The 240,382-nt window shown below is 43.5% G+C and overlaps 12 protein-coding genes across 17 annotated transcripts; 11 read left to right on the top strand and 1 right to left on the bottom strand.

Annotated features, from left to right (window-relative positions):
- The first annotated feature begins 4,397 nt into the window (after nt 1–4,397).
- On the top strand, nt 4,398–9,167 carry scly (selenocysteine lyase). The gene is made up of 13 exons (XM_083671084.1): nt 4,398–4,486; nt 4,879–4,973; nt 5,135–5,244; nt 6,172–6,272; nt 6,389–6,575; nt 6,743–6,870; nt 7,113–7,271; nt 7,381–7,487; nt 7,648–7,684; nt 7,822–7,905; nt 8,099–8,201; nt 8,377–8,452; nt 8,637–9,167. The coding sequence occupies exons 2-13, from the start codon at nt 4,882–4,884 to the stop codon at nt 8,791–8,793; spliced, it is 1,341 nt and encodes a 446-aa protein (XP_083527210.1). The 5' UTR covers nt 4,398–4,486; nt 4,879–4,881; the 3' UTR covers nt 8,794–9,167.
- Nucleotides 9,168–9,755: 588 nt separating this feature from the next.
- Nucleotides 9,756–22,759, top strand: espnla (espin like a; the record flags this gene model as incomplete). Its single annotated transcript, XM_083671586.1, has 10 exons — nt 9,756–10,052; nt 10,968–11,158; nt 12,678–12,864; nt 13,018–13,200; nt 13,303–13,434; nt 19,938–20,099; nt 20,186–20,342; nt 20,569–20,783; nt 20,887–21,051; nt 21,275–22,759. 10 exons carry the CDS (start codon nt 9,756–9,758, stop codon nt 22,757–22,759), a joined length of 3,174 nt encoding a protein of 1,057 aa, XP_083527712.1.
- A 2,852-nt stretch (nt 22,760–25,611) lies between these two features.
- Nucleotides 25,612–28,942, top strand: klhl30 (kelch-like family member 30; the record flags this gene model as incomplete). Its single annotated transcript, XM_083671585.1, has 7 exons — nt 25,612–26,385; nt 26,510–26,696; nt 26,799–26,885; nt 27,562–27,717; nt 28,023–28,211; nt 28,411–28,556; nt 28,691–28,942. The coding sequence occupies 7 exons, from the start codon at nt 25,612–25,614 to the stop codon at nt 28,940–28,942; spliced, it is 1,791 nt and encodes a 596-aa protein (XP_083527711.1).
- Nucleotides 28,943–29,830: 888 nt separating this feature from the next.
- crocc2 (ciliary rootlet coiled-coil, rootletin family member 2) lies at nt 29,831–60,836 on the top strand (the record flags this gene model as incomplete). The annotated part of the gene is made up of 36 exons (XM_083671584.1): nt 29,831–29,887; nt 30,254–30,398; nt 30,969–31,084; nt 42,605–42,772; nt 42,892–42,975; nt 43,110–43,216; nt 44,529–44,673; nt 45,206–45,312; nt 45,933–46,139; nt 46,379–46,475; nt 46,672–46,761; nt 46,902–47,042; nt 47,283–47,482; nt 47,746–47,928; nt 48,387–48,531; nt 48,662–48,808; nt 48,952–49,182; nt 50,886–51,079; nt 51,472–51,599; nt 52,069–52,238; nt 52,500–52,679; nt 52,899–53,033; nt 53,185–53,328; nt 55,649–55,887; nt 55,973–56,132; nt 56,315–56,482; nt 56,730–57,114; nt 57,275–57,450; nt 57,662–57,782; nt 57,870–58,033; nt 58,144–58,584; nt 59,286–59,435; nt 59,607–59,807; nt 60,194–60,325; nt 60,483–60,662; nt 60,753–60,836. 36 exons carry the CDS (start codon nt 29,831–29,833, stop codon nt 60,834–60,836), a joined length of 5,922 nt encoding a protein of 1,973 aa, XP_083527710.1.
- Nucleotides 60,837–62,870: 2,034 nt separating this feature from the next.
- Nucleotides 62,871–83,540, top strand: sned1 (sushi, nidogen and EGF-like domains 1; the record flags this gene model as incomplete). The annotated part of the gene is made up of 32 exons (XM_083671074.1): nt 62,871–63,098; nt 68,893–69,180; nt 69,268–69,408; nt 69,714–69,876; nt 70,016–70,141; nt 70,478–70,591; nt 71,049–71,162; nt 71,873–71,986; nt 72,492–72,545; nt 72,914–73,021; nt 74,499–74,591; nt 74,924–75,061; nt 75,414–75,533; nt 75,667–75,783; nt 76,466–76,609; nt 77,069–77,242; nt 77,553–77,666; nt 77,811–77,924; nt 78,094–78,207; nt 78,291–78,407; nt 78,549–78,836; nt 79,004–79,187; nt 79,462–79,574; nt 79,701–79,979; nt 80,250–80,391; nt 80,963–81,045; nt 81,251–81,349; nt 81,854–81,970; nt 82,493–82,580; nt 82,753–82,832; nt 82,950–82,977; nt 83,077–83,540. The coding sequence occupies 31 exons, from the start codon at nt 62,871–62,873 to the stop codon at nt 82,973–82,975; spliced, it is 4,194 nt and encodes a 1,397-aa protein (XP_083527200.1). The 3' UTR covers nt 82,976–82,977; nt 83,077–83,540.
- Nucleotides 83,541–84,168: 628 nt separating this feature from the next.
- On the top strand, nt 84,169–120,411 carry ryk (receptor like tyrosine kinase). Of its 3 annotated transcripts, none has more exons than XM_083671663.1 (16): nt 84,169–84,803; nt 101,387–101,508; nt 101,601–101,700; nt 101,847–101,978; nt 102,970–103,032; nt 103,787–103,925; nt 105,487–105,587; nt 107,273–107,356; nt 109,010–109,135; nt 110,777–110,863; nt 111,909–111,978; nt 112,952–113,084; nt 115,073–115,182; nt 115,357–115,516; nt 117,920–118,056; nt 119,094–120,411. In XM_083671663.1, the coding sequence occupies exons 1-16, from the start codon at nt 84,584–84,586 to the stop codon at nt 119,203–119,205; spliced, it is 1,896 nt and encodes a 631-aa protein (XP_083527789.1). In that variant the 5' UTR covers nt 84,169–84,583; the 3' UTR covers nt 119,206–120,411. The 3 variants fall into 3 exon arrangements, with proteins under 3 accessions (XP_083527789.1, XP_083527788.1, XP_083527790.1); XM_083671662.1 differs by having other exon boundaries at nt 103,784–103,925; XM_083671664.1 differs by lacking the exon at nt 107,273–107,356 and having other exon boundaries at nt 103,784–103,925.
- A 1,893-nt stretch (nt 120,412–122,304) lies between these two features.
- On the top strand, nt 122,305–134,553 carry slco2a1 (solute carrier organic anion transporter family, member 2A1). Its single transcript, XM_083671010.1, has 14 exons — nt 122,305–122,407; nt 127,881–128,018; nt 128,444–128,606; nt 129,187–129,402; nt 129,590–129,682; nt 129,827–129,966; nt 130,373–130,448; nt 130,891–131,055; nt 131,379–131,580; nt 132,274–132,409; nt 133,022–133,188; nt 133,367–133,431; nt 133,810–133,930; nt 134,022–134,553. The coding sequence occupies exons 1-14, from the start codon at nt 122,351–122,353 to the stop codon at nt 134,140–134,142; spliced, it is 1,860 nt and encodes a 619-aa protein (XP_083527136.1). The 5' UTR covers nt 122,305–122,350; the 3' UTR covers nt 134,143–134,553.
- A 1,702-nt stretch (nt 134,554–136,255) lies between these two features.
- On the top strand, nt 136,256–181,929 carry rab6ba (RAB6B, member RAS oncogene family a; the record flags this gene model as incomplete). Of its 2 annotated transcripts, XM_083671176.1 has the most annotated exons (8): nt 136,256–136,325; nt 159,658–159,716; nt 165,781–165,834; nt 166,394–166,499; nt 167,525–167,636; nt 173,567–173,660; nt 175,665–175,731; nt 181,865–181,929. In XM_083671176.1, 8 exons carry the CDS (start codon nt 136,256–136,258, stop codon nt 181,927–181,929), a joined length of 627 nt encoding a protein of 208 aa, XP_083527302.1. The 2 variants fall into 2 exon arrangements, with proteins under 2 accessions (XP_083527302.1, XP_083527303.1); XM_083671177.1 differs by lacking the exons at nt 166,394–166,499; nt 167,525–167,636; nt 173,567–173,660.
- Nucleotides 181,930–187,634: 5,705 nt separating this feature from the next.
- LOC310806465 (uncharacterized protein) lies at nt 187,635–190,005 on the bottom strand. Its single transcript, XM_083672569.1, has 4 exons — nt 189,869–190,005; nt 188,881–189,460; nt 188,518–188,625; nt 187,635–188,121 (listed from the first exon to the last, which is right to left on the bottom strand). Exons 2-4 carry the CDS (start codon nt 189,237–189,239, stop codon nt 188,070–188,072), a joined length of 519 nt encoding a protein of 172 aa, XP_083528695.1. The 5' UTR covers nt 189,240–189,460; nt 189,869–190,005; the 3' UTR covers nt 187,635–188,069.
- Nucleotides 190,006–192,156: 2,151 nt separating this feature from the next.
- Nucleotides 192,157–199,024, top strand: cep63 (centrosomal protein 63). Of its 3 annotated transcripts, XR_014554260.1 has the most exons (15): nt 192,157–192,287; nt 192,717–192,894; nt 193,697–193,792; nt 193,957–194,079; nt 194,213–194,326; nt 194,522–194,707; nt 195,009–195,154; nt 195,301–195,447; nt 195,631–195,712; nt 195,908–196,105; nt 196,184–196,270; nt 196,457–196,662; nt 196,771–197,131; nt 197,694–198,383; nt 198,446–199,024. XR_014554260.1 is itself a non-coding variant. In XM_083671743.1 (14 exons), exons 1-14 carry the CDS (start codon nt 192,247–192,249, stop codon nt 197,874–197,876), a joined length of 2,136 nt encoding a protein of 711 aa, XP_083527869.1. In that variant the 5' UTR covers nt 192,157–192,246; the 3' UTR covers nt 197,877–199,024. The 3 variants fall into 3 exon arrangements, 2 of the variants coding, with proteins under 2 accessions (XP_083527869.1, XP_083527868.1); XM_083671743.1 differs by having other exon boundaries at nt 194,522–194,695; nt 197,694–199,024; XM_083671742.1 differs by having other exon boundaries at nt 197,694–199,024.
- A 15,600-nt stretch (nt 199,025–214,624) lies between these two features.
- On the top strand, nt 214,625–223,906 carry amotl2a (angiomotin like 2a). Its single transcript, XM_083672255.1, has 11 exons — nt 214,625–214,828; nt 215,785–216,575; nt 216,764–216,959; nt 217,827–217,971; nt 218,117–218,209; nt 219,697–219,992; nt 220,124–220,320; nt 220,435–220,536; nt 220,650–220,837; nt 221,173–221,358; nt 221,845–223,906. The coding sequence occupies exons 2-11, from the start codon at nt 215,851–215,853 to the stop codon at nt 221,931–221,933; spliced, it is 2,217 nt and encodes a 738-aa protein (XP_083528381.1). The 5' UTR covers nt 214,625–214,828; nt 215,785–215,850; the 3' UTR covers nt 221,934–223,906.
- A 7,037-nt stretch (nt 223,907–230,943) lies between these two features.
- sap130a (Sin3A-associated protein a) lies at nt 230,944–239,321 on the top strand. The gene is made up of 21 exons (XM_083671148.1): nt 230,944–231,000; nt 231,640–231,766; nt 231,881–232,131; nt 232,217–232,384; nt 232,522–232,648; nt 232,800–232,921; nt 233,032–233,156; nt 233,348–233,468; nt 233,575–233,665; nt 233,932–234,033; nt 234,210–234,351; nt 234,469–234,587; nt 234,709–234,999; nt 235,088–235,265; nt 235,398–235,496; nt 235,617–235,978; nt 236,125–236,370; nt 236,474–236,599; nt 236,728–236,831; nt 237,131–237,244; nt 237,480–239,321. Exons 1-21 carry the CDS (start codon nt 230,950–230,952, stop codon nt 237,636–237,638), a joined length of 3,225 nt encoding a protein of 1,074 aa, XP_083527274.1. The 5' UTR covers nt 230,944–230,949; the 3' UTR covers nt 237,639–239,321.
- Nucleotides 239,322–240,382: the final 1,061 nt, after the last annotated feature.

Below are 240,382 nucleotides of genomic sequence, written 5' to 3'. Positions count from 1 at the left end.
ATGTACTGTATGGTACTGTAGTTGTCAGCAACACATTGAGCTTAACACATTTATTCTTTCAGAAAAAAAACTTGATGGGTGAAAGTAATCACTCTTATTTAAAGCTGCCCTGTCAATAGGCATCACATTACTACATTTGCACCCCGGCTTTCAGAAAATAGATGAAAGTACTGACTGCAGATACTCTGACCTGGTCACACTGCTGCTATTGTAGTTCTATACAACTACAGTATATACAATGTTTAAACAGGTTAGTATTCAAATAATTATTTAGAATTTCCTTCATCATGCTGATAAAGCTGAAAACTACAGTGACAGTGGTTGTGTGTATACATTTTTGCTTCCTTTGTCTCACCATCCCAGCTCAACTGTTGGAAATAGAAGCTCCCCCTAGAATATTGACATAACGTAATCTTCCAATTATCCTGATATGCTCTAAGATTTCAACACACACAGCCTGGCAACAAGAGAAAGGCGTTGGCTTCAAATGATCACACGTTCCACTGGTGTTAAAACCACAGATTGTTTTAGCTATAGTATCTACAGTAGCTATCTACAGTAGCTCAGACTACATTAAATAATCAGCCATCAAAATCCTCCCAAATTGAATCTTAATCTCTAAATTTTCTTTGTATTAAGATGTGATATATTTAGATATTTAACAACATTATTATTTATTTCAGCATGTATTTATTTACAAAGACATTTATATTTCTAAAATAGTACAGTGCAATTTCTGCACATGGCACTTTTTACTATGAGTTCCTCTAACGTTTTGATAACATAACCTTCTCTCCCCTTACTGTGGATATTGCTACCCCCCAAAATGTTGATACAGGGCCAGCTTCTATGTGCTGTAAATTACTTTAATATACATTCACTTATATAGAATTTGAAGTGTTTTACCTGACCTGTAGCCCAGCTTTGCCCATGCCACAATATTTGATCAGCAAGAGAGATAGTTTGAAATTCAAACCCAAAATGAGGAGTGCACAGAACTCTCTAAAACATTATAAACAGACAGAGTATGAAACAGGCTCCTTTGTAGCACATAATAAGAAACTGGGTTTCTGAAGGATTTGTACATTGATATAATGTACATGTAGTGCCTCTCTTTTCAATCATACAGTATCTGCACCAGTTGCTTTGAATCTAAGTCACTCTCATTCTGCTGTACTGTTGTTCTCTGTTATTACTCTGTCTGCATCATCAAATGGCTTTGCTGCTTACCATTATCTATCTATGTATGCAGGCAAATATGAATAGTTTTTTGTTTGGAATAATGAGTGTACATGTTATGACTATACGTTGTCATATACAGTAATTTTCTAAACATGCCTCTATAGTGATAGTATAGAATTCCAATTTCTACAGACACATACTGATATTTCATTATAGACATATCAACTCATGTACTGTTTGCCTCCCAGTTGTATTCCAGCAAATTAAATGGAGCTAGCTTCCTCAATTGGTTGTTTTAAGTTGTGCATGACATGTGAAGCTTATGCCATGGCTTCGCTCATTTCTTTTAACTTAATTTTGTTTTCCATTCTACAGCACTTTTACTGTATACATTCTGATGATAGTCAAAGCTACAATATGAGAATCATGATGAAAAGCATTTGTAGGCTGTTTTGTATCGAGCATTTGACATGATCCGTTTTCTTGACCACAAATGGCTTAACTTAATAATGACTGAGGAGCTGTCTCTGTCAATAGTCCCTGAAGTTGAGCTTTATTTCAAATACTGTAGTTGTGGTGTCTCTTTTCAATCTTTGACACAGAAAAATTGTTTGCATGTGTTGAAAAGATATGATACCTGCCACATACCTCTGCTGATACAACCGTTGATGGTCAGTTCACATGTGTTGTTTGTTTGTTACTCGTCTTATTAACCTGCTATGTATTGCACTCACATTTGGAACAAGTGTACATGGTTGTGAATATGCCCAGTAGCCACTACTTCTCATGGTATGCTGCAGAATTCTTCCATTTCTAAAGTCAGTCTCAGCAGGTGTGCCCAGGGAGCATGTTTTTCAGTGGGCACATCTATGACCTGCCAGCCATTGGTGTTGAGCTCTGGCACATTGCTTCCTGTGGGTTTGGATAGAGATGCATCAGTTCTCCTCAGAGCTGACTGAAGGACTAGCTCAGCTGCACGGACAGTTGGGTTTCCAAGCATGCCTTAGGCCAGCCAACCTATAGAGCATGCTCAGAGATAGGATTTGTAATGATGTAGCACTTAGTAGAAGGAAGAACGACTGTAGTTAACCAATGAAAAGTAGGGAAGCAAAAAGCATACTCAAACACTAACTTAAAATGTGGACACAATTTAACTATATTGCTTTACTGTTCAAGAGAATGTTGGAGGATTAGGCCTATTTAATTTTCACAGCACTTCTGAGATTGTGTTGTTGTTGATGCTTAACTGACTTACATGCATATCTCTTCACATACAAATTTGAAGGTACCTGTTGTTTGTTGTACAGTTAAATTATCCAGGGTTGTAAGATCATGACCACTATTGCCATGTACCGTAAAACCGCTAGTAGTGATGTTGGATGAATGGAACAATGATGTTACTTACAGTAAATGTGTGTTTTGAAACTATCATCTTTCTGGAGTTTCAGTGGAATATTGTAACAGCTGAGGTAATACGATTATGATCATTTATCAAAAAGATTTATAGCTGAGATTACTCGTGTGTGTGTGTGTGTGTGTGTGTGTGTGAGTGTGTGTGTGAGAGTGTGTGTGTGTGTGTGTGTGTGTGTGTGTGTGTGTGTGTGTACACTGTATATTGTATGTCTGTCTTTGTGCTGTAGTTTCTTGTAGGGGAGACAGTTGTGATTATTGGCTAGTTTTTGTTGAAGTATGGGATTCCAGCTTCATTGTTGAAAAGGAATACCCGATAAATCACTATGTCCAACACCAATTGTGTCTCATTTCCTTAAAGTTTGTCTCGCTTGCCAACCAAAGTCATGTTGGTGCAACACTGAAATATCACACTGAATGTAAATGAATATTCTGTCAAACGTATTATATTGGATTGCAGCGTGGGCCTATTTTCCTGGTTTGGTTGCCTGTTTCCCAATTTACAGTAGGTATTATTAGGGCATTACATTGAATAGGACATACAGTATAGATTCTTCTAAAAGTGATTCAGGAGAGATTGGTTAATTTTGGCCTTCTGTATGTAGACATCACGTGGCTTCCTGTAGACTAGGTCTAGGCCTACAGTATTTCACTGTCACTCACTGTCACTCCTATTTCACTGTCTGGCCACCAATCTACTGTACCATCACCTTCATATCCCAACAGCCTTTGCAAAGCAACTTTTTAAAAGAAAACATCTATTGTCTTTTTTTATCATCATTTTAATTTGCGTGCTTCCATATTTAATCTGAACATAGTTATTTTTCTCTTGCTCTGTCAAACTGCACCCATAATATTTTGTTTTCCTTCACATTATTTTACATTGTATATAAACATGATTGCTGTGAACGGTGTATTATACAGCTGTAACCCGTTTATACCATCTTAAATGGGCAGTAGTTAAATCAATGTCTCTATTTGAGTGTTGGAGTTAAGCGTCAAATGTTTGTGTACACTAAACACATTGTCAGATATTAAATAAACGTGGAACTTATGCAACACTACCAAAGTCTACAATGTTTTCTTATTGTTCCTAGCATGCTTAGAGAATAGAGTAGTGGGCCTACTAAAAGTGCAAATGAAAGGACACAACAATGAATACCCATCTCAAAACTCCAACATCTATATATATATATAAAAAGTAAGGTAGAATTTCATTGTATTATATATCAAATAGGTTGGAGGACACCACAGAAACTCTCAATAAGCACTAGCATTGCACACAGATTAGAAACCACACTGGTTACATACATCACACCTGGCCAGGATCCCTTTTAGGACCACTCACCATTATTCAGGGTAGTGGGAAGGTTGGTGAGGTTTCAGGAGCATGCTGGTGTGGGGGGGGAATTAGCTCTTTCACACTGAGACACAGGGTCTCTCTGCTGCCTCTCTTAATATACATGAGCATGTTAACACACACACACACACACACATTTACATGTACATTTATGGCATTTAGCAGACGCCTTTATCCAAAGCGACTTACAACAAATACATTTCTATCCATCAGTCATCATAGATAAAGTAATCAATGCTCAGACCAGGGGCCATTTGGCAGTCACAATGCTAGAAGAAGGATTTTTTTTTTATTAACAGGAGAGAAACTTGTACAGGGGGGTAGTGGGGGTGAATAGGTCTTTAGGAGGGACCATTAAGATGTAGCCTGAAGAGATGGGTCTTCAATCTACGGCGGAACACACAAAACGCCCCAGGATGTAAAGGGTTAATACATTAGCTGTGCATTTCCTTGTTAGGACGCGTCATCACTTTGGGAAATTGGGAAGTAGTGAGATAATCATTGACAAGATTGTACTCATCTTCATATAATAAGGTTAGCCGTTAGCTTTTAACAAGCTTGCCTTAATTGGTCCAACATGTGAAGTTACTGTAAAGCTAGTTGCATAGCCATCTTGCATATATAAGCTATTAGCTTAGCACAAGCACAACGACAGTGTAGTCCTAGCTAGCCCTTCCGCTTGCAAAAATACCATTCTAGGTCATTTAGCTATCATTGACAAGCTCTAGCTTGTTTTTATATGGTCCTGAGAGCAGTTGTATCCATTACATGCATTTAATTGTCATTAAATGATGTGCCACGTGCCGTAATCTATCACCAGCAGCGTATATTGTCCAATATTAAAATGCGCATACAGTATGCACCATTGAAAGTCCTCTACTATCATGTCATATCCCTGGCTCAACCTTGGCTTTGTTCATTCTCAGGTCATGGCTGACCCAGCTATATCTTGTGCAAGGGACCACACATCATTTCATGGCCATGCACTTTCACATCATTCAGAAGTGATGGATATGGACAGGTACAGTATGATATTGTTCCTTTTTGGCACAGAAGCATGTAACTGGGGGATCATCCAGATTGTCTTCAGAAATGTTGTCACCTGGGCTTTTAGGCTCCAGAATATTGCTACCATTATACGGTTTATAGTGCGCCCCAACACACTTATACTTACTAATACAGGCTCTACATGGACTACAATGCCACCACTCCATTGGCGCCAGAGGTTATTCAGGCCATTTCTGATGCCCTGCATGAGGCATGGGGAAACCCAAGTAGCAGCTACTTACCAGGTGAGCAGTTGGCACCAAGTGTCTAATCACAATCCTGCAACAAATGTTTTTCTGACAGCTCTTTGTTCAGATTGATAAACGTTTATTGGCTGATGGACTCAACTATTGTAGACCAGGATAAGGAGATGCTCACTCATATAGCATACACTCACTGAGAACTTTATTAGGAACACTATACTAATACTGGGTAGGGCCTCCTTTTGCTCTCAAAACAGCCTCAATTCTTCGTGGCATTGATTCCACAAGATGTTGGAAACATTCCTTTGAGATTCTGGTCCATGATGACATGATTGCATCACGCAATTCCTGCAGATTTTTCAGGTGCACTTTCAAGCTGCGAATCTCCCGTTTTACCACATCCCAAAGGTGTTCTATTGGAGTCAGATTCGGTGACTGGGAAGGTCACTGAAGAACACTGAACTCATTGTCATGTTCAGGGATGCACATGGTCAGCAACAATACTCAAATAGGCTGTGGCATTCAAGCGATGATTGATTGGTATTAATGGGCCCAAAGTGTGCCAAGAAAACATTCCCCACACTATTACACCACCTCCACCATGAGAAGGTATACAGGTGTTCCTAATAAAGTGTCCAGTGAGTGTATACAATATAGACCTATCTGTGCTCAGATCTGTTATTCTGAAGCATGAGACATCATGAATTTGTTAGTTTTTAACTCTGTAATTACTCTTGTACTGTCACAACATTATATTAATATGCTGTTGCATAGTAAATAAGCAATTAGCCTGTTGAGCATTCCAGGTTTTTTATGCCATGATTCCACATGTGTAAGACAAACCACTCAACTTTATATGCTATACCAAATAACTATGGCACATGTAACTATGATACAATGTTGTTACTGTACAGTACTACCAACTTAATATAAAGTGCACTTACCAATTTGTCATCTACTCTTTTCCAGGTGTAAAAGCAAAGAATATCATTAACCAGGCCAGAGAGAATGTGGCTATAATGGTTGGGGGGAAAGCAGAGGACATCATCTTCACCTCAGGTGGGACTGAGGTAAGGAGGCATTACAGTAAGATTAAGATGATTCGAGGGGAGGCATGCATCATCTATTGGGAAATGGAAATGGCAAGATCTCTGGTTTAAAGTGGTCTTTATTCTCCCCCGTTCAGGCCAATAACCTCGTGTTCCATACAGCCATTGAGCACTTCAGGAAGAGCTGCAGGGCTGCAGAGCAGAATGAGGGAGAGAGGCATCACCACAACGGAAGTAGTGGTCTTCCTCACATTATCACCTCCAATGTGGAGCATGACTCGATCAAACTGACAGCTGAAAACTTGCTGAAAGAGGGCAAGGCAGGTAAGTTAAACACAGATCTGTGTGGCTTGTGTTGATATGTCAAATCATTTTTCATCATTATCAAATCATTATCAAAAAATAATCTATAACAGCAATACGTTTTTTTCTTTCTTACTCCTGTTGTTGATTATCAATGATCTGAATGGCCAAATTTTTTTTTGTCGTAGATGTGACGTTTGTGCCCATCTCCAAGGTGACGGCACGGGTGGAGGTGGAAGATGTGATGGCCTCTGTGCGTCCCACCACCTGTCTCATCTCCATCATGCTGGCCAACAATGAGACCGGAGTCCTAATGGTGAGGGAAACCAAACAGAGACCAGATTGCAGATTGCACCGTTAGATGATTCTTTACCATAGTCTGGTCAATGGATGTGTACCGTATAACAATGTTCTTCATTAACCTAATATTGTAACACCAATTATAAAACCCACAATGAGCTCTTAGACCTCAAGCGTAAATCCACTTCCCTGTGCCTGCAATAAATCTGCCCTATAACACAGCACTATAGGGTAATCAGTTTGTCTTCCTACTCACAGCCAATCCGTGAGCTCTGCCAGAGGACAAGAACCCTCAACAAACAGCGTCAGCAGCATCCCAGAATCCTCCTTCACACTGACGCTGCCCAGGCCATAGGGAAGATGCGAGTCGACACCCGTGACCTGGAAGTGGATTACCTCACCATAGTAGGACACAAGGTCAGGTCTCTTCTGCGCAGTGATGCTATGATTTGAAATGCTCTTTGTTTTGTCCTGTATTTCTATGTCTTGAATTGCGTTGAGAGAATTCTGCAATTCTTTTGTCTAGTTCTATGCACCCCGGATTGGAGCCTTGTTTGTGAATGGCCCTGGAACCACTACCCCAGTGTACCCAATGTTGTTTGGAGGGGGACAGGAGAGGAACTTAAGACCAGGGTAGGGTTTGAGTAACAATATATTGAAATGCGACTATTTGAATGACTATGCACCGGGTATACACAAAACAGCCACTGAAATCATAATGAGCAACACATGAAAATATTATGGTCAGAAATTATGTAAGCACTTATGTACTCCCCTATTTGGCTTTTTATAGCACTGAGAACACACCAATGATTGCTGGCCTTGGAAAGGTAGGTCCCTCAACTTTACATACCTATTATTTTACTGATATCTGTGCCCAAGGTCTTGTTAAATCAAACCATATGGCAACTATATGGTGTGCTTGACATCAGAACTGCTTTGAGCTTTATTGGTGTTTCTCCACTAGGCTGCAGAGCTAGTGAACTCAAATCTAGTTGAGTATGAGACTCACATGCGCAATACAAGACTCTACCTGGAGCAACGGCTGAAGGTGTGTATGTTTGTCTGCACATCCAGAGAGGAAGTGAAAATAGATGGATTAACTGTCTGCTTGCTCTCTGCTCCAGAATTTGTTTTGGTGCTTTGTTCAATAATTTCAACAAAATGTTGAATACACTTTTACTGTATAGTGTGAAGTCAATATACAGTATGTTTGGTTAGTATCTGCTGTTTTGTGTTGTCAGGACATTTTTGGAACAGAGAAGATCCACTTTAACAGCCATTTCTCTGGCTCAGAGTCCCTTCCTAACACCTGCAACGTGTCCATTCTGGGCCCAGAACTGCAAGGTGAGTTTGTGTCATTGCATCCTTCCTGCTTTGTGATTTGTCTGTGTTAGTCTGCCACCCTGTACAATGTCCTCCAACCCAACACCTATGCCTGTCAGAGGTAGGTCGTGACCTGCACCAGGGCTATTTGTAAACTACAAAGGTTCTAAATGATTCATCTCCCCCCCACTGTTAGGCCGGAAGGTATTGTCCAGCTGTAGGACGTTGTTGGCTAGTGTCGGTGCTGCATGCCACTCAGACAGAGGAGACAGGTAAAAGACCACACACACACACACACACACACACACACCTCACACACACACCTACAGTAGCTACGTAATCAAGGCCCAACCTCTGAACTGCTGAAACTCAATTAAAGGAAGATTATTTTTAAGTAGTAGCCACTCAAAGATTGCATTGTTGACAAATGCACACTGTGCTGTGTTTGTCCTTCAGGCCCTCCCATATACTCCTGAGCTGTGGCATCCCCTACGAGGTGGCAGCCAACGCCCTGCGGCTGAGTGTGGGCAGGGGCACGTCGCGGGCAGACGTGGATCTTGTGGTGGAGGACCTGAGGGATGCTGTGCAGCTGCTGGAAAGACTCAACAGATGACATGCATTTAGAGACATCATTGTGCATTGGCGTTTCCTGGGCTGTGGGTTACATCAATTATTTAGAACAATATCTTTTTTTAATTTTTATTAATGCATATGTGTAAAAAAGTAATTTATGCCCTTATGCACTCAGTTCTGGAATGTATGTACATATGTGTCATGTTGAAGAGTGGAAAAACTTGAACTGACTTGAATGATGCTAATGGATGGATGGATGGATGGCTTTACTCTGCTGAATGACTATTATCAGCTTTGTTACATTATCACAGGGTATTTAGAACATGCTGTAGTGTGAATAGCTAATTATGTCAGCTCTTACAAAGTGGAGATGGAGAATCGTGAGTGCTATTCAAATAAAGTCTTAGTATATCACCACTTTTATTTGACTTTTATTGTTATTTTATAGAAGGATATTGTTCAACTTTACATGTATTCCCTGTCTAAACCCATGTTAGCTCTAATCTGGTGGATTACACAATTGAGTCCATTCATTCCCACTGAGATCAAGATGAATTTTTAAAATAAAATGCTTACTGTAATCCTTCAAGTTTTGGCGGTGACTTCTCCCGTTACTTAAGTTTCCGTGCTGCCTTGGTTCCCCCTTCTCCAGTGAAGCGTGGGCGCGTGTGCCAGCATGTGTTCACTGCCTCACAAAGGGGAGCACTAGGCCGTGAGTGCTGCGCCTTTGTGCATCCACCCGTCTTTCATTACCTTTCTAGCTCACTGGGTCTGACCCGCTCCCCTCTGTCCCTCAGTCCTGCTGGCCAGCTGGCTGCCGCTCCGGTGTCGCTTTCCTGGCTTTAGAGGAGGCAGTGTGTATGTGTGTGTATGTGTGTGTTAGAGTGCACCCATGTGTGTGTGTGTGTGAGAGAGGTTGACGCCGGGATCCGGAGAGCTCCAGCTTGCCTCTGTGCCACAGGCACCCTACAGAGCCAGAAAGAGAATAGCCAAGGTGTATGGATGATGGTGCTGCACCGGGGCATCCAGGCAGCTCGGACGGGGGACCTCACAGCCCTGAGGGAGCTGGCATGCACTGGTCGCCTCACGGCCGCCATCTCGGATGCCCAAGGGGCCGGCCTTGTCCACCATGCGGCTCGGTGTGGGCGCCTTGAGTGCCTGCGTTTCCTGGTGAGCGAAGCAGGGCTGGCAACTGATGCCCGGGCCCTGAACAGGGCTACACCAGCCCACGATGCTGCAGCCACAGGCCACACCCGGGAGCTACAGTGGCTGGTGGTCCAGGGAGGCTGCAACATTGAGGTGAGCCTGGGCCACTGGGATTGGGTTGGAGAGAGTCAAGGTTGGTGGGAAGGGGGAGGGGGGTGGGAAGGGCGGACTAGGAATCTACTAACCTAGAGACATGTCTATTCACATGTTGCGCCTACCTATCATCTGACTATGTAAATAGTAAACTGAAGTCAGGTAGCTTCAGTTGCTGATCTTAACTGGTTCCTAGACTAGTTGGTTACGTAATGAAAGGTGTCACTGGCTGATTACGTCACCTGGTGTTGACTTACTGGTTGTCCAGTAGTATTCCATGGCCACTGTAACCATGTACAGATGGTTCAGGGGCTCTCATCTGAGGTTAGTTGTTTGACAGAGAATAGAACTCAACATCCTCAAAGATTCAAATTCAGCTCTTTCTCACACTAATGAAAAACGGCCTCTTTAACCTAAGCAACTTCTTGATCTAATTTACAGACAGCTGCTCCACATTAAACAACACGTTCATAGTTCCTTGTTATCATTAGCTAAAGCGATAACATTATTCTAAGTTGGTGGTCTTCCTGAGAACCCAAGCTCGTACTTGCTAACGTGAGGTTAAAAGGTCAAGAGGTTTGAATAATGAGTCACCATCACCATTATGAGTCACAAGTACTTGGGTATGCTTTTAGTCTGATAAATGTTCTGATCAATGAGATTATGTGGTTGTTGTTTCATACTGTATATTTTTTTTGTTGGTAAATTAACCTATAGTATAGTCAATCAGAGTATTCTGGCACTTTTCACATTTTTAGCTTTTATGTAAACATGCATGATGTATGTATATCTATGTTAGTTTGTGTGTTTGAATGTGAAGATGAAATGGGCCCTGATTGTGTTGACATGTTTTCCTGGGTTGGTTTTTATTTCGCCTGAATACTTGCTGTCATGGCTCTCTCTGGATGTTTCTAGGACCAGGATGCAGCTGGGGCAACAGCACTCCACCTTGCGGCCCGTTTTGGGCGTGTGGAGGTAGTTCAGTGGCTGCTCTCTGTTGGGGGCGTGGCTGAGAAGGAGACAGACTGCGGGGCTGTGCCCGCCCACTACGCTGCTGCCAAGGGGGACCTCACATGTCTGAAACTGCTGGTCCATCAAGCTCCACGGTAGGACTCCTCCTCTTGCATTTATTTGAACCTTCATCCTGTCTCAAAGGCCTTAATTTGTTGTGTTTCTTAACTGGATCCAAAGTGGAGCTGAAGGTGGGTTACTTTTATGCTCCGTTGTTGGATGTTCAACCTGAACATTTGACTGTGGTTTATGCAAGTTCACGGCAAACATGTACTATAGTATTATTCCTTCACTGAACACAAAACTAGTAAAACAAGCTCCAGCTTTCATGCCTCTCGTGACCCACAAAGACAACCAGGGGATATCCCATGACGCTCAGTTTGCCCCTGGTGACATGTGATCGTGACACACACACACACACACACACACACACACACACACACACACACACACACACACACACACACACACACACACACTCTCCCTCCAGGCCAGCCACTACGGAACCACACAGAGATCCTCAAACAAAAGGTGCAAGGACACCACCATTGCAGCCAAAGTGTGCCACTTGACTTGGTCTCATTTAGGGTTAGGGTTAGTTAATTTTTCTTAAACCAGAGACATTACCCACATTTTAGACTGTACTGTCTTTTTTTTAAGTGGCCTTCCAAAAATATATATTTTTAAATCCTATTACAGGCAAACCAATCAGCTACTGTATCGAAGACACCTAAATAAACTACTGTGTTATTCATTTAATCAAGGGTCATAAACCCCCCCCCCCCCCCCCCCCCCTCTAAAAACTGGTTCTATTATTCATTTTGGTTAAACCATGACATTTCGGTCACAAGATTTCATACCATTTTTCATCAGCATCAAACTTTTCAGAAAGTGTATCAAATCATTCAATTACATGTATGTAAACATATGCAGCTTTATCCCTTCTATCTCTAAGGAGACACAGAGAGCGGAAGGAAATCATGTGAAATGTCATCTCCTCCCTCTGAAACTGAGAAAGAAACGCTTGGTTAGGTCCAGAGAGAGACATGTCACGTTGTCACGTTGCAGCGTGTTTCACCTCTGTGTTGCAGGACGGACGACCACATTTGCATAATAACATGGAAAGGGCCACAACATCACATGTGACCATCAGTATCCCATGAATAATTTATGACTGGCAGTTGTCTATCACATGTCAGTGCAGCAGGGAAACACCCTCTTGACTTCATGGATGTTGGCCTCATGAAATGCATAGGTTGCAGACCTCTGCCTTACAATGCAACTGCCATTACTTAAGCCAGTATTGTTGAAGACCGTGACTCCTTTATCAAGAGTGTCTGAATGCGTGTGGTATGTCTTGATAAATGGTACTCACATTTCACACCACACAAGTTGAGCAACCAGTGAAGTAGTAAAAGGAGGCATATGAAGTTTCAGAGAGCAGTCAGTGATACAGGTTATTGGAGGGTGATGAATTAAAATGTACTGAATGGACTGAATGATCTCTGATCTCTTTGAGACACAACAGAAAAAAAGTGTCCTCCTCATGTTCTGGCAGCAAGACTGTAGTATACTCTCTCTTCTGGCACCAAGCCTCCCTGTTTTTTCCAACAGGTGTGTGAACCGCCAGACGGGCATCGGCGCCACCTCACTATACCTGGCTTGCCAGGAGGGCCACCTGCATGTGGTGGAATACCTGGTAAAGGACTGTGGGGCAGACGTCCACCTGAGGGCCCATGATGGCATGACGGGTCTGCATGCAGCTGCTCACATGGGCCACCATGCCCTGGTGGTCTGGCTGGTGAGTGGCACAGATATCTGTCATGACTTTGTCACCTTTGTATAAAACACCTATAAAGTCCTCTGTTTAGCTTTAGGATCAGATACAATATTCAATTCATGGAAGTACAGTATTAGTATATGTTGATTCAAAGCTGTTATTTGTCCCTCATAGGCCACCTTCACAGACATGAGCCTCTCGTGCCAGGATAAAGAGGGAGCCACTGCTCTGCACTTTGCTGCCAGCGGGGGGCACCATCGCATCCTGGAGAGGCTGCTCCGCATGGGTGCAAAAGTCATCAAGGACTACTGGGGAGGCACCCCACTGCATGATGCTGCAGAAAATGGAGAGCTGGAGGTTGGAGACAGCTAGGCTTTTTTGATAAATAAATTAATGAAAGTATGTATCAGCTACTGTATTGCTGTCATGGTAATACTGGTTACCTGTCATCTATCCTAGTGCTGCAGAATCCTTTTGGCCAATCAGGTGAACCCCTTAGAGCAAGACATTGATGGGTTCACAGCAGCAGACTTGGCAGAGTACAAGGGCCACTATGACTGCGCCAGCTACCTCCATGCTGTGGAGACATGCGTAAGACCTTTAACTTTGCCATTTTGCTCTCTGTAACTATCAATTGTTCCTTATTATTTTTGCATAGGCATCAAAGTCAGACAAATTAGCACTTGAGGATGGCTGACCATTACTATTGTCATTATCATTATTGCAGACAGAAATCTGCTTGTCAATCAAGTGTTGTACATCTTGTCACTTCCTGTTGTTATGATTTGAGACAAGGTATTCAATCCTATTCCCTCCACTTTACATGATTGATGTCCAGTTAAAGTAGGCTTGAAAGTTGAGGATGATGGTATTGTATTGGTGGGTAATAAGCCATTACAGACTATGAGGGTTAAGCCTGTGTACTGAAACAGATTGGCTGGGTCGTCTCAGTTGCACTTGAGAACTCTCTGAAATTACCTCTTTTGTTTTGTGTGGTAAGCAAGACGCTCCTTAATTTGCCTAATTAATATTTCAGTGCCAACACCTTGTTTGCACCTAGCCTAGTGTTCCCTGTGGAAAGCAGAGTTGAATCTTTTCCAAATACACAGACCTCAGAGAAACGCTGAGAATCCAAAAGATATAAGAAATGCACTTGTTTTCGTCCATTATTTCGACTATTTTGTCCATTATTTATGCTAGACTTACTATACATAGGGAGTACAGAGTACTCTAACCCTTAATAGTGTGATCATTTTCAATAATCTTCTGATATGAAAACTGTGATAATAGGTTGAGCTCTGCCTCACATTGCAGTGATGAAAAGAGCATTATCAAAGGTGGAAAGAGCATATCGCAGACCAACCTGTCAACAACCTTGTTGATCCTCACAAATCATGTCCTGACTACATGATAATTACATTGTTGTCTACATGATAATTACATCACTCTGTGTGGGTGTGTGCTAGGCCCCAACTCGCTCCACACACATGCTTCTACCGCACAGTGGGATGTGCACAGTAACGGAAGCTGGCAGCCAGAAGGGCCATGAATAAGTCAGCAGCGGAGCAGAGCAGTGCTCATATCTTAATGTGAGGACGGAGGATGATGGGGAGGCAGCCAGGCTTGGCTGCTGGGCTCCACCAGATATAATACTCCCTGGATAATGGAGAGCTAATTAGCACAGGGGCCGCTGCAGCGTCGGACGCAGCCGGAGCCGCCACCATTAAAGGGCCTATCAGTTACCCCTCTCCAATGGCTCAGGAGGAGGGCCCGGGGGCTGAGCAGGTTATGAGATCTGTGGGCTTCGGTTTCAGCGTTTTCACCGTTGTGATGCCTGGAACTGGCAACTCTATCCCTGGAAGGGTTGGGACAGCAGGATGTCACATTGGCTTCAAACACACGTTTGATTGTGTGTCATGTTCTTTTCCAGAGCTTGAAAGTGGTGTGATTATCACTCACTAGACTAGATATACCATGTGATATTATGTTTACATATTTTTTGGGGCTGCATATATACTTTCTAGTGCATTTGGCTTTTGTCAAATGTACTCATGGAACCAATGGAAATAATGTTGTTGCTTTTCATCCACTTAAACTCATGATATCGAGTGAATCTGTTACACTAACCGTACCATGTTTTAATCACATTGCACATAGTGCCGCACAAAGTACCATGTTGTTCACAGGGTCTCAGTTCTAAAGTGTCAGTCAGATCATCTCATTTCCCAACAGGGCCTTTAATGGATTGTTTGGGACACTGGCCAGAGAGTTGCGTGCTAGGCATTTCCTCATGTTTGGTTGGGTCCCAAAGAGGTCACCCTCCTTCAGTGTAGCCAGCCGCTCTTACTATTAGTGCCTCACTCAGAAACAGCTGCAATCAAATAAACAACCCATGGCCTAGCGTTTATTTTACACGCATCTATGACTTCCACTCTTCATTCACAGCAAAGTTTGTGAAAGACTCAGGCATCTGAGTTGTGTGTTTTTAGGCGCAGCGGACAGTTAGAAGGTGCTTTCACATCCATCACACTGGTTTGGAGGACTTGCGGAACATATTAAGATTCAAACGGTTGGGTTTGTTTGTTTGTTTGTTTGTTTGTTTGTTTACTAGAAGGGAACAGTGTCAGTAAAACAAATCCATAGCACAAACAAACTTGTAATAACAGCAGTGACCTTGATTGGCTGGACAGAGAGAATACGCTGGGCAATGAGGCAATTGATATGTCAACATAACCACTAGAGGGTACCAAGTGAGCTCGCTGCGGGCTCAACATTTCACAACTTCAAAGATTAAGGGAACTCCAGGCATGCTTCTCATTAAGCCCTCCTCTTCTCTCACATCACAGAATACACAAAAGTTCTCAAGTCACAGAGCACAGATTTATTTCAGGAATCTCACGCAGCCTTTCAGAAGGTTTAGGTTTCGAGGAATGTTCATCACATGGAGGCCTATTGTTTTTTACCACTACAAAGGCATAAAACAGACCTCCACACAATCTGTCAAACAGTATACTACTCACCTCACTAAAAAGATGACCGATGATTAGAGGGGTCAGTACATGTTGTCTCTGCAATACTAGTCATAGCACTCAGATAGTGTCAAATATGGTGTTTTTATATGACAATACAGGTCCTGTTGTTGTTGTTGTTGTATCAGTGGATGACTTAAGTCATATTACCCTGAGTAAGTGGTCAGGGATTGTCACAACAACCATGCAAGCTCATGCCAAGTGGACCAGTTGTTAGCACTAATGAGTTGGTCAGATACAGGAGCTAGTACTTATCTAGGTTCCATCTTGTCCATTTAGGCATACGTGTCAGATAGATAGATAGATAGATAGATAGATAGATAGACAGGTACTTTATTGATCCCCGAGGGGAAATTAAGGCGTTACAGCAGCTCACATCACTAACAACAACAACAAAATAAAGTGACAATAGAATAATAGAATAAAAATAAACATCTGAAACATTATATACAGTAAGAACAGTCCAGTATGATTTAACATCCCCCAGCCTGACTCTGATCACCCCGATCGAACCAGCCGGAGGAGGAGTTGTACAGTCTTAATGCGGCAGGCAGAAAAGATCTCCTATAGCGCTCCTTAGTGCAACGTGGTTGTAATAATCTGTTGCTAAAGGAGCTTCTCTGCTCTGCCACAGTGTCATGTAGGGGATTGGAGGGATTGTCCATGATGGCCAGGAGTTTGGTCCTCATCCTCCTATTGGCCACCTCCTCCACAGTGTCCAGGGTGACACTGAGGACAGAACCAGCTTTCCTAATAAGCTTGTTCAGCCTCTTGGTGTCACCTTCCTTGATGCTGCCCCCCCAGCATACCACCGCGTACAGCACTGTGCACAACATGTTCAGCAGAGTCTTGCACACGCCAAAGGACCTGAGCCTCCTCAGGAGATAAAGCCGGCTCTAGCCCCTCTTATACAGGACATCTGTGTTACCAGTCCAGTCCAGTTTATTGTCCAGGTGCATCCCCCAGGGGCGCACCAGTGCTACTCGCCACCCAGTCTGACACACAGCCCTGCAGCCGTACAAACTGTAGCCTGTTAGTCAGGTAGTTCGTAATCTAGGAAACAATGGGGGAGTCCACTTGCATCCCCAGCAGCTTATCTGCAAGTAGTAAGGGCTGTATGGTGTTAAATGCACTGGAGTCAAAGAACATGACACTCACAGTGCTGCCAGCCTTATCTAAATGGGAGTGAGCTCTGTGTAGCAGGTAGATGATGGCATCATCCACACCAATGTCTGCCTTGGAGGCAAACTGCAGGGGGTCCAAGGATGTCTTCACAGAGGTGAAACACGCTGCAAGGTGACAATGTCTCTCTCTGGACCCAACCAAGCGTTTCTTTCTCAGTTTCAGAGGAGATGACATTTCACATGATTTCCTTTTCTTTGGTACCAGGCAAGATGTTTTCCATATTGATAGGACTTTTTCCAGACTGAGGCTCAGGTTAAAGAGGTACTGGAGTACTCCACACAGCTGGTCTGCGCAGACTTTGAGCGCCCTCAGGCTCACACCGTCAGGGCCTGCAGCTTTCCTGGTGCAGAGTTTCCCCAGCTCTCTCTTCACCTGAGCTGTACTGATGAAGACACTGGAGCAGGGGGTGGTTGGCTGTGGCAGTGGTGTCGGGGGGCAGAATGATGGGGGGCACTTTAGAGTTGTGAAGTGAGGAAATGGTGAGGCTGGAGGAGGGGAATGGAGGGGACGTGTGAATGGAGTCAGAGGAGCTGGAGAGGGAGAGGGAAGGGAGAGGGTACTGGATGGGACAAAGAGGTAGGTGAGAGGTGTGAATGGGTCCAGACAGGGCAGGGGAAGGGGAGGGGGGCTTGTCCGGTAGCTGAGCAGGGCTGGAGGAGCTGCGGGGAGGAGAAGGAGAAGGAGGTGGAGCTGGGGTGAGGAAGACCATCAGTTTTCCCAGGCTATTAACTTAAAGTCTTGCCTTGAATTTAGTTTGGGCCTCAACACTTAACATGAGAGATGGGTTTTTGCAGTGGCATTTTCCAGTGGTTGAGCCAAAAAAATCCTTGATGCATTGGCTGAGCCGTTTTGTTTAATGCCAGTGAGTGGAAAAAGCACCTGAACATGCTGGATAAAGTGTCTCTTTTCCAGTTGCTTTGACAGCCTTCCACTGATACCTCCCTTCGTGCAACAACATGGCCATTGGTTTGTTCCTGCATTAGTGACATTACCGGCCATCCTATCCTCTCCTCTTAATAATTAACAGCATTCTCCGATCAGAGTTTATTGTTTATTACCTGGCGGCCCTTGGCCACTGGCGGAGATGAGATGTTGATGGTGGTGTCAAACGCCTGGTGAGTTTGATCTTCAGATTGTGTCTAGTCCTCATCACTGAGGAGCTGTCTGTCTGGACACAGTAACCCGCTGCAGCAATCAGCACCACTGGAGTTTGTACTGTAAGTTACTAAATTCTTCTTAGAAACCTCTGTCAAATGTGTGTAGATATTTAGATTTGCAACCTATTACTTCTCAGTTAGATGTATTTATTGTTAGATATTGCAGTTTGTTTGTGTGGAATTGCTCTAATTCTAAGAATGACAGTTCTGTTTGTCTATAGGATGGAGATCCTAAATGTAAAGTTGTAGTTGTAGTAAAATCCAATTCATAGTAATAGAAAAAATATATATTTTTCCATGGTTGCTTTTGTTAGGAGTTAGGAGCACCAGCACTCTTTGAGAGTTTTACAGAAATACCTTGAATTGTAATTCAGACATACAAATATGGCTCCAAACATAGAAGACATTTGCATTACAGGCTACTACATGTGTTTATTGTGTGGCCATAATAAGTGGTTATGGCAGATAACAACCAAATTCAATTCCAATTATTCTACTTCTACAGGAATGTTCTGCTCACTAACAGTGCTTTAATAAATTATAAATGAAATAGTAGCACTGCTTTGCAGCACGATAGAATGAAGAGGATGTAGACATAGAATTTGAGGGGCACAAACATTTTGGGCACACAATCGTTCCTGTACTGTTGTTGCATGGTTAGATTCAGGTAGTTTTGTAAGTCACTCGTTATGAGTAACAGCTTGAATGACAATGTTCTAGATATTCATGATGAATATTAGATTCACAAGCTTCCATCTTGAAAGGTGTGAATAAACCCATTGCTTTGAGAGTAATGAACCTGTGTGAAGTATGATGTCTAGTACTTCTCTAGTACTTCTCAAGAGTACTCTGTGTATAATTCACACCTACTGTATACATTCCATGTTGCAATTTATCATGTTTAACATGACCATTTTGTTTACACAAAGCAATTTTTCTGTAACATATTCTACACTGGGAGGAATCTGTCCTTCATACCCCAATCCAAAGAGGCTACTAATTATTTCTATGTTATTGTGTGACAATAGTATAATTAGCTATTTTAGTGACTCACACATCATACTCTCTTCTAATCAGTGTCTGTGTGGCCTTTGAAACAGAGAGAGTATCAGAGCAGTATAGGGTATCAGTGTTGTGATTATGGAAGGGGGGTGCTGATGAAAACCTGGATCTAATTAAACATATGCAGAAGAACAGATGCATTGTGGCTCTGAGGACGTTGAACTGTTACGAGAAGGTCACAAAGGGATTTGATTCCCCCTTCTTCCAGCCCTCTGTTTATCTATTTATGTATTACACAACTTCTGGGAAGTGTATTCCTCCGCCCGAGCAATGTCACAGCATATTTCGTGCTGTTAGACATCAAAGTGCCGTGTGAAAGGAAATGGCGAGGACCACCTCATGGAGACAAAGCACAACAGCATGCTGCAGCATATCAGGGCTCCCTTTGATGTTGTGTTTTTAATACTGTCCTTGGAGAGCTGAATTTGATATGCATTCTGCATGGAGTCCATTAGGACATTACAGGTTCATTAAGGGGGATCTAAATGTTTCCATATATCCTGCGTCCTCCCTGCGGTGGTGTGAAATCTTGCCAATACATTCAAGGTTTGTTCCTTTCCCCTCATCCTGTGCTAAGCTACATTCACTGTACCTCTTAGATATGTGCGCCACTCTCCCATAGGGTTTTGAAAGGTATTTTTCTTTGTGTTCTTTGTCCCAGCCCTTTGCTGCAGATAGGCCCATTGAGGAGATTGCTCTAGTAGAGGAGGAAGTGAGGGGGAAGCCGGCTGTGTCGTGGCAGCCCAGCAGAGAGGACTACTACCGTTGCCTAAGTGATCGCAGGGACTGCCACAACAATAACAAAGTGATGGAGAGCTTAAAGGTGACTGTTATATTGAACAGGTCTTTTTCTTATCGCTGTTTCTCTCTATCTATATCTGTTACCCAACTCTCTGTTCTCCCGAACAGCAACCAGAGAATGAGGAATCCCCCCAGGCAAGATACCCTTCTCCTCCTCCACCTGCACCTCCTCTACCTCCCTCCTCATCTTCACCCAAATCATCACCTGACCAACCAGCGAAATCTCCCATTGCCAGCATGCAACATATTCAAATGGCATCGTCTGGTGAGATGAACATTTCTACTTGATTTCATTTATTCAGTGAGTCAGGCCAAGTCATTCCATGTAACAGTTGGTTCGGGAATTGATGTCACCATTGGTTCAGCCATTGGTCAATCAATGAGCGTTTGGAATGTGTTTATTTGTCTCTGTTACCATGCGTTACCATGAGCAGGACACTATTTAGACTAGAACACAGAGTAACAACAAATCTGTTCTGATTTTATTGCAGTTGTTAAAAGCTTCAACCAGAGCAAGCCCTCTGAGGGGGAGACAAAGCCCTCCACTGATAAAAAGCTCTTCTTGGTTGATACAAATATCCTGGTTGAAAAGAAAGTCTTCCTGGTTGATAAAAAGGTCCTGGCTGATAATAAGCTGATGACTGATATGAAAACCATCACATCTTTGAAACAAGCAGGAATTACAGCTGTCTTCACAGGACAAGCAGTAAGCCCATACACTACCCCTCCCATTTACCTTTTTTGTGTACATGGTCTGCTAATATACCAGGTTGTTATGCTAATTAATGGTATTCTGTTGTCCTCAACAGAGTAAAATGGTGGTGTTGCCTACAGAAGAGGCCAACCTTGCGGATATTGACTACCTGGTGCCAACTCATGACGAGAAGGGTCGTCCCATCGCAGAGTGGAAGCGGCAGGTCATGGTGCGTCAGCTGCAGGCCAGACTGCTGGACGAGGAAGACCAGAGGAGGAAGGTGAGGCCCACTAAGGGGCTCTGATTGAACATCATATACTGTCACATTAAGTATTCTTCACTGGGAAATGTGGGAATGTTATTCATACCATTACATAAATGAAGACAACAGTAGCCTCAACTATTTCACACAACTGTCTGATGTGTATTATATTAAGAAATATATGTATGATATGACATAATATACATATGTAACACCTTGATGTGTCCCTCCACCTTGTCAGGAGAATGGGAACAGGTATGCTAAGGTCAGCTGGCGGTACTCCCAGGCCCACAATGCCATCCTGGGTCCCTTTGGGGAGCTGCTCACAGAGGATGACCTCATTTACCTGGAGAAGCAAATCAAGAGTGTCTCCATGCAGAAAAACTGTGAGGGCTATGAGCTGGAGCTGGCCCGCCTTGCAGAAGAGCTCAGGCACATCCTACCAGCTCCCATTGTAAACATCACAGTCAATACTCAGTTCAGGAATCTCAACACCCATATCCCCCTGCCTGTGTGGTGCAACCGCATCTCGGGCATTGTGAAGAGCATGTCCCTGCTCATGACCAACCTCACAGACCTGCCATACTGCAAGATGCCCAACACAGATCTGGTTACAGTCTTCTCTCAGACGCCAAACAGACAGAACTCCACCAGGGGACGCAGGGAGAAAATAGAGAATGAAATTCATCAATTTGGAGTTTCAGTGCGGAATCTTAAGTCAAACTTTGAGAGTCAGAACTCTCTGTCAGAAGATATAGAGGAGGTTCATGTATCATTGCCCATACAAGTGGAAGCACACAACAAGAAAGAGGAACTGCCTAAAGAGCTGAACCAAGCTCCTGAAGGAGACCAAAACAGTGACTCTGGCATAGACTATGATGAAAATATTGCAGATGTCATAGAAACCACAAGTCTACGAAAGGAGCGTATCGTGGTGCTTTTCCTGGGCCACTGGAAGAAGTCTGCTTACACTGTGACTCTGAAAGGTAAGGCAGAGAGGAAGCAGAGTGGGGATGGGCCTGGGATGGTGGACAAGGCTGGGGAAGATCGGAGAGGCAGTGTGGAGGGATCCCAGTCCAAGAAGATGATGGAGAACAGCACCTTGGGCCATTTCTTTAAACAGAGGAGCGCCGTCAACAAGATGATCGGGAACTGGAGGAGCATGATTTCCAGTGTCCCGTCCCGGCAGATACGCCGGCTCCATCGGCAGCAAGCCTTATACTCTCCAGAGCAGTTCTTGCCCCGTGTGGATGGAGCACCCGTGGACTACGACAGCCTGACCCTTGATCTCTTCATGCTAGGGTACTTCCACATCCTGGAGCTGGAGCTGCCTGCAGACGAGAGGAAGATGAGGCACTTGCTGTGCTTCGAGGTGTTTGACCATGTTGGCCGGTTCACCTGGGAGGTGGTGAGGGACTTCCATAAAGTTGTCATTCAGGACATTGAGGCTGGGAACCGTGAGTGGAAGGATGGCTTTGAGGACATTAAGGTTAGGTTCTTTGGGAACGCATTGCCTCAGACTGAACTGCCAGAGGTGGAGAAACATTCACTTCCCGAGATTAGGACTGTGCCCAAAGTCATTGTTCAGACCCCTACTCCAGATGAAGAGATGTTGAAAACCGGTACAGACATCACCAGTTTCAGCAATGAAGAGATTTGCAAATACATTGATCGTAGTTTTGCTTTCTGGAAAGAGAAAGAGGCAGAGATTTTTGATTTTGAGTAGTAGATGTCAGATCTTCTTTTTGATATTTTTGTAGAATTTGTAGTCTGCTGACTTTAAGTTATAGTAAAATGCCGGGGTACTGTAAGTACCTGACGCTGTACTGTAAGTGCGTTTTTTGAGTGTTTATACCTTTGTGTTTTTTGCATATAGTTTAACAGCACACTTATTCTTTAAAGAGAGAGCACTAGGTATAGTATGATGGGATCTAATGAAACTGTTTCAATGTCGGATGCATACATGAATGTAGTGCTAGATAAATGGAATTCGAGCAAGAACACTATTACAATAAAGTTAATACTAGAGTAATGTCATTTTTCATTAATTATCACTCTAAGAACTTTTTTTGTACAATCATTACCATCATGTGTAACATTATACCATAGTGTTTAAATAACGCTAAGTAATAGCCTAAAACATCTTTAACCCCATAGGAACATGAGATGACTGTATCTATCATGGCAGCACTGTAATCTAATATGAGATATTGTAGTGCTCTTTTGGCAGGCATTATTTAAATTACAGTATCTCATTAACCATCTTCCATCTCTCTTGAGAACAGGATGTGTATGTTCCTTTAACAGCAGGTGTGGATCCTGAAACCCATGCTGTTTTGGAATCTGACTTTAGTCCCGAATCTCTGGACGTCCTAAAAATAGCCAACTGAAAGACAAGCAGTCTGTCCCAATGACTTGGCAAAAGCTTCCGCCATACTGCCAACTACATGTTGTTATAACAAGCTCCTGAACCACGTTTTTTACCGGAAATATGAGCAATTATTGCCTTCTTTTGCCTCTCTGGTAAGTCTCTCATTTCTTTTCTCCATTTCAGTGTGTTTTAAAGATAGGACATTGTATTTAATGAATGCCTTACAGAACATGATATACAGAGCACGTCATACCCTGAGTCGAACTGTTAGCTTTGTCCCCAAGTAAACAGATTGTCATGGACCTAATTATTATCAAATAGAATACAGTGTAGGATCTGGGCCAAACAACAATGCAACATGCAATTTTTCATATTCATTCACAAAACATTGTGAAACCATAGTTTCCATATCTATTAAGTCTTCACAAGCACTGTGTCCTGTTAGTTACACTTGTATCACTATTCAATCACTATTCAATTGTCAAGGAGGTACAGTGCCTTCGGAAAGGATTCAGACATTTTGTTGTATTATAGACTCAATTTAAAATTGATTAAATTAAAATAATTTGCTATCAATTCACACACAATACCCCAGAATGACAAAGCGAAAGCAGGTGTTTTGAAATTTCAGGAAATGTGTTAAAATTGAAATACAGAAATACCTCATGTACGTAAGTATTCAGACCCTTTGCTATAACACTCTTAAAATGAGCTAAAATGCAAACATGTCATCAACAAATCACTCAGTAAGTAGAATTGAGTCCATCTTAATGCAAGGATAATAGTATCTTTAATATCTAGTATAATAAAAAAATTTTTTTAATAGGGTCTCTGATTTGCATAGGAATCAATTACAAACTGTGTGGATCAGGTTGTCATTACAAATTGAGCAAATGGAGAGGAACAAAACTGCTCAGGAATGTGACGCTGAGGCCTGGGGAGAAAATCTATAAAGTTGAATGGTGGAGAGGAAAAAGCACAGTCGATGGGACAACATCATCTCAGTCACTCTACAAAATTGGTCTAGCTGCATGAAGTTATGGGTATGTTTGTCACTGGCAGGGACTGGGGAGTTTGTCAGGATCAAGAACAAATTATGAAATTTGCTGAGTTGGCAGTGACATTCTAATCTACACAGTGTGTAATTAAATACAAAATTACATGAACTATTATCCTTGCATTAAGATGGACTGAATTCAACTTATTGAGTGATTTGTTGACATCTACAGTGGCTTCGGAAAGTATTTGGACCCCTTCACTTTTCCCACAATTTGTTTTGCTATAGACTCAATTTAGAATCGATTTTTTTTTTGCCCTCAATCCTCATACAATACCCCATAATGAAAATTCCTATGCAAACCAGAGACCCTATAAAAACAAAAGATATTCATTCTGAAATCACATGAACTATTATCCTTGCACTCAAATGGACTCAACTCAACTTGTTGATTGACTTATTGAAGACATTTTTGCATTTTAGCAAATTTTAAGAGTGTCATAGCAAAAGGTCTGAATACTTATGTACATGAGGTATTTCTGTATTTCAATTTTAATAAATTTACTGAAATTTCTAAAAACCTGTTTTCGCTTTGTCATTCTGGGGTATTGTGTGTGGATGGATGGCAAATTATTTTAATTTAATCCATTTAAATTGAGTCTATAACACAACAAAATGTGGAAAAAGTGAAGGGGTCTGAATACTTTCCGAAGGCACTGTACATGATAATGATACATGATAATGTATTCCTGAAGTTTTTTTGTTTAAATAAGTCTGCTATGTGTAATTATGTTTATTTTTCTATTAGGCATATTTGAAAATTGTAAACACGTTTTACAACACCCTAGGGGTAGGAAATGATTCTCTATTGTGCATTGGTGAATACATTAGAAAATCTAATTCTAAGTAACCAGTTATTTTTGTAAGCTTGACAGATAAACTGCCTTTGGCTACCACCTGTTTTCCAAGCTGTGGTTCTAAGTGTTCTTTAATTTGACCCATATTGGTACGCTGACATTTCATGCTAGTATATTCAAACACAGCTCAAGTTGTTCTGAACTACCGCAGCCCACTGTCAGGCCATTGCTAATACCCAGTGTAAATTATGAATATCGTCCTGTAGATTCAGCTCTGTCTGAGAATTCTCTTCTCTCCCACTTGTAGGTAAACATTGAACTCAGCTGTTGGGGTGTCTCAGAGCATTTAAACCATGGTGCATAATGTGGACGACCTGGACTTCTGCCTGTCCTCCCACTCTCAGAGCATGCTGGAGGGCATGCGCTCCCTCTGTTCACATCCCAAGCTTGTGGATGTGACTCTGAGCGCTGGTGGACGGGACTTCCCCTGTCACAGAGGTGTGTTGGCTCTCTGCAGCATGTACTTCCGCTCCATGTTCTTAGGGGACTTTGTGGAGAGCATCGCTGCCCGGGTAGAGCTCCAGGATGTGGACCCAGATGTCCTGAGCTCTCTGTTGGACTTTGCCTACACTGGCAAGCTGACAATCAACCAGGGCAACGTGGAGGGGCTGATCTGCACCTCTAGCCAACTGCAGTTCCACACAGTGCGGGCTGTCTGCAGCCGATACCTTCAGCACCAAATTGCCGCCATCAACTGCCTGGGGATCCTAGAGTTTGGGGAGGTCCATGGGTGCCCTGAGGTGGTGGCCAAGGCCTGGGGCTTCCTCCTGGAGAACTTTGAGGCTGTGCAGAAGGAGGAGGAGTTCCACCTGCTTGAGAAGGATAGGCTGGTAGCGTGTCTGGCCAATGAGGGGCTGCAGACGCGGTCAGAGTGTATGCGTGTGGAGGCGGCCCTGGCCTGGGTCAGACACTGTGAAGAGTCGCGGCTTTGCCATCTCCCAGAGCTACTGGCTCTGGCCCGCCTCTCTTTTCTGCGCCCAGACTACATCGCTGATACCCTGCTGAAGGACAGCCTAGTACTGGGCTCTCCCAGCTGCAAGGAGACTGTGGAGAGGCTCTACAAAGAGGTTAGTCAACCAACATAGACTAATTTATTTTTTATAATTTAAAGAAAAAATAATTCATTGCATATGGGAAATCAATGCCGATATGCCAGATATAGTCATGTACTGTACCCATATTCTCTGCTAGATAATGGATGTGACGCCAGGAGCTGTAGTCCAGAGTGACTCCCAGAGTCCACAACCCAACCTGCAGGAAGTGCTGTTTGTGATGGGAGGCCGCTCACTGGATGACTCAGATGATGAAGACTCAGATAATGAGGACAGAGACCCAAGGCTGATGCCCAGGAACTGTGCCTTCTACAACACAAAGACCCGTAAAGCCTTCCCTTTTACTAACTTTTCAGTGCTTATCTTTGTCCTCCCACCAAAGATCCTATTCATATAATGTCCTCATCTCTCTCTCTGTCTCTCTACAGAACAGTGGCATCAACTCCCTGATTTTCCCAATTACAACAAGTGGGGTTACTCTCTGGTGTCTTTGAACAATGACGTCTATGTCACAGGTGGGTTGAGTTTAAATTAATACTAGAATTCACTGCACTATGACAAAGACAAAGCATCACTTGAAAATAATCAACGAGGAAGACAGAAACTTGAAAAAAAGACAGAAGTACCTCATTCAGACCCTTTGCTATGACATTCTTAAAATGACACTCTTGAAATGAGCTAAAATGCAAAAATGTCATCAACAAATCACTCAATAAGTCCATCTTATTGCAAGGATAATAGTTCATGTCATTTTGGAATTAATATCTTTGTTTTTATAGGGTATCTAATTTGCATAGGAATCAATTTTAAGATTGTCATAGCAAAGGGTCGGTCTGAATATTTATGTACATGAGGTATTTCTGTATTTCAATTTTAATACATTTGCTGAAATTTCGAAAAACCTGTTTTCGCTTTGTCATTCTGGGGTATTGTGTGTGGATTGATGGCAAATTCTTTTAATTTAATCCATTTTAAATTGAATCTATAACACAACAGAATGTGAACAAATTGAAGGGGTCTGATTACTTTTTGAAGGCACTGTAGATATGTAGATAGGCATGAATTAAAGAATAAAAACTTTTTAGGGGAAGAAAATCTGGCGGTGTACCCTACATAACCAGTAGAATGTCCTCTGTGTCTTCAGTGTCTTGAATCCACCATTGATAGTAGTAAAAATGTTCTCGCCCTCAGGGGGCTCTAGAGGTTGCCATACCAACACCTGGTCAACCACAGAGACCTGGAAGTACATCACTCGAGAGGGGAAGTGGGTTACGGTTGCCCCAATGCTTAGGCCCAGGACAAACCACACCTCGGCAGCACTGAACGGAGAGATATACGTCATCGGAGGTAAGAAAATAAATAAAGTCTTCCATGTGGAGCCTCAGCTGCAGTCAAATGGAAAACCCTCACTGAACTCCAGACTCATCTGCTCTTCAGTGGCTTGGCCTTACATAGGCTTGGCCTTCTCTGTACAGACCTCTAACGTGACCTGTTAAATGTAACGTAAGCATTTGGTTAGTCTAGTCCATTACATGTGAAAACAACTTGCCATTGTTAAAAGATTTGAGAATGTAGGAAAGTAGCTGACAAATATGATGCTTTTGTAATAACATGTTTTCATTACCCTGGATAACACAATCTTCTGTCCATAGGCACAACATTGGATTATGTTGAAGTTGAACACTATGACCCCTACAATAACACCTGGGCCATAACATGCCCCACCCTAAAATATGTGACAAACTTCACTGCTACTGCATGCAATCAGAAGCTATATGTAATTGGCTCTTGTGCTGTGAAGTACAACCCACTGACTTTACAGTGCTACAACCCTGTCATAGGTAAGAATAACCAGCAGCACCTGTGCTATACTCACTCCATAAATTCTTGTTCATCACCTTAGAAACGCATATGATATAACATGATAGCATTTGATATACCTACAATGTCTAGTTTCTCTGATGGAGAACTTATTCAGATGCTCACTTCTATCTTTTACCATTTCTGCTGTTACAGTTGTCCCTTACTCTTTTTTCACAGATTGCTGGAGTATTATCTGTTCTCCCTTCCTCCCCAAATACTTATCCTCCCCTTGCTGTGTTTCTGTGGAGGGAGGCATCTACCTGATTGCTGACAACACCAAAAAGGTCTATCTTTATGACCCTGAGGCTAATATGTGGCAGAAGGTGGGTTTTTGAAGCATTGCTTTTGGCTGCACTGAGGCTGATTACAAGTCATCAAAAATGTCACACAGATGCAGCACTTCATCTCTCTTAACCTTATAACATTATTCTGCTCCCTTCTCTATGGATTGGTCCAGGTCCAGTTACTCCACATGCTGCATGAGAATGGGGGCCTGGTGGTGCTGGATGGGCAACTCTACGTCACGGGGGGCCACTGGAAGGGCATGGAGGGGGACTATGGTGTGGAAGTGGAGGTGTACAACCGGGCCTCCAATGCCTGGAAGGTGGAATGCTTTCTGCCTAGGATGTGGTTCTACAGCGGATCCTGTTCTATCTTCCTGGACCCTTCCCTGTGGTCGGAGCCCTTCCCCATCGACGAAATGACATGACAGACTGATTTTAAGGCCATAGTGCACAGACGCCTGACTGTGAATACTGCATGCATGGAATGTTAATCTTAAGATTATGAGGGCTGACTTTGTGCCCTAGAATAGCAAGTAACTTGATCTCTTGGTATTTCCAGTTGTTTTTGGTAATTTTTTTGTTGCTCATATGATGTGTTTATTTATACTTTTAGGTGCTGCCTCTTGAGGAGGTTTTGCCTCTGTATTCTTGCGCTTGTGTTTGTTGAATCATTAAATCTTTATAGAAAATGCACTGTTTTGGATGGTACAAGCATGGAAACTGAATGTGTAAGCCTTCTTTACTATCTATGATGTTCTTTCAGCTGTTTCTTCAACCCATGTTTGTGTTCAAACAATTAATCGAGATGGAAAATCTCCCAATATTCCCCTTGAGGTGTACATTAGAATTCAATGTGCCCGCTACATCGTAACTGATTGGTATCCATAGAAGCTACTAACTTTGCTGCTCTAACCACCGAACGCCGTGCGTCCCTCTTGCTATGGAAACATCCAAGCCAGCATTCTATTTCCATGGAAACTGCCCGGGAGCGTCTGGTTCCCCCGGTAACCGCTCCTGGGACTTGCCTCTCGCTCTGTTGTCTTTGCAGCTTCTTCTAAAGTTATCAGGGTGCACAGCAAACAATTGGGAAATCCGTGTTCAGATATACAGCACAGTCTCCAATGCTCAGACGAATAAAACGATCATGCAACTTTTCAAAACGTTTTTCACAAACTAAAGCAATGTTTTTACAAAGTGTAATTCTTTCGTTTGGCAAAACTTGCCGGTGAACATAGCCTGCTTCGTGGTTTTGTGCATTTTACAACCTTATCTAGTCGGCAAAACTGCTAAAGTAAAACATATTACTTTCCCCCATGAGTTCTCAAGGGGATCAAGACGTAGAATCGCCTGGACTGGAAGCTGTGATTCAGGTGGGTGCAAGACTCATATTGGCTACATTGATCTTGAGCATGAGCTCAGATTGTGTTTTGTACTAGGATACACTTATGCCACGTCTACGTGGAGTATAGGAGAACATGACTAGCATTCAACATTGTAAATCGGTAATACACACTCTGTAATTGTCAACACAAAAATAGTGAATTATCTACGTGTTTAGAAGTTGAATGATGACAAATCACTGAATGAATATACTCTACACTTAAAACTGCATCAATATTTATTTTAATTTTATTATCACAACACCAACCCCATTTGAAGTAGTGACATTTCATGAAGAGCATTGAGTATTGATTTTGAAGTAATTGGGTGAGTGTGATGGGACGATGTGGTTGTAGAAGCTGGAGGAGTCTCTGCTCCACCCAGAGGGCAGTGTAGAGGAGACCCTGACCCTCCGAGGGGATAGACAGGACTCGACAGCCACGCCTGTCTCCACCCGCATCCGGCAGATCATCACTCAGAACCTGGCAGAGCAGCCTGGTGGTAGGCACACCTCCCTCAGCTCACAGGGGTCAGAGTTAATAATTTAACATCTACAGTGGCTTCGGAAAGTATTTGGACCCCTTCACTTTTCCCACATTTTGTTTTGCTATAGACTCAATTTAGAATCGATTTTTTTTTTGCCCTCAATCCTCATACAATACCCCATAATGAAAATTCCTATGCAAACCAGAGACCCTATAAAAACAAAAGATATTCATTCTGAAATCACATGAACTATTATCCTTGCACTCAAATGGACTCAACTCAACTTGTTGAGTGACTTATTGAAGACATTTTTGAATTTGAGCAAATTCTAAGAGTGTCATAGCAAAGGATCTGAATACTTATGCAAATGAGGTATTTATGTATTTCAATTTTAATAAATTTGCAAAAATGTCTAAAAACATGTTTTCACTTTGTCATGATAGGGTATTGTGTTGTTAATCCATTTTAAATTCAGTCTATAACACAACAAAATGTGGAAAAAGCGAAGGGGTCCGAATACTTTCTGAAGCCACTGTACACTGTACATAGGCATATCTTCCTCTGTGTTCTTCTTCCTCATCTCAGGTGAGATCTCTGATGTCAGTATGCTGGAGGACAACAGGGTCCTCAAGGAACAGCTCACTCAGACCCGTATGGACCGGGACCAGCTGCTAGTCAGACAGGCAGCTCTCACAGACAGGGTAGGACCACAGGGACCATCCCTTTCTATTGTATCTCATCCTTTATTATTGGCCGCCTCACATTCAGGCAGGGTTGTTTACCAGGTATTAAAAACAATAACTCAATTCTTCATACCTGTATTCATGACAACAACATGTTGAGCTCCTCAATGCTGTATTAATCATATCAAAGGCAATCAATCTCTAATCATCAGGTAATTACACAACCACCACAGTACAACCACATTTGTTGCCAGAATCATGATAATTCTGACTAAACAGAAACCTTCTTCCTGCAGTCCAATTCCTGCATGCTAGATTTGAACAGCATATATAGGAAAAGTAGGACACCCCATGTCAACATTACAGTATGTTATTTTGGAGAATGGAGATCTCTCCATCACATCTGTTAACACTAGATTAATATGCATATAATACATCAATATGTGAAGTACTGCACTTCAACTTCAGCTGAATAACTACTACAAACATCACTTTCCAGGAAACAGCTTTGAGTCAGAATTATTTCTTGTAAATCCTGCTCTGTAATTTAGTGGGTGAGACTGGATGAGCAAACATTGTTAATAATGTGAGAGGTTAACACATCTCCTTTGGATTGTTGTTCTTTAATGGATGGGTTAGGGTTAGGGTTAGGGTTAATGGATGGGTAGGTCTCGGCACAGTTTTGGCCCACAGGAGATCAAGAGAGTCAGCCACACTAGACCATTGAATGAGAAGTGCCACATTGCTTTGAAATGGAATATGCTCATAGCAAACATCAGTGCTGCACCGGTCTTTCCAAAAGGGAAAGCCCTTTGGAGTTGGATAAACAAACAGGGCAGTAAAGGTAGCATGTTAAAACTGGTTGTGTCACATGCACTATAACAAGGTGTGTTTATTTCAGTTTGAAGCTAAACTTTTGGAAAAAGAGAACACAGACATACTTTCATGAATGACTAAATGTAAATTGGCAAAGCATACCCAGGTATATGCTTTTTGCCACGTTAATTGAAATGAGAAAGGAACATTATAATGTACAAATTAGAAGAGTTAGCTGACTGTCCATTATGTATTTTATGCGTGTGTGTGTGTGTGTGTGTGTGTGTGTGTGTGTGTGTGTGTGTGTGTGAGAGAAGAGAGGTCCATGAAGGATTTCCTTGTGGTCCATCCAGCCAGAATTAGACCCCCTCCCAGTCAGCAGAGTAATGATGGCCCAAATCTGGCCCACATCTGTTTTCTACCGGCATCCAGATGTGGCCCAGGTACAACTTTGTCCCACAGGCTAGATGTGGGCCGACTCTGGCTGCAATTCCTGAGTCATATCTTTGCCATGAAAAGGACAGACCTTGGCTGGTATGTGGATGTGGCCTAGTTATCACTTGAAAAATCAGTCAGATATGGGCCAGGTCTGGTTGCTTAAGGCTTCGATGTGGTAACCGTAACTGGACTATTTCTTGGCCATTATTCCAAGTGGTAACTGGAACACACAGCCACATCCACATGCTGGCCAAGATGTGGCCTTTTCGTGGTGATGGTTAAGCTTAGGTACCGTCATCAGAGGCAGTCCACTTATGGCTCAGGCTTGGCCTATTTGAGGCAACAGCCTGGCTTAGTTATGGTAACTAGATTTGGCCCTGTTTTACTCAAATTGTGGTCAAGATCTGGCAACTGTATTGCAACCAGATCGGGCCCACTTATGGTTGTATTGTGGCCAATATTTGGTTTCCTTACAGCAACCATAACAGGCGCATTTATAGATGTACTGTTGAGTGTGCTGAGATCCAGCCTTATGCATGGTAACCAGAATGTGTTTGCATTGTCAAAGATTTCACATTTGTATGGTGACTCTAGTTCTGTTCCTTTATTCCAAGTGGGATGCATCAACATTTCAATTGGGTTCACTACAGTACTGTATGTGCTTATTTTTTGGCAAGATACCTAATTAAATGAATCCACACCATGGATAATGCTGCATTCATGACAAGTCAGAAACTCAGAGTTAAAATTAATGCAAGTTATTTGCGCAGAGCTTCCAATTGGTTGGTTCTGATACTCTCCAAGTATCATCTTTCTACAATGAGTTTCCAAGTTGGAAATATCAGAGTTTCCCAGTCATCCATGTCTTGAATGCAGAATTTTCCTACTTTTCAAATAAGGATCCATATGATTATAACATTAAATATCATAAGGGAAAACAAACATTTGAGCACATACCGTAAGAGGGCAGTAGCGACAATACAGAGACTCAACACAACACACTCACCACACAAAAATTAAAAACTACAAAAAAAATAAAAACTACAATTACTTTTTTGGGCATATAACTCAAGCCAGAGTTGGCCAACAAGCAAACTGCCAATTCTCCCACAGTACTGGTCCCCCACATTTAAACCTACACTGGCTTAGTAACAATGGGAACTTATTAGAGTCATACACAACACACGGTACCAGAGTGGGTCCATAAGCGAAGTTCCAACTGTCACCCAGTACTGGCTCCCCACATTTAGCAACTACAGAAACGTATCAGGCCCAAATATACGCCCCTAAGGAATCAGGACTACAGCCAGGAATCAGGAATCAGGACTACAGCTCTGGTTCACTACCCCCGCTTCGCTCAGGTGACATGAGGTTCAGCAGACTACAGCAGCTACATCGGTGGCTTAAAGCAAAGTTCTGTAACAGCAAGGATATTCCATTTGTAGACAATTTTGGCCTGTTTTGGGAGAGACCGGCTGTTGGGGGGGGAGAGAAAGTCAGTGGCCTCTTCCCCAGAGGCCCCTGAAGAAAAAGCTCATTTTTCATCGAGTACAAAGCAGCCGTTTGTGATAACACTGCCCTCTTTCTGCTGCTTAAGTCTAATGAACTCCCACTGCTTACCCCTGGAACTTATTTAAAAATCTGGAGCTATAAATAAAACTTAATTAGCTTGGCTTATAAATAGAATATTTGTTTATTTGGTTGATATTTGGAAGGTGTGAAAAGACGCCAGAGAGACTGAAAGAGCGAGCAAGTGAAGCATATTAAATGTCCTCACCACTGCCAGGTGAAGGGGGGGGGGGGGGGGTACTTAAGACAACACAGTTCCCTCACCTTTAGTTTAGTCATGCAGAATGCAAACACTCATGTATACATTGGTCATGAAACTACTGTATGTGAGGAGGTTAACAAGAGTGAAAAAGTTTGTTGGGGAGGCCCTTGTTGTGGCTTGTCAGTCCTAGTGCCAGCTGCTCTCCTCTCTTCTCTCACACTGTCAGAGAGAGTTTTCCCTGCAGACCTTGATTGTTTGGCAGCAGTCGGCTGCGATCTTAACATGGAGTGCTAATCAATGTCCTGGAGCAACATACCGGCTTGACTGACTGCGGTATGCACTATGCACGCAGGCAGAGCCCATGCTTGGCCTACGCTCTCAGAGACTTTCCCTTTAGCTTTAGCCTTTACACGCTTATCCTGAATACCCAGTGCTCCCTCAACTTGCATCGCCTCAGGGATCACATATCATTGCAGCATGTGATCCACTTAATTTGTCATCCCCCTTTAAAGACCCAGTATGTAACATTTGTAAGAACATAAAAGGACAGTGACAACTTCTGTGTTTAAGGAATCTTTTACTTGTACGTATATCAGGCAGCAGAACACATCCATATTCTGGGTCCAGCTATGTGGTCTGAACGAGTTTTCCATCAGCTCTTTTAGTGTGATACCCTTTCATCTATCACCCAGTCTGAGGCAGTATACATAGCATCTTCAGGTCATACCAACCTGTATGCTAATTGGTTTGATAGTTTTTGTCACACTTAACTTGATCACTCACCATCACAGGATGTTATGAAAACCAGTTCCAAATGGTTGGCCTAATTAGCATGTCTCCTAACAGTCTAAATCTACAAATTCAAGCTTTTAAAAGCTTCCAAATGGTTATAATGACTATATTTAATCAGTACTGATCAGGGAATGAGATCCCTTGAAAGAAATATTTCACTGAAGAATTCTGTTTTGGTTCTGTGAAAGCGGTTTCTAAAATGGAGTGTCCTACCTGATACTGGGTTTGTATACAAACATATTGTTGTGGCCAGGGGTGTTCTAGGGGAGTGGACTCACCGATTTTCTCTTCTCGGTTGGCTGCATCTTCGAATCGTGCAAGCATGTAGAAACACAACAGTTAATGTCTGACACTCACACATTTTGGGGGTTTATATTATTATTAGGAAGGATGTTGTTGTTGTTTGGAACTTAGAATTTCGCTGTGGTGGCCAGACGTGGCAGATTTCCAACAACCTAACACCCTGCTTCTTTAAGGCCCATGTCAAAATACAGTGTCATCAACTGCTCTTGATTGAACTGCCAGGCAGTATGTACAGTATCTAACATATAGTACTGTACATATACACTTGGGAATCTTCCATATCTGCCATATGTTTCTGAATCTTAGATTCATAACTTGCTACAGTAACAAACAGTTATTTGGAAAATGGTTACTCAACTGTCCACATGAGGCTTTCATATATGTATGTACTGTAGGACAGTGGTGAAATCTGCATGCATTACTATCAGCCTCTTGCTTTGTTATTTTGGGATGCTGCTTGATAATCAGTTATTAGTATAGGGTTTTTATTTCAGGCCATAGCTTTCATATTCAGTATAGGGAAAGCTATTCACCTCACCATGATCAGTTTGTGTATTTGTTTAGCGCTGGGGGGATTTCTCAAGAGGTTGACAAGCGCTTAGCATTCGTTACGCGCCACAGTTCTGTAGACTCAATTGCCCATAGCACTGGTAAATTGACCAGCACTGAAGACTCTGCAAGACATTGTCAAATGACTGCTGGTGCTGAAGTCATGTTGCATCTCTCATGAATCCTGCTTTGTCAACCAAGATGACTTTGATAGAGGATGAGGAAGACTTTAAAACAGTTTTGCGGTTTGAGGTAATGTGGGTTTCTTCCCTTTAACATCTTCAGTTAGGGAATCTTAATGCCAGATGTGGAGCATACCCTCCTCTGAGTTTTTTAATATCCACATTTTGGTAATTAACCCTACAGTGTTGCAATGGATTGGCTCCAATATATAGACTATCTCTCCCATGCTCTGAGTGTCATGGAGCCAGAGCAGGCCCACCATGGTACGCCTGAGAGTCTGAGAGCTTGGGGCAGAGAGGGAAACCCCAAACCCCTCACATTCTCCATCTAGGCTGTCTCAGAGTTCCTTACTGTGAGCGTAAAACAGGAACCATTTGGAGTCAAGTCTCACCCGCGTCCTGAAAGTCTTCCTCTGTCTCCCTGTTGAGTCACCATGATCTCTGGTGACCCCTGAAAATTGCTCCTCAACCGGGATAAACCTTGGCCCAGTTTCCAAAGCTGGATGGTCTCAGGTGATTAAAGAACACGTTGGGATGAACTCTGAACCCTCAGTGTTGATTTTGGAGTGCAGCCAACATGCCATTTCTCAGGCAGGCAGTGAGTGGTTTGTGTGTGTGTGTGTGTGTGTGTGTGTGTGTGTGTGTGTGTGTGTGTGTGTGTGTGTGTGTGTGTGTGTGTGTGTGTGTCTGTGTCTGTGTCTGTGTCTGTGTCTGTGTACACATTTTGCTTCACCAGCACTTCTGGCCTGTGTGCTAAGTATATTAACCAAGCAATTTAGAAATGAGGTTCACAATCAAACATATAGGCCAAGTACACTTGTACTCTATATAATGTTGGATGACCTTGAATTATAATTCGCACAAACAAAACAAAATATAATTTTTTGACATACACATACACTGCCATCCATAAGTATTGGAACGAGGAAGCATTTTATCTTCTTAGCTCTATACTCCAACATTTTGGATTTGAATATCAAACAATTACTATGGGGTCAAAGTGATTTTTCAGATTGGGTTCACCATTTAGAAACATTTTTTAAACATACTGCCCCTATTTCAGGGCTCTAAAAGTATTGGAAAAAATCTAATAAAGTACTCATGTTTAGTATTTGGTCGACAATCCTTTGCATGCAATAACTGCCTGCCGTGACCCATTGACCCCACCAGGCGCTGGATGTATTCTCTGGTGATGCTCTGCCAGGCCTGTACTGCAGCCATCTTCAGTTGTTTTTTGTTTTGAGGTACTTTTGCCTAAAATCTTATCATCAGGAAATTAAATGCATGTTCAATTGGATTTAAATCTAAAGATTAACTTGGCCAGTCAAGAACTTTCCGCTTTTTGGCACTCACTAGTTGCTATGACAGTATGTTTGAGATCATTGTCTTACTGTATAATGAAGCGCCATCCAATGTACTTGAGCAGACAAGATGTTTCTGTACTTCAGAATACATTCTGCTGCTGCTGTCAGCAGTAACATCATCAATTAAGGCAAGTTAGCCATATCTTGTACATGCCCAAACCATAGCACCTCCTCTACCATGTTTCACAGATGAGGTGGTATGCTATGAATATTGGGCAGATCCCTTTTTCTCCAAACGTTCCATTTGCTATCATTCTGTTACATTATACTATTTGTCTTATCTGCCCACAAGACTGTTTCCAGACCTCTGCAGGCTTTTAAGGTACTTTTAGGAAACTGTAACCTGACCATCCTTTTTAAGGATAACTAGTGGTTTGCGCCTTGCAGTGAAGCCTCTGTAGTTTGGCTGGTGACGTGTTCTGCGGATGGTAGTCTCTGACACATTCATGCCTACCTCTTAGAGAGTTGTTTTGGGTTGTTTCTTAATTATGGTGGCATTTCTTCGGTCATACACTGTTGAAGTCTTCCTTGGCCTACCAGCCCCTTTGCAATTGTTGAGCTCACCAATGCTTTCTTTCTTGTCAAGCCAATAATTGTTTCCAATACTTTTGGTGCCCTGAAATAGGGGGACTATGTATAAAAAGGGATGTCATTTCGATATGGTGAAACCAATCAGAAAAAAGAAAACATTGAATTAAAGCAGAGAATCTCTACTTTAACCTCATAGTAATTGTTTGATTTCAAATTCAAACTGTTGGTGTATAGGGCTAAAAGAAGACAAAACACATATATACTTATGGAGGGCACTGTACATACACATACACAGGCACTTGATGTGCACAATTGAAATGTATTTGCTAATGAAAAAATGTATTTGCTAATGTCAACTCTTGAAACCAAGAGACTTCTAACACCAAACAAAGCTATTTGCAGGGTCCCACAAAGATTTCCAATCCTCCATGGTTTTGGGTGGAAGGGGTCTGTCAAACATGGTTGTAGCTGATAAGGTCTGTTTTCAGGGATTGTGTTACTGTCCCCCTCTCCTTGCTCTCCCCCTCTGGTTCCAGTTTGTTTTTCCTGCCTGCATAAACCCATTCATCCATGCTGCAGTTCGAGTGGAATACTGCCAGAGAGTCTGACTCTGTCAGCTGTCACAAAATCGTAAAAATAACTGGCTCTCTCCAGAGAAAATGTGCTCAAAACCCATCCCGGCCCAATACTGTATGTTGGATGAAAGTAGTGAATGTTGCCTTGCTACCTGCCTTCAATCTCATAGCTTTTCTCTGTCTACTGTTAATGGTAACACAAGTTTCATTTTATACAGTTCTCTTCTATTGTACTCTTGCTTTGTGCAGTGTGTGTGTGTGTGTGTGTGTGTGTGTGTGTGTGTGTGTGTGTGTGTGTGTGTGTGTGTGTGTGTGTGTGTGTGTGTGTGTGTGCGTGTGTGTGTGTGCATCCGGTTGTGTGCCTCTGTGTGTTCATCGCCTTTGCCCTTGTATTGAGTGAGGAGTAGGTACAGTATGACACTGAGGCTATGAGGAAAAGGTGTGTTTGTTAGTGTGTACAGTAGTATGTTGGGCATAGTCCTTCCATACACGTACCACTCAGTGTCACCTCAGCAGCTGTCCCCATAGTCAAGATGTGCATCATGGCAGCCATGTTTGTACATTGCCCCAGACTCGGGTCCTCACACCCACCACCTCTGTTTGTTATCCCATATTATGTAATCACCCTCGGTGGTGGCACATAAACAGCTTTCACAATCAGCTGGGGCTCTTTCGCAGAGCCAGCACTCAGGGGGTTATGGGAGGGGAAAGGGAGAGTGGGGTGGGTAGGTTGTTGGAGTAGGATAGTAAGTTTGGAGGTTGGGGGGATGGACATCCGCTCCAGCTGTGTTTAGGAATCTGACAGATAGTGCACTCCATTAATTCCCTTTATTAAGCCTCTGGGTCCAGGCCAAGCCAGGGAAAAACGATTGCAGCTGTAACCCTTTCCCTGCTGGCTGTACTGTGCACACATGGCCAGATGTCTCCTTGGGTCTGACTTCAGCTGAGAGTGCCGCCTTCACCCAATGCAGGAACAGGCCTTTCTAGACTGGAGATGATGAATAAAACAGGAGGAATCCCACCTCTACATGAGGAAGACTTGGAATCTGTTCTCATGTTGACCTTTGACCTGTAATAGAAAGAAATCAAAATATGTTGTTGTCATGCTTTCATGCTAAAAATATATCTCATCAATTTCTTCCAAGCTGTAAAAGTGGAAATTGGTAAATTGTAATGATCAGAAATGTGCTCCTTGTTTTCCTAGATGGATCATCCTGTCCTGAAATATTGTCACATTATGTCATTTTGTGACTACCATGACTATAACTTACTGGCTTATGTGAAGTGGATTTAGCTCCGCCACATGACTATTGTGGCAGCAAACTTGGCTCCAGTTGCAAAAACGTTCAGAGTGGCCTTGGAAATTGTTCTCTTGTTGCTTATTGGCAGATGAATCAAAGCACTGTTGTTCCTTGATGTTGTTTGAAATATTTATCAAATGAGACAATATGAGGAGTGGCACAAATCATAAATATCAAGTAATATAAAAGACTAATGCAAAACACATTTGAAAAGGCAGAGAAAGCTTCTCACATCTGAAACATAAGCAGGACCCATGGAACAGATACTCAGAAAAAATAATGGTCGAAACCATATGGAAGTATAAAAACACGCCCAGGAAGTCTGTTTTTGTGTAAATTGCATGTTGACCATTATTACAAAATGGCAGTAGGCGACCTCAAAGAGCAAGCGTGCAGAGGGATTGGGCTCAGCCCTCTTTAGGGGGCCGCGGGGGCCGCTCCAGCGTGAGTGTACGCTGAGGCGAGTCATAAACAGCCAGGGTGTGCAGTGTGCTCACCCCTGGGCCCGTATAAGCCCTGTAAGTCTCTAAGTTAGGCTGGACAGGGGATCAGGGAGGGAACTTGCCTCTCTCCTCCTTTGCTCTTTTTACAGTCACCAATGGAAGGGTGTGTGTTGTGAAGAACAATGAGTTCAGGCTCACTTGGCGACGGGGGTGAAGAGATTTAATGATGCAAGCAGAGTGACGGGCGGAGGTGGTGTCGCGGAGGAGGCTGAAGGGGGGATGTTCTCCTCCACAACAGGCTGTCACAGCGCTCTCTTGGGGGCTTCCTCCATGGAGCATGGCTAATCCAGACCAGCCCCCGACCTCCTGCTTTACAGCTGACTAGGGAGCAGCCGTAAAGAACCCGCCTCTCTGTGGTGTGCAGGGGCGGGGCTCTGGCAGGAAGCCCACACACTGTATGGTTATGAACAATAGCAAACATCCCTCACACTCCGAGACCAGGGACAAGGAGGGGTCATTGAGGTCACCTGGTCACTGAGTGCAGAGGCAGGACTGTGAGGGAGGGTCTTACGCCCCCCAGAGTGATGCTTGTTGATGGAATCGGTTTGACAGGTGTGCTACAGGTGACACATGACACACAATCTGGAGATACTGTCATGCTTGGATTGTTTACCCTCATTGTAATGGAACAACCCATGATTAGTGTGATTTACTGGGCTGTCCAGCTGTAAAACCAGTGTCTTAACTTTGAGATGCATGTTGTTGATCTTGTCCATGCCCTGAAAACCCCACATTCAGGGGGTTCAATGGGTTCAAACACTCACGTTTGAGCACAAGAAAATAGATAAAGGCATGCTTACAATCTAGGATTCCAGTTGATATTATATCACCCTTCAACAGAGGTGTGCAATGATGGTTCCCTTCAGGCGAATTCTTATCAGTGTCAAATATTTGGAGATTATTCAAGCTATCAAATAGGTTCCTTGTGGATGAGAAGGCTGATCTCATGAGAGTCGAAATTCACTGTGGGTCTAAAGGAAATGTACTGTAATAGATATGAACACACCATCTGGTGGTAGTAAAATCCTTTGTCCTGTTAGATTCCTTCCATATCAGACTTAATGGTCTCTGTTCTAGATTATATATCTCAATTCTATATTGTTTCTGTGATCCATGGGGATGCATAGGGTTGAACACTTTCCCTTGTATTACCCTTTGTTAATACATTATTGCAATGGCACAGCAGTAGTCTTACCCTTTCTACCAATGCTGGAGCTGCACCAAGCACCATGATTAGGCTCTGAAACATACATTTACTCATGTACTACAATAAACCTTGTGTGTGGTTGCCATGTATTCAGTTGCATTTAAAAAGTAGTTCCCTTTCCGTTGTAACGTAATTGCCATAATTGTGCCAAAATACTTGAAAAGATGCATAATCAATAGTGCTGTACTTGTACACAGATGTTTCCAGAAGTCCCTTCAAACACAGCTGCTGCTGTGTGCCTTGTGCCTGTAGCCCTCCACCCATGTTTCTCCTTCCTTCTCAGTCCCTAAAGCTGTCACCTTAACAATGGGCAGTAAAATAATCCCTCGTGTTCTCCTGGGCCTCAAACAAAAACCTCTAAAAACACAGAACCGGGTGCAAGCTCACTCTTTTTGTAGTTTTGAAGCATAAAACTCTTGAAAATGTGTTAATAATGGCAGCGAAGCCCTTGGCTCCAGTGTTGAACAGTGAGACTATTGTCCTGGCCTCTTCTAGAGCCTGCTGGAGAGATTAAGCACCCAGAGTTAAAGATGAGGTACTGGAGGGTGGGGGCTGCCGGGTTGATTCGAGGGGCTTGGGTGTGTGGTGGTTTTGGGAGTGTTGCGGAGGAGGGGGGCTCCTCTCTTCCTCTCTTTTTAAATGAGAAGTCGGCAGGGGCAGTCAGAGGCACGCAGTGTGTTGTAGTGCTCTCCCAGCCATGTGGTTTGTGTTAGTGAGGACAGGGTGTCTGGCACCAGGATGGAGAGTGGGTGGTGCGGTGGGAGTAGGGGTTGTGTGAGGTTGAGAGGTTACAGGACATTTGGATTTCAGATATGGGAGAGGAGATGGGATTCCAAAATGAGAAAGACCAGTCCCTTTTGAAAATCTCTGCTTCAAGAGGTGCCTGTGCTGTATTAAGGATGTGGAGGATCTCATGGCTTCCACTTACTAAATCCGCAGATACAAGCAGACACACGCACGCACGCACGCACGCACGCACGCACGCACGCACGCACGCACGCACACATTGTCTACAGTATACCACTTCCTTGATGATGTCCTTAAATTGGCTTTATTCATTTTTCATGATTGTTCACCACAGTAGCATTATTATATAAACATTATTAGTTTTTCTAGGTCTTTTGAGCCCTTACAGGCTAGCAGTACTGTATGTCATGATTATACCTGGTCAAACTATACCCCCCCCCCCCCCCCCCCCCCATACAGCTGGAGCAGATGCTGGTACTGCAGTCGGCAGTGGACTCAGATCAGGAAAGTGTGTCAGTGGAGCACCTGCGACTGCAGAATGAGGAGAGGACCTACCGACTCAAACTACAAGCCTATCAAGAAGGCCAGCACAGACAGGCACAGCTAGTGCAGAAGCTGCAAACCAAGGTACAGTACATGGAGGGGTAGAGTTAACATCTACGTATATCAACACTTTTGTTGACAAAATGCCAAAAATGCAGTATACATTCAATAGAAGTTGCTTGTGTGTGTATGTCTTGTATCAGGTGCTCCAGTATAAGAAAAGGTGTGGTGAACTAGAGGAACAGGTGCTGGGGAAAACCTCTGAGTCAGAAAAGCTAAGACTGTCGGTAAGTCAGAGGAAACAAAGTTAATGCTTCATGATGTTGATCATAAGAAGGAGATATAAACAGCACACTAATCTATGCCTATAGATCACAGCCCATTTCAGGAGTCCCAATCAGTGTTGTTGTTGTGTGTCCAGCTCCAGGCCCACCTGGACTCGTCTGCCCACCGACTGCAGTGGACAGAGCAGGAGCACAGCATGACTGTCCAGAGCAAGCTGGCCCTCCTGGAGGAGGAACAGAAGAGGTAGGCAGAGTAGAGTAGAGCAGCCAGGGGACCCAGGAACTGTATGGGATCTTCTGATGGGTCTGTACAGGCCAGCAACACATGGGCTTTTAGGGAAATAATGTGCAGAATGTTGAAAGCCAGATAAACAAAAAGCCTCACCAGCAGAAAGTCTCAGTTTGGACCTGAACAGAAAGCAATAAATTAATGGAAATTAGAACGATAAGCCTGTTAGAACTTTGCTCCTGTTTTTCTTTTTCTCTCTCTCTCACTCTCTCTGTCTTTCTCTCATTGAGAAACAAAACGTGAGCTCAAGTGTTAATGAGAAATGTGTGGAGCAGAGAAATTCCCGGCGGATCTCTCGGCTTTCCAACTGTGTTCCAAATGCCCAAGCAGGGAGGAGAAGGCTAGGGGGAAAGCAGAGCCTGGCCTTGGTAGATGCTTTCGGCATCCAATTTGTCAGAGTCAATTAGCGGGGCCTTGTTGGCTCTCTCCTCCAAAGCACTTTAACGGTGCCTCACACTGAGCGGGGGCCGACCTCCGCACCTGAAGCCAGCCTTTAAAGCCCTGTGATTTATGGAGTTGCAGAGCTCTAATTGAAATGGTTATGGCAGACGCCAGCCTGCTTGCCAAAGCTCGATCCCTTTTACAGCCTCTACGCTGAGCTCCTACATGAAGCCTACTGCAGAGTTACTGAGTGGTGGGCTCATGGAGCGCCTCTTCCCACTGTCACATAGAGACAGGCTCCAAAACACTAAATTAATTACCTGTTGTCTGTGTTCCATTGGGAAGAGTTACTCCACTTTCCCCCTCCTTTGATCCCCTTAAGAACACTGTCTTACTGTCAAATACTGGTTTGGCTTACTCAACTACTTGCTACACACACACACACACACACACACACACACACACACACACACACACACACACACACACACACACTGAGGAACATGGTGAGCTGGCACGCTCCACTATGACAGGGTGTAGAGCGTGAGAATGATGTAAACATTTCTGTAAATGACTCTACAAGCAAATCTGGTTGAAATTAGGACAGAGTTGACATGGACTTTATAAAACTGTCACACGTGTTCACTCTGTAAGCGTGGCTGGCAGGGGTGGATCTGAAGCAAGGATTTATAAGGCCATAAACGTAGGAGTGGTATAGTGGCCACGTGATTGATGGAGTTGAGTTGGGTGTGGGGTGGGTGGCAGGATGGGGGGAGTGGGGTGGGTGGCAGGATGGGGGGAGTGGGGTTGTTAGTTGTTAGTGGTTGACAGGTGAGGTTGCCAACTTGGTCCTCACTGCCAAGTAATGAGGGCATGTGTTCCCCAGGTGTGCCAGCCTCAGTCAGGTCAATGCCCTCCTACGGGAACAGCTGGAGCAGGCTGGTGCAGCCAATCAGGGCCTGACAGAGAGCCTGTGCAGGGCCCGCGAAGATGTGGAGCATAAGGACAGTCGTCTACGCAGAGAGCAGGAGGTGAGAAGGACCATATAGATGAGGGGTCGAACGGGCAGTCTGTGCTTTAGGCTGAGTGGGGAAAAACAGGAGAAAGACTAAAAACTAAAATCACTTTATCCTGTCTCTGTACCCTCATTGAGCAACTTCTTTCCCATCCAGTTCCCATGGGGTGGGAATTCCATTCATAGCCCTGTTTTGTCAATTCACTCTCATTCTTTGTTCAGTTCATTGTTATGATTTTCGAGCTGTTGTTTCCTGTCAAAACATTCCAATCGCTGAAAAATGAGGGAGACATTTTTGCACGGTGCAAACAATCTGGCAAGATGAAGGAACTCATGCTGTAAATGGTCACATCTGCTGATATAGAGTAAGCCAATAGTTTGTATGTGTTACTGTGTGTGTCCATGAGTGTATATACTATATCTGTTTGGGATCACAATAGGCAAGGGGCACCTAGTGTGCTGAATGGTGACTGTTCCTCATGGTCTTAAAACAACTCTCACTACCCTCCCCCAATCTGACCCCCCCTGTATCCTCTCTCCCTCCCTAGACATGTGCCTCCCGGCTGGGTCATGAGCAGGCCCGTGTGAGAGCTCTGTGGCGCCAGGCCGCCTCCCTGCGGAGCACTTTCACCCAGCTGAGGACTTTTGCTGACAGGTGAGTGTGGCGCGCCGCCAGAACACGACAGGAACCCTGCAGGAACCCTGCAGGAACCCTGCAGGAACCCTGCAGGAACCCTGCAGGAACGCTGGGATCACACTAGCACCCCACCTCTCTTCAGCTAGTCTCTCTTCTCCACCCATGAACTCCAGCCATTAATTGCTGCCTAGCATTATAGGGGTGTGGGGTCAGTGGGGTCGTCCTACTCCCCTGCTCATGGTTTCCTCATGATGGGACAAATGGTTGTCCCAGGTCTATGTTGAAAGCATCCATCAGGTCAAAGCTTGAATACTGAAGACTTGGCTTATGTCATGTTGAAACGATGCGAGCATTGTTGAATAATTTGCTGTAATAAGGATTACTCAGCTCATGGACAGCCATGATCATCATCTAATGCTTTAACTCAAACATGAGACAGTTCAAAGTGAGCCGTGATTTGGAGCTTAATCATTATAGACATCCATCTTTTTCATGTGCGAACAGACCCTTTTTCCTTAATTAAACCAATGAGTTACAACTGTGAAACTGAAAACATTGTGTCTGTTTCCCATACTCTTTCAAACCTGTTTATGAGTTCTGGCGTGTTTAACTATGATTCCCATGTCCACTGACTGCAGGAGTCTCTCTGATATGCGAGGGGAGTGTGTCACCGCCAGCCGCCGCCTGCATGTTGCCTGTATGAACGTTGAGGCCAGTGTAACACAACACAGTGCCCCTAGTGGTCTGGATGTGTCAGTGCTGGAGAGGCAGCTGAAGAACAAGCTCAGGGAGGCTATGCAACTCCAGGGGCGCTGGGACGCAGAGAAAGTAGAACTCAACTCAAGGTTGGTCTAGCTCTCCTTGTCTGTTGGTATTATCAATATAAGGCTTAGACAATAAATGTCTCCTGAAGGTTGTTGTTTTCAGTCTTTTTTAAAATTGGTGTTTTTGAACAAATAATGGAGAGAATAAATAGATTCAAAGAGATTGAACCCTTGCTCAGGAAACATAAGAACCTTTAATTCTGAGGTGTATTGCGTGAGTGCCTGCGTGCATGTGTGTGTGTATGTGTATGTTTCTGCAGGATCCTGGAGCTGACAGACATGGCGAAGCACCTCAGAGCTCAGAGCACTGAGAAGGACGCAGGCCTTGCCGCCATGCAGATCAGTCTGGACAGGATGGTGAGACCCCCAGGGATTGGGGGGGGGGGTCGGACAGGGTGGGGGGTGGTGGGTTAAAAGGGCGGGCTGTAGCCTGGGACCCTAGCCTGGGACCCTCTTGATAAACTCCACCACTTCCCTGTCTGGGGGCAGCAGTCTGGTCTATGTCAGGGCTGCTCTGTCGGCGCCCATTTGACCCCAATGGTTTCCTGCACAGGAGACTTCCAGCACGGAGGACAAGGCTGAGAAGGATGCCCTGAACTCAAAGATCCAGAGCCTGCAGCAGATCCTTCACAGCATTAGCCAGGTCAGCCCAGACCTGAGCATGTCACTCTGTCTAGCTCACCATCCATCATCTGTCATTCAAACATGTCATGTAGCTTTTAATCATAATCAGGCTGCTGCTCTCATGACCTTTTTTAATTTTTTTATATCACCCCTCTTTAGTTGGTTCATGGTGATGATGACAGTATCAGCCCTGACAGTCTGCCCCCCTCCTCCTCACCCCTCCGTGCTCACTCTCCTCAACGGAACAGCACACTGAAGGCCGTTCAGAGTGCCCTCTCCAAACACCAACTACAAACACAGGTCAGACAGCTCGCCCTCAGCCAGCCATACAGCTTACAGCTCACCCCTCAGCCAGCCATAGAACACAACCACTGTTTAATAAAAACTAATCCAGAAGGTGTACCAACCTCACTATATGTACACTATTGGTCTCACATACAGTACAGCCACTGCCTATCCAGTGTATGTGTACTGGGAATGATAGGCCACATCAGCCGTTAACACTGCTATCCTCTTCTCCTCACCCACACCTGTAAACAGGATCTGCGCAGCCGGTTGGATGCTGCCCTGGAGCAGGCAGACACTCTGCGCAGGCACCTGCAGGAGGGAGATGTGGAAAGGAAAGAGCTGGAGCAGATGATCCAGGAGTTGAGGAGGGAGAGCCAGCAGGCTGAGAAAGCTCTTGAGGAGAGCCGCAGAGAGAGCCAGAGATACCGAACCTCACTGGACATCATCTCCAGGTAACAGGCTGCAATATAGAGCTTGACATGGTGACTCCTTTATCGTTCTGACATCATCATACTGTAGAGCTGATGAATATGTCAAAATGGTGCATTATGGGAATCATTTTGTGATGAGCTCTCTTTCTTACTCTTTCTCTCTCTCATACACACACACACACACACACACACACACACACACACACACACACACACACTCTCTCTCTCACACACACACACACACACACACACACACACACACACACACACACACACACACACAGTGAGAAGGGCAGCCTGGAGAAGCTGGTATCTGGCCTACAGCAGGAGGTGGACTCCCAGTGTGCAGAGCTGGAGGTAGTGAGGGGCTCGGGCGTGGACCTCCAGAGACAGAGGGACCTCCTGAGGCAGCAGAGGGATGATCTGGAGAGGCAGCTGGCACGCGAGCGCACCGAGGCTGAGAGAGGGTACACCCGGGGGGGGTTACACAACACAACCTCATCCCTGCTTGTTTTCCACTCTGTTTGTTTAGAGTTCAGATCAGTAACACATGTCATTCTGAGAGCTGTGCTCAGCGCTCTGGGCCCAGATGACATTCTATGAAGATGTAATGCTTTACATTGCATTTCTACGGTCATGCAAGAAAGAAGTGACTTTGTTTTCTTTCTTTCATGAGGTTTTCCCCCTTGCTCCAGAAATCTGATTAGCTTGGAATTAGAGCAGGACATGCGATCCAGAACTGAAGTGACTCTGTAAAGTTTTGACCTTTGGCTTAAGCATTTCTCCATCTCTCCTAGTGGGGATCAATGACTGTTTAGGGAGTCTGTTTATATAAATATTGTTTGTGTGTTTGTGTGTGTGTGTGTGTGTGTGTGTGTGTGTGTGTGTGTGTGTGTGTGTGTGTGTGTGTGTGTGTGTGTTGCAGGCAGAGGAGTCTAGAGCAGCTTGAAGGGAAGCATTCAGAGCTACGCAGGGATCTGGTGACTGTGAAAGAGGCACTGAGTCATATCACCCTGCTGAAGGAGGTGCTGGAGGATGACAAGGCCAGCCTTGTCCTGGCTCTCAGCAAGGTGAGCCTTACTTGACATTGTGTGTCAGGCTGTGGCCTGGTGATCACTAGGCCTTAAACTGTGAAACTGGATACCTACATAACCATGGTATAGATTAAGCCCCCCCTGGTATTTGTGGTGTCCCCTACAGATGGAGACCCAGAGTGCAGAGCAGGAGCTGGCCCTCACCAAACTGCAGAGTCAGGAAGCTGGCCTCCGAGACGCTCTGGCCAAGATGACTGCCCTGAGTGAAGGCTTGGCCAAAGACAAGGTGGAACTCAACCGCATCCTGCTGCAGGTCAGTCTGAGGCAGTGTGAATTCACTGTCATGCTGAAACTACAGCAGACTTGAGTCAGTTCTTAGCACTAGCGTATCTTGCATCCTAAGCCAATTTCACAGCAGACAGAAGATGATTGATGATTGACAGAATGTGCTTCCAGACAGAAGGGGAGAAGGCAGGGTTCGGTGAACGCAGACGGGAGGCAGAGCTTGAGCTGGCTGCAGCCAGGGAGGAGACAGGCCGGCTGCAGCAGGATCTACTGGACCTGACTGCGGAGAGATTGGCCTTGGAGACCTCACACGGCCACGTCCAGGAGGCCCGCCACAGGTTGGAGGCAGAGCTGGGCACGCTGCAGGGGGAGAATGCCCAGGCCCTGGAGCAACATGCACAGGTCAGGCCCTGCTCCCTCCCTCTCCTTCCTCTCTCCCTCCTCCCTCCCTCCTTCCTATCTCCCTCCCTCCTTCCTATCTCCTTCCACCCTCCTCTCTCCCTCCCTCCCTCCTACCTTCCCCCTCATCCCTCCCTCCTTCTTCTCTCCCTCTCTCCCTCCTCCCTCCTCACCCTCCCTCTCCCCTTCTCCCACCCTCCTCCCTCCCTCTTCCCTCCCTTCTCCCTCCTCACTCTCCCTCCCCCCCTCTTCCCACCCTCTTCCCTCCCTCCCTCCCTTCTCCCTTCCTACTCATCCCTCCCTCCCTCCTCACCCTCCTAGCATCTCAGGCTCCCACCACCTGGGGGTATCACGCTGTGTGTGATTAACAGCTTTCAGCAGGTTTATGGGCCTCGTTGTCACATTAAAAACCAATAGGAGATATTGGATACATCTGCCACGGTGCTCAACACCTTCCCCTCAAATGGGATGTGAGTTTTGGCCCTGCTCCGTGTTTTATGAGTAACTTGGGAAACGGAAAGCAGGGGATCCTCGTGTACAAATGTGAGCTGGGAAGGATAAATAGATATTACAGACATATAATATCGGACCAGAAGGGGATGAGTGAAAGAACCAATAAATTAACGCCTATACCCACCCCTCTTAAGCCAGATCCCAGATCTCCCTGTTCCTTCTTAGAAACAATGGAATGAACGCTGTCCTGTTTTATTATCTGTACTATGAAACTGGGATATCAATGTTGTCCTCGGCTCCAGTTTTACAATTCTAAACAATTTGATAAATCTCTTCAAAACATTTTTAGATAACTTATCTGTGAAAACAAATTAGCCGTGTACAAAACAAGTCCCGCAATGGCCTCTATTCCACTCCAGCTCAATGGCCTCTATTCCACTCCAGCTCAATGGCCTCTATTCCACTCCAGCTCAATGGCCTCTATTCCACTCCAGCTCAATGGCCTCTATTCCACTCCAGCTCATGTTTTATCCCCTTATTGGGAGCTATTCACACTCACAATATTGGTCTAATACTTCCACTTTATATTTATCCAAGGAGAGGCTGTAAGACAGCCTGTGCTAATATTTAGTTAGTTCATTTTCAAAAACAAATTACAACGATTATTGCTTTTTAAACAGTGCTATTGTACTGAAATATTAGATGTTGAGGAGGTCGTTTTAGACCGAGTCGGAGCCTACCTTTGCAGGATGTGTAATAGTATGTCAGGAAATGGACTTTTAGACACAGCAGGGAAAACTCTAGAATTACAGGGAAATATCTGAACATCCTGCAAGTTGACAGGTTAAAGTAAACATTCCTGCCTTTTTACAATGTAGCCTCAACTTAACAACTTGATTCAATCCAGTAGAATCAGCCTTTGATTGACTTGCAGTGTCCCATTTTTATAATACTGCTGAAGATAGAATTTCATGCAGTGAATAGCCTAATCTTTTGGATCTCTTTACCATTTGTACTAAAACTAAACTAAACTCAGAGAGGGTGGCTTCACAGAATGTATTTAATATATCTGTGTTTTTGATACCCTGTGTATACAGTACATTTAGCCATGCTACAGCCATGGCTATATAAAAGTGTGTGTGTGTGTGTGTGTGTGTGTGTGTGTTCATGTGCGTGTGCGTGTGCGTGTGCGTGTGCGTGCGTGTGCGTGTGCGTGTGCGTGTGTGTGTGTGTGTTTGTGTATTTGTGTCCAGGCCAGCAGGCAGATACAGGCCCTGTCAGAGCAGCTGTCTGTGGGCCAGAGGGAGCTGGACATGCAGGCCACAGCCCTGCAGAGAGCAGCTCGCCAGAGGGAGGAGCTGGCCAAGGACAAGGCCAGCCTGGGCGTTCAGCTGACCACTACTGAACGCAAGGCCTGGGGACTGACCCTGGAGTTGGCCACTCTAAGGTGTGTGTACATGTCAGTGAGACTAACTGTGTGTGTGTGTGTGTGTGTGTGTGTGTGTGTGTGTGTGTGTGTGTGTGTGTGTGTGTGTGTGTGTGCGCGTGTGTGTGTGTGTGTGTGTGTGTGTGTGTGTGTGAGTGTGTGAGAGTGAGTGTGTGTGTGTGTGTGTGTGCACATATCAGTCACTACACTGTAGCTTGTGTCATGTAAAAATAAGCTTTAAGTATGATTTTTTATGGAAAGTATGCCAACCATGGATCATTGAATTTTACTGCATTAGGCATCCAGGGTTTCAAAGATCCAGTGTTCAGAGCTCTAACGACTTCAACACTGTACAGTATGTGAGTATACTGTAAAACATACTCCTCCCTGGCCTTCTCTGTGCTGTCGTCCAGAGCAGAGAAGGAGTCCCTAGAGACGGCACTGTACGAGGGCCAGGAGCTGGCCTCGTCTCTGGAGGGGGAGCGCACCCGCATGGAGGGGGAGAGGCGGAGCCTGCTGTTGGCTAACGATGCCCTGACGCGTGAGTAACCCCCCAGAGCCCCTACTGTCCTCCTGTGCCAAGCCTCTGGCCACAAGGCCTCTCCAACAGCCCACCTGAGACCCATATTTCAGCTGTGAGCTCTGCAGCAGCTGGGCTGAGGGGTCGCTGCCGGAGCTCCTCTCAGCTGACCAGGGTCCCCCACACCACACCTGCCCTGACACCCACGGATGAGGAGTATAAGGCTAGCTGCTAACATGCTTCACAGAAAGCTATAGAGGGTTGTCCAGAATGTACACATGGATGTTCAAAAATTGGAAATTGGAAAATTCTTGATTCTGTTTTAGACAACCTCAGCTTGTCCCCATCCTTAATGAAAGGTATGAATGAATGTTTAAAAGCATGTTTTGTTTGTGTGTGTGTGTGTGTGTGTGTGTGTGTGTGTGTGTGTGTGTGTGTGTGTGTGTGTCTGTGTCTGTGTCTGTGTCTGTGTCTGTGTGTGTGTGACCAGGAGAGGTGGCTCGGGTGCGGGCAGATGCTGAACTACAGGTGGCACGTGCTGGGCAGGAGCGGGAGCTTCTGGAGGGCAAGCTGACACAGGTGGAGAGGAATGCCCAGCTCACCGCCAGCAACAGAGAGCAGAGCCACAGGGAGCAGATGGAGGCTGAACGCAGGGACAAGGTATAGCTGGAGGAACACGATAACTGCAGCCTGATAAACTCAACCGCTACCTAACACATCATGGCTGACCTCTTATATTGTTGTTTCATAACTCACGCATCCGCCTATCTGATAGCATAATGCTGATGTAGTGGTCATAGATGTCTTAAAAATCAATCAATATATACTTTGTCACCACAGTATCTGTAGCATGCAAGTACAACCCTAATGCTAATGACTTAATTCACGGTAAGTGTGTTACTTCATGTGTGCGGTGACCAGGAGCAGCAGTGCATGGAGCTGACTGCTCAGAGGGAGCAGGCTGTGGAGCAGCTGCGGCGGGAATGTGAGGAGCTGCGTCTGCACAGTCAAGCAAAGCAGCAGCAGGTGCAGGAGGAGATGGCCAGGCTGCAGCAGGACTGCAACGACAGCCTCCTGCAGGCAGAGAGTCACAAGCAGCAGGTGTGTGGTAGTCCTGCACTCGGCATGAGACAGGCCTGGCTCTGTATGGAACACCAACAATGTCTTTATGTCTTTGCATTTTTCTTGTCTCTGATTACTTATTCACATAATTCAACATAGCAATGTATAGTACAGTACAGCACAGCACAATCCACACTGGAATTTAATGATATGATGCTTGTGGAATATCAACTGTCTGTTACCCGTGGCTGTTTCCAGGCCCTGTCCCAGAAGGAGGCAGAAAAGGCTGCCCTGACAGAGAGGCTTGCAGCCCTGCAGCAGCAGCTTGTCACCGCGGGCATGGAGATGGAGCGTGTGCGAAGAGAGGCCCTGAGCCGCCAGGAGCAGGATAGGGTACGGTACACATGGCAACCATATTGACAGTTTCAATAAGACAAAAATGTGAATCAGTGAAAATCACCATTATAATAGCTATGTTTATTAACAATCTCTATTTTTCTCCTTTTTTTGGTTTTCTCTTTCTCTCTTTCTCTGTCTCTAAAAGGATACCATAGCTGTGCTGCAGTCTGAGCTGCAGGACTTGCGCTCTCGCTTCGAGGAGTCTCTGAGCTCCCATGAGAGAGCAGAGAAGAGTTTGAGTGAGCAGGTTAGAGAGCTGAACCAACAGAGAGAGCTGGCACGCCAGGAGGTGAGCTAGCACCCCTTATCCCCTTCACTCCCCAACAGAAACACCACCTACACCACCACCACCACCACCACCTACACCACCACCACCACCACCACCACCACCACCACCACCACCACCACCACCACCACCTACACCACAACCACCACCTCCACCACCACCACCACCTACACCACCACCTACACCACCACCAACACCACCACCACCACCACCACCGCCACCACCACCACCACCACCACCCCCACTACCCTCTTGGTTCTGTCTCTGAAAGAGATCAACTGTATCAAACAAAGACCAATGTAATACAGCACATGCATGATGTTTGTGCAGTGGCACCGATGTAGGTGGGCATGTTGACCCATATGGCAGTCACTTCCTCACTCCTTCACTCATGCCAGAATGAAAGTGTTTTATGAACTTGGAGAGGTAGAATTGGGTGGCCTGGGAGAGTATAGAGAGTATGGGTAGCTAGCATTGTCACTAGATAGATGGACATGGGGGTGCTTGTGAGACCAGGGGGATGGGTAGGGCTAGGCTGACAGGCTTGTTTGAGTTGGCATGGTGTGGGAGGCCCGGGAGGTGCTGCTAGGGCAGTCGGAGGGGAGTTTGTACCAATTAGTACCAGTTCAGTAGAGAGCCATTTACCACAGGCCTCTGTTGACATTGGCCGTGGCTACAGCGCTTTAATACCTTCAGGATGCCACCAGGTGCACACACACTACAGAGGTCGGCTCAAGAGGGGGTGAGTAGAGGAGAAGCAGAGGCTGTCTAATGTCCTCTTAAAGACACCAGGTCAGCGGTCCCCCTCTCGCTGTGTGCTTCCCTGGGGAACCCGTGGCCGTGTTGGGCTTTGTGCAAACAGAGCGCTGCTGTGAGAGACCATAACTTGGGCTCAGTGACATGTTTGCTGATGCAGTGATTTTTTATGACCCTGCTATAACATGTGTGGATTCAAAACAGTCCAGAGTCCCCTCCCCCCCTTTCATCCACTTGGGTTGTTTGAGTTCGGGATTCCAAACACATCATCCTTGGGCATATTGGAGGAATAATAACCTCACAGTTACCTCATTGGATAGAGCCCCAGTGTTTTACAACCCTGAACATTCAATAGCCAGGTCTCCCTTGAAAATGTACTTCTTTATCTCATTGAGACTTTCTGGTTTAAACAAAGTTATAAAAAAAAAGCGTTTGAAGATAAAGAATGGGAATCTGAACTTGTCTTGTCTTTGCTCTAGTTCTGCCTCCCTAGCCTTATCTTTGTACATTAAGTAAGTTACTGTGATGGCTGAGAAGAGGAGTGTAGGGATTTTGACATCAGTATTCAGTCTTTGAGAGGGCCATGACCACACTGTCAGATATGGCAGACGCCCTTGCTCTTCCCTTGTTTGATTATTTTACTAATCCCAGCTCAGAATTCTTCTGTCAGACAATGACAAAGCAGGAGTGAGAAAGTGTGACAGGGAGGGGGGGATGGGGGGGAGAGAAAGCACGAGGGAAATGGCGAGGGGGAGGGAGAGAGTCCGGCTCTTGGTAATATGAAATCAAAGTTTGAGTTAACCCCTTGTGTAAATAAGCCAGTGGGGGAGTGTTTATTTTCTCCCCTGCAGCAGCGAGAGGCTGGCTCCACTGGGACTGGACAGAGGTCCCTCACTCCCATCTACACAGCACAATACTCTGCTGCTCTGCTCTCAACCCCCAAAATAAAATAAAATAAATTATGATGGGCTGGAACGGCAGTGGATTATTTTTTCTCACATTAGAATTTATGAGAAGAAAACATCTTGTGTGGCCTCTGAACACATTGCCCCCTCCCCCTTCCCCTCCCCCACCCCTTGGAGCTGCTGTTGATCATGGTCCCTGCTGAGGATTCTTTACATCACCAGCTACGAGCTGCAGCAGCAGGGAAACAGCACCTGGCTACAAGCCCAACAACCTCTTATCCATGGCCAGATATGCTCTGTCCTCCCCAGCTCTCTGGCTGAACTGCTATGCTCAACATAATGCCATAAAAAGAAAGAGACAACTTCTCTTTTTTTTTATAGGTCATATCTGTGCATAGAAAGCAATTGGTCTTCACGTTGAGCTCTGAAGCCACAAGGATCAGTTCAGAGTGTAGTGTTTACCTTCACTTCAGAAGGAGTGTCCAAAATACAAAACTGAAATGAAAGGATCATACCATTATTTAGCAGGTCCTGAATGTAGTGTTTGCCTTAACCATAGATTACCCAATGATTTGCATTCTATGGTACTGTAAATTATCTGCAATCATCATGGTCTTCTCTGTCTCCCTTCTCATCATCTTGTCTTCTCTGGTTTGTTAAAGGTGGAGGGCCTGCGCAGGGACCTGCAGGAGGCAGAGGACGGGCGTGATGTGGGGCGCAAGGAGCTCATCAAGGCCCACAGGGAGATGCAGGAGTGTGTTCAGGAGAGGGACAACCAGCGCAAAGAGGTCCTGGACCTGAGGAGGCTGCTGGGGGACGAGACCCGAGACAAAGAGGCCATCCAGGCCTCCAATCAAGAGCTACGGACCTCCATCAAGAGAGCAGAAAGCGACAACAACAGGTATAGGAGGTGTTCATTCGTTCATAGTTCTGTTGGCTTTTGAAGTGATTATGATGGTGACACTCACTCCTTGTATTTCTTCAAGTTTGAGGCGAGGTCTAGAGGAGAGGGAGCAGAAACTGGGAGTTTTAGAGGAGTGTAAGACCTCCATGCAGGACGAGGCATCGCAGCTGAGGAGCACCATGCGAGAGCTGGAGAAGTCTCGTCTGCAGGCGCGGAGAGAGCTGCAGGAGCTGCGCAGACAGGTGGGTGTGTATCTGGGTTAATAGGCTTTACCAAATGACCCATCCTAACATTGCAAATAACATAAACATTACAAATGTATCTTGATAGTTTAATGCCATTTTTTGTGATGTTATGATTTAGGTCAAAAACTGTACTGTATGGTGTAGTGCAAACTCATTGAACCCTATGTTTACCTACCCAGGTAAAGACCCTGGAGGGAGAGAATTCACAGTGTAGTCAGGAGCTGCAAGTGCTGCAGGCACGGGTGTGTCAGGAGGAGCAGAGGGAGGAGGAGGTGCGACATGAGGCTTTCAGTCTGAAGCAGAGAGTCCTGGAGATTGAGGCAGGCAGGGAGGCCGCCCTGAATGAGGTAGATGCCCTGGGGGTTAGTCTGCTAACAACATGCTAGAGCAAACATTGGCTCCATTCACACATACCTACAGAATACCTGCAATATTCCTGCTGAGGGAGCACACTGTATGTATCACTTTACAATGTACAACTTGACTGTTATCAGGCAGGATTTTACACTTTTTCCTTTATTTTTAATTTTACATTCATGTTGACCCCACACATCCTTTCCATGTGACCTGTCCTTCTCTATATTCCCCCTCTAGGCTGCGGGGCTCCAGCGTCGGGTGTTGGAGCTGGAGGAGGCAGAGCGACATGGGAGGGAGGTGCTGCAGGAGAGAGAGGCTGGCCTCCAGCAGAATGAGCAGAGGCACAGAGAGGAGACCTCCCGTGTGGAGGGGGCTCTGGAGGATGCCAGGGCCCAGGTCAGGGAGCTCACCCTACGGGTCAGCCTGGCAGACGGGCGGGCACAGGGCCTGGAGGAGCAGCTGGGCCAGGGGGATGCCATGCGCTGGGATGTGGAGCACAAGCTGGCTGGCCTGTGTTCGGCTCTGCGCCGCACCCTCGGTGTTGGACGCACAGGACGCTCCTGCACCCCTGTGTCCCGCGGACGGAGCCCCTCCCCTTGGAGAACTCTCTCACCAGTCAAAGGTATGGTTTCTTGCCCTGTAGAAATTCTTTACAATGTTGCATATTACACTGGTGTTATTCTAATTAATGTGTCAACATACTGTACAATATGTAATGTATTTTATTATAGACACTTAGCCTCACCACAGGTGTCTCAGTGAGTATGTGTCTGTACGTGCAGGAGGTGAGGGCGTGGCAGATGGCCGTGTTGCCAGCAGATCCCCAGGCCTCTTGCCGTCCCCCTCCAGTGGTGGTGGTGGAGGTGGTGGTTGTGATGATGGAGAGCTAGATATGGAGACTGTCCAGACAGCCCTCCGTGACTTTCAACAGGAGCTCAGGGACACACAGAGAGACAGGGTACATGTTCACCACCTCAATACGTATAAAGCTACTACAGGAGCTAAGCCAAAAAATGCACCCTCCTCAGTCCCCTTTCACTATTTATATTTTAGAGACGGACTGTGCATTTTTTTTTATAGACCTGATTACCATGCATGCTGTACTTCAACATAACTTCCGAGAGCATTTGATTATGAATTTTAAGACTGATGGAGCATCTATTCTGCAGGAGGAAGCCAAGGCCCAGGTGGTCGGTCTGAGCCATCAGGTGGCGGAGCTGCAAAACAGCCAGGACAAATCAGGAGGTCGACTACAGCAACTGCAGAGGACCCTGAAGGAATTGGAGGAGGGTGAGAGAGAGCACTCTGACCTGGAAAAACATGCATAACATTCCAGAATAGTGCCGTATTGAGGTGGCGTCTGTATGTGTCTTCCAGGGAGGAGAGAGGTGTCAGAGCGACTGTACGGGGCGCAGACCTCCCTCTCTCTGCAGGAGGAAGTGACACGTCGCGGGGACAGGGAGAGGAAGAGCCTGGGAGAGGAGGTGGCCAAACTGAGGGCCAGCCTGCAGGCTGCTGAAGCTGACACAAGGGCACTACAAGTAAGTAAAGGGGTGATATAAAATACACCATCAGACTCCCAACGCTAAATATTTAACTGAAGATGTGTGATGTGTGAAGACTGTAATGACTTGTCACCTCTGGTCCCCAGGAAAAGCTGGAGCACTCCCGGGCCTCAGAGGCTCGTATGGAGGCAGAGCGACGGAAGCTGAAGGAGTCCCTGGAGGCAGCGGAGTGCCGGACGGCCCGTCTGGAGCTATCCCAGCGCACACTGGAGGGGGAGCTGCAGCGGGCTCAGCTGAGGGCAGTAGAGCTGGAGGCGGAGGTGGGGGTGCTGCAGCAGCATTTGTCTGAGCTGAGGAGGGAGCTGGGGGAGACCGAGGGCCGGGCGGCTGGGCTGAGGGTGAACGAGGAGAGGCTGGCTGTGTCGCTGGCCCGTGTGGAGCTCCAGGAGAGCCAGCTGAGGGAACAGCTCCAGAGCCTGTCAGCCTCACTGAGTGACAGCAGTGCCAGTGCAGGGGCTATGCAGGAACAGACTGCACAGCTCCAGAGAGCTCTGACCGTCAGTGAACAGGACCGCAGGATAATGCAGGTAGAGTACTGTATATAACCAAACCCCACCCACCCCTAGAGCAATTATAAAGGCTTAGATACATAAGCTCTGGATTTAATATTGGATTTTACATGGAAATATGCTCCATTGAATTTAAGGTGAATATTTGTTATGCCTGAGGAAAAACTGAAAAAAGTCAAATAATTGACTACTGTATACTGTATACAGGTTTTCCAACCCAATCTAACGCAGAATGTTTTATTGAAACTTACCAAAATAAGATGAAGTTTGATTTACGGTGCAGCTATGTAACCTTTTCAGTTTTGTATTTTTTTCTATTTACCTTTGCTGCCACAGTCTCCCTGAAGGACCTCAATGACTGTGCAATAAAATGCTCGGGCAAGCTCATTAATTCTCCAAGAGCTCCTCAGGAGAGCTTTTAGGGTTTAGTTTGGGGCTGTGCTTTAAAGATGCTGTGCAAACAAAAACACTGCATGCTCAGTATAAATCTCTTTTATTTTGCTCAAGACCTGTCAGCCCATGCCAATAAAAAGGATGGAAAAAATCAAGACTCTCGCCCACATTTCTGAGCAAAATCTAAGAGACAGAGAGAAAGAGAGGTGGCTTGGAAGGAAAAGATGGGAGTTAGGGAGGGATAGGGCAAAGAAGGGATGTCATTAGTGTACATTTATATTTAAATAAAAGTCCCTTTGCTCAATATCTGTCCTTTATTCCTGTAGGAGTGTCTGGATAAGACACGTGATGCCCTGTCTGAGAGTAATAGGCTCAACCACACTCTGACAGAGCGGGCCCAGAACCTACAGAGGGCCCATGAGGACTCAGAACTGAGGGCCTCCGAGCTTGAGAAGCAGGCCAGAGCACTGAAAGAGGTGAGTGGGGCTACAGTAGGTAAGAAGGAAATGCCTGTGGATGATGGAGAGGACTCATGGACTGGGATGAAAAATACTTTTCCACAGCTGCAGTAGCTTTGAAGTCAGGACCCTCACTCTTGTGCTACAGTGTATGTTTCTGATGTTCATAAGTGACTGTCTGTTTCCCAGGCCCTGAAGCATAGGCAGGAGATTGAGCTGCAGGCCCAGGAAAGCTCCCAGCTGCTGCAGAAGGAGATGGAAGACCTCCAGGACAGGGTGGCTAGCCTCCAGAGCTCCCTGCAGAAGATGGAGGGCCAGCGGGCTGAGCTGGAGAGGGTCCTGACACGTCTAGGCAAAGACAAAGCCTCGCTCAGGAAGACACTGGAGAAGGTAAGTTCTCCTTCTCTGTATATTCTTACCCTATGTGTGAATGTTTTTGTTAATTCTCCCCTGGTTATATCCCCTTGGAGATCAATATAAGTTTGTCTGTCTCTATTTATCAATCTATCCATTGATTTTCTCCAGACCATTCGGTCCAGATATGACCCCATATTATGGTTCACATCATTCGCCTATCATTCTAAGCTCCATCTTTCTGGCTCCTCTTGTGCGTCACATGGATAGAACTGTCCTTGAATGATGGAAACATGTAAATGTCCTGTGAGAAGCAAGGGGGCCTGCTACATGCATTACTTGTAGGGCACGTGAGAGCCGGAGGGTCATGGTATGGTAAAGCCATTCATGGTGTGTCTCTCTCCTGTCCCACTGTCTGTCAGGTGGAGCTGGAGAAGCTGAGGAGGGAGGAGGAGGCAGTGTCAGCTGGCCGAGACAGGGACCAGCTGCGGCAGACAGTGTGCGCTCTGGAACAGGAGTTGAGCGAACAGCAGGTGGAGGTGCAGAGCCTACAGGTGAGAGAGAGGCAGGACAGCTCGGAAACACCAACAGAATGACAATATGAGGAGACAAGTACACAATGTTTTCAGTCATCCCAGATCTGTTGTTTGTTATTGAGAATTCACAGGTCATTTTCAGTTGAGTGTGATGTGTATCATGTACTGTGTCCAGGCCCAGATGTCCCATATAGAGCGCTCCCACGCACAGCGCCTCCTGGAAGTGACATCCCGCCATCGTCAGGAGATGGACATGGAGACAGAGCGGCTCAGGGGCACTCAATTTCAGGCAGAGCAGTCCCTGGAGACGCGGGAGAAAGCCCACCGACAAAGGGTCAAGTGTCTAGAGGAGCAGGTACTATATGGATCTTACTAGGGAGTCTTCCACGTCTGCCAGGTCAAGCCCTTGCTTACTGCTTCTTTCTCTCTATCCCTTGTACTGTAGGTGCTCACACTGAAGGAACAGCTGGAGCAGGAGATGAGGAGGAGGCAGGCCTATATCAATCAGATGCTACGGCCAACAGTGTAGGCTGCAGGAACCTTGTGCGGGATGTTCTGAAATATGGCCCTCTGGGAAAGACCTCCCTCCTCATCATTCTATTGGCAGCTCCTCAAAAGTATTATGTGTTACACTGGGAATCAACAGAGAAGCCCATCCAGTTTCAGCAGAACACACGCTCACGCACGCACGCATGCACGCACGCACACAAGCTTGCGCACACACACACACATGTACACAGGATTTCATTAATCTGGAGGAAAAATTCAACAACAACAAACAATGAAAGTGCTGTTTCTCAGTGAACTGGAAGTGCCCAATTGTTTTAAGGATTTGCTCTTAGTCAGTGTTTCTGTGTTTAGCTCAGTTTTTCTAAAAACACATCAATGTCAATGTGAAGATGCCAATGTGAAGATTTCGTTGGTTGGGCTTCAGTGTTATTTCTCAACCCTGCAGTGCTGTATCCTCAGGCATACTGCAACATTACTACTACTGGTATTATAGTTATAACCCTAATGACTTTTTCATTAATTATATATATTTTTTATTGGAAGTATTTACAAATGTGGATTGATGTGGATCACATTGAACCAACCATATGATTTACCTCAGGTAATGAGGATCAAGTGGTATTATCCTTGGTCTCTTGTTTCAATAAATGTATTAGATCTCCACATAAGCATTGTGATCATATTTCACTATTGGTTTCAAATTATATTCTTATGTATCAGTACACATTTCAATTATTTTGGAGACACAATAAAAGCAACATTTGAAAAAAGACATGGACTGAGATTTGATTCTGTTTACCAAGCAGTGTTCTATTGGAATGTAAGAACTGCCCTGACTGTGCTTGTTGTGATGTCAGTAAACCTCTATGAGCCACAATGATCCCTGGTGGCATTTGTTCTCCAGAATTTGGTTTGCATTGTTAATGACCCTCTTTGTCAACAGAGTTGTCGTGGGCAAGACGAGAGACTGACCTTCGCTCTCTGTTGCCAGCAGACTTTGAGGAGGTGCTTTCTTTCACATAGCATTGCATGAAACAGCAGTTTCATGAGGTGAATTATTTATTGAAAAACAGACATTTTGCTGAGAATCATCTATGAAAAAACAATGATGATTTGTTGATTTGGTTTTACTGATTATAAACTAAACCACAGTCATGTTTGAGTATGTTTCCTACTTGATTCCCCGTGTTCTGGAAGTGTATCAAAGCAGTGCTGTTCACCTGATGGACTCGTCTGTCCCAGTTACTCATACATACATACAGTACTTGCAATAAATGTGGCTCCTTTGGAATACAGAGAACATGAATGTTGTCAACCTGTGTTACATGCTCTGATATGCCTAGGTAGCTGTACAAAGTAAGGGTTAAGAGGAGAGGGGAAAGCCTTGTCAAGCTTTCTTTAAAGCAGCCCTTTGATTATCATAGGTCCGCCCAGTGGTTATCCAGTTACCGGCCTCTCCTCAGCCATTGGCTGGCAGGACCTAATTATGCAAGGTAGTGAATCCCTGGGGGGGTGGGGCCAGAGCTGAAAGAACTCCTTTGGCAGCTAGAATAGAGCTTTTATTGAGGATATTTCTAAGCTAACCATCAGGGACCAAATCGCTGGATTGTAAAAAAAAAAAAAAAAAAAAAAAAAAAAAAAAAAAACTTAGCCGAATCACTCTGCTCCCCATTTTTTCACTCTTTCCCTCATTTCATTTCTGGGAGACGGAGCACAGCTTACGAAGCACCCAGCAGCAAGCAGAATGCAAGGAATCTATCCCCTTGTCTCAGACAACCAGCCCAACTAACAAGGGCAAGAGCTCCAAAAGAGGGAGAGAGTGTGTGTGTGTGTGTGTGTATGTGTGTGTGTGTGTGTGTGTGTGTGTGGGTGGGTGGGTGGGTGGGTGGGTGAGAGAGAGACAAAACAGAAGAAGATTCAAGGGGTTGCTGTGTTTGAGAGGTGGAGGGTACTGCACTGTCCTGTCCTGCTGCCCCAGGTGTCTGCCCCTCCCCTCCCCTCCTCTCTGCTCTGCTGTGCCTGGTGTCACCTCCATCCCTGGGTGGCTGAGGCGATGGTTATGGTGCTGGAAGCCCTGCTGCCCTGCCTCTGCACCCTGCTCTCCCTGGACCTGCTGCTGCTGCTGCCCGGGGTGGAGCTGGCTGTCCCCCTGGAGGACTTCTACCCCTTTGGCCAGGACGAGGGGGACTCCCAGACCATCTCTCAGGACGACGGGGGCTCCGGGCTGGTGGAGATCTCTGTTGCTTTCCCCTTCTTTGGTGACAAGCACACGGGACTCTACGTAAGTAAAGTGCAGCTTATGCAAGAGAGAATGTGCTCATTCATTCATGCAATACCAGATGCTTTGAGTGTGTGTGTGTGTGTGTGTGTGTGTGTGTGTGTGTGTGTGTGTGTGTGTGTGTGTGTGGGTGGGTGGGTGGGTGCGTGCGTGTGTGTGCCTGCAAGTGTGTGTGTGTGTGTGTATGTGTATGTGAGTGTGTTTGTGTGTGGAAAACTGACATGTTTGAGTTGTATAAGAACCACAGGGAGATCAGCTTTTTAACCCTGAAAGATATCAGAACATCCTGTGTGTGTGAGAGTGTGTGCATGACCTCAGGTATGGAATAACACATTTAGCCCCTGTGGTTAGAATCACAATCCACCCTGGCTTTCTCATTGCTTTACATCTGCCCTCCATGCAGACCCATGGCTCTCGTGTGTGCAAATACAGACACACACACACACACACACACACACACACACACTCACACACACACACACACACACACACACACACACACACACACACACACACACACACACACACACACACACACAGAGTGTGAGAGAGTGATAGAGAGAGACGTAAGCCTGCTGTTGTACAGTAAGTCTACAGAGAGCTGTAGGGGGGATATGACAAGTCGTGTTTTTCCTGTAGTGCATCTGTGAGCAGCTCAGTCAGAGAGGGGGGAGAGAGAGAGGGGAAATATGTGCACAGGAGAGAGGGAGTGCTCATGGGAGGAAGCTGAATGGTTTGACAGGGATTTTCGCACACTATAGTGAACCACGCTTTGATCTAGGTTTGTCATGTATGGGGTTCAGTTCCAGCACATGGGAAGCAAGAGCCCCTTTAAATCAACACCACCTGTTGCGGTTGTGCATCCGCGTTCACCCCCCCTGAATACCCCTGTTCCCTCCCCTCCTGGCCAATCCCCTTTCCCTTTCTGTCTTTTAACACTCTGCCAGGATGAGCTGAGATACCATGGCAACAATGGGCAAGGTCAAAGGTCAGCGTTCTAATCTAAGCGTCTTGGGAAGGGTGAGGTCAGTATCCCAATGCAGTGACACCACAGACATGCAGACCTGCTATATCAGAGAGGTTTCAGCATACACTGTCACAGTTGTTTGTCCTACCTACCTATAGCCCAATATATTGTATAGCACGTTTAACAATAATTCATGTTCAATAAATCATAAAAATGCCTCAACCTGTTACTAAGTAACCATAAAGTCTTTGTATTCAGTTTGCTGATGGTCTCATGTTTACTGTATGTTGCAATGAATCTCAGCCCATCTGTCATCTCTCAATACTTTAATAAATGAAATAGTAGACGAGATAAGACATGTCACAAGTTGCTCTGTCTGTTGATCTGAGATTAGAGGAGGTGAGATAAAGATCAGGGAATCGTATACACTGGTGGTGTGTAAGTAAGATATGGTGTGATTGTATCTGCTTTGTGCTTTATGAACAGGGTGCAGCAGAGGTAACTGCAAGTCAGATAGGCCCATCATTCATAACTCACCAAGGCATCAAAGATTGTGACAGGTACTTGAAATTACAGTCACGCTCGGTTTTGAATGTTTTAGCTGAATCAATTATGCTTCTGCCTCAAACCATGCAAGCCACATGGTGATCTCTGCTACATGAGAGCTGCTCTGAACAGGTGAGGTTTCAATAAATACTGAAAGGCAAAATTCAGAAGGATAATTTCTTCCGGGAGGACATTCCAAGCCTTTGGGGCATGGAGAAGCTGTAGAACCAAACAATTTTAGGTGGTTCTTGAATGTTGTCTTATGATATTATCATAACGAAATCCCCCGTAGCAAGTTATACGCTTAAGTGTTTGCCTCAAACCCTTCACCACTGCTCCCATCTAACAACCCTTAACCCTCTCCCTCCTACAGCAAAGGCATTTTTGAAAACATTGCAATCCCCCTCTTTGCCTGTCATGTGCTGCAAACAGTCTCTTCCTCTGAATGCCTCTATACTGTGTTTTGAGCAGTACAGAGGAGTGGATTTAAGGACGGTCACATCCTCCATGGACTGTGGGATCATGCTCAGCCACTGCTGTCACTGTGCCCTGAAATCCCATTACTAACCCCTGCCTCCTCCTCCTCCCCCCAGCCCTCCCTCCTGGTTACTGGGCTGTCCCTTTGTTTTGGTTTGGGAGTTTTCACATGTTGCTGGGACCTCTGCTCTTCCTCCTCCTCCTCCTCCTCCTCCTCCTTTCCCTCCCTCTCCTCCCCCACCTCAGATAACACGGCAGGGGTCTTCCCTCTGGACCTGTACAGCTGCTTTATCTGAGAGAGGAGCTATCCTTTTAACAGAACACAGATGCATCTGCAAAGTGTCTTACGGGCGCAAAACAATGCAACCTCGGATTAACTAATCTTATGGATGGCTAGCATAAAGAGCAGGGAGGAGACTAGAGAGGAAAAAACACCACTTTAAAAACAGATGTAAGAGCAGAAAGGTCACAATCAAAGGCATTGACGGGAGATTAATGGTGATTGATAAACATTGCTGTTTAATAATGCTGTTTAGTAGCTAAATAGAGATCGTATCATGTGTAGTATGCTGACACGTATGTCTTGTTATTCTGGCAAGGAGCAGCATGTTGTTTATCTACTTCTTTTGAGTGAGGTGGGGTTTTGCTTGTAAACTTGAAATCCACCATTAAAAAAAAGCATAAACAGGCTTGGAGGGGAGATTGTCAAGGACAGAGCTGTGCTTTTCAAAGATTGCACATCTGCTAATGCTCATCCTAAGCGCTTCAACACTTTGAGTTTGCGTAACCTCATTCTTTGGAAAAAATTATGTATACAGTAAGTAGCCCCATGCAGCATATATATATATATATATATATATATATATATATATATATATATATATATATATATATATTGTGTGTGTGTGTGTGTTGGGGGGGGGGGGGGTTGTGAGTTGATTAGTAAGATAAGTAATCTTGAGTAAGATTGGAGAACCATGCTTTTCATTAAGACATTGATTTGTTATGTTAAGCTATGTATTTATACTTGAAATCAATGCAATCATGCAGTCAGTGAAATACACTTTTCTTTCACAAGCTGAAGGTTATTCACACAGGGCCAACTTTGTATATTATTGTGTGACACGTGTGTGATGGAGGGCCAAGACGTGCCACATCATGCTAAACAGGGCTATATCCATTGGCTATAACCCTTCATCTAAACTCTTCAAGGAGATAGAAGGTGTGAGCTAGGGTTAGGGGCCAAGTGCACAGGATGTAGACACTTTCCTGGGTTTCTTCAAATAATTGGAATGGGCGACTGTGAAATCTCCCCTCTGACAAGGGAAAGCTAATGTTTTCCTGAGTTGATCTTCGGGCACCTTTTTCATTTAGGGGTTTGCTTTGGCCAGAGTTTTCCCAAATGAAAGTTTATTTTAGTCTATAAATTACTTGGCTCCAACTAAAACCACCCAAGGAAAACCTGGGATATATCCGGCAAAGAATTCCCAAAAAATAACAAGGGTGTTGTAGAGTGAAGTGGCACCATTAGGAGAGAGAGAGAGAGAGAGAGAGAGAGAGAGAGAGAGAGAGAGAGAGGGAGAGAGAGAGAAACAAATCAAATCAAAGTTTATTTACCATATGCACAGGATACAGCCGTAAACAGTACAATGAAATGCTTTTGACGAGCTACCTCTCAACAGTGCAGTTAAATCCAAATAAACAATATATAATCAATAGTACTAACAGTGAGACAATAAGTGTAGCTTTGTATATACAGATAAATAGTATAAATATAAATGAACAGCAATGATGGAAATGTGTGATGTGTGTTTGTGTGTGTGTGTGTGTGTGTGTGTGTGTGTGTGTGTGTGTGTGTGTGTATGTGTGTGTGTGTGTGTGTGTGTTTGTGTGTGTAAGTGGTGTGCAGGGGTGAGTGCAAATAGTCTCTAGTGCATGTGAGCAGCAGATAGTGCTGCTGGGAAGCTGGGGGTATGAGTTTTTCCAGATGCTCCCAGAGATTGGATGAGGCGCCTTAACATATTCCAGTATTGGAGAAGAATCACTATTTAGTGTTCAGCATGATATCCTATGCTAATGTTGCTGTAAAATGGGTGATTTCCAGACCACTGCCACCACAAGCCTCTCATGAATGGGTGTGTGAAGGTTGAACTGTGTGGCCATCCTCTCCTCTGCCATCTCTATGCCCTCCCCTGTTTCCCTCAATGAAGGGACCATGGTATCGGATAGCGCTCTGGCTGACCCTCCTGCCCTGCCCCTGCAGCCTGTAGTCTGTTTCCCCACATCGGCCACGTTCTCACCACATCACGCTGATGCAGAGGGGAAGACTGCGGTCGGGCCATTAATTGAGCCCCCGTGCCGGGCCAAACAAAACTTCCTCTGCTGTTTTTACAGCAAAGTCCTCCAAATTATGGTTTCCATACGAGTAGGGAACCAGAGCCCAACCGTCTGACGTTGCTTTGTCACCATCACATGCCAGTGGCCCTGCATGAGGAAAGGCAAAGTTCACGCCGGCGATTAGCCGAAACTGGATAGGTGGCATGGTGGGGGAGAGTTTGCCCACTCTGCACCTGCAGAAGATAAGCAGAAGCAGGCTATGAATGAGGTGCTTTCAGATGGACACTGAGTCCTGCAGGCCAAAAAGCTTTTCCCTCTGCTCAGATCAATAGTTATTTTCTCATGGCCCTGGTAGAGGATGTGTACAGTGTGGTTCGAGGATTGGTTTCCCTCACCCTCCTCTGTCTAGGATATCATCGTTCACTAAGGTTTACAGGCGTGTTGTGGACCTAAGACCAGGCCAAAGAAAAGCAACCGACAAAGGGGGGCCAAAGGATGAAGGCTCTTGTGCATCAGTATTAGGGTCAAATTAGTTCAGTTGAGGAAACATTTGCAAACATGTGGAATTCACCAAGGCAAGGTGGAACTTTGTCTGTGTAACCACTGCTCATCTACTCTTTTCTGATCCACATTGATGTAACAGTTTATGGGGGATCAGATTAAACAAGTAAACAAAATAAACAAGTCCTCCTCTTTGTCCTCCTTTTCATTGCTATCTGCATCATTATGATTCCCTACCATTCTCTCTCTATTCGAGAATAGGCATTTCCTTTAATCCCTCCAAATGCTTAATTTACAATCTTGTACCCCTCACCTTTTCAGGATGTGGAGACACTGTAGTGTACTGCAGTACAGATGTGTAGCTGCTGTGCTTCTCTGTGCATTTCTCACACCGGAGTTGTAGTCAACAGTGCTGATGGCTGGCAGAGGCTGCTCCAGGTTACTCCAGGTTACTTTAGCATTTTGAAAAGGATTTTTAGAAACAGTTGAAAGCTGTCGTCCCTAAAGCCCTTCCCCCTGGAGTGGCTCAGGGCCGGGGCAGGTGTGTGTGAGCGTGGTACTGTAGCCACCAGGTTTTCTCAGCTGCTGCTGCCGTGCCATCTGACAGAACAAAGAAAGGCACTGTCTGTTCTTACATGGGAAGTGCATATATCCGCTATGGGAGCCTCGCCTGCCCTGTGCTGCTGTTCACTCCACACTGTCAACAGACCTCTCTGTACACCTTGGCCACTCTCCCTTGGTCCCCTGTGCTTGTCCCACTGTGCCCTCTGCCCTCCCTAACCTTTCAACACCAAAGGCCTGTTGAACATAACCAGTTAATTTTGACAAATACTGTAGTTATCAACGTTTATATAGTGGCATGTTCATAGTATACAACATACAAGATCCCAAAATAACATTTCTGTGGAGGCAGATGGAATGTTCTGAGACTGTCTTTGCTAACCCTACTGTCTCCTATCCTCTCCACAGGTCAACAACAATGGCTTGGTGTCTTTTTTACGAGAGGTGTCTCAGTTCACACCGGTGGCTTTTCCCATCGCCGGGGACCGGCGGGTCTTAGCACCGTTCTGGGCGGATGTGGACAACCGGCGGGCCGGACAGGTCTTCTACAGGGAGAGCAAGGATCCCTCTGTCCTGCAGAGGGCCACGGCCGATGTCAGGAGATACTTCTCAGCATTCCCAGATTTCAGAGCAACTTGGATCCTCATCTCCACATGGCATCAAGTCACCTTCTTTGGAGGCAGCTCCTTCACACCGGTATAATTCTCAGCCACTCTACTGTACTGTTGCTATTGTATTGTTGTACTGTTGACAGCCTATTTGACCTGTTTCACTTCTGCACAGGTGAATACATTTCAAGTGGTGCTCATCACAGATGGAGTGCTGTCCTTCACCATCTTCCAGTACCATAATATTGCCTGGACCACAGGCATGCATGCCAGCAGTGGAGGGGACCTGGCAGGACTGGGTGGGATTGCTGCACAGGTAGGTTCACATAGATATCCTCACAAATCATGTTGTGATTAGTTTGTCATTCATATCTCACCTTGATTCCCACATAATGTGTACAAATATACAGTTTTATGTTGCTTGTGGAAAGACACAAACAAGCCAAACAAAAATCCTCACATGGACATCATACTCATAGACTCATAGAGCTACATATGGCAATATAGACTAAGCCAGCCAGTTGTCCCATCCTGGTAGAACATGTGTCATCCTGACCACCCCTCCAAACTCAGTGTTCTGTTGGGACATTCTCCCTGTTCTCCTCTCTGCTCTCCTCCCAGGCAGGTTTCAATGCTGGAGACGGGAGGCGCTATTTCAACATCCCAGGATCTCGCACTGATGACGTGGTGGACGTGGAGGGAACCACCAATGTCGGTTTCCCCGGGCGATGGGTCTTCCGTATTGACGACGCCATGGTGAAGGTGGGCGGCTGCAATGACTCTGGTAAGTTGGAGAATAATAGTCTTGATGCACCTCAACTTTTGCTCCTACCTTTACCATAGAAAACATCATGATTCTTTAGCTTGATGTTTGTTTGTGAAGCTGAAGCACTGACAGCTGTTGTGTTGTCCTACTTCTACAGCATCAGTGTGCCCACACCTTCGACCCTGTATGAACGGAGGTCGCTGCATTGACGACTGCATCACAGGCAACCCCTCCTTCACCTGCTCCTGCTTGGCTGGCTTCACTGGACGAAGGTGCCAGATAGGTGAGTTATTGATGTTGACACCAGTCATCCCCCTGCCATGACCCTGCTGGCCTACAGTACAACACATCAACTCATCCTCCCAGGTCAGCTCAGCTCAGACAGGAAAGAGGATGTCAGCTTGTAAAAGCTGGATTCCACCTGACTTGCCAAAGGACAACCTGATAAGATATTTCCTTTAGTCACATCTGCTTGTAATACACATACCAGGTCCCTGCCAATCTTTTGCTCAATGCTCTTGGACAATTCATTACTTTCTAAGTCAGCCTGTTTTATTCTCCTTGTATGTGTTGGTAGCAGTCATCTCTCCTCATCATGAGTTTTTGTCTCCCCGTGTAGATGTGAATGAATGTGCCTCATACCCCTGCCAGAATGGAGGGAGTTGCACAGACCAGATTAACGCTTTCATCTGTCATTGTCCACTTGGATATACTGGGACACTTTGTGAAACAGGTACTACCTCTCCCTCCTTCATTTCCTTCACAACTGTCTATCTGCTGTTGTTTCATCATTGACATTGTGAACAGAATATGCTATTCTTTTAATTCCAAGCATTCTGCCTAATTACCCTGTTTACAGTATTTGATGGATGCAGACACATGAACGTGATCAATATTGTATTTACTATTATGTGCAACCCTGTTGCTCAGCTCCTTCACAATTATGTCCCTCTTTCTACCACATCTCTCTGTCCTCCTCTGTACTGTCTCTGGGGCTGCTCTCTTTGCCTGCTGCCTCTCTCCCTGTTCCCACAGTCCAGCCTGTGGAGATGTATCAAACCTCCTCTAATACCTTTCACAGCCAGCAGCACATATTTGCAGGGTGAGGGGAGCGTCGTGGCGGATATATTAATCAGCTGAGTAAATATCCCATGAGTGTGTCTGTGTGTCTCTTTGTGTGTTGCCTGCAGACATTGACGAGTGCAAAGACAGACCCTGCCTCAACGGCGCGCTGTGTGTACAAGGTGTCGGCAATTTCACCTGTGTGTGTGAGCGGGGCTACACTGGGGCTCTGTGTGAGACAGGTGAGCAGGGGGCTTCCCAGGGACTCAGGATGGATGGGGGGTGGGGTGGTGGGTGGGGGTGGGGTTGGGGCGGGGGGGGTGGTCCCTGGTTTCTACATTACACTTTGTCTTTTGGCAGATGTCTTTATCCAGAGAGACTTCCCTTCCCAAGCCACTTGACCAAATAGCTTCAAGCTACAGATTACAGTTGAATTGAGTTGCAAAATGAATTCCCTTTGGATTTTTCTCTGGCCCTTTTTCTTCTTGGGTCACAAAGTATAGCTACAGACCTAACAACGAGAGTTCACTATACTCTGGGTATATTATCAAATAGAGGTTTTAAGGACTACAGCCTCCCAGTTTCTTGGTGTAGCGCTCTGAGCTCCCTACATGATGAGTTATTGATGAAACATGAACCCGTATGGGAATTAAACTATTGGACCCTGTACATTTCATGAACCCTTGTTTCTACATGAGACCGGATTATTCTTAATACCAGACACCTGGTCAGTGTAACTGTATACCTGCTGAAGGGAAGTTCACTATTCTAATCCAGCTCTGTGTCTTCTGAGATCAACACTCAGGCTACACCATGCTGTTCCATGTAGAGATGGGAAGGCTTCGACATGAAATTGATTCCTACAGTATCCTGGAACTGTTTCCATTAGAAATTCCCACATGGATAAATATGGGCTTGAATAACAGTGTTTTTGTTGTGTTTGTGGTTCCAGACATAGATGAATGTGAGTCCCAGCCGTGTCAGAATGGAGGAGAGTGTACAGATCAGGTGAACAGTTACACCTGCACCTGTCCTGCTGCCTTCAATGGCACAGACTGTGAGACAGGTGAGCTCTACACTCCACATCTATTCAACTGACTTTTACTCTGCCAGTCAATGCACACCATTCCACTCCCTCTGTTTTAATTTCCCCTTCTGTTAGGGAAAATGGTTCATGATAGAAAATGTTTATATAGCCAGCAAGCCTACTTTCTCCTCTCTGTTTGGCTTCCTGTAATATAACATTTTTCCAACTGGGACAGGCACGAAATGAAATCTGACTAAACCCTTCAAGGGTGAAATGGGTGACTGTGGCTAGAAACTCCTTGTTAGAGTGACCTGATGTATTTGTTGAAAGGTTTTGCGGCATCTCCTGTTTTCAGAGCCTCAGCATTAGTGTGGTTGGTTAATGGTTTGCCAGAGTAGAGGCTTGGGCTGGCTACTCCAGAAAGAGCAACACAAAATGAGAAAGAGCTCCCTTTGTGTATTATGGCTGTGGTTTATGTAGGCCCATTTTCCTTGTGACTGAATTATTCTAAAGAGCTTTCAAAGTTTTCATCTTCCTTTGACAGAGTTGGTGCTGGTCCAGGTGAATTCATCCTTGACTAAAGCTGAAAATCAAACAGGTAAGAGCAAGCATTTTCTTATACAGTAGGTCATACACATGTAGGTCATGACATCTTTGTCTTTGCCACACAGAATCTTTCTCCATGAAATACATGGAGTATTTTTTACTGATGAAGAAGTTCTAATATGATTTGAAAGAAAGAGCACTGAAAATGTTTAATATAATAGCTCTGCTCTTCCTACTGTCTCCTGAGAGTTAATCATTCTCTGTTCTTTTGTAAACAGATGTGTTACTGTACTTGCCTGATCCCTGTAGTGTGTATACTATGTAGGCTGGTTTATCCTGGACAGGCATTAAGTGAACTATCTATCATAATTCTACGTCCAAGCCACCAGCTAACCTTTTCATTCTTGTCCTCCCTGGCAGTGTCTTGTGATGGAGAGGGTTGTGAAAGCCGCCAAACCTGTGAATACATAGGCCCTGGAAACTACAACTGCACATGCACTCCAGGATTCTATGGTGACAAGTGTGAAGGTAACATAGTCCACAGAACTGTCCTCTCCTCTAACTCCTCTACCAGTTAGACAGGTATTGGGCGGATTGAAGAATATAAGGGACTATGCTATCCCACAGGAATTTGGAATGGTGCCTTGGAAGAGGCTGCTGTGATGATGGATGATTGTAATTATCAAAACCGACTCGCCCAGTTTACTACGGGAACCTGGGAACAACAGTCGCTTGATGTTGTGAATAATTGCTTTATGGCACATTTTATTAGTTTACCAACAAGAGGAAGTGCTATGTCTAGACTTGAAAGGGCCTCTTTATGAGTTGAAGGTGATGTTTGGTATTCAGTAATTTCATCAGACAAGGCTGGTGAAATATGCATAGCAGTGTGCTCTGACTCTGCCACTTGTTCTTTTGGATTTTGGCCATGGCACCACACTATGGTAATGTGCCTTTAAAGAACAGCTGCAGGTTGCATAACCATAGGGCAATTTGTCCACAAAATATGTCCAGTGTTATTATTCTTGTCTAATGCGCAATTTTTCTCCCTTTGGGGAAATATCATATGATATCATTTTGTAATATAATGTATGTCTATGAGTGTATCATATTGTGTGTGTCTTAGGAAATGGCCAATGTGTTTTTAAAACCAGTGGTAGGCTCCCACGAGAGATTGGTTTCACCCACTGAGGCTGGCCACCGCAAGTTTTTTCTCGCTCCAAAACCTCTTTAATAGTATGTGAGCCATTGCAAATTCACGCTACTCCTCACCCTTGAGCTGAAATAACTATCAATGCTTATATAGACTCTCTTAAATCTCCCAAATACCTTCCTGCCTGGCTCACTTGGAAGGCACAGTGGAAAAAGGCGCATGATCCTCCAAGGAAGAGAAGGTAGCGGGACACAGGAGTGCCTAATCGGGCTCCGAGATCAAAGGCACGGTCCGCGCAGACGGCCAATGAAAGCGGCTCCAGCAAATTAACAATCCATTAATTGCCCCAGGGGCCGTACATTTTGATAAAAAAACATGCTACATATCATCAGAAAATAATACCCTCAACCAAACCCCCCCGCACTTCAAAGGGAAGCAATTTAGCAGTGATACAGCCACTTCCTTTGATCCACACTGCTGCAATTAGGAGGGAGAGGAAAATAAAAACATTCTTCCAATTTAGTACTGAAGGGACGTGCAGCATACTGACTGGTAATCGTCCGGTCCTGTGAAGTACAGTATGTGGGAAAAGATGTGGAAAAGAGAAATGGCTGTGTATCAATAGACAGTGTATACTATAGCCAATGAAAGACCCTCCTACACTACCCACACAGCACACATGTTGGCCATCTATACCTTCTACAATGTTTATGTTCTGTGATACTTCGGCCAATGTTAAAGCCCACAAACATATGTTTGAGTGTTTACATATACAGTATCTATGGCTACCTCTTTTAGTCTTCATCAAGTGGCTCAGGCTTTGAGCTTTACTGCGTGTGTGTGTCTCCGCAGAGGAGTGTCTGTGCCAGAATGGAGGTGTCTGTGTGGACATGAATGGGACTTGTGAATGCCCCACAGGCTTCACCGGACTCTATTGTCAGTTTGGTATGTATCCCTGTGCTGTAATTGGAAACAGACACATTCCTGGTTGTGTTTTGGATTACATCTTTCACTGATGTAGTTTACAGCACACAGTGTCAGTGTAATCTGAAATGCTACCTTGATGGAAGTAATGCTTTGGAATGGTAGACATTCTACCTGTTTTTAGATATTTTTCCCACAGAACAGTTCAAACACACAGACATCATAACCCCTTCAGAGTGAGGATGCCTGTAAGACCTGACTCACGGAGAGATGGATTCACTACATCCAAGGCTCATTAGGCCGTCCATAGTGTTGTCAGGTCTCTCATGTTTCTCTGTCTCTCCTGTCCTCAGAGGTGACTCAGACCCCGTGCAGCAACAGCAGGCCTTGTCCAGATGGGGGACCTTGTCTGGAGTACGGAGGAACTTACCTGTGTACCTGCCAGACTGGAGTGGCAGAGTTCGACCATAAGGACCTCTACGACCCCTATGGTAAGAGCCTGGAGTGTGCCATGGACACAACTCTGACTCTGCACAAAGTGATGCACACCAGAAGCTGGTTACTATAGTGACAAACAAATTCCCTGCCAATCAGTCATGGCGGGTGACATTCTCTCTCGCACACTGTGGGCACATTTACTGTTTGGAGAAACATTTAAAAAAATATATTTATTTTGGTGCTGACTGTGCGTGAAGGTAGGCTTTTAACACTGCCATAAAATGACAAATGATCTATGTTTTTTTAATAACTGAATCATGCCCCATACGCTCAAATAGGATGTTAGGAGCTTTACCCTCTCCCTGTGCGATGGAATGCGGTCAACTCGGTGTGTGTGTTTTCCAGTACAGCCCCGATCGGTCTGCGATTCCACTCCGTGTCTGAATGGGGGTTACTGCTATGAGCGGGATGGAGGCTACACGTGCGAGTGCAAGCATGGCTACAGGGGGAAGCACTGCGAGAAAGGTAGTACTGTATGTCTGCTCCTTTGGTGATACAGTTTTATGAATTTGACTGACTGGGACATGCTTTTTATGTGTTCTGATTGCAGTAGAGTGGTCTCCATTTAAATTATTCCCTTCCCCCTATCGTTTTCCAGTCAGACTTAATACCTGTGTCTCCGGCCCCTGCCGCAATGGAGGCTCGTGTAAAGAAGAGGCAGGAAGCTACCGCTGCGTGTGTCCCTACAGGTTCACAGGGAAACACTGTGAAGTGGGTGAGTACACTCTCCCTTCCTCCCTCCCTCCCTTCCCCCCCCACTCTCTCTCTCTCTCTCTCTCTCTCTCTCACACACACACACACACACATACACACACACACACACACACACACACATACACACACACACACATACACACACACACACAAACGTTGTGTTTACGATACAGTAACTGTAAAATCTGCTCATTTCATGTCTTTAGTAGGTCTGCACTGAGAGCATCGTAAAAAGTTATAAAGAAAATAGCAGTTTAAAGCCATGTGGCTTTTCATTTATTTTTTCAAACTTTGTCCCACATCAGTATTGTGCAACTGCTTGCGCAATGATAGATCATGTTAGAGTGCAGTCAACAATTGCGTTCTTGTAGACATCTTTTGTACAGCATTAAAGCCACTAGTATTTGCACAATTTACAATAAAAATATTTTAGATTTTATGTGTAAGTAGATAAGCAACTTCATCCACACACACACACGCACACGCACACGCACGCGCACGCGCACGCGCACGCACACACACACACACACACACACACACACACACACACACACACACACACACACACACACACACACACCACACACACACACACACACACACACACCACACACACACACACACACACACACACCACACACACACAGTATGTCATGTTTTTCACAGTGGTGGTGTGTTCCCAGGGAAGCCGGACCCATGTGCCTCCAGCCCCTGTCTGAATGGGGGAACGTGTTTCCACTACATTGGAAAGTATAAGTGTGAGTGTGCTGGGGCCTTCAGTGGCAGACACTGTGAGATAAGCAGGGGCTCAGCACATTCCTCAGCAGGTGAGCAGACTGTGTGTCACTCCACAGCAATGCACCAATCACAGTGCAATGATAAACATAGCCTATGGTTGATTGATCTGGTCAATGTCATGGATAGAGTGGTCTGATATAAACCCATTATTTGGCTTGACTGCTCAGATAGATATCCTGTAGATAGATTATTCCTATACAGCATTTACAAATAATACTTTACTGCCAAAACTACATAGACAAGTAAATAAGACCTGATAAAACTTTGTGCTTCATGTCTGCGGAATGCGGGAGCGGGCAAAGCCAATTTTAGAAAGACTAATGCATAACAACCTGCCCTGTGTATTGTAGTGCAGGGTAGGTCATTAAGGGTTAGGCAACATCGCATTTTAGGTCTCAGTGTTGACTGTTTCTTCGCTGTATGAAGTTGCCACTGTGTAACTTTGTTGTTTGTTTGTTTGTTTGTTTGTTTGTGTCTTTCTGCTCCAGAGTCAGACTGCGGGCCACCCCTGCAGGTGAAGCATGCAGAGGTCCAGTTCTCCTCCACAGCTCCAGGCTCCATGGCCCTGTATGTGTGCCACACAGGCTACACGCCCGTGCCCAGGGCCACCCAGAGCATCTGTGGCAGTCAGGGGGCCTGGAGCCAGCCCCCCGTCTGTGAGGGTCCGTAACACACACCACATGGGTGGCAGTCATGAGAATATAACCCTTTATTCAGGGGTTTCAAAATAAAACATTGGTGGTCCCAGCAGAATCTAAATAAGAAAATATTGCATTGGCAAACTAAAATGGTGACTTAATTAGGATAGTTTATCTTCCCTGTAATAGAAGTAGCAACACTGTATTGGTGGGTACAGAAAATGATTCCATGCAAAAATGAAACAAGCTGGTTTTATTGGCCTGTTCTTCTGCCACATATGCACCCTAAATCGTAATGTATACTGAAATATGTTTTTGTTTTGAACTTTTTCAGAGCTCAATGAGTGTTTGTCCCAGCCTTGCCTGAATGGAGGGACATGTCGGGACCGGGTGGCATCTTACCTGTGTGAGTGTGAGGATGGTTTCAGTGGAAACCACTGCCAGACAGGTAAACTTGACCTTTCACAACTGATCAACATCAACAATATATGTGCCCTGTACAGGACACTAACCCATTGATGCAATGTGTGTGTGTGTGTGTGTGTGTGTGTGTGTGTGTGTGTGTGTGTGTGTGTGTGTATCACGCTCCCAGACATGGACGAATGCCTGTCAGAGCCTTGCAAGCATGGAGGAATGTGTGAAGACCAGCCTGGCTCCTACTCTTGTCACTGCCAGCAGGGCTACATGGGGCAAGACTGTGAAATAGGTACATTTACACTTACTAACTAATGGAGAAATAACCTGTCTTTTTATGTTATCATTATAAAGGGTTTGGAATACTACAGTACAACACACTGTACACGGTACGTGGTAATGAAGCAAGCAACCCCATCAGGTTCTATCCCTGATTTCCTGAGTGTCTTTTGTCAATTCAGAGCAGGACGGGTGCGAGTCCAACCCTTGTCTGAACGGAGGAGTGTGTCGGGGCTACAGACGGAATCACTTGTGTGTGTGCAAAGAGGGTTTCTTTGGGGATCGCTGCCAGACATGTGAGTAGAGCGACACTGCCTCTTCTGTCTGTTGTGGCGATAACAGAACATCATAGTCATAGTTGGTCTATGTCGCCCCCTAGTGGAGAATCCATGTGTACTACAGCCTTGTGGGAACAGAGGCCTCTGCCGTAGTGATAGGAGAGGGAACTACAGCTGTGCTTGCAGAGTGGGTCACACAGGCAAGGACTGTGAGAAAGGTTAGTATGAATTGCGCTCCTCTCCATGATCTCCTGAAATCCATCAAGCTAACTGATTTTTGCATCAATTTTATCAGCTATCAACACAAGTAGGCCTGCTTTGGTTTGGAAATTGTGGAACAACTCTTCCTCTGTCCCCAGACCTGCTTCCCCCCTCTGGTCTTCATGTTTTGCGGGTGGAGGAGAACGAGGTGGAGTTGCGCTGGGATCTGCCAGAACCCTCACAGAGCCTGGTCAGTGGCTTTGCTGTCACATACGCACCCCTGGGCCGAGGGACCCGCAAAACAGACTTCCTGGACAAGCAGCAGTCTACCTACCTGCTGCAGGGCCTGGTGCCTGGCCTGCTCTACAACATCTCCACCTTCTCTGTCAAACGCAACACCAACAGCAACGACATCAGCCAGCCCGCCATCGCCCTCATACGCACCAGTGAGTGCACTGTCCCATGGTGCCATATACTGTGTATTTTATAGGTGTACTGTAGGCCTAGAATGTGGGCATATGTTGTCTGAACTGTCTCAGTGAATCACTAAATTAAGGTCTGTGTGTGTGTGTGTGTGTGTGTGTGTGTGTGTGTGTGTGTGTGTGTGTGCCAGGGCCACGGAGGGTGGAGCAGCTGCAGGTGGTGAATGTTTCATCCTCCCAGATGTGGCTACGTTGGCTGGTGCAGGCAGCTCGTCATGCTGCGGTCAGCCAGGTGCGCGTGTCCCTGGTTCCCTCAGATGGCAGCGGGGCTCGCACCGCCCTTCTCAACACCAGCACCACAGAGTATGCCTTCAGGTCAGGGTCTGCACTGCTAAATTCCCCTATCACTTCCTAATCCCTTCGGACTTCAGGATACCAGCGTGCAATACATTTTTCCTTCCACTTGGTGACACTGTTGAGCTATCACTTTGTGTGCCTTCAGGTCACACAGTCTGCACTGCCATATGCTTGTTGTCCACTAGGAAACATGTCATCATTGGTCTGGTCCCTATGTTGATGAATGTCCACAAAACAGATATGAGCTTTTGAGTAATTTTGTGTGTCTGTGTGCCTGTGTCTCTCGCTGCAGTTCTCTGCTTCCTGGTCAGATGTACACTGTGGATGTACTGAGCCAGAGTGGGATAAGACCAGAAGAGTTCCCATCCACTAGCCATTCAGCTGGACCGCTGCAAGCCTGGACCAGTAGGTTACATACATTTGTCTGTCGGGAATGTTAGGAATGTAGACAACATTGAAACACTTTAATGAGAAGATCATGCATGGAAAGACTCTCTGTTCTGACCACACTTCTAACTGTGTTTCCCATAGGGCCTCTCCCCCCTCAGAACCTCTCCCTGTCCCATGTGACCACCAACGCAGCCCTGGTCACCTGGGACCGGCACCCTAGGAACCTCCCGGATGGCTTTGTGGTCAATGTGACCCGAGGCTTGAACACCAGGAGTCGCTTCTTGCCCAATGGGAAGTTGGGGTCGTATACTCTGCGTGAGCTGGCCCCAGGACAGCACTACCACCTGGCTCTCATAGCAGTCCGGAACACAGGACAGGAACAGATCCACAGTGTACCTCAACACTTGGCCTTCACAACCTGTGAGTGCTCATACCCACACAGCCTAGTCAGTAAAAGCATTGTGATGCTTTTACATTGGAAAGCTCTAGCGACTTTCACCCACACATCAAACTGAAACAGCAAGAAAATTAAACATTGGAAAAAATATACATACTGTATATAGTTTTTTTATGAAACATTTATTCACACAAAGGTAAAACTGTTAAGAAATTCATGTCATCAAATTATTGTATTGTAAAAGATTTCACAAATGACAGGTGTCATTGCCTTATACATGTATTGTGAACCAGTGCCCATAGAGGAGCGATGGGGAAGGAGGGAGAGACCAACAGCGGTGGGACAGGGGACCCCTGTGAGTCGCACGCTTGCCCCCTCTGAGCCTCAGGACCTGGGTGTGGCAACAGAGATGGAGCACTCTGAGGAGCTGCCCAGGTACCAACTGCCTTGGTTATAGAGAGTTAGGCTATTAAGGCTTTCATGCAAACTATTACAATTTCTAACATATCATATACATTTTAGTGGATGGTTTAATATAAGGTTGTCTCTCTGGCCCAGGAAATTAAGAGTCAGCAACATCATTTTGAACTGGTAATGCTAACCAGATGTGATTATGTGACTACCATTATACCATGTCCGAATGTTCATACCTATTAGAATGTTTTGCAGTATGCAAAATGTACCAACATTTAGTGTGTATAAAATGCCAGGAGGTCATAGTAGATTTGCCTAGATACTGCACACTATTCAGAAAGTCCTTTCAGATGTTAGTACCACAATTCAATGGAGCAGGTAAGAGAGACGGGCATTAGCGAAATTGAACCAATTACCATGAACAACATGGGTGAGCTACAGATGACGGTGTCTCAGTATGAATGAGGTGTAGTATGTTGAAATATGTCACTTACTGAATCGATTTTTACTAAACAATAGGCTCTAAATAGTATGTAATATGGTTAGTATGAGCTTTCAGACATGGCCACTGTCTTCATTGTACCTTTTGCAGATACACAGAGCTGATAGATGGCAGGGGGCGGATAACGGCCAAGTTCACCAACCTGCCCAGAAAGCCCATCAGACACCGCAATAGTAAGTAGCAGTAATAGCCCTCTTGTAAAACAACTATGTTGAACAATGGTCATCTTTAGCAATGAGGGTTTGATTGTTAGCGTCACACAAGTAGTCAGTGTGAGGATGTGTGTGTGTGTTTACTCTTATAAAATGGCTACATCTGTGCATACAATATCGTTTACCAATTTGACCTCTCTGAAATGACCAATATTTTGCCTTTCAGAACCTGAGCTTCCTATCAAGTTAGAGAAAATGGAGGAGACGACAAATAAAATCAGCCTTGCACTAGAGATCCAGGAGGAAGGACTGAGGAGAACGTCTGGTAGGTGCTCTCTGAAGCAGGACACAGAGCTATGTCACTGTGCAGCAGTGGGCTCCCGTGGATGGCACACTCTCCTGCTTAATTGGTCCCAGATGGAAAGAGAAACATTCTTTACCTCTCTCAGTAGTCAGTTTAAATGAGAGATCTGCCATATGGAAGTTAGGTTAATCTGCCATTGGCCATGTCATAGAGCCAAACAGCATGTTCAATATTATGTCTCTTTGAGCATCAACTCTCATGCTCAAAGTAGCTGGGAAGGCGGATAAAGAGACCTATCAGTTGAACGTGAAACACAAGGGAGAGCATTTGAAATGAAAGAGAGAATACAATTATCAGGGTATGGGGCAGAGAAAATGGATGGAAAGCGGGATAAAGAGAGAAAAAGAGGAGGCAGGGCCTAGAACAGGCCATCAGCTGTAGAGAATGTAGAAGTGTGTGGGATGGGTGAAACTTGAGCCCTATGGTTCTGTGCTCTTGGTCCTGACGGCAGCTGCTGCCTTTCAGAGTCGTCCCGGGATTGCAGCAGTCTGCCCTGCCAGAATGGGGGTACGTGCGTGAAGGGGAGCGACTCCTTTATCTGCGACTGCGCAGCCGGGTTCAAGGGCAGACAGTGTGAGCTATGTAAGTTTGTGCCCCCCACAACTACACATGGACATTGTGTCGTTGCCATACTATCTACTGTATCTGTTCTCGGCCATTTGGACAAAGAAATACACCTAATACAGATTCATTAAATTCACAAGAGCATTTTCATTGCAGAAATAACAGCGCAGCAACATCATAACATTAAAACAAACGTGTTCTGGTTATGACATAATGTTCAAATGACAATTAAATGAATATTTTTTTGTTATAACTTGTCTAACCATTTTATGATAATGCTGCACTGTAGGAGAAGGCACTGACTGCACACAGTTCAGCTTCTCTCTTGAATACATTTCCTCACCTAAACACCCCAAGTTAGACTATTTAAACATTCCTTTCCTAAAACCATCAATCACCAGAGAGACGTGCCAAATCCCTCCCTACAGTATCTCTCTCCCCTCCTCAGACTCTTTCAGATTTAAAATACTCTTCACTCACGTCGTTTCCATGCTTTAATACTGTATATCTCTCTACCTTTTCCTGTTACAACACTTGCAGTTTGCCAGCGAGTGCCACATCCGTGTACCCGCTTGTACTCTGAGACAAAGAGCGTTCCCGTCTGGGAGGGCGGAGTCTGCCATTATCTGTGAGTGGCATACAGCGGGCAGGGACCTCGCACTGGTCTAGGCTGAAATGTTTATACCCTGTCATCATGAGCCATTACAAATGTGTACTCTAAACTTTTGTATCTCTAAGACTTCAAAGATGCAAAGTATGTCCAAGAACTGTATTTAATGAGCTTCTCTTGCACTCCACAGGTACAAAAGGACCTATAAAGTGCAGCAGGATGTATGCTACCGAGAGATTTGTGAACCGCTGCTTCTTAAGAAAAATCCCAGTAAGTTGGCACAGTTCTATGGACATTGTGGATTTTCTGTACTTATTAGCACAAGTAATTATTGGCACATGCACCATTTTGCTTGTTTTTAAATGTTGAAATTATCTCTCTCAACAGACAGAAGAACTAATAGACAACAATAATGGTTGGTTTTCTCTGACACACAATCACTATAAAGATCAAAGCTATTAATTTATTCTAATGATACTGTCTAGCCACTAAAACTGCTCTTTTCTCTTTTCAGAAAACTGATCTTGGATGATCACATGAAAGGACTGTGCTCCCAAAGAACTATGTTGCCCAGTGATCGGCCTGTTGTAGCTCCAAGCTTGAGTGAGGACCCCAAGCAAATTACTGGAACATTTTCATAGCCCAGAATCATCAAAATGTTTAATGTGATATTTGTACTGAATTTCAACACACAATGTATGACAATTGTGCTGATAAACAGTCTGCTTCAGTGTAACCTGCATCCAAATCAGACCTCATATGTCCATGCAGACACATTTGGAAGTGTTTTGTAATGTATGTGATGGCAATTTAGTCCCTCAGGGAAATTCGTTTGAGATTGTCCTTTACATCACCATTACCTTATCATCTAAAATGTGAACAGTTTATTGATTGCCTTACCGTATCCCAGAAATTCAACTGTCTTTTCTCTAAGCCAAAGAGCGACTATCAAAAATCTATCTTGGAAAATAAGTCAGTGCCTGTCTTTATGTCTCTCAACCAACATCACTGCTAGCTATCATGTAAATAGTGTTTATAGGCTGTTTTGTAGGTGAATATTTTAATAATAAAAGTGTTAAAATGTGTTTTATCACGTCTTATTTTATTAGCTTTGCAAGGTCATGGGGAAATGAAATAGGCTTATGGAAACTGACAATACATGTAGATATACCCTACAAGGTTTGTAGCCGATTTATGTGACATTTCAAATGAAGATATTCAATCAATGTATGATCTCTGTTTTGAAATAAGGATTTACATTTATATTACAATACAATTACATTCAGTTGATTGTCCTTTCCACAAAAGGACACCTTACAACACGTTTGATGGAAATGACAACTAGGCGATTGAGCGTTATTTTGTGTTTCATTTACATGGTAGCTATGCTTTGAGACCAAAGGCATATATTTGATAAACAATACTTGTATTGTTGTTTTTCCATTATAACTCGGTGCGCTCGAGGAACTCGAATGAAGCCAAGAGATGGAGCTACACGTTACCGAAATTCGAAGACGCGCGTTTCGACCTTGCATCCTGTCATTATGCGTGCAACACCCCTCGATGCCCCCACCCCCCGCCTTCCTTCTAATGAAAGCAAGGGGAAGGAAGAGACCATGGAAGAAGAAAGCTGGCTGTTATTTTCAAGTAGAACGTTACTATTTAGCTATCTTTTGGGTTTCTCAAATTAAACCAATGTGAATATGATCGTAGGCGCGGTTAATAACTAATCCGAAATTGAGTCTAAACATTCGCTAACAAGAGAAAACCATAATTAAGCGTGGACGAGTCTGCCCGAAGTTAGCCTGCTAGGCTAAGCAGTTAGCAAGTTTTCTAGAGAGGGACACAATCCTGGAGAAACGGGAAACAACGCGGAACGTGCGGTCCTACATCAAGTAGGTAGTTATGTTGCCTTTAGGAATAACCTTAAGCAACGGGTGACGAATACATTTTGGAAACAAGGGGAGCAAGAAGAAGAAGTGCACAACGAGCTAGCTACTAGCCCGAGCTAGATAACTGCAATGTTAGGGCAGCGGAGACTGATTCACCGCTGTGGCAGTACGTCGGTGTCCCGAGGTTGGCCACATTCGGTGCGCTGGAGACTGGGGGGTTTCTTTTTCCTTCTTTTGCTCGAAGGGGCTGTCTGTCTCGCCAACCCCAGCAGTGCTCCGGGTATCATCACAAACAATCACCCCAGTGTCAACGTATACATGAGCGAGGAGGAGGTGAAGAAGCTTTTGGGTAAGGACCGGTGACCTGCATGGCCCTCATATAACTAGTTGATATATCATAATTGACCATGGTAAAAAAAATAATCTATCCAAGTTAGCTGGCTGGGTATGATAGCTATATCAGTTTTTGGTGTTGCTTGCGAGGCTGCTCTGCAGGGAAGTTAACAGAGTAAGCAGAGACTTGGTCCAGCTTGATCCAACAACTTATGTAATGTCCACCTCAAGTTGCCCAATATCTTGCGAATCCAATGCAAATAGTTGCCCCATAAATCAATTTGGCCATTGACACGTACCTTTGAAAACAGGTCTAGGATACACAAGGGGCATGCATTGTACTTCACCCTTGTATGCATGATGTTAAGTGTGTCTAGTGACCATAGTAACATGGAAAATATTGAATTGAGAGAAAAAAGGATGCAGTATTTTCCAAATCCAAACCATGACTTTTAGTAACTCATTACTCTTAATAGGAAGCATATGAAATGAGGACAGGGACCACTTTGTTCTGAAGGAATATATTAATGTCAGAGCCTGGCCATATAGCTAGGCTACATGCATTTTCAGCCAAACGCATGCATCATATTTTTTAGCCCTAACTGAATTTGAGATCGTTTTAAGCCATTACTTAATGGCTTCTCCAGACTTGCAGGGGTCATATGTAGCAGTTCATGAGATGGAGTGTCGACGTAATGGTTTAATTCAACCATGTTTGCCCTTACCTGCATCGGCATCACTTATGCCAGTTTTGAAAGTATCCACCCTCCATCATCTGAGATTTTCATTGGCCCCACGAAATATCCAAAAGTCATGGCAGTCCGCAATGGCATTTCCGCTTCTTCATTCACAATTATGGCATTTAGCCAATCACCCTCTGGTTTACCTGCACACTATGCGGACATCCTGAGTGCCATGTTTGGAGTTTTCCACCCTGGCTTCGGGTATGAAGTTAATTTGCATGGATATTAAGCAGCCTTTTGGATATTTTGTGGGTCAGATGAAAATCTCAGATATAGAGAGTACGTGGATCCTTTCAGAACTTGGATAAGTGATGCCAAAACAGGTAAGTGTACTCATGGTTGAATTAAGTCGCAGCGCTCCATCAAGCCATCATGACAACACTCCATCTCATGAAATTATATGGAGTGTCGTATCGGAGCTAGGGTCATATGTTTCTATTTCATCAATGAGATCTGTTTTTAGATGTTTTTATGGTTGTCTTTCTTCTGTTGTGATGTTATGTTTGATTACTAGTGTATAACAATCACCACTCTACTGGTGCAAAACAAACGCCACCCTATTGATTGGTAGTGAGTTGTTAATAAGGGGTTTGTTAAAGATATACAGGCAGTGCAGTTTGGAACCAGTCATTAACAGGGAGAGTGCCACAGAACCGCCTAATGAGGGGGTTGAAGTGCTGGAGTAACAATTTCCTGCATCAGTGAGGAAGCCTAGAGCTGAGAGGCTTGAACAGCTTCTCATAATATGTAGGGTGTTCACCCACTCTGCCCAGAGTAGGAGTGAGCGCGCTTTGGTGATGAAATTTCACTTCCTAATGTTATAAAACACATTTGATCAAAACAATATGATGTTTTGGATGGTTCAGTGGGGTATTTCACTAACATATCATTAACATGTTACCCAAAAAGTCGGATTTCGTAATCTAATACATTTGATAATGTATTATTGACAGACTGTTGACATTGTGGTATCGCAGTCTCACAGTAACTTTTGATGATTTGCATGTTGTGGTGGTCTTCCTTAAAGTTGTTTCCACGGGTCACAAAAAGCTAAATAAGAGACATGAGCTGAATTAAATGTAAACGGCTTTGAAAATAAAATGCTGTGGTACGCTCAGTGCTCCGTTGACGACATTTCACAAAGATACCCTTGTTTTTGTGAGGTCTTCAAAAGAGAACAATCATTTCACATGAATATGAAAAAACATATAGTAGAATATGAAAATACTACATGTGTCTCAAAATCGATGTCTATCTTACTCTGTATTGTCTGATGTCCTGCGGATTTGAGAAGAAAGATGATCTGGTCAATGAGAAAGACAGCATGTCATGTAGCCTAATGTGACTTACAGTAGCAGCCTAGCGCTAATTATTTTGGATGCTATTTTCCAGATTTTTGACACTTTTTTTTCTCTGGCCATAGATTTATTTACCATAATTATGGCCATGATTCCAATAACTTTCCAACGGATTATGATGGAGACATGTGGTTTGTATCATTGGCTTTCTTAAAGGATTGCTCATTGGTCAACAAATGCATTCTTGGTTGAACACCCTGTAATATGGACTTGAAAGCCAGTGTGCTGAAGGAACTAATCCCTGTGGAGCATGGTAAATCAGATTTAGCGGTGTCAACAGCTTGGGACGTAAAGAAATCTGTAGTCTATGGAAAGACCTCAATAGACCTCCCATAACCCCGTCCCTCCTCTTATCAGTGTTTTCATTTCTAGTCGGGATTTGTGGAGACCCCCTTAAAAGTTTCACTGTGTACGGTATTTGGAGAGAATGTTTTTCAGCAGATCACCTGCAATTGGGACAGTTTTTCTTTCTTTCATTGTAAACACGACCACGACCAGCGTCTGTGACTTGTATTCATTTTTATGTTCTTTGTATATTATTTTTTTTATTTTCTGGGTGTATGGTCATGATGGAAGACAGAGAGACCGGTTTGCTCCCCCTTTGATTTTCTAACTTGATTATGTGGATCATAATGCAAGTTTATTGGAGAGATCTGGAATCTTTCCTCTTACATTGTTTTTCTGGAATTCTGTGTGTTTAAACATATTCAAGGAGGAAATGGGTAGATTAGGCTTTTTGCTGTAGCAGAATTTTTCATTTAAAAGCTAGCTCGCCTTACCGTAGATTTATCGTCATCATGGTGATTCAAAACTGACCTTACAGTTATGAATGCGTTGCATCATCAATGTGGAATAGAAGCCAGTGAATAGAAGCCAGGGCACACCCAGCCTCCAAAGAGGAGACATGTACCAGGGACGGACGAGGACAACAAACCAGCCCTGGACTTTGAGACGATGGGGGGGCTTTATTGTTATCAACAATACGGAAAGTGGGCAGTCAATGCGTAATGGTGTGGATAATGGATGAGGCTCTCCTGTCTGTCTGTCTGTGTGTGTGTCTGGTGGGTTTATGAAAAAACAGTTACTGTCTTCAGTGTTGTCCATCGAAACCATACATATACCATTATAATACAGCGGCAAAGGCAGAAATTGACTTCTTCAATTTCCCTGGTAAACAAGTTGATTGCAAAAAAGAACCGGGAGCTTTCCACCGTCCGGGAGTGCGGGTGATAAAGAGTGAAGCAACCTTCAGTCTGTAAAGTGCTCCACATTTGACCGCAGGTTGAAATGCATCCGTCAATATGTTATATTCAAGAGGTAGCTTTTTAAAATACAAAATGTGGTATTCTCAAGTCCTGACTAAACACAACCAGTGCATTATTTTTTGCATGGTATTGATGGAATTCAATGATGGAATTCAATGATAGTGTCAACAAATGGACGTCTCCGGACCTCACTCTGGGTAATTTGGTTAGTAATGATGGCCTGGGGCTTCTAGTGTTCAGGATTTTCAGCAGGACGAATGTCTTCAGGAAAATTTACAAAATGAATGTTCTGTTCTACGTATACATATGGAGAGTAAAGGCTACTTTCCCATTGTACTGTGTCTTGCTCTTGTCTTAGCTATTTCTCCTTTGGTTTTAAGTACACAGGCAGGTGCTGCCTCACTCAGAAGCAAGTGAAGCCGTCAGTGCCATTGTTTTTAACCTGAATAGAGGGACTGGGATCCTTGGGGAACAGTTCTTGAGTGGACCTCTGTTCTGTCACATATCACATTAACAGGAGCTCCTGGCTCTAAATGCCGCCCCCCCTCCCCTTCTCCCTCCCTCCCACGAAAGGAATAGCCTAAGCTCTGATTACAGTTGATGTGGTTAGGATGAGTGGTCCTGTTTTGGATGACTCATCTATGTTTGCCTTTGTCTACCTTTTCAGGAGGTTGCCGGCTGCAGAGTATCCAAATGTTTGGGGATAGAAAATGCAGCCACCTTTCCATATGTCTGTTTTAGTGACTGTGCTGGTGTACAAGGCCGTCAAACCAGTGGCCGAATGCTGCCTACACATAGATAGAGAGTCACTGAATTGATACTTAACAAAGAAATGGCAGGCTATGGTAAGGAGTAGGCCTGAGATCAGCTATGCTCTCTCAGATCAGGGCTCAATAGACGTTCCCGCTTTCCCCTCATCCCTCTCAGCCATTTCCTCTCCTTCTCTCTGGGGTCTCCAAGGCTCTGTAATTCCTTTTACAGATCTTAATCTGCCACAGTTTCTGCAGGAGTTTCAGAGTGCTGCAGAGCAGAGGACCTAGCCTATCCATTTTTCTGTTTACTTATTTTTACTATATTTTTTTCTCTGAGCATGCTAAACTGCTGTATCTCAAATGTCTTGGTGCTTGATGAAAGGTGGAATTCATCACAATTAGTCGTGTCAGATACTTTGACTTGGACTCAGTTTGACGCGATGTATACATGTTGGAGATGGATTATTCTTGCAGACCACATGAGGGCACGTTTTCCATGCTTTCCCCAGAACCATTGTTGTAGACACAGTTGAATGCATGTGATCTCAAATTAGGTTAGGCCTAGTGCAAGTTGTCTAATTTTGTTATATGCTGCATTCCCTATCTGCTTTTGTTAACACCTGCTTACGTCTGTGCCTGATCTCTTGCACTGAAAACATCTAACTGAGTTCTGTCCTGTGGCTAAGATAAGTGTGCTTGTCGCCAGTAGAACAATCGGTGTAACTAGTAACCCTAACTATAGTAGTTACTATAGTTACAACAACTATGACACAGTCATGCAGTCAGAGAGAAGTGACAACATAAGCCATCAGTCCTTTTATTGTACTCATTTTTACACCCATTTACTCTTCTCTTCGCCTCTCAGTATAGTTTGATTGCCTGGTAGTATACTCTTGTGGCTCCCCTTTACTACTTTAATCTTCTTCTAACTAGGCAATAGGCTCTCTTGGGGTTTGCCTGCACCCCCTCTAGCTGTGTGGTAGCCCTCACATCGTCTCTGATAGTTTGGTATGTGGTGATGAAAGTGTGTGGACAGAGATTACTTTATGAATGATACCTTAAAAAAAAAAGCATATCGGAGAAGGGGAGAGGTGGGATTCTCTTCCACAGTGCGACACTGGAGGCTGGGGTGTGGCCCACTGGAGGCCTACATGCTCTTTGTGCATTTGCTAGTCTGGCACAGGCTTGTAAGACAAGGCTTTCTCTGTCTGTGTAGCCTCCCTTGCTCCGTTACCTCTGGGCGCAGTCTTTGGTCTGTTTTTCACTGGCACATTGTTGTGTTTCATCTGTCTTGGCATCCTCAGTAGCAGTCACTAGAAGATGAACAGGGCATTGCACCACTCCCTTATCCCTCCTATTTATTCAACGTTAGCATGCTGATATAGGAATACCAGGTTGGGCTCTGTCACCAGTCTCCTAAGCAGGGAAAACAATTGACCCCTGCCAAATGCGGGTAGATTTTGGCATTGGCAGGTAAATCTGTAAATCTTACCAGCCACTTTGGTGGGTAGCAACAAAGGTTTGCGAATACTATGCTTCAATTTAAAAAACGGAACCGGTGCGATCTACAATTATGGTCAACATTATGGTCAACATTATGGTCAACATTATGGTCAACATTTGTAACTGCTGCGCATCTCACTCACGCTTCTCCTGACTGTCAAACAAACCCCAGAGTCTATGAGCTTTCTTAGTTACAACAACGTCTCTGGTTACAACCTAAAAATAATAAAACAGTCAAATTCAACTACATGTGACCATACGACCATACGACTTCGTGAGAGAAAACATGCAGGGGAAAATATTTAGTTGTATTTTGACAGGGATAGGTGCAAAACTTTTTTTGTGATATTTGCCTTAATATTAAATTAAAATGTGGCTGAAATTTTCTGATCCACCTTGGCTTCTAGGCCAAAAAGTTAATTTTATCCCCTGCTGCTAAGTATGCTGATTTACTTTGGAATCTGGAATTATTTAGCTATTTTTCTCCTTTTTAGAATTTGTTTTTGGCCCATGGAACCTCCCCTCCTCTTTACAATCTTCCAGTCTTTGTCACTACCTGGCACAACAACCCTTACATGAGTCCTTGCAGCCTCCAACAATAACAAACAATGATATTAAAAGCAGCAGTCTGAGTGGACTGCTGTAACTGTCCTCAGCAGTCTCAGTACATTGAGGCTGTCGTGCCTATGTAAAACCTTAGCATTTCAAGTATGATGTACAACAATGCAAAGGAAATTGATTGCTGTTATCCTTGAGGAACAGACAATTTCTCCAGATATTGGAGACACCCTGACACCCCATTTTCACAGTTGACCTTGAGCTGTGTTGCTGCGTCCTGTTTCATCAACGGTTGGTCTATCTTCAGACTTCCCGAAGAGGCTGACTTTTAGGGAGTCTCTGCATCGTTAGCCAGGCCCTTATCAGCAGTTACCATAGAGCTGTGGAAGGGTAAGAGGGTAGTTGATATAAATCACATACTTTTGGAATGGAGTTCTTTTTTCTTTGCAGTTGCACCAGGATGATCCTGACACTTAGAGGGGGACGGATAGCAAGGATAGATGAAAGATGTCTGCAAGGTATGGAATGTGAACCAAAATATACCCATTTGTACTGCTCTGAGAAAGAATAATAGTAAAAATGCAACTAACAAGTCAGTCATCTGTAAACTGAAAAAATGTTGTCAATCTCTTTGATATCAGAATGTTTTGCTCAATCATGTTTGGCTTGTACCACAAGCACTGCTGGGTTTCCACAAGATTGAGTGGTGGGAGTTCCAGGATGGCCTCTCGCTGAATTAATTTCAAGTGGTGTTTCCTTGATGGAGATGGCAGCTGAAGTAATGGCGCATGTGTTTGTAATTAATAGTGGGGGGCTTCCTGCTTCTGAAGTACAGGCCTTATTCATTATCAGACTGCCACAACACGGCCGTGACAATCTAGACCTGCTTATTCCAAAGGATCTTTCCACAGAGCCCGACCCAGACTTCGCCAGGCAGGTTAAACCATCCTTCAGAAACCTGTCAGGAAAAACAGTCATCCATGAAGCATATGTTCATTAATGAGCGCAGAAGCACGCGCAAGATCATTCAGGTGTGGTGTGGTAAGTTGGGAGAGTAGTCAGTACTCAGGTCTGGAAGGATGGCATATCAACCAAAGCACCAGCGCTGAACCGCAGCCCATGCGGGACGTGAGCTGGCTTTTAAAATTCTTCACATTTGTTTGACCTACTGTCTGACCTGAGGTGCAGAATCAATGTAAATGTATGCATTTCTACTCACTCATTTGTCTATGTAGCCTATTCATGATTGATTTAGGCCTAGTCACATGCTGGGAGTGCATAGCTTACATTTTGATGAGTTAGTGGCCAATTTCAAGGTCTATAGAATCCAAGCCTTGATCTTTTGAGTCATATTCTGAACATTGTACTGGTACTTCTCATTGTGGGACATGGATTATTTTTTTATTTTTTTATAAAACATGATTACGACTAAGATGAGATCAGTACACACCGACCATTTGACAGTTTGAGAAACGCTCCACCTTAATCACTCGTGTTGTAGATCAGCTCATTTAGGCCTAATGTCAGATACAGTGGGCTACCTGACCATCCAGATCTAGTCTAAGACGAGCTGTTGTGTATGTGGTCTATTGGGCTGAAATGCAGCTGCCCATTGATAGTGCCTTTACATAACTCTTTGAAAAATGCTACAGTAGTTGTGGGCTGAGTGTTAGCCTCAGGTTGGATGCTTTCAAGAGTCTGGTGCATTTCAGGTTGGCACGATGCCCTGCTTCCAGTCCGTTGCACACAGTTTTCAACACACGCTGCCTCTTGTTGACAAAATTATTCTGAGAGACAAGATGATTTACTTAACAGAAGGTATAGAGAGCACATGATATGAACATGTGTTGGACCGCTTTCTACCTTAGTTTTATGTCTTTGGCTTTTGACAAAACCAGTGTTTCAAGATATGTATGATATAGATATGTATTACTAATATGTGAAGTGGATACATTCCTCAGGCAATTACCGCTACATGTGTAGTAACTCAGTAATTACTTTAGTAACAACATTGAATTAACATGCTCTTACAGGCTGTTACAGGGTTTGAAATTCTGTACCTCAACCAGATTATGTAAACCACCATTGTATGTTACTGCTCTCAAAGCCAAAACAGTCTGTATTTCCAGTTTGGAATAGACTCGCACAGACATCCTTATCTGTTACTGTATGAGAATCAATACAGTCTCTAAAGCAACCGTGACACTGTTCTTCTGTGATAGTGATCTTAAAAACTGTTGAAAACAGTTGATGAACACAGGTAGTTTTGGCTTTATTTGTCCTCATTTTGATAATTTTACTAAAATAAGGAATGCGACATGATGAGAAACCCATTGGGACATGATGAAGACAGAAAAAACAAAGCGTGTGTGTGTGTGTGTGTATTGAGTTAGGTACAGGCAGGCTGCATCCCTGATTGTTTTTGCACATGTGACCGACAGGCTAATTGACTCACTGTCTTGTAAATCCTTCACTGTGACATGGGACGCTTTGCTAACCCTCCAGCCTCCTCCTCACCACCTGCACTTCTCAACCCCCCAGCTCCCTCACCGGCTGTGGCTCACATCCTCGCTGTCCAGCTCTGACCTCCTGCAATATCTAGCAACTATCATCTCGGCCTAAACCTACTACAGTGGAAGTTTCAGAAGGAGGGTGCGTGCAAGCATGTGCGTGCGCGTTGTTTCCCATAATGACCGCCTGTTTGAGCTTGGTGTTCCATGGAAGATGCATCAGTGGCCCAGCAGCACATGGAGCTGCGGAGTAGAGCCCAAACTGAGGAAATTTGTCACGGTGGAAAGTAAGCACTAAGAGAGTCTGTTTTCTGGTTCTCTCAGGGCACTCACACAGTGTCCTTCATCTCCCTGCTCACCATGGCAGTACAAATATTGGGCTTTTCCAGTCACGTTAAGCTCATAACCACAGGCAAAAAAAACAACCCTATGACTGAATCAGGAGTTCCCCTTCAAATCAATTTCAGGTTCTTACTCAAACTTTTGTGTCTGTGTGTGAGGGGAGAGATGGATGCCTATTCTGGGTGCAGCTGTTTCATTTTACAGATGATATGATTGTTTGTCGTAAGTCATCTTCATTCTTCAGACATAGCACTTAACACTTCTACATCTCAATGTAGGCTACTGTTTTCAATTAATTAATGGAATATGCATTATATGTAAATGTTCCATGCAGGCTAGTACATTACTAACTTCTCTGCAATGAGAGCACAACCACACCACACTTACCCAACCTATTTAGGAAATAGTTCAGTTTTACTCCTCATAGTGTGTAATGTGTTTGGTGACGTCAGTCCTGCTAGCTCAACTTGAATAAGAGCCCAGAGCGGACCAACCACCCCCCATCTCTCCTTCAAGAGGGGCTGAAAGGCGACTAGAGGCTCATAGAAAAGACCTTGTGAACAGTGAGCGGATGATTGGCAGCTGTATTCATTTCCTCAATGCCACTCACCAAGGACTATGCCGTTTAAAGGGGGAGGCCCTCTCTCCCATCTCTTTTGTTCAAGATTTGCTGCACTGGCGGGCGATTTTGTCTAGCAAGACTTCATTTTTAATTGGCTTCCTTTTGTTTAAACCTGAACTGACTGTTTTTTTGTGGAGCCCCAATAGCCTCGATCCTCAATGAATCTTTCATTTTCATTGATGTTCCACAGCTGTTGAAGTAGGAAATAAGATGTTTTCATTGACATAAAGCATGACAGCACGGTATACATCAGCTTCGTTTATTGTAAACTCCCTGTATATAGTCATTTTGAACAGTCCCTTTAGTAGTACGATCACACTACACTGTAGGCTGACTGTAAATGTGGAACCTTGGAAGAATGTTTGATCAAAAGTAGTTGTTGCAGTTGTATTTATGTATGTTTTTTAACCTAAAGGAAAGTATGGGTTCATATGTGTTTAATGTGAAACAGATGTGTTTCATGTGAACATCTGTAAAATAAAAAAATGATTGTGATTCCTGTCAGATAGGAAATGGCGTGTTCTCCATAATATACACACTTTTGACCTTGCTCATATAGCCCAGCCATCTAAGCCATGGCTGTTCACACAGCAGCCCATGTGAAAACATGGTCCAAATTTAGAAGAGAGGGGAGCTGTGTGAGGCCACTTAAATGATCCTGTATTCGCCTCAAGGTGAAATCCTCCTGCCACAAACAGCTCGTCATATTTCTATTTCTTCAGTAAACCGATTTCTATTTGTTGAGTAAACCAAGGCGCCTCATTCACAGCAAAAGGCCATCAATGAAACACCCATTTGGAATAGAGACGCAGTCTTGTTCAGATTCCTTTGCATCGCCTCTTTGCCCTTGGGGCACTCCATGGAATAAAAGGGGGGAAAGTATGTATGCCTTCTTTGAAGTAAGAGAAAGAAAAACCTCAAAGACGGTGGTTTTGAATGTTGTTTTCCACAGGCCAAAGTATCCCATTAAAGTATTTGCTCCACTCAAAATCAGCTTCTAGATGGTTGAGTGTTGTTGTAGTTAGAGATGCACAGATCCTATACAGAGCGTCGTTAATGGGCTGATATTGGCCTAAAATGCTGGATCAGGAATCAGAGATAGGGAATGCTATTTACCAATCCAATGCCATGGTGTAAACGGTTGTAAAAACTTGGCAGAAATGTGCATCATCGTCTGACAGCTGAGATGACACATGAGTGGGGTGGCAACAATAAGCCTAACCCTAACCATGTCTATGGTCTGGAATGACTTCACACTTGAGACAGCCAGTAAAACTGTGTGTTGTGTTTCGAGGGGTGGCAGTAGCATTTCACTTCTTTTTTTTTAAATTGCCTTTTATTGGACCGGTATTGGCCGATACTCCCAAGTTCAGTACTCATAATCGGTGTAGGCAATGAAAACGTGGTATCGGTGCATCCCTAGTTGTGCTTGATGCCTGTTGTAAGAATTCAGAGCTTTAGTTTAGCCTTGCACAGAGAGAAAGTCTTACACTGTGACTGTCCTTTGCCACCCCCACTGACCAGCTCTTTCATGCTCATCCTCTCGGTGCTGTGAAGTTGACCTGGACGTCGAGTCACATCTAAAAGTGGTTTTCAGTCACTGCTTGCCAGCCTCTGTCGGCTCGAGCTCATTTCTCATTTGCCTTTTGCCTCACCTGTTTTGTATTAGGCTGATTGCTCACCTGACCATCTGTAAAAAGGGGAGATGCCATGCTGGTACAGAATTCTAGAGAGGTGGAATTCTATTATGTCAATGCGTGCCCTAAACCCCCCCCCCCCCGCCCACACACACACACACACACACCTACATAAGGTGGTCTGATCCTCTATTTCCACCAAAGGACCAGATAGATTAAACTTGGTACCAGTAACACTATTGTACTTTCTCAGCCAACTGTGAACTAAGCATTCCATAGAGGTTCAACCAAAAGCTATACAAACTTCTCGATGGCCCAGTTTGATGAAAATCAACAAGTCCTGTCTACTTTCTTAGTTGTGTTCTCATTAATCCTGTGCATTAAATTGAAAAGCAGGCAAAAGCGAAAGCATCCACCATATTGCTTTCACCTACCCTGCGTTTTCAGCTCATTCTAGTTAACTTGGTATATTGGTATAACTCAGAGACACTGATCACACTCAGTTTCACATCATGGCTAAAGAGAAGAGAAGAAGGAAAACGACATAATTTTCTCTCATTTTTGTCCAAATTATCGGACCATTGCTATAAGCATAATGAAAAGCAGAGATGTGTTGCATGTCTATGACTTGTAAACATGCAGTATGTCAGAATTGTAGGTTGAAAACCCACTCACTCTCTCAAGGAAGGAAGGCATGGGTGGAGGGTTTGATTAGTTACCACAACATCTTGTGTCTGACAAACATGTTTGCAGAAGAGGACAGGAAATTATATGTTTATAAACTAGTCATGTCCATGCACATTCAGACATTTGCTTTCCTTTTTTTAATCTCTCTCTCAATCGCAGACAAAAAACAGGCCTCTTCAACATTGTCCCTATGAAACCCAAGATCCTGAGATCCTCACCACATTAGCCTGCTACTACCTATGGGGTTTGTTTGGAGTTTCCAGTTGATAGAGTTTCGAGCTGGCCCTTATTTTCCCTCTCCCTGGTTAATCTGGGCAGTGTCTCCATAGTGAGAGGCCAGGGGGAGTGTTTATCTCTTGGTCGCTCAGGGATGGAGGCTCTGGGAGGCACGGTGGGGCTCTGTGCACAGGAGGGCCTTTGTTATAACTGTCCGGGCCTTGCCACCTGGCCACTGCCACCTTTTGTTCTCCTCCTCCAAAAGCTGCAATGTGATCCAGAGCTCGCAAGGGAGCACAGCATGTTTACTTAAGCTTGTGGGGCCCAAAATAAAAGAGGAGATTTGTCACTCCAGATGTGTTGCTCTTTTCCGTCCTCCATTTATAGCTAAGCATCATATCCAAGGAATGTACAACGCTCAAGACATTGTCTTTCACACTGCCCCCCAGTGGTAATTATCCAATACTGAGTTAGATCTAGGTCTTCAGTAGCCCAGTGAGCAACAAAACAGAAGTGATGAAACCAGAGGTAGAGAAGGAGGATTTATTTACACTGCACGCCTTCTCACCCATAAAAGTGTATGTGTTCTTATGAAATCTCAAATCACTTTGACTGGGCTGCCGGGTTTGTTTTTGTGTGTTGTTTTGACGAGGTAATAAAAGCAGAAAATCTCTCCTCTCATGTGGTGTGCTTATGTTGCTTTGAGGCTGGATTTTCTGTTGGGCTTCCCCCACCCCGTCCTCAAGCCCCTACTACAAACACCACCCTCTAGCTGCTTTAGTTTAGAACGCTATCAAAACCACCGCTATATTTCTTAACCATTAATTTGAAAGCTTTGCAACTCTTTGGTGCTAAAAGTAGCTCCTCCTGCTCTGATACAACTCTGTAGCGATATTATCTACAGCTGTATTGTGTTCTTTCATTATTCTAGTTATCTGCTGGTGCAGAGTGAGTTCACTTGCCTTGTTATAAGCTGGCTTGTTACAGTAGAGGCCGGCCGGCAGGGCCTCCCTCTGTATCTTGGAGCTGTCCTGCTCACTATGCCATCTCTCTGACTGGGGCTGTTAAGGATATGACAGGCAGGCAAATGTCTCAGGCAGGGTGAACTGAAACTTGTGGCATTGAGGCACTCTGTTTTGAGTGAGAAATCCAAGAATCAGACTGTGGAATTACTACTGTTTGACTAGATTTTCTTTCCCCCCCCCCCGTTCTGATCTGAGCAGTGGAAGTAATTGAACCATGAAAGTGTTGTGAAGCATTATAAAAGAGAAAATCCCTCACATAGCTGTACACAACAGAGGTCTGGTATTAAGGCATCCGGAACCCATCAGTGAGTGGTTTTTAAAAGCCATGTGGTTGACATGGCTCTTATGAAACCAACTAGTTACTCGTGTGTAAAACATTCCTCCTTTGAGTCATACAGAAACAAACATGGTGAACTAGCAAGCCTTTACTCCAGTTCACAAACACATGGCCCTCCCAATGTGCACATCCCTTAACCCCACCCACAGGTTTCCCTTTCTCTCCCTTTTAGAAATCAGGGGGGGTCAGAGGGCAGCGGCAGTATGGTTCAGCATCCTTGAACTCTACCCACACATCCCCCATACCAACTCACTGAATGGTTTAAAGGGTGTGGGTTAGTTGCTGTTGCCATTACCACAAATTCCTGTTTGGAAGATGTTGTGGCTGGGCTTGTTTGGCAAAGGGACTGAGGGAGGGGCAGAGGTCCAATCCAAAAAACCTCCCCTCCGTTCTCCCTCCCTCCCCTTTCCCCCTGCTACCTAGTTTTAATTGGTATCAAAGCAGTGTGGCCACAGGCAGAGGCAGAGAAGTCACACGGAACTGAGCATGAGGAAGGTAATTATTCCAGCACTAATCTCAGGCAGTGTGTGTGTCTGCGTGTGTGCGCCTGAGGTTTGCGCATGAGGGCCTGTGTATGGAGGTATGAACCTTTCTCTATTGTTCAGACCGTGGCCAGGGCATGACCAGTTACTCGGCTGGTTAGCTGGCAGTGGCAGCCCTTTGCTCCAGGGATGCAGAGGAATTCAACCCCACTGGGTCCTTCCAGCCCATTACCCCTGAAGGTGTCAAACGTCCCTCGGCATCAGTGTAAGCTCATCAGCCTGGTCTGGAGGGGCGTCTGGCCCTCTAGGCTGCGGTAGATGGTGGTCTATCTCCTCTCCCCTCCCCTCCTTCCGACTCTCCAGTTGGCAGGTCCTGTGAATGGTTCTAATTGAGCCAATGTAAGAGAAGTCTATGAAGACTGAGCTATGAGACGGAGCCCTGGGGTATCGGGGGAACGCAGAGGTTTACACTAGGAGTAGTAGTAGCCAGCCAAATGAAAATAGTAGCTGGCTCGCGTTTTTTTTTTTTTTTTGCTATACACACTATTTTGGTGGAATGTGGCACATCCTAACATCTTAATTCTATCCCAAATACACAGGTTAATTTCATATTTAAATTAGCATACCTGCCCCATTGGTAACATACTGAATTAGTTTAACGCATTAGGCCTGTCTTGTGTTCCAGCCCACTTGTTTTTGTTGTTGTTTTTTTGGGAACCAGCCCACATTGTGGAAAATATATTTATATTCAAAACCATGTCTGTACTCACCAATAGACTGCTTTTACTGGATGGAGTAAAAAAGACTTGAGTAACAATATTGCACATTACTTGATGCGATGCACAGCTCACTTCAATACATTACCACCAAATATACAGGGGAAACCCCTAGGCTGACATGTAAAATAACTTGTGCCTCTTTAAGCTGTCACTGTGAATCTTCAGACAGTTGCCCATGTGATACACCTATGCTATATACAATGCACTGCATAGATTTGCCTGTCTTTGTCACACCATAGCCGTGAAGTCTGTGAATCGTTCAGAGAGAATGACACAAGGGGAAATTATATCTTCTTCCTGCAAGTCCCAATCTGCTTTAACCTAAAATCCTGACTCCTGTCTCGATGAAAATTCCTCACTGTATATATTCTATAATCCATAGGGTGTGTTTTTATAGCACGTCTTGTGCCTATTCAAGATACTACTGAAACATTTCTCCCACTTCTCCGCTGTTTTGAGCTCTGCTGTTGCTTGTGGAACGAAAATTGGTCTAGGCCTATGAATTTAATCTCAGTAACACAATAGATAGATTGAATGTTGGTGACTTCACTTAATACAATTCATTAACGGTGTATTTCAGAACCAAATGATTAATCACTCCTGACCAGTAGCCTACAATCACTCTGTTCTGGATCTGGTATTTGCTTCTGATCAAACCCCTGGCATACAATGAAATGGCCATGTAACTTGCATGATGAATTACAAAGGGGCACCGATATTGAAATTATCCAGGACGTTAAGCACATTTTATCCACTGTTGTCTTGTCATCAATGCACAGCATCCTGTGCCTCGCAGCTGCTTACACATTGAGGGGCGTTTGTACATGTAATTGCAGCGGATTGAAATGCATAAATTAAAAGTTGTTTATGAAGTTGAAAAAGTCCCCGGCCAAAAATGATTTAGTAGTCGGGTATTTGGCCGGTGTGAACTGAAATCCGACTCTGTGATTATCTACTCGGGTAGCGGCTATTTACGGGTCATTTCCGGGTTTTGATGTATACAGTATGACTGTATGTGTATTTACTGGATGTTTTCCTGCGAGAATAAACGCCCCTTTTAAGTGTGAGAATACATAACTCACTTTGATTATAATCACTGGAGTAATTATATAATTTTGGTACATTTTATTTTGATTTACTTTTGGGGAAGCTTAGCTTGGGCTGGTGTGATGGACAGGCTCTGCTCCGCCAGACTGGAGTCCTCCAGGACTTGATGGGGCTGCCCCAGGGCATGGTGTGGGATTTCACAGCTCTACTTTACATACACACTCATGCTATTAGTATTTGAAGAAAACCTCTGGAATCATCCAGTTTTTTCATTTAGTCCTTCTATTTTTTTTTTTAAAGCTTCAGAACCTCCCTGTCCCAGCCCTAGCTGTAGCCTCACTTGCATAAGCTTAAGCATTTCTAATGTCCTGAAAGTACAAACAAGTAAACAGCATTGAATAGCTCCTAGGGTGTAGTAATTCCAGAAGATCTGTATATTTTATGGAAAATATTCCATAATTTCCCACTTAAGTCTCCCCAAACCCAAATTTCTCCCAGATAGGAAATTGTTGTCATATTTCAAGGATTGTCTTACTTGGTGTTTGGAACGGCACTAAAGAGCTCTCAAGTGCGTGTGTAGCAGTTTGTCAGTTGAAAGGAACTTTGATGCAAACTGCTGTTTTGCTAGCACTACTGTTCATTGAGGATTTTTTGGTGGGTCTTCATGTAGGGCATTTCTTAGGAGACTGACATCAGTTTTTGACAATGTAAGCATTTGTGTGCTCTCTCCCTGCAGGTCTAGATGCAGAGTTATACTATGTGCGTGATGACGTGGTGAATCTCTACGCTCTCTCCTTCATCCTGCCTGTGCCCAGTGAGACCAACAGCCTGCACTTCACATGGCGCTCCAAAAACAAGGTGGGGCATTATGGGAGGCATGGCTACTAGACTGACAGCTACTCCACGTGTCTGTTTATCCTCATGCTAACTGCCCTCTCCTCCTGCCACAGGTTGACTACAGGCTTGGCTTCAATGTGGAGAACCCTGCTGCCATGAACCAGCCTCAGAGCAATATCACTACCCAGGGGGAGGTGCCACGCGTCACCTCAGGTCTGTCAGTCAACAACCATTGGATTGTGACTATGACTGATGCTGTCTGTGTTGATGGAGCCCAGAGAGACCCCCTAACCGTGTGTGTGTGTGTGTGTGTGTGTGTGTGTGTGTGTGTGTGTGTGTGTGTCTGTGTGTGTGTGTAGTGTTCAGAGTGGACCTGTTCTGCTCGGGGAAAGTGGATGGGGAGGCAGTGCTGACGGTGCAGCTCAACCTGACCAGCCACGCAAACAACTTCACAGTGCTCAACTTCAAGAGGAGGAAAATGTGCTACAAAAGTAAGGCTTTGAGTGCAGTATACAATAAGAAGCACCATGAATTTATTGCTGTGGTGTCTTTAAAATCACACTTAATCCCCATTGGAATCATCAGGTTACTCTTCCACTGTTATCATCTCATCAAGTGCCTTGTCATTTTCCCATTTTCATTAGGCTAGATATCCGCTCACCTATTGGCTAATTTGAACATTGTCCTCAGTACATTAGGTGTGTGTGTGTGTGTGTGTGTGTGTGTGTGTGTGTGTGTGTGTGTGTGTGTGTGTGTGTGTGTGTGTGTGTGTGTGTGTGTGTGTGTGTGTGTGAGCCCTGTCCTTCACTCTAATGAGAGTGCTGTATGTTAGATACCTAGCATGGTGAGGTCCCTCAAGCAGTGTGGAGTTAATCTAAGGGTTACAGGGGGAAATGAACCAGTGTTTGTCTTCGGCTCACTGCTATTTTCTACCCCACTGAAGATAATTACACAGGGCCCACAGGCTCCTTGTCATATGCGAAACAGGCAATACATTTATGCCCGGCTTATTTTAAGCGCATGAGTCAAATTATCAGGCTGTGAAGAATAGTGCTTGTGTGAATCATGCCAGCACTTTTTACCATACCACGTGGTGAAATGGTGGTTGTAATGTGGAGTGTCCAGCACTGCTAAGCAGCTGGCTTGGATTGTGCTTGGATTGTGTCTACACCTTTCCTGGTTGTGCCACATCTTGGCCCCAGATCCATGCGATTGAGAGAGCCCAGCCAATAGTTTGATTATTGTGGTGATCCATGTGGGTACTGCCTTTCAACCACAGCTCTCCTTGACGCCATCTTACCTCTCCACCTCCGTCACAACCACCATCTCCATCAAAGGTGTTTTGAATTGTTTGAGTTGAGTAGAAATGGTTCATTAGCATATCTATATATGTATGTACTGGGCAGAATAATTATGATAATGATTTGTTTTGATTATAGACCTTGGTCTAACTCCATCTCCCCCCCCCCATGTTTGCAACAGGAGTAGATCCGGGTCCTAAGATTCCTCCACTCTCCAACAACAAGACCCTTCAAATACCAAACAGTAAGCATCCTTCCACACCACAGCCCTTTGTTCTTCCCCAAAGACAGGTTCATGCACTTCTACCTACCATAGAGTCCCCCAACCAAACTATATGGAGGTTTGATCCCTGTGGAGAGCCTTAGGCTGAGTAGAGGTGCTCTGTATCTTAGCTAAAGCAATGTTTTTGCTTAACCAAAGCAGTGCAGCCAGACAGTGTAAAATACTTGACCCAGAGGGAGCTATATCCTCCCATTGAAACCCCCCCTCCTCTGGAGTGATTCTCATGTATGGCCTTGGATGGGGTTTATTCAGGCCTTTTGTGGCAGTCAGCTGCCTCAGCAACACCATTAGCTATGATGGTTCCCTTCTGCTTGGGTGGGCCCGGAGAACCAAAGGCCTCTCAGAGGCTTTTAGAGGGACGGTGAGGAGGGCTCTCAGACAGAGGTTTTGGGTCAGAGCCTGTGGTATGAGAGGCTTCCATTAATACTGAGTGGGGCAGTCAATGTGACAGAGTATATGTATGTATGTATGTCTGTCTCTGTCTCTGTCTCTCTGTCTTTCTTTCCCACATCATCCTTGTCTTTGACTCTCGCTCTCTCCTTTCTCCTTTTCTCACCTCACCATATACTGCAGTCAAACTATCACCTTGAGCAATATGAATTGTTCCTACCTTTAGTGGTTGTGATATTTTCAGTAAATTACTTCTCCCTGTAGTTTGGGCCCATATCCATTGCTATTCACCTTTTAACTTATATGGCCTCCTCTCCATCAGTAGATGGTGTAACCACCCCCACCACATCCACCCGGGTGTTCTACATCAGCGTGGGAGTCTGCTGTGCTGTCATCTTCCTCGTGGCCATTATCCTCGCTGTGCTCCACCTGCACAGCATGAAGAGAGTGGAGCTGGATGACAGGTCTGTCATGTCTCCTCTCCTACAGAGCGATGTTGCTCTCAAACTGTGTTCCAGCCAAGTGGCAAGCACCCCTTTCCTTTTCAATCCGCCTGATCTCTCTCTACTCATTTAGTCTCCTAAGGCGCAAACACACCTGACATCACTCAGTCCTCCTCTCCTCAGATAACTAGGCCAGTGTGTTTATTTAACAACTCAGCCGAGCATAATTGGAGGATATGTTAGTGATGAAAACCAGCACACATGAGCTCTAGGCCTAGTCTACTTTGGAAGCTATGTCATGTCAGTGTCAGCAGTAACTTATTGGTATTCAATGTACATCATGAACAGTGCGGTTCCATAGATACAGTATGTGTGAAGAACAAGTTAAAACCTGCACAGTGGCTTTCCTATTGATTTAATTGATATACTCTTCCCTCCAGGTGGCTGCAGACAGCTGCGTTAGTTATCAAATCACATATATTATATGGTGGAATTTGGAATTGGATTAATGCAGCAATGTGGTTTTCAGGTTCCATCACATTTTCTGCCATTGATTCCAGAGAGATTCAAATCAAGCCAACAGTCCCCAGTGTTAATTCAGGTCATTGTTGGATATGAATCCTCCACTTGTCCTCTGAAAGGAGAAGTCCCTCACATGGTCCCATAGGAATTTATCTAATGCAATATTTGAAATAAATTGAGTTGCTTTAATGAGGTTTTTTTGTAGAATTCGTTAGATTTGACCACTCTGTCGTTTAGAGTACTCAATAGCTGCGTGATCCATGAAGTGAATAGAACATCCCGTTAAATTAGTTAAGTCTAAATAACTGGTGTAACCCGAGAAGCAGTGGTAGCAGGTTCACTATGTATTATGCAGGAATTTAGTTCCACTAAATGTAGCTCAACTATTAGTTTAACTACATTTTGCTGTAGCTTGGTGGTAGTTAAACTAAATTAAGTAGTGTTTTCTTAGTAGTGTTTTCAGTAGTTGACTACATTTTTGCCATGCGGCTGTCACTGCTCTCTACATTTTCCCCCCACAACAGAAAAGTGAAATTGGAATTTAACTATTATCTCAGCCCTGAAGCATCAAATGTCCCTACTAGTTATTCCCTCACTGCTTCCCGTCTCCCCACTTTTTTCCACCTCACCTGTTTTTCTCTTTCTCCGTGATTTCAGAGTGTTTCAGTCATTTCATTTTCTGTCGTTTCAGTTTCTGTTATACGGACTAGTGAACTTTCAGTAACTGACTGTCGTGTGTTGGAAGAAGTGGTAGTAGTAATCAAAGTAGCTTTAGTTTGACAAACTACACTGTGTATATTTTTATATATACTCTATATTTCTCTCAAGGGTAGCTTTAGAGTAGTTCAGTTGTTCTTCTCTTGTAAGGTAATTGGTAATTTAGTTAAATACATTTTTAGAGTAGCTTCCCCCCACACTAGTATTATGCTGTCTTCTGGTTCAGACCTGGTACTGGTTTAGGGGCCTTCTGAATTACTTTATACCAATGTTAGAGAGCTGTGATGTCTTCCTCTGTCTTCCTCATGTGAGTCATAGTGGTTCTCTTCTCCTCCTGTTTCAGTGTGAGTGACAGCAGCAGCTCCCAGGGCCTGTCCCAGCCCTCCACCCAGACCACGCAGTACCTGAGGGCTGACACTCCCAACAACGCTACGCCTGTCACCAGTAAGACCCTCTCCTACTGTACACACCCTATATGTATGCACACGAACGGTGAAAATAAAAGAGAGCCTTATCTAAGAACATAATCTTATCATATTCCACATGCAAGCCATATCTAACAGGTTCTGACACTGTCCTGGACTAGGAGACCTTTTTGGTTTGGAGTGCACGTTAGGACAGTCTGTTAACTCTTGAAAGCTCTAGAAGTTACCTCTCCGTGCTATATGGCAGGCTTTCTGGCATTATGTGTGAGTTTGTTATGTGTTACGTGAAACTGTTCTTATGCCATGAGCTCACAAACAACCTTTACATTTGCAATAGGATCTGTAACAATATCAAATACAGCCACTGTTTCATATTGGCACAGATCAAAACTTTTTGATCTCAGGTTTGGAACTCTCAGAAGTGCCTCCGATCTGATGCAGGCTCAGCTCTTTATAAGTCCTCAGGGTATTCATTGGTAATGGGACACAGTCACACATGCGTCTGTTTCTTTTCCCGCCCTCTATCACCAAATGTGCATTCCTTTGCCAAACAAGATAATTGGTTGTAAATGATCTAATTAGCTAAACTGGAATCAGAAGGTTGTAATAAACAAGACCAAATTCCTTCAAGCAGTGTTCTTGTCCTTGTGTCAAGGGAGGGGGTGTATCAGTGTCTGGTCTCTGTGTGAGAGCTCTCTGTCCTCAGCTGTCCTAAAATGTCACCTAAAAGTCTGAAAAAAAAGTCTGAAGTCACCTTAGAACAGCTGCATTTACTCAGCCATGTTGGGACTGAGGTGCAAATGAGAAACGGGGGGGGGAGTAAACCTATGCATTTTTCATTTGGGTCAGGAGGTACTCAGAGAATTTTAGAATGGGTGTGCAGTGCAAATGTGAAAATATTCTTTGCGTTGGCTATATCTGCCCTCCAGTAGAGGGCAGTCTTGTGATGAATGTTATTCAAGGGAAAAATAATCAAGTTGCCACTTTATTGTCTTCCTGCTAGGGAGAGGTTACCTCTTAGTAATTGTGGGTAATTGTGGGTCCAGTAAGAGCTGAAAATAAGCAGAAGATTGTCCTGCAGAAAAAAAAAACATTGGGTCACTGTGCTTTTCTTATTCAAACGCACATCGAAGAGGAATAAAAAGGGCTTCAGCGTAACCTAACTGTTACACATTTTTCAAGCATTTTTTATTTCAACCCTGCTATCAACATTTTCCAATTCACTCCATTATTTTTCTATTCATTCTGATTTAGATTAGCTTTCCCATTCATTCTGACTGGAATGCTCAGTTGGGTTGACATGCATCTCTCTCAGAGGGTCTATGTATCATTGCCATCTAGTGGATATATCCATGTTTTACACTTCATTGTTTTTGTTCTGCCTGCTCTCACCCCCTTGTCTTGTGATTGCTTGCTTGAATGTGTTCATTGGCACCATCCACCAGCCATTTTACCTAAGCCTTAAAGGGATAGTTTACCCAAATTACAAATTTGCCTGATTTCATATACCTGGAAAATAGTCTCTGGACCAGTATCTGTAATACACAAAGTGAACCCAAACCATGGGTCGCTCACTCTCCGAGTCCATAGACAACATTCATGGTATCCATATGGTGAGGTAGATTTGTAATTTGGGTGAACTATTCATTTAAGCACCTCTTTCTCACTCTCTCCCACCCTCCCTACCCCTCATCTTGCCATCAGACAATCACCCTGGTACTGCACCCATACTCCAGCTTGCAGCCGCCTCCTTCCCCAACCCTGGTGCCCCCTCCCACGAAACCAAAAGTAAGTTCCGATATAGTCCTGGAAAAAGCGCACAGAATTAGAAAATCTTACCTGGAGCACCTAGCTTTTAACCCTTCAAATCTCAATGGAAAGTGTGTGTGTGTTTGTTTTTTTTGTTCACTTTACCCACTTTTAAAATGTATGAATACGTTATCTTCATTGTAGTCTCTCGTTGTCATGGCTTCATGGCTGTGTTGTTAAGAAGGTTTGGTGAAGTGCAGGCACTCTCCGTCTCGTCACTGGGAAGTTCATTTACTAACCCATTCATTCTCATTATCAGTCTTACTGTTTTGTGCCTCTTGTGATTCATCATCTGTAACTGTGCCTATCTTCCCAATATTCTTCAACCCTTCTGAATTCTCTTGGAGGTTATACATGTGACAAACTAAGCTAGCTAATCTCTCTTTCCGTTTACAATGACTGACATTGCCTGGCATAGTTTGCATACTCATTGTTTCTCTAACTGTGCTTAGCATTGCTTACCCCCTCCAGTAAATTTGCTTGAGCAATACTTTTATATATTAAAGTGCAGTTTTCACTCTAGAATGATTGACTTACTGTAGGATTTGGCTTGACCACAGGGTGGCACAAATGAGCTGTAGCCATGCACATCATCTTGTAGTCTGTCACTGTAAATGTTAGCAATTCTCATCATGTCTCACCGTAGTAGAAACTTGACTAATATATAGGCTGTATCTCACAACACACTACCTTTTAGATTCAACTGATTGTGTCGCATACAAGTCATTGTGGTATTGAGGCTCTTTTGAAGCCTGTCCCAGTCATGGGCATTTTCTCTCTCCCTTGAAATTCATGTTGAACTCTGAACTCTGCTGTCAAATGAATCGGGCATTTAAAACCGTCAGATTGACATTGTCATATAGAATGGATGTGCACAGGCATGCGTGAGATTGGTTTAAGTTTCCTGGATTTCTCATGGGCTTTTGCTCTTTCTTGAGTAAATTAACCCCGAGCTTCGCGGCTCAGACTCAAGCCGATGGTTTAACTAGTGATACTTACGTCAGTAGGATTGCTCAACCCCACTACCTCGGTTTCACAGCTGCTTTGGTTGAGTCTCTCCTTGTGGCTCAACTCCTAACAGTGGTTCACCACACATTTTGTCTGAGTGACCTGTAGACGAGTTCAGCCTCACAAAAGAATCTTAATGTTACCTGGCTGCAAGCTGCAGCAGACACATGATGGTCTAATGTCTTATCTCTCATCGCTGACATATTGTGTACACAGGAGATGTGTTTATATAAAGCGGGTCATGTTTACGTGGTATGGTTCAGACATTGTGGGGAACGTTATGTCGTTGTTATGGTATGCGAACACGCGTATCTGACTGTGTAAGCTGACAGGCCCTGAGGAGAAGGTATCGACTGTCAGTACGCAGAAGAACCATAATGGAATGTGATGCTGTAATACTGGACATGCCATGAGGCTGCTTTAATGCAACTCATGTGGTTCATGTCTGGTTGAGCTTCTTGTAGTTCTTTAATTCTGAATTCAAGTGTGTCTAACACATTTTCAGATTGAAGCCTGTGAGTTCAGGTTGGTTGATTCTGAAATGGTTTCATTTGACCCTTTGTCCCTCAGACTCTGACCGACTCTGATTGTTTGTCTGTCTGTGTTTGTGCTTCTCTCACCCAGGTTACCCGTCCCTGCGCATAGAGAAGAATGACCTGAGGAGTGTGACCCTCATGGAGGCCAAAGCCAAGGTTAAAGACATCGCCATCTCCAGAGAGAGAGTCACACTACGGGATGTTCTGCATGAAGGTACAATACATTTAAACCCACACAAACGTTGTCGGTCTGCTCAACATGGGGGAGTGTATCCTTTGTCCCCTTGCAATTACGTCTTGCACTACGTCCTGTAACATCATACATAGGATCATCTTACATACTTAGGATGTTACAGAACACAAAGTGCAGCTCCATTTCCCAGACCAGACCCTTGTAGAAGGTGTGTGTGACAACCATGACGTAGAACCTGACATCATCAGGCTTGTTTTTCTGCCAAGCAGTGGTACAGAGAATGATGTGTGAGGGAGAGAGTACAGCTTTAGGGAGTGGAGCACTGTGGAAGGTCTGAGTTGTGCCCGTGGGGCTGGGTAACAAAGCCCAGAGTGCCGGGTGTGTCCTGGCCCTGCTCCAGCTCAGCCCTGGCCTGCCTGCCTGTCTGCCTGTTGAGGTGTTGTTGATATAACAGACTACAGTAATCCCCCTACTCTAGTCTCACACTCCTGAGCAAACACTGGCCCAATCCTCCCTGTCCTCCTAGCCCCTACCCCAGGCTGCCCAACACACACCTAGTGCCTTATTGGTTGCAATTGTTATTAGCTGTTACGCTTGGTATTGGGAAACATTCCTCAATCAGCCCTTGGATAAGGTCAACCACTTGGCAATATGCCGCTAAATTGATTCATGAAGTTTTTATGGTGCCTTTTATCAGACAGCCACAGACCACATTGGAATAGCTGTATCAAACCCCTCAAGCACACCTCAAAAACCTTGTTCATAACTAACTGTCATCAGTGAATGGACATGCCTATTTGTCTTAGGGCTGCTTTCCCTGTGTTCTCAAGTTGTACCAGTCACAGAGTGCACATGGGTGACGTGTATAAATCGTGTTTGTTTTGGACATTCGTTGACCATTATAATCCAATTCCCCCCCCTGGAGACCTCACCTTATCAGCGTGCCTTGTGCAAGCAGGGTTGTTTTTGCCAAAGCCACTGGAACTCATCCATACAGTTTTTACCACAGAATTACCTCACTGCTCTCATGAGCATCATCCCTATATGAAAACGTTAGGATGTTTGCGACACTGGTTAGGTTTAGGATGAGCCTTGGAGGAGGCTCTCATTGTGGGGTGCAAGTCCTGACTAGTCTGACAGAGAAAGGGCTGGAGGGAGACAGTTCAACACTAACCCTGTTGTTATCAATCATTACTACTCCTGTTGAAACACGGAGCCAAGTTGGCCTCCAGGCTCAGATTCTTCACTTTACATTGATGGTTTATGCTCTTTAATGTAATTTTACCTCACTGACTGAAGCCTGCACTTCTCCACTATCCCCAGAGGAATATAGGGACAGCTAAGACTGAGGAGAGAATAAATATGCTCCATAAGTTTTAGAACCCTTCTCTGACGTTTGTTCCCTCTTTGTCCGAATATCTTATCGTCATTGACGCCCCCAAAGGTTAAGTGGAATGCCCTTGTTTGGAACTCTGCCATGAGAATTTCACTCCCATGAGAGAGAAACTGGTGTGAACAATGAGCCTGTCCACTTCTGTCCGTAGACCAGCCAGGCATGGCTGCTTACCGTTAGAGGTGATATGTCTGTCCGTGAATGAGATGCTTGCCTCTCCTCCTCTTTGCCCTTTTCCTCAGATTAAATCTACGGTTTCTCTTTCACAGGGACCTTTGGCCGTATCTTTCATGGCATTCTTTTGGACGAGAAGGATCCCAGCAAGGAGAAACAAGTCTTTGTGAAAACAGTGAAAGGTATGCAATCCAGTCTCTCATCACTGCTACGGTCACTTAGCTCAGGAGAACAAGCTTTGTTTTCGCACATAAATTGAAACATTGTGCTCTAAAGTTGTTAACATTTTTCCATTTTCTCTTTTTCATGGGTAACTTAGCGTGTGTTTAGAAAGTAAAAGTATTGGCATAGAGTGTGAAGGTAGGTGCCAGGATGGGATGAGGCTCCAGATTACACTCAGCAGTGGGATGAGTATTCTACCCGGCAGTCTGCTGTCTCTGCTATCTCTATTGAGCCTCATAGGCGTCTATAGAAAAGCTCTTTGCCAGAGTTGCCAGTTGTGCTAAGGGAGGGCAGTCAGTCTTGTTATCCGTCAAAGGGAGGACCAGAGAAGGTCTACGCTGGTGTCTGTGCCAATAATAAAAGAGAAGTATGACGGGATTTAGAAACGTAAATAACGCATCAATATTGGGAAAAGGGTGTAGGGCAGGTGAAAAGGTATCCTGAGGTAACGCTACACATCTCTCCTTTCCACAGCCTTTCTCAGTTTCCTCTCCCAGCTGCCCTCTGCCCTCGCCATTCTACCCTTGTTTACTCAGGGTGGGGTGGGTACCAGACGATGAACAATGTGCCCATGCCATGCTGGGCTTTGTCCAGTGCTCCACTTCCTCCCCCGTGTGCCCCTGGGGCAGGAAACAATACTGGTTCCCATAAGCACCGAGCGGTGGCTAAAGCTGCACTCAGAGATTAAAAAGCAAGTCTCTATGAGCTTGGCAGAAGTCAATATTCTCAAACTGCAGATGAAATAACCATTAACGGAAGTCCTGCTGCCGTTCTCATAGAAAGAAACGGTATGGGGTCAGGGGGGTTATTATGCTGCTTATCGTGACCTCTCTTTTTTTTGCTGGTTACAGTTATTCATGACTTGGCCAAGAAGGTCATCATGAACTAGCCATGTTATCTGGGGTTGCTTTCCTAGGTGTTAGTTGAGTGTTCTATTGCCTCAACTGATCTCCAAAAATTATTGTGTGTTATTAACCGCTCCCTTCATTCTTTGAAATCCTTTAGATAACTCCTCTGAGGTGCAGGTCACCATGATGTTGACTGAGAGTTGCAAACTCCGGGGTCTCCATCACAGGTAAGTCAGAGCAAGATGAACTATGGCAACTTCAACTTAATACTTTACTCAGTGGGTAACCACCACCAACACTCAGATGGTCTACACTATTATTTTGCATTTCCTTGTTTGTTTCAAATTGCCACACATGGATAGATAAGACACTAATATGATCTGAGTGTATTATACAAAGATCCCACAGTCTCAGCTGTCTACTTACCATGGTTCCTCCCACTGTACCAACACACCGTCATTGTTACACCTGAATTTCTGCTGTATTCCCCTTTGAATGGAAACTTGCTGAAAGAATCCCACTGCCTTGCACAAGTGTCAGATAACACAATGGCATGTCCTATGACATCAGGCCGGTGTGTAACTAAACAGAAACCTTTAAACATTTTGTCTAATTTTCATACAGAATGACTCAGACGTTTCGCCATCCTCTCATTGAGAGCAGTGTATTGTCTCAGGCATTCAGAGAATACACATAGCTAGTTGATTGGCAGTCTCTGTATTGACATGTTGTTTTAAATGTAACATCAATGTTCTTGTTGCATATCGCATGATTGGACGTGATTCAAGGCTACCGCAGGCTGCCCCACCTTCCGAAGTGTGCTAGACATTGCATCACTTGTCATGTCGTGTGTGTCTTTGATTCTTTGAAAACCTTGTTCGTCATAGGTCAGCCCACACCTTCCTCTTCCCCTTCCTTAGGTCAAGAGAGAAGCTAGGGCTGTGTCTCAGAGACACTTCCTCATCCGCAGTTTGACAGTGGCTAGGATCCCTCTAGCCAATTCTCGCACAGAATTCTAAAACTAATCTTCCCAGAACTCCTGTGTGACACATTGTCACGCAAGTGGGGTTTGCTACTCAACACCTCTACCAAAAATGTCCACTTGAATCCTAGCTGACACACAGGAATAGTTCCTATATTGGTTGACAAAATTCTGGATGTGCAGAAATTTGACAGTTTTCTTCTTCTTTTTCCTCTCAGAAACCTGCTACCCATAAGTCACGTATGCACAGAGGAGGGGGAGAGGCCAATGGTACTTCTACCTCACATGAACTGGGGAAACCTGAAGCTCTTTTTGCGGCAGTGCAAGCTAGCAGAGGCTAACAACCCGCAGGTAAGGCCCTGCCTCGGCCCTACAGTCCACATGAAGGGGTCTGCTCTGCCTCAACATTTAGTCCTGGTCAGCCATCAAAACAGTAATGGGGAAAATAATCTGATACATTTGTGATATATTGTCAGCAGTTGTTGTAACCGTATTGCAGACCTTAGGTTTATGCCTTCTAGCATACACCTAGAGAGTTCATTTTCCCCTCTATAAATGTTTTTTACAGAACAATGTGTGTTTTATAGCAATAGGCACCAATTGACACCAAACAGTAACTACCCTCCTACAATGTTATTAGAGGGTTTTTTGATGTAGTCTGTAAGCTTGGGCTCAGGGCAGAGACTCATTCCCATGAAAAGACAATCAGGCTTTTGTGCTGGTTAACCCCAGGGAGCCTTTGATCCACTTGGCGTAGGCACCCCTGGAGAAGCCATACCGTAGATCCAACCAATCAATCAGCCCCAGAAACTAGAACACAAATGAGGAGGGAAGCCTTGTTTAAGGTGCAGCAAACCTATGAAATTTTCCCTTCACAAGACGAAGCTTGCCGCTCAGTTGCAGTAAAGAAAACCCTTTTGTAAGTTTCAGATAACACACCAATTTTAATTCCCAGTCCTCTTATTAAATACTTAAGGCGGCTGTCGGGGCTGACAAAGACACACTTATAAACTTTTTCCTCATGCTGTCGCCATAAACATAAAGCTATAAATCAGTGGTATACCATTAGGAGGAGACTGAACTGTCTGGAAAGCATTGAGGGAGCATGGCATTACAGTCTGGCAAAGACACTAATTCTCAGATTGAACATCTGGTTTAGAACATATCTCTAAAAGAAGAAAACAGATATTGTTTAAATCTTTACATTTTGCAACGTTTTTCTTTCCATTGACGAACATCTCTAAGTGTGCTGGCCTAATTGAGTCATAGACAATCTCCCTAGCTAGCTCTGCTGCAGGTCTGAGACAGATGTCCAGGTTGATGCTGCCTCGTTGGGTTTTAACAACACCACAGGTTGCCAGGGCCTGTTTTTTTTTTTTTTTTTTCACAGGGCCCCAATTAATACAAGTTCAGTCATGCTGTCAGATCAGATCAAGGCACATTAAACAGCCATACGTCCGTGCTGACTGCGTCGGAGCCAGTGCTGGTAATGCACCTCAGAGTGTCTGACTCAGGGGCAGGCTTGCATAAAGACGAGAGTGTACATAAGCAAGGGGGCCGCTCCTCCAGGAGCTCTTTTTCAAGGGAATTAGCACGCGGGCAACTGTCTGTTCTCCTTCCAGGTGCACGGGATGTTTATGTACATACCACAGAGCTACAGTAATTAGCGTCATAATCACAGCTCAGACGTCAAGCCATACTGGCTAATTAGGTAGATAATGGGTTGGAAGACTACTAATAGTATCTGGTGTCTTAGTAGATTCTTCCTGTATGTCTTGTGCCAGTCTGGGGTCTTTCAGCCATGTCTCTGGGGGTACAACTCATACAGTACTTGTTACAGAAGCTACAGGGGCAACACATCTTTTTCAAAACTTCAGCTGAAAAACGTTTTCATAAAGCCTTCAGTAATTCCTATTTCATTGATTTCGAGCACTTGGAGAGTTTTTTTTTTCAGTGCTCTGGGGGGGGGGGGGGTTCCATTGAGGGAGACTGTGTGTACTTACTGTTCTTCCTCAGAGCTCTTCCAGATTCCTCTGACACTCCCTTGGTTATATATTATATTATATATTACACCATATGAGCAATTGTCTTGTCCTCTTTTTTCAACACAGCCAACGTCATGACAGATAATCAGGACACAAGGCTTGGTTCTAAAACAATCATATTTATTTTTCTTTAACCCTTATTTATCCAGGGGGGGGCGATTCTTAAATGATTTGACAGGACACTAGGTAGTGTTTCTCTCTATGCCCCAGCACACCACCACCTACTCTACCTCTTTTCCTCACTTTTCCCATATCTTTTTTTTTTATTCTCTCCCTCCCCTCACCTCCTCCTAGGCTATTTCTCAGCAGGACCTGGTACACATGGCCATCCAGATTGCTTGTGGGATGAGCTACCTGGCTCGCAGAGAGGTCATCCACAAAGACCTGGCTGCCAGGAACTGCGTGTGAGTGCTCGTGACCTAACTCATTGCAATTGTTTTTGATTTAAAGTACATTGTTGTACAAGTGTTTGCCCATCAACCAATATGTTATTTGCCATAGATAAGAACTTAGTTTTGTATGGAGGAAATGTATATTGAAGATAGAATGGTGTTATCTATGCCCTTTTCCTCCTGTAGCATTGACGACAGTATGCAGGTGAAGATTACAGACAACGCCCTAGCCAGAGACCTGTTCCCCATGGACTATCACTGTCTGGGGGACAACGAGAACCGGCCCGTTCGCTGGATGTCTCTGGAGAGCCTGCTCAACAACGACTTCTCCAGTGCCAGTGATGTGGTGAGACCATCAATTCCACTTTAACCTCCAAATACCATGTACGCACTTCACTCTCTCATCCAGGCAGGACACATTCTGTGGGTATCTTATGTACTTCCACAGTAGACAAATTTCCGCTGTAGACAAAATGATTAAGAGAGTAAATCCTCAGTATTTAGGCCACATTTTCAATGCTTTAAACTACTTGTTGGGCTGTGTATCACCTAAGGGCAGGGTTCTAAATTGCGACCAAAATGGTTGCAATAAGCTTCTAAATATTTCACAGTGCTGCCTGGAATTTTAATTTGGGAGCACCATTGCGACTACGACTGAGAACTGAAGCTTTTGATTGGTTAGGCAATGTAGGAGTGAAAGGAGATTGGATGTTTCTGTTTAAGGTAGCAGCAGAAACTAAGACAGGTTTCTCCGTTCATCCCCCTATCGAATTTCTAGCCCATCTTGAATATTTTCATGTGCCGCAATAGTTTTAATAGCAGCGAAATGACTGCAGAGCACACTATTTTCAATTAACATTCTAAGCGAACTATATATTTTTGGTATACCTTTCAAAGTATTGCTTTTTGATAAGATGTTTTGCACAACTACACATCCACAACAAACTGTTGTCGGCAGTGGCAACATTTCGGAAATAATGAAAATATGTCTTTATGTCTGAACTTCATAAGGCATCTCTGTAAAACGGCCATAATATCTTTCCTAATATCTTCCGCCTTTCATAATATTTTATTATCTTTGTAAGGGGGGAGAAAACATGTTTGAGAGCGAATGCGTCCAGGCGGGCAACCAGGTTGGTGCGGGTTTACATGCACACACAAGTGATGTGGGTAACCAATAACGCAGCCCATATGTCCACAAATTTAGATTGCGTCATTATCAGACGATTAGAATAGGATTCATTCTGGTTAAGTTAAGGATTTGCTACTGTTTAAATCTGCTGTCATTCATTTTACTCACCCCTCATCTAGTAGGCCTATAAAGATCTATTACACCTATCTGTTGTGTTGTTTATTCAAACCCCTTAGGTGGTGCTCCTTAAAATGTTTTGGGTGCTCCTACATTTTCTAGTTTGGGAGCACTAAACTAAATTTTGAGCCCTGCCTTAGGGATGGGCTTGTGATGAAAATGTCAACAGAAGTGCACAGTACCACTAGCAAAGCAGTCTATAAAATCCCATGGAGCATTTTTGTCTCTGTTCGAGAGGGACGGGAGGTGCAGCACAGAGCACAATGTGTCTGGCTGTAACAAACACTGTGTTCCCTTTGACCTGACTGGGGGCAGGCAGAGCTACTGTAGACGGTCAGGAAGCCTCTGAAGGCTACCACAGGCTCTGCTCCAACACTCTGTGCCAGACATGCCCTCCCATCCCTGACCTCCTCATTCCTACTGTGGCGCCTACTGTGATGCTCTACACCCCTCCCTATAGGCTAACAGTAAAGAGTGTTATTGGGCTGACGGTAAACTGAGCTCCAGCAGGATACATGACACATGGGTCCTTTCTTAATAGATATGAACTAGATTCCTCTGGTCCTGTCCTCCGTCCTCCACTTGCTTCCTTGGTTCCTCCTCTTAGATATTCTCCTCCAATGCTTTTTGAGAAGCACATAGGGAGAGGATGCAAGGAATTGAGTTTCCAACAATTGAGGAAGAGCCTAGGAAGGGCCTCACTACTAAGGAGCCTCTTCAGTTTTACGTCTCCCAGTGTTACTCGTCCCACACCCAGAGCCATGCTCAGCAGAATGGGGCGAAGCAGGTATGCTCTCTTCCTAACTGGAATGTTGGCAGCAAGCAGCAGGGTTCCATTGATGGAGACTGTGTTTACTTACTGTTCTTCCTCAGAACTCTTCCAGATTCCTCTGAGCTCGTTCCCGCTAACACTCCCTTGACTTCCTTTGGGTCAAGCCAACAAAGTGATGACACACACACAGTTACTGTTAATACAGTGGTTTGGGTTAGAATTATACAAGTATGAGCAATTGTCTTGTCCTCTTTTTTCAACACAGCCAACGTCATGACAGATAATCAGGACACGTGGCTTGGTTCTAAAACAATCATATTTCTTTTTGCTTTTGGGACAATGTTCGAAGTTCAGTATACATTTTCAGCAAATTTCTCTGAAATGCCTGTTCCCTGAAAGTCAATAAGCGACAATATAACTTTCTTTGTCAGCACACAGAGACCCTGAGGCCCTTTACAAAACATTTTGTGGTGTGTTTGTTTTTAGCTTCGGTAAAAGTATCTCTTCCCATTTGCACCAAATGTTGCATATGAACAGCCTCATGGCCAGGTTGTGCACCATTTTTGTCTATTTTTGTCTTATCCATTTCTGCCTCATGTTAGTCATATGTCTTGTTGTCCATCATGCCCTGTGATCTGATCTCTGCTGTGCCTGTCTTGCTTCCTCAGTGGGCTTTTGGAGTGACCCTCTGGGAGCTGATGACCTTGGGACAGACCCCCTATGTGGACATTGACCCCTTTGAGATGGCCGCTTACCTAAAGGACGGCTACAGAATAGCACAGCCAATCAACTGTCCTGATGAACTGTAAGTCTCCTCCCGCAGCTTACCTCCTCCCAGTCTGCTTATGAGTCAGTTTTTGTCTGATTTTAATGTATTTTAAATTTCATTGATTTTGATGGACAGTTATCATTTTGTCAAGTCTTAGTATGGCATTCTTACATCTCATGCATACAGCATCTCATGAGAATTGTGGGATGTTTAGTTAATTTGCATTTGTTGATTAACTGCAGTGCATCCCCCTAAGAATAATAAACTTGGCAATGAAACGTGAATTCTCAAGAATATTATGGGCTGTTCTGTTCACTATCAACATAAGCACAGATATCAAATGTGAACCCCAACCAAATAAAGCTTCTGTCTGTCAGAGAGATGTTTGCATGATCGGAGAGCTGAATCCAATTAAAAATTCCAACAGTTACTGTATCAGCGTAACTTCAAACTCAACCTTATCAACATCCTGCAACTGTCAGGGTGCTGGAGCTGCAGCAGAAAAATTTGCCAGGAATCACAAAGGCCAGAGCTCTGTAGTATTGTCATCAGCCAAACACGGCGGGATTTATAGTGTGACGCATGGCCATCGAGTTTGAAATAGAGGGAAGTTGAGGAAAAGCTAATCAGAGTGCTATTAGGGAGCAGCACACGTTTCCTGTCATAAAGAATAGGTGTTGAACTTAATGTTTATTGAAGTATAAAGACATTGACAGATACAGGAATGTTAATCATGAAGAAATAGACTTTGTTGAATAAGATAATTCAGGGACATACTGATAATTAGGACATACTGTGTGTATGAAGAAACAATATCTTTATTTATATTTTTGTATTTCCAGCCTCATTGTTAGATTAATCCTATTTTACAGTATTGCTACTTGGATATTTAGTACTGTTATATAAAATACACAAGCCTTTTTAATATTTCTCTCCAGTGTTTATGGGTGTTGATTCAATAATAATTCATTTGCACTGTGCAATTAGTAGGAATTGCTTGCTAGTGCAAAAATAATCAGCTGACCCAGCCTTTTTTAATCCTTTCGTTCACTCTCTTCCACCTTATACTGTAGGTTTGCAGTAATGGCCTGTTGCTGGGCCCTGGATCCTGAAGAGAGGCCGAAGTTTCAGCAACTTGTTCAGTGTCTCACCGAGTTCCATGCTGCCTTGGGGGCGTATGTGTGAAATTGAGTCCCTGGCTTTTGTAAAGACCAACCAGACCTGAAGTTTGTGAACAGAACTCATCACGAGGAAAAAATATACAAAATTGTGCCTTATCAAAAGAAAGAGCAGACTTTCATCACTACAAGTGGATTTGTTTTGTAAGATATCGATTTGTTAAATCACATTTCCATTATGTAGACCAAGTGAAATTATTGGCGTTTGTTGAGGCCTCAAAAAAATGTCACAGTGGAGTAAGGATTCTCTTTGAGGTGATTATATTTCTCATGTCTCCCAAGCCTACAGAAGATACCTGTACCCTTATTTTCGAGAAGAAGACATGATGGAAGGTCCTCCTTTTCTCCACCTCACCAGCCACTCTCTTGGAAGACAGTCCTAAGAGAAGTTTGTGCCAACATGCTGTTGCCATTTTCCTTGGAGCTGTTTTTAAAGACTCAATAATAATGTTTTCTACAGTTTTTTTTGTATTTTAGAGAAGAGATGTAGACATGTTTTCAGTGAGAGAATAACTCCACACACAACAGATTGAGGCTTTAATATAGGGTGCCAAAGTTGACAGAGAGCTTCATCTACTACGCATATATGTACACTATAGACATGCTGCTTCACTTTGTCATAGTAAGCTCAAGATTGGTACAGGAGGCCTTTTGGGGAAACAGTTTTGAATGCCAATGGACCTTCGTTGGACTTGAGATGTGATATTTTCCATTAAAGACACAATTGAACAATGGAATCCCAGCAAAGAACGTTGTCACCACATCCCATCCCTTCAACATTCATTAGACCAGTTGCAGTATGTGGACCATGGGCGTTACCGATCACATAACTACTACACACCCTGATGGATGTCTTTTTAAAGTGGTTTTTAAATGTCTTCAGTCCTTGGAAAACCGCCCAATGCCCCCCCCCCACCCCCCACAAATTGTAATCTCACGTACAGGGTCATCATTATTATTATTCATTTTTGAGTTTGACTGTTCTGTGTCAGAACAAAGTATAGCTACCACATTTTTGAGAATTAAAGTATGAATAACTAGAACACTAATCACTGTGAAAATCATAACTGCCGAGCTGGCAACGTGGCCTAATCTTATTCTCACATCTATACAGTAACATCTTTGTGATGGCTGTTCATGATCACTGCATGTTGAATTAAAGGGTATTGTGTAAACTGCTTCCTGAATTCATACCCACAAATTAAACAGAACCCTTGAAATAAGATGCGCTCTAATTTTTTCATTTATGTGGTCTGTTTTGATATGTTATTTTTATTCATTCAAGAAATGGGCCTTGCCTGATTGGCTAGGGCCCTGCTGCGCTAATGAGATTCCTCAACATGACATCAAAGCATTATTGTACAGAAGCACTTCAGTTCAAATGCCGGTCCCTTTTGTGGTGTGAGTTATGATCAATGAGTAGCTTAATTGATAAGCAAAAGATATTTGCTATGGGATGTAATGAGGAGAGCTGTTGTGTAGCCTCTGTTGGAGCAATTTCATTCTTGGGATACACTGATTATAACCTTTATTTGAATTGTACAAGACTGACCTTTACTTTTTACAGATTTTGTTTTGTTTTTTTACTGAATATCTGCACAGTTTATTTAGGACTCTTAACTAATTCATCTCATCAGATTAACATGTTTTGCCCACATTGGTGCTGGTGTGTTAATTTAAATACTAACACTGATGTACAGTAATGCAGTTTGGTGTTATGGTGTTTTTGGTGTTATGGACATTGTCATTGTCTGTAATACATGAGAACAAAGGTTGTTTTTGTTGCACCCATTTGAGGATGAAGTCACAGGAAAATCTGCACTATTTCAAGATTGCGTAATGGAAAGTTATCTCAAATCTAATTTGTGCGGAAACCCTGACAAAGCCTGAAGTGCTAAACAAGCATTTTTTCTACATTGTGTATTTTGTTCAGATCGGCTGTGCAAATGTTTTTACTGTGCACGTTTAGTCATTAAGATCACTGACCAACAGATGTTGCTCTCTCTCTCTTCCCATCTCTGGGTCCTTTTTCTTTGTGAGTTACACTGCAGAGGAAGCGGCATACGTTGAAAAAGTTGGGATACAGTGCATACCAGATAAGACACCCCCCTCCCCAACCATATAGACAGTTAGTGTGATTCCAATGGCACTTTTGTCTATTGCTTTGCCCCTAACCTTATGATTTCCTCAACTACTGTACCATCCAACTCAATATGTGGTTTACAGCATTGGAGACGTGCACAAGGGAAATCTAAGGTCGGTTGAGTTCATGCTTCAGGCATTTAATGTGAATACTATTGAATCCGTAAGTATTTGTTGATATCATCTTTTGTGATATTGATTTTATATTGTATGCCTGCCCATTTGTTTCCTGAGTTACCTTTGCAATGTTTTCTTTTCCTTGTATCAAGCCTTTAATTTGCTATGTTAGACTAGTGACATTCTGAAGTCAATGAAGATTGGTTTTGTGCACATAATCCCCTAAATGAGTGTGCGCACGGTTTGTGATTTTATGGGTACAGTTTGTTAACGTTTAAGTTCATACAGGAAATCAATGGTGGTGTTGATGTGAAACATGCAGGTATAAAGTGTTTCAACCGTTCCTTGAAGTTGGACCTGGATTTTCCTCACGACCAGGAGCTTCAGTTTGGTGTTTGGGGTAAAATAAATAAAGAATCTTTGGCCCAGGTAGTAGCCCATTTGGGTGATACTGTAGCCTAGCCCCATCTTGTGTCCACCATCCAAATGTAAATACACATATTTATTTAACACGTTTTAAACTGAGCTTTCCCTTCATTTAAGTAATAAACGTTGCAATTATACACTGTACTTCAAATCAAACATTGTGCTTTGAGTAAGTTAACGTCAGCCGACTCGTCCAGTCATCTATTCACGTAATTACAAAACATGCACATAATTACAGCAATCGTTCCTTTTCGTTGAGGAAAACACCTTATAAAAAGCCAGTCATGTGTGCCAAATATGGACATTCATTACGTTCAAAACATTTGCGCGTGGAGTTGTGGGCTGAGTCCAATTACATCACTGACAGCCATAAAAGCTCATTCAAGCTCACCGGGGTAGAAACACGGACATAATACCCACTCTGACAAAAGCTACCCTGGACTTCTCTCTGGATACCATACAGAAAAATGGAGATGTATGCCAAAGAAATAAAGAAACCAAGGAAATTATTTTGTAACATAAAGGTAAATACTTACTCTCTTATAATCATCATTATTGCTATACATTTGGTTATGGATTTGAAACTAGAAATGAGTAGTTATTATGTTGTTATAATTAATAGTTATTATAGTTATTTTGCCGTTAACACTTCCTTTAAATGGATTAGGCCTATTTCCTCCCGTTCTTATAACTAATATTCAGTTAATTGTTATCAAAATGTAATGAGATTGTTCCACATATTCATATGGTAACGTTTGGCATCTATATAGCAATCAATTTAATTTCTATATGGACCTAGATTGTTTAACTCTGCACACCTTGAGCAAAATAATGTTTACATATTTTACAAAGGCTTAGGTTGTCATTTTAGTACCAAATATTCCTGGAATGTGCTCCTGAGACTTAGATTTGTGTGAAACAAGTGTTGCTAGCATGATTGTGTGTGTGGTCAGATTGTGAGTTACAACACATCTGCTCTGACTTTACATTGTCAGAGAGATGATACTGTACAGTCGGTACACTATGATTAAAGTTACAATTCATTATTTACAATAACATTTCAAAATCTGATCAAGCATTGGTTACAACAGATATCAAACAATGAAATCCATCACAGATTGCCTGTCCCATTACTGTTATCCCATGATAGATTATTCCTAATATGCACGCCAAACACTTTACCGGCGCTTCTACAGTTCAGTGCAGTTTATGTTGCCATCTAGAAAAATGAACTCCTGAGTACTAACTATGCTTTAAAGATCATTATCACCCGTAAGGCACACTGAGTCATACTGAAACCCGGTGGCATTGAAAAGTTCTATCTCGTAGTAGATCACTAGGATCACTAGGATGAGTGAGCAAGTGATCATTTCATGACTCATTGTTACGATGAGTCTGCAATTTAATCAACTTTGCTTCCGTCATTTCTTAGCTGCATTTCAAAGAATTGATCATGTTTTGGCTTGTCAGTTACTCTGTTGAAATTATGTACTGTATAGTACACAAATAAATACCGTCCCCAGATAAGACACCTGAGTATGCAGTATGAGCCTATTACAGCAATATAACTCCTCTTTCTTTGGATAATTGCTAAATCATAGACGTCACTGTAAATGTGATGAATGGCTGCTGATGTAAATGAATGACTTATTCTTAATCTACACTGTGGGCCAGACCTAGTATTTGCTGCAACCTGTCCTTGGTAACATTGTTATTGACCCCCCTCTTTGCTGTTAGCATCTTGGATAGGATACAGAGGAGGTGGTTTGGGAAAGGGCCTGTCAAACTCAGTCCAAAACCAACACAGAGACATGGCTTCACATCCAAATCCACTTTCAGTGGAGTGCTGTTTACTTTCAGGGTTCTCACAGGGACTGCGGTAGGTCCATTTAGATCCAGATTCGTTGTGCGGATTGGTGGTTATTGCAAATTCTGAACCTCCCGCCCCCTGAGTAAACCCCCCCCACCCTACTCCCATCCCCCACTACTACCCACCCCTCCCCCTACTCAAACCTCAGATGTGTACTGGAAGGAGTGTGTGTGTTTGTGAGTGATTATGTTGTGCGTGGGCATGTCAGTTCATGAGCAGCAGCCAGGTAGTCAGTGTACTCCCTGCCCATTAGTCAGGGCTATGTGACGTGGATGTACATGCCGTTCAGTATGAGTGTTGTTGATGTACTACCATTCGGAGGACCTCTTCCATCCATATCCGGGTAGCTCACACATCCAACTGGAATAACATGCTATATAATCACATAGCATTGGAGTGTTGAATACTGAGAACCTGTTTTACATCCTGGATTTCTACCCCATCGTATTCATCCAATGATGAGAACATACACCAGCTCAGATGCTGTCAGATGAAAATAGTGGAAGTTCTGAGTTAATGAATGTCATCATGAAAGCAGTTTCACTGAGTCTGAGAGGTGTGGGTGCAAGTGGATGCAAAAATATAGAGAAAAACACCCATCTTACTGTAAATGGAATTTTTTCTCAGTGTTCACCGGAGAATGGATGCATTAAACCCACAAAGCTTCCCATAAAAATTACCAATGGTCCATACCATTCTCAATGACGTAAGCACCAGTGCACTATGTTACCACAAGACAATTTTTTAATTTAAAAGATAAGGAATGTTGGTTGACCATTTAACTCCATTCTTAGCATTTCTTTCAATATTGTTGTTCTGTTTATCTGACTGAAATCCTGTTTTATATCCACTCTAGTTTAATGCCAGAACTTTGGTAACCTTCTTACTGACAGTTTGGAAATTGGAAAAATAAAACAAATGTATTTAAGATTTGGCCTTAACTGCATTTCCATAAGAAACTAAATCAAACTGAAATCCAAGCGCAGGCATGTCAACAAACGTCTAATTGGGAACTATTGTATTCATCAGTTTTTTCTTACCACATAATGTACGTTACTTTGTATTTATGGCAGCACAATCAGTATTTTCAGCAGCACATTCTGTTTGCCTTTTCAGTATTTGGGGCTTATCTTTTGTTGGCTACACCCTCTAGGTACAGAGAAGGTGTGCCACCTACAGTACATGTTCCTTTAGGACTGGGCAGCACCATGCTGCATCTGTTTACTAAAAGCTTTCCTTTTCTTTCTGACCTGCATTCAACCTCTTGTCTTGTCCCACACAGCACCCCATTTCATCATACTGTAGATTCTGTTTGCCTGTGGACGTCCTTGGGACCTGATAGCTTTTGTTTGAGTATGTACAGTATGGCTCAGTTGTGCCATTTTGGAGAGTAGTTGGTTTCCCTGGTGTTATTCAGTTGTATCGTTTCATTGTGTGTACTTATCACAGTCTAGTTGAACCATGAGGGGAGATTGTTGACTAAAGGGGGTGTCTTTGATCATTATGCTATTGTGTAGAGGAGCGTTTTAAGTGTATTTGCCACAATGGATGGGAAACCATTTTTGGCCTGTGATCTCTCGCCACTTTCAAGTCTTCTGAACTGGTCGGAAATGCAGCAGAACTTTTTTTTTGTTTTCATATTTATTTATTTTTGTACAGTGTTAAGACTATTTGCTCATGGAAATCCAAAAGGGTCGAGCCCAGTGTCTCCAACACGTGTCTCTAGAATAAAAGAATCTGGAATATTTAAGTCAGCACTTCCCTCAATTCTCCCCTCTTAGCAGAGACAATGGCACACATGGACACAGAGGTGGAAGTGGAGGTGTTTGCGGACGTTGAGGATGTCCAAATGTTCCACAAAGCCAGCAACTCCACAGAAAGTTTAGAACTGAAAATAAGATGAAAATAAAATGTTGCTTCTCACAGTTTGCTTAGTTCTCAATCATCTGAGGTTATCAAACGCAGTAACTGGCAAATGATATAGGTCATGAGTGCATCATCCCTGTGGTGCCATCCCACTGAGGATATGTCATACATGACACTGTGAGTGATCATCAGAATCACGTTGTCATCATTATGATGATTAAAAATCCAAAATACCTGTTTCATGTCCTGCTGTAGTTTCTCATTTGCACAATATCACACATATGCCTCCCCTGAGTCTCAGCATTATGTCTCTCTTTTTCTTCATTCAAGTGCAATTAACCCTCTGCACTTTGCCCTTAATTGCTTTGCCACTGTGTGTGTGTGTGTGTGTGTGTGTGTGTGTGTGTGTGTGTGTGTGTGTGTGTGTTTGTGTACACGTGTGAATATGAGTAAGTCCTCTTAACTTGTTGTAAGTAGACATGTACTGTATGAGGACAGCTCTCAACAAATCCTAACTCAAGGCTGCCATTAAAGGCACTTTGATTGATGATATACTGTCTTGAATGATTTATTAGCGATACTGTACAGTACTGTATTGAAGCAAACCTGTCAGAAAGCCCAGAGGGTAGGATAAAAATGAGTTATCTACCCTGAAATCTGATATTTCAATGGTTCTATTATTATGGTGATAGGGAATCAAACATATTATATCCTATGTCTACAAAAGATTAAGCTGGCTTGTAGCGTGACCTGAGGCTACGGTAGCAAAAATATTTGCCATTCAGACTGAGGAACCAAAGGAATACATTTTGTTGCCCAAGCAAACAGGTCTTGTTGTAAAATGTTCATAATTAAAGACCACTTGATACAAAGCAGGGATGACATTTTAGCCACAGTGTAAAAGCGGCTGTTGTGTGTGCTAACAAACCATAAAGCCAAGTTCCTTTAATAGGAGCATTAACTGTTCCAGAGTCGGACAGGGAGTTTATTCTTCCTCAGATGCCTGGCAGCTGCTAAATAACAGAAGGTTGGATTTACGACTTCTGTTTTTATAGCAAATCCAGTCCAAATCTCAACATGTCCCCTCAGATTGCTTCATGCCTTCACCGGCCCCTAGAGCAGCTGAATCCATTTGAAGGGTGTCACAGGAATGGCTGTGTCCATCTGCTGACACACATAATGGCCCAATCCCTCTTTCCAAGCCACTTGTCCAGCACATGACTTTGATGCTGCTGCGACTTTGGGTGTCAGAGAAGTAGTTCCAGAGACAGGAGTTGTAAACAGACAAGTAACTGGCCTCTTGAAGCTGAGTGCAGTGTAAACAGTTAACTCGCCCAAGACCTCCATATGGCCATGTGAACTGTTACACAGTTTATAATGATCTAATACATGTTTTCTTAGCTGATACTGTATGTATATTGGCCTTCATTAGCACCAAACACTGGCCACTGGCTGTATGGCAATAGTTTGACTATTTTGATAAAGCATAGGAGAGTTGTCAATGAGGCCCAGTAGACCTATTAAAACAACTAGACACTGTTCACCTCGACCTGATGTTTGAGGAGAGCATCATGTGAGTGGCCTTTATGGGGGGAAGATGGTCTAGGCTCTGTGCCAGATCTGTCTGCCTTTGAATGAAGAGAAAATAGTTTAACTTTCTAATTGCAAACAGTGCGACTGTAATTCCAAGTTTCCATTTTAATAACGCAACCTATTGTGCCTTCAGATCCATCACAGTGACAGGTTTTTAACAGTGAGAGCACTGAGTCGCCTTTGAATGCTAATGATGGAAATAGGGTGCAACTCGTTGTGACACATGATGTTTTTAATGACTCTTCTCACTTACTCTCAAACACACACGGATCACGTGGGACTATAGACAGTTAGAGTGGGAATCATTTCCTCCAGTCTGTGTGATGTGTGCTGCTGCTATGACACAGTGCTCCACAGCCTTATTTTCCAGCCCTTAAGCACATGTGAAGTGTGTGTACTGGGACTTCATGTACGGTGAGGAGGTTGGTTAGTGTTTCACTAATACTATTGAGATGCATTCAGGATGTTTTCGTGATGTTGGTAAATGTATAATTCCATGATTTCAGCTGTGACTGTGTGTTGCTGTGACAACCTCTATTTATTTTTGCCCACCCTTTTGTCATCTCTGTGATCTCCCCCCATTGTTCCCCACACTTATCATCCATCAGTGTTTTGTCCAGTAGATGTCTTATCTGTGTGGGTATCTCTCCCTGTGTTGTCCCCTGTAGGTGTTTGTTCTGTGCCATGGCCTGCTGCAGCTCACTCAGCTGCTCTACAGCTCCTACTTCAAGAGTACCATCACCACCATCGAGAGACGCTTCGGTCTCAGCAGCTTCTCCTCTGGAACCATCTCCTCCCTGCACGAGGTAGGAGCCAACCACAACACGCCACAACACCTCACTGCCTAAGCTTATGTAGATTCATTAAAAATGACATGGGATCTCCTCACGATTCAATTGAGACTTTATGTTTGGGAATAGAGGCAAATTCAGTGAGTACATACAGTATGGGCACAGGGCAGTTACAGAAAAGTCACTTGTAAAGTTGTGTGTGTTTGCTGTGGCATATAAAAAACGTCCTGCTGACTAATACTCCCAGTGCGTAGCTTCCAGGAGTGCAGGGTTCACTGGTAATTAATGAGAGTGCCTTATCTTGATATGTCACCTGCTGCTCTTGAGGCATTGTTCAAGCCCTACTCCTACATAACAAGAACAGAAAACATTCTCAGTCTGCAGCCATGTGTTGCCCATGTGTGGTTACTGGTCACACTAACCTCTCTGTCTGTCTGCAGGTGGGGAACACGGTGCTCATAGTATTTGTGAGTTACCTGGGGAGCCGTGTCCACCGTCCTCGCTTCATTGGGATTGGTGGACTGCTGATGTCTGTCAGTGCCATGATCCTGGCCCTACCTCACTTCCTGTCCCAGCCCTACACTTATGATTCTGCATTCCATGGTAAGCTTAGGGGTTCAATACCGTCATGCATCACATGGCAAAAAAAACAACTAAAAGCACTGTGCTAGTAATGTATGGGTGTTTGGGGTGACATGTTCTCTGTGAAAATGTGTACTGTACAATTATACCATATAAGTGTGTGTAAATGCTAGGACCCATCCTCTTTAAAAGAGTAGCTAGAGACTATGATGGATTTGGCTGGTTGTTCCTGCTGTGGACTGCAGTGCTGTGTTTGGAATGTTTGGAAAGCCTGTAGGTGCTCTCTTGCTGAACCCATGCATATAAATCAGTTTGAAAACGTTAATCTATGCACTTGAGGACATCCAAGAAGATTAGAATTATCTCCCAGGCAGTTCATTTAGCTCAACGTCCACTCTTCCTTCCTGATGTGGTGTTCTATTTAGGGGTCACATGAAACATGAAATTAGACTACATGCATTCACTGTCCTAATGTAATTAACTGTGTACATTGTGTGCACTTTGTGTGTGTGTGTGTACTATGCGTGTGTGTGTGTGTGTGTGTGTGTGTGTGTGTGTACTTTGTGTGTGTGTGTGTGTTTGTGTGTGTGTGTGTGTTCAGGAACCAATGGCCAGGATATGTGCACTGTGCGGGTAAACACCACGTCCCCTGTGTGTGGCCAGGAAGAGACAAAACGACTGGCAGACACCAACAACCTGTGGCTGCTCATGGCCATAGCTCAGCTGCTGTTTGGGGTGGGATCTGTCCCCATCCAACCCTTTGGCATCTCCTACATAGATGACTTTGCAGAGCCTGGCAACTCTCCCCTCTACATAGGTAAATGACCTAATTGATTGATACCTTAGTAACTATTGATTTACTTTTATCCAAACATACACTTTATTCCAAAGTAACCAATATGACATTGTTGTTTTATACCTGAACATGTGTTTATATTGCAGCTTAGGGAGGCTTAACTCCAGCTGAGTAGGCCCTGGTTTGAGACACGCTCTTTTCTTCGCAGCTATTCTCTTTTCTGTGTCTGTGTTTGGACCTGCATTTGGCTACCTGCTGGGCTCCGTCATGCTGCGGATCTATGTGGACGGAGCTGGATCAGGTACTGGGTTTTGGTTCTTTCATGGCTGCAGAGAGGGTGTGACAGGTTAGAGGGTGCATGCATGGCACAGCATGGCATGTTAGTGCATTGCCCTCTCCCCCTCTCCCCCTCTCCTCTTCTCACCCTAGTGTTCTCTCCCCCCAGTGGCAAGCCAGGAGCTGAGCCCCACTGACCCACGCTGGGTGGGGGCCTGGTGGATGGGCCTCCTCATCTCCTCTGCCAGCCTGGCCCTCACCTCCATCCCCTACTTCTTCTTTCCCAGCAGCATGCCGTTGGCGGGCAATGTAGGTAACGCCGTCTCACAACACAGCTCACGCCCAAGCTGGTGGAAGATGACATTTTACAAATTCTACTGTATATACCCATGCCAATTGATCTGATGTGGTGCATGCGATTTCTACGCCTTGCTTCTATTGTACAGTTTAATATATTTTAAACTGTGAGTAAAAACATTCCAGCGAGATAAGATAAAGTCAGTCGCTCAATGGGATTTTGCCCCTCTCTCCTCTTCGTTTATTTGGCTCATCCAGCTGCTTCAAGGAGATTTGACCTGGCAAAATATTATATGAATAATGAAATCAAAACCAGTTCTTGCTTTGCCCATTTTTCTATTTTTCCAAAATAAAAGCTGAAATTATGCATGCATGCATGCTTTCTGCTCGACTTCAACCTGCATGTATTATTTCCTAGGCAATTGGAATTGAAACTGACATTCAGAGTGAAGACCCAAAGAAGCCAGAGATCTCTTTGCTTGATTTCCTCAAAAGTAAGTCCTTTATATCCAGACTGGTTGGCAGATGTAGCCATTGGCTGGACTAGTAACACACTTGGATATATTGTAAATAGTTCTGACAAGCGTGGTTACAACAATGCTCGTAAGAATTTCCATCACTTTGGTTTAATTAGATTTAGCGATTTTTGTTCATACCAAGTCTTTTTCCAGTTGTGGTTCTGATACATGCATTTTACACTTGTATTGTTTATGGAACTTTAGAGAAAGAGTAACTGCCTGACTCTTATAGACTCACCAGACTGTTTCAGCTGTTGATTGTTTGTTTGTTTGTTTGTGTGTTTGTGTGTTTGTGTGTGTGTGTGTGTGTGTGTGTGTGTGTGTGTGTGTGTGTGTGTGTGTGTGTGTGTGTGTGTGTGTGTGTGTGTGCGCGTGCTTGTGTGTGCGTGCGGTTGTGTCCGGTTACGTCTCTGGTCAGTGTTCCCCAGGCTGTTTGTCAGGCTGCTGCTTAGCCCGCTCTTCCTGCTGCTGGTCCTGTCCCAATGCTGCTTCTCCTCAGTAATCGCAGGTCTCGCCACCTTTCTCAACAAGTTCCTGGAGCGCCAGTACAGCGCCTCCGCCGCCTACAGCAGCCTTCTCATAGGTCAGTAGAGACACAAACATACACACAGAGGGACTCAGGGATCAGATGTTTCTGATTGATCACAAATGCTCATTAGGCAACTCTACAGCTGGCATTGATTGTTAGACTAGGCCACAGTAGGCACAGAGATCAAAACAGATTCTTGTTCTTCACTTGGGATACTTGAGTATGGAGTGGTTCATTTCAAAGGGCTTAAGATCCACAAACCAGTTGTGAATGGCAACTCCTGTCATGTCTGCTGGAAAGTGAAATGAACATTCATCTATGTCTATCTACTCCCAAAGTTCTCTTTTCAAGTTCTCTATACACTCTGTCCTCCCCAGGTGCCTTGAACCTGCCATCAGTTGCCGTAGGGATGCTGCTGGGCGGGGTGATCATGAAGAGAACGGGTCTCTCTCTGAAAGCCATTCCACGCTTCTCTGTGGCCGTGCTAATCATCTCTGTCCTGCTCTTCATCCCTCTCTTCTTCATGGGCTGTCCAACCCAGAAGATTGCAGAGCTCAACTACAAAGATGGACCCCATGAGTGAGTCTGTCCTTGCACATCTTTATGTCATTAAGGGACCCATTCATGAAGCTTCAGCAACTGTTATTTTCACTTGAATGATAGTACTCTTTCTGCATCTTTACAAAATACTGTATTTGCATCTTAATTTGACACCAATGCACTAGTTGGTTGGGGTACTAAGTTGAGAGTGTCTGGAGGTGGTACTGTTGTGCCTGTAGTATGTCTTCTGTCAGTTTGACTCAAGGACAGGGTGTTCCAGAGATAATAGAACTGAACTTAAGGTTTTTCACAGAGGCTCACACACACACTGCTCAAGCCAGATTGATGGTGAGTTTATCACTACAAAAGCTAAACAGGATAAACTAAATATTGTGAGTTCTTTGGAGAGGCCAGGAAAGCAAAATCAACTGATCAGAGGATACCAGCCTTATGTAACGTTGTGGGGGTCAACAATTTACAGAGTGGAGACAGGGCTATTACTTGGCATTATGCCATTGGCAAATGCAAACAACAAGGATGTTGTTACTAGTAGAACAAACAAAGGCTAATGAAACACAGACTACACAAACACGACCCTCAAACTCTACCCCCCAAACTCCATATTTCTGTTTACCAGCTTGGCACTGAGTTCTATTGACCAACTTATCGGTAATTCTCTTCAAAGCTCTAGGATGATACCAAAAACCCTGTCTAAACATCTTCTCCTCACAGGTGTTATTCCAACTGCTCTTGCCCACGGAGTGCCTTCAACCCAGTGTGTGGCTCTGACGGCATAGAGTACATATCTCCCTGCCATGCAGGCTGCACCACCTTCACCACAGACCCCCAGAACAGGTACCGGGTTCAGGTGGGTGTCCATTCAGCTTAGCCCCTCTTAACGACAGATCCAAAATAAAGTTACTGTAGAAAGTGCTTGCAGAAGCATGGGAGCATATTGTAGGAGAATATAGCACAAGACCAAAACCACTCTGTATGGATCTTCACCCATTTGAACTCAAATTAAGATCCTCCGTCTGGCAGGCCAGAGTCTGATACAGGTCAGTGAGTGTGGAGAAAGTGCTGTGTGCTGCTATCTACTGTGCAGGACACGGTGGTTAACAATCAATGGCTGAGTCTAATCGATCTGTAATTAGCCACGAAACATGGAGGAAGTATTTTAAGAGGAGCAAAACCACTTAAAAGTGTTACAGCTGGAGAATAATCTACTAGCAGGAGGATTGTGGGACTGCCAATAGGGTGTTAGTCATATTGACTCACAGCATATGATACTCCATGGCTATTGGATAATGGCAAAACTGATTTACAGAATTGAGAATATAGCACTTTCAGCTCAATATAGAATATCAATTGGTACATTGAAAGCCAATGACTCCTTTTGTCTCTTAAACCTGATGATGACAGTGCCCTCTTTGATTTCATAGGTAATGAATGACACAATCTTCTCTGTCTTTGCATGTAGGATTATGCCAGCTGCAGGTGCATATCTGGCAGCAGCCAGGGTACTGCCAGCCCTGGCCCCTGCCCCAACAAATGCCCTCACTTCCTTATTCCTGTCATGTTTATAATTTCCCTATCAGGGCTGATCGCCAGCCTCTCCCACAACCCCATCTATATGATGCTGCTCAGGTAAGGGTGGAACACAGTAGAGTATAATGGAAAACATACATACAACTGCCGATGAGTGGCACATGGTCCAAAGAGAAAATAAAGCGTTGAACACAAACATTTTATATGTTACATGTTCTGAACCTTTTTCAAGTAATTTCTATTGCTAACTGGATCTCTCTTTATTGCTCTTGTTTAGGAGTGTCCCCTATGAAGAGAAGTCATTTGCCATAGGGATTCAGTTTTTCCTCATGAGAGTGCTTGGTAAGTGGTGGTTTGCACTTTACAAATGTACATTTTGTATTAGGCTACTTTGTGTGAGATGTGTGTTGTTGTACTGTATTTGAAGCCATGGAAGCTGAAATAAATATGTAACATGTTTTACCATGGACAATAAAGCTTTTGAACTTGAATTTGAACTTACATATTGAGTATCCTGCTATGCATACATGCCATGTCATCCTACATCAATAAAGATGGTGGTCACATCAATAGAAGAGGATGTTATTGGACCATTTGCTGCCTTTACCCGTTATATCATGAGTGCTAGAGTGCCCTCTAGTGACTGCAAACCTTGTTGAACAATTATTATATCATGTTATTTTTCTTTTTCCCAAACTCTGTCTCGATGTCTATGACTAGCCTGGTTACCAGCACCAGCCATATTTGGAATGGCCATTGACACTTCATGTATTTGGTGGAAGGAGGTCTGCAACAACAAGCTTGGCTGTGGTTACTATGACAACAATACCTTGAGGAACAGGTAAGGATATTTTTTTAATCCTAGTATTGACATTTCTACACAATATAATGATTGATGATGATGGTAACTGGCCCTAACTTTTATTTTGTAGGTACCTGGGACTGCAAGTAGGCTTCAAAGTCATGGGAATTTTCTTGCTGGCATTGGTGGGCTGGAAGGTGCAGCGTACCAGCCAGTATAGTTTCGAAAAGAGGCCAGATGGCCTACTGTGATCTGTACACCTGACTTCAAGTACAACATTCTGTCATGAGAGAGACTCCCCTCATCTGAAGTCCTCTGCTCATTTCAACGGTCTGCTTAAGTGAACAAGCACCTCTCACTTCACCTAATCCTCCTTCCGGAGTAACCCTGACCTAAAGGATACCCATTGTGGGAAGCTCTCTTTCAGGATGCTCTGGTCCCCATTGACTGCCACATTCTGGAACCTTATTGGATGGGGGAGGACCATGTCCAACTGCAAAATGGAATTTCTATTAAACCAGAAAAGTCTTCCACAGATTTTATTTCATGTAATGCCCTTGAGGTTTTGACATGAACTATATTGACTGTATTGCTCTTAATAATATTAAGTGCAAGAAAATAATGTTTTAAGTGACATATAGATTTGGTAATAGCCGATAAAACCGAAAAAGTAATTGAGCCGCACAAATCTATATCCTATGCCCTGACAAGGTTTTTCAGCACACTCAGCGTTGACTCCTGCTAAAGTAGAGTAGCTTTCTTGATCTACTGTACTTCAAAAAACATAAACTCACCACTGGGCAAGTTGTTTAGGATTCACACCTTCTCTCAAACAACGTAGTACTAACTTTTCAGAGAGTCCTTATAGAGGACTGCTTTTAGAAGAATAGTCTATCTAGGTTTGCATTTGGTTATGGGCCTATGTTTTTTCTATTGACTTAACGTGGTAAGGCAAGATGGCTAAAGATGGATTTGAATGAAAAATGACACACATTCAAACTTCTAGACATTTTGATGAACTGCTTCATGTAACTACCACATTTTTTTAGTGGCCTTTTATATCCTTCATGAGCAAAATATTTGCTAAAACATGCTACATTTTCACACAATCTGTTTAAATGAAAATGGATGAACGGATCATTATGATATTTGGCCTATATTTCATATCACCACTTGAGTCGACAGAGAAATCGTGAAAGGCAAAAGGGGCTTTTCAATGCAAAGTGCAACCATATCTTATATATGAATGTGCCGACCGGCGCTTACTGTAGACAGGAAGAAGAGTCTGCCAACTTGTACTGGTTTGGTACTTCAGTTCAGCTTGTGTTTATTGTGTGTGTGTGTGTGTGTGTGTGTGTGTGTATATATGTGTGTGTATATATGTGTGTGTATATGTGTGTGTGTGTATGTGTGTGTGACAATGAAAGATAATTATGTTATATAATTTGAAGGATGAAAATGCCTTGTCTTTGGGTGCACATTGAGAACTTTACTTATTACTTATTGTTAACCCAGGGAATTGTCCATTCAGGTTTCTAGTTGCAAATGGCAACATAGTTAAAGCTAGCTTAATATTTAAGTTTATTTTGAGGTGTCTGTCTCGAACAGAGGCATTAAGTGACCATAAAAGACTTTGTATACCTGTTTATTATATGTTGTATACAAAATGGTGATTACAGTATATAACCCACAATCAGTGTGACATTAGATGTAATCACTATAATATTCTATGCATTTTTCAAACATACTCTTCATTTTTACAATGCTAGGGTCAGTATTCATACTCAGAATCATTTATTTGCCATGTATCCAGCTATGAATGCATATATGATCTCTGTAAATAAAATGTTTATTTAGAGATTTGTATTGGTCTTTGTCTTGGTCTTTGTCTTGTTATTTCTGTGTGGAAAATGATGAGATAGGTAACCTTTAAGAGGTGAGATGCGCATGTCTCTATTTTCTAATTTGCACTGATTATTTGGGACGTATAACAAGTACAAGCACAACAGGGAGCAATAAGTAAGAGTACGGTCTAGAGAGAGTGATGGGCAGACAGAATAGAAACTAAGAAAAAAGTGCACTATTGGGGAAAGCTTCTCCTTCTGCCTCCCTCACACTCCCGTTTCGCATGACGTCATGTCCAAGAATGGGAGGGGGTGGTAGACAGACAAACAGAGAGCAAGGAGAGGCCGCGCAAGCGCATAAGCCATCGAATCTGACAAGCTTTTCAGTGCAGCATTCCCATCGTTGAGCGGGGTGAACGGGTTTGAGGCGTCGCTTTTCACATCCAACATCCTCAGCATCACAACCTGAACCACTGGGAAAGCACAATTCTCCGAGTCTATTACAATTTCACCCAAAAACATGTCTGTGGGTAGTGACTTTGGAAACCCTTTAAGAAAATTCAAACTCGTCTTTCTGGGGGAGCAAAGCGGTAAGTCATCCGAATTCTCTCGAGAAGTTCTTCAGCATTTGGCAATTAGGTGAACCAGAATGCACCTGCTGGGTATTACTATGGGGAACTGTACAGTAGCCGCTATAAGTTTTAATGTTCTATGTGCTTACATAATGTAGGCTCCTTAGTTACACATTTTAGGATTGTATCTATTGTGGGAATGTTCCCTACATGTTCTTATGCTTTTAATCCAAATAGTTGATATTATCTTATTTACAAAAGTTGATGATATTCGCGCGAGGTCAATTCTTTATTTTATTGTATTATTGTTATGATTAGGCAACACTTTGCATAAAGCGTGGGTTGGAGAGCGGAGAAAATTGCCAAGTTTATCACCGCAACTGAGGAGAGCTATAAAAACATATATTTTCACCATTCAATATATTGCTTGTCCTTAAAATGATTAATACCATGACTTTCTAATGGTTTGATTATGTTCTATACATTTATTACATGTTACATTTAAATTTTTTGGCGCAGTCCAGTGCTACAATTTCATTTACATATCGATAATGAAATAATTGTGATTATTTATGATAATCTATTTAGAGTAAATTTTAGTCGTTTCAATGCGATTATATTGTTTCAAATACGATCGCTATTTGGTTTAGAACAGAATATAGTGAATAAATAAATATTCCTCTGTGTGTTGAGACACACCCAGGTTGCCAGTGTCGGTGGGATAACTTGTGTAGCTGCAGTCTCAGCCTCTGGTATTGTTTCACTCTGCAGACGATGACTAAGTAATTTGGTAATTTGCATACTGAGGTCCTACTGTATCGTGTAAAATGTGTCACCTTAATAGTATATATATATATATATATATATATATATATATATATATATATATATATATATATATATATATATTTCTCTCTCTCTCTCTCTCTCTCTCTATATAGATTGATGGATTGGTGGATTGATGACTGTTTATATGGGACCAACTTATGATTTATCTTAATAGATTAGATTACATTAGTGACTGCATCATAATCACTACCCCACACCCTTATTAGTATGAGACAACTTGAAGCCTGTTACATTTCTCATATCGCTTGATTGATGTGTCCCGTATGAGGAGCAGGAATGTAATGTTTCACATGTTTACATCATTTTATTTAGAGCGACGGGGAGGGAGTAAACAATAAAAGAGTGCTGCCCCTCCCTGGAGAATAACGTTTTGGATTCACTTTGACCTCTCCTCTGTAAACATATTCGAAGCATTTAGAAGGGTCTAGTTATGGTTATGTCAGACCACCTCCTCACTGTTTCAGAGACAGCTAAATCAACTCAAGCCATTTAGTCTCCTGGACAATGAACAACATATTGGAAATCTCAATTGGCAATTATTTTGACTACCTTTGGTCATCTCAGTGCTTATACTCTGACTGGCCATGGAAAGGGGCTGCTGTATACATTTTCATATTGTATTTTGTTGCCATGTGAGAAACTGCCTTAGACAACCTATTGACAACATATCAGTGCCACACATGCAGTTCTAGAGGCTTCTTTGGGTCTGTTATCCAGGGATAATAGGAGATGAAATAACATTACTTATGGGGCTTTGAATGATCCACCCATCGTGTTGTCTTCATCTTATATGGATTGCCAGCCTAGACAAATCGTGTTACCACAGCCAGCTGAGGTGTCAATGATGTACTATAGCAGGTGGATGTTATTGTTGGTGTAGTGTACTGTTTAGGAGCTCATTTTACCTACAGTAATTCCAGTTCACAATGCAGAACATACAAGACATGATGCAATCTTTGCCAATCTTGTACTGTACCTTTGACATTGTAAGGGATTTAATTATTTTGTCAGGTAAAATGCTTGTGGTCAACATCTGATATTTCTTTGTTATATCTCCATGGTTGTGTAATTACTCTTAACAATGTCTCTGTGGTTTGAGGATGAAAGCAGTGGGATAGATCACATTGAACTGACAATGGTGAATGCTCTTTCTTCTGCTACTGTCTGTGGTCATGTAATCATATTGTGTAATCATATTGAACCTCCCTGGCATCCCTTGTTACAGTAAGTTAGTGTATACTCCACAAAGTTCCCACTTCTTTGAGGGGCATAGTGTCGAGGGCATGCCATTTTGCGCTTCTTGATTTAGTGAGAGAAGCTGAAAGTTGATGTCTGTAATGATTCTTAAGATTATTCTAGATTCCTCATTGAAGGTTGGCTAAGAATCATAGAACATTACTTGATATTTATTTAGAATAGTGATTGGACTTGTTTTGTCAGTTCAAAATGGCCGTTGATAGAATGGCACAGGTGACATCTGTCCACCAGGTGGTAAATGCTTCTTGATTGTGTTCAGTTTCTTGTCTCTGCATGCATATTCACATGTATTTCCAGTCCGTATTGTGTTTCATTGTACCCTGTGTTGATCAGAATATGTTAAGAAGTATGTTAAGTATGTTAAGAAGAAGAGAGTCCACATTAAAGGAAAACAAGGATAATGTCGGCATTATTTGGTGGCACCACCATCTGCAAAGACCTGGAGAATTATATTTTACTTCATGTCATCCTGTACATGGCAAGCAATCGGTTGATAGAGACAGTACATAATTAATAAGTCAATTAGCTCATCAAATATGCATAATATCTTATTGAGTTACATTGCCGGATGAGCATGTTTTCATTTCCAGGGTTGACTGACTAGTGTAAGACTTGCAAGAATGTTTCCACCCATTAGCAAATGAGAGAGTTCTCTGGGTTCTTGTTTTGCTTTACTTCAATTCATTTAATTTTGAGTTTCATAAATGGGATATTTCTGCTTTGATAATAATTACAAAAAAATCCATCTACAGTATGTGAGACTTCATGAAAATGAAATATATAAGAAAATGCTCTCTTACTGAACAAGAGGCTATAGGATAGGATTGTAAATATCAGCATACATACTCATAATTATCACTTATATAGCCAAAGCATAATGACAGTGAGATTTGAAATGTGAAATATCAGCAAGATGAATACCATCCCAGGATGCTCAGTAATACCAGGTTGGATAGTTGCCCTCCGTGGATCACTCATGATCGGGATATATACTGAGTGGAGACAGAGATGCCCCGGCTGTCCCTTACCCCCAGTGTCTTGGAGCAGTTTCAGGAGAAGTGTCCAGGGTGCTGAACTGCTGAGCCACTGGGGAGCCTGATGTGAAATAAAGTCTGTGTGTTCAGGGGTCCAGGCCAGTCTGGTGGAGATAAGGTTCCTACAGTGAGTCTGTTATCACGTTGTGCACAGCCCAGTGCCCAGGGACTGTTTTTTCAGCCACAGTGTAGCCAGACAGTGGCGGCTCTAGTTCCGCGTTTGATTGGCTCTTCTCTAACTAAAGCGGCTCTCCTCAACATGTCCAGCATAATTGCAGCTGGTGCCCAGGCAGGCGTGAATCCCGGCAGGTCTGCCGCCATCATTTATTAATGCAGATGACGGGACTCAAGTATGTCAGTAGCAGGGGCAGAGCTGCTGCAAAAAACACAACATGTTCCGCTTGATGGAGGGTTCACAGAACCATTTTAAGGCCTCAATGGAAATTATATTGGGGAGCCTTTTTAAGGGTTTGATTCATGGTTAGACATGAGGTCATATGATCTTAGCTTTACAAAATTAACAACATTCAAGAACATTTTAAAGAAATCATTCTGAGGTATAAGTTATTCAGAGGTCTTTGCAGATGTATTCCACTTTTGTGCACTAGAAGTCTAAAGACTTAATCTGTAATTGGTAAATTTTTTCGAGAAGAATCTACCTTATACTGTAAATGCCTCATGAGCCTCAATGTTTGTAAACAATGCAATTGTAAACGAGCACTGTACAGCTTCAAAACATAAAACATACTTCATGAGCTGTAAAAGTTGAAGTGAGGGAGCAAGTGTGGGGGAAGAATAATTGTTAGCATTGATCAAGTATCTTTCTAGCTGGATCGAATCCTCCGTTAGCTAGCCAGAGAAATGTTGAGCAACATTAGTTAACTTAACCAGTTTGCATCCCTGATTGTAGTAATTCAGCCTCTATAAACTCCTTAAAGTGGGAAATGAATCATGGATGTTCTGGTGAGGAAAAGGATTTAAATATTGTCAGAGGAATGAAGACTCCAGATTGAGTGGGCGGCAGTTGCAGCTTTCATGCAGGCAGAATGTTAAATGAGTTGTCAGGAAGTCTCTTCTCCTGGCTGTTTCTTTGGCTGTCCTCTACACTGCCTGTGTGGAGGCAGGCGGATCGAACTTCTCTGGCCAAAGCTGGGGGTTTTAAGCTGGAAAATCAGCTGTTTTTCTAAAGTCGGTGGGCCCACGCTTATTGCGGAAGCAGCACCTTGCCAACATTCAGCCTCAGAGCAATCAACAGGGTCATTGTTGAGGTGCCACTTCATTCTGTATTTGCTTATTTGCTCATACGGTAGATGTTTAGCCAAAGGCAAGTTTTTTAGGTAGCAGTACTGCACAATACCAAAAGCCAATTGTTTGGAGGTAATTCCCTATTGCAAGCTTCATTTCACCTCAGACAAACAGATGGGAATAGATTTGGTAGATACATCAGCATGTCTATCGTGAGGCATTGCTCACTGAATCTGAATCCAAATGCTGTTTTACATTTCTCAGTGCTCCCAGATTGTAATAGCATAGCATTGGCTTTCAAATATTGCTGAATCACTCGACCAATGCTACAGAGTGGCGTTGTGGAGGTAGTCTAATGCATCAATCACAGTGTCTCCAGGCAACAGCACTCTGAGCTATTGAAGCTCCGGGGTTTTGGCTTGCTCAGTAAAACACATTTTAACACATTTCTTGGAGTACAAAGCCCCCAGTATGACGCATCTAGATAGAAGTTTATTTAGAATAGCATATATCATTATTGAGCCATTAATCTGATCTCGATAGGCTGACTATAATCTTATTTTTTTTTTAATAAATATATTGTTATGTATATAGTCCAGGCATTTGTAAACAAAAAAGGATCACCAAAGTTTGTGGATAGTGCGTAAGAAACAGGTAGTTAACGTGATTGTGATTTCCCATATGCTTTACAATTGTAACCCCATTGTACATCTTGTATGTACCCAACAATATAAACCCCACTCTCTATCTTGTTTAAGCAGGTTTGCAAAGATCTCCACATTTAATGATCAGCTTTTGATGATGGGTTGGTCTTTGATACGCATGTTTACAGCCTTTTCTCTGCTGTTTTGTGTTCTGTGCTTCCCTCTTGCATTTTAATGAGATTCACAAACACGTTGGTTTTGTCTTATCTGTTCCAGCTCCGTGCACCTCAGAATAAAGGCTTGGTAAAATACTTTATTGTGCCTCTGTCATGTGGTACGTTTCTTCACCTCTGAATCAATATTCCTTTCATTAGATAGCTTGTGAAGCAATCATCTATTTATATGTCTTTGATAATGTGATATAAACCAGTATCATACCAAGCTGTGTTCATTTAGGAATCATAATAATAATAATCTGTCGGCACCTCTAGAACCTAATTATCCCCCAAATTGAGACTGTCTCGTATTTTTGCAGTTTATCAAGTGGAACGTTGACAAAATTGGTAAATTTAAGATCAGCCAATGTGCTTGGAAAACAAATATTGCTATACACTGTAGCTGGATTTCTGTTATCTGCATGGAACTATAAACATTTTTGTAATGTTTTGCTTCACTCTAAAGCAAGGCTAAGTTACTAAAATTATGCATGTTATGAGCACAGCAACTGTTCTGTTTGTTTATTTTTTTGTCAGATGTCTATCAGTGTACCACACCCCAAAGTCAGCTGTGCATTTCAGACTGAAAAGCGACAGCAGCTTTTGGGCTAAGGACAATGGTGGATTCACTAGGTCTCAGGCATGGTTACTAGGCTAAGCACCAGAAAAGTGTTGCCTACTTGCCATGTTTGAATGTTGAGTAATAGGGTATTTTGTATGTGGTCCGAAGACAATGCACTCTAATAACATTTGGTATGACTGTTATAATGTAGTAACAGTTTGACCTTTGAGAAGCCGCTGACAAAGGTTGTTTTAGAAGAGAATATTGATTTTGAGGTCTGGGTCAATGTATCTGCACAGCTAAATCCAATTTGGTTGTTTTGTGGATTCAGGTTTTTCTCATGGGTGTGATAGACTTGAAATCAACGCGGGGAAATCAGTATTACAATGTTATAGGCTACTGTTTGTCACTGAACAATTTCAGGGCCAAAAGCACCAAAAATATTTTCTTACGGTTTCAGCCTGTTCTTGTGTTTCATGTGGAATTAAAGTTCTGAGGTGAAATACATACTGTACATTGTCAGACATTGTATTTTTCTTTTGTTTCATTCTGCCTTAATTGATATTCCCCTGTGTTGTTACATTCAGACAATCTGTTATGCAATTTAAATATTGATTATCTCTCGCTAAGTAAGACATTGGAAACATTCCTTTGAGATTCTGGTCCATGATGACATGATTGCATCATGCAATTCCTGCAGATTTTTCAGGTGCACTATCAAGCTGTGAATCTCCCTTTCTACCACATCCCAAAGGTGTTCTCTTGGATTCAGATCCGGTGACTGGGAAGGCCACTGAAGAACACTGAAGACTCATTGTCATGTTCATGAAACCAGTTTGAGACTACTTTTGCTTTGTGACATGGTGCATTATCATGCTGGAAGTAGCCATTAGAAGATGGGTAAATTGTGGCCATGAAGGGATGCACATGGTCAGCAACAATACTCAAATAGGCTGTGGCATTCAAGCGATGATTGATTGGTATTAATGGGCCCAAAGTGTGCCAAGAAAACATTCCCCACACCATCACACCACCTCCACCATGAGAAGGTGTACAGGTGTTCCTAATAAAGTGTAAATTGAGTGTATACTGTAGATGACAGGTTTTCATTACATAATCTATCCCTGGATAGACTCAGGCCTGCTACAGTATCAGAGGTATTAGAGTTACTGCTCAAGCAGATACATATCTCGTTTACATCCATGCCAAACCTGCCATGATGCTGGCCAACAGCTGTCACAGCAAGGCTTATGTGGTCCTATGTGGCTCAGTTGATAGAGCATGGCGCTAACAACACTAAGGTTGTGGGTTTGATTCCTGCTGGGACCATAAATACTGAAATGTATGCACTCACTGCAATGTAAGTCGCTTTGGATAAAAGGGTCAGCTAAATGACATATAGTATTATATTAGCAAGGGACAACAACAGAAAGCCTGAGGTACCATAACTCAAATCAAATGAGGTATCAACATAAAGTTAGGATTAATGAGGGTGCATGATTTAGGGATGTATTTCACAAATGTTGACATTTGATACATACAGTACACCTCTGTCTTTGTTATTGTCACACTAACACAGAAAATACATATGTGCTGTATATTGTCAGTTATGAATGCAGAACTGTGGGAGGAAGGAGGCTCTTCGTCTTGAGGCTTATTGGATAATGACCGTTCCCAGACATTTTGATGTAACGCTGTAGCTGAAACTGAATCCCAGATTCATGGTCAGTGAACAGCAAGGGAAAAATGAGATACTAGATCTTTGTATAGGATTTACCCCACACACTGAGGGGACAGCTGATAAATGTGAATGTGTGCTGCTCGTCTGAGTGTGTTCATGCACACTGGGGTTACACAAAAGGAGCTTAAAGTCACCAGGAGTCCAGGTTAGATTCCCCAAGCAGGGGCTTTGTTACTCTAATATTGAGTGGTCTAGCTGCATCTAAAGATAACTTGGAGTCTTTTTCATTTCACATCTCATTGCACCATCCCAGCGAGTGTGCTCCCTCTCTGATGGATTGGGGGAAGCAGCTCACTGGCAGCTTTGATCTGGTATTGATCGACTCAGCTGCCCAGTAATGGGGGGTAATTGATCATAAGCCATAAGTCCCACCAACCAGCCAGCCCATCTTCTCCCTCCCTGGCCTTGAGGCCAGCACTCTTGTCTTGAAGCATGCATGCTGTTAAACACAGCATACAAGCAGGAGCTGGGTGTCTATCTCTCAGCAGCAACATTGGGGGGTGCCCGTTCTATTGTAAAAAAAAAAAACATCAGGTGCACATGGTATTTTGAGTATGGATTTTTATATTTCCATAGCATGGTAAGCCCAAGCCTTTTACTGCCTCAAATACAGGTGTCATCATAAAAACATCTGATATATAGCGATTTATTAAAAGCTTTACTGGACAGGATAGCAATGATCTGTAATGGGGGTTTTGAGGTGTATCCTATAAATCTTTTGGCACATTACACAATGAGGTATACACTGGAATACTGTACGAGATCTCCGCAGAGGCCACAGGATTTATTGAATGTTTCGAAAAATGAGCAGCTGTGAAAATATTCCCCATAACCATGAAGTTGGTTCATTGGCATATCGTTTTATTTTCAATAAAAACAGGATTTGCTTATGTTAACTAAGTTCCTCCTTGTGTGCTGTGCTCCCACAAGTCCTGCAGGAGGAGAGCTCAAGGGTCTGCTGAAGAGGACCTCTGTTTCTCTTTTCCATTACATGTCTGATTTAATCTCTCTTCTGAGTGCTTTTTAATGTAGCCCATATGTCCATGAAATCACTAGGAATGACAAATCTGACAATTGAGTGTCTGGGATAAGAAGTATGAACAAGGAAAACAGGCAGGTGTTTAGCTAGCTACCTTGCTTCTCTAAAACATTGTCACAAATACATCAGAGCATCAGCACTTTGGTAAAATACCCAAGCCCACATTTTGTCTGATAAAGTTGTGGCATACATAACATTGTGGCAAAACATTCTCTCTGGATCCTTGTCTTGAGAGAGAGAGAGAGAGAGAGAGAGAGAGATGCATGCTCTGGGTGCTGTTTCAGCAGCACAACTCTCTGGCGGGGGACCAGGAGCGGCTGCCTCAGGGACAGGAGAGAGAGAGAAAGAGAGAGAGCTTCCATTTCAAACTGCCTCGGACAGCTGAACGGCTCTGTGCATTAAGTCCCTGCTGCGGAGGAAGGCTGTCATTTACCCAGCGTGAGTCGCGCCACTCCACTGAGTTCAGCAGGCCTTCCCTGAGTATTTACTCTTCCCTCGGCTCTCCAGATGAGCCCTCATCACGGGGCTGGCCCTACAGTCACCCAGCTTTATTCTCCACTTCCCCAGCCTTCAACTCCTCTCCACTTCACCCAGATGCCACAGCACCGCACAGCGCAGGCAAATGTAATTAACATCCAATCCCTCGCCAAGCGTGGGGTCACAGAGATGGAGTTCTGCTCTCTCTGAGAGGTGTAGCACTGAATAGCTTTGTGCTAAACATATTCAGAGCGTTCTCACCTACTATTTGCATTATATTGAACTTACTAAGTGAGAAGTTCTGGAATTTTTTTTATGAAAAGTTATGGAAAAATCTGCTACGGATGACCCCTTACCTACCCCCCACCCCCCCCTTACTCCACATGTATACTGTACCTCCCACGCTGTGCCTGAATGGCAGTTTGTCTTTCCAGGATTAATCTCATTAATCTCAGAGCACTGTGGGCCAAGAGGGACGGGGCCACAGGGCAGGGGGGGAAATTGGACTACACTGTGTGAGCTAGGATCCCTGGATAGATGTGAGGAGGACAGTGCACCAGGGTGGTGGTGGCGGCGTAGACCACAGCAGGGGGACCAGACCAGGGAAGATTTGTGGAGTGGAGACACACTCTCCATTCATCACAGCCGTTTAGTGTAGACCCACATGCTTACTTTCTCTAGCAGGCAGGGTCACTACCAGATGTATCACAAGGAGGGAACTAGGTGGTCGAGACTAGAGAGGCCTCTGGGCTACAGCTGTGTAAAACTGCTCTGGACTGGCAACATGAGTCATTAATCTACTCTTACACAGAGGGGGATTTTTACATTTAGTGTGACAAAGTTTTTTGTTTAATCAGAGGTTGGATATTCATGTCTACAACTGAACCATTTTTTGTGCAAATGAGGTCAGGATTCTCCTTATTTTTCCAAGGATTCAAAGCTGTGTTTTTGTTTGTGTCTCTGTTAAGGTGCCTTGTAATAATAAAGGCATTTCCTACAGACTTCACAAGCTCAGAATAGCTTGGATTGGCCGTCATTGGTACATTGGTGTCATACAGTGTGTCTTTTCAAATTACAATTTATTTAGAGTTCCTTGTTTTGTAAGATGATGGCTAAGATGCTTGCTTCCAATGTGTTAGGTTATCTGATAAAGGTTTATCTTGTTGTAAACAGCCCTTGTATGCTATTTCTGTAAGATCATATAGACAGATTTATTTTGACTGTGTTTTGCTTTATATGGTCAGGCTAGAACAAGTGTGAAGTTACCTCCTCACGTGTTATTCAAAGAGAAGTTTGCCAGGTTATTGTTGAGCATCATACTGTACCAGTACATTTTATTGATATGAGAGCATAAGGTATCATTCTAACTCCTACAGTATGAGTGTGTGTTATGGAAACATAAAGTGTGATGGCAGGCAGTAGACCAACCCAATCTGCAGCAGTCAGTAGAGATATGGAATGCATATCTCTAATCATATCTCTAATAATGCAAGGCATGGCTCTGGCCATTGACAGACCTCTGACACCAATTATAGCCTGTAATTATTTGACGGAGTTGTTGCGATGGGATTCACTGTAGCCTATGGGCCATGACCATGAGCATGATTAATAACTCTACATGTGAGGTTGACTCCTAATATGAGCTAGTGTGCTACACTGCAGTACTGTAGCTTGTAAAAATAAGAAAACTACAATGAATTCCATCCAACCCATTTTTATTTATTTATTTAACAACTGAACAGAACAAATACAAGCTTCTACAGCTACTTAACATGCTTTGTTGCTGTGAGAAAATGGATGACAAAGTAAGGGCATTATACAGTTTGGAGGAATCGACAAACCTCAATTCCAAATGAATGGAACTGAATAGGTTCCATCCAATTCCATTAAATGATGAGGAGGGACAGAGCCTGGTACATACAGTACACTGGGCCAAACAGACGGGCCCTGAATGAATGGTAATGACTCAGTGGACAAACATTGTTGAATGCTGCCTTACTTGGAGGCATGTGCTGGGTTCTCTCCTACAGCCCACAGGAACACATGGGAGGCTGGTGATTGGCAGAGTGGACTGGGGAGTAGCTATTATTCATCACAGGGGTCTCTAGAAGCCCCTCCATGTAATTGCAACCCTGCGTTGCGTTATTCGATTTGTGCAAAAAACATTCTCGACCTGTCAGGTGGTAGCTTTGTTATCATTTCACAAAATGAATTAATAAGGACATGCAATTCTGTCTGGAAACTGAGGAATAAGTCTTACGTCCTTGGAGTGTACCCTTTCTGCTAGACAGATGCTCCGTGAACCAATTGTATATTTTTGCATTTTGGCCATGATCCATTTTGTAAAGATTTCCCATGGACAATTAATAATCTGCCAGCCAGTCCACCCCTGCATTTATCTTTTTCCGTTTTGTTTTTCATGGAGGCAAGATCAATAGTTGTGTCTAGGTTTCAGAGGTTTGACGAGTTGCTACCCACTCAGATGACTCTGTCTGCATTATTGTCAGCATGGAAGAACATTTTGTTTGGATGACTTTGTTCATGAGACAGAGTTGGCTTGACACACTCATTTTAAAAAGTATTTTAATAATCTTCACTCTTTAGTGTTAGAATCTTTTTCTTCTGTATAGTAAATCCCTCTATATAAGTTGGGTAAGGATTTACCACATTGCCATGTGTGCTTGTCGGTGTACTGATGTTGATCTTTAAAGACCAACCACATTTTCCTGGTGTTGTCATACATAAGAAGAGTCATGCATGTCTGATCTTATTGGACATGTACTATACCAGGGAGGATGCTGGCTCTATTCCTGTAGCTTCCCAGCAGTCCCCCCACCTTATAAGAAGGGAATCTAATTTAAACATTGAAACGTCAAGCTGGCCTCTCTCAGACCCACTGGCCTCAAATAGCAGACATATGACTCCTATCTCCTCTTCCAAGGCAATCACAACCACTACCGTCATATATTTCAAAACTGGTGTCAATCCTTGGTGTGTGTGTGTGTGTGTGTGTGTGTGTGTGTGTGTGTGTGTGTGTGTGTGTGTGTGTGTGTGTGTGTGTGTGTGTGTGTGTGTGTGTGTGTGTGTGTGTGTGTGTGTGTGTGTGTGTGTGTGTGTGTCTATTGCTTTTATGGGGAGGAAGTAAAATGCCTCATTAGACTTCACAGGAGCTGAAAGGTGGCTTTTGAGAGGTTTATTTGTGCTGGAGTCATATCGGCTTTGTTAAGTTTGAGGGCTTTGTTCATCCATTATTCAGTGATATTGGTTAATGGATGTGCCCTGGTAAGAGTTCATATTGCTGGCCCCACAGGTTCAATCCATGTCAAACATGTTGCAATTCAATGTCCTCACCCATTTTGATTCTCATCTTGTATATGAAAATATGTTAGATTGGCTAGATGGCTAATGTTGTCATGGAATATCCTAGTCTGATACCTGATATCTACCTGGCTATTTGAAGTAGAAAGAGGTTTGCATCATAGTGTACACTATCAGAAGATGTTTGTGGAGCTTGAAATGAACATACAGTACTCTAGCCCTTGTGAGACCTCATTGCTTCCTGCATCACCAAATAAGCTTTCCCTGCACATAATCTCTCTTAATTGGTTTCATGCAAGGCTTACAATGTATTACTTTTTTGTTAGTGTGTGTGTGTGTGTGTGTGTGTGTGTGTGTGACTGGAAGCAGATTACATATTCTGCTAAGCGTCATTTTGACAGGCCTGCATAAGAAGGAGCAGATAGCCTTGTTTACCTTCAGCATGCTTAACATGAAAGAGGAGGGAGGATTTAGTCCATGGTAGAGAGAAAGGAATTGAATAGAGAGAAAGGTGGAGAAGAAGAGGAAGTGGCTTTACAGTGATATCCCAGGCCTTTTGGCATTGTTATTTTTAAACCCTCTCTCCTTTGAAGATGGGTGCTATGGATGGGGAGCGCTGTGTGTTGGTTTACAGGCGCCCAGTAGAGTAGACCTAGGGGTTATCAGGGGGTTAAACCATGAGAATCTACTCAACATGGTCCACTGGAGACTTGTAAAAGAATGTAATGGAATGAATATGGTGCTGTATCAATATTGCGTGCATTTCAGAGCTGTTTTTTGTCAGGAGGGTCTTAGATGTCTTGGTTGGTACCAATGGAATTGTATTTAGTTTTTGCTAGTACACTGTATAGACTCCCTAGGTAGAGAGTGTCTCAGATCAACTAGAGTCTGTTGCTTCTCTGTACATGATCATTTGAGAGATGATTCACACAGAATGCAGACAAATCCTTTAATTATGAAGTGTGTTTAAGAGAAACCGTAGGGTATATTTGTGAATAATGTATCAAACTAGGAGTAGTTACAGTATAGCATATGGTTACAGTGATTATCTAGAACGAGACACCTTATGTATTTCCAAATGGAGCCTTTTTCCTATTGTTGTCTGATATTACTTTGTCTGGTGGCATTTCCATGCGGAAATCTTGTTTTACGATCTTACATGATTAATTAAACTTGCGATTTACATTGAGGGTAATTAATAATTGAATGAATAATAATAGTGGTAATAATTAATAATTTGGCGCCCATCTGCCGTGTGACATTTCCCCGTTCTGATATGTCCAGTGTGTCAGCTGCTCTCGTAAAGTACTGCACTTCCACACAGACTCTGAGTCAGTATCACACCCAGTGAAATCTCTCTCTCTTCCAAGTCTCTGTGTTCTGCCTCCTCAACAGGCACCCGTCATAAATATCCACTTAATCTTTTTTTCTTTCTTTGGTTGATGAATTTTTGATGTCATGTGTTCTTTTCCGGTGTGCCAGGCTCACATCCCTGTTTCGTGCGGAGGCGGGGGGAGGCGCCCACCGTCGTTTATTTTTATCCCTCTCCTTGTGAGTGGGAGCCGGGCCCAGGATGCGTCGGCAGGCTCTGATTGGCTGCCATGCCATCAGGGGTATTGCATTATGTCTGTCCCCCAAAGAACACTCAGCAGTGTTTTTACCTGGCACTGGCATTCAGCTTTAGGGAAGGATGGACAAGTCACTTTCTTAGAAACAGTAACATTTTGTCCCCTCCTTATTTGCAGCTGTTGTTCTACGGTAAAACCTAGAATTGTTTTAGGGTGCAACCTAGATCAATCAGCCTTCTTACATTAAAAGCACCATTCAGCTGCCCTTGGGTTGGAAGGTGCATCACTCTGCAAGACTTTTCAAGAATATATAGTATCACTACTTCCCAATCCATAAATCAGTAGCCTTCACAAAGGTAGGAGATGAGACAGCTCTGCCGAAAGGACCTTTAATTACCGCTGGACTGAAGGGGACAGATCCGCATGACAGCTCCATAGAATTAATTCCGTTACCCAACCCTGCTGAAAGGGGGAGACACGGTTGAGATGTGTGGAAGTATTATGAGGTAAATAGCACAGAGTCCAGGAGTAATTTCAAAGTTAATTTGCTCTGCTGAACAGAGAGAGGGAGATGTAAATGGAAGTCTGAAGTGAAGCAGCGAGAGGAGAGTGGAAGGGCCTCGTGTTTTATTCAGATGTATAATATACAGCATGTTTTCTTGAACTGTAAGAAAAGAAGAACTGTACGGATCCAGGCGAGGGGCAGTGTATCTGTGCAGTCTTAAGTTCCACATTAAAGTGCAATTCTGGCTGCATGGATTGAAAACATGGCATTGACAACATGATGGCTACTGAAGTTCTGCTTTGAATTCTCTTTGAATAATCACCACATAACACAACCACCAACTGAACATATGCTGTATGTGCAATCAATAGATCTCTCAAATACCATTGATATCCTACCACAGTCTACACATAGGGGCATAAAGGGCTTTTCCTGATTCAGGTACACGTGTCAAGAAAACATCATGATTGGCCATGAAAAGTGCATCCCACAATGAAGGCGCTGGCTGCTTCATGCAGTCTATGAGAAATAACTGCGTGAGCCTCGATCTCGCGACTCTCGTAAATCTCAAGCAGCTGAAGTCTTTGAGCAAGTTGGACAGATTTTATCCCCATCATGCAAAAGATAAAAAGCACTGATCAGCAGTCGGCAACTGCTCCAAGGTAATCTTCTCAAACACAGCGAGACTGGACTAACCCCATGTCGGGTTGTAAACATACGGCAAGGTGGAATGGGAGGGGCATCACAAGCAAAAACTTTAGGGGGGGCGGAGATTTGCCGTCCCCAGTTTTTACTTCCTGCGTCCCCAGAATCTAAATCGAGAGATGAGATCCTGGGTTCTTTGTTTTTTAGCAGCCCAGTCAGTCCTGGCTGGACTCTGTGGACTCCCAGAGGTGAAAGTGCAGATTTTCCGGGCCACAGATGTTCCTTTCCCTGTTTTAATTGGCCTCATGAAGCTAACCCCCACCGTATTTGAAGCGCCACAGGAAAGGCATAGACTTCATTAACGTAGAGCCTGTAATTGGGGGCCCACCAGACGGGGACCCCCTCTCCCTGCCTTTGCTTATTAAGCTGTCTATAATATGACTACATAATTGATTGGTTGTCTGTGACCTCCTGAGAGGTGGGCTGTTTCATATGGGGTGTTCAGTGCTGCAAAGCTGCCAAAGGGCATCAACAGCAGCAATACAGTGCTTAACTGTCATGTCATTACATGTACTGAGACTGTATGAGGTACAAGGGGACTGAAGAGTGGCTATGTGCCAATATCAAAGACAGAAAAACAAGTGATACGGTTCTCCTGTCACTGGCCAGGGTGATGACCCAAGGGACTTTTGTTCCTCTGAAATCCAAGACCACAGTGGTTGCTAAGGTACTAGGAGCAGAGAACATGACTCAACTCTGAGACTAACTCAGACATGGGAGGTAACCCTCTCTATTGCTGGACCGCTAAGCAATATAATGGTTAGTGTTAAAACAAAACAAAACAAAAGGGAGGCCTTGGGCTCACTCTGAACAAGAGGGTTGGTCTCACACAGCAGGGTCTGAGCCAGTCAGAGGATGATACACAGGCTAGCATGGAGAACAGACTTCTCCTCCTCACTCACAAACCACACTGAAATTGCACTTCCAGGTTATATGCCAGCTCAGCTAATGGTGTTCAAGGAATTGCAGATAAGGTGTGATTAAATGATCTGGGTAGATCATTACCATTACCAGTGGGCGGAGTCACCATTGCAGGTTCACAACAGCCTTCACAAGGCTCCTCAGCCTATTACAGGACTCAAATTGAGCTTAATTTTGAGTTAATGTTATTTCTTAAGAAATGTAACCATTTTTAGAAATCAAGATTAGGTCACTTTTGAACAGTGAAAAAATAACAACAATGTGCTAACTGAATGGAAAGATTTATGGTGAATAGCTCGAGGCAATTATGCACAGCACAAATAGCCTGCAACCTTCATAGTGTCATAAGCAGATTAACTGACAATTTACTGGTCTTTGTCAAGTGGCATGTTATTACTATCTGAAAGCTCGATTAAGACATGCCTTGAATACCAACAAATCACAACAAAAATGCACCGTACCACCATGGCACAGACAGACACTAATTAAGGTAGCACGGGGAGCCTCATTAGCATATGCAGATTGCATACTTGCTTTCACGCTATCAGCAGATCAGGGCTCTCAGACGAGCAGCTTTCACTACAACACTGGCCTTTGACTCGCAGCCGCAGGTCAGATTGGAACACAGAGCTGCTATACTACTGAATAGAGGAGCTTGGTGAAAACTGAGGTGCCTGTTTGATGAGAATGACTCCGGGCTCATCCTCCCCCCAGTAGTATTGCTGGCGAACAGGAAAAGGGCGAGTGTGTATGTTGTCTTTGTTGAGCACAGCTCCAAAACCTATATCCTCTGTGTCTGAGGGAGGCAAATGCACCTCTCCACATTAATTAGAGTTTAATGGCAATCGATAGGTGCCAGACCCTGAAGAAAAAGCAATATTGATTACCCTCAAATGTCAAGATGAAACGGTTTTGCTCAGAGAGCCTGGGGGTGTTGGGACTATGTCGGGGACTGCACTGAACACATGCTGATCCCAATCAGGAGGCTTTCATTTCACCACATGTGTGGCATCATACACACACACACACACACACACACACACACACACACACACACAAAACACACACACATGCACACGCACACTATCATGGCTAAGAGCACATAGGTCCATGTTGCTGACAGTGTATCTTTATGTTGTGCCTTTGTAGTTTTGTTATCCTTTGCCCGGCTGAGTTTTCTGGACCTCAGTCAGAACACTATGCTGTTCACACAGTATTTAACAGTTTATAAGGCTTGTATTATATTATAATGGAATAAGTTCTCTTATATGAAAAGTGGTTTCATTGTTTTAGCAATTAATAAGTCAATGATGTGTGTAGTACATCTATGATAATCATTATTCCCTACTGTCATACAGATGAGAGATGCAAGTTATGTATTGCATCCTTTAGATTAAATTGTTTATAGAAATGATTGCCAATCATTTTACTTGGTTTGACAGTCAACTCTGTATCTCAGAATAAAAGAAGAATCAGTACTTAGTAGACCTCAAACAGTCCTCTGTAAGTCACCTAAGCTACTGACCTGTGTAATGGATGGAGCGTGAGCCCCAATTTTTGATTAATATCACTTTGTAATGATCAAGTACTCATTGACCCGTCTTTTCGTGAATGCTTGTGTCTTGTTAAATTCAAAGGCAAAGCTTCAAAAGAGTCAGTTAATGGGGCTGGCCAATTTTCACACAGTACCTGCCACTCATAATTTCAACAATTTTGCCTGAGGTTGGTATTGACTCATGGACAATGAATATCAATTGTAGTTGAACCTGATGTAGGTGAACACTATCCTTCCTTGTGAAATGAAATAAAACTGCAATAGTTGGGGAGCTGGCTGATCCAATAATGCAGCTCAATAGCCATGCTTATTGTGTGTGACAACACAGCTCTATTATAACCTTGTTTGAATGCAAAGAGTTGTTGCTTTGTTATCAGCCCATGCATTTGATTTCAGTATTCACTGGCTGCAGCTGTCAGCCATGTGCGCTCGGTTCTGAAATCAATTTCAGAGCTTTGAAATAGAGGAGACAAACGATGGAGGAGAGAGACCTCATGGGGGGAAATGTTTAGGAAATTAGTTTAGGAATTAAGTTAATTCTGCGCTGTAATCAAACGTCGAGCTTTTTAATACTTTTTGGGTCTCTCTATTCTAAATGGTCTCAGATGTGGGTTCAGTCATGCTTTCCTTTCTCACCCTGATGATCAAATTAACACAAATAGGCATACTCTGAATATAGGCCTCTGGGCGAAAGGATCCCAGTTGTATGCCTGCACCTACTGTATATTGAAAAATAAGTGGATTGCACTGCCACTCTCTACCTGACTGATACTGTAACTCTGGAGATGGAATGGGGTTGGTTAAAATGCTGAAGGGGAGTCTGATGTGTTATGACTGTTCATAATGCATGGGTTTGACAGAGTTGAGTCATTCGTCATCCTGCATAGTGCATTTATTTTAACGTTGTCCGTACTCATTTAATGGTTCCTTCTATCTAGGTCATTTCCTCCTATGCCATGCATCAGACACCTTTTTTCTCTAAGGTAGGATGAATGCGGTTACAGGCACGCATGCACTCACACACACACGCACGCATGCACTCGCGCAAACACACATATACATACACACACACACACACACACACACACACACACACACACACACGCATGCACGCACAGTGCATTGGAGACTTACATACAGCGCTGCTTGAAAGTTTGTGAACCCTACAGGGATGGTCATTATTTTTGTATAAAATATTAAAATGAACATATAAAATCTTGATCTAAACCCCAATTCATAATAAAGACATTCCAAACAAAAAAATCTGATATATTTTCATTGTTTATTTAACAAAAGTGGTTTATTTAACAAAAACTCAGATTTCATGTGTGCAAAAATATGTGAACATCTTCAGTCAATAGCTTGTGGCACCTCCATTAGCAGCGATAACTTGGAGTAAACGCCTCGTATAGCCACTAATCAGTCTCTGACATCTGTTTTGAGGGTTTTTTGCCCACTCCTCCTTACAGAACTCAGCCAATTGAGTGCGGTTTGAGGGGTGTCTGGCATCAACTGCCCGCTTCAAGTCCTGCCACAGAATCTCGATTGGAATTAGGTCAGAACTTTGACTTGGCCAATCCAAAACACAAATCTTCTTTCTCCTGAGCCATTCTTTGGTAGATTTGCTTGAATGCTTTCGGTCGTTGTTTTGTTGGAAGACCCATTTTCAGCCTAGCTTTAGCTTCTTGACTGATGGCTTGACGTTCTGTTCAAGAATCTCCTGGTATACCTCAGAATTCATGGTTCCCTTAATGATGTGGAGTCGTCCAGGTCCAGAGGAGGAAAAGCAGCCCCAGATCTTGACATTCCCACCACCATGCTTCACTGTTGGGATAAGCTTCTTTTGGTGGTAGGCAGTGTTGGATTTTCACCAAACATAATGGTTTTGATTGTGACCAAAAATGTCAAATTTGGATTCATCTGTCCAGAGATCGGACTTCCAGAAACCTTCAGGCTTGTCCAGGTGGTCTCTGGCAAAGTTAAGATGGGCAGTTTGGTTCTTTTTTGACAGCAGAGGCTCCTTCCTAGAAACCCTCCCATGAATACCATTTCGGTTCAGTGTTCTTCTTATTGTTGAAGCATGCACAGTTACCTGAGATGCAGCAAGGGAGGTCTGCAAATCTCTAGATATTTTATTTGGCTTTTACCTGATTTATTATTTTTCTTGTGGCTCTTGGGGATATTTTGGAAGGGTGTCTACTTCTAGGCCGGGTTGCTGTCATGTTAAATGCTCTCCATTTGTAAATGATTTGCCTCACAGTGGACTGATGGAGCTCAAATCTTGTTGAGATGATTTTATAGCCTTCCCTCTTCCCAGACTAATGTGCTCTCACTACCCTCTTCCTGATGTCCTCTGAGATCTCCTTTCCTCTCGGCTTGTTTTGCATTAACCTGTATGGGTAACACAATACTGAACAAGTTTCTTATCTCTATTTATCAGAGTCCCGCCCAAACTCTTTCCTAAAGATCTCTCCCTTGATTGGTTCATTTGGTACCCAATTATTTACCCACCTGATTCTACTTCTTGATTGAACCATTGCAACTTAGGGTTCACTTATTTTTGCACCTGCACTAATTTCTTTATAATTTAGTTTTTCTACTACATGCATGATTTCCTCTAAACCAACATATGGAATTGGTAAATATAAACCTGGTTCTGATTTTAAATAAAGATTTCATGGTAAAAATTTAAAAAATGTATAATTGCACAAGGGGTTCACATACTTTCAAGCAGCACTGTATACTGTACAAGGAGAGTAGGGGACTCCTTAAACCCTGTGTTTCTTTCAACATAGTTCACTTTGCTCAGCTATTTTGTTGATGGATAGCAGAGAATCTGGCCTGCGTTATCAAGCCATCTAACCTCTTCCAAAATGTCCAAATGGATCTTGATTATGTGCCTGTGTAGTCTCTTACTAGCCAGACATGTAAAGCAGGTAGCAGAGTGTTTGAGTGTGATAAGTCAGTGAGGATGCAGTGAAAGCTCTCCATCCTAATGTCTCCTCCCAGCAACTTGAATGGCCTTCTCCCTCATGGTAAACCACTGGACTGAAGAGCCTCTTTGGCTAATGGTCCTCTAATTGTGCTCTAGTCTCTCCTTCACCCCCCCCCCCCCAGCTAATAAATGGGACTCATCAGTTGAGGAAGGTATGGAGGAATACATACCATAGAAAATACAGGACAATGTTTCTAGAGACTTCTGGAGGAAAGACTATTTGTGCTGCTGTCGCCATGGTTACTTTAATCTGCGACACTCTCTCCATTTGCTTTTCATTTTCCACTGTTTTCATAGAACAGTTTTTACATTTACATTTACATTTATGGCATTTAGCAGACGCCTATCCAAAGCGACTTACAACAAATACATTTGTTTAAGTAAGTGAATCATCTATCCATCAGTCATCATAAGATAAAGTAATCAATGCTCAGTCCAGGGGCCATAGGCAGGAGAGGCATAATGATATGCCTAACTTTTTTAGCACTTAATGCTCGATGTTTCTGAAATTGGCATGTTCATACTTCTTTTTCAAATTGACTTTTCTGACTGTTTTGATGATTTTGAGAAAAACTGGGATGCTTCCAGAGCAGACTAAGATATTGATTAATTTGAGAGTAAGATAATTAGCATAATTACTCATTCATGCTCCATGCTAGATCCTGCCTAGCAGATAATGGGAGCACAATGAGGGCACAAATGCACATAATGAATGTGCTTGATAAGGGCTCTTTATCATAATTGATACTGCTGGTGGCCCTTTGGATGAACTGCAAATCGAGGAGGTCTGCTTCTGTTCATTAAATATTTGGATGGATAAAGGATATTGTCTTGAAATAAGCTACGTGAGTTTTTTTGTTAGTTATTAATTTGTGCACCTCTTTATGCAAGGGGATGTTTACATGAATCAGGAAGGCCTCCTCATGCCCTCAGGATAATGATGACTGTCATACATAATGTGTCAATAAAGTTTTGATGTGATGTCTGCCAATAACATTGTATGCAGGTTAATGGTCCTCTAGAATAATCATTGTTTCTGCAGCTCGAGAAGCCTTTCATATATGCTCTGTCATTCTGTAGCCTTATTAGACCAGGAGGAACCGTACAGTTCTACATTATTTGAAACGGTTCTACTGAAGGCTCTGTGAAATGAGTTTTTGTTCCCTTTCATCGTTTGTGGTTCTGCTAAATAAGGAGGGAGGATGTGATTGATTCTTGTTGGCTCCTCCTGTTCCTAGTATATAAACTCTATGTCCCAGTCACCCTCATTAATGAAAGCACTGAGAGGGGAAGTGAAGACAAGACTTTCCCATATGCCATCCATCATTGGAATGCCTGCTACTGAGCTCCATGTCCAGCCATCTCTCCTCTTGTAGAAGTGATTAACCGAATAATGTCATGGGCCGCCCTCTCCATAAATGATATAATAAATATTTAGCAGATCTAAAATTAGGTGGCCGTTGTTCAACCATCAATCAGGAATTCAGCGAAAACATCCTTTCCTGGTTGACTACATCCCCCATGAAGATGAAGTGATGGTGTCTCATACTGTAGGGATGGGAGTAGGAGATGTTATTGTATATTAGCTGTGCTACTGAGAGAGCCTTTTCCTCAGTTACGTATCATAACCTTCCCTCTCACTGTATTCTAACTGGCATTTAAACTAGAAACACTTACACACTTCTCCTTAGATCAGAGGAGTGTATCTGACAGTGACACACAGAATCAATAGCAATGATTTGTTTGAAGAGAAGGGTGGGGAGGCTAAAATCATACTCTGTGTTTACTCAAAGCTTTATACAAGGCCTTATGAGCCCTATTAATTTAAATCCATTTTGCTGTTAAATCAGAAGGTCTTGTGTCTTTGGGGAAATTAGCATTTAAATGAATTGTGGACGTGAGCTTCTCGTCTCGGCTGTGATCCAGCTTTTTCCCTCTGTTTACATCTGAGTTGCCCCTAAAGCCTGTGTGTGTGTGTGTGTGTGTGTGTGTGTGTGTGTGTGTGTGTGTGTGTTTGCAAACTTCTAACGATGTGTAGTGTTATTTTCTCAATTGTACTCAATGACCCTACTGTAGATCATTGCTGACTTTAGAATACTGAGATGGATTTTGGGGGAATATGTAACTGTATAACTAGTTAGACATTGGTTGGTTGGTTGGTCTATGAATTTCTCGACACAAACATGAATGTACATATTTTAATTGTTTATATTTTGTAAATTGACTTAATTATTGATATGCCATTAATGAACTGTATTATGTTTGTGATTCTGAATGTACAGTTATGATTGTTTCATGCTTGTAAGCAGGGCTCCTCCAAAAAAGTGGACATCCCTGGACCTTTATTTAGGATGTCCCTGCCTAAATAAAATAAACAAAGCAAAAAATTCCTTTCTTTACGTGTAATATGGTAAATGTCAAATTTCAATGATGGTTCTTCACCAGACATAATGCCTGCAGCCATCATAGTTTAATTACACCTGGGCCTAACCCTAACCCTAACCCTAACCCTAACCTTCTAGTCACCCTCACACCCAATAATGAGGTCCTTTGGTAGCGGTCACAGTCATGGCAGCTACTGTACCAGCACTCCAACAACCAGATCAATGCTGTATTTGGATGCAGTGTGCAGCACAGGCTCACGGTGCAGGCTGCAGCCAGGAGTCCCTGTCTCTCTCAGGTGGAAGCCATTTAACATATCTCTCTTTGTTCTCTTGCAGTTGGGAAGACGTCTCTCATCACGAGGTTCATGTATGACAGCTTTGACAACACATATCAGGTGGGTAGGCACTACCGCCGGCACTCACACTGAACATGTTTTCTATGTCACTCGATCAATCACAGTGTGCGGAACAACCGTCTCCCTAGAGTGAAATAGCTGTGCATTGATCACGGCAAAAAAGAGAAATGTAAAAATGTGATTCCTTCTGCATCAATACAATTCTATGAGCACCTGATTCTATGTCATGAGGTTGTATTGTAAGAATGCAGTGACAGACTTCTCAGTTGGGAGCAATGGAGCTGCTTTCAGGTTATGAGAGGTAAACTACTAGACTCATCAGGAGGAGTCATTTCACTCTTCTCTCTCTCTCTCTCTCTGTATGTGTGTGTGTGTGTGTGTGTGTGTGTGTGTGTGTGTGTGTGTGTGTGTGTGTGTGTGTGTGTGTGTGCCTGTGTGCCTGTGTGTGTGTTACAGCTGAGCAGTAAGGGAGTCCCTCTGCATTCTAGTTCTCCCACTGCGAGCTTTAGCTGACATGGGTGTTCAAAGAGACACTTTTGAAACATCAACAGTGGCAGGCCTCTGAGATCCCCCTAGCTCTTGATCTGTTCTCTCCCTCCCTCCTCCCTCTCTCTTTGTATATTCCTCTGCCCTTAGAAAGTTCCTACCATTGAATTAATATTGACTCCCTAACACCTGGAATAATGTGTATGCCACTAAAGTTTTGGTAGAGAGCTATATTCGAAGAAATAAAAAGAGTAGAAATATCTCTCAGGGTTATTGATGACTACATGTAATGTTGCATGATTTTACATCAGGGGTAGTTTTCAAAGCATTTATAAGTGCATTTATAAAGCATTAATAACTGGCTCCTGATTGCAAGCCCCCTATTTGGCAAGCACCAAATGAATATTGAACGATCTAAACGAATGAGTTATATCTGTTTGTAAATGGTTTATAATTTAATAATATACTGGTTCTAAATTATTTATTAAATTATTATAAACCATTTACAAAGTGTACCTTAATGTAAAGTAGAGTAGTGAGTAGAGTATGTAAAGTAGTTTACAAAAAATAATGTACATTAATGTCTATCATTACCACTCACAAATAAACAATGTTTACTTCTTTGTTGTGATAATAACAAGGGTGACACACATCAGTAAACACAGTTGAATATTTATTCAATTAATTCTCGCTCAGGGAAACATCAGCAGCTGTTCACCTGGGATCTTACTTGGAGAGATGCTTTAGTAACAAAGTCCAAATCCCTTATTCCTACAGGACACTGCTACCCCTGGAGGAAAAGATCTTAGCACCAACCACCCTCCATTCTTAGATGTTCAGCATAAATACTGTGCCGCGTTGTAATGAGATTTGGATGGTGCATTGTGAGTGGATTAAATAGTTTCTCATGGCTCAGAGCTGCTGTGCTCTCACAATTGCCTGTATATCCCTTTCTATCCCTACATTCACAAGACATGAATGACTACTGAGCCAGACGCTCTGGACTGACTGTTCAAGTTTGTGTCTTTTTTTGTGTGTGAGCCGCTGAATCTGCACAACGCATGAATATGCCTCTTTAAACATGAGCTTTCTCTCTGAAACCCTCTCAGACAAGGGCTTATCTTTTGGGGGACAATAATGTTTGTATTGTCTTTTCAGTCGGAGAGTCTCTCTGTGGCCTGTCCTGTCATAAGGCCACAGCTGTAACCCTGCCTGATTGCAGCCTGCTCATTTATACCAGTGAACTCTAGCAGCCACCAAAGTGAGCGCTCCCTGTGAGGTGTGTGGGGAGTGAGGGGTCTCCAGACAAATGACTTCTTCAGTGGCATAATGGTGACGAGGGCCAGACGGACTGAGAGCTCTGATCAGCCTCACCCTCATCAGACTGGATGTGCAGCAGCCCCAGACTGATCTGATCAGCCTCACCCTCATCAGACTGGATGTGCAGCAGCCCCAGACTGATCTGATCAGCCTCACCCTCATCAGACTGGATGTGCAGCAGCCCCAGACTGATCTGCATTGGCATCTGCATATTTACATCTCATCATGTAATATCCCATCCCCTGCCTCGCACTGTTTAATAACAGCCTGTGAGGAATATGACAATTATATGGTTATGTCTGATTGAAACAAAGCCGTTAATTTCCCCCCACTTAACCCTGTGTCCAAAACAAACGGCTGCATTCCAGATGAAGGATTTGAGATTTCTTTGAGTGCCATAGCCTGCGCTTTGTAGCTATGGATCAAGGGTGTGTGTGTGTGTGGGCGGGCAGGCGGGCGGGCGTTTGTGTGTGTGTGTGTGCACGGATATGTGTCTGTGTGTGTGTACAGTCCCAGGGTCTTAATTTCATTCCTTCGTGGTGGCTGCCTCAGTGACAGGTAGCGCTGTAACTGATGTCACTGAGTTTTTCCCCTGGTTTTCCACCTTTAAGCGTTAATTAAAGTGCTGTACCCAGCATCTAATGTATAGTGTATGTGCTGCTGCTGGTTCACAGGGGGAGGGGGAAGGCTACATTTGCTCAGTAAACATAGAGGACAGAGGAAAGTGTGGGTTGGAGGTGCAGTCTCCCCAGAACTACAGTCTGAGTCTAAGATCTATACAAGGGATGTGGGTATTAGGAGAGATGAAACAGGGTGTGGTGGTGGTGGTTCTAGTCAGCAGGAGCAGCAGGAGCAGCAGGAGCAGCAGGAGCAGCAGGGCCAGGTCCAGGTCCTCTGAAGCAGCAACAGTCTCCCATCAAGCAGCCATCCAGCCGAGAGAGACAGAGGCAGGCGGTCGGCCTTCCTGCCTGGCAGCACATAATAAAAGGCTCAGGGGGCCTCCAGAGGCAGAGAGAGTTTCTCAACGCAGTCTAAGCTGTCAGTCATGGCTGGCCACTCGTCTGTGACGGCAGCAGCTCCCTCCCAGCTCTGGAGGTGTCTGTCTGCCCTATGAGAGTTGGCAATGGTTCGGAGAGAGCCACGTCATTTGGTGTCTTTATCCTCCTCCTCCATGGTCTATTCACAGGAACACGAGATTCATGAGTCAGCATTCTTCGCCTTTCCTTTCAACAATGGGTGACATTGCAGTATAGAGTAGAGGTAAGGCAGTAAAAGAGCTCACTGTGATTGGTAACTACTATGGGATGTTCCTGGATGCAGGACTCATTAGAAATTGATTGGGACACAATCCCATTGGATAACAAGCTTGTCTGTGAATTATCAGGGAAGTGATCCTCAATAGGTTAATTGATTGCTGCTTGCAGCTGGAAGCAACAACAACAACAACTCCTCCCTCGCCAACAGACAACCGACCCTGTTAGTCTCTGGGTTGGCTTGCCGTGCCCACCAGTCGATGCTGAAAAATGTGTTCTGTTCTGTGACACCGTGATATACGGTATATCACTGTTTAAGAGCTGTCAGAGTCAGGCATGCATTCAGTAGACAGGTGCTCTGGTGCACATGCATGAACATACCTAACATACTGTATCTATATAATCTGACGTCACCTCTTACTGCAGCTACTTTGAGCTTTTATAATCTAATCAATGAAGCTTGATTAAATTGTTGTCGGTTGGAGCAAGGCCATTTGTTGTCGGAGCAATGGCCCTATTGATGCCAAAATTGTCAGGCATAGCATTAGCAACACCAGACGATACAGCATGAAATATGTTCGTTTTTTAAAGTTTAAAGTGCATGACCTGGCAGTTTACTCTATGAACTTAGAACAATATGTCTACACATACTATCAGGACTGAAACAAAGCAGGGGTTCACTGAAGTGATGAAAGACTCAACAACAGTATTTGATAGTGATATTGTTTATACTTTGCTCACCCGAAAGGAGGAGTTGCATAGATTAGTTTGCTGCCTGAGATAAGATCGCTGGTGGGTAACAAAGAAGTGTATTCCAGATACAACTCCTATTATACATTTTACTCCATAACATCAACCATAGCCTAATGTAAGTTCTAACTCGAAACAACAAATGTTCCTCTTATTCTAATTGTTTGATCCTTTTCTCCCAGTCATTGGCTGAGTTGGCCAGGAAGCCTTGGTCTGTGTTCTTTAACGATGATGTGTGACGGTTAATAATTAAAGGGGTTATGAATAATTCCTCAGGATCTGATCTGTTCATGCAGCGCTCTCTGCGTGGGATACTATATTTAACCCAAGGGCCAGAGGAAGCCTACTGTAGCTCTGCCATTCAAAATGAAAAACCAAACTCTTTCACCTGACTGTATCTCATATGGAGCAATATTAACCATTTTACTTTTTTCATTACAGTGTTTGCTTCACAGATGCTTTGTAATATCTTTTAGTCTTGGACAATAAACCTGTACAGGTTTCCTAACCCAATCTTCCATACTTCTAACTGCAGAATAAAATGGGCTATACAGGCACACGTTCTGCATAATATTCCTAGTAAGCCGACAGCCTAATTTGAGAGGTTTTGGGTTAATTTGGCAAAAAGATACCTTTCCAGCTATAGATAATAACACACACACACACACACACACACACACACACACACACACATAATTTCATGGTCCTTGACTTGATTTGACTATCTCAGTATCTTTGTTCACCACCTCTTTGGAGGCACACAGATTACTGTTAGAGTGTGGTGGATCAGACTGTGACAGAGGAGGAGCTTATAAACGAAGTCCTGTTCCTTATGCCAGAGCCTGAGTTAGTCCGCCGCGCCGCAGTGGCTGGCATTGCCAGGGAAACCGGTGCGTGATCAAGCTGCTGATGCCCAGCTCTGTCAGAGTGGGCAGACAGTGGGCACCCTGCTGGGCTGCCCAGGCTCTGCCCAGGCTCTGCCCAGGCTCTGCCCAGGCTCTGCCCAGGCTCCACACTGACACACTGCCTGCTGGGTAGCCTACTGCTCTTGATCATTATGGATCCCACTCCCATTTTACAATACTTGTAGTAACCACCAGTCCTTTACAACCACATGACGTATAACGTTACAGTTACAAAATGGACTATATGCAAAGAGGTGCCATTTTGTACATGATTTTCTATATAAATTAATTAATAGTAAATTAACAATGTCAGCCAACACAGAAAATGTTAGGATTCATAGAAGCAACTGTAGCTGTACACAGCCACTTTATTCCTTCCTTGCTGTTATCAGTTATTTTGTACATGGCCAATATAAGACCCTCAGGATTAGGCACAAAAGACTAGGCACTCCAACTGTAGACATGGAAGATTCTATCAGTTATCTACTGTAGGCCACAGTACTGGAAGGGAGCTACAGCCGGATAGTGGTTTTGCTGTTAAGCCACAACTCAGGCCTGGGGTGGTCATGCATTCCCCCAAACACGTGTTGTTAGAATAATGCCCACTTTATATAATATAATATAATATAATCTATAATAGAAAATGGCCAGTGATTTATATACTATAATGCTATTTTTCATTATTATTCAGTTATTTCTGCCCCTTGACTCCCAAAGCATTCCACTCCAAGAAGTATGCCCAGCATATACTGTATGTCTCACGGGTCTCAAGGCTATTAACATATGCAGGAAACCTGGCTCCCTACACACTTAACAATGTCATGTATGAGTCATTGGACATCCATGTCACAATAGTGTCCTTCAGTCCTTCGCACCTTTACACTGAGAGAGCGTAGGTATCCGCCCAGAAGGCGTGGCCGGGTTCCTTGACAGGGTCATGTGATCATTAAAAGTGCATGCAAGGAGAATCACTACTGACTACTGGAATGCTCCTCTCTCTGACACCTTGTTTAATCACTTGACTCTACCAGTTCAGGTCAGAAGACAACCCCCATTGTGTCGTCAAGGGTAGTGCACTGTGGGTGGAGCACCACTGGCCAATAACCACCTCATAAATTAAGAATGAATCCTGAGTGGTGCTGTAGCGTTAAGTGGGTAATGCTCACATCAAAATGTCAAATTAAATGTAATGGCCACAGGTATAATATAGCTTCTTAGCCAAGTCTCAACAATTATTTTGTGGTCTCTCTCTCTCTTTCAAAAGCAACTTTGATCCAATGTGTCTTCTTCTTACATCATTTGAATCCACTATCAACTCCTTAACTTCAGTTTTTTTTATCCTTTTTTACAATGATGTTGATCCATGTTTATCCGTTTCCTTGATTCTAGGCCACAATTGGAATTGACTTCCTGTCAAAAACCATGTACTTGGAGGACCGAACGGTAAGCACCTCAATACTAAAGCAACATTTTCATTTTCTCATAACCCATGGCCCTTTAGTGGCCTTTCCTATGTCAACAGCAGATCCGCACCTCATCTCTGTCAAGTACAATCAGCTCAGTATTTGATACACAGGATTTGTGGGTCCTGAATTGCTTCCATGTATGAAAACTCAACTGAAGTGGTTGAGCTGCATGTCATTTACATGGCCTAATAAATGGAAATATATACAGTCAAACATATCTGCATGTCTATTTACAACCTTGGGATGTCTTATATGCTGTAGTGACCTTGAGAGTGTCTGAATGAGAATGAAGGAGTGTTTTTCCCCCCCAAGTGTTCTTATGTTCTTATGTTAATGTGTGTGCGTGTGCGTGTGCGTGTGCGTGTGTGTGCGGGCGTGTGCGTGCGTGCGGGCAGGTGTGTGGGCGTGTATGTGTGCATGCGTGAGTATGTGCATTGTACTGTATGCGTTCTAGTGTAAGGGAGCCAGCTGTTTTCAGGCTCTCTGGAGTAACTGAATAATCTCAGCCTGCTCAGCCCTCTATCTCTGAACCCCAGGTGAGGTTGCAGCTGTGGGACACGGCGGGTCAGGAGCGCTTCAGGAGCCTCATCCCCAGCTACATACGGGACTCCACTGTGGCCGTGGTGGTGTATGACATCACAAGTGAGTGTGGCTGGTGCATGTACACACCTGTACATATATTTTTTCATAAACTTTCCTACCCTTTGTTGAACACCTGTCCAGTATCCACATAGTGGCATTTCGACTTCATATTTTGGCTTATTACCATGCTGTGTTCTCTCTGGTGACATTGAATAAGCTTTCTGCCATACTGTACTCCATGTTGCAGTAATTGCTGGTGACCAGAGCTAAGTGTTCTCATTTTTTCGCAGTTATTCTATAGGGCTTTAGGGCATAAGCTCCTGCTGCCAGTTGCTGTCTGAAGTAGATTGAATTAAAACAAACCGCCATTTTGATAAGTGATTAGGTCCAATATTTTTGTGTTTGAATACTGGCCTCGAACATCTTTTTACTCTCTATTATTAGTAACAACACAACAAGGTCAATATGTTACAGGCCAGATATGGTATTTGAATGTATCCTTATTTAAGCAGCAGCACTGTAACCATGTAAATCAGTCCCTGTAGGTCTATACCGGCAGATTTTTATTTTTTACAATAAATAGTGACATTTTTATTTTCTGAAATCCCATTGTGGCCATCAGGGGCTAGAATGTAATATGTTTGTGAGAGAGAAGAATGGGATCTATTTAAGACCACCGCCCTGGGGGAGATGAATTGTAAACCTAATTTTATCAGCAAAAATGGCTACCTTCCCACAAGATCATGTTGGTTTTCACCATGAAACTGATGCAGGGTCTTTCTTGTCAAATCCCAGTGATGTGCTACAACCGTTGAACACACCAACAGTCATGCATGCTCAAAGGCTATGACAAGGTCAAATAGAACAGATTAATAGGAATCTCTTTTACACAGACCCTTGACATAATATACCCATTTGTACATTGTGTAACATTTAGTTGTCTTCCTTTTATAATATATTGGATTTGATACATGTCAATGGTATTAGTTTATTTTGAGACAATATCTGTATGCACATCCACTTATCAGTAAGTTTAAACAAGGTGTGATTTTTCAACTTGACATGACCCTACTCTTTCTCAACAGATGTGAATTCATTCCAACAAACGTCCAAATGGATCGATGATGTCAGAACAGAGAGAGGAAGTGATGTCATCATCATGCTTGTTGGCAACAAAACAGACCTGGCAGATAAGAGGTGAGTGTTGAATCTGGTCAAGATGATTACTGGTTCAAAGCTCTGCTCCTGCATCAAGTTTTTAATTATTTTCCTTGACGCATCCTTTCACAGACTTGTTTTTCACAGGTATATCTCTGGTGCAGCAGTCCGTGTCAAACCTCTCTCTTTGAAATGTCTTTGGGGTTTCAGTTAAATTGAAGTTAGGGACTCTGTCTGTCAATCTCTGCTATAACTCAGTGCGGCATTGAATATGGTCATGCCTGAACAGATTTCAACTGTGAGAAGAAAGAGAAAGAGAAGAAGAGGAGACAAGATACAGCATATAATGCTTGCTTTGAGAACAGGACTGAGTAGGCAAGAGAGTGCTGATGTGAGAGAGAGGGTAGAAATAGAGGTACATTATGGTGGTGGAACCGAGCAGAAGAGAGGAAGCGATTGAGAAAGAGTTGAATAGTGAGCGAACCAGAAAGCAGAAAAAGAGCAGGAGAATTGTAGGAGAATGAGGTGGATACAGAGAGAGTACAGAGAGGGGGAAGACCGGTAAATGCGAGAAGCGAAGCCGAGAAAATAGCCTGCTGGACTAAATGTCTTTTCTCGCGAAAGTGCTGCTTGGTAAAGATGAGGTCTGGGTTTGTGACATGGTCTAGTGATGGATTGCTGTATAGACGGACTCTGACATAGACTCTGCATAGACTACATCCTTAGCCCTGCCCATGAGTCTGCATTTGATCTCGTCTGATTGCTTTGTGTGTCTGATATTCCTTCTCTTCATGGACGTTCCTATCATGTCTACCCATTCCTGAATGTCACGCCTATCTGACCCATCCCCCCTGAAAAGTGGTGGTTCTTCGTTGTCGGATTTCACTGTGACATTCAACTCAGAGAGATCTAGAGTGGAACCCTGAGAGGACTGAGATGACTCAGATGTTTTATGAGCAGTGTCACTGTCAGGCCATAGTCTGGCTGCTACAGAGTCGGCCATGCGCCTATGTGTAACTCACTGACTCTGTCAGCTGGGGCTCTGGGTGTACAGGTGCTATGTGGCATATATTGTGGCTTATGATCATCAGTGCTACTATCTTCCACTCACAACGTCAAGTATGTCAAACTCTGAGCGAGGGATGTCTTTGTTTCATGTTATTCATTTATTATTTCCTGTTTATTTTTGTGTACCTCACCTTGTCTCTCATTTCTGACACTTCACCACCTGCCCTTGTTTCCCACCTGTGTGATTGTCTCCCCCGCCCTGATTGGCTTCACTTGTTCCTCATCATCCTGCCCTGTGTATTTATTCTGTGTGCTCCCCCCTGTGCCAGTTCATCTTTGTCCCTTGTGTCAAGCTTACCAGCAACCTTTACTAGTGTTTTTGTTTTCCCGGTTTTTGATCTCCGTTTGTTTTCCTGATGTTCCCTGTTGCCATCTCCCTGACGCATTCTGATTGATTACCTGTTACCGAACTCTGCTTTGCCAACCCCTACTGGATTATCTGTTTTACCCTTTGACTGCCTACCCATGTACCAAACCTTTTTGAAAGTAAAGACTATTCTTTTGGACTATTCATAATGTGGCTCAATGTGGGGCGCTCCTTGTTTGAGCGACTTGCGGTTTTGAAATGGCTGTGTCGTTCCATCCTCACTATTTACCTCGAGAGTTCCCACAATTGACTGTGATTCTTACCTATGTTCCTGGCCCTAACAACGCGCTCATAGCTGAACGCATTGAAGACAGCTACAACAACGCTGTCTCCAGAGCAGCTGATCAGCCTGTCTTTCTGCTTGGGGACTTCAACAGTTATCACTATGCTACTCCCACAGCTGGAGCAGTATGTCATATCTCCAACACGACAGGACAGAATGCTAGACCTATGTGGAAATATACCCGGCGCATATGTCTCCAGGCCCCGCCCTCCCCTTGGTTTCTCAGGTCATAAAGTAATATTACTGCTGCCAAAATACAGACAAAAAATAGAAAACACATAAGATCCACTCAAAAACCAAACCTGCCTTTTCTACCAACACCTCAAAAGAGGGAGATACGGTGGTACTATATTCAAGCATTTTCACATTTCTCTTCTCCTATCGTTCCCCTGTCCTTTGATATGTGATGTTCTTGTGTCGCTGTATGGTAATAAATGACTCACTCTCCTCTGGTGTCCAGACAGAGCTGCCAGCCACTCATGTGGTCTTGTCTGGAGAAGTCCATCAGTCCGTTCTCGCACTAGAGGAGAAATCTCTTAATGAAGCTGGTGCTCTGTAAAAAAAAGTGTCTGACCTTCCCATCCTAAGTTTGGCTGATTGGCATTTGTGTGAATAGTGCCTACCGTTGTTCACATCTTTACTTACTCCAAATATCTTTGGTACAAGTTGCTTTGACTTCCTGGCATGATGTCATATCCCAGATGGGGGAGGTCTTATGGATTAACATTTCAGTCCATGACATGACCTTGGTCCGTAGGCTTTCAGCCGTTCTGTTTCAGTGACATTGAGTGAAATATTTCACATAGGAGTCAGTCTTCACTGCTCTCTGTTCTCTGCTACCCCCATACTTTGAGCAACAAACCCAGTCACCCCTCTCTCCTTGTTACCGAGGCTTTGTGCATAAACGCCACACAAACCGACTTCATTGTTATTGTCAGCATCACTCGCCTGCGCAGTAATAATAACGTTTACAGCGTCGTTAACATGGCAGCACTGAGGAAACGCCTCCGCTGCAGCTGGAAGTCCCATCGGCGTGCTCACGTCTCAAAGCCGATGTCTAATTGATCGCTTGGAAGGCTAAAAAAGTGCTGGGGAAGGCAGTTTCCAGGATGTTGACTGGCTCAGTCAATAAACATCCATGGCAGTGGCCATAAGAGCAGATAAAGCGGTTTCAGGCTGCAGGGAGCAGAGCAGAGCAGGAGGCCTGCACAGGTGAGATGTTGATAAGAGCAAAAGGCTGGATGGTCGACATGGTGCATTGCGCTGAGGGAAGGGTGAGTGGCCTCAGTAGAAACTGAGACATTTTCCCATATGCTCTTTGGTTGTATTGATTTCACACTGATGCAACACAGAGCATTTCCTTTCTTGCCTGTTAGATCCTAAGTAAGAGGAGCAGTTTCAATGAGCCATCTTAAAGGGTTAGTTGTCCTGACTAGAGAGAGAGACATCCCCTGATCCAAACATCAGATCAACACCCATTCAAAACGGGCCCGTCTGTTTGCCGTCTTAAGAGAAGTAAAGCAACTAACAGGTTCCTTACTCAGTAGGTGTCACAGCCCGACAGAGCACTCAGGTTTCCCTGTCTTTAGATCCATGCTGAACACCTAAACAGCAACTCTACGCCGGAGTCCTTTTTATTATGTTGCGTATTAAGACACGTTGGGGAACCATTGTTGCAGTAAATGCAGTATTACAAAAGAGATTTTCACCACCCCTTTTCACAGATTTTAAACACTGTCTTGTGTGCTTAGTATTCTTGTGCCTACTCAGTGCCCTCCCCCCCGCAACATTTGCTTAGTAGCGTCACTGTTATTAATCATATTTTCAGTAGGAGTAAGTAATGCTTCAAGAGAGTGCATGTAAATGGGACTAAAAATGCTATTTGCATGCGTTCTGTGAAGGCAGAAGCACACTTAGATGAAAAAAGACTGGATGCTTTGTGCCTTAAGGGCTAGTTAGGCTATATGTTACCCTCATACTCTCTCCTTGCAAATGTTCAGTAATATGGGATTCTGTGTAGAAATTACTATATGGGCACATGATCTGAAAACAGTGCGAGGATATTCACATTCACACTGTGGGAGACTGCATGGCTCTAGATATGAACCTTACCAAATAGTAATAATATGGCATACTGGTAGGCTTATATGAGTGAGTAAGCAGTTCTTTAAATCTGGCAAATGTGAAACGCATTCTCAGAGACAGGATACAGTGGCATTTTTTCTAAATGGCAGCTTAGTACTTTGTCTCATCCCTGTTTTATAGTGTATTATGTCTCATTTTACATTACATCAGTCACAGCATTTACAAAGCATTTAAATGAGACAAAGATGCACGATGCTCCCTGCTCTCCCTCTCATACATCTTCCTCCCCCTCCAATAATCCTGTCACCTTTTAACATCCCTGTGGGGGGTTTTAGGAGACAAAGATCCACAGCATGCTCCAGTCCACTGTGGCACAACATGCCGTTTAGTTGGGCGCCCTCCCATATCCACTGCATTGAGGCTTTTGGGGATGCTTTGAAGTTGATATAAAATGGCATCAAAAGAAATGGCAGCTGTGTCATCAAAACTACTCACTGTTGGGAGTAGCAGTTTCTGTCTGTTTTAGAATGTATAGTGCATGTAAAAAAATAAAAAAAAATCTGTTTTGGTCAAAAGAACATGGGTCATTGAAAGAAATACAGTACCTGGTAACACTTTGCATAAAGTTTCCCCTATACCTGTGTAGTTACTTTTGCTTTTACTACTACTACAACAACAACATTATATTAATGTTACACAGTACATTAGTAATTGTGTTGTAATGGGACTCCAACTCCAAAACACCAAAACTAAATTACTAGTTTTTATTGAGTAATCACAGGGTACCACACAGGTATAGGGGCAGTAGGATAGTGACAATGTGTCTCCTTGGGATGTCTGGGACACCCATTCTGGCTGCTGTTAGAGACCGATTAGAGGCCGTCACAGCGCTGATGGAGAGCTGATGGGATAGGCTTTATCAGAAGGCGAGCTGCCAGCACTAAGAGAAAGCTTTATACCACCAAATGCTGCTGGCTTGGATATTTAGGAAGACACATGTTGTAGCATAATGTTTGTGTTGAAATGTATTCCTTATTATGCAGTAGACTTGCAGGGCCTAGGGTATGTCTGATGATGAATGAACCAATGTGCACTTTAAGATGGAACTCTGAGGTATGTATCCATAAATAGCCTTAGTGCAAGTCTCTGTCAGGTGGTACTGTTATGTAAATAATATACTGTGCGGTACAGCGGCAGAGCTGTGGTTCTGTTGTTACTAGGGATGCTTCTCTCATTTTCCTCAGTCATTCTATCATAGTCAGATGAATATCTTTATCCCCTATGTATTTATGAATGTTGACCTTTTTTGCTGTCCTTTTATGATATTGTTTGCTCTAAACGGTATTATACTGGGGGAAATATATTTTCAGATTTGGGTGGGGTTACTGTTGTATAGTATGGATGGACAGTATACCTTGTTATAAATGTGTTCCTCCTAGACAAGTACTCCCTGGCCCACAGGAAAATGAATGTAAATTAATACAAATCTAAAGCTGTGGTAAATATGGGTGTTACTGTTCAGATTCTCTCTGTGCTGAGCAGAACAAAGGAGCCAGGCTGGTTACATCATGCCTGTCCCTGAAGACCACTGGCTCTGTGATTTAAGCACACTTGTATTACCAGGCTGAGGCTGTGCTGTGTAGTCAGCAGGACATCATTAGACACCTGACACTCTCACTTTCCCACAATCCCAGGAACCCAAACATGTACTAATTCATTAGAGTGTCATACAAATGGGCTGTAATTAATTTCTCAGGCCACAACGCAATTAATCAGCTTTCACTATCAATTAATTAACACCTCTAGCCTTGCTATGAAACAGCCATGAATGCAGCAGTGAATGATGTGGTTGACTGGGATTATGTTGTAGTCTGTGTGCTACAGTATAGTCCATTGCCAATCTCTCACCTTTATCTCATGAATACAATGTGTTTTAGCAAACAGTTGGGTGGAGTAGCTTGCCCTAAGCAGGGATCGAACTCACGACCAGCCGTGCTGGCTACTGCCCAGAGAGAGTTAACTCCCTTGGCCGAGATGCTAACAGGCCTTACACAGGGTCGTTACAGTATGAACGTATGAAGAAAGTGTTCTATAAATCCTGACTACTATTTCGGAATTATGTAAATAATTCAGCAGTTTGATGAGGATTAATGTTCCCATTCACAGGCAAATCACTATTGAGGAAGGTGAGCAGAGGGCCAAGGAGCTGAGTGTCATGTTTATTGAGACCAGTGCGAAGACGGGCTACAACGTCAAACAGGTGAGAGACCCCTGTCTGCTGCCGTATGTGTGTGTGTGCGTGTGTGTGTGTGTGTGTGTGTGTGTGTGTGTGTGTTTGTATGATTAACACTTATGTATTTTCCCTGTCTCAAATGAGTAATACACTTAGAGCTGATTCACACCATGTAAGTGTAGGTTGAATGGGATATGGTTAGAATCTACTGTAACACTAATGTACTAATATGCAGGACATGTGCTTGAGAGAGAGCTGGTTCTCTGATGAGTGGGTTGGACAGACGCACCAGCTATCTTCGTTGATACAGATCTGTACACCCACACATCATACAGAGAGTCATGAAACATGACTCATGAACATGAAGCATTACTGCCCTAGCCTCCTGTAAGAAATACATAATTGGACTGCAGGCTGAGTTGATGGGACAGAGAATGGAGAGAGCAGTCTGTGTTGAGGTCACTGATGTGATGGGAAGACTGGCCTTAGTTCATGGAGGTCATCCTGCTGCCTTTCTGCTTGCTCTCTCTCTTTCTCTCTCTTTCACACTCTTAATCAGCTTGTTGTTTTCAAGCAACAACAGCCGTCTGTATAGTTAATGAATTGTGTGATAAAGACAAGCTGAACAGAACAGTAACAGCATCAGAGCTATATTGGGTCTGTGTTTATGAAGGGAACCATTGGCAGATGTGTCTGTTCTCACCCAGCACTAATGCAAACACAAACCCATTCTTTTCTTCAGGATGGCTAACGGTGGGAGGAGAGCAAGGAGGGAAGAGACCAGAGTAGAACTGATGAAACAAAGGCTATAAGCCTGCTCCCAAAGAGCCCTCTGTTAACACTGGCTGTGTCATCCCTACACCATTGTAACCTTGTACAATTCATACCAGGCTGGGGGCTAATTTAAGCTGCTGTTCATTCTAGAAATGTACTAAACCTAGATCCATCTGTCATTCATGATGTTAGGTGAATTGCTGTATTACATTCTTCACTTGACAGAGGACATTTTGTACATGCTATCCCAAACACATTGGAGTATGGTTTAAGGATCTCTATTTCTTTGGCTGTCAAAAACAATAACTTGAAGGCATTTAACCAAATTGCCCTCTTTTCTACTTTTCTTCCTTGCCTTGAGCTCCCTGTTCCATGTATTCATGGCCAGACTGGTGTGTTTTATGAGCCGAGATCGAAAGGAAACGAGGTCTGGAACATGTCTGTGCTGTTTGATGTCATTAGGAAACAGGCTCAGGGAATAAAGATAAGGCTGTTACTGAATGGCATCATAGTCTCATATGACTTTACCAATGATGCACTCAAATAAATGGAAGATGACTGGGGGCATTGGATCACGAGACGACTTTTTTTAGAAGTTTTTTGGAAGATGACTCTTCTTTTCTTATTTAGAATGTGGTACAGAGTTTCATGTAAGGTCCATGAAGGTCATAAAAAGATCATTTGATGGATGAATTGTTTGTGTAGACATAGCTAACATCCATCCACACCAAAAAGGCATTAAATAGGCCCTCTGACATTTGTTTTGGTCACAATCCTTGTTGTAACCTTTGCGAGCATAGTGTCAGGTGATCTGTCACACTCTGGCCTGCTGGGACCTGTCCTGTCCCTATGGCCCTCATAGGTAACACTGCAGTAACAAGCTAGCGTGAGCCACTGAGAGGCACTGTGCTTCTGGGAAGTCATTTACCACCTATAATGGGCCATCCCTCTTCTGCCTGTAATCTTGGAGATGTGCTGTAATTGACTTGAGTGTAATGAGATGGGCAGTAGACCCGAGAATGGCACACCAGTCTTAAGTGGTGTGAGGGAAAGGGTATGTCACACTGGCTGTCATCCGACTGTAATGTGTGAGGAAAATATAGTTTCAAGAGCAGTAGCCACAGTGCATGCTGGGAACCTCTTGTCTGAGTGAGCTGATTGGGTCCACAGGTGACGGGGGTGGGAGAATGGATGAGACGTTCGTCCTGGTTACAGACATGTCATCACAGCATCCTGAATCTCTCTCTGTCTTTTCAGCTGTTTCGACGTGTGGCAGCTGCACTCCCTGGGATGGAGAGCATGCAGGAGACAAGCAAAGAAGGAAGTATCCTTTTACTGCAGACGCACTTAGGCTTCAACTCAATATGTGCTCTCAAGGTAACAGCAACAGTGTTGAAAAGGTTTCAAAAATATGTCGCAGAGCAAATCCCACATCTCAGTTCAAGCACAGTTCATCTGGGCTTTAAAAAACAGCTATCTCGTAGACCCAGCTTCTAGATACAGTACATTTCAAATCAAAACAATTTAGAACACACACTGCAGACACCTGAATGAAAAAAGAAGTTAAAGCACAGGACAATTATTGACATCTGGGTACATTGGACAATCTGGGCAACCTTTGAAAGTTGAATCTAGGTTGACCAACAGTAGTATGCAGGAAACTGTGCATCAATGGCCTCTTTTCTCTTCACAGACCTTTCTGTTCTCCCCATGTGCATTTCAACATCCTCCAAGAATAAAAGCACTACTCCCGTGTTCAGCTACACATTCAATTAAATGAGCTTTGCTGCATGCGACTAGCTGTGTTTGAGCTTTGGGGCTTGACAGGCAAAGGGGTGAGAGGGTTCACACGGCGAGTGTCGTGTTGTGTGTCCGTCCGTGGGTGACGGGCAGGCCTTGGCTGGCTGATTTAATGCAGTGACAGGAGTCATCCGCCTTCAGTCATCAGTCAAGTCACAGCGCCGTGGCACTCTCACCACTCTGGCACCTCTCATCCATTGATGCCAAGTGTGGGTGTCACAGTATGCGATATGAAAGCAGTGCCAGGGGTTGCTGTTATTTCTTTTTTCAAATCCACCCCATGTCTGACATGCTGTTCTTTGTGCTGAAGAAAGAGATCAGCCTTTTTTTTGGAGCAGAGCAGCTGGGAGTTTTTTACCTCAGAGCCTGAAATTGAAATACATTAAATTGGTATTCTACAATACACAGCCTGGTGAACACTTTCAAAGTGAAAACTATATATTTTTTCAAAAGCCAATCAAAAAAGCGCCCTTTGTGGAAAAAGTATACACCATGCAATGATAATAGTTCAAACCTTTTTTTTTTATGTATAACCTTGTCTTTGCAGGGCCCCTCTATTCCCTGCATAGGAATCACTCTGTTTATCAGGTTGTCACTACAAACTGAACAAATGGAGAGGGAACAAAACTACTCAGGAATGCTACGTTGAAGCCTGGGGAGACTTACACAAGTCTACTAAGTTGAATGGCTGATAGGGAAAAGTGTCGATGCGACGACATTATTCCAGTCACTCTACAAAATGGTTTGGGTTTTACTATAAAGCGTTAAGTTAAGTGCAAATCCAGCACACGCATTGCTGTTTTCACACCATGGCCCATGTGAAGAATAGTGGAAGCTGTATCATGTTATGAGTATGCATGTCAGTGGCAGGGACATGCATCTTGTTATGGGTATGCATGTCAGTGGCAGGGACATGGGAGTTTGTCGGGATCAAAAGAACATTGAGAAATGTGCAGAGTTTGTAGTGACAGCCTAATCAACAGTATGTAATTGATTCATATTCAAATCAGGGACCCTATGAAGACAAAGATATTAATTTCCGAAATCACACTATTGTCCTTGCACTTATTGTAAAATTGCGATGGGGGAATACTTTTTACATGTAAAATTCTAAATTGTTTTGTTAGGTCACTCTTCCTTTACATTAAGTGCATGCACACTATATACCTGCTATTCCATCTACTGACATATTAGAGCTCAGATATAGGCAGCATCATCATAGCCTTTGCACCTTCATTCTGACATGATTCATCAACATCTGTGTCTATGCCTAAGGAAAGATGACAATCCAGTTTCATTCCTTGAGTGACCTTTTTGAGTGACCTCAGACTTTGATTCACTCAAAGTCCAAATGCCTCCATATAACCAGTCAGTTACACTCCACAATTCAAAGACGATGATGTCAGAAGGTGGATGGACAGAAGACTCGGGTCCCCTGCACAAACAGATACTGTATGCCGGCCATAGTGTTCTGAATCTATTTGTGTGGAATGGCCCACCATTTAATTTCGGTCCCTAGTTGAAGTGGCCCCCTAAGGGCCGTCTGGGCTTTCTCAGTGGCCTCGCATCGCTCATTGCGTCTTTAATGTGCCAGAGTATTTCTGCTAGGCTCCTGTATCAGGCAGGCAGACACAGTCTGCATCTATAGGCCATAATGGATCATTTTTATAATTTAGCATTCCCGGGACAAGACAAAAGAATATTCTATTACGCCTCGAGAATCCATTTTTGAATTCTCTTGATCAATAAAACAACTTATATACTTGGAAACCAAAATACCTTCAATGGATAATTGTTCAAACATACTTTTTTTCAGCTTGGTTCAGCCATTCCATTCATGTTGTGGCTAAAAGTGTTGCTACATATTTCAAAAACTGCAGTCTAAGGACTTGTTTCCATGAACCACAAGTCAACCATCCCTTCAAAGACTGTTTACATGTCACACATGTAGTGTCAGCTAAGCTGTATTGTGGTGAACAACATCTTGGCACTAGGGCAATGTTATATCAAACACTGAAGAGCCTGAGCACAACTTAGCCCACTTGGCTCTGAAGCCGGCTGGCCGCCCTGCACCCCCCAACCCCTAGTGTGAAGCACACTGTGTCAAGTACCCTTCAACATTTACAGGGCTCTAATAGGGCTTTGCATGTCCATGGGAAGTGAGCTTTGGCTTGCTTGCTTCTCATAGTATACAAACCAACTCGATAGTGTGTGCTATTCCTCTATCAAATGCTGGCTGCAGACAGTCTTCATTTGACCTTACATTAACTTTGTTACTCGTTACACCTCTAACAGCGCCAGTCTCTATGGTAATGTGATTTATGAAATATTTATTTTATTTTAATGCGCAATGAGAGTGCAATCCAGCGCTCTCATTAATTTGTCCATGTGAAGCTGTCAGACAAGGTTTGCTTGTTGGTAGTGTGTCATTTGCCTTTGGTATGCACACTGGCTGATCTTCTCTCTGCAGTTATCTTGCCCTTTTTGATGCACCTGCAGGGTTGTCCATGGTATGTTTTTGTAAATCTTTTAGATTTGATCTTTTCATGTTCCATGTGTTTCTGAGTTTAAGAAATAAGACTCTATAATGATCATTTTCATGATCTGATCAGACTTGTCTTGTGTGATCTCTGGAGGTCAGCTTAACAATCAAACAATCCTCTATCAGCTGGCAAGAAAGGACCTTTTGGTTTTTCGTAAGGTAGTCCAATTAACGCACACCTCAGTTCAGCCAATTACCCTTGTGTTTTATCAAGATTTTAATTGGACGTAATGCAGGTGGGAGGCTGGTGTGTGGTGATGGGAGGTGAATGGTGAGGAGGGAGTGATGGGTTATGACAGGCCATCAGGGGGATGTATGGTGTCTAGTGACAGTTACCCATGTCTCTGCTGACATGGTGTCTTAATGGAGCAGGCCTAGTGTTGTTATTGCACTACTGACCAGTATCGATCTCCTTGGGAGGGAGAGGGAAAGATCACCACTGCTACCTCCCAGCACACCCACACACAAACACACACACACACACATACACACACACACACACTCACACACCAGAAGGTCGTGGTGCATGGCAGGGGAAAGCCTAACTAGGAAAAACCCATCACACACATGGGATTCAACAGATCTTATCTCTTGGGGTGTAGTGGAATGTATGTATTCTTACTTAAAGTACATTGCAAAGTGAACTATACAGGCCATTGGGCTTATACTATGTACAAACATAAACTCAAACATGCACAATACATTGGTCTTTAGGGGACATAAAATAAATCCAGCTCTGCTTTTTCAGTCCCTCAGGTATTGGCAGTTAAAACACACACACATGCACATACATACACACACAGGAGTTTGAAATGAGGACACACAGAGACTGGCAGTCATGTTTATTGCATGTCAGATGTTTTCTGACCATTCCATTGGTGTTGTTCCTCTCTTGTTTATGTTCGAGGTGACACTCTTGCCCTTTGGCAATTTAGGATAGAGGGGGGGATAGGATTAGATATTTAGACAATATTTACGATGACCATTTCTTGTAATTGCCTTTTCAAATTGGGGATGGGGGATGGGAGTGCTGAAGACTGATTTATGATGGGTGTCAAGGCCCCCGGGGCACGAACCTACTCTCTTTTTCTGCGGAGTAATCTCTTGCTTTAGACCCTGCATATAATCTCCACTGCAGAGCTGCAGAGAGGAGAGGGAGAGGGGAGGTGGTGGGTGCTAGCCTCTGTTAGAGCGGGGTCGTCCATGTTAATAGAAATCAGGATAGCAGCCTGGCTTTCGCTCCCCCGTGTCCTAGTTAGCTCTTCTCTGACCCGTTTACTAATGAATCACAAACTCAAATTTGATATATTAAATATTTTCGTCCACCACACGCCCTCTTTGTACAATTACCTTCATCCCATCATTTTGGAACAAATTGTCTTCTGGAAAAAAACAAAACACAAAGCCTTTGTCAGCGTAGCCAGTGAAAAGTGGAATCATTTGTCACCCTGCTCATTTATAATAGTTTTGTGGCATTGCTTAATGTACTGTAGTGTAGTCTAATCAGTCTCATGTGAAACAAATGCAGTGGCTGATATGAAGTCTGCATTGATATGAATGGTGCTGACACAGCATGGGTACTCACCTGCAAAATGGAAAAGCAAATGCACATTGTAAGCCCTCATCATTCAGATACCCTGGTATCACACTACAATATGGAGACATTGTGCCCTTGTACCCCAGCCTGTCAGTGTGGGTGTAGGTAGAGGTGTCAGAGGGTAGAGGCTCTCATATTGAGGGCAGGGCCTCCCTGGACCAGACTCCTCCCCTGCTGATGCAGTAACAAGGGGCCAGTAATCATGAAGCACTGAAGGCTCTCATTTGGTTTGGTAATGGTTTGTCACTGGGGTGGGGCTTCAAATGTGCCATTCCTCTGGGAACACCCAGGCACATGTGGTATCAACTGGAAACCCTTCAGTTGACACCTGCAGGCCTCAAAGTCATACAGTACTTATGCAAAGCTGAAGATGGACACACACACACACACACACACACACACACACACACACACACACACACACACACACACACACCACACACACCACACTCTGTACATCCAAGGGTAAACACAATATAACAGCTGGTGACATGTCCTTGGAAACCTCCTTTGCTTTTAAATTCCCTCAGTCTCTACGGAGGACTGTGAAGTGATTGTGTAAATAGTATGTGCTGTAGTGGGTTAGCTGTCGTGTGTCAGGCAGGTGGCTATGAGATCACCAATGAGCAGACTTCCATTTCAAGCACTGGTCTTGTAAGTCTATTCTGTTTGGCATCCTTGGTATTTTATACTATCATTTCTTCAACAAAGGTGATGGCTTTTGGTTTCACGCTGTGAAGTTATATTAATTACAGGCTAAGTCGCTAAGTCTAAAGTTCACACAACATGGTTAGATTTTTTACCTCCTCCCTAATTTGTGATTTATATTAACCTTCCAATGTAAAATCTCTGTCCTACTGGGTTGTTAATGTACTGTTGACGCCCACATGGATCGGTGCATTTAATAGTTGAAAGAGGAGGCTTCAGTAAATCTTTAAACAACAGCACCACCTAGTGCCATTGTAAGTCATACTACAGCCCCCATTAGTAAAGTACACTGCTAGGACGGTAGGGGGCAGTAACATCATTTCTAAATCACTGTGAGAGACAGTCCTTATTATACAGTATTTCTTTCTTTCCACAGACCATGATTTGAAGGGATAAGTGTTTCTACAATTACAATCTTTTCACCTATCCAGCCATTTCATACCAATGGTCGTCAATGTATGAGATGAGAAAGGGAAGCAATTTTAGTACTGTATTTAAGTATTTAATTTTCTGTTATCTCCTCTTTCCAGTCTTATATTTTAGATTGTACACCTGGGAGATACTGCACAATTCATTATGACTGTTTGTCTTTGGATTAACAGGACTATTTGAACTGATGTGTCAAACGTAACTGTTGATGATTGTTGTCTGCTTTAGAATGAAGATGACTGTTATGCTGTTATGCAGTAGTGTCCACCTGTGGGATAAGAGCTACTGGGTTCACTGATTTATATATGAATTACATCTAAACTACCTGTTCATACATTGTTTGTACATGTCTTGGTGATATCCTTAACAGTCTTCTCTCAGTGATTGACATCAAGCTGGACAAGCCACAGGAGCCCCCAACTACCGAAGGCGGATGTTCCTGTTAATACCCAACACCAGATTGGGCAATTTCATTTACACCACATGCTTGTTGTGTTGCTTCCTATTGGTTAGCCTCCAGTTGAGTTTTCAGATTGGAATTTGGCCTCTTCATCTGAATATTGGTCATTGGTTGGAACTACAGTTACATCAATTTCAGTTGTAAAATAGTGTACTTTATTAACGAAATTGCCAAAAAGTCTTAAAAATTCAAAAATGACAAAACAATGAACAAAAAGTCCCCAAATCCCAAACATGTGTATACTCTTTTGGAAAAGTAGAATGGTAGTTTTTCTTTTTTCTTTTGTATTTTTGTATATTCAAGGAAATGCTCTGAGATGATGCAGACAACCAAGTACTCTACTTGTTATGGAACGAGCTGGATTGGAACAGGCAGTCCAATGGCTGGAAGGCAAACCGAACAGTAACTTCTGACTGAGTATCTAATGCATGCATTTAAATAGTTTTTTTTTTTTTTTACCATAGGTACTGTCTACTGGTGTACACACATTTTCATAAGTAGATGCTTAACTTAACACCTGTGACTTAATGCACTCTTTGAAATGTCTTGTCATTTTTGTTTTGCTTCACAATTCTGTGGAACTGGATTTGTATACTTGAGTTTAGACCACCTTTCCATTGTCAAATATAGCGTGTGAGTGTGTGTAAATGTACGCTTTCTATATAGGCAACTTTAGAATGCAATCATAGAGGGCAACTGCCAAACTGTGTCATTCTAGAAACCCATGTTCTTGTCACATGACTGATTTGGGTTTTCTCTCTTTTGTGTGCGGTGTCTCACAGGCTCTCCCCACTCACTGCCATGACCCCTGCTGCTGCTGCACTGTATCATATCTGTGTCATTGTGATTATTAGGTTTAGTCCACATATAAGTGAGCAGTGGACAGCAGGTCTGCAGAATCAAAGGCCTCGTTTTGCCTCCTAGACAGGAACTCATCACATACAAAGTTCCCTTCGTGTGGTGATCTATATTTTACGTTCTGTGAAAAGCTGACATTCATATAAAAAAAATCAACAAAAAAAAAATAGTTCACAGAGCAGAGTAAACTCCAACTGGTCGTGGTGTGAACAGTTACATTCCTGTCAAATAAACAAAGAAAATACTAATTTGCACATGTAGACCTTTCAGGTTAATATGAAGTTGTGAAGCACTTCATTGTAAATATACATCCAGATTATTCAAGGACCGCTCCATTGTCATCAAAGTTGTGTCATATGATGTGTCCCCACAATGATGGAATTGACTTTGTTGCCTGTGTATTTAAAAAAGTTACTACTACTGAAGTTGGCATTATGCAATGTTGGCATTTTTATAGCTTTGCAGTGGAAGTTAATAAAACAGAATCTGGTCCTGTTTTTAGAGCCAGGTAACTTAATGTACTGGTATTATGGTCAACCAATGATCAGAACACTTATTTTATTTGAAATGTCTTTCAAGTGAGACCTTAATGCACTTTTTAAGAACATGTTTGAAAGTTAGTGAAAAATGTAGTCTGTAGTCTTACAAACACTGTAAAATGAGTATGATCATAATCGTCATAACATTTGGAGTACTGTGTCTTTAAGGGTAGTGTAGAATTAAGTATTTGTGAACTCTTCAAAAGTGAAGCACTTGTGTGAATACTGGTGAACTCAGTCCTAACCACCTAATGAGCCAAATAATCGTCTCTAAGTTGGAGCCAGCATCAGAATGGGGCACATACTCCGTAGTTGGTTTAGGATTGTAAAAGACGGTTGAATCCCAGATGCTGAGTCACAGAAGAACCCTCATAGTGAGAAACTTAATGGCATATCATCATAGTTTGCTTCCTTGTTATTGATTCTACACAGCCTTTATCTGTCCAATCTGTGACTGCTGTTAATAGAGGTGAGATGCCTGAAACATACTTCAACAGACTGTTTTAGATATCAACATATCTGGCCCGCATTTGTTTTTAAGCAGCCTCACAGAACTTCCCCTTTCAAAATGTTGATACTGTGAATAGGAAGGGAAAGGACACAGGACCTACACAAGAGTAGTCAGGCTTTTAACAATGCCTAATGAAGAAGACCCAAATGTGAACTGTCATACCCTTAATCCTACCCACTACTAAAGCCACCTGCACCAAAAAAAAGAGTGGGTATGTCACCATGTGTCAAACCTCTGCGTTGTTACCTCTTCTGTTACATTTCCGTTTTGTTCTGATGACGTATTACCCTGGTGCCTAAGAATGTATCGCTCTCAATTTACTGACTAGCTATGGAGCTTTGATTTGTAAGGGGAGCACTTTTTGGGGAGGGGTGGGGGGTATTTATTGGTTGACGCATTGATTGATTAATTGCCATGTACACATTTTCATATTTGTTTTCTGTTTCTTCTTCCCCCCCCTAATCTGGGCATAGCACCCTCCTTTCCCCACAAGAGTAGAACTATAGTTACATTCTGGAGGTGGAAGCATGTTTAAAATGATGCAGCAACACCACAGCAGCATTGAGAGAATGTCCACTCATGCGAGTTCTGGGTTCTGCTGTTGAGGGTCGAGGGTGAGGTCATTCCCTGAGGGTGTGTATTTCCTGTCACAGCTCTGTGGAGCAGACCTGGTTGATTCAGAGCTGGCTCTCCATTCCCACTGTATAGAGATCTAGCATGTCTGTCCAAAATGATCAATAAAGATGTCTTATTACCAAAAACAGCTTCTTGTTCTTTGTAAAATAAAAAATTTTCCTGACATTTTACTAAAGACTGACCAGGTATATTGAACTCATGCACAGTTGTTTTTCTTTTCTTCCTTAGTCACACAATGCTGCTCTCAGTATGACATGATATTTCCACTGACTCAGTTATTATTTGCCTCTGTGGTAAATATTTGTGTTCCACCCATCCTTGAGTTAGTGATAATGAAGCATGAGGCACATGCACTAGAATATCAGTGTAAAACGTGACTGTCTACATGTTGGGTCATGCAAGGTGATATTACTAACGGCAGTTTGACAAGTATAACGGATCTGCCCTAAACAGGTGTTTCCACCTTTTTCACAGGTGTGCATGTTTAATCAGCTGTTGGTGGGAAGTTTGCTTCCCTTCACCACACTTGCAACAATGGTTAAAGCTGTATATTGAAACACAAATCGTAAGAGGCTTTTCTTAATTAGTTATGGTTCCTATTGTCTGTTTTCTAATATGGCTGTCTGTTATGGAACCTTATATAAGACAAATGTCCATGAGGGAAGTAGCCATGTGCATGATTGTCCATGTGCTGCATTGTTTTGCTGCCCGGGGGCTTTTCACCTCCAGCTTTGTCCATCCTGGACCCAAAATAATGGAAAATGCCTCAGGAGTGTGGGTATTACCTGCTTCCAGTGTTTAAACTCACTCTAATCAGATGAGGCTGCAGTCTTCATCAAGCCTGGTGTCACACATGCAATCTCTCACAACTGAATCTTTTGCCCCTAAACTACTGTTCAAACCTTAACAATTTACATTTGAAGAGAATCCAGACACCCACTTGTTCAACCCCCATCCATTTTCTGAGACGTCAGTATGAGCAAACACAGCCATGTCTACAGTACAGGGAACAGATTACCCTGCTCTTACACAAGAGATGGTGCAGAAACTGCATTGCATGTGTTGGATTTGCACCAAACTTAATGCTTTGTAGTAAAACCAAATAAACACATTTCCAGCCACTTTCTTTGATGTATTACTTGAATTCATTGTTGCAAAACAATGATGGATATGAGATAGATTATTTTCCATTAAGGGATTATTTTTGTTGGTTATAGACCAATCTATGTGGTCTATAATCTATTGGTCTATAACCAATCTTGGTTATAGACCAATTTTGTAGAGTGACTGAGATGATGTTGTCCCATCGACTGTGCTTTTTCCTCTCCACCATTCAACTTTGTACATTTTTGTAAGTCTCCCCAGGCCTCAGGGTCGCATTCCTGAGCAGTTTTGTTCCTCTCCATTTGCTCAGTTTGTAATGACAACCTAATCCACACAGCATGTAATTGATTCCGATGCAAATCAGAGACCCTATAAAAACAAACATATTAATTCCAAAATTACATTACATTATTATCCTTGCATTAATATGGACTCAATTCAACGTATTATTTTTGTATTTTAATAAAGTTACTGAAATTTCTAAAAAGCTATTTTCGCTTTGTCATTCTGGGGTATTGTATGTGGATTGATGGCAAATTCTTTTAAATTAATACATTTCAAATTGAGTCTATAACACAACAAAATGTGGAAAAAGTGAAGGGGTCTGAATACTTTCCGAAGGCACTCTATATATAGCCCAGTGAATAAACGATCTACTGATTAATAAGGTCTGATATCTATTTCATTAGGCACTGTTTTTTGCACCTTGGGTGACACTTCAGGTTCAGGGGTCATATAAATTGAGTATTCTGTGCTGAAGCCATAAAGGTCCAGTATGTACTGCCTCACAACAAAAGGCCATGGCTTTGTAATTGTATAATAGCCTAATGTGTATACATTTTGCCTTGTCATATGTTCACTCCTCTTTGTTTAGAAAGAAAGAAATATGAGAAATTACCCGTTAGGGTCGAAACCTCCTAATGAACCACAACATTTTTGGAGCAGCAACCAGGGTGCGGATCTCTCTCATTACTCATTCTTCTTTCCCACGAGGTGAGACCAAATAATAAGCCCATGGATGAGACTTAGCCTGTCACAGCCTGTTCATATCTGAACCTGCATGGCAAGTAACGTATTCCTGCCTCAGTAACCATGACAATACCTCACTCATCATGACAATGGGTCACAACCAGCCTAATTTAGAGCAGTATTTACCCAAATATCAACAATGTCTACAAGTAATCTAACCTCTTTGTCTTTCTGGGTTGTTGTCCACAGTTTAACTGCAACAGTCTGTCACCATGGCACATATGTGCATGTTCATTGTGTACAGTATGTGGGTTAAAGTGTGTACTTGAGCCGGTGTGTGTACATGTACAAGGCATATTTAACACAATTGGGGAAAGGCCATTTCCATGGGCGAGATGATCTGATATTCTGGTCCAATATCTCGCAGTGTGTACTACTTGACAGATGCTAAATGAAAAGAGCTCATAATCCACTTACATGGATGAATGAGCCCTTTGTGGTAAGGTATTGTTCTGTAGCATGCCCACCAAAGTAATCTTGAACATATTATAGGATTGAGAAATCTCCCATTTGCATCATTGTATTTTCACAGACCCTTAAGTGTTTCATTTCTCATGGGTGATGTGGAGAGGAAAGCTAGGTGAACAAAGTTGTCGATCAGACTGTTTCAGCACAAAGCTACGAGTTGCCTCATTATGAATACTTGCCCGTCTATCTCACAGCTGACACTAGCCATTCACTCCATATTTACATTTGAAAATGTGCTAACAACTAACAACCATCTGCTCAGATAATTTCTATAATAGGAGTCGGTAAGACAAATGACCTGGGTAAATGTAGAATTTTGGCACTCTATTTTAATTATTAGGACACTAATTGTCACTTAGATTGCCTGAGGCAACACACATGGCCACAGTAAACCAAACCAAATATAATCTGCACTCTGTGACCTTTGTACATGCTATATTACTCTGATATGAGTCTGATGAACGAAGACAAACATAAAAATAAAGCAGACATGCAGGGTTTTATCAAATACATATTTTTATTAAAAAATAATTTAAAATTCACATAAATACAAAAACTAGTAATAAATTAAATGTTCTGTTTGTAGATGGTGTGCGATTAGATTTGGGTAGGGGGACATCCTCAGCAGGCCATCTGGTGGGGGGGGGGGGGGGGGGGTCTGGCTTCTACTGGGATGCCTGCTCTATTGGGACAGCTGAATCAAATCCTACTGCACCAGCTGTGGGGAATTAAGTCTAGAATAGCTAATGGGGAGACACGGCAACTGCAGTAGTTTCACTGCTTTTCAACAATAAAGCCAGTCTTGTTAGAAATACATGGATGCATACTTCATTCTAATCGTCTCTGAGCCATTGTTCCAGGGTGTGCGGTTGACTGATATCCACTCGTAATGTATACCTAGTTTAAAAAAGGCAGTTTATATTCCAAAAGGAGGTGATTGGCACCCCACTGTTGATAATTCCTGTGGTGCGTTACCATCTCCTAAAAGCTCTCTTCAAAGTCAGTCGGTAGCCTGCGCCAGGATTTCATCTCTCTGTTTATAAAAACCAAACAAAACCAAACAATTAGTACACAACAAATGCAGTAGCTCACAAAATAAGGGACTTTTTCCATGTGATCACCACATTTAAATGTATGCATCTATAAAGTTATGTTCACCTAAAACATTGCAAACAAAGTTGGAGTGTTTTTGTTTGTGAGTATAACCATGATCACACAAGGTTGGTATTTAAGTAAATCCAACTAGACCATGGAGAATTCCTCCTTAGTCACCTTTAGGATTTCTCAAGATGTTGTCAGCACAGAACAGGGTCACAGTAGGATTGCTGTTTGAGTTATGAAATGTGGTTACCACATGATGCAACAGCACCTGCTCATCTAAATAGAGCACAATGATAAAGAAGGTCAATTATTAGTTATCAGGACTTACACATTATTGCAACCAGGCACAATTCTCTCTTCATGCTGCTTTGTGAGACTAAATTTCCTCAAGAAGGCTGGAAGTCTGAGCTTTGTTCTGGAATACTTTGAAGAGGTGCTGAGAAGAAAGAGAGAAAGAGAAAGCACCAGAGTGCACTGATCAACCGATGTCATGTCATACAACCATAACGTGTGTGTGTTTAGAGTACTGATTGAGGAGAACAATCCAATCTGCCAGATGTCCACTTTTTCATCAGGCCAACCTGCTAAGTGTACTTTTAGTCAGTAATTAAGGTCAGAGCTCATTGCTCCTCAGATAGGGTACTCACCCACTGATCTATATAGACCCAGTCCCTGATATAGGACTACTCACCATTCTGCTTGTGGAGAGGTCTGTGCCTGTCCATTAGCTTCCACCATCTCCTCCACAACCTCTTCTTTGACCTCTTCCTCCTTCTCCTCCTCCTCTTCCACCTCCGAGCTCTCTGGTATCTGGTCCCACAACCTGGAGTTGACCCACAGAGCCTCCTGCAGGCTGAGCCCACGGCCGACACAGGTCATCCGACGGCAGAGTGGGCAGCTGACAGTGAGCAGGCCACTTTTGGCCTGGGACATGGTCTCCAGGCAGGGTGCACAGAAGGTGTGTCTGCAGTGGAGCACCCTGGGGATCCTCTCCTGCCGTGAGTAGGGCTGGTAGCACACCCCACACTCCCTGTCCTCACACAGGACCATGGCTGGGCCTAGCTTGAGGAGCCTGGGCTGGAGCACAAGATACCTTACCCTAGATGGGTACTATAGTTGGGGGGAGGAGGACACGGAAGACCTTCCTGGATGGTGACAAGTGAGTAAGGTGAATGACGACTGTGAGAGGTTGGGTTTTGGGGGTGGACTTACACTTAGAGGCTAAGTCTGTGATGGTTGCTCTTGGTCCCAGCTTTGCAGTTTGCTTCTCTCTGTGATCAAAGAGATTCAGAAATATACATCATCAGTGATAATTAGGCTATTATATTAGAGATCATATAAGTGTATAATGTATATACTTTTAGTAACAAACTTGAGAGAAAAAAAGTGTCCCTAGCAATGTTATTTACTTGTAGATATCATAGCAAAAATATTTTGTTTCTTATACCAGAGATTATCTATATTATTAAAAGAAATCCTTTACATGCACATAAACACAAGCTACTCAGGACAAAAGTTATTTTCTTATTTCAGAGTACAAGGCAAAGCCTACCAGGAACTTCAGTGTCTCTGAAGAATATTGACAATTTCTGTTCAATATCCTGCATATCCTACTAATAATCACACTAATAATTAGTTTGCTTAATAAAGTAGTTCAACACAAAATTAAACATACTTACAATAAACAGCGGTAAATATTCCAAGTGTAGCTAAATGTGAAGTTATTGCTGTTGTATTCCAAAGAAAGCAGTTGTTTACATGTGGATATGCTGCAAAATAGAGACAGAGAGACAGAGCTCTACTGCCTGCCTCTTATTAAGAGCGTCTGTGTGTTGTGGGGGCGGCACCAGGCTGTCTCTTCTCTCAGGGCAGGCCTAACCGGCGTAACAGCTGTAGAGGCAGAGGGATGGTCAATGACAGTCTAAAGACACATGCAGTATACACAGGGAGGGGGGGGGGGATACTGCCCTCTCAGTCTCACTGGCTCTAACTGGCTGTGAGCTGATTTCCTTTGTTTAGTGTCTGACAGAGGGCAGGTGGAGAGAGGGGTTGGGGGGGTGGAGGGCAAGCAGCACTTATAACCATAATCGACAGAGATGCAGCCAACCACAGATAAAACACACAGTTTGACTCTTCAAACAATAGATTTCTTTCTGGTCTATTGTTCAGCCTGTCTGTGTGAATATCTAGAGTACCAAACCTCAATCCAACTGAAGGACGACTTGGTGATAAAATAATACAAAAATAAGAGAAATTGATTAGGTAACTTGTCTTACAACGTTTGGGATATACTGCCCCCTAAAGAAAACAAACAATAAAACAATTAAACATTACATAGAATACGTGTCTATGCTCAACATTCTGATACCCACTGATGAATTTTGACCATTATGAATACTGTGGAAAGAAGGTCTTCCATAGATACGTGGTCTAAAATGTGGGCTCGTCCGGGATTTGAACCCGGGACCTCTCGCACCCAAAGCGAGAATCATACCCCTAGACCAACGAGCCACTTCGACAGTAGAAGGAAGAAATCATGAATTATAGATAGCGTAATTCTGAATGTGACTGCATGGCCTGCGCCGAAATTTGTATGGGCCATTAAATATCACACATAATACCAATGAGCGTTGTCGACACTTTTCTGTTACTCCAATGTTAGCAAAGTAAAATAGTACATGGGCTCGTCCGGGATTTGAACCCGGGACCTCTCGCACCCGAAGCGAGAATCATACCCCTAGACCAACGAGCCACGTGCACAATGAAAGTCGTTTTCGCTATATTATCTTTGTGTGCAGAAACAGTTTGCTCGCTGATGACATTACAGCTGTATGTGTGTTGGTATTTATTACTATACAATAGGCAACTATTGAAGATCAACACACTAATAATCATGGTTTATTACATTGCTACATGGTCTTGAATGTTAAACAGTTGAGTTACGCGTGTTAATTTAATGTTCTTCTTAGCTATGACAAAAAGGGCTTTTGCACACCTGTATTCTCTATTCGACAGGAGCGTAGGAAAAAAAGAGGCTCCCGCACACTGCTCTACTTGCAAACTTTTAATAGGTGCAACGTTTCGGTCGGAGTTGTCTCTGTCACGTTGCTATTAAAACGTAATACACTTGCAAGCAGAGACAATGTGCGGGAGCCTCTCTTTTTCTACCAATTTTTTTGTCAGCTAACATTAGCTAGCTGTGTGGTGTGGTGGGTAAGCTGTCAGTCACCCCACCTAGCTCCGACACTCCATATCGTCTCATGAAATGATATTGGAGTGTCGCGTCGGAGCTACATCACCTCACGAAGTCATGGTCTTCAACTTTCCTTAACTTTCATCCCTTCCTTCTTTCCACGATTATCTTGCAACAGAAGTTTAGCTGGCCATCCCTTTAAAAGAGACATTATTTTTGTAAACGTAAATGGAGTGTTAATTGCGGAGAATCCATATCATGATAAGCATGACAGAAGTCGCTCAGAACATTGATGTTGTGAACTTGCACCACACGTGTGCGGACAACCGTAAGCTACACATCCCACAATGCTCTGCGCACTGGGCGCTCTAACTGTAAACATTGGCGACCCTGATTATATTGTGTTGCTACTTGTTGTACATGTGAGTTGTTTCTTTTTTTCATTGTTGCTGGTTGTGTTTCAGCAAAGTACTAAAAGTAATTTTGACTACATTTCGAGGGAGACATTTTGATTAAGCTATCATACTAGGCTACTAGCTAGTTAGTAATTGAAGGTTTCATGAGCTATCACTTGCTAACGAAGTTATTTAGCTAGCTAACGAGCTATACAAATATATCATTAAAACGACCGTCCTTGCTTGTTACTGTACATGGACGCAGGAGTTAACTTGCTCATGTTGGTGACAAACTCACAGTAAGTTTGTTTACAACAAGTTGTCTAAGGGTCTGCCTGATCACCGGTTGTTTTGACCTCTGCAGTGTTCACAATTACTTATTGAGATGGACCTGAGAAAATAACTTTCTCTTCATATTTTTAATTGACCAAAACCATGTCATACTGAGATATAAAGTCATTTATCTAGGATGGATGCATTTTTGGGATCTCTGCAAGACCATGATGTGAGGTAAGAGTGAGATTGCAATTCAGATATAGTGCTTATATATACAGTACCAGTCAAAAGTTTGGACACACCTTCTCATTCAGTGGTTTTTATTTATTTTTATTTATTATTTTCTACATTGTAGATTCATATTGAATACATCAAAACTATGAAGGAACACATATAGAATTATGTAGTAAACAAAAACATTTTAAACAAACCAGAATATGTTTTATATTTTGGATTCTTCAAAGTAGCCACCTTTTGCTTTGATGACAGCTTTGCAACTTTTGACTGGTACTGTGTGTATATATATATATATATATATATATATATATATATATATATATATATAAATGTATTAATATTAATTTATCGTAATATGGAAATTATTTGGACATGACCTCATCAGGGTCATTTAGTATGGTTGATGGTTTTCCTCTACCCTGTTAGCTCTGTCCTGACATCCTGTGAGCCTGAGCTGCAGGAGCTGATGCGTCAGATTGACATAATGGTCAACCATAAACGGAGTGAGTGGGAGGCAGAGATTCAGGCCATGGAGCTGCGTCTGCAGAATGGCGAAGAGGAGCTCTCGTCATCCAGGAATCTTTTAGACCAAAGAAACTCAGAGGTACAGCTGAAGCTTGTGTACTTTCACCCTCACTTTCATGTTTTTCTAGTGCTATGAGACAAACAGTAATATCTATGTGATCTAACCCCTGATGTCTCACTCCTCCCTTAACTTTGTCCTGGAAGATGTACAAAATCAGAGAGGCTGTAGTTTCTCTGTTAGACCTCCAGGGCGCTGGCTTTCGGATGTTGAGATTGGTAGTGGAGAAGAAACTGTTGCAGGTGAACCAGACTCAGTGCTAGGCCTATTTGTGAGGCAAGCTTTTCTGCTGCATGCAAGAGAGCTTTCCATCAACATCAACTTAAAGTGTGGGGCTTACATATGAGCTTGAATCAACATCTTCATCTGAAGCACACTAATGGAATGAACTGACAGGTTGTTGACGGTGATATACATAATCATAGAAATGAAGGTAAACAAACTAATACAAGTAATGTCTCTCCTAAATACAGAAAAAGGAATATATATATATATATATATATATATATATATATATGTATCAAGGGCAGTTGGTTTGGTGTATATATAGTTGAGTTGAGAAAAGAGAAACTGTAGGTGGGACACATTTCAAAAAGATCAAGAAGGATGAAGTTGTCAAGAAGTCTGGGTGCTGATTATTATAGATCTATCGAGATATATAACATTTATGAAGATGCATCTTAGGAACAATTGTGTGACTACAAAGCTCTTTTAATACATTCATTTTTGCATGACAATGCTTTGTACTCTCTGTCCTTTTTTTCCCCTTGCAGTCTGACTCCTGGCAGTAAACTCCCCTTTACACCTGCTTGTCTGTCCATAGGTGGGGGTGTACCGTAAACAGCTAGAAGAGGTCCAGGCTGGGAAGCAAGAACTAGTCACCAAGTATGAGGAACAACTGCAGCACGTCCGAGATGAGGTAAGTAGTGTTTTAATGCAATACAATGTGTTGTCTTGGTCTATCAGCTTGTTTTTAACCTTTAGGGCAGGACTATAGTGTGTGCAGAGCATAGAATACATATCATTGGTGCAGAGAGGCTGCATTAATCCATGCCTGTCCACTGTCTCTCTCTCTCCCTACAGTTGTCTAAGCTGAAGCGCAGCTACCAGAAGCTTCAAGGTAAACAGCTGAAGGAGGTTCGTGAAGGAGCAAAGAGCAGAGAGGAGGACAGGTCAGAGGTGACCCGCCTCAAGAGCAAGATAGAGGTATGGTTCTTCTCCTAGCTTCCTGTAGTATGTATTTCTTTTGCTGCTAGACTCTCCTGACCAGAACAGGTTTTTAGTGCTCTCTGCTGGCCATTTGTTACACATAATCATCCTTGACCTTTGTGTTGTGCAGGAGTATAGCCAGCGCTCGTCAGAGTGGGAGCAGCAGAGGGTTCAGTACCAGAAACAGGTGGCATCCCTAGAGGCTCAGAGGAAGAGCCTGGCTGAGCAGTTTACTCACATGAAGGTAATGGACAATGAAATGGTTAGTCTGTATACACATGAATGAATGAATATACTATACACATTTTGTCAGAAAGGTATACATTACACAATCTGGACTACGAAGCTTGTTTTTAATTCAAAGCCCCTACAATGTGCCCATTGTGTGATTAGTCACATTAGAGTATGCTTTCTGCCCGTCTGTCATTGTGACCTCCAGTCCGAGGGGCCTGCCTGGCTACAGGAGCAGGGTGAGCGGGCCAGCAGGGCGGAGCTGCAGCGGCTGCGTGGTCAGCTGGAGAGGGCTCAGGGCACCCTGCACTCCCAGGAGCTGGAGCTGGAGCGCCTCCGCATCCTCCAGGAGCAGCTGGGAGAGTCCCAGAGGGAACAGCAGGTCAGCGACATGGTAGGAACCTGCCCAGGACAGGAGAGGAGGCCATAGTGAGAGAGAGGGAAACCAGTGCCTACTGGCAGAGCAGGCAGTTGGCAGCAACGATTGAAATAGAAAGCACCAGGTGCAGCTGTTCAAGAGATGGTGCGATTTGCCATAGTGATTTCTTAGAGTCAGGTATAGACAGCCAGGACTTGAAATGGTGAAATGCACAGTTTGAGATGAAGATGTAAGCCAAAGAGAGCATTGATGGGTGTGATTGACAACATCATATTTTGGTGTCATATAGTGGCTCACTCTGCTCTCCTCCCTGCAGGTGCATACAGAGGAGAGGGAGGAACTTCGAGCCACCCTGGACTCCCAGGATAAGTTTGTGCAGTGCAAAGACATTCAGCAGCAACAACTATGCAATGAGATGTCCAGGATGACTCAGGCACTGCGGGCCAAAGAACAAGTTATTCGGTGGGTGGAGATTTCACTGTTGTAGTAACCAACAGTGTTTGTTGTTACACAAGTAACAAGTAACAAACGTAAAATACTTATGGACAAAACCAAACAGAAAATAATCTTGGACCTAATGTTGAGTGGATGTTCCTGTGTGTGTCCAGGTCTCTGGAGGACTGTCTTGGAGCCCAGGGGACATGTGCAGGTCTGCGAACCCTCAGACAGGATCTGGAGAAGACCACAGCCAAGCTACACTGTGCCCAGGCCTGTGAGATTCACCTGAAGGCTGAACTGGCCCAACTCAGAGAAAGGTGAAATGGGATGTCTTTATGTTATAGCTGTATTGAAAGAAATTTGTGGAGGAATAGACATTTATAAAATGAAATGAGTGGAATTGGGAATTTTCTGTACATGCTGAATCAGGATACATTCTCCTTTGGTTGATAAATGAACATGCTTGTCATCTGTGTGCTTACGTGTGCTGATCTTCTCAGGTTGGAGAGCATGAGCAGACGGAGAGGAGACCTTAAGCATATTGATGAAGAGCGTAGTCGCTCTGTTGGCGAGGTGAAGAAGGTAAGAGGCTTAGACCAGTGTCTTGCATCTGGAGCATCTGACAAATCCTCTCTGACATTTGATGACATTGGCCTCTGTTGGCTGTGTGGACCACTTCTAGCTTGTGCTGACTATTTCTAAATATAAATTGCCTTTTATATATGCCTTTGGTCATTTCTTATTTACTCCCACCCTGTAAACTCTGGTTCTGTGTAGCTGCGAGAGGAGTTGCATAGGGCTGATCAAGTGCGGTGTGGCGAAGTGGAGGGAATGAGGAAGGAGGTGTCGCAGCTGACCAGTGAGCTGCACCAACGTGACATCACCATCGCCACCCTCAGCGGCTCCGCCTCCGGCGTTGAGAGGCAGCTCCGTGGCGAGATGGAGCGGGCAGAGCGCCGCGCAGCTGAGCTGAAGGTGGGCGGGACCATTGCAGCGTGGTGAAATGGATGAAAGTGGGTGTGAATGTGATGATGTCGTAATGCTTCCATGCAGGTGACTCAGGTGCAGCTGGAGACCCTGAAGATTGAGAATCAGCATCTGAATGACCTTCTGGAGAGAGTGGAGTCTAGGTCACCCAAGGTCTGGACTGCTTTGTGCTTCATGTAAAATCATTGCAAATGTGTCTAAAGCTGTCCCAGCTAGTTCCTGTGTATGTTGTATTCATTATTAATGGTTACAATCTGTCTTTCTTTTCTCTCTCTCTTGCACTCTCTTTTTTTGCTCTTTCTCTCTCTCTCTCTCTCTCTCTCTCTGTCCCTTGTTCAGAAGGCTGATGGCTCGCTGGCCTCCCTGAGGGAGAGCTATGTGTCGTCCCTGGGCAGCCTGGAGCAGGAGAACAGGCAGCTGAGACAGGAGCTGGCCGAGGTGCGGGCCCGCCTGGACGCCTCCACACAGACCTGGCAGGACAAGTATGAGAGAGCCCTGCTGCACTGCCAGGGCAAGGCCAGTCAACCACCCTCTACACAGGACAGGTACGCATACATACATATACATAGACACATAGCTATTCACATTACACACATAGGGCACAAAGCCTGGTGAAAAAGATCTTGCAATGAGGACATAATATTTCTGTTTAGGAATGAGGACCCCCAACACAAACACAAGGAGGAGATGACGGCCATGGAGGCAAAGATGCAGGAGAACACCACACTCTACGAGGGGGAGATCCAACGACTCCTCCGACAGCTAGAGGCCCTCTCCCAATCCTCCAGTCACCAGCACCAACATGGCCAACCCCGGGACAGCAGGCTTAACTCACCTGCAGCTTCTACTGCCTCCTCTTCCTCATCCTCTTCATCCAGTAAAGAACGAAGAGTGGCCAGGGGGAAGGACTCAGTAGGAGCCATCACTGTACCTAACGGCTCTGCTCCTGAGGCCCGGGGCTCCGGCTCTGAGGAGGCTCTGCACCTGCTGACCAGAGAGGAGTTCCTGCCAATGGTGATGTTCGCCTCCAGTCATTGCCTAGGAGACCTAAACCCCGGCCACACTAGTCTGTTGTATCCATTAATTACAGATTAAGCCAATAGTTTATTTACGGGAGTCATCCATTGACGGACAACGGAAATGACAAGGGTCTGCCCGTGTCTGTTTCATACGTTTTGTTTAGGTTTTTTTCACGGTCTGTTCGTTCGTTTAGCCAATTAGAAACAAGGTTGTGTATGAAGTTGCTAGATTTCATTGTTCAGTTGCTAGGAACATCACACCCAAATTCCTCAGATCAAATCGGATGATTTCATGCTGTACGTATACGTCAGTTTTCTGTGTGGCCTTGCGATGGGGCCTTGGTGGTATAGTGAGGCAGAGCAGGACATTTTGTTTCTAGTAGCTACATAGTTTACTGCTATTACTGTTATGTTCACACTCATCTCACATAAACATTCACTTCCATACTTACAACCAAATGTGTAAAGATAGGGTATTAATGATTTGGTTTGGATATACTTTTTTTTAACTTGGCCTGACTGTGTATTTCTGTATCTGATTCTTACTCCTTATCCAGGAGCGCTGTGCAGCGTCACCTGTGGCCTTGGTGGCCTCTCGCTTCCTGGAGGAGGAGACTCTGCGCTCCCAGGAACTGCTCCAAAGACTGGACGCCCACATCCAGGGCATGAGGCAGGACAACACCAAAACTGTCTGCAGGTACCTGGGCAGTGGCTCAGGGCCCACTCCTAACTGTCAGTGACTAAGTAGGAGACGATGGCTGCAATACATTTTGGTTCAGTGTGCACTAGGGAATTCAGCATGGTAGCCTCATGGCTGGTGAATTCCCTTTGGATGTTCTTTTAAGGACCCATTGAAAAAGAGTAATGGAAACGTCCCAGCAAACCATACTCTGGAGCTGTCACCATAGGTGTTGTCATGCCCCCCTCCTGGAGTTTCTGTTTTTGTTTTTGTTTTTGTATTAGTCTAGAGTTGTGTAAGTGTGGTTATTAGCTTGCTCAAAACCCAGCTGTGTAGGCTTAGTTGTGTGTGTAATGTGTGTAAAGTGTATGTGTAATGTAAAGTGCCTTTGCACTGCTCAGATCCGTCCGTGTTAGTCTTTTCTTTTTTGTCCCTTTCTTGTATTTATATATCTATATATCTGTATATCTATGTGAGGGGTATTTTGTGCACAGAATTGTTTTGATTTTCAAATGAAATATAAGGTGTGTGTGTGTGTGTGTGTGTGTGTGTGTGTGTGTGTGTGTGTGTGTGTGTGTGTGTGTGTGTGTGTGTGTGTGTGTGTGTGTGTGTGTGTGTGTGTTTCAGCAGCACTTGTTTTGCAATGGAAGTGATTTTTACAATTTGGTTCATGTGATATCAGATATCCAAGATGGAATGTAATCTGATGTTTTTGATAACTGCAGTGTCCTAGCTTGTTGACATACATCACCCCCTCTGTGCTATCATTGTGGGTGGGGCCTTACTCCTTAGGGTTCGGGCTGTTGGTGTTGCTGCATGCCTTCCATTATGACAGAGTAGTCACTAGAGAGGGAGGAATATTTTAGAGGGCCAGTAAAGCAGTTATCCTTTCTGTGTGGGCTGGGACTGAGAGCATTCACCAGGTCCTATCTACACAGGGAGGATTGCTCAATTTGGGCTTTGGCCGAGGCCCTCCTGGTTGTTTAACAAAGTTTCTCTGTAGAAATGTGAGTGCTGTGCCAATACTGTCATGGCCCCCATCCCGCCTCTCGTTCATCATGAGAAAGCTTATGGAATGTTAATATCATCCATGTGGGACGCTGAACTTCAGAAATGCTAAATGGCCAGGGGAAAAGACTTGTATTTTACTGATGTCCTGAAGATACAGGAGACTGGGTGTGGGAATGTGAAATAAAGAAAAAAATAATATTCTAAATCCAATTTCTTGAGGAATGTGTTGTTGTGTTTTTTCTGTCTTCCTTTCTTCAGATTAGGGACTTCTGGAAAGATGTTTTGCCGGTCCTCAGTCCAGCGGTTTTTAGATTGGTATTTTGTTACCGAGGTTACCAACACTGCGAGGCCCAACAAACAGGACTGAGGAATTTGGCAGGGGAGACATGTACTCTCTATGGAGCGAAGTGAGAAGGTTTTGATTTGTGGAGATTCTTTTAGGGGGCCTTGAGGAAGGGAAGAATAGCAAAGCTGATTTAGGACCAGGACAGGATTGGATAGAGACGTAGGCGGTAGTTCCATGCTTCAGTCTTCTACAATTGTACAATACAACACTCAGTGAGCAATCAAGAGGAAACAAGAATCGGATAGAAAAGGACATGATAGCCTGTTTATTGATCATTTTTGTTAGTTGAGCTTCTCACTATAGACTTGCTCCCCCCACTCACTCAGGTCACGTAATTGGAATTCCTTTTAAGATACAGAGGGTCATTCCTATACAAGAGTGGTGAAGTTATGCCTTTAGTCTTAGTTTTTGCCCCCTTGCTGAACTGCCCTCCTGAAAACAACCAGCAGAGGGCGCAGTTATATACTCAAGCAATGCATTATACCAAAGAGATGATTATTATACCTAGGGCTGAGATAATGGAAAACCATTGCCAGAGGTTAGCTTGTCCTCAATTAACTTGTTGTTTAGAGGTTAGCCTCAGACATTTTGATAATTGAATCAAGGTTTCACAACTACCACTAGTTTTCAGTTTTCCTTTAATTTATACTCAAATAAGTACTACAACAGCAACACAGCTCAGACTGTGCTTTTCATTTGTTTGTTTAGTTGACATTTGAAAATGACTGGTGGTCCCACACTCATTGTAAGGAATGTTAAATAGTCTTGTACACTCATAAATTAACATGCCATAGCTGTCTCCAAACTCCTGCCTCATTGCTAAACTCTGTGGAGCTAGTTTTCTGACGTCAATTAGTCTGTGGAACATATTTAGCATTCTGTTGAGTACAGGGTGATTTGGACAGAGGTATAACGCTATCTTCCGAACCACCTGCTTTTTACATACTGAGTTCTGAACCAGCTCATAGAGAGCAGTATGACCCCTAGCACCGCTTGACCAGAATGTGTCGCCTCCCTGCATTGGTGTACGTGAACTCTAACATTGACGTCGGCCTGTCTGCCAAGAACAACAGCGTGCTATCTGTGTTCAGGCAAACACACCGCCGCCATGCATGTGGTGTTTCAACTGTGTAGCACAAATGGAGACTTTGTGTAAATGTGCATCCCTCTTTTTAGTGGATACCATCACAGACAGATGCATGGTGGACACACACATTCACACGTACAACCTACTCTGACTAGTCATCTTGTACAATAAGTGCTGATATTTATGAATTTGTGGATGGGTTAAGTTTACTGAACACTGGATGGGTTAAGTTTACTGAACACTGGATGAGGAATGAGGATCCTTTGTAGAATTTACTCGTCTTGAGAGACGGGGAAAAAGAGGACCTGAGGTATTTGGTGGAAGAACTGTCCTAATCTCCAAGATCACAACAAGTCATGTGGATAGAGTGAAGATAGATTGTTTGCATAAACAAGGAATTATCTCCCTGTTCCAAAATGTTCCACTCTAAAGGTCCTCTGATGACCGGCAGCTCAGTACTCTGACTGAACTATAGAAGAGATTAACGAATAGACTGGCTGAGATGAGAGGTAATGATTGAGACTGGGACTGGCCACAGAAGTACTGTAGACTGCCAAGGGGTTCCAGACCATGGGAAGGGAAGACATCTCTGATGCTCCAAGGGATATCGGAATGTTTTAGCCAAAACATATGGGTTTATATCGTAAACCAGGTGCTAGCTGCAATACAGAATCCTTTTTTTTTTTTGTAAATATTTTCTACAGACCATATTTTTCTGGTTGACATTAATGCTCTTTTTTATAGCAATTGTCATCTGTTTTTACATATTTTACGGTGCCAATCAATTGTAACTTGTTAAACTTAGTGTATCCCTTTCTGTCCTAATGTGTGCCTATGGCAGGGATATTTATAAATCCTAAATGAAAGCAGTTGTCTCTTTGTACAGTAGATTATGATTGTTATCAGTACTATTTATGTTTTTACTGAGAGATGAGCCCCTACACACATATTTATTTTCACCTTCATGGAATATGATTGCATGCTTTTTCGTCAAATGGCTGAAATTCCTTAACAAGATAAGAAGTGAGAGCGACTTTCCCACGATTGTTGCTGCCTGCATGCATTCTTTATCGCACATTCCGTGGCGGGGCCCTCTGAGAGCATGCCTGTCGTGCCTCTGTCTGTCCGTGTCCCACTTCCAGCTCCAACCCCGTCCGTCCCCTTGTTTGACGGGAATGTCTCATTGTTCATGAGTCTGAGGGCGTGGGGGGTGAGCGGAGCGGGCGAGGGTGGGGGGCAAGTTGGCCGGACTGGCCTTGTGCTTTGGAACTCCAGACACCCGCCACAGGATGCTTGGAATGCTGCAGAGACAGAGGGGCGCGTTCTTATCAGCCTGCGTGTGCAGTGGGGGTCTTGCACTGGTGGAACTCTGCCAGAGAGACAGAGAGGAAAAGACTCACTCCTCTAACACACGATGACCCATCATGACCACACGTGCTGATTGGTCACCACTGCCATATTCAACCTTGTGTTTTAATAGGATGAGTGAATAGGTCTGGTTGTCAACTGTCAACTGTCTTGGTTGTCTGAGTCAGATTGGTCATTGGGTTACATGGGCTTAGATGAGATCATAGCCTAAGTAGGCTCTCATGCTGACCCCTCGTCCACTAATAGCAGACTTGAGCGTTAATAGTGTGGTATCTGATTCTGCACAGTGGGAACAGACTAGGTTATAATGTAGTATGATGTGTAAAGGACCATATGGGTTCAGTTATATTGGCCCTTCTGAGTAATGTGAGACTAATGCTCAGCTACACAAAAGTTAATAATTTATTTGGATAATCCATCTACAGATGCTCTACAAACAATCAACAGATTATCAATAAATGTGTCCGTCATGTTTTAATAATCTGGGTTTTTATGCCACATTGAGCCCTAGAAAGTAGAGAATTTCTCAGTTGAACTCAGTTGATGTGTCCATTAGAAAAATAACCTTTGATGTTGGGTATGACCTCTGTTATGTAAAAGCTCTCTATGTTGCCTTCTTCATTCACAGCTAATGAGGGTAGCCATTTGGAACCTCATTCCTAATTAATTTGGAGTTGCTCTGTCTCCACGAGCATCCCATGCTAACCACACTCTCCATTCCCTGGTGTTATTACCTCTTGTGTAATAGGATGCTGGAGTTTATAGTGACCTTTGTGCAGTGTTTGGTGTTGCAAGATTGCGGAGGGAGCTACAGGGTTAATCCCTGTGCACTTCTGTGGTCCTGTTTATATTTCCTTTTGTGAATTCTGAATAGATTGTAGGTGGCAAATATGGTAACAATGACAAAGATAAGGATGGTTGAATTTTTAGTTTTTAATCAATTCATATTCATCCATATTTGCATATTGGCAAAGTAGATAAGTCATGGAGACCAAACACAGATAAGACATAGGCCTTCTCATCATTGGAAGTATGAGATCTTGTCCAAAGCCCACTGTTGGTGCTCCATTGCACCACAGAGATCGCTGCACTACCATTCAAATTTATATGAGAGGTGGGATGATATGGCCTGCCAATATACTGATAGGCAACATGGGATGCTTATAGTTTCTGGTACTTAAACACCAATTGAGATAGTTTAGAAAGCATAGTTATTTTAATCAGGAAGTTGGCAAGAGAGGTGGGTGTGCCATATCTGAAAGAGCAATATAGAAGAACAATGTAAACATGTCAGTGGGATCTACTTTACACAGACATCCTGGGATTCAGTGAGGGATTGACTGGGGGGGAGTCATTCCCCCGGTTTACATTCTTTCAGGGCCATTGACGTAAACAGCTGTTCATTTTTTGATTATTGAGTTCTTTCAACAGAAATATGTCTAAATAGACGCCCTTCCTCATTTTAGTCAGCCCTTCACAGTTTAGGAAGAGGAAACATTTCGGTCAGCTCTCACTAAAGTATGCTAAATGTACAGTGTGATGTATGTAGCCTAAGTTGCCTGTGCTCTCAGAGAGAAGAAAAAAACATAACAAATTCTTGCAACCTACCCACCAATGATTATATGATGTTTAAAACCAAATCATCAGATCTGAAATGATCCTCATTCATTGTCATAACTTACACTGATTTTCAGGTATTGACTGTCTTAAATGGCTCCCTTTGTTCATCTCCTTTCCCCTCATGTCCATGGACCAGTGAAAGGAGAGGATAAGGTTAGGAAGGGATACCTATTGTCCATGGGGAAAATGGGGGGAACCTGGGTCTACTGTGTCTTTGTTGTCATTATTCTTATTAGTCTGACTAAAAGAGGGATTTTCTAACTGGAATCTCATTCCTTTGAGAGTACCCTCTGATCAGTCAGAAACAAAGCATTCCAGTGATTTCCCTTGTCCACTTTGGTCCTACTACTGCCTTTCAAGAATGTTAATTATACAGGTCATAAAATAGTCAGTGTTTGAGAAGATCAGAGAAAAAAGCGTCATCACCTGTGGTGATCACTCCCTTGGGTTACTGTGTGTCATAAATCAGCAGGATCTCATGGTTGACTTTCACAGACTATTTCATATGGCCAACTAGAAAAATAAAGTTTCAGTACAAACTTCTATTGAAGTTGATAGTAAGCAGTTATAGTGAAACTTTACTGAACGTATAGTATTCATCTACTAGCTTCGGGCAATGTACGCAGCGTCACATACATACTGTACCTGTCTCATCAACCTAACTGGAGGAAGTATCGGTAACCAAGATTAACCACTCAAGTCCAGAGGGGGAGGCGAAAGAATGTTTGGCATCCATTATGCAAGCATGATTGAAGGCAAAGGGTGTGAGTGATGTTCTATGGTAGTTACTGAGCCATTTACAAGCACTTTGCTAAATTTATGATGTATAGAGGCAAAACTGTGTCTGCAAGGTGTATAGAACATTTTTGAGTGGTTCTTATCTATAGCAAACTCTCTTTCTCCAAAAATCAATGAAGGTGTATTTGGAATTCTCACTGTGCTTTATCTTTCATGGGAAAAAATGTAAATGAATGTGTTATTCATAGTTATTTGTGTATGTTTGTCGCCATCACTCTGCTTTCAAGGTGTTTTTCGGCTGTCGTGTAGAGAGGAGCAAATTATGTATTTAAACATTCAAGGTACGTTTTAAATTGATACTCCACAATCTCCTATCATTGAGCTGGGTAAGCCGTGACTGATGGACATGAGTGTCACTTTTAGGACTTCTTTATCTCCCCTCCTCTGTCTCGGGAACCTGGGCTGTTGATGTCATCAGCCGCTTCATTGGCTGCCTTACGACGCGTTATCAGTGGATTGCAGGTCTCCCCCCCCCCCCCTCCCATGCTTTTCCATGGGAGAGGCTGGATTTGTATCCAAACGTTAGTGTTTCCTGACCTTTATCTGCCGAGGCCAGGGTGGGATTTCCTCATTCCATACTGACCCCTTCTCTGCTCCCTATTCCCTTTACCCCCAGTCTATCCTCTAGAGGGTTGGGTCACCCAAGCATTCCCAGGGCTTGTCATGAGGTGTTTATTCAGTCAGTCCTATGTTTGCTTAAGCTTTCTGCAATGGTTGAGATGGAGCCCTGGTTAATGCTTTTAAACAGATCTTCTTTGTAATGAACACAGACAAAACAATGCTTTTAATGCCCTTAAAAACAGAGGATTTTCCCTACCCTGACATGCCTCTGTCTAAACTTTTATTTTGTGGACAATTACACTTCGATATATTGCTGTAAGAGTCTTGACATCTTGCCTTTCATTCTAGTTTTAAAAGCTGGTTTCACTTGCTCTGTATTATTCCCACATTGATATAAATGGAACTGTTGGATGTCAGAAAACCCTCCCACCATGCCAGACATGAAGCATAGCGGAACCTGGCCCCTCTCGTCATGTCTGTCTGTGTGCCTCGTGGTGGTGGTATGGAATGCTGGTCATGTAAAGACTCTGTTGATGACAAACTTACACCGCCTTCCCTGGAGCTACTCCAGTTTCAGTCGTTAAACAACATGGCCGGTTGTCCCCAGTCACATTGAGGTCTGTCTGTCTGTCTGTCTGTCTGTCTGTCTGTCTGTCTGTCTCAGTCCCCTCTTTAATCTTGCCAATGGAGGACTAGACAGCAAAGTAGAATACTTTCTTCAACAATTTAGGGGAAATGAAAGATGCAGTTTCACTGTTTTACTATTTGAATTATCCTTTGATCATTGCATATTAGTTTAAGCTAAAGTAATTTTATTTGTTTTGCTTGTCATTGTTATTGAGGCGACAAAGGACTATAGACTCCACTGATGGAGTAATCTATGAAGTAATGGCAGCCCAAAATGTGGACATTGAAAACAGTTGTTCAGTGATAAGGGTTTTGAGGGAGAGTATCTCAGATATTTGTATGGAAAGGAATGAAGATATTCAGGTTTTTGCCAAGGGAAAGCCGTGGGGGGGTGGAGTTTCAGTGTCTGTCTGCATGCTGACTGCCGAAAATGTGGACATCACATTATGTCTCAGTGTAAATCAGCTCACAGTTGGAGAACAAAATGGGGGTAAACTAGACTAGTTCCCCTTTTTGATCTCAAGAGTTTACAAAATGGTTCCTGAGGACCAGGTATATGTCATGTCAGGTGAAACTGTGGGGGAAATACCAGCCTCAGGTGACTTGAGTGGATGTTGTCAAAGCCAACACCACCCGCCCCCTCCTCATATTTCTTTGTAGAGTATCAGCTTCAGCAGTTTAGAATAGCCCATGGGTATAACAGCCAACTTCCTCATGCCTTTGACTTGTCAAATGGTAATTACTGTCTATAATGTTGGATTGAGTTGTGTCTGTGTACATCAGGAAATATAACCACTAACTGCTAACCCTAAGCACTACTCATTCGAAGAGGTACAGTATAATCCATTGTGCTTGTGTTGGGTATTTGTATGGTATTCGTATGGTAATGCAAATATAGATGACTTGATTTTCCCTATCTGGTTACCATTAAAAATCAGTCTCTGTCAAGTATGGAAAATCCCAACAGGAAATAAAGGTTGTGCTCTTTCTGTATGTATGTATGGCTTGAAAAACTCTCTCCAGACACCTCTCTGAAAATGGCAGGAATTGGCCTCAGAAATCCAAAGAAACATCCGTAATTTTAGAAAGGCCCGTCCGCATTCCTTTGCAGTTGACTGAGCCCAGTCTTCCAGAGAACCTCCTATCAGGAAGTGCTGCACAATGGGAGCAAATTGCCAGAAACACGTAGTCAGACAATCAGGGACAGAGGTGGGGGCAGACAGGGGAAACTGTGTCAATCCAAGCTTTCACAAACTGCTTGGTCTAACTACATACCATTTCACAGCGGATGGTAGTGTCAGGGGTTACACGAATGGCTAAGCTTTTCACCGACTCAATGATCATAACAAACCACAAATGATCCCGTACAAATCACCTGGGTTGCATTTTTTATTACTTCACCCAAGAAGGTAGACCTATCTAATGCTTTACACTTGGTACATCAAAATGATCACTTGCTCTTTTGGGGGATATCTTACAGGCTTGAGTACATAGTGGGAAAGGGTGTTAAAAGCTTATTGGTTATACAAATCTAGGCTGATGTTTATGATCACTCCAAGTTTGGCCTGCTGAGCCATTTCAGTCTACACATTTGTATCTATGCCAGGGACCCCCTGTCCAGAACACACAGCACGATTCGTTTTTCAAGGATATCCTGTTGGACTCCTAGAGCTCAACGCCACAGAAACAGCCCACTTTGATTTGTTTGGTTTCACAGTCATTGTTAATAGAACTGAGCCTGGTTACTCCTTGTTACTATCAGAAGTAATCTTCTCATTGGATCTGACATAATTTGATTGTGAATGATTTTAATGGAGTAGTAAACAGTTTATGTTTCTGTCTCTTATACAGTAAGATGGGGCAGAGTCAAAATCGTGGTTCTGGAGAATAGTTTTTCTACTTTGTGGCTTCATCTAATTAAATCAAATCAAAATCCAATGATTGAGCAGTATCTAATCTTGATCCTGTTAAAAAATTACTTGAAATGACAATAAGATGGCACCGTGGACGGCCGCTGTGGATTCAGCTGCTGCTCAACTTTGATATCTGTTCTTTATGTTGGTGCTAATTATTACTTTTTGTGTGTAGAACGTTAATAATATATCTAATATTTCTTATGACCTCCAAGTAGGGTTGGGCGGTATACATTTTTTTTCATATCTATGTATCTAGTATTACAGCGAAAAATACACAAAACAATAATAACGTCGTGTGGGGCTGGCAGGAGCGGTCTTGGCTCCATATATTTAATCTACATTGAAAAACTGAATTATTTACATGGTGACTGCTATACCGTATGACATTTAGCCTAAACAATCATTTAAACTGTACATCCCGATCACAGCTTGACAAACTAAACTAAACAGTTGGATAGCATAATATGATACCTTAATAAGTAGCATCACACGTTGCATTCTAATAATATAACATATCTCATGTCCATTTGTCTGTAAATTATTGATTTAGTTATCATTATGAGACTATGCTCTGGGAGTCCTAATTCCGCTTGTTTCTTTTTGAGCTCTCTCTTTCGGGGCCAGCTGTGAGAGAAGGCGGCGGTAATTGCACGGCAGGACCATGTCTGTAGATTGAGGTTATGGCCAAAACAGTTGAACCATGGCCAATTCAGGGCCATGTATGGCGTCATGTTAACTGACTATATCTGTTGTCAGCGAATATCCTCGGGTCGGAATCCGAAATGCTGCCATATAGCAGAAATGGCATGTTTTTTAGGGACCAAGTCATTCGCGCTAGTCATCTTTTTTTTTCTTAGGTGCAAGCTTAGGTGCATACTATTACATACTACTATTTCTACTACTATATTTATCTTCCCACCCCACCATTGTTGTGTTTCTGCTGCTTACTACTATTGCTACCACATGTTATTGTTTTATTATTATCTTGTTGCACCATCTACGGTTGTATTCTGTGTATATGACAAATACACTTTGATTTGATTTGATATCAAGAGGTCCATTTATTGTGACGTGAAGCAGGCTATTCAGCTGCCACAGGTGCTAGCCTATTGAATGCATGCCAGGATGAGCTACCATTACTACGAACATACTTTCTCAGCCTCAATAATGTATACAGACAAAGCGCTTCCTAGCAGGTGTTAGATGTGGCTTTTGTAAGTGATTGTTCTTTTCTCCAAAATGTGTTGCTTTTCCATTATTACTTCTAGCAGAAATATATTGTTTCCACTGCTGTCTCCGAAGAACACTGTTTTGGTGTGTTTTGGTGTCCACATTTTTGATTTTTTGTGTGTTTTTACAGTTCACTCACTGTATCAGCCATATTTTGCTCTGTAAACTTGGAAAGACACTATGTATATGATTGCTCACTCCGTGTTCTTTAAAACTCACAGAATTAATTTTCATTTTTTTTGGCTGTTTCAGTCGCCGTCCCCTCTCCCCCCTATGAATTTAACCCTTGATTCCCAGTAACTTGGGAGTGAGGTATTTGTCCCCCCACCCCAGAGCTCCACCACCTGCCTTCTGTCTAAGACTGTGTTGTCACTAGGCTGCGAGCAGAGAGGCATCCATCTAATTTCAATGGCTGATGAGCCGATCTGGGCGCACCAGTCAGCATGGCCCTGGGAGACGTCTTTATCAGCCCTGGAAATGATGGCTTACCCAGCCCAGCCATCTGCTCTTGGTACACAGCGCCGGGCCAGGATAGGGGTAGACTGGAGAGTTTCTATACGCATGTGCCTGCACTTGTGTAACATAGGCTTCATTGTTCATAAATTCATTGACTACAGAATAATTTGAGGCACGTAAAAATAGTAAGCTGAATTATCCTGATCAAATGGCAACTTCTTTCACATAAGACTTGCCTGTACAGCCAAAGTTTGTTCAGAAAACTGTATATTGACTGCAGCTGATGTGGCAGGTTCTGTCTTTAGCATAATGGCTTTTGTTTGGAATGCAGACTGGAGAAAGTGAGAGAGAGAGAATAACTTTCAGTTGCACTGCCCACTCTATAAGTAGAACAGGTGGTGGGTACACAATGTGTGCACAGAACAGAAGAGGGGGGTTACATACTTACTATCTAACTATAAAAACATTTAAATGGTAACAACCCTAATTTTAAAGGGCTGTGTGTACGTGTGTGTGTGCGTGCGTGCGTGTGTACGTGCGTGTGTGTGTGTGCGTGTGTGTGTGTGTGTGTACTTGTCTGTGTGTTGTTGGTGTATGTGTGTACGGGTGTGTGGTGGACTAGGGGTAAAGCTCTCTCTGCAGACAGACCATATGGTGGGGTCTGACAGGTGCATCTGCCACTAAAGCCCAAGGGCAGGAGATATGCCTTTGTTTACCCAAAACACTGCCCTCCTGGCCTGCAGCACTCAATCTGATACTGAATAGAAAGAATGTAGTATTTGTTTTACCAAAACCTTCCAAATAATAAATCGTACATCATAAATCGATTTTTATACTGTTGCTTTAAATCCACAGTACTTGGATGAAGGCAGAATAGAAGTATAGCTTTAGTTCTCAGTGAAGCTGACCTATTTTAGAGATGTAGATGTATGTAAATGTCCCTAAACTATTCAAATAGACCTGTTTAGACTGACACTGAGATCTTTGCCTCTGACGAAAGATGAACAAAAGCAAATTACTCATCTAAATGTTGCATTTGGAAATATTTTTGTGCCACTTATGTTTCCACAACATTGTTTCAGATAAAGGTTAAACAAAACAGACAAAGCGGCACAACAAACGGTTAGAATCTAGTTCGATCACAAAAGAATGATGTTTTAGGACAAACAAAAACTGTTTATTTTTCTCAAATGGCGAAATTGGGCTTGGTACCTTTAAATACTTTTCTGCAACACTGACATCGAGGAATGTTTGACCCTCAGCTGCCAGTGAAAGGGCAAGCACTGACACAGCTAACTTTTCCGATCCAAGCTTTCAGATTATTCCATTGTTGGTATGATAACAAGATAACATAGAGGTAGATTTTTTTTCCACTTCAGTTTCTAACTGTAAATGTTTTATGTATTTCCACTCTAAACACTCTTAACAACATATATCCAGTGTAGTTATTATAGGCCACATTCAAATGAATCATGGTTTCATTGGTTTTGATGGTCTTAGACTAAATTGTGATTACGTATTTTTCCAGTGAAATGCCATTTGGTCAGCATCAAGGGGCTCCAGTGTCGTCCTCACCTCTCAAACACAGAGCAAGTCTTTGTTCTTTGTCTGGACACGGATGCACTCTCTGGCTCTATGGCTGCTATTGTTTTTTGTGCAGCAGAAGAGAAATTTGTAACCTGCCTTTGAAGGCTGCTGTCAGAGAGACATTTTGAGCTCAATTAAAATTCAAAGAGCACACGTCAATGGAGAGTCATAGAATGGTAGGTCTTAATTCTCTTTATAATACCTGGCACACCTGGCTGTCTGGAACTATTTTTATCTGCTGTATGTATGCTTTGTTTAACCACACCCCCAAGTCATATCATCCCAATTCATCCGATGCCATAGAATTTCTCCATAATCACCATTTTTCAGTGACACTTACTGTACTTACACTTAATATAGCCATCTATACAGTTATTACAGTAATGTTGATTATGTTAATGCAGGCTATAGGTGTGATTGAGGCAGTTTAATGCCAGCAATATGTTTTGGACTACATAATGACCCTAAGCATTTTTAAACATCCAGACGACAACTTTATTACACCAGTCCCCCCAAAACATGGTATGTCAGTTTGGTAGCCATAGCTTTGTCTGCTAAGTCACCTGGTAGGCCAATGATGAATCCTCCTTTCTTCTAGCATTGTGACTGCCAATAGGCCCTGGTCCTAGCATAAATAATTTGTTCTTATGATGACTGATGGATAGATGATTCACTTACTTACTGACTAATTTGTTGTAAGTCGCTTTGGATAAAAACGTCTGCTAAATGCCATAAATGTAAATGTAAATGATCCAGATGACCAAGATGTGACATATGGCTGTAAGGAAGGGCGGTCACAGACAATCATACATTGTGAATGGTAACCTAAGAAGCCGCAGCTGCTGTTGAAGGGGAACCGTTTTGGCCATTAACAAAGAATCTTCACCTACTGGCCAGGATGGATTTGGTTAGGCAAATGAGAGGCCAGGAGGCCAGCAATAAATGACTGCAGAGATGGCAATCACCTCAGCAGCTGCACTCTGACCTCTGGCAGAGCCAACCCACGAGCAGCCTCTGGCCACTCCATGATTGACAGCACCGGACAACCACAAAAAACTATGTTGGGTGAATTGGCTAAATACAAATACGGTGTCCTGGTTTGCGGTTGGAACAGTTGAGTGAAGACAGGACAAAACAAGCTGAATGCAACGTTGAGGTATTCTAATGAGGAGAATGACCCATTGTGCAAATAGGTAAAGGTTATATGGACAGGAGAATACCTTGAGAAAAGTAATTTCTCGTCTGCCCTTTAGGCTTTGCCTGTGAATGGCTTGTTTGCAATTCCGTGTATCAGCAGGTGCTGTAGACCTCTGTTCAGTTGAGCTCCAACGACATATCACTTGTGTAAATGTTGTTGAGCTGCAGTTGTTTGACAGACCTCATGGCAGGCTGATATTTGCTTTGAGCTGTTTCTGAGTGCTTAACTAACAGATGTCTAATGGTTCTCTGACATGTAACAATGAGGTGTTTAGCTTCCAGTGAATCTCCATGTGCAAGACATTACAAGACTCTGTGGGGTCACTCTAGCAGGGTAGATTTTATACTGAATACATCATAGTCTATTTACAAGTATTAAGGAGAAAATATAGCAATGCATCCTGTATTTCATTAATTATTAGAAATATTATTTTTCTGTTTTCTAAGTAACAGGCAATAAATGTATTATGGTGTGAAATGTTATATTTGTCACAATTGATTTTTTTAAACCTTTTGTATAATATTAAATAAGCTATTCTATTTTCACTATAGAAAATGTAAATGTAAAGAAAATGATAAATCACCTCAAAGCAAGCCTTTGTTTGGATGTACCATCTTCAATAATGTTGAACTGGGTAGTGCTGTTATGCAATCCGTTTATCAGGTGCTGTATCTATTTAAACATACATACATTCCCTCTATTGTCTCTATAGAAAAAAAGTTATGTTTATGGATTACAACAGGCATGCAGCAGTATTGTTTATAAGGAAAAGCCCCATTAAATAGAAAATGTTGGCGGCTGCCTGTGGCCCTCCCCTCTCAACCGATAACAGCAGACACAGAGGCTCAATCAGCCCCCATGGACATGGTAATGTGAGGAATGCGGCCATTTCCTCCTTTGCAGGAAAACAAAAGGAGTGGAGGCTGAAGCGCCTGGCTTGTCCCTCCTTCCATCACAAGGCTGGTCCCTCCCTGTGCTCCCAGCTCACAGACTGCATTGTGCTGTCCCAGTGAAACCAGGCCATTAACAGGTTCTGATGGTTTGCCCAGTTTACAAGTCCTGATGGCCTGTCTTCCACAACACTGGTTCTAGATATACTATATCTGTGTGTGTGTTTCACACCAGGATAGGGAATGTTTGAGTGTTTCACACCTTTTCATGCCGTAACCCAAATCACTCTTTTTGTCTGAAGTTTACATCATCAGAAATACATTGATGATGGAGACTGTCACTGTTCCCAAAGACAATTTAATAAAAACGTAGGGTTTTATTGGATACAGTGTGTAAATCTTCACATGTTAGTGCATATTCCCTATACTATTCTCAGAATATGTTCTCAGAATATGTTCACACTTGCTCCCTTTTAGCCAATTTTGAACAATTTAGTCAATTGAACAGAACTGAAAGCGAACAGAACTGAGACCATCTTGGGAGGTGGTCTGAGTTCGACTCACTTTAGGTCTGCAGTGCTGTTCGATGTATAATTACCCAAGGTGCAAAGCAGCAATTGGAGTTCCAATGAAATATTTTGCTTTTACAGCACTGTGGACTGAAACCTCATTAATGCTGAAATAGAACAGCAAGAAAATGAATGAAGTCCTCATTCAAACAGAAATGCATGTGAATACAAGAACAACTTTGTTATTTTACTTTTTTCCACCTCTTGCTTCACTTAAAGAGGACCAAGTGGTTCTTTTAACAAGATATAGAGTATGTGGAAATATCCTGAGTAATCATGCTGAGCTAGCAGTGGAGGACTGGTATGTCAGCAGGTGACAGTTACCCGCAATGACTGAACAAAAATGTGGCAACAGTTGGACCTCAACTGCCATGCAAATAACCAGGAGCTAATTTGACTGTGAGATGTGGGTATTTGAGACAAGCCTCTATGTATGTAACTGAAAGAGTTTGGCAAGTAGAGGCTTGTTACTCCACAAATATAACAACCAGAAGCTTTAGTCAAATCACTTGCTTAAACTGGCCAAAGAAAACTAGTAGATCCTTCCAGGTGGCTCCACTATACATATATATCCATAAAGCCCCTCTCACCTATTTCAGCATGTAGCCAACCCCCTCTGCCAGCTGATCCCAGCGTCCCCCACATGCATCTGTGTGAAGAATGCAGGCCAGGCCAGGGGGTTGGTTGGGGTTGGTTGGTATTGGTTGTGATGGTGGTGGAGGGGAGAACAGCAGATGGCAGGGCTGTCCCCGTCATGTCTGCTGTGGCGAGAACAATGCATCTCTCAGAGCCGTGATTAAGGAGGGGAAGGGGATTTCACTCCATGGACAGCTGGCAGGCAGCGTGCCTCGCACCCGCCCCTCTCCCTCCGTGTCCACACAGACACACACTCTGCAATTAACTGGCACGGGCCATGGCTTAAATATTTACCAGGCACATGCAAACAAAAGGCCCTGAAAGGCAATAACGATCAATGCTTCAATTTAATGAGTACTGTACATATCTGGCCTGTTTGAAACTCAATTCATCTTAGTTGCATTTGTGGTGGGATTTATTTAAAGATTTTGATTGAGGTACAAATTGATAAATGTATCTTATCAAACATACTATAGAGATTCTAGAGAGATTAATTGTGTGTGTGTGTGTGTGTGTGTGTGTGTGTGTGTGTGTGTGTGTGTGTGTGTAATAGTTATTCACTGGGAGTAGAACAGTTTACTTTACACGTCTAAGATTAGTATACAAGGAATAAAGATCATAATATTGGCCGTTAAAACTAAAGCTCTGCTTCACAATAGTGATCCAATTTTCTCTTTCTATGCACAGCATGCTATAGCTAATTACTCCATCTTCCCAACTGATAACAAAACACACCGCTTTACATTACACAGGCAGGCGACAACCAGCTGGCTATGGATGGTGGTGCAGTTCCGACTCTTTTCGCCCTGCCCCCTTTTTTATGCGCTCTGCGGTTCTGCTTTTGATCCCAGAGGGACTTGGAGTGCTCGCATTCCAAACATTCCAGTCGCAGTGAACAATCGGCTCTCAGTTATTTATTAGTCCAGCGCTCGCTCGCTCTTGCTCAGTCTGTTGTAAGAGCTTCTCAGGCGCACACGGCAGTGCGCCCATAGAGGAACAAACAAGGATAAGTGAATACTTTCCACGAAGTACGTTTAGGATTATTTTTCGAAAACCGAAATATAAACAATATACGCCGTCCATAATTTATATCCGTGATGAGACTGTAAATTGGTAAGATTTTTTTTTACTGCTTCTGTAGTACGTTTCCTTACGATTTATGGTGGATTCAGATGTCTCAGAAAGTGTATTAGAAAGGCGCATATCCTGTTTCTATTATATTATGTTGATATTTGAACAATATCTCTTCGATCTGACGATTAATTCTATGTGAGTGTAATTGTAATTGTTTAAAAAGTGTCTTTATAACTTTGAAATGTTGGGAAGTCGGTCGTGGTATTTGACTATGTCTAGCCGTCCTGCTATAGACCAGGACATTGTATTGCACTGCATTATTTATTTTTATTATTTCAGGCAAATTGAGACAGCAATGCTGTTATCAGACCTCTAACTCTAACTGTTGTATGTGCAAGGGGAAGCTTATGAAAGTTGTCAGACTCTGATTAGGCAATGGAATGGAATCTGCCATCATTTGCAGCAGGAAATTACTGATTAACCCTAACCCTGCAATTAGTGATTACCACTATAATTTTCTAGGAGTACTTACTCTTTATCACTGTATTTTTGTCACTGTATCCCAAGAATCAAGAAAGTTCCTTTCAAAATAATGCCACATGTCTGAGGTGAATGTTAGATGTGTGCTGTTGAGCCAAGGCATGCTTGCTTTTGGTGAAGTCTCACAATAAGATCTAATTACTTAATAACCTAATCTGAATTTATAGGCTTGTTTATAGTACTGACAAGCCTATATCAGGTAGTGGTCATCCCAAGCGATTGGTTTTTTTGTTAGAAGCTCCAAATAGCAGAGGGTTTCAGTGGTATTTATAAGCTAATGTGGTGTTACTATGGGAATAGACTCTGAGGCATGAGGCACGCTGAAAAGACACTACTGGTATGTGCTGTTTTTGGACCAGAGGGAACAAACAGCCTCTCTTTTCGCCAATAATACTATCAGTTTGCTGCTGTGATCTGTCAATGGATTCTAAATTTCATGTTTGATCTCTCCCTAGATCTGTCGTCTTCTTATCCAAACTACTACTTCCACACACGTCTCCATTCATTTTCCATTGACTGAGATGAGAACTGCAGAGGAATCCTCTGGCACGGTCCTGCACCGTCTTATCGCAGAGCAGCTCCGCTACGGGAACCCCACTGACACCCGCACACTTTTAGCCATCCAGCAGCAGGCCCTGCGTGGGGGCAGCAGCAGCAGCGGAGGAGGCACAGGCAGCCCCCGCTCTTCCCTGGAGAGCCTCACTCAGGAGGAGTCCCAGTTCCTCCAGATGTCCACACGGCAAGAGCCCCAAGGCCAGGAGCACCAGGGGGATTACCAGCACTCTGAGAGCCCTGTGTGCCATCTGTACCAGCTCCACGGAGAGGAGCTACCCACCTATGAGGAGGCCAAGGCCCACTCCCAGTACCTTGCCTCTCAGAGGAGTCACTCTGGCCCAGCGGGCCCTGTTATGGAGGTCATGGGTAACCATGGTGAGAGCCAATGGGACCTGAAACGAGAACATGCACGCTCCCTCAGTGAGCGCCTCATGCAGCTCTCTCTGGAGAGGAGTGGATCCAGAGACAATTTACGTATGAGCTCCTCACACAGCTACCCACAGCTGTCAAATCACCATGCTGGCCCCATTGCACACGAGGGACCAGGGGTCCCTCAGTACCCCGACCAGCGTGGCCCACCCCCGGACTATCCCTTCCTGGTCCGACCTCCAGGATATATGCTCAGCCACTCACAGGAGCATGGACAGTACTACAAAGAGCCCCCTCCTCCCTTCCACTCGGAGCATCACAGGTAATTACATTTCAGACACAACTTAAAAGGCACTAAACAGTGGATCATTGCTGCTAGTGTGATATGAGATACCTCAACAACTATACCTATTTAGAATCGGCATGCTTCTCAACAAGAATTATGTAAATTTTTCATCTTCACTGAGTTGTTACTTAATTAAACAGTGTCCTCTGCTCTCCCCTCCTCAGGTATGTGGCTGCCCAGCCCCAGGTGGTACGCCACAGCATCCACACCACAGTGAGCCCTGCTGGTCCAGAGGTTTACATGGCTGCCAACAGCAACTCCAGCAACAACACAGCTCAGATGGAGATGTTGATGAGGGAGAATGAGAGGCTTAGGAAGGAGCTGGAGGGCTACAATGAGAAGGCAGCGAGGCTACAGAAGGTGAGAGGAACCTCCTTTGTTCTTTCTGAATGATCCCGATCGGACACTTGAAATAACTGAAATCACAGCAGTGTGTGGCCAAATCTAACATTGTGTAATAATAGTTATAGTTCAGTTATAGTTCTAAATGAAGAATCAAACTCTACTGGTTTATAACGGGCGTGGAGGTAGGAAATTATAAAGCGGTAGTGTTTGCCAATGCTGCATATCAGAGAGATTAACTGTCTAGCTACGCAGGAATGTCAGCAATGGCAGGATCACAGAGATTGTTTTATTTCCTAATTTTCAGTGACACAGACAGACACACATACATTGTTTTGTCTTTTAAAGCACATTGAGTCAACTTTTATCTCAAACTCTTCCCCCTCAGTCTGGCAATTCAGAATGTGGACATTTTTTAAACTTTAACTGTAGTCACACAACCCATTATACACAGAAGCTTACGACTGCTTAACAGCTTTAATTTCAACTGGTGGGAATTTTCACAGATGTGCTACCTGTTATGTGTCTTAACACATACAGTTGGAAAGCAATGTTCCCATTTCAGTAACCGGAATGCCTTTGACACGTCAGGCTCCTTTGTGCTCTTCAGCACGCTGGCAGATTGCCATGAAGGGGGAGGTGAATGCACTGACACCTGGGACTCATAATGTTCGTTCAGGAATGTTGATTCCTTGGGTGTTAGAGTAATTTGCCTGTAGGCATACACAATGAATAGGCCAACCAAGCCATTTATGTCTTGCTTGATCATATTCATTTCGATGTTTCAACATAAACCACCATTTCAGATTGTTTAAGTGACCACAGCTCAGTGCTCAGCTGGGAATGGCTTCAAATTGAGAGTGTCTTTTTCTGTCTTTCTCTTAGCTGGAGTTGGAAATCCAGAGGATATCAGAAGCCTACGAGACACTAATGAAAGGCTCTGCCAAGCGAGAAACCTTAGAGAAGACCATGAGGAATAAACTAGAGGGGGAGATCAAGAGGCTTCATGACTTCAACAGAGATCTTAGAGGTAAGGTCACATTAACGTGACGACACACTTCACCACTGGTTTTAATGGATTGATTTCAGTAAGTCTTTTGAGTTTCCCCAAGTGTGGCTCAATAAAGATAAACAATAGAGAAATCCTCATTGATTTTCCTCTCTTTGAATTGCAGACCGTCTGGACACAGCTACCAAGCAACGGGTGGCTAAGGAAGTTGAATCTGCAGACCAGAAGCAGCACGTCTTTGCCAAACTCCTAGAGCAAAGTAAGTTGGATGCTTCCCCCACATGGTATGAGAGAGGAAATCTTGACTTCGGGTAATGATTACATTTCATAACCTCTTGAATAGAATTTGATAAGATGGAGTAAGAGAGGCAAAGAGCGTTGTCGGATCTGTCAGTGAAGGCTATTCACACTGGCAGGCACTGGAGTTCTCCTGTGACAATTTAGTATGCCACAATAAGTTGGTGTGTTTTGAGGCTGAGGCCTGGTGAGAGAACATACCCTGCTCCACCTCCTATGCTAAGAGTTGCTCTTGGCACTTGAACGCCAGCCATTATTCACTGTGGCAGTAAATGCGGCCTGGATTCCTGGAATTTTTTCAGGTATTTCAGGCTGTTCCGTGTACTGGGAATGCCTCCCTCCCCCCTCGGCCGAGCTGCATAGCTAGCTACTGAGCTCCCTCCTCAAGGGGAACTAATAGGACTGGGGCTCCAGGGCATCCATTCCCAACTCAAGATGACCCCTGGCTAGCTATCTCTCCATGTTTGGGCATTTCTCTACCTCAGTATTTGAAGTCATGATTGGTCACGTAGCTTTGCTTATTTTTTTTTAATATGACCCTCTCCCAATTATGAAGACATTCCTTTCTAGCAGCAGCAATTGGGAAACTTTTAATCTGCTTAAAGTGATCCTTATTTTGTACTTGCGTAACAGCATCACAATGTTCAGTTTCACACTACCCTATAGACCTCATGGAATGATGGATGCACCTTTAAAGTGATCTTCATACCAATGTTTAATCTCAAGTGGCTATTGAAGAAACAGAATGGTTTTACATGGAGTACCTCAAACAAAACTGATCCAGCCGCAGCTGAAACAGAATTGCATATGAAATAGCCTTAAGTTGTAGATCATGATAATGATAAATTATCAGAATGATGACTTACAGAATGATAAATTATGTGTTTATGCATTATTTTTCAAATCTGTTTTACTGCATGGCCTTAGAGGCATTCCAGAGCTGTGCTGAGCACAAAGCCATGCCTGTGTGCATAAGTGGATAAGAGGAAGTCTGCATTCCCTCCACAGTCAGGCATGCACTCCTGTTGTGTAATCACTGGCTCTTTTATGGGGTAGAGAGGACAATTGCTTTCTAGTTTTTCACACTTCATGGAGATGTACCATTTTTGTTACACTGCACAACTATATAATTGGTTATAAGATGGTTCCCTGAAAGATGTTTAGCAGTGTGGCAGCTTGATTGACCTGCTTTACAGAAATGGGCAACTGCATTCCTGAGTCCTTAACTTCAGAATCCCCTAAGGAATTGAAAAAATATGAATGCTCTTGTTTCCTCTAGAGGTCACAGTTCTTAAGTTGAACTTTCCTTAGATCCCAGAAACCCATATGACATGAGACTCACCCACTGATTGGGCTTAGTATTCAGAGGCCAATAGGAAGCCTAAGTAAAAGTTGTGATGTCTCAGCTTTTCTAACCGTCATTTCCCTGGTTTTCTCTCTTTCTCTCAGATGAGGAGCAGCAGAGGGAGCGCGAGCGGCTAGAGAGGGAGCTACAGCGTCTGCGTGGCTCCGGAGAGGAGTGGCTGCGCAGACGGGAGGTGCTAGAACAGGCTCTTGGCTCTGCGCAGTCCCGCAACCAGCAGCTGGAGGATGAGCTGCGTAGGAAGAGGGCCTATGTGGAGAAGGTGGAGCGTCTGCAGAGCGCCCTGGCCCAGCTGCAGGCCGCCTGCGAGAAGAGGGAATCCTTGGAGTTGCGGCTACGCACACGGTTAGAGCAGGAGCTGAAGAACTTGAGAGCACAACAGGTGATTAGAAGACCCTCAACACACAGAGCTGTGCACCCACCCCTACCCTCCCGAATACCATGTCTACAACACAACAAACTAGGATTTATTGACATAACTAATGTTGACCACCCATTGTTTTCCTCTGACAGTGGCAGTCCCAGAGCCAGGTGCCCTGCCCCCTTGCCTCAGAGCTGAGCTCCTCCTCTGTGCAGCAGCACCTGAGGGAGCGAGAGGAGCGCATCCTGGCCCTGGAGGCAGACATCACGAGGTGGGAGCAGAAGTACCTGGAAGAGAGCACCATGAGACAGTTTGCCATGGACGCAGCTGCCACTGCCGCAGCGCAACGGTGAGTGTGGAGACCTATGGTCACAGAAAAGATAGTCCCAGTCTTTCACGGTTAAGTAGCCATGTTTATCAAATGTAGTATCTCAATGGAATCTTCTTTTTTCTTTTTTTACAGAGATACAACCATCATTAACCACTCCCCCCGCCATTCACCTAACAACAGCTTCAATGAAGACCTGCCACCGTCTAGTTACAGACACCAGGAGATGGAGAATAGGTACATAAGCTTTTCTTTGCCACATTATGGGAAACGACAATTACATTTATGTAATTATCTCTTGTACTTAAGCATGTGTACTTAATCTGTGGTTTGTGTTTGTGTGTGTGTAGGATACGAGCCCTCCACGCCCAGCTCCTTGAGAAGGATGCTGTGATCAAGGTTCTCCAACAACGTTCGAGGCGGGAGCAGGGCAGGCTGGAGCAGCAGGGTCTACTACGGCCTGCCAGGTCTGTCCCCTCCATCAGTACTGTGGCCTCCAACAGCCCAGCAGACCGTGACCACACAGCCCGGGGCAAAGGTGAGTGCACAAGGATGTAGGGTTACAGGTCCTCCAGCCGCCTAGAGAAATGTATCTAAATAAATGACACATGCTTATTGGCGACAACTGGCGACTGGTCTGCGTCGCCAGGCAGAATGTGCACTTCCTAAAAAAACTGGGGGAGACAACCCATGGTGTCCCTCAAATAGACGACATCTTTTGAAACAGAATGCATCTCGTCTCCCGCTCCAGAATAGCAGATCCAGAATAGACATGGGAAGCAGCTCCCAGAGCAGATGTTTGTGTGCGGTGCTGCATGTGTGTGTATGTGATCCGGTAATTAACCAGCTTCCTCTTTTTGTCTGCGCTTGTAGGGAAGAGCCTCTCAGATGACCAGACGGCTGCTGCTCCTGCCTCGCTGCCCCCCCACCCCCGTGCCCTGCCTAAGCCCCAGAGCCGGGACTCCAGCACCCAGTGTGATGTGTCCTCACAGGAGGCTGACCTTACAGGGGAGCCCAGCACACTATCAGCTCCAGAGACAACCTCAGCACATGCGTCTGGTGTGTACCCTCTCTTATCCTGGATGGCTGGAAGTAGATCTGAAGTGTTAGTCCAGAAATATCACACCAAGCTTAGGTTTTAATCCATAGCTGCACATGGTTGTAGACATTGATGTTGAAGCTATGTTATGAAATATATATAGAGAAAGTATGATGGAGTTAATGTTGAGAACAGTGATTATATGGATTTATGGAGGTCTGTCCTTTTGATCTCAGATGGTTGAGGGTTGGTTAAAATGTAACCAGATCCAGGGTCGTGGCAGAGGGAGGAAGTGGACCCATTCATACAAGCTAGACCTTTGTTTGTGAAACCTTGACTGTGTGTGTGCAAGATTCAAGGTTGCGCGTAGCGTTCCAAGCAGCAAACATTACAGTTGATTTGCTTGTGTCTAGTGGCCTACTGAGCTTGTGTTCGACATCAGTCATGTTGGAGCTGAAATCCTGCATTTTGTCTGATGTGCAATTGTTTCATTTTTTTTATTACAGATAACTCTGAGCAGACCAAGGCACCACTCAATAACACATTCAAGAACATCAGCAGCTCAGACGCAGAAGTGGTAGAAATCCTTATTTAAGAACACTGAACACTGACTACAGTTCAGGTTACTGAACCATGGGATTCATTGTGGACAGGGAAAACAAGGTCGATGACCATGAGGCCCTCCTATATGTACATCCCACCCCTGCAAGGACAAGACAGACTGTCCCCTGTTGGACTGAGCTCTGAAAGGACATTGGAGACAGTTTCACTGAAAGGGACACGTGTTACCGGAGAAAAGAATCCAGAAGCGTGTAGCAGAGAGGAGAGCTGAGCTTTTCTTGACTGTCTCTGCACACCTAAAATGTTATTCAGAACTTTGTTGGCCATGTCCTCTCACCAATCTGCCAGGTGCAAGACAGTCTGAATCCTACAAGGTACTTGGAACGGATTCTGCATTGCTGCAACTGGAGGACAGATATCAGACTGTGTAACGGCATATATTGTATATGTATGGTGTTATGTAATTTATATTTATAAGTGCTGCTCATAGTGTGATGTGACATTTGTGTGTGGTGTTGTTTGGGCCTTTTTAAGAAAGAAGAGGAAGAAAAAAGATGTCTGAATGTCTGTCTCCAACCCTCTAGTTATTTGACTTCTGCAATACTGTATTTGTTCCCCTTTTATTTTTATTTTTTACATACAGTATACCAAGTCTAATAACCCACATTCCTTGGATGGTGTACATTAACTGTCCATGGCTGCTTTGGTTGTAACTTGTTGAATGATTACAAATAGCCTTCCTATTATGTTGTGAAACTAATGGGTTGGCTCAGGAAAGTCAGTTGAAGTATGCTCTCCTTCTCTTACGCACTATGTCCTTGGATTAGTCCATTCCACAGTGTGCTTGAGTAAATACTGATTAACCCAACTTCAGCATTCCCCACCCTAAATTAACTATGCAGTTGGCGCTCTCAGTTTAATAGCCTGTTTGGGGCCCTGCTCACAGCTCAACCGGAGAATGGAAAGCCTCCTTTTCAGGGTGAAGCTGAGGGGGCATGTCAACTCATTATCTTAAGGAAATGTATGGGAGGAGTGATTGCCCGCCACAGAGGCCTAATGTTTAGGATGCCGAGTTATCATTTTGGGCCCCAGACGGCCACGACCCAGTATGCCGCTCCCCTCCGCTGACAAGCTGAAGCTAATCTTCTCACATTCCTCTCTGACGGAATGCTCCCTCTTTGAGAAAAAGGCTATCTACAGTCTGACCCCATGCCCCTTAAAATGGTATGCATTCTGAAGACTATTCTTTTTCTCTGTCTATTTATTTCTTCTGAGCCTTGGTAGCTGGTTCTACCATGAGCATCTAAATCGATGAGTAGTTATATACAGTAACATGGCAACAGCTTACCATATTTGGCCTCCATTTGCCATTCTATTTGTTGACGCTAACCCAGTGTTCAAGTTCATTCAAGTATGCTATTTTCCCCTCATTGCTAGAGTATCTCACATTTCTGAGGTCAGGATGTCTTTCTCATGGGCTCCTAAATTAAACTTCAGCTTGCATTGGGTGGGAGCAGGAAGTACTCGCTGAATGTAGTTCCCTCTTTGTGTAAATGCAAAAGTGTATGATTGTGTTCAACTGGAATGTGGGAGGATTCAGAATTGTACTATACAAACTCTACAGTTCCTCACTTTCTTCAAATGCTTTTTTATTTTCCTATTTCTCTCACGATGCATTTGCAGGTCAATGCTCTGTGCGGCAGATCTGTTTGCTTTTTAAATGCCCTTTTCACTATTTGGACTTTGTTTACATGAATGGTTGTTTTGAACTGAGAAGTTAATATATTTTGTATATTTTTTTCTTTTTAGTATTTAGTGATGTGAACATAATGCCAAAGATTTGCATTACTTTTAAGTTATGACTATATAAAACATGCAGGGCTTTGTGTAGATACCTTGCTCTAGCTGGTTGACCCATATGTTGATGTTGCTGTGAACTTCTAAAATGGGGAATTTTTTTGTGCCATTAACATTTCATTAATAGAATAAAAACGTTAATATATATCATTAAAATGTGTTATTTCTCTTTTAAGGTAACATGCAGAACATGCACATATTAAAGGCCTGTGTATGTAATTTTCTCTTGTGTCAAGACAAAGCCTGCAGGATGGGGGTGTAGTCATTTAACTGACATGTATTACAAGTACAAATTGTAAAAAAAACTATTTATCTTATCCCTAGTCCCGAGACAAGCACAAATGGTATCTCTCATTCATCAGTGAAGAATGCCGCTTTATTCGGTGAAGAAAAACAACTCTGCCACCTGCTTGACTGTTGGCAAGCAACCTGCATCAGAAAACACCATTGGCACATTCCATACAGGGCCCCAATCAAGCCTCAAGCTCAGGGTGAATGCAAAGTATTTTCTTCAGCACAAATGGTGAAACAAAGAGCCCTTTACACTCTGTGGTGCTGTCTCTCCGAACACTTTTAGGTATCAATAGACATAGCTGGTACATGTAGCAACTTTTTAAAGAGGTTTCTCAAAGGACGCAGTGCTAATCTATTTGTTGGTTGACAAACAATGTGGTTAATTGACCATGGATGAAGTAAGATACAAATCAGACAGTTGATTTATATTGTCCCTTCAATTAAACAGCTACTTATTGCTGTTTTACAGTGGTTCTAATGACTAATGAAGTGTTTGATGTAGATAACAGAATTTGCCAAATTCCCCAAAACATAGAAAGTACAAGAATGATCTGTTCTTTCCTTTTAAACACCTCATTATAAGGCTGCTGAAACTTATGCATTGAAATAAATGTTTTGAGACCAGAGTAGATGGGGAAAGTGGTCCTGTATTGCTTCAGTTAGGAATTCAACTACACAAAGCTGTTTTCATGGGGCCTTTGTTTTATGTATTCGTCTGATTTAGTATTTTAGTACTTTCTGAAAAGAAATGTCATCCTGATATGTTGTTCACTACAACTGAAACTAACAATGTCATTTTTGTATAAAAACCTTAGCAGCTCTCACTATGCCTTATTCAGCAGCGTTGTCATGGTATTTGTAGGCCTACAGGGGTTTTACCTTCACTCATGCTACATTCCCAACTTGTCTGCTTTCAATTAGTCTTAATCAAACAAACCTCTCACCTCGGAGGAATGTCTGTGGCATTTTGCACAGCTGAAAAGTGACGCATAGTCAAGCAACTCAGTAACTGAGGAATATTTGGAATTGACCCTCCTGGTGCAGTAAAACTCATTCCATATGGAGTGGAACAGAACATTCTAGCATGTTTACACACTTATCTAAAGCTCCTATGCAAGGATCCATCGTGACTAGCCTTTACAGATAACACTGAAGATGTTTTAAACTGATGTTTTCACACATTTTCTGTAATGAAAACTCCTCTGATGATTAATAATGTTAAGAAAGAGTATGGCAACATTTAATGTTTCCTCCTTCCTCTCACTGTTCATAATGTTCATCCTTCTCACTCTATGGAGCACATTTTTTTATATTCTTGCCATGATTTCAGGCAGTTGATAATGAACAGTGCTGCTAAACAGTCTACTACAACCAAAGGGCATTTGGCAGAAACTTTGAGGCAGGGGACTTTATCTGGTATAACATAACAGCATTAGTAATCAAATGATGATTGAACAGTAGTCATGCAGGCAAGGGGATCTCTTGTCTGTTGGATAACCATGTGCAGCCCTCCCATGTGAGATATGTCCACTGTTGTTGTAATGAGTGCTTTTGAGCTAGCTCTGGCGTTCAATGTAAATATTTTGCCTTACTTTCTTTCCCTTGGGTAGGCGTAAGATGGCATTCCTTAAATGTTTCACAAGTCTCCCTCCTGCTGGGTTTACTTGTGGCAGATCAGTGCAACTTTTCTCAGCTCAGGCAAGAGAGCTAAGTATATTGGCATCTCTTGAATGTCTCACCTTGTCTCTGTCAAGCAGGACAAGGGTTATCCAGCATGCGCCATGGTTTACTACAGTATGTTACCTGGTCATTTTCTACAGTCAGCTGCAGATGCTCAGAATCACATGCCAATAATTTGTATCAGCTGCCTATAAAATACATTCTATATGAGTCCAGGGCTATAGGCACCTACCTTGTTCTATTTTGAGCACTGTGAATTCATTTCCTAAGATCCTACCCAATGTGTTAGTGGTTTTCCTTACACACATACCTCTGGGGTGATGTTGGTGGTTCTATAGGTGAAAGGTTGTGATTATGTGACTGAGTGCTGAGCCAAGTTTGAACATCTGCTCCCCCTGAGCTCCCCACAGTTGCAGAGGGAGGTTCATTCCTGACGGCGCTCCATTTCAGCAAGATTTTCCTTAACTCCACCTCCACCCCCCATCTTGTAGGCATCGTGGTCAGGGACAGTGGGAGCATTCCAGAGACATCTGGAGTTTTCCAGGAATGATCACGTTAGTTTGCTCCCAAAAGGTACTTACAGTAGCCTATATCAATGGCTATCAGGGATCTTATCAGTGTGAGTCTCAGCCATTTGCTTTTAAATTAGCTAAACAACCTCAGTGAATCAAGATTGCAAAGAAGTAAACTTGTTTGGACAAAGCAATCGGTTGGACATCACTGTATTAATGTTTTGTTGATTAGTTAAATAAAGGACACACAGGAGATGATGGAAGGAAACTAGTGTAGTCTACATTCTCTTTGTGCTCACTAGACTTAATAAATATAGAGTATTGTACATCCAATAGATGTGTGCATTTTTACCCGTTCTAGTAACATCTGCTTTTAGAGTATACATGTTCATGTGTGTTAATGTCAATCGACTGTGTCAGGCAGCTATTGAGAGGACGCCCAGTAAGCGAAGCATGGGCCCCTCACTGTTGGCTTTTGGATGCATTTTTGCCCCAAACTCTGTGAGAAATACTTGGAAAAATAACTCAGTAGAGTGCTGTGTTTTGCCTTAATTTCCATGGAGATTCAGAAACTTCCTGCCTGGAGCAGTCATGGAATGTGTTTTCCCCCCTTCACTTTTCCACATAAATCAGGTCAATGTCCAATTTTAGGTCTGCCATTGTGGTGGAGCAAACTTCATACAGCCCTTCTCTTCTCTGTTTTCATATTTGGGGGTTGGGGGCTTGGGGTTGGCTGACCTTTACCTTACTATTACGATGATGATGATACGTCATGCCATTATAGTATCCCAAAGAAATGTGGCTCAAAGTTATAATGATTTGAAATGATCATTTCATGTTTTTGCCTTTGTGGCAGACACACAACTAATGTTTCCAGTGAGTCAATGGGGCTGTATAGACATTCACCATCTAGTATGGTTCCTAGACTGAGGTTCATCTTGCTAGACTACAGTATGAGCACAGATGGAGTAGGCACAGGAAGGGGTAAGGTGACTGATGAATCAAAGTGTTACTGTGTCTGGACTGGCAGAGGGAGTCGTCCCACTTGAGTTGTGACGTTAGAGGTATTCAGGGCAATGGAAGACAATAGCCCATGAGTCAGCAATGGAGTGTAAGGTGAGGCATTGAGAAGCCAGGTGTACCAGGTGTAGTTGTTGGAAATCACACATCAGGGTTTATCATGCACCAATAAAATATATAATCTTGTTAGCAATAAAGTGCTGCATAGATTTGCCTAAATCTGCAATGATATAGCTCACAAAGAAAGGAGTCAAATAAATTAAAACTAACTAATTCAGTGTTGTGAGTCATCAAAGACTTCCACTGACAATACTTAATGTCAGCTGATGGCAAAAGAAAGAGTGGGAGCCAATTTATGACCCAATTTCAGACATTCCCCAGGTGTACCTGTGAATAATCTCTTTTCTTCCTCCTGACAAAAGAGAGGCATGTTTTTTTTAAGATCAGACCCTGTGAGCACTAGGAACACAACGTGAAGTGTGGTGGGGCTCAGGAGAGAGACTATGAATAGTTTGTGAATGAGGTGATGTTTTCTCAGCAAATTCTGGCAACAGACACTTGTAAAATGGTGAGTGCCTGTTTATAACATTGAATCATTCTTCAAGTGAAAAGTCACCACTTGATTTGATTCAACTATGACTCATCTAAATAGTTTAGAGCAATGTATTACTTTATGGTATTAACAAGGGTATTGACTACTTTAATGTATTAATTCATTCTACATTATGAATTTACAGCTTTATACAAGATAAGACTGGTGAACCTTCAGACATAGTTCTACAGACTCATTTCCAGTCATCATATTTGTGACTCACAATACCGCTGAAAAGACACTTCCTGATAACCCAGATTGTGTAATGTCTGTTGTACGTAGGCAGAGGACTCAAATGCACAACTCGGAGACAAAAACTTAAATCCATTAGAATAGTCTTTACTATCAAAAAAGTTCAGTACACAGGTAGGCAGTCAATGGGTAGGCAAAGCAGGGTCTGGTACACAGGTAGATCAGGCAGATAATCCAAAAAGGGGTAGGCAAAAGGCAAAGTCAGAAAAACAATCAGAGATCAAAATAACCAGGAATACACAAGGAAAGAACACTTGACACAAGGTACAAACACAAACTGACACAGAGACTGGGGAACACACAGTCTAAATACACAGTGAAGGGTGATGAGGAACAGGTGAAGTCAATCAGGGCAGGGTAGACAATCACACAGACGGGAAACACACAAGGGCAGGTGGTGAAGTATCTGAAACGAGAGACAAGCTGAGGAACACAACAATAAACAGGAATCAATAAATGAATAACATGAAACAAAGACAAACATAAACTAAGGAGCAGGGCGAGACGTTACAGATTGGTTCCACTGCTATGCACGATGTGATATCCAGAGAATGTTTGCTATGTTGGTTTCACAACCACAACATACCAACAGGTGTAGGTGGGTAGGAGGACACATCTGGAGAATTCAGTTTTCACACCTCAACATGTAACAGCCTGAAGTGGGCCTTTTATATAATCCTCTGTCCTGTGTTTATCAGGATGAAAAGTTCTCTGGCCGCCATGGGCACGCCCTCTGTGGGATTGAGGAACAAACGGCATGCACTCAGAAGGGCAGCATGCTGTATTAAGAATCCGCCTGAGAGGTGACAGCTATTTATGTGTTTTGTCGCAGACAGGACTGTGACTGTTCTAGCGTATATTTTTCTTTTAACTGCAGGGACCCTGCAAGCTTTAACCCCAAACTTCCCTGAGAATGTGTACTATTTGGGAGGATGGAGCATGCTTAATGGAGCAAGTTTAAAGGTTAAATTCCCACAATAGCATGCCATTCTGGGAATGTTCTTTTCTCTTTCTGAAGACCATCCCTTGTGTCTATGAGGCTCTACTCTCTGACCCTAAGTAAGCTCAATACAGTAAGGCACTGATTCTATCTGTCAGTAGATTATGGCTCTGCATGGCATCAAGTTTTGTTTACAGGGTTTGTGAATCAGCTGGAATATTTATATGGTTCTTTTTGATTTGATTTGATTAGAGTGTTAGACACTGAATAAAACCATCTGCAAACTGTTGTGATGAAGGGCAAAACTGAGGAGCCACCTCACAGAGGGCACTAAGCAATCCTATCACATGCTGTGGGCAAACAGAGACCTTCCATAAGGGTGAGTGACAGAAATAACACATGGAAAAATAGCCGTGGCCCGCAGGATCACACACAAAGCCGGGCCAAGCATCCAAGGTATCCGGGTGATGTAATGGCTATGTGAATGTGGCAGTAACATGATTCTGAACGCCTGGGATTGTCGTCTCTGCTAGCAGGGTTTTCATGTCCAAAATGATCAGCACCCCTTTCCCTGAGGCCCCCGTTCATATTGACCCATTTTTTCAGTAGGCTTACAGGTTTCCATTTATGTCTCACATTGCATTCACAGCCTGGTCCATTCTGTATTATGACCCTGGTCCCATTCGCTGATGTTTTGATTTATGACCCTGCTCAGTTATATAAAAATATTAATTTAATTTAATTAAGATTTCTCCAACTTACCACAGGTTGCTTATAACTCAGAAACCTGCAAAAATGTAAATGTTATCATTAATTTAGACATGCACAATGGACATTTAACCCTTTCACTTTGCATATTGCAAAATATGACTCTAGTCAGGTCAGAGGTCAACATATGGAATGTGAGCTTTGACATGTGGATCAACTGAAGTGGATATCCTTCTCTGTTTCGGAATTAAAATCCCTTGGAATGAAATCTGAACTGGAACCAAACAGGAAACTTGAAAAATGTCGATTGTTGAGATATGTCCGGTGACAATCAGACAAGCTACCTTCTCTACAACACCTTCTCAGTCTACTCCCAGGTGTGGTCTCACATGAGAGAACAGGTTGCATATTCCAAGACACTTCGTAAAATAATGGCAACATTACCTATATAAAGATCAGTGGGTGGTATGGCTGTTTTGGCTTGTGGTGTTAAAGTTAGAGCTGTGCAACACTATTGTGAAACTGTACTTCCTGTATTATATTATCTGTATTATTTTCTGAACTAGTGGTGTAGTGAAAACATGAATATTGGTAAAGCAAGGAATGTAATATTGATGCAAAGCAAAGGCTTAGCAATGCCATCGTGCGGTGGCCTGTCCTTATCAACAAAACATTTTCAAGCAAGCTTCTATATTTTGTACATTGTCCTAATGAATGTTGGGGGACTGCTCCTCTCTGGTGGCCACATGAATGTATTGCAGTCATTGGAAGAGTCCTTTGTCGTTGTGTACTATCACAGCCCTTGTATAAATTATCTGGTACTATCCAAAAAAGAAAAAAACATAACCTGAACACCATGGATTGAATAGGTGGGTAAACCCTAATGCAAACAGCATTGACATAGCAGCCAACCTATTCACCAAAATAAAAATGTGGGAAAACGGAGTTTACTTTGGTTTACCCTCCACTACATCACTGTTTGCCTGGTACTACCACAAACGCAGACAACGATACAGAACAGTGTTGACTCTGAATACACCCCGCGCGGGAACTGCGCTGCCGCCTTCCTATACTTTTGCAGCTACACCGATCGTTCGTCCCCCGTTTGCTATTGGTCAAGGATTTCTAATCGTTTCCTCTCATTGGGCAAAAAACGGGGAGGTCCATTTCTGAGCTCTGTATTCTTCCGGCTTGTATGTTGTTGAAAAGAAAAGACGAATGGAAAAATTGTAACTCTACGAATACGGTACATTTTGTTTTGTTTAATTCTTCTGTGCAAATGTGTAGTCAAATATATATTTTAAGGAAACTATGGCCCACAATTAACACCCTGGAGATCTAGAAATATTGCAAAATATGAAGTTATGCACACACACACTGCTGTTTATTTTAGCGATACGATATAGCTCTAAGCAGGCTAACGTTAGCAAGCTAGCCCCCCAATTTTAGCTAGCTGGTTTAGCCTCTGTCACTGAGCGATAAGCAGAAACATTCAAGCTAGCGTTGAAAGCTAGAAAAGCACTACCTCTTATTCCAGAGAGCAGTACCGTACATTCCACAATAACTAGCTTTTGATAGTAGCCATGTTAGATGGCTATGTCAAACCCTGGCAGCAGTGCCAGCTGGCTTCGAGTATTGTTGTCGGTTAAATCGTTGAGAAATATAGTGAAAAGTGTATTGTTCTTGACCCATCATCCCTCTAGTATGTGGAAGAGCATGCTCCAAGGCTTTCTAAAACGTATTTTTATTGCATAAAGGTAGGAAGTAAGTTAGACTTTTGACATCCGTGAGTAGTGCCTTTGACAGCGGACGACTGAGGCTTACGCTTGACAAAATAAGGAGCGCTTTACTCTCATTTGTCTGTAATCATTGTCTTCCCCTCTAGGTTGTGGTGTTTCAGAAGATGAGTTCACAGCAATTTCCGAGACCTGGAATGCCTGCGTCCGGTGGAGGACATTCTCAGATCCCAGGTGGAAATGTGGTCTCTGTAAACCAGTCCTCAAACCAGCCAGGTAAAATATATTCAGACTTTATTTGTGGCACTCCTCCTGATGGTATTTTGCTCAATTGCATGTTGTGTATGAAATCCAACAAATGTTTTTCTCTGTGCATGATGAACATTTTAGACAGTGGCCGTGATGCTGACCATGGGCCACAGGATCACCCGCCCAGCGGCGGTGGTGGAACCCTGTCATTCAGGGATGACAAGCAGGAGACTGTTGTGGTGAGACCCTACCCACAGGTGCAAACCCACGGACAGCCCTCAGCTCTACCCCAGCAGGTGCCCATCCAGCCTGGCACCCCTGTCACAGTGTCTGCCCCTCCTGTCCACATCCCTCAGGGCCAGCTTGCCGCCCTCACAGAGGGGCAAATGAAGGTAAGCTTTCTCTCATAGCATGTATAGAATCAGCCCATTCAGTACTATAGAAAATATTTGAATTTTTTTTTTTTTCTCTTCCAAGGCTGTCCTGAAATCACCTATGCCCAGTCGCCTCATCGCCCCAGCGCCAGCCTCTAGCCAGGTGAATCTCCCGATACCCCCGAAGGTGCCTGGTCACATAACTGTCACCTTGGAGAGTAGCATTGCTCCAACTCCCTCCATTCCTGTGGCAACCATCAGTGGTCAACAGGTGACTGCACATCACATGCTTATAGACTTGATGTCTTTGTTCCCACTCTTCTTCTTCAGTGGATTACAATGACAGTTGGCAAACAACAAATGTATTTTTATGGTTTGCTAGTTACTGATATCTTTTTTTTATTACAGGGTCACTGTAGTAACCTTCATCACTTGATGCCAGCTAATATCCAGATCATTAGGAGCAGTGCCCCTGCACTGCAGATAGGAACCCCCACTGCCACTCCACACACATTCGCCTCCCATCTACCCAGAGGTATGTCCCAGTCTGGAGGGGAATGGTTATCAATTTATTTGCTTGCATGTACAAATACTTTTGGCTTGACCGTCAAAAGGCATTTATTTCCTTTTGCCTCCCATGCTGCAGTTTCTATTGCCTCAACAATGTTGTGATGTTTGGTTTCCAGGGGCAGCTGCTGCAGCTGTGATGTCAAGCTCTAAAGGGCCTACTGTTCTCCGGCCAGCATCTGGGGCAAATTCAGGCCCCGGCCAGCCCACAGTGCAGCATATCATCCACCAGACCATTCAGGTGCTCCACTTTATATTACAACTTCAATAGAATGATTATGGTTGGAGTCTTGTAGAGAAACAGAAGGTAAACTGACTGTGTTTGTTGAAAACCCTCTCTTATCTCCACAGTCTCGCCCAGCTGTCACCACCTCCACTGCAGTGCTTCCAACTGTGGTGGCCCCCATTTCGGCTACTCGGACTCAGTCTCCTGTCATCAGTCCAACAGTCACACACTCTGGGGAGATGGTGCATGGGTGAGTAGCTAATTAGCTGTAATTATAATGCACTTGCTGACTTGGTAGGAGTGAATGCCAATAGATAACTGGATTTCCCATTCATCACATGGATGAGAATGAAAGCATCTGTGCCTTTCAGATCTAAAACCATATCTAGCTCTGAGTGCTAAAAAGGCTTGTGATGTTAAATCCTTTGTTTATTGTTTCAGGCGCCCAGGGCTGACCATCCAGCGGCCTCAGATGTCTCGTGACACGGCCACACGCATCACCCTACCCTCGCATCCTGCCATTGGATCACAGAAGCCCCAGCCTCCACACACTATGACACAGGTCAGAGGGCTCCTCAGAGATAAGACTTTAAATCAACAGGGAAAATATGCTGATATCAAAGTTGAAGAATATGTTTTAAAATACTTTTTTTACACTTTTATTACAGAAATCTATCTTCAGCACTGTGACTCCGGTGGCTGCAGCAACAGTGGCACCAATTCTTGCCACTAACACTGTGCCATCAACCACCACTACAGGTAAGGCCATTCCAGGTCTGAGAGGCTCACAATAACACTGGGGTAGTTGGTTCACAAGGTGGAACTGCATGTTCCTTGCTAATTCGATCATTGACAGTTCCTTATTTGAGCATGTCAACTATACTCTGATTGACGCAGATATTGAGAGAAAACTCATGAGATTGAAATGTTTTTGTAATGTTACCACAAAAGTAGCTGTCACTTATCAATATAGTAATTAGTGTGGCTGTGAACTGATAGATGATGCTGTCTCTGTCATTTCGTAGGCACTGTGCCACACACCCAAATGACCAGCAGCACTATTGTCACCATGACGATGCCCTCACACTCCTCTCATGCCACAGCAGTGACCTCTGCCATCCCTGTTGGTAAGCATGTGCAATGAATCACGTAGGCACATTCAAGTTGATAACACAATAAAAAGCACTGCTCTATACGTTAGAAACTAGTGGGGGTTCTGTTTGTGTTCATTTGGACGTTCAGATCAGCTTTTCGTCTGAAGCGTATTTATTTTCTCATGATGTTCCCTGTGTGTTGTGCACAGCTAAAGTGGTCCCACAGCCCATAGCCCACACCTCCCCGCGAGTCCAGCCTGACTACCCAGGAGAGAGGACCAATCTGATCTCCATCTCTGGCCACCGCTCCTCTCCTAACCCAGTCGCCATGGAAGCAAGAAGTGACAACAGGTGAGCAGCACAGACATCACTATACTACTGCATGTCTCACAACAATCAAAATACAGGTCGGGAATACATTGCTAATGTAATACTTAAAAATATAACTGTGTTTGCTGCCTCCCTCAGGCCACCTGTGCCAGTGCAGTTCCAGTACTTCTTGCCCACGTACTCCTCGTCTCCGTACCCACTAACACACACCTACACCCCTATCACCAGCTCTGTGTCCACCATCCGCCAGTACCCAGGTAAACACACCAGCCTCAGCACACACCCAAGAATGATTCATAACCTTCAACTCCACATTTAACAACACAGTCTCGCAGGTATGCTTGAATTTGTCTAATATACCCTGCTCCCTGTTATCAGTTACCCCCCAAGCCCCGAGCTCAGGGTTACCCAACCAACCTGGAGTGGGAGTGGCCACCACTGTCCACCTGAACCCAATGCAGCTGATGGCAGTGGACCGGATTGGCCTGCAGTCAGCACAGATCAGCACCCAAGGCATCCAGCCTGCACCAATGGCAGCGCAGGGCATTCAGCCTGCACCAATGGGAGTGCAGGGCCTACATACCTCTGCATCAATCACCACGCAGGGGATTCAGCAGGCACCAATCTCTGCTCAGCAACAGCAGCCACAATCTGAGGCAAAAGCTCCAGGTAATCCAAAATAAACTGAGACACTAAACATCAAAACAGGACCAAAGCTTGTGAATAAGTGATTAAATGAATGTTTTGTGCCATTCAGGGGTGATGTTGGCTGACTGCTCCACATTTGTAGCCAGTCCTATCGGCAGCACGTTCAGCGCCACACAGCCTGTCGCCACCATGGTGCAGACACACCCACAGGTTGGAGTAGGCAGTGCCCCCACACTGGTCTCCTCCCCCCGACCCAGCATCCTCCGCAAGAAGCCAGCCAATGAAGGGTGAGTGTGCCACTGAGCGTACATTACCACACCGCTTTCACACAGCATGTTTGAGTGAGACTGACACAGTATTCATTCTTACTGTAGATGTAGAATATGTTTAACGAGGCTCCTGCTGTGTTGTTGTTCTAGGTGTGTTCGTAAGAACCTGATTCCAGCCCAGCCCGGTGAGCCCAACAGTGGCAGAGTAGAGGGTGGTGTGAGAGGAGCAGGATCCCCTCGTCCTGCAGGGTGAGATTTTGCTACATGGATGGTATATCATGTGATGGAAATTAGTATTAGTATTAGGAATAGTATTGATGCCAACTACAAATCCCTAACATGAATCTGTCCCTTTGTTGAACCTACTAGTGGGAAACCCAAAGCAGAGGTCCACATGACCATGGCCCCTCCAGTCATGGCTACTATAGAGGCACTGCCCTCTCAGGGAGGGGAGCAGCAGGCTGTGTCGTCCCCTGCCCAGCACCTGTCCCAGGCCATCCCCACTCTGCTGGCCCCCTCTGGGCCCGCACCCCCCTCCCAGCCCACCACAGTGCTCTCCGCCCTCCCTGCATCCATGGCCGTTACACCCCCTGTCCCTGCCTCCATGGCCAACACCGTCGCCTCCCCCACCCAGCCGGCAGCCAGTAGCACTGCAGCGTGTGCCGTCAGCTCAACCTGCCCAGAGGTGAAGATCAAGCAGGAGCTGGAGCCTATGGACACCTTCCAGCCAGGTATGTGGACCATGTCTTTCTTCCATCTGCTTATTACCACATGGAGAACTCACAGAAAAGTAAACAAGGAAGCTAAAAGCATCACTACTGTTTTGAAGAAAACATAAGTGTCAAGCACACAAATAATTGTATCCCCCCCCCTTCAGTGTCCAGTGTGAACCTGCCGTCAGCCCCTGGCCTCAGCACCCAGGCCTCCTCCCTGAACGCCCCCTCCTCAGGGGACCTAATCCCAGGGGCCTCCCCCAGGAAGAAGCCCCGCAAGCAGCAGCACGTCATCTCTACTGAGGAGAGTGAGATGGTGGAGACTAATAGCACAGATGAGGAGAGGGCCACAGGCAGGCCTCTGGGCAGTAGGGCTGAGAGGCGGGAGTCTCCTCCCAGAGAGTATGTGGGTAAGTCATTAGCCCCGTATGTCTTATATGGTCTTTGAACATTTGACCTAATTTCTGGTGTACTCATTCTTTATATGAACCCTTCATATGGTTTCCTCCTAAGATGAGGAAGGGGTGCGTTATGTGCAAGTCCGGCCACGCCCACCTGTTACCTTGCTCCGCCACTACCGTAACCCCTGGAAGGCAGCCTATCATCACTTCCAGAGGTTCAGCGACATCCGGGTGAAAGGTCAGTATCTGTCCTCCGTATGCTCAAAAAAACTATTTCCTTACCACTTAATCTTCATTAGTCGCCATTCAGTCGCCTGCGTAGGAGTGTCTTTCCTCCCCGGTTACTATCTTGCTCTCTGCTTTCAGAGGAGAAGAAGGGCTCGTTGCAGGACATGGCCAACCAGAGGGGAGTAGCGTGCCGAGCACAGGGCTGGAAGATTCACCTGTGTGCTGCACAGCTGATGCAGCTGGTGAGTACTGGTCACACTGAGGGGGGTCACACTCACATTGGCAGGTCAGCGTTCGGTTTATAGTAACAATAGATCTCTAAATTTCAATGCAGTCTAAGAACAGGTTTTGGGTGGAAAGGATCTTTTCATACTGAATGTCCTATTGCAACACGGAGCCAGAGGACATCACACTCTGTTATGTGAATTGTGTGTAAATGATTTGAGGTGTAACTGATGTGTGTGGATGCATTGAAATATGCAATTTGTATGTTTTGCTAAATGGTTTTGTGGCTAACATCTTTGTCTACCTCTGACCCTAGTCAAGTTTGGAGCATGACGTGTACAGCCGACTCACCACCCTCCAAGAGGGCTTGATCCCAAAGAAGAGGGCTGGGGCCGACGATGAACTGCACCGCATCAATGAGCTCATACAGGTGAGTGTATCCCAATCACCTTATTGTACAGTATATGAGTCTCTGCATTACCTCATAGGTGAATGTGTTTTACTGAACATATCTCATTTAGGCAAGCCTGCTGCGTCTCAAGTAAGTCAGTCTGTTGCAGCATCCAAGGTAGATCAACTGCATAAGCTATTGACTGTTGTATTACAGAATCGTTTCCAGTACTTTTCTTGCTACCAACCAGCTGTTTTGGTTTGCCTGTCCACAGGGTAACATGCAGCGCTGTAAGTTGGTGATGGACCAGGTGACGGAGGCCCGGGACACCATGATGAAGGTGCTGGACCACAAAGAGAGGGTCCTAAAGCTGCTCAATAAGAACGGGGCCGTCAAGAAGTCCTCTAAACTGAAGCGCAAAGAGCGGGCCTAGACAGTGGCCTGCTCCTCCTTCACCAACACCGCCCCAACCTCTTCTCACAGGAGGACGGGGGGGAAAGAGCTGCTCGGAACTCATGGTGCTATGATTTGCTGTGCACAATCGCCCTCTTTGTCTGCCTGAGACAGGACAGAAAACAGTAACAGGAGGGTTTAAGAACTCACTTGCAGGAATCCCACCAGGAATAGGTTCTCACTCAAGACAACACTTGGCCAGAGTGTGGAGAGTCTTATGTTATGTTGTTAAACAGTCTGACTGGACATTTTTTTGAAGACCCCAAGAGACTTAATTTGTTGTAATATTTTTTTTAATTTTTTTGTTGCCTTTTCTTTATTTTGAATGGCGGTATTGAAAGATGATTTTCCATGTTGAATCAAATGTCGATCTTGCACTCTCACCATTATGTTGTGGAGTTGTATTGATGCTACAGTGTAATCCAAACACCAGTCAGTTACCAAGCATGTTAGTTTAGGTAAAGGACGGAGAGAGTAATGTTCCTGAGGAGATTCAGCTTGCAATTTGTACTCAAATACTGTAGTTAGCCAACATCTCAAAGGAAAATCTTTTAAGGGAAAAAACTCAACAATGTTAAAATCCTTATTATACACTGCACACATACAATAACTTGTTCATTGTTTTGTGCCTTCATTTTTTCTTGGGGCACCTGTGATGGACAAATATGTGTGAATGCAACCCACACTCTGGAGTTTGCACTGTCTGTATAGACTTCAAGCAAACAGAATCTGGTGCAATTGTCAGAGCTCAAGTCCACCTTCTTCTATTCAGAGTTTTTTTGGGGGGAAGATTCATCCAAGTGACTAGTCCAGAGCCTTTTCTCAGTGATAGGAACACGACTGCTTGCGTTCTCTCCTCCATCCTCCACTCACTTTGTCCTCAAAAAGCATTGGAGGAAAATATATAAGAGGAAGAACCTAGATCATCTCCTCCAATGCGTTTTCAGTAAAACGCGAGTGAAATGCGGAGGAGAGGACTCAAGGAGTCATTTTTTGAGAAAAGGCTAAAACCAGATAATGCACTGTATTTGTTTTGAACTTCCTGTCTTTTCTGTCATTTGAACATTTGAAATAGTGTGGCCTAAGAGATGAGATGTCAATATAACAAGTTTTAGTTTCAAAGATATTATTATAAGATCGTAAAGACATCACTAGGCAGAGAATGGCTTTCATTTGTATGTAAAAAGCCCGGACTGAAATGTGTTGAATCAACCTATTACAAAACATTTGCTCACAAAGTGTTAATTGTGTCCTGAGATATTTATTTGATAATGAGAACTGTGTAATGGAGGGTTGCCATTACATACAAAACTGCTTTGAAATTTCTGGCAAGGATAACTGATATCATGGAGTGATTAATTACAATATGCATTTGGTTGTAAGAAGGTACAGAACTCTAAAGGAAGAGTGCTCGTGTTATTAGAATGCCAGAATTCATTTGTGTTAACATGTAAAATGTTGTATATGGAAGTGTTTTTGTTTTTTTCCATTGACTTGGCTCTTTTGAGGTTTTGTACTTCATGATCCATTTTGTGATGTGGCACTTCATTTTGCAGTGTGTAAAGAGAAAATGTATGAGGTGAAGTGGGCCTGAAACATCCAGCTATATTGTACATTGTTTTTGTCTGTGTTATTACAGTAAAGCCACTTCATTAGTATATGATCTTACAAGTGATCGTGTGATACTTTGGCAGATCGTGTAATACTTCCATAAATGTCATCCTCTTTACTTTAGGGCCCAAAAAACCTAACTGAGTTAACATTACGTTAAAAAAACCTAACAACGTTAACATTCCTCCTTTGGGAATCATTTATTTGAACAGGTAGGTTATTGAAGAAATATTCTCTTTCACGGCACTAGCATCTACTGTATGAGACTAAGTGCAGGATTCCCCAGCTCTACCCTCTACCCCAGTGACCATTACTCTTCATTGTAAAAGATGGAGGCGAGTACTAACACTGAAGGCAGCCAGTAGGGATGAAGTATGCCGTGGTAACATTTAATTAGCTTATCCTAACTCCCTTTTGCAGCACGGTGAGAGCCTGGACAGCAGAGAGCATGGGGAGAGTAAAGGAGCTCTGGAGCAGGTGAAGGGTGGAAGTCAGGCATTAGCCACAGAGGGGAGGGGCATAATCTAAGAATGAGGAAGTAGATTAGGGGGGAATTTTGTGGTTGATATTACAGGAACGCACACACTCTTAAGGAACTAATTTGACATCTCTCCTTGCTTCGTATGCACAAATTAGTGAGATAGTATCCTTATAATGTATTTTATGTATCATTTTGTCTCTTTAGTCAATATTCATTGACTTCCTCAGTTTAATAGCCAGAACAGCACTTTGGTGCCAGGGAAACCTTACAGCAGCAGGTAAACAAACATAAGAGGTGTAACACACCTGGAATAAATGATGAGTTAGCAGAACTGTACACTATCTGTTTACCTGTCTGTTTATATAAAGACGGGTGTGGCCTGTGAGGAGCATGTGGACCTTCACATGATGATATTGGAGAATATCCTGTGCCCACGTAATAAGATTATCTGTGTAAAAATGGATTAGACCATCTCAATTCCTCTAAATTGTCTAGTTATCATGTCATTGTGTTTAGGTCGCTCCAATGTGTTTAAGCAATCACTTTGTCTCATTCGCCTCTGTTCTCAGTGGTGTTAGTGGTGGGAAACCAGATAGTCGTGCAAAGCTTGATTTTTGTCAGCTCAGTGGAGT

This window comes from Argentina silus, assembly GCF_951799395.1.
Source record: "Argentina silus genome assembly, chromosome: 6".
NCBI lineage: Eukaryota > Metazoa > Chordata > Actinopteri > Argentiniformes > Argentinidae > Argentina > Argentina silus.
This window is presented reverse-complemented; position numbering and strand designations above follow the sequence as displayed.

What these genes read in the sequence shown, in the direction of transcription:
- scly (XM_083671084.1), top strand. Translation starts at nt 4,882, where the DNA reads ATGGCTGACCCAGCTATATCTTGTGCAAGGGACCACACATCATTTCAT. An exon ending in GCTGAAAGAGGGCAAGGCAG is followed by an intron (nt 6,576 to 6,742) that starts GTAAGTTAAACA and finishes TTTTTGTCGTAG; the next exon opens with ATGTGACGTTTGTGCCCATC. An exon ending in TCACCATAGTAGGACACAAG is followed by an intron (nt 7,272 to 7,380) that starts GTCAGGTCTCTT and finishes TCTTTTGTCTAG; the next exon opens with TTCTATGCACCCCGGATTGG.
- ryk (XM_083671662.1), top strand. Translation starts at nt 84,584, where the DNA reads ATGTTAGGGCAGCGGAGACTGATTCACCGCTGTGGCAGTACGTCGGTG. An exon ending in GGAGGTGAAGAAGCTTTTGG is followed by an intron (nt 84,804 to 101,386) that starts GTAAGGACCGGT and finishes CTCTCCCTGCAG; the next exon opens with GTCTAGATGCAGAGTTATAC. An exon ending in CTTTGTGAAAACAGTGAAAG is followed by an intron (nt 110,864 to 111,908) that starts GTATGCAATCCA and finishes GAAATCCTTTAG; the next exon opens with ATAACTCCTCTGAGGTGCAG.
- slco2a1 (XM_083671010.1), top strand. Translation starts at nt 122,351, where the DNA reads ATGGAGATGTATGCCAAAGAAATAAAGAAACCAAGGAAATTATTTTGT. An exon ending in CAACTCTCCCCTCTACATAG is followed by an intron (nt 129,403 to 129,589) that starts GTAAATGACCTA and finishes TTTTCTTCGCAG; the next exon opens with CTATTCTCTTTTCTGTGTCT. An exon ending in ATCTATATGATGCTGCTCAG is followed by an intron (nt 133,189 to 133,366) that starts GTAAGGGTGGAA and finishes GCTCTTGTTTAG; the next exon opens with GAGTGTCCCCTATGAAGAGA.
- LOC310806465 (XM_083672569.1), bottom strand. Translation starts at nt 189,239, where the DNA reads ATGGTCCTGTGTGAGGACAGGGAGTGTGGGGTGTGCTACCAGCCCTAC. An exon ending in ACCTCTCCACAAGCAGAATG is followed by an intron (nt 188,626 to 188,880) that starts GTGAGTAGTCCT and finishes CTTTCTTCTCAG; the next exon opens with CACCTCTTCAAAGTATTCCA. An exon ending in GTGCCTGGTTGCAATAATGT is followed by an intron (nt 188,122 to 188,517) that starts GTAAGTCCTGAT and finishes TTTTATAAACAG; the next exon opens with AGAGATGAAATCCTGGCGCA.
- cep63 (XM_083671742.1), top strand. Translation starts at nt 192,247, where the DNA reads ATGGATGCATTTTTGGGATCTCTGCAAGACCATGATGTGAG. An exon ending in TGCAGCACGTCCGAGATGAG is followed by an intron (nt 193,793 to 193,956) that starts GTAAGTAGTGTT and finishes CTCTCCCTACAG; the next exon opens with TTGTCTAAGCTGAAGCGCAG. An exon ending in GCCAAAGAACAAGTTATTCG is followed by an intron (nt 195,155 to 195,300) that starts GTGGGTGGAGAT and finishes GTGTGTGTCCAG; the next exon opens with GTCTCTGGAGGACTGTCTTG.
- amotl2a (XM_083672255.1), top strand. Translation starts at nt 215,851, where the DNA reads ATGAGAACTGCAGAGGAATCCTCTGGCACGGTCCTGCACCGTCTTATC. An exon ending in CACCAGGAGATGGAGAATAG is followed by an intron (nt 220,537 to 220,649) that starts GTACATAAGCTT and finishes GTGTGTGTGTAG; the next exon opens with GATACGAGCCCTCCACGCCC. An exon ending in CCACACAGCCCGGGGCAAAG is followed by an intron (nt 220,838 to 221,172) that starts GTGAGTGCACAA and finishes CTGCGCTTGTAG; the next exon opens with GGAAGAGCCTCTCAGATGAC.
- sap130a (XM_083671148.1), top strand. Translation starts at nt 230,950, where the DNA reads ATGTTGTTGAAAAGAAAAGACGAATGGAAAAATTGTAACTCTACGAAT. An exon ending in TCACAGAGGGGCAAATGAAG is followed by an intron (nt 232,132 to 232,216) that starts GTAAGCTTTCTC and finishes TTCTCTTCCAAG; the next exon opens with GCTGTCCTGAAATCACCTAT. An exon ending in TCTGGGGAGATGGTGCATGG is followed by an intron (nt 233,157 to 233,347) that starts GTGAGTAGCTAA and finishes TTATTGTTTCAG; the next exon opens with GCGCCCAGGGCTGACCATCC.